The 288358-nt window shown below is 37.8% G+C and overlaps 3 protein-coding genes across 3 annotated transcripts; all 3 read right to left on the bottom strand.

Annotated features, from left to right (window-relative positions):
• Window positions 1-24051: 24051 nt before the first annotated feature.
• On the bottom strand, window positions 24052-48627 carry LOC122165918 (opsin-5-like). Its single transcript, XM_042829307.1, has 6 exons — window positions 48507-48627; window positions 41740-41945; window positions 29681-29780; window positions 28504-28608; window positions 25142-25365; window positions 24052-24489 (listed from the first exon to the last, which is right to left on the bottom strand). Exons 1-6 carry the CDS (start codon window positions 48625-48627, stop codon window positions 24052-24054), a joined length of 1194 nt encoding a protein of 397 aa, XP_042685241.1.
• A 17381-nt stretch (window positions 48628-66008) lies between these two features.
• Window positions 66009-91444, bottom strand: FEZ2 (fasciculation and elongation protein zeta 2). Its single transcript, XM_042819416.1, has 8 exons — window positions 91194-91444; window positions 89842-89950; window positions 86975-87091; window positions 85474-85618; window positions 82385-82653; window positions 74296-74371; window positions 71322-71387; window positions 66009-67041 (listed from the first exon to the last, which is right to left on the bottom strand). Exons 1-8 carry the CDS (start codon window positions 91421-91423, stop codon window positions 67025-67027), a joined length of 1029 nt encoding a protein of 342 aa, XP_042675350.1. The 5' UTR covers window positions 91424-91444; the 3' UTR covers window positions 66009-67024.
• A 3836-nt stretch (window positions 91445-95280) lies between these two features.
• Window positions 95281-258831, bottom strand: CRIM1 (cysteine rich transmembrane BMP regulator 1). The gene is made up of 17 exons (XM_042817488.1): window positions 258465-258831; window positions 243631-243804; window positions 176517-176759; window positions 169235-169355; window positions 153292-153413; window positions 143239-143421; window positions 141765-141962; window positions 126704-126832; window positions 116112-116268; window positions 114353-114474; window positions 111554-111763; window positions 106143-106358; window positions 104646-104867; window positions 101502-101696; window positions 100384-100506; window positions 98508-98695; window positions 95281-96688 (listed from the first exon to the last, which is right to left on the bottom strand). Exons 1-17 carry the CDS (start codon window positions 258829-258831, stop codon window positions 96512-96514), a joined length of 3147 nt encoding a protein of 1048 aa, XP_042673422.1. The 3' UTR covers window positions 95281-96511.
• Window positions 258832-288358: the final 29527 nt, after the last annotated feature.

Here is a 288358-nt window from a genome sequence, read left to right as displayed (position 1 = left end):
AGTAGATTCATAGGTGCATATTTGATACCTATATTTGACAATGCAAGTGGTTCTTGAAAGGTCAAATATTCCAAATTATTCCAGTGTAATTACTCCAAACTCTATAACTGTTTCCTTCCCTCATTTGGACACTCTTCTCCTTCTCCCTGTTTATTCTCCTGTCCAGGCACCCTGTCTTCCTACTCTTTACATCCAAATACTTCTTCCACCAAGTCCAGGAGAACGAAATGCTTGTGTGCTGCAGTTGCATTGTTAGAGTGATGAGCAAGGTAGGCTTCCATCGTCCTCAGCTGGCAGCAATGCTTACTGCCACCAGACTCATGGAGCCATACCTTTGCATCATTCAGATTCTCCAGAGGTGACTAAGGGCAGGGCACACAGCACTGCTGCCAGCTTTCTTCTGTCTCACTCTTGTTCTAGGAGCTCCACAGTAAGCTGTATGTTTGGTGCAAATAGAAAGAATGGAGCCTTCTGAACCCTTAAAGGAAACTGGCAGAGAGATCGAGAAGTGCAGATGTGGTTGCATTCAAACTTCCCTGTAAACAAGTGATCTTGGAGAGGTAAAAATTTCCACAGTTTTATGTACAAGCCTGGAGGCAGTGGAAATCCCCAGTCCATCCTGGTGGGGACATCAAAGGATTGCAAGAAGCTACACAAAGATCATTCAGAATTTTTCCAGAAAATCTGGCTCAAACTGTTATTTGGCAATTTAGTTTTTTCATAAGGAACCAGCTGCCAACTGAGAAACTGTTGGCTTTCTTGTTACATGCATTACATTTACAAAGCTATTTTATAAGGTGGCAGGCCAAAATACAGTTTGCAAATATTGTTGGCATCTTTAGAGCTTTTTCAAATATCTGTATCTGTAGGATGTCCTGTAGAACGAGATACATTTTGGATGTACCAATGAATTTTTAACACATCTTCAGCTCTGGAGATGAAGCAGAGGTAGGATCAGCTTAAGAGTTACCAGAAAGCAAGTCAGTCATGACAGTAAGACTTGACAATCACTTAATAACTGTTTAAACAATTTGAACATAGTAAATGTGGTTATGAATGCTCTTCTGAATCCAGCTATATATTTGGGTGCTTTTCTTCAAAAGCAAAGTGGCAATGCAGACTGTATTATAATTCTAACTAAAATGCGTTTCCAACTTAAAATGCAGGTTCTGACTCACTGCGAAATATTCATTCTGTCCAGCACTTTCTGGCTCTTTCCAGGGCTCATCTGCTGAAAAAAATGGTGCAGTCATGTCCCACTGTGAGGGAGAGCAGAGGTGCCAGCTCCGAGGAAGGTGGCAAAAAGATGAGGGTGAGAGGGCTGTGGAGAGAGGGAATGATGGCTCTACTTCTCTGCTGGCAAAGAATGCTGCAGAGGATGTGGGAGCGGCCCTCAAACACCACAAATACTGCAGCTGCTCCAGGGCACAGAGCTTGGAGCTAAATGTTTGCAGGGATCTGAGCCAGAACTCAGGTACTGAACCACGAGTGCTGTGCTGTCCTGACTACCCACTTCTGATTCATCTCACTGTCTGCAAGAGTCAGACATATCCATGCAGGCTGCAATCGCTGCTGGTGATTATGGCTATCCCCATAGATGCCTTAGGAGCCTACACTACATCTGAACCTACCCCAGCATTTCTGTGGGCCACTGTGGGTACTGGAGAAAAATCTCATCTGTCATACACAGTCTAGTGGTACCTGCAACAAACCCCTTCACTCCTCCCTTTTTGCAGCACTTTGTTCTGCAGGGCGTTTCAGGGAGTCAGTTTCATTGCTCCCTCCCATAGCACTTGCAGCCACACGTGCAGCCCCTGTGGGCTGGGAGCTAACAAAGTTCACCCGTGTGATGCAGGCGGTCATGAGCCAGACAGGGTTTAATTTACTGATGTAGATACAGCCTAAAGAGCTACAGCTTTTCTGGTCGCTTCTGCACCGCTTGTGCTGCTTCTGTAGCATTCATGCAAGTTTTCCAAGTGTGAAGTGTGCATTAAATAAACGAACTAGGGTGCAAAAGAATGACATCTGCTCTGAGACTGTTAGAGAGACTCTTTTACAAGCAAATGAACCACCAATTTGTAGTAAGACACTGTTTTCTAAACACAGAATAAAAACTGTTATCTTGCTTAGCTGGTCATTAGAAGAGAGATAATTATAGTCTCAGTGTGACAATCGGCTCCAAACAGTGGTTGTATTGTTCCAGTCCCCAGCTGAATCCCAGCACAGGCACCCAAGGCCAGCAGCACTGGGAACAACAGGGCTCCTTGTGCATGAGCGAGTTCAAAAAAGTGACTGAAGTGCTTAAGAAGGTGCTAAGCACTTATCTCTCCCTATGACTGGTCTTAAAGACCATTATTTAAAGGTGGGCAAGGTGAAAAAGACAACCTCAAACTTTAGTTCTGCATTGATTTCTGTTTTGTTCTGTATTTCTACTTTCTAATGCAAATCAATGAGCCCTGTATGATGGACAGGCTTTCAGAAAGAAGGGAATGCTCAATGATCAGTGTTCAGTTTCCGAATTCTTGAATGGTGGACCCAGAGCTTCAAGAGGCCACAACGTCTCTCAAGGCTTTCAGGAAACTCTGGGCCACTTGCCCACATAACACCTTACTGCTATGGGACAACCTGAGCCTCACTGATCTGGCACCTGCCCATCTTTCTGTATGGAGATTTCATGAGTGTATGCTAGATCATTTTCTCTGCATTTAGCCTCAATGCACTGGAGGAGGAGTACAACCATAGCTGTTCGGTTAGCATGTTGAGCTACTGGGCACTATTTTCTTTCTAGAGCTGTTTTTGAAGCTCTGAGGTGAAAAGGAAAAATATAAAAATTTTCCAATAGACCACTTGCAATCAAGTCTTTGCTGCTGCTATATAAAATATAAAAGTTTATACATATCGTTTATACATAAAGTTTGTTTTTTATAGTGTTTTCTAAAAAAGCAATGGCTAGAAACAATAATTCAGTTATTTCACCTTAAGTAATTAGTTTTTCCTGTCATCTGTGTTTGTGCTGTCTCAACCAGTCCTCTTTTAGAAGTACTCATTTTAATCAAGTTTGACCCAAGGGAACATAAAAATTAATTTCCTACTACTTTTGTGAAAGTAAGTAGCTGGGTGAAGGAGTGAATCCCTTATTAATACTCCCACTAAAGGAAAGATTTCACTACGATCCTGTTATTAGGCATTAGAGAACCAACATCTAGACTCTTGGATCCCATGTATGAGGAAACCTGGCAGTGTTGCTTATAAAACCACTTGGTTCAACAAGCAGTAGCAAGACTGCTGCAAGGACGCTGCCAGGGAAGAAACTGTCTTACAGAAAAATAGTGAGTGTGTAAAGAACTTCCTGCCTCAGGCAGAGGCACAATGCAGTATTCAATTCCATCGGTAAGACAGTTTTATTAAATATTTTGTTTATCTTGAATAACAGAAACACAGGAAGTCTTTTTTTTGTCAGCCCAGCAACTTAAAACACTTGAAAAATATGGAAGCACAGTAAGTTGGTCTACAGTAAGATACCGATTCAATATTGAGAAAGTAATGTGCATGTGCAACGCAGTTACTTTTCCTTGAGCTCTGTTTATGTTTCCTAAAGAGATCAGCCTTACAGTCATCACTTTAATTCAGGTGATGATCTGACTAAAGACTGAAGGACATGGTACTACAGATACAGAAAAAGATAGCCAGCCTTTGTCCATAATAAAATGCAAGGTGTTTTTAACTTTAGCAATCGTTCAGCAAAACACATCATAAACATACATAGCTGTTCTCAAATAGATTTTGTAAGTCATCTAAACTGAACTAAATTTTTCTTTGCATTTTTTTTTCTTTTCTTGTTTTTGGTCTTCTGTTTAAATTCTGGAGATGTATGGTAAGAGGGATCTGCCTCTTCAACCTGTAGCTCCTGTTTTGCTCTGAATATAGCATAGTTCACGTAAACTCTAGGAACAAAATGTTGAGTAGGGATGAAAGTTTGCTTGGGGCATCTGGTTCATGTTTGTACTAGTCTGACAGAAATCACATTTTGAAGAGACTTATCAGGACTCTAATCTCTCTGTAGAGAGCTGAATGTCTACGGCAGGCTTGACAGTGCTATTCATTTTTGGATCCACAGAAGCAAAATAAGCACTCTGCACAAAAGGATACATAAAGTCTAGGCTACTGTACTGCTTATATGTCTGAATCTATCCAACTAACAAGGGAATTCACACTGTATAAGTACACAACACTGGAATAACATAGTTTTTCACTTGGCGTCTTGGAGATCAGTGTCTCCAGAGACTTGTAGTGCTAATTAATACAACACACACCTTCCTATTGATCAAAGAGGCAAAGAAGAAGTCTTGAAACCAAAGCCACTTCAAACATAAGGAACAGGTCACACTGCCTATTGCACGCTATTTGAGCAACAGCCATATATGTGCCTATTGGTGTGTGACTAATATATACTATGCTTTTATGAAGCAGTTAAGCCCTTGCTATTCAGGCAGTGAGTATATGTGTCCACTTTAACAGCAGGGGTTTAATGCTTTTATAAATGCTTAATGAAATAAAGTACAGTTTCATTTTACATCTTCATCTTCCTGGGTCTTTGATCTTATGCACGCAGCTGGAAGGTTAAACAAAAAATTATATCCCTACAGTTTCTTAGCAGTGAAAATATTTAATTATCATCAAGACACACACACACACAAAACCCAATTCCCTCTGTCCCCAGAAAACAAATATAGCAGAGAAATGACATCAGAATTACCTTGTTAGAGGTGTGCAACTTTTTATTCCTTTTCTCCACACAGTATGAAAGTGCTTTTTTTTCCCAGTTTTTCTGTACCACAAACTCCAGCCAACATTATTCTAAAGAATCAGAGGCAGGCGGCGAAGGGAGGCCTGGACACCTTTTCTCTTTCAAAGAGGAGCTAATCAAACATTCCCATCGAGCTCCCAGCTCTGTGAAAGGCACGTTGCCCTCCCTTTCTCCTCCCTCTGCTCCTCTCTCCCTCTGTCTCTCCCTCTCCCTCCCGCACACACAGACCTACAGAGCTCCTTACAGTGATTTAGCAGCTGAATTAGGCGGTCCTATTTTAAATATATGTTCCCTCCCACATGTTTTTGGTAGGGATTTCTATGCTCCTTTTGCATCAGCCTGTCAGATGTGTCAGGTTTTTCTCTTTTGGAAAGAGAAGCTTTATTTGCCTGATGTTCTGGTTCAACTTTTTTTTGTTTCCCCATGCAGTTCAGCACTGTATTAAGACTATATCTACTAGCCTGGAGTAAATTCAACAGCTCTAGAGATCATTAAGTACCAGATTGCTTAGGTGAGAGTCAGATTTAAAGAGATAAATAGCTTCTGAAGAGACGGACTGTGATGCCTTTACTCATGTTTATAGCTTCTTATTCCATAAACAGCTACCCTGGAGTTGGAGGATTACTAACAACAGCAAATCTGTGAGTCTGACCACAGAAGCAGAAGTATGAAATAAGCATTAGCATGGACTCTTTTCTGGTCTGACTGGATGCAGAAGTTTAACAAAATGTTGTCAGAGATTTCTAAACCAGTGCTCATTTAGTATGGCCTGGCCAAATGAGATGATGCCCAAGTGACTATTTTTCTTAAGTATCTGTACATGTAGCTCCTAAATTTCTGAGGTGACTTTAAGAGAAAAATTTTATTGAGACTTTCAAGATCACAGCATTCACAGTGTTACCATAGAAAGCAGTATCTTACCCTAGGACGCTGGAATGCAAAGTGTAATTTGCAATTCCAGCTAAGTATTCAGATATTTGTAGGTAACCCATATGAGTGAACATAAACAGTTTTATCTAGGATCATTATTAGTGAAAATTCATGTACAAAAATCTAGAATAAATATAGGAGATGGAGCTCAAAAGACACATTGAAGAGATATGTAGTTTTTGGCTACTTCTGATGTAACGGTTCTGTAATTTGTTTGGTGATTTGCCTTCAGTGAAAGTGATTAACATTTGTTTGTGATTCTTCTGTCCAGTACTTATGGAAACTGTAAGATAGCTCAGCATACCAATGAACAGTACAGCAACAGAGGTTTATCTAGAAGTTCCAACTGTTTTCCTAACTTATAATCATGCATAATCATTTGATTCTTTCGATTATGCTCTCAAAATAGAAATCTAGGCTTGCTATAGTAATTCTTTGTGAGGCAGAAAAAGGTACACAGACAAAAAAACTTGTCCTGATAGCAAATCGACTAAAACAAAAAAACAACACTCAAAGTCTTGCTAATTCAAGTTAGGACTGTCAGAATATAATCATCAGCTTTTTCATACTGTGTTGTGAAATTCATTTATTCAAATAATACTAGGCAACACGATTGAGACCTCAGGAATTTTAGAGGTCCTGAAGGCCAGGTATCCAAATACTGGAGTTTTACAGCTAAGTGGCTGTGCTATTTTCCAGCACTTCTGGATGAAGTGATAATCTCTTACCTGCAGATGTTGCTAGAAATACTCTCAAGTGTTTGTACACATACCTTCACTGGTATTTAGCCACTTATTTTCCACTTAAGAAGACTATTTTCAGAAATCCACAAGCATGGATACCCTATATAGCTCCATAGTAGTAGATCAGTAGTTATCTAAGAAGTTTCTTGAAGTCAAATCAATTACATTCTAAATTGACTTTGAAACAGACCCGTACATCAAGGAATGAGAACCAAAGAAATATGATGATGAGAATGCTGATGAGCAAGGCCCTGACAAACCAAGACTTAGGCAGAAAAAGGCTCAGGTTGTGCTGGCAGCGCACAGAAATAGTCAAACTGGTGCTGTACTGTGGATGAAAAGAAATGGATGAGTGGGATGTACATGCAAAAAGCTCTCCTGAGATTCTTTTTCTGGAACTCATATTAGCTTGTTCAGGGCTGTGGACATAGGCAAACTGAACGTGATTGATAAGGTGTTAAAGCAACAGTTACTGAGTCTACGCGGTAGGTCATGTTCCATCTCTGCTGCTACTGGGGGTTGTAGTTTTACAAGGGAAATAGCTGATCCATTTTTTATTTTCCATGGTTGGATTACCTAATTTATGGATAAATGGTACCCAGTGCAAAATGCTGGATTGAACCTGGCAGGATGTAGCTCAAATACACTGTTGTGTGAATATAGTTCTGTTGCTTCCAGAAAGCCAGCACTGGTGAAATCCATCTGTGCTGTACCCACCTGAGCTATGCTCAAGGCTTGGGGTCTACAATGCTGGTGTTGGGCTGGCACATTTTTGTGTTGCTGTAAGAGCTAACTGTGCATCCTGGAAATGAGCATTTTGGGAACTGTGGAGCAGAAAGACTGAGTGGGCAGAAAAAGTAAAAACTCCCTGAGTTTGTTACTATTCACCCTCTCACTGTCATGTGTAATGGAGAGCTGAAGGGTATCAAAACAAAATGTTGCGGAGGCCGCTGGCTGTCTCTCTTTATCACAACATTTCCCAGCACTGCCAGCTGTGCTCTTTCCTGACCAAAGTAACTCCCAGCCACCCAAGAGCTGGCAACACAAAGTGCGGGAGCAAGAGGTGAACCCTGCTGTGTGGTCCCACTTTGGTGCATGGATTTGCACAGGAAAGGATCTGCTCATTAAAGAGGTGAGTGTGCAGTCAGAAAGCCACTAGTTTGAAGACAATAGCTGTTGGACACAATTATCTAGGGGTTGGAAAAATGCTTGGTGTCTGTGTATTTGTGCCTCCCACCATCAGTTCTATTCAGAGGACTTCATTTGAGTTTTCTGTTAACTGGTAGTACTGTTTGTGATGGTAGCTATAAAGTTTCGCTGTATTGTGGGTTTTTGTTTGTTTGTTCAATTAAGGATTTCAGGTGGTGTAATCTTTCTACTGCACGACATATACAGAGATACATACATACATGTATACATGCAAATATGCCTAGTAAGTAAGGTTGAGACATATCACAGCTTCTCTTCTCACAGCAGCAGCTCAGCTACTCACTTCAGTAAAATAAAATCACTGCTTTATTCCTTTCCAAGCAGGCAGCACTGATACATAGAGTGGCTTTGATTCCACTGTAATAAGAAGCCTGAAAGCAAAGGATGTCAGATCTCTGACCCATCCTCTCAAAGCCTTAGTGAAGCAGCCAGACTAAATACATCAGTTTCAAAAAGAGTCTTCATTTTTGAAGAAAATTTAGTGACCATGCTGAATTATGATCTACTCAGAGATTACTGACACATTGGAAGAGAAGACTGATAGAGATGTTATGATATATGCAGGCAGTGTTGGTGTGGAAGAAGACAATTCGGCCGAGGCCCTGGAGGGAGGTATGTTCCAGAAGAGCTGAAAGACCAGACCCAGTGACGCTCTGTCACAGACCTTTAAATAAGTCTTCATTTTGAGGTCATCGGTCATGTGGAAGTTTTCAAGCATACAATTTTTGTTTAAAAACCACTGCTGGAATAACTGAAAATCTAACTTACCAGAAGGGAAGCTCACTTCACCCAATCTAAGCCTCACTAGAAGTCTAACCAACTTCAACGTTTTTTCCTGAAGCTTTTGTTTATAATACAGTTTGAGGATTTATATATTTCAGTCGACACAGAAATGTAAGGTCCCTCATTTCTTCCTCTCTCTTCTGAGATGTACTGGTAAATGAAAGAGGAAAACCTCACCTATTTGGAAGTGGTAAACAAATTCACCTGTCCCAAATCTGATGCTCAGCAAGCAATATGTCCGTGGGTCGAGGCAGGTGGTGATGCTCCATACATCACACACCCTGTTTTTTCCTCTCTATTGCATTGTATGGGCTTTTCTCTCTGTCCAGCAAGCACTGTGCTGGCTTGGATCTGAGCCTGCCTGGGGACATCTCCCCAGAAAAGATTTCCTCATTTCCATCTCCCCTCATACTGCAAGGTTGTTGGCTCAGCATGGATGGTTTGCCATAGAAAACCTTTTAAAAGGTCACTCTACAGCCCTGTGCATACCTAAACTCAGACGCGTAATTTTTAAGGGGAAGGCCAGAAGTCCTCCAGCCTCTACCTTACTTGCAGGCTCAGAGCACATGCGGCTCTTCTGCTGTGGGGCTGTGGCCACCTTCTAAAACCACGGAGTCATTTACTCATGAGGCTGTGGGTAGGAGATGCATAAGGAGTCACAGTGTTCATGGCTGCACTCACTGGACTGTGATCATTGTGCAGAAACCATGGTAGGAACCTTCTCAGTGACTGATGCAAGCTAAGGAAGCACTGTCAAGGTCCTGACTCTGCATGAAAGGACAGAAAACATAGGTAAACAAAATGATTTCTACAAGATCACATGTAGCTATGTCACATCTAATCCTATCCAGGTATTTAAGCAGTAAGGAGCAAGTATTCTGCTCTCAATCTCCCACAAGTCTTTTCCATCAAATACTACTGCAGGAGCCACAGAACAGACTGTTCTCCATGTTACAACCCTACTAGGTGTCCTGCATAGCCTGGCAGCACTGCTGGCATGGCAGCACATGGCAGAGCTGAGTTCCCAAGAAACAACAAGAGATTCAACTTCTGTAGCATTGCTGTGTTCCTGATACACTATGAAATAAAATATTAACTTCTGCACTCCTGCATTTAAGGTAGACGTGCTTAAAGACCATTCCTACACTAAGAAAATAAGACACAAGTATGTAGTAGAAAGTTAAAAGTATAATTGGGGTAGCAGGGCAACTAGTGGGTTAACATTGTTTGGTTTTAGCTGCTTGAAGCACTTACATCTAAATTGGCCTCAGGTAAATAAAATAACCAGTGTCCTGGAAGGCTTATATAAAATACACTGATGTGTTTGTCTTGTGCTTGAGAAAGGTACGAAGGCTGAATTATGTATACTGGAGCTGTTGCCAGCATCAGAAACTTTAAATAATTAGAGCAACAGGGTAGCCAAGCATCTGTTTTTTCTTTTTATGAATGGAAAGATATCATGGGCCAAATGAATGCATGATGTTGGCTTGACTGGTTTAAATGGATGGGTACCAAACTCACACTGTGTAAATTTGTCTCAGTGGGTGTTTCTCAGTGATGGTCATCTTTCCTGAGACTACAAAAAGAAATTGGGCTCCATCAGTAAGCCCCAGGCTCCGAGTTCATTTGCACACTCCACAAAGAAGTTGGAGACGAGGGATGCCTAAATTAGCCTTTTCAGGTGTGACAACTCAATATTATGAGAGCTGTCAAGTCCACCACTCTGGATCCCCTGCAGCATGCAGTGTGGAAATGGGACCTGCCTGGGAGCCTACTTTCCTGATGGGACAAGCTCAGAAATTGAGATTCACAGCAGTAAATGCAAAACAGACTCTAATATGATATTGATACCTGAACAACTTGAGCATCTCTTGAGTGGTGGGCACAGGCACAGTTTGCCCAGAGGAAATGTGAACTTCACATCTGTGGAGGTGTTCAAGGCCAAGTTGGATGCAGCTTTGGACAACCTGGAATAGTGCAGGGTGTTTCTGTCTATGGCAGAGAGCTGGATCCATACGGTCTTTAAAATCTCTTCCAATCCAAATCATTCTGTGATTCTAGGACTGTTGACCATTTTTGGAAATTTTTTATCTCCTCTGCCTCTACAGTAATCAAAAGACATAACAAAAAGTAAACTCAGGCCTAGACAGAAAATATGATGAGATGTTTGAGCAAACTCAGAAATTAGTCTTATCTTTAAAGAGAGTTTGTATACTTTGTGAGAGATCTAATATGTAGTGCATTAACTATTGGCAAGCAGACAATAATGGGACCAAGATGTCAGCTGGGTTTTCTTGTAGATCTTGGGCTGTAGCATTAAAAAAAAAAAAAAAAATTGTTTTTCTTGAATTATCTTAAGATTTTTTCTGTAGGAAAAAAAGGAAAACAGCCAGAAGATCCACTTGTAATTGAGGTGCAATAGAGAGTTATCAGGGCATCAAGGAATCTTCATTATTTCACCATGCTGCTGAATCTGTCCCTACCCCTACCTTCTATCCTCCAGGTTGCCAGATTTATACTAGAGGCTGCCACAAATGCTGTATTAAAACTTAGCTAAAGTGAGCAGTGGGTGCCAGGGCTGGAACAGCACCCAACACATCTGGGGTCAGCAAATTCCCTGGGCTGTTGTACAAGAGGAGTTTGCACTGATAGCTTGAAGGGTTGCAGCCAACTTTAAAAGTTGTTACAGTATGGAGGGTTACTGTAATGTTTGCGTCTCACCAGTCTGCTATCAGAAAGCAAACAGTCACTACAATGGAATCCCACTTAAAGGATCAGGTTTTTTGGCAGCCCTTCCAGTTATACAAAAATTCATAGTAACTGAACACAACCAGGTCAGTAGGAAGCCAAGCATATGATTTTGTTCATCTCAAATCCAACGTAGGTGGGGATTGAGTCTTCCCAGAGTAAGTGGGATGTATTCTATAGTGGTACAACCTCATATAAAAGGTGATTCAGTGGCATAAAGATCCTTGTATGAAGAGTAAAGTCATCTGTTTAGGAGCGTGCTCTTTGTTGATGAGAGTTTTCAGCTCTGCTGAATTCAGCGATGGAACCTGCAGGTGAGGATGACAACTCTTTAAATACAAATGGCTTTTTCAGCGTGCTTTCCCTAACTGCTTTCAGTGTGAGCCACGTGCTATCATTGCCACTGTTAATTCAGTTTGCCAAGAATACCAGGTCTCACTCTGGATCCTGGTGCCCCTTACCTTGGCAGTAAAGCTCAACCATTCACCGCAAATCGGGCCTGAAAAATGTAAACCCTGTAACAGTCTTCTATCTGTTCTTCCTGACTGTTTTCCTGATGTGTTTTCTGTTTACGCTCTGTAGGGCATCAGGTGTCAGAGCAAGTAGGTGATGCCAGTAAAAGCCACTTCACAGTAGAGAGCTCGTGGCTGCCTCCCAGAACCTGAATGCATCCCCTCTGTGGTGCCCTTATCCTTGTCTTCTCCAGCTTTGGCTCTCGGCACTGAAGACTATTCAAAATGCAGGTTTTTTCTGGAGGCAGCATGCAGAAATCATACTGCTGCTCTGGCACACAGAAGTGTTCAAACATGCAGCAGGGCCAGAACTGCCAGTGTGTTTAATGGGTAGATTAATGTATTTGCTTTGCTTGTATGCATCTTTCAAAATGGGTATTTGCCAGAGTTCATGAAAAGCCCCTCTGCATGCAGCTCCTGTGCAAAGGCTCAGCATGTAAGAGCAGAAATCACTGTTACCAGTCTTGTGGCAGTTCAGTTCCCTCCAGGGTCTCCCTGCCTCTGAAGACTGCTGAACTTGTAGAGGTTCATTTGCCTTCAAGATGGTGGAATTTCCAGAATGGACTCAGCTGGTGGATGGGAGCAATTGTTGGTGAACCCATCTTCCTGAGTGGAAAGGTGGAGAGATATCAGCCTGGATAATCCTCTCACCTTTTGTGTGGCTCTGTGTCCATATAAACCTCTTACTGTGTGGATCCAGGTGCTGGCAACACCTTCCTTGAGGAATGGTATGCATTATGGAGACAGACTTTCCTGTGTTTCAGCAAGGTGGAACTCAGTTGGGAAGGAGACAGTTTATAGGGTCCCGGGGGTTGGGGGAGAGGGCAAAGGCAGCAGGGAAATGAGAGGGGAACAGAGCAGGGGGAGGATTCTGGGGGATTAGAGCCCCAAGCGATCCGTGTGACATGGATACAAGGAGGGTTTGGAGGGATGAAAGAGCTGCCCTCAGATGCAGACTATGGACTGTCAGAAACACTTGCATTTACCTTCCCTTCTCCTCCCTGACTCACCGCTCTCAGCTGAAGTGGGGTGGGAGAGATGGTATTCTGGTGCTTCTGCTAAGTTTCTCATTGCCTCAGTAAGTATTGAAGATCTAAACTACTGTTGGTCACTAAAACACATTCAAAATTTTTTTATGTGTGTTTGCACCAGCCTGGCACTGGAAATGCTGTTTGTTGTCCACCCACGGTGGGGCTGAAGGCAAGAAAATCGGACTCCTTTCCTGTGCTCTGGCTCTTTGTTACTAAGTGTTTATTCCAACACGTGCAAAAAGGTTGGGTCTGGGGAGTGCAGGCTCAACATGAAGAACCTCTGTGACCCTTTTTGCTGCCCTTTTGCACGCCATTGATATTTTTCTGCCTGCACAGACACAATTCCTTATTCCTTGCTTCCTGAAGACCAAGATCATGGGATGGTGATAGAAATATTTGCTACCCACCATGAAAGTGAAGTGAGCACTGTTCATCTCCCAACTGCTGGTCTTCAACACGTGGTCTCAGTCAGCTGCTTAGTACATTAGCACAGCGTTCATGAACAACCTCCCCTTTTCTACCATTTCTCTAAGCACCAAGTTGCTTGGGGCATTTCCAGCCCTAAAGAGCAACGGAGTGTGCTGCAAGGGACAAAAGATATAAACACAGATTTCCACAATGTCAGCCTGCATCTGTGCTTTCTATAAGTCCATAATTTCTTGTGATTCTTTTCAAGTTAAAAAAGCAGAAAACAGACAGTATACATAAATATCACTCCATGCTGTAGCAATTCAGTTAATTATAAACTCAGTGATGTAGAAATAGAATGGCAAGGAAGAGTCATGTCTCTTCTTTTGATGATGCCTTAAAGTGCAGAAGTATTCGATGCAATTTTAAATCCTTCTTTGAAATCAGGCCTTGAGAAGAAAGGATGCTGTCTTGTTGTATTTAAAAGAAAAAAGTCAACTTCAAAATCTTATTAGAAAAAGAAATCTCTGAATAAGCTCTGTCCTCTGTTCTCTGCTTCCATTACCACAACTGTATATTATAGGGTAAGCTCTGTGTTTCAATCCTCAAGTTAAGTAAATTATTTCTCATAAATTGCTTTGTCACAAGCACAGTTAAGCTGGCAATACTATATGTATTCTTATAATTGCCAGCCTCAAATCTCCATGAGAACCGCAAGAGGAAAACCTTCAGATTTTTGAGCTTTCTCATTTTTTGGTGTTTTTATATTATGAAAAATACTGTCGGCTCTTTCAAGCTTCAATAACTGACATTTCCCACCTTAGGTTCTCAAGGTCCTTTGCAAAGAAAGGCAAACAATGAAAGAATGTGAAAAATGCCTCTGGGAGAGAGAAAATTAAATTACACTCATGTTCTTAGAAAATACCAGAAGAAAAGAAAGGCAAGCAGTTTCTACAGAGAGAAATCCAAAAAGCACAGTGCTCACAGAACAGAGCTGGGAATGGTGTTTGAATTATGGAAGATGCAGATGAGAACAGCTACCTACAGAAAACCCTAGAACCTGTCTCTCACAGCTTTTTCCACCCAAGGCACGTAAGAGGTTACTGCCCACAGTTGTTTGCTGCCAGCCCTAGCTGGCCTGATCCAGCCATACCATATAGGGCTAGCCCCAGATGGAGCTTGTGGAACAGGGTCTTGGTTTCTTTTTATTGATGAGGGTTCTTCCACCTGCAGATGACTCAGAAGGTGATGTTGAAACATGATGACTTGTGTCTGAAAAGGTAGGAATTTGTGTGGAAGTGTATTATTATTTTAAATCTATAAATGGAAAAGAATCACAGATGGATTAATGGGGTTTTACAGCCTCATGAGAGGTGCATGTGATTTTCATGTCTTCCTGAGGGAATTGGGGCATTGCAAATAGGTGCTGCAAAGGCAAGCGTGAGGGGAAGGAAGGTGCTCAGGACTCAGCAAAAGGTGAATGATTCATGTTGTTGCGCCTACAGTTCTCTGATACTGTGCTGTGTGCTTAGATCTGTGCTTGGAGTGCAGCTTGCAAAGTGCTGGTGGTTTCTGCTGCATCCTGGTAGGTGGCTGGGAGGGCCAGAGAGGGTCAGAGGGAGGTAGGGTGGATAAGGCATCTGCTCCGTTTGTTTTGCTGAGTGTGTCCAGATCCCAGTTCAGCTGCTGCGCTTCCTCACAGAAGCAGAGCAGTACAAAGCTGGTTTAAAATCTCCATTGTGAACTTACTGTAGGCTGATATGTTCTGGTAATGGTTTCTGTGAGTCCCTTCCCATCAAGTGAAAAGGTAGTTATGATCACTGAGAAATGCGGATTGCGTGTTGTGCTTGTCTAATGTAGTTATGGTGGTAATGCGAGAGTCGATCCTGATTTGGGACAGCGTAAGAGAAGGAGGCATGTGGCCTGTGGAGCTCTGTACAATGCTATGTTCCTCTCCTCAGTGAGCTAATAAAGGACAAAACCAAGCTGTGTCAGCTGTGATGTTAAATATTATGCGCTATCCTATGTTACAGCTCACTGAGCGCTTTGGCTGTTTGCTTTGGTTCAGTGGGGTGGATAGAGCTGCTGCTGATGGTGTGCTAACAGCCCAAATGAGTTGTAAATATTCACTGTTGAGGCCACTGATGCATCGTGCAATGGGTCTGTATTCAGCCCCAGCTGTGTTTGCTGAATGCCCCTTTCAATGCCTCCTCTATATGTCGGACTTTATGCCATTGAGCCATCTTTGCTGTGGATTGGAATAACCTGTGTTTTTACTTTGCACTGATGCTTACAGGAATTCGGATGCTGAAACCTCTGTTTCCTTTGTGCCACTGTATGGGAAAGTCTGTAAAGAAATCTGTGAGTGCTGACAATTTCCATCCAGCCATTTTTGGCCATTTAAGCTGTCATTGATTTTAGGAGGTGACTATTAGATCTTAAAGTTTCTGCTGCTCCAAAGTGAATATCCTTGGCCTTCATAAAACTCACGCTTCAAAACCCAGTCTAGACTCAGGTAAAATATAAAACCCAGTCTTCTGTAAAGTTCAGGAAACTTAATAGAGAGTTCCTGGCCCCACTGGTAGAGCTCTGGCATCAGATCTCTTTCTGGTTATTTTGCCAGAGCATGCTTTGCATCAAACAGAGATGCGATTTCAGCATCATCATCTCTATCATTCTATCAGCGACTGACATATAGAGTGGAAATAAACAGGTTTTATCAATAGGGCTTTGTGAGAACACATCAGTGAGTTGGCAGACATGATGTGTTTGTGTTTCATGAGCTTCTGTGCCACGCTGTTGGAATGTATAATAGAATCACTAAGGTTGAAAAAGACCACTAAGATCATCTAATCCAACCACCAATCCATACTTACCATTCCCAGTAACCATGTCCCTCAGTGCCACAGCTACACATTTCCTGAACAGCTACAGGGTTGGTGACTCTACCACCTCTGTGGGCAGCCTGTTCCAATGCCTTTGGAGAAGAAATTCATCCGAATATCCAACCTGAACATCCCCTGGTGCAATCTGAGGCCATTACCTCCCATCCTATAGCTGTTACCAGGGAGAAAAGACTGATTCTCATCTTACTGCAGCTTCTTTTCAGTCAGCTGTAAGTAGTGTTAAGGCCTCCTGTGAACCTCCTCTTCTCCAGACTAAACAATCCCCAAGCCTGTTGTTGTGACTAAAGAGTAGGATACAGCACTTTGTCTTGTTGAACCTGGTTGTGTTTTAAAGCTGCCACGACTGTGAACATTGCAGCAGTGCTATTATGCAGGGATAGGGGGATTTGCCCCTGGATTTGCAAAGGATAATGTTTTGTGATGACTCTGAATGAAAGCATGGGTAGTGGGGTTTGCTACAGTCACATGGCTTAATCACAAGGTTTTACACAGTGTAAGTCAGTGCTATGGTATTGGTGTAAAGAATGTGGGCTGAAGCCCTGAATTTTCATCACTGCACGGGGGCAGAGGAATTAACTCTCTCTCTCTCCCTATGACATTTAGGGATTTCTTGAGCTGAATGCCATTACTGACTACAACATTTCAGATGAATAGACCTACACAGATAGTGCACTGCTGCAACATGAATAATTGCAAACACTCCTCAGTCTTCCCCTTCCCACCCCCCTCAGCCTAAGCACAAACACTGAACTAAAGATATACTCTTCAATCACTTCTGACATTTCTTTGTTGCTGCCTAATGAAGACTGGTTGATGGGCTATATAGAAGGGTTATATAAGCATTTGCAGAGCCTTCATTGTAGTATCAAAAGTGGGCAGTAGTTGCAAATGTTAGCATTTCTCTGGAGTTTCTTTAATCGCAAGCCTAAATGCCAACATGGTTCACGGGGCCTTGTTTCCCCTTTCACTGGGACTCAGTGAAATGTCACAGTGCAGAGGACTGCAGGGCTTGAAGAATGGCCATGCTGCAGTCCCTGCTGTGCTCATAGGGAATGTCTATGTGCTGTTGTCCGAGTGAGACGTAATTGTAGAACCATAGAATAACTCAGGTTGGAAAAGGCCTTAAAAATCATTGAGTCCAACCATGACCTAACCGTACTACCCTAACTAACAACCCTCCACTAAATCATCACACAAGAGACATGCCAACTTGCTCCTCTTGGCTTTCCCAAGCTTTTCCCGAGCACTTTTATAATTCCTTTCATTAACTGCGTTATTTGTTTTCTGATCTTGTTGCTAAGCAAATCCAGTCAGCTTCTGACCTGCATTCAGTGCCTCATATAGCTGTGGCCAAGTGGAAGCCCTGCTGCAGCAGGAGGCTGGGCATGGACCAGGCTGTTTTTCCTCTTGACTTTGTCAAGAGGCCTTATCCTTGCAGGCTTTATCCAGGTGATGCAGAATGACCACCAGAGGCCCATTGTTTACTTGTCATTACTGTGGGTCGATTCTTCCAAGCTCTTTTTTCAATAAGTGATCAGATTCTTAGAGGTGACTGAGGCATATCATCTTCATTTAAAAACCTTTGGGATCCTAGGTCTGATTGACCACAGAAATAAATGCTTTTTTTTACTGGTGGTCTGGCAGTAGCTCCCTCAAGTTGTAGGATGATACAGATCTCATCTCTGGATCTGAAACGTAAACTTTAAAATCACTGAGCTGCTCATTAATCTGGAATAATTTTGTCTGAAATAACATTTGGGGTTGTTTCTGTATGTGAGTGCCTTTCAGCAAGCAAAGTTGATTGCACTGGATTGTCATGTAACATGATGAAATCCAGTGCTAGCAAAAATCCATTTTCCACTCCCTTTAAATCCACACATACGCCGCATGCTGCCTCAGGAATTGTTTAGCTTGCTCTTGAGTAAGTTAGCTTTGCTCATTTCATGCAGCAAGTTCCTCACAGCGTAAAGCATGATGCAAATCCACTAAATTTATCTTGCTTTCCCATGTGAATATAGGATGATACTGTAGTGGAAATGCTAACTCAGGGCTCAAACCAGTGATTGAGCAGCTGGTGGGAAGGCAGGGCCAACCCAGATGAGCTCAGGTGCAAGCAATGCAGCTGAGCGACTGGAAGGGGTGGATCCTGGCTCCACCTCTACCCAGACCTCATTTAAGGGTTGTCTATGGAGGCAGGGGTATCCTGCTGGAGATCCTTGAGTACCTGAGGTCTTCTGGAGGTAAGCAAATAATCTTCCTTTGTTTCTGCTTCTATGAGTGCTGCACTTGGGCTTGCCCTCAGTTACTGCAGCCAAAGATTTTGCCACCCTGCTATTACTGCTGTGCTTTTCATAACACTATAATGTTACAGATACAAATCCCTTTGAAATTTATCTCTGGTGGGTGGCAAGGATTTGCCGAGACACATTACCAAGATTTACTTGTGCTCTCATTTGTATTACCAAATGTTATTCTTGATTTAATGCTTCAGTTCACAAGTACTGTGGTACACAGGCACCTATGGCTTAAGCAGCTTGCTCTGACCTTACTCTGGATCCAGCAGAGGTGCCTCTAGCCACACGTGCACCCTCTGTGATCACTCAAACTTTGCTCGAGCAGTAGCTCCTTGCATTGGTCAGGCTGGCTGGAGCAGCGTCAAAGGCTGTTGGAGGCTGTCATATCAGCAAGGTGGAGGGGGCCATTGAAGTCATCTCTGAGTCCTTCCACTTCTGTTTTACTAGGATATGTCCTATTACATAATTAAATGCTATGTGTTTGTTGTCCCCAGAGGGCTTATGTCTCGTTCACTGAGCATTAAAGTTGATGATTATTGGCATAGACAGCTGGTAGATGGTTCTTTTTTAATTTTTATTATTCCAGTGTGACTCTTTTATAACTATTGTTCTTACTACTTTCCATTTAGTAAATTTCTGGTGTGTTTTTATTGTAGTACTATATAGGCATCCTCTGAATCTTGAATTTATTCTTGTTCTTCTCCTGCGTGTCAAGCATAATGTATTCTTGCCACCCTCTTATGATAAGCTATTATATAGACAGATTGCGCATGAAAAAAATCCAATCCAGAAAACAAAGTTTCAGAAATGTACTAAATACATATTGTATAGTCAAAACTGTAGATAAAAGCACAGGCCAGATGGTAAGCTGCTGTCCTCTACTGCAGTCAGTGCAATCTATTTAAATACCCACACTCAGACTGTGAGAGTTATATTTGACTGTGCCTACTTGGTCAAGCTTTACAAGAAGCATCCAGGCAGGATTAATGTGTAACTGTGTCCAGTAGTATCTGTGCTCTGCTCTTCTGGAGATCGTGATTCCATCTTCCTCTGGAATCACCTGAATTGCCTTCTCCAAGAAAGCAGGAATACGTGTTAACCATGAGATCCTTAGAGCCATTTTATTTCCCTGATTGTAGCTTTCCCATATTGCGTAGATCATTGATATATGAAAGAACGGGGCAATGACTACTGTAGGATCTTCACATCATGTGAAAATTGGGCACTTCAGACCATGTAGTAGACACGGGCCCATTTGACCCTGCAGGCATCTTTGCTTTGGCCCTCAGAGCTCCCAAAGGATTTTCAGAAGTCCTTTGCATTTGTTGATGTACTGACAAGCTCCAAAATCCAAGCTTTTGGCAATCTGAGAGGGAGAGAGAGGGTCAGACGCAGTGTTGCAAGAGAACCTGACCTGCTAAGCTAGTTTATAGTGTTTAGTTTTCTGGATAGTTGGAAGTACAGGTGCAGTAACATCACACACCCTTTTCGTTATTACCCAGGAATGCAAGCATTCATAGGGTAGAAGAACCAAGATCTTTTCAAGTCCTAACCTTGGGAAAGGATCTCATCTTCATCTATTACTCCTATGGATAGTGCAGTGGACGCAGTCTGTATCCCCCTTGTCTAGTCAGTGTACGAGGCAAAGAACAAAGGGCTTATTGCGGTGGAAAGAGACCCTGCAAGAGTGTGCAATCCTTAGTAAGCATGCCATAGTAAAGTCATTATCTTCATGGGGATGAAGGTAGATATCCTGTTTTCTAGTCTCTGCTACATGAAATACTTTACATGAGTCATTAGATAAAAAGGTATAAATATCACTGAGAACAGGGACTGCCTTGCAGTATGCTGTCCCTCCAACTGCACACTCATATTATTCATATTACCATTAGAAATGTCAATGCTGTAAAGAAATGTTGCTATGTACTTCAATGTGCTGACACCCAGAGGGATTTTCAGCTTGGCAACTATGTCAGCAGGGAAAATTTGAGCCCTAAAGGTTTTCTTGGCATAAATAAACAAGTGATAGCTTTGTTTTTGTTTTTTTTTGTTTTTTTTTTTCCTCAAACCAGGAGCAGCTATTATTACGTGTGGAAACTGAACAGAAATAATCCTGGCTTAACTGCTTGCACTATGTAGCCCAAGTAAAATGGTTGTGTTGGTAACAGGGAGCCACCTGCAAGACCAATGTGCCCGTGTTAAGTATTGACAACTACAGTGATGTTGGTGTAATACTGGTATGCTGAATGTTATGAATACTATAGATAATAAGAAATAAGAGCTGATGAGATTTTGATACATATGTAATGGCTTCACAATTAATGTATTTACTAATTTACCTGCTCGTGTGTACTAATGGATATCTAGTCAGAAATGTTAGGCAAAAATGAGAATATAGAGTATTTAAAGAGTGGCTTAAGTGTTTCAAGGTTTTTGCTGAATGACTTTTGCTGTGCTGTGGTATGTCGCCTTTTGCCAGAGTGTTTCAGCAGTGCCAATGGGAATGAGGGTACAGAGATAGATGGATGATGAATAGCTAGGAGGGTTTGCTGGCTGGGTTCCTTGCGTCCTAGCAGTGAGAGAGAGTGAATAGATGTCTCAGATCCTGCTGGAACAAGCCAGTAAAAGCTGAGAGCATTCTTGGAAATGAAATGCTTGTCCTATTATATTCAAAACAAACACAGTACTTCTAAACAGACAACTCAGAAGCAGGTAGGCCTTTGCTTCTGTGAGGGACTTGGGACCTCCCTTCAAAGACCATCTTAGACTGAGAGCATTAAAAGCTGCAATTTACTGAGAGCATCCTTATCACCAGGGCATCGTTCGTGACAACAGCCCTCTTGCATCTCTGGCGAAATTCATCCACCGTAAAAGAAAATCCAAGGTTTGGCAAGCAGTAGGGTTGGCAGGCAAATAATTTGACTCTAGTCTTCTGTGTGCCTCTACACTGTTCTTCATTGTTGCTGACTAAAAGGCATAAAAATGCATAGGGAACAGAGCCTAGGACTCCATCATGCCCCTTCTGTACTCCCAGATCGTGTTTCCCCTTGCTGATGCTCTCAACCTCTGCACCCTTTGAGGCTCTCTGAGGTCAGTGATGTGGGCTCAGCAAGCAGAGGAGCAGGGTTCAACCTCCTCCAGACAAGCATGCAACCAGAGACAAGGGGAAGAAAAACAAAACTGGAAAGCAGGATGGAGGCCAACTGTTTACAGTTTGTGTGTGGATTTGCACACTTGAAATCCTGAAGCATATTTCCTTACCTGTACTTGAGCATGAACTGGTTCTGGGTGTTTTTTCCTGTCTTCTGGTGCTTGTGTGTATCTTGTGTGCAGCTACAGAGTACTGATGTGTGAGGGCTGGAAGCCTAACAGCCTGAGTTACTCCAGTGACAAATGTGCCTGTTATGGGGCCTGGAGCACAGGTTGGTGCCTGCAAAGGCATCCATCTTCTTCCTCCCCCCCTCAAATAACCTGCAAAACCAGATGTTTTGCTCTGCAATCATGAATCTATCTACAAGGACTATAGCCTCAGGCATGGCAAGAATGAGATCTGCACTGTCCGGTCAAGGCTTTTATAGCATTAGCAGTTTCTAGTTGTTCTGGGGCAAGTTTGTGTCCTTAAGGCTGTTGACCCCTTGCGTCCTTGCATATCTTCTTGTTCCCCTCTTATGTTGCTTCTTTCTAGTTCGTGTATCTTACTCCTGTGTCTCCCTTGCTGCTGTGTACATGTACAATGGCACATATGCTTTCCCTAGACATCCATAAATCAGCAGAAATGCTGATTAAATGCTAGCCAGGTGTCTGTGGCTATTGCCAGTGCCTGGAGCGGTTGTCACTGTAGGTACCTCTGTGAGCTGCACCCAAAGGATGCACGGCACTCATCTCAAAGTGACCTGTGGGTGGGTGCAGCAGTAGCTAAGCTCAGTCCAGTGAGGCTGCCAACGAGGATCTGGGTTTAGACATAGAAGCTTTTAAAATGTTGTGCCAGCTTTGACTGGCCTTGCCTGCTTCATCTGGCTGTGACAGGGGTTTGCCTTAAATGGCTTCATCTGTTTCTGCAGTTATGGCATGTGCTTTTATCTGGAAGTCAACAGTTTACTTATTTGCTTTTAATTATTTATGGTAATGAAATAGCACCCGTATCTCAAAATTTTCCATGGGGATGAATATTCTTGCAGTTCAGATCTGTGGTTGTGAAAGGAAACAGTTCCCAACTGTTGCTTAAAATGTTTATTTCTTTTTAACTTCAAAACACAAGTGATTTTTCTCAAAACAAATAGAGTAATGGAGGAAATGAAGGTGGGCTTGCTTTGATTTTCCAAATGTGTTTCTTGGGGAAGTTACGAACTGTTGGAAAACAACTACATCTTAGCATATGCTGAGGGTGAAAGATTCCACGTAGGTCATAAATATCGCTGAGGTTAGCAACAAATAATTTCATTTTTTCCCCCCCCCACCCTTGTTTTTCATGCAGATGGCACTGAATGAAGACACAGAATTTCCAGGGTTAAAACAAAAACAATGTGATGGAAATCTGCGTGCTCAGTGAATTCCTAAGATGGGAAGTTATGAACATGTGCCTCCTTACTTTCATTCTGTGAAATTAAATTGAGGGAATAATTGGATGTTATTGTATCGGATATTCTCACTGCTGATTTAATCCTATAGTTTTGCTATTAAAATAGCTATCCTTTGTTGCTACTTGCATTTATCTGAAAGTCTTTTTTTTTTTTTTTTTTTTCTTTTTTTTCCCATGGTAGGTAGGTACAAAAACTTTAACAGCAGCAGTAAAGTGTTGTTAGACTATTTTGTAAATAGCACTGATGCCATACTTTCTTAATACTCTTACTGTCTTATTCTTACTGTCATTGGTTTCAGTGGCTGCAAACCATCTCATGCTCCACCTTCACAGTCACCCAGAAAAGCAATTGAGATAGAGAGACACATCAGGAAGTTAAAGCCAGCTTTTGGGCACGTGCATGCTACAGCCAGGCCCTGCTCACCGGAAGAGTCAGGGAAGATGGAAATAATTCTGGAAACAAACAGATGCTGTTAAACCTGCAGCGACAGAATACCAAGATCTACAGTGCCTTGCACTTGCATGGATACATGTGGAGTTGGGCAGGTAGTCTGTTGCATACCCATGTGGGCATGCCCATTCTACCCCTGTGTCCAGGGAGGAACAGCTTTGCCTACCAACTTGCAGAACTGGAGCAGCAGCTCTGCAGCAGGTGGGCCCATCTTTTCCTATGAGTGGGGTCTGTGTTGCATCAAAGAGCTGAAAAGATCCTCTATGCCTGGGACTGCTGAGGAATTAAAAAACAGATTTGGAAATGTAATCTTATGATTAATAAAATTGGGACAGGAACATAATAACAGTATTTTTTTTTGCTAGCTAACGCCAGTTCTTCACAAGTGAGCCTTCATTTTCTTTCATATGTGTGAAAATTGAATGCTTCAGGTACCATGTGTGCTGCCCGTGTTGAAATGTGTTTTGTAGCATTCTGTACCCACACAGAAGGTAAGTATCTCTTTGTCACCCGATGTGCTTGAGTTCTGTAGTTCTCAGTGCTACAGAAAGAAGTAGATGGACTGGGAGTTGGGAGATCACTCAGACAGTGATCTGAAGAGGGTCTTCCTGAACACAAAGGTGGGTGCGTGTGTTAAGTGGCCATAAAACTTAGAGTCTATCACATTCGATGTCAGGGTTAGTAGATGGTGTATCAAGAATACCAAAATACTCTTCCCTGTTTGCTGGAGGTGGGGTGTTGGTTGGACTTCCCACACCAGAATCGGGGCTCGGTACAGGATGCATTTCTGCTGCGTATTTGTCTTCTTTCTGAGAAGGTTCTTGTTTTTGCTTGAGGTTTTTGAAACGTTTGAGCTTCACAGGGTCCTTGACTTCCTTGGCACAATGGAATAAGATAAAAATGTCCCTCCGAAACTTAGAGCTCATTCCAAAGTAGATTATAGGATTGTAGAAACTGGCAGACTTAGCAAACAGACTGGCAAGGATGCTGGTAAGATTGGGCACAGGGTGACCATATGCAGACCATATAGAGATGACAGCATATGGTGACCATGCAATAATGAAGGCTGTGCAAATAACAATAGAGACCTGAAAGACAGAAGGAAAACAGTCTTAAATTTATTCTGGAAGACTACATCAGAGATGAAATACACTGGGGGAAAAATAGCTTAGAAACTGATCTGGAAGGAAACATTCAGGTTCTCCTGAAGATACGGCTTACAGGACTGCACAGAGACGCAAAAACTTTTCTTTGGTGCCAGCTGTGCCTAGAAGCTGTATATCTCACTTGGCATGAGGTGTGCATGAGCAGTGCCTCACCTAATGGAACAAAAACAGCTGCAGTTCCCTATAGGTTTTTTATGAATTTAGGAGATTTGGTGTAGATTTCAATCTAGGATAAGTAATTTGAAAGTTCCCCTGTAACTTGTGTGTATTCTCAGAAGTAACATCTCTTCTGAAAGAGAATATGCCAAACTAAACTTCTGTGTTTGTGGTGTATGGACTGTTCCAATTATATTTAAATTATTTTTCTCTTGTGATGTAGCAACATCACAATTGTTATGCAACCAAGGGAGTTCTAAACAATCCTTATGTTCACTCAGTTCAGACTCAGTAGTGATGATTACAAAGAAGTTTAATAGGGGCTATGAGTTTTGTTCACTTCTGTCCTAGTTGAGATCAATTTTTGGACAGACAGGTTTTGCTGAGATAAATCCCATGATATGAAGCCCAGACTTACCCTGGTGACATCGCGCTCCATTCTCCTCTGTCTATCTGTGGGATCACTGAGTCCTGTTAATGCATGGCTTAATTTGACAGTATTGATAATTGACACATACGAGAAGACCATGACTGTTACAGGTAGGAAGAAACAGCAGATAAAAATGGAGATAATGTAGGACTTGTAGATTGTAGAGAAGTTGGCCTTTGCCCAGTCTATCTCACATGTTCCATACATGCGATCTGGAAAACGAAGGTGAGTTGTTAAGCATTTTTAAAACATTTATCTGGCTTTGTATGATTAATTTATTACATTTAATGCTGTATTTTACATCCTTTAAGCACCTTTCTAATTTAACAAGCTGTGACAACCAATTTTTCAAGTACTGCTATATACCTTTACAAATTTTAATCCATATTATCGTTCTGTCTTATTTAGATTTCTAGTGTAAATCCATAACCTACAAACTGTTGTTTCAGGACATTTCACTAGAAAATGGGTATTAATTTAGTTTGTTAATACTACAGAGTATTACCTTTTATTATTTGAAATGCCTCTAAAAAGTAGCTTTCTAAGGTGAGCACTGTAGCAGCATAACAGGCACTTGTAAAGATACAATATGCTGCATGTAAGAAGTCACTACTTGCATAATAAAGTAAGAAATAAAAATATTCAGTGGTGGTTTTATTGTTTTTTTTAATAGAAGAAAAAAGGCATTGAAAATTTTATTGTGGTGGGAGAAATGAAAGCAAATAGAGATTATGGGAAAATGAAGCATATAAGTACTTAGCAAAATGTTTCATGTCTTTCTAAGTGGAAAGCAACTACAAAGGAGCTGCAGCTCTTAAAAACAATGTCAGGCAAATAGCAGGATCTGCAACTAGGGGCATTTACAAAAGGACAGTAGGTGATCAGATAGCTAAGGCGGCGGCAATGGGAATGAAGAGCAGTCTATGCTTAAATGCTTTTTATGAATAACAGTTGGCTTATCAAGTCTCTTTTGATGTGTTCATAAATGTGTCCTGACAGAAACCTTGAGTTTGACAGCATTAAGGATTGCCTATAGTTTGTGAATCGTGGATTTTTGTTGGTGGAGGGATGGCTGTTTTTCTTTCTTTTTTCCCCCTGACAACCATGGAAATAAAGTGAATAATTGAAGTATGAACAAAAATTAAAAAGTCAGGTATTAACAAGTCCTGAAAATGCAGTACAGGTGAAGCCTGCATGATTTAACAACAGCTTTCTCACTGACATCCAGTGATGATTCTGAATGGAAAAAAAAAAACTCTTAGTTCCTCATGGGTGATAGGAGGGAGTTTCAGATAGAATAAATTAAAGGAGCAAAAGATTAAAATCTCTTTTGAGTCTCATCAAAAAGAGCTCGATATTTTTAACACCAAAAGCTTTAGGCAGTGCTTTCTGGCTATGCTCAGTAATAGAAACTTTTTTTTGGTCTCCTTTGCCTTTTTTCATCAATAGATCCCAAGATATTATTCAAAAAGATAACCGAAACTTCTGACTTAATTCTTATTTTCTGGCTTGTGGAAACTTTTGACTGGAAAAAAAGAAAGCGTCTTCCAACTGGAATGAGAAGAAAATCCTGCAGATTTTTTTTATGTCAGAATTGAAAGCTCTGTTTCCCTTGCTCTGCAGGAGCACCAGCAAGTGGCATTTCCAAAAGTCAGTGGGGGCCTGGAGAACTCCGCAGCTGCTGTGCAGAAGTGACAGGTGGGAGGCAGAAAAGCACCTTATGCTGTGGTCTGGCTGTCACTGTCATGCTCTGCTGGACTCCTACCTAGGTAGGTATTCGTGGATCCCTCTATGGAAAATGTGTTGAGAGTCAGATAAACGAGGAATCTGAAGCACCCCTTATTCTCAACAGGGAGAAGCTCTCAAAGAAGCTGTCTTGAAGACTGTTGTCAGGGAGTTGAATCCAAATTACAAGCAGGATCCAAGGGGGCATTTGGAAATCCTTACATGGGGTCCATGGATCCAAGTTAGGGCCAAAAATTGATATAAGAAAACCTGCAGATAAAGAGCTAATCGGATTCTTGTACATACAAAATCTCATGTTGCTACAAGAGTGCAAAGCACTTGTTGCAAAGTGCAGAGCAAATGACACATCCGGACCACCCAAGTTCTAAGATATACCTAGAGTGCAAAAAACATTACATAAAATTAGAGCAGTTGTCCTGTCTCAAACAGAAGATTCACTGGGCCTAGTACTCCGCTAACAGTTTAGTTTGGGAAGGGGATCTCAAGGTTATTGGAAATGGGTGCTTTCTTACATACATCCTTCAGAAGTACAGAAATAACTCAAAGCTTATTTAATAAATATTTGCATGCTGCAGTGCTGGTTTTAGTCTTTTTCTAACACTTGCCCTGGCCCTAACCTTCTGCCTTGCCCTTGATCTTGGAGTCTCAGAGCCTTAGTTCCTAGCTATTGCTGCCATTATTTCTTCATGGGAAGAAATCTCCACCTATATGTCTTGAAATACAAGACGTAAGAGGTTGTCTTTCTACAACCTCTTTTCAGTCACACCAGAGATCTATGATTTTATATTTTAACCTGTTTTCTAATTATATCTTGTTTTCTCCCTATTGTGCTCATGTTTCATAGACCTATAAAACCCAGATCCACATTATTTTTTTTTTCCCTAGGAGGTAAGCACTGTTTTAAAAGCTAGGGGTGTTTTCATTTGCTTTTCCCCCAGATGAGGGTTTACTTAAGATGCGTTAGCTCTGAAATTATTGTATTGGTTTGTTTAGAGACTTAATCTGAGACAATTTCTCAACTATTTCCCATAATGAAATTTTCTAGTGTGCAAATAGATCTTAGCCATTGAATTACCTCAGTGTCAGCAAATTAATTTTTTTCTTTTTTTTTCCCTATGGCCTTATCTTGTACCCTCATCACTTCTTGGGCTGACTGACATCATTGTCTTCCTCTGCTGTGGTAGTTTTCATAATTTCATTAAACTGTTTAAACTTCGGGCTTGCTTTACTGTAGTTTCAAGTTTAACTTGCTGGAACTTGAATTATTTTCTAGCTTCCTAATCTTGACAGTTTTTGAAGGATGTGTTTTGATCATTTCCTTTATCTCACTGCTTAACCATGCCAAATATTTCTGGCCCCATTTTTTCCCCCAGAGATAATACACATTTGATCCAAGTATTTCCTGTGATATCTTCAAGAAATCTCTTTATAGCTGACACCAAAGCAGGCAACACTGCACATCCATCTTCCCTGATGAATTACTTTTCTCAGTTCTGCTGCTGATCAATCCGGTTTAATCACAAACAGGAAGAAAAAAGGGTAAGTATCTCAGTTCAGTTCAGTGGAGAAGTGGCAAATAAGTACAACTGAAAGATACCTGTTACCTGTATAACTACCCCAGCCAAGCAGTGGAGCTGCTGACCAGAAGGCGGCTGCTATCCAGATGAGGACCATAGCCACCGTCATACTGCTGTTGCTGATACAGTGAGCTGCAATGAGATGATTTAACCAGAAAATAATAATGAAGAAAACACAGCTATCTGAGAAAAAGTTAATATAAAGCTATTTATTTATAAGAAAAGCTTAAATTTGCAAATGCTTGTGTTTGAGTTCACTTGTGGAGCAGTGGGACTGTGTGGCTATTTATCAGAGGCAATGTTTGCTGACTGCTGCAGAAATACAACGTTCTTTGTTGGAGCTGTGTTTTGCAATTTGGTAAAAAGAAGGAAAGAAATATGTTTCATGCAGAAATGATTATGGTTAGTCTAAATTCATGGGATTTTGTTATTTATTTCAAAGTTCTCACTGTTAAAAAAGAGCAAAAAAAAATACTATCTGCTCAAACTTCATTAGCCACACGGTACAAATGATTCAGCCTGTTCCGCTGTTGCCATATGTGGTGATCGTTTCTTTGTCTTCCAATAAAATACTTATGCAGCCACCCATCTCTGTTCCTTAACATTTATGTAACATTATACTGAGTACTTGGTCAGATTTTCTCAACACCCAAAGATAAATTACTAGCAATGAATGTGTGATACAGCAGAGCAAAAGAGAAGTGTGCATTTTAAACATTGCATCCTATGAAGCTATGAATACAAAATGGAGGTGAAATGAACTTATCACTATAACCTGCAAGCAAACTTCCTGTAGAAGAAAAAAGATTCCATGAATAATCTCTTCACAGCTAATACTGCTCACGCTAATAGAAAGAAAAACTCATATATTGTATCCATAGTTTACCCAAGCTTTAAATGCAGATACTAATAGGTTCTCGCTTGGGGGTGGTACAAACCAGTCATAATAAGGGCGTGAAAATTGATAATGTCTTGTCTAAGGGTGGTGAAAGCTGGACCAGAGAAAATTTATAGAATATGGGTGTAGGTCACTCTGAAAGTAATACTTCCTATTTATTTCCATGGAAACTACAAGTACCTGACTACATTATATTACGGTTTCCAGTGCATCTAATTTGTATCTGGTAAATTCTGTAACTGAAAGGAGAACAGAGTTACAGCAAAATTCAATGAAAGCACAACTGGATCTGCCTTTATTCCTTACCTCTCTCAGGATGGCAGCCTTTTATATAGCGAGTCACGCTGATCACTGTGAGGGTGTTAATGCTAGCCAGGCCAAAGAGAAGTGTGAGGAAACCATCAACCTGAAAAACAAAGCAGTACAGAGTGTTCTCTTACTGCAGAGTGCCTAGAGGGAAAAGAACTGCAGGGATTGCTCCTGTCATTTTCATGTTAATGCTCTCAAAAGTTTATCCAGCAACCCAACCAGCATGGTAATACAAGATGGCAGGAGCAGTCATCTTCTATAGGATCAGTGAGCAAGTAAATGTTCAAAAATTAGAAGAGTGCTCTGTAATGTGCGTCAAATAAACATGCAAACACACCCTCACATGCATGATTCCATGAAATGACTTGCCAAGAGAAAAAGGCTGAAATGAATTAAAACCCCAAGTGTGCAAAAAGGCATTGGATGTCCACTGAGGTACAGCAAAAATGCAAACTGAACCCATGAACTTAAGGCCAAAGAGAGAAGAACACAGGAGATAGTGGGCTTGGCTGTGCTACAAGGGCTTTTCAAAATATGAAGTAAAATCATCCAAAGCTAAATCATCCAAATGGATTGAGTCTTAGATTACTGACCACATGCTATTTACCAAGTACTAGTTATAGGAACGGGGTTGCTGCTGACTGGTGAGGATGGATGTAGCCATCTGCTAAGGAACACAATCTGAACTAGGAAATGATCCAGGCAAAATGCTGAGGGTAGTGTTTTTTTGAAAGCTTGCAGTAATGTACCAAACCAGCCAGAGTAGAAGAGCTCTTGAAGGCACCAGTTGTACACCAAGGGAGATGGGAACAGGGAGCAAGTGTCACCAGGCTGACTTGGCATTCAAGCAGTAGAAATATCATAGGGGAGGCACATCATTATTCCAAAGGAACACGTTGTTTTTGTGTGAATGGCACAACTCCCATGGAATTTAATTTACCCTAGAGCTGAATCTGGAGCTTTAATCCAGGCTTGAAGCTGAGATCATGGCAGACTGTATAAATTAAATTGGGTTAAGGGTTAGGAAAGACTAGTTCACTATTTCTTTCACTGGTGTTTTTTCTCACCATCAAATCTTGCTACTGCACCAAGCCAAGTATTTCTATGCTCCAGATACAGTTGACTCATACTTGGTGTATAAATGCAAATGAGAAAATAAACTACTTGGGGTGCTTCAGCTATGTACTACTGTCTGCACTTGGCTGAATTTTGCCCACTCTGGGCTTAGTGGTTAGCAAAACACCTGGATACAAAAATGAGCTTTGCATTTCATTAGCCTTAGTAATGCAAGCAGCTGTCACCACTTCACCTGCTCTAACAACGCATCATAAAAAGCAAGAAAGTAAAGCATGGCCAAGGGCTACTGAAAAACCACACTGCATAAGCTTAACCAATCACATTAGTTTTTAGATTAAAAAGGAAGCAGTATTTCAGGGATGATTCAAAGAAGCACTTTTTGAAGTTGAACCTAAAGGACTATGAGATTTAATACAGTAGGAGAACATATGTAATGTGTACCCATTAGTATAGAAAGTATACTGAAACTGGATGTTTTTCTCCTGAAATACATCAGGGTATGTTTTGTCACCTGCAAATCTGACTACAGCTGTTCCATCCCCCATTCCCTCATGTCAGAGCAAAACAAGACAATTACATTCAGTCACCAGTTTCAATACCCCATAGGCACACTTACTTACCTAGGGAGCAAAGCGAGCTTAGAAACACCCTTTACCATTTAAGACAAACTCCTATCACCATAAGAAAGAACAAGCCAAAATGTTTTCTTTGAACTGGTGCTCTGCTAAAATACACTTTTCCTTAAATCACTGCAGTTCCTAGGACCGAGACATTGTCAGAACTATGTGAAATAATGTGAGAATTACACCAAGTTGATCCATCAGCTCTCTCTCCTTTTTACCCATTAAGAAATAGGAGTAAATTAGCAGTTTTAAAAGGTTTTCTCTCCGTGCTATACCCACCCTGCTCCTTTGGCTATGTGGATATTCACAGAACTGGCTTATTATGTTACCTAGAAGCCAAGACACAACTCAAGACCAATCTCACTAATATTCTTGTTATGCTATTTACAACCCACAGTAGAGAAAGATCATTCTGCACGCAAATTCATTTCTTAAACTTTCTTTCAGCGTAGGGGAACATAAGAATCCCCAGTGCACAATCAAAATCCCAGCTATGAGATTGGGTGTGCCCAAGTTTCACTGCCTTTAAGACTTATTTATGCATCTCTAGGTACTACATAAGGGTTGTTTTCCTTTACAGCAGACGGAGTAAAATACAGCTTGTTATTGTATTAATCAAGGTTTGATGGCACAGAAGCAGTTTGCCCAAGTAGCTATTACGTTTCAATTTGGGCTGAAACAGTGATCTCGTTAGCCAGACCAGGTGCATCTCTCCCTCTTCTGGCCAAAGGGGGGAATCTACTGCCATTTCACTGGTGTGTCAGCTTTCCTTCAGAGCCACAGACCTCCCTTCTATTTGAGATAGTTAATGTGTAAAGAGGAAATTAGTCATTTTTTAAAAGGGATTATTTTTACACTCTATATGTTTAGATTAATCAAATGACATCTCTCAAAATAATTTCATAAATATAAATCAGATTGTTCAGAGATAGTAATCCAGATAGATATTCAAAATAAACCTCTTTCAGCATCAGAAGTCAAAAAAAGCACCGAATAAATCTCTAGAAAATACATCTTGAAAAAAGTAGGGAATTCATAACAGAGAACGTTTTAAAGTTTAAAACAATTCTTAGAGAGTCTGCAGTAAATGAGAAAATACCATCTCATGACTAGTGACAACATAATTCTTCCATCCTCCAGTACATCAATCATATGTCAGCAGGACTATTTTTTTTCTTAACATAATCTCTGTCAAATGGAAGAACAGCCAAGGTTCATGATAAAAATCACTCTACACAGTAGAGAGTAAAACTTAAAACTCCCAGTGCTCAAATTAATTCTTTGAGATCTAGTCAAATACAAGAAGCAAAAGCAAGTTATAATCCACCACAATTTCCATGAAGTCTTCTGTTCACATCACACTACTCTGCTATGGTTGCATTCTGCCTTTCAAAACGTCTCAGCAGGATTGAAGGGTAGCTCTATTTAGAGGTGATTACATTAATCCAATCCATTACATGTCTCTGACACAACAGGTAATTTTCTGATAGGCGATGAGAACTAATATGTAACAGGATTAGATAGTTTAAGCCATTAAGTGAGAACATCAGATGCTCAGTATTCTGCATTCACCAACTGATTAAATCTTTCTATTGGTGGCACATATTTTAAAGATATAGGAAAAGCATGAATGCATTAGTTAGACTACACAGTTACAGATACGTAGTTTCATTGTTTATCCACTTACCATAAATATACAGTTGATGCTAGCTATTATGATACACAGATTATATTTTGGCTTTAGTAATATTAAATAATTCAAAATACTTGTTTTCTTGTAGTCATTTTAGGTTTATATAGTGGTTTAGTGAGATTCTATTTATACTTACTTTCGGGTGACTTTCAGTTATTAGGGTTGCAGCTCTTTCTGGTCATAATTTATACTCACAGCAGTAGTACATGCCCATAAAAACATACATGGTTCTGAACTGCACCAAGCACACAGAATTTAATAAGTTTCTTTCAGAATTTCCTTCCTCACCAGATGCAAGAATCACATCTGCACATGCTTGTGAGCAGCTTCCTGGCTCTGGGTTAATGCTGTGGAGGAAGAAACAAAGCACGTAGCTCATGCCACCCAGATCCAAATCCAGTGGAAAGATTCCCATCTTCAAATTAAATGCTGCATTAGCATTGTCCTTCTGTGAACTACTGTACAGGGAAGTTTAGCACTAGATAACAAACTACTCCAACACCGTCCCACGCAATGCTGCACAAAACTTGTTCCAATGGGCCTGAGCCCAAACTCCTCTCCACTTTGGTGGCATGAAGTCAGAGGCTGCTTGCTTATTGTTAGCTGTACCATTATTATAAACGCGTAGATCCAAACATATAGAAGAAAACAGCCTCAGGAGTCACCTTTGTCATCTTCATATTTCCATGGAAGCAAGGCTTGGCTTTATGGCCTATGATAATGCTGCCCTAATAACTGTGATCATTTAATATCAGATTAAGTCACATTTTAAAAATATTAACTTCGCCTTTTCAAAAGGTCATGGTTAACATTTCTGTAGGTTTACATGCTTCTCAAAGGAGGAGGTCCTGCAGACCATTCACAGGCTCTGCTAGCACAGCCCAGAAATTACAAGTGACCCTCCAAGTTCTCCAATGGACAATTGCCTGTGCTGCTTCCCAGCAAGAAGGAATCTGCTTGCCTAGCTTTCACCAGGTTAATACAAGGTCACCTCTGACTGTTGGCTGAATGCCTACCAGTGAAGCTATTCTTATGCTCATAAAGCTCCTAGGCACAATGCACAGCAGGCTAATAGTGGTGCCAGCTCAACTGGAATTGGCAGAGACAAGAATTTGCTATGTCCCTGTATAACAATCAGGTCAACGCAATGGAAAGGTGATACAAGAGGTGTAACAACAGAGAGATTAAGTGTTGCAAGGAAAAGAAAAAGGACTCACCCGTCTCTGAGGATCTAGACTCACTGGGAAAACTCCACAAAAGAGAGATCTCCAACCAGAGATCCATTCCCACTGGCAGTCAGCCCTTAAATGAGACCTAAGAGAGGTGCAGCCAGGCTCCACCCCTTCTGGTCACACAACTGAATTGCCTTCACCTGTGCTTGCAGGACTGACCCAGTCCTTTCCCCAGGTGCTCAATCAGTGGCTCAGGCCCTGACTCAATGATTCCCATACACCCTGACAGTAGGAAAAAAAATAGTAATGACAGTTTGGAGATCTCCTCTTACATAGCTACTCTTCGATCCTGTTTCAAGGTCCTGTGAAAGGAGAGGCTGGTGCAGGAACAGGAATTCAGGCGTTGGGAATTCCCAGCTCTGTATGCTCAATGTCAGACAGTGAGCGCCCTTACCAGGCAGTGCAGTGCTTGGATGACACAGGAGGGGCTGTGCCTGTCTTGTTAAACACCAAAACTGATAGTCTGAGCAGCCACCATTTTTCAAGCACCAAATATATTTCTTCCTTAATTTGTTGCAACTGGCTGCAGAAATAATCATTTACAGCAAAAACAAGGAAGATTTCATAACTAATGAAAACTGGCATAACTTCCCTGCCTTCACATTAGTTACACTGAAATGATCTTCTATGTTGCTAATGATTCTGTTTGTGCAAAGGAAATTTGTTCTCCTCTTCCCTATAGATGAAGTATTTTTCTCATTAGAATTTAGCTCACAGATGTCTGCACAATTTGCTTTTACCTCTTTGACCGCAATGTACATACTACTCTTCAGATGACATCACAGCAGACCAGAAATAAATAAGTAGGGAACACTAATATGTCTGCATTTTTTTCTCCATATCCAAATCTCAGTAATGCAAGGAAAGGCTCAGAGAATGAGGTAACAGTCCAGTACTCACAATATTTTAAATACAAAAGTTGTGCGGAAGAACAAAATTGGGTGCAGAAGAGGCATCATGTGACACAGTACAGGCAAAATGAAAGACATCACTTTTTGAATTTGCTACATAGTTCAGTCTCCACATCCCACCTTTCACAGTGGACCAGTGTGTTAGGGTGAGCTGAATACAGAGCTAAAGTTACACAGCTTTTCTTCAGCACCTTTAACATCTATTTTATCTCTTAATGCTCTTAGTGCCAGTTCCATGATTTGACTGCAGGTTATTTTCATCTTACTGAGATGTCAGGAATGATAAGATATATATATAAATAAAACTGCAGAAATATCACACCACAGCACTGCACTAGGTTATTCAATAGCTATTTTTTCCACTCAGTTTTTACATTTGGTTTAATTTCTTCTACGTCTTATAGGCGGATAGCTGAGCACTTACAAACTAAATAGACATTAGGACGTGTTCCTGTACCATTATGATTTGAGAGAAACATTCAGGTTTCTTCTGTCCCAGCTTCAGTCCTAGAGCTACACTTTTGGGTATTGGGATAGAGATTTTTATACTAAGCAGGGTTGAGCTACCTCAGTCTTTGGATGGGAATCCTCTGTCCAAGCCATCCAGCTACAGAGAGCCATGCTGAGGATGGATGTACTCCTGCAGCGTGCATTCTGGCCCCACCGTGCATGAGCAGCAGTGAACTCAAGATGTGCCTGTGAAGACATTTCCCTAATATTTTCTTCTCCCATCTACCAGGAGCTGAAAGAAAGTCTGTGACCTTTTACTTTGATCCTCTCCATTTGCAATTGCCTTTCCTACCTGGTTGCACTGATGCTGAGGTACTACTGCTGGTCAGTCATCCCACGCAAAATGTAGAGGAATACCACACCACACACACACTAATACATAAACACTGACTCAACTTTTACAGACACACAAAAATCACAGATTGAATCAGCAGAGTCACCAGTCCAGCTAAGTCAAAAGACTGGTTGGTTATACTGGTTATATTAAATGGACAGAAATCTATGTCCTTCAAGTGCACTCCATAAAAGAACATAAACGTCTTTAGGGTTTATGATTTGTGGGACCATTTATAGAACTTACTGTTGAAAAGGTATTGATCTTTTGTTTTACAATTAAAGTACAGATTAATGCATGTTCTGAGGAAGCAAATTCTATCAGTAAGATATAATTTATTCAAGATTAAAAGACCTTTGCCTCAAAACTTCTGAAAAGAGCCTATATATTTTCATGTTGTTAATTTCAGAATTTCCTACTGTTTCAATTTTTCTTTCAGAGTTTAAGATCCTCATCTTTAACGTTTACAAAAGATGAACACTATTCCTTCCTGAAAATGTCTGATTAGACCTCTGGGTGTTCAATCGCACCAAAAGTACTGGATGTGTTAAGTGTCAGCTGGAAGCAGTGACTGGAAGCTGAATGGGATGCTTCATGGTCCCTGGAACAAGCAAATACCAAGGCTATAGAAGAGAAACTGTAGCAGGAGAAGGACATCATGTGTGAGTGGTCAGGACAACCACTCTGAAGAGGAGATGTCCTTGCCCAAGAGCAGCACTGTTAATAATGCAGGGCTACCAAACATCCAGATTTTCTTAGAGGTCCATGTTTGTCTGAGATTTCATCTGGAGACTTCACCAGCTACAGCATCTCAACTCAAAAAACTTTGTTAAGGTGTAAGAAATCCTAGACATTTCTGCTTGTCCTGCACTCCTCAATGCAAATGCACTAAGTCTAGGAAACATTGGACTTTGGGCCAGACAGCTTCCTTTCAGGATGCGCATATGATGCAGGGCTGGTGCTGTCAGGCAAACAGTGCAGAAGTGGACTAAGTTAAACAATGCATACATGCCACGTGGGGCCTGCTGCAGCTCACTAGGGTTGCTAGATTATTTCCAAGATGTGCCTCACAAAAATAGGGAAGCACTGCATACAGCGTCAAAACATAAAGCAGTGCAGGATTCAGAACAAGTCTCCTCACTGCTACAAAGCCAACCAAACCACACAGCAAGGCAGTCACACCCACTTTCAATTTTAGAACATTCCCCCTTGTCCCATCAGTATTTACCTCTGTGAAAAATGTGTCTCCCTCCTATTTATAAGCTCCCTTCAAGTACTGGAAGGCCACAGTGAGGTCTCCCAGAAGCCTTCTCTACTCCAGCCCTGAACGAACCCTGGGCTTCTTTGTGCACACTTAAGATATATCTTACGCGTAGGAAAAGATACTCAAGGTCTCCACTAACAGTCAAAAATAAGTATTAAAAAAATTAATAAACCTATGATGACAAAGCAAGCACATGTAAGAACAGTCATTCTTCTTGACCCTTATACAATTCTTACGTATTTATAAAATTAACATCAAAATAACTATATTGTATTCTCATACGAAAGAAAAAAAAAAGACAAAGTCAATTAGTGGAAGCAAGTTTGAATAGAAGTATAAGGATTATGAAACATTTCTAACTCTAGGGCACCCCACAGCCTATTTTCGGCTTCTGGGGATAAGAAAGGTTATAACACTTCCCCCTCTATACTAAGGCTTCCTAAAGTCTGCAACTTTTATATTCACCAAAAGATCAGCAGATACGAGAAAAGGTTTCTGCTGGTGGGTTAGTATGGTTTAGAAGAAACTGGTGTTTTCAATAGAGAGTTAACATTCCTTTACTTCCTACGTGTAAATGATGCAATATTATTTACAGGTTTCATAGCAACTTCTAATTCAGCAGAACATATGAACAAAAAACATATAGAAAGGACAAAAATATATCTTGAGGTAACTTCTAATTATAAACATGGTTGATAGGGGAACAGATGTCTGTTGGTCATTGGCTTATATTCACTGACCTGAATTTACTAGATGAACTGTACCAATGATTTGCCAAGAGGCAAACAATGAATGTGTCAGAGACTCTCCTTCCTCTGTCCTGATCAGGACTAAAACACAGGGTTACAGCAAAGAAGGGATAAAAAAACCTATGAGAGAAAAAAACCATGTCTGTACAGAGCATATAGCTGAGCAGTGTTTGGGTACAGACCTGCCATGCAGCCTCATTCTTGGAAGCAGAGCTCTTTCAAGCCTCCAGAAAGAAAAATAATGCTTGGTATGAGGGAGAGTAGTAGTGGTTCTGTACAGAGGGGAGATTCTGTACAGAGATGTGTATACAGGAGCAATATACCTTGCCCATTCAGCAAGAATGAAACAAGACAGCCATTTTATCATAAGATAGATCTTTAGTTACACTTTTCACAGACTAGACTGTTGGAGAAGAAGAGGTATCTATCTGCCTTCTCCCCACTCCCTCTATCCGAGACAGCCAAGAATTGTGAACTCCACAGTTTGAAAAACGTCACCTGAAGGTACTGAAGAGGGCCCAAGGCAGAGGAAAGGAAAACAGCTTTGCGGATTAAGTGAGGTGAGCTCGTGAATTTTCTTCATAAACAGAAATGACAAGCTAGCTTGGAAAAGTAAAGTTTTGCTAAGCATACCTGACAGCAGAGGCTGACTGACCAAACAGGAGCAAATGTTCAGTGAAATGGACAGCAACAGAAAGCCAAAGTGGGGCTGTCCTCAGGTCCTAGAAACATCAACCAAGGTGGGGAAGGGAACACATGGGTCGTGCTAACAGCATGTTGGTCACGCTGTGATCCCAGCTACTGGCCTAGGAGTTTGAGTGAGATGAGGCAGCCAAGAGATACACATTCGTGATGGAAGGATGGGCTTCAGCTGCCTGGCACCAAGGTCCTTATTTCCCCATGTTCCAGATGTGAGACCCGTTCTGGTCTGGCTTTGAATGCACCAGATTTTATAAATAGAAAAAATAATGCAATAAACCCCCACTCCTGTTCAACGCTGAACATTTTAAGAATGAGCTCTGTGCTGGCTGGCGGTGCATGCACAGAAACATACAATTTAAAAAAAAAAAAATCTGAATCTTCTTGTTATTTCTGTACTGTACTCTTCCTAAATACCTAAAGGTATCTACAGTACTTTCAGAAAGTAAAAAACATCTGAACAAATACTTTTTCAAGACAAACCCTACTTGTTGCTGAACATATCCTGATCACTCAGCAAGTCACAACCAGTTTCAGCTATTCATGAGGAGTAAAAAAATACTTTTCCAAGTTGCCATGAATTTTTAATTAACAATTAATGTGATATCATTTCTTATTTGAAATGTTAAGTTTAAACTTTGATAATCCTCTGTAGATTCTGAAAGAAGCAACTGTAACATTTTGCAAACCAGATTGTTTAGGAAAGTTGTTAATGTGCTGTCAAGAGTACTCCCTTGCAAATCAATGGATGTGGACACAGTGCTGATTCCTGTGTACTGTGTTTTACATACCAGCACCCCCTCCCAAAACAGCTACTGCACAGACCGTGCTCTAAACTACACAAAATACATCAGGGACTTGTCAGCCTCTGGAAGAGCTTGGGCTGGGGAAAAGCAGAAGGGTCGTTTAAAATTACTTCTTTCAACCATCTGGGTTGCAGATCTTCTGTTATGCCACAGATCTCTGTTCAGAATTTCAGCTTATATGGCTTACCCTGTCTTACATAGGAAGCCTGCTGCAAAGCTGGAACTGGACCCAGAGGCCCAGACTTCACACTTAATTCCCTAACTGTAGCAACAACCTTCTTTGAAACAAATGACAAAATGAGAATCTCTTTAAGTTTCTGTGTGGGTTTTTTCAATTTGTATGCATGCCTTTGTTTGTCTGATGAATTGAAATCCTCCCATTAATCAAGAAAATTAAAAGGTTTCCTGGAAGTTTATCCTCAGCAGACTTTGAATTGAAATTGTAGGTTTTCTGATTAGAGAAATAATGAGTTTTGCTGAGGAAATAATGAGCTTCGTTTTAATAAAATCTTTTCTGCAAAATTGATTTAGACATATATTTAATTTCTCACTCAAAATGTTTTTTTCAGTGAAGCTATGGCTCTTAGGTTAACCAGAGCGTTTCTGCAGGAAGTCTCACTCCCAGAGTAAGGAAACACAAGCTGTAGAAGTATTCTCAGCTGCAGTGCACAATAGTTCAAGCTCCTCTTTAAATAAAAAACAATAAATACCTAAGATAAGAAAACAGGATTATTTCACTCTCTCTTTTCCTTCATCGTGATCTTCTTTATACCTTGCCTGAGGCTATCTTGTCAGTTTCAGCTTTTTGATTCCCCCGTGAAACAGGCACTCACACTAAATATAATCTTTCTCATAGATATTTCCAACAGCTTCAGGGAGCCAGGCTTGCACTTATTTATCTACGAGACATGTTTATATTCTGTCTAAGTAGGCGTGAATATTTCAGAATTTGCTTTAATAGGATTTTCTGAGTTTCCTGCTTCCAAGATTAGGGATGATTGTGCCGTAGAGAGAAGGCACTTATCCTACCACAGACCCCAAGCCCACAAAGACTTCAGGCACAAGAATGCAACCAATTTGGTACAAGTAGCTGCATGCTGTGATTTATGGGTGTACTCAAGTCCTGCATGGATGCTCTGAACGCTTTGTTAAGCAGGAACATAACAGCTAACTTAAAGCTGCATAAACTGCCAACAACCAGGCTTGACCACAAGGAACTGAAGAGAACCAGAGCCTACGCCTTCACTTTCCAATATGGGAGGGAGGTATGATGTGAAGTCAAAAAGCCAAGTAGGAGGAACTACTGCAAATAGACAGAGCTAGTCTCTTCAATTTCTCATGTAGAGGAGAAGAAAGGCTTGTTACCTACAGAGAGCTAAGTATCCTCTAGTGAGTGTAGGAGAAGGAAGGAAAGGGAGAAGGAACAGAAAGGTCTGCCTCCAGAAATACAAACTGCCAGTCAACTCACTATCTTGCTTTCTTTTAATTTAAAAGCCTAAAATAACCTTGTAAAATACAAAAAGTTCAAGTCCCCTAGTGAAACACTGCAAACGAAGATAAGAAAAAAAGGATATAAAGCACAGATAATAAGAGAGAAATAAATCCAAGATAAAAGGACATAAATAAGAAAAAAAGAATAGAAGTATTCTTTTCTCACTATAGAAAAACTTAACCAAAAACAAGAAAACAATAACAGTGCGGTTTCTAGTCACTAATAAACCTTCTCTACAGTATTTGGTGGATTGAAGTGATCAGTGTTGGTCTCCTCAAGTGTTCACAAGAACATGGAATAAAACAGCAAAAGAAGGACAGCTTTTGTACAATAACTGTGAAACTTGCATTATATAAGCCTTCTCTAAGATTTCTTGACCCGCTTCTACAAGGCAAATAATGAAGTACGAATACACATAATTCTCTTGTAAGGCAAAGGGCAGCATTTAACAATAGCATCAGCCAGCTGGTTGGGAATGTTGACCTTTGTGGTAGGAAAAAATTACTGAGAATTTGTCAAAACCCAATCAAACACAGATTTATGGATGTAACAAAAGAGAACACTGTCCTTTTGGAAAGCGAATCAGCATTTTTTTCTTGTTGCTTTTACACAGCACATACACAGAAGTAGTTACGCTTGTATTACTTAAGTATAATCCAGTTTTACCTGGCAAGTCCATATCGATGTGATAATGAATCCATCATCTCTGAAGACATTGAATATTTCAATGATCCCCCTTGAATAACCAAACACAGAGATACTGGCATCTGATATAGCCAAGTTAAATGTAAGGTAGTCAGTGGGCTGCAGAAGATGCCTCTGTTTATACAGGACAAAAATCACAACGCTGTTTCCAAACCAAGACATCCAACCTGAAAAACAAACAAACAAACAACACTTTGAAGTCAAATGCGAACAAGCATCAGTTCAAGCTGTAAATGTATGATTTCACTCCTAACTATCCTTTAGTTCAATTAGAAATGAATTGGAACACTTTATTTCAACCATTGGGAAACTTATGTGTGAAGCACTTTTAAGTGGCTAGATGTACTGCAAAAGCAAGAATAAGTGAATAACTGGCAATCAAATGGAATGAACAGAAAATGCTGCTGCTCTGTTTGTCAAAGAATCACCACTTTCAGCAGCTGCTATCTGAGAGCACTGGTACTGTATGCTGACGTAGCAAGATGCAAATACACATACTGAAGGAGAATGTAACTTGATGTGTCATTGCATAACAACTCTGGGTATTCCAAGAACATTCAGAACTCTTTTAAGAAGCATAATATGTCTGCATGATGGTAACACAGCGTTTCTCTGCTGGGCTCCATATGTCCAGGCCACCTGTGAGCGTCACAAGCTAAAAAATCAGAGAGCAAAGCACGAAGGCAGTGAGGTTACCTACATGGATCCCAGTGAGGTGGTCCTGAGTCTGCAGTGGCAGAGACAGACTTGGTACTGCACTGTGAACAGCTTTTCTGCAGACTCATTTCCTTCCTAATAACTTCTCTTTGCAGAATTGCCAAAAAACCACTTGCTTAGCAAACACGTCTGGTTCACTAAAGAGCTTTTGAATTGGGAAGAGCTGATGTGTCAGTATATGGCATTAACCAGAAGTAGACACTGATGCAATGATACTTCTGTGTGTATACACACACACACAGACACACACACTTATGTATAGATATATATAATTATAAGATCAACAACAGTAAATACATCTTATTCTGGCCACTAGGTGACAATGTTTCTTAATGGAGCCTCATTTCCAACAGCAGAATGCAGCTCAAGTTGGGAATTGTTTCTAACATTTTTCCGAGTCTTGGTATCATTAACCGGCATAGAAAGGCAAGGGAGGACAAACTGCTTTGGGAACACAATTTGCAGTGCAGCCATGATAGCTGTGCTGTTTGCGTGTGTCAGCTCCACATCGTCTAAGGTAAGATGGTTTTCAAAACGTTTTCAAGATGGGGATGGGGTTGGTTTTCAAGATGGGGAAATATTTTCCCTGTCAGTAGTAAGGCATGGCACTAAAATGGCAGACAAAAGTTCACCTCCTTCAAAAACAGTACAATTTTATCAATATGATGGAATTGACAGGAAGGCTGTCCTTGAAATTCCCCCTAGCCTGGAGGGCATGGAAGCTTTCATTTCAAGGATCTTAAGGAAGAGACTGAGCAAAAAGTGATGCAAAACAACAATACAGCTAAGGCAGATGTCAGAGACAAGATTGTGATCACTTCTGAAACTATGTTCAGACACTGATGGTGTAAAGACACAGCATTGGGCATTGCACTCTGGATGAGAGACAGAGTTTCCTCAGCTGCTCTACAGGCAGAAGGTGCCTCGGGGCAGGCTGCAGGCAAATCCAGATTCCAGAAAGAGAACTGTGAACGCTGAAGTGCTAGGAGGAGTGGTGTCACCAGATGGACTCTCAGTAACATGGGGGATGGAAGAGAGTAAGTTGAGAGAACCCACTCTGCCTTCTACAGGATACCAGCAATATTCTCTCACAAAAGGAGATGAAAAAATAAAATCAAAACACCAAAACCCAGGCCCAGAACTCAGGCAATCCTGGTGAGAAAGGGCAGGTTCTGGTGGAGACCTGTAAGTGGCTGAGAGAGAAATGGTAGGATGAAACTGAGCACTTCACCCCAAACAAAGTTTAGAGTGGAGCCAGTGCAATTCCTCCGTAAGATGTAATGCTGTCTTGATCTGGGCTCATCAATGAGGAATGATGGCAATTCTGAAGTGGCATACAACAAAATTACTGACACTCTTTAACACAGGACAGGACTGTGAGCTGCTGCCGTGAGATGAGCAATATCAGAGCAGAACAACTAAATGAGTGCTGACAGTCACTGAATATTGAACAGCTACGGGGTCACCTTTACTCCTCAGGACAGAACTGAGTAGAGCTTTTCTCAAGCCACACTAGTACAGTTGGTACTCACACTTGCAAACATTGGGACGTAGGAGGAACAGGACGGGAAGCAATATTAAAAAACAGTGTTTTGTCTTTATAGAATTCTGCAGTAATGTTTCTCCTGGAATAATACAGCCTGGGAGGTTTTAGTCCATGGATGTCAACAGTCTCCACACAAAGGGGTTGGTTCTGTTTCCCATGACTTGCAGAGCAGGAACAGCAGGGATGCTCAGCAAGTGATGGAAGTCAGGAACCAAAACTCTATGAGCAAAACCCCGTGTCAACTCACTGTCTGCCAGCCAGTGCAAAAAGTGCACGCAGAAAGCTGACTGAAAGATTGGCTGAGGAAACCAAAAACTTCTCTCTTGAAAGAAACAGAAAACAGCAACATGTTTAGCTGGGAAAAACGCTAAGGGAGAATGCGGGAAAAAAAAAGATTCCTGCTTGAATTCCATCCAAGCCTGAGCATGCAGCCATACCCTCTATTCCCTCTAAGTGCATGAGGACTGTGAACAACACTGTCTGTGTTGCATTTATGCTTTTGCATAGTTAAGTTTGGTAGAAGGGAAGCTGTACTGTATAACTACCTGTACACGACCATAAATGTCTGTCTGGAGGGGTCTGCTATAAAGTTTTCTAGTCTAAAACAGTGGGAAAATGTACAGTTTATAAAGCTGTCATTATCTACTTAACTGTGAAATGATTTTGCTCTGCTTTTAATCGTCACCACTAATTATACAGATACAATATTGTACCCAGGGCACATTGAGAATTTTGGCAGAAGAGTCATCATGTTTTAAACTTGACAAGGCATGGAGAGATTATTTGTTCAATAAATGTGATCATTTTGTGGATGAATGCTTTGTGAATGACTTGTTTCCTTTCCCACCTTTTCAGATTCAGTTGTCAAGTAACATTCCAAAATAACACTCATCCTGTCACCTGTCAAACAGTATTCTGTCACCATTCAGAAATATGTGCCATTTAAAGACAAGTCTGGGCCTTGTGGTTTGTTCCAGTTTTCAGATCAGGTTGGTAATGCCCTCAGCATGCCTTTGTGATAAGAGTACTCACAGAAAGTCAGAATTTGCTCTCTATCAAATATTCTGTCATACTCACTTGACATTTCCTGTTATGTCAATCATTCATTCTAACAACCCCAGTTAATTGTGAAACTAGGGAAAATGAGCACAGAACAAGTTGTATATAAAAGTAGAAAATAACAATTAGTTTTAGAATTCTAATTAATATTTAAGGAAAAAAAAACACCCTTTCCTTATTTTTCCTCCAGGTATGGGAACGAATGACAGAAAGTACAACAGAAGGATCCACAGCAGTCAAGAACCAATACCACAAGACCTACAGAGGTTGATTAATTTATGACATCAGCACTGCTGTCTGACAGAAATGTGTAGAGGATATGAAGCTGGTTACAAAGGACCATAAACTTCAGGAAGTAAAGTAGATGAAATTCAAACTGTTTACAAAATTTAGAATATTTTGGAATTAAATTTCTTTTAGTTGTAACTCATATTTGTCCATTTTCAAAGCCAGGTCATGCCTGGACAAGTGTTTTGGGACTACGATGTATAAAGCATAAATTGTAATGTAACGTAAAAAAACGGTTTTTTTTGCTTTTTTTTAAAATTTTTTTAATTTTACCTAGCTACTGACAGTAGAACTGTGGACTCTGTCTCCATTAATAGAAAAAAAAAAAAAAAAAAATAAAAAGGAATGAAATGTGTATGCAAACAACTCTTGAAAGGCAGGGAAGAGACAATACACTGAATTCCAACATCATAAGCTGGGACAAGTTTTACTGTAAGTACTAACGTTACTGCCAAAATTTGTTATTTGTTTGTGTACATTTCAAATGTCTAATCCTGGAAAACAAACTTTTAGCAGGATTACAAAGGAAATTTCCCCTCAGTATTTTTCTGCTATGGATTATTTGCTCTGTCCCTCTTCAAAGATTTTTCTTGGCAGCAATGCTACAGAGTCCTTTGGAAGACTCTGTGGTGGCTCTTACAGCACACGCAATTGGAAACTTATAAGCTTTTCTTACTGGCCTTGAGATCCCATTTACAGAGTCTTTAATTACGGAGTTATTTATATTTCATACAGAGTTATTGCATGTCCTTAAGCCAACTTCTGTAGGGAAGATGAAGAGTTGGTTATAAAATGATTGTGTGATAATAAGCATTTCTGAACAGTAGCTTACACCCTACAAATATTTTTCCAAACAAATCAGTGTAGAAGTAGCAAGCTAGCTTCAATAAAATTTCTGTATGTTATTGTATAGGATTTTTTTTTTTTTTTTTAACTCAAAGAGGTGAGGAGTAAAAATATACTGCAAATGGATCTGAGCACGCATGATACATGCATGGAAGTTAATAATGCATTTCCTCTGTGATCAGCCTCAGAACAAAGTTTGTGTTCATGAGAGGTTTGGTGTAGCCTGAAGGAGCTCTAGCAGCCATGGCATTGCTAGTGAAAGCTGAAAAGAACTATCAGCAACAGAAGATGACTGGATAGCATACAGAAGTAATAAGGGGACTTCAAAGAGTGAAGTAATAAGGTATTAATGAAATTTAACTGTGCAGTGTAAAAGTTCAGGCACTTAGGTACTTTAAAATGTATTTGCTACAAGATGTGAGGTCAGCATCAGGGGCAGCAGAGGAAAACACCTCTGTTGGTCAATTGATGGAAGAAATGTCTGTTGGTCAATTGATGGAAGAAATGTGCACTACCAGTGTGATGCACAGGCAGCACCAGCAGGGGTTAGCAGAGCTAGAGGTGCTAACATTAATGAATGGTGATAGTGAGACCTGGTTTGAGTCCTAGTGCGTGATCAAAGAGTGAATCCAGATTAGAACAGCAAAAAGCTTCTAGGGTGATGGACTAGGATGACAGAGGAAACACACTGCAATAGGAGATAAAGAGAACTATCTTGATGAACAGGAATACAAGTTTGACTGTGAGATAACCTGTATAGGAATATAGAGTGGCTGTAGGCGATAACTGCAGGCAACAAAAGTAATTTATTTGAAAGGAGGGACAAAAAGGATAAAGTTGATGTGGTCACTTTAGCTAATGATTTAAGAAAAGGTTCCTGTGCAGCAGAGGAACCAAGTCAGGAGCAAACTGTCAATTGAAAGAGTGATAGCAACAACAACAAAACGCCTTAGCCAGTTATATGAGGAGGCATGATAGCTTTGTAAATGGATTATATGTTGTCACAGCAGGGGAATGACCTTACTGACCCACCATGTTCTTTCTAGTCTTAAATTCAGCTGATTAATTCATTAACTAATGGTGCAGCCATTTGTGAGGGGTTGCATGCATGTGAACAGATTGGGGATAAATTGGGACAACTCTGCTTTACCTTACAAACTGTTCCAATTGAGCTTATAATTAAGATAGAAGTCTTTTTTTTTTTTTTTTTTTTAAAGGACCTCTAGTTTATTCCAAATACTACTTCCCTCCACCCCTGCTTCCTACCAATAAAAAAACAAGGTCTCATATAAACATATTAAAATACTTAACATTTTACATTGTAACATCCACAGATCTTTTTCAAGCATTAGCTGAAGGTAATAAGCTTCTTGCAACGTGTGATAAGCTTAGAAAAGCAAAAAAAAAATCTACTTATGTCAGTCATTCAAGAAGAAACATTTTTGAAAGTGCAGTTTAGAACAACTGATGTCATAAATTATTATTTTTGTATTTTCCCGTGAGGATGTATAATTGGAAATTGATTACCTATCAAACCTGCATTCTTTAATGTTTTCTAATATTTGCTTATATCCTGCATTGAGTCTGTCCCAAGTAGACAGCATTTAAACAGAATGCAAAGTTGTGCTGGGATCAAAGTGAGTTCATACTGGGTTCCATTTTCAAATCCTTACTATACCCATACAGTGTTGTCATGCAGGAGAACCAAAATGGTGCTGAAACTGCTAACAGGGGGCAATGACCTGTATTCCTTAGACCTGCCAGAGATCCTGTTTGAGGGACTAATTATTATGGGCATCAAACACTTAAAGTAAAAACAGTAGAAATATTTTAAAAATTCAAAAACCTGTAGGGCTCTATTTTCTGCCTCTGCAAGAAGCACTTTAGATTGCCAACTGACTGGCACCAGTCAAAATTCTGGAAATCAAAGGACATTAACTCAGTGTCTTCTCATGTCTTAGTAGCAAAGAAGCATTACGTACATCTGAGAGAGTACTTTCCCTTTTTGAAAATCTTCCTACTTGTTAAATTCAGAAAACAGTAGTAAAGTCTACAAGCTTGTTTTTTTTCTTCTTGAAAATTCTGCATTGGTTATTAATGTGTTAGCAAAATAAGGCCGTACCTCTTTGATCTTATAATAATGGAAGAAAAATGCTGCACTTCATAACATTCTGTTCTGTTACAGATGAAGGACAAATGACTCACTTCAAGCTTTATACCAAACTCTACCAAGAGTTTAATTTCACTAGCAAAGCCAAGACAGAGTACATACCTAAAGCCAGTAGGTAGAAGCCTATAATGGTCTCTCCTTGTTCTGTGATGGCAGCTTCCCTGCTCAGAAAACTGATGTTGTTGTTCCTCCAGGGTGCCTGTGGAGACAACTGGAGAGACATTTTCAGCAAAGCTTATGACCCAGAGCTTGCCTTTTCCCTGGTATGTCCCAAATGCCAGGAAAAATAGAATAAATCCAGCCTTTTCTTCTGTTTCTGCTCAGACTATTCAGCGAAGTTCTTCAACGAGACTAATAACCTAAAGAAGGAAATTGCAAGGGACAGGAGCTTTGTAGCCTTCCAACCTGTTCTTATTCACTAATCCTATCTCTTAGTACAGGCTGTGAAGCCTGTGACCAGTGAGGGCAGCAGATTTCCTCACATCCTTATTACTGCTGCTTACAGAAATCTTGAATGAAGAGTGTGTGTCTGACAAAAGACGACCACACAACCTACAGGTTTACATACACACCAACAAGTGTGGTGCATATCGATATATCAGTGAAATGCCATTACTTTTGCCTTTTTGTCTTCACTGAATTCCCTTAGAATTTAGTTCTAAGAATTAAGTAAGATGTAAGAATGAAAGAAATGATATTTGGAGGAAAAATATCCCACAGAGGTTTAAAAAAAAAAAAAAAAGTGACCTCTACTGGAAAACGGCTTAAGAACCACATATCTTCTTTTTACATTATTAAGAAGCTGCCAATTTTGAGCATTCCAAGTACAGTTGGATTTTTCCCCCACTGTTGAAAAATGAGGTGTTGTCTTCTTGACATGTTGCATGTGCTTTAAGTAAGTCAGCTCAGAGTACATTTAGTCTTTAATCACAGAATGATTTGGGTTGGAAGAGAACTCAAAGCCCACCCAGTCCCAGTCCTCTGCTGTGGGCAGGGCTGTCACCCAGCAGCTCAGGCTGCCCAGGGCTGCATTCAAACCAGCCTTGAATGCCTCCAGGGATGGGGCATCCACAGCTTCTATGGTCAGTCTGTTCTATTTTGCACTTTTCTTTATAATTCCTATAAAATAAAATAATCATCCATATCCAACAAGACAGCACATAGCCTGGAAAACAATAATCTTGTCATGATGATTCATGGCTATGGACTTTGTTGATTATAGTAAGAAAACACATTTCGTATCAGTAGGAGATGATCTTCCAAAATCAGATGGTGTTCGTTCACTGCTTCCAAGAAAGTAGACATACTGAAATGATTTATGCAGAGTTCTGTCTAACAGTCACCCTAGTCTCCCACAAACACTGGACATTGGATGAGGCCAGTAATGCTTAAAACACATCAACAGATAAATGGGAATAACTGTGCTAGTCGCATGCTGCTTGCATTGCCTAATTTTAAGAAAGCGGGCCTGCGTGCTCCTATGCTGCAATGTTGTAACTTTATCATTTAATTCTATGCTCTATACAGAGGAGCCACTTGCAGTTCCTATCTGTACAAAAGGTATGGTTTTATCATAATTGCAAAAGCAAGTAAAACAAATCAGGAAATAGTAACTAGTCATAATAAAATAAAGCAAACAAACAAACAAAAAAAACAAAAGCAAACACAAACAATCCAAATCTGCTGTCAGAGCTAAGCCAGGTAAAAGGCTGTTCGAGATAGGCCAAGGTGCAACAGCAGTGGTGACAAGTGTATTTATGGAGCAACTGGCTACAGGCAACAGTACGATTAGTACTGCATTGGCTTCAGTGAAGTTTTATTCACTCACATCATCGAGCATCCATTACCAGAACAAAGCAAACATTCACCTATGCCTCTTGCATAGTGTAAAACTACACATAGGTTTATTTTGATCGTGGTGAGGAAGGTGCGAGTCTCCTTTTTAAAATGGTTTTTCTTCTCTCATTCAGCTCCAACATTCAAACTACGGAAGAAACGCACCATTCTATTTTAGTGTGTTCAGGTGAGATTATGTTCAGGAAGGAAAAAAAAGCAAACCCCAAGACACCATACCTTCATTTGTTGTCTGCCATCATGTCAGAGAAGAGGATTCTTTTTTCACTCCTTATACTGACTTTGTGCTTGCTTGGAATAAGACCCCCAGAATTTACTAGTAAGCATCACACCCCACAGCTTCCCATTCAAACCTCAGAAATGTTGGGCTCCTAAAACTTTCATTCAGATTGATGAGCTTTCCACGTACTTAGCCACAATTGGAATTTAATCCCAGATTAAAAGAATACCATGCAGGAGGAGGAAATCACTGAAAATTTAAATAACTTTAATCTAATTTAGGTTTCCTTCAGCTGATATCACATAATCACTTACAGATGCCAGTTGCTACTATAAACTATATATTATATACTATATATACTATGTACTGAGTACAGTGAAGTCTTTAATAGTATACTTCAGTAGATGTGGAAGCAGATAATAGAAGCCTGTTATAACAATAATGAGCCTGGGAGACTAGCAGAGAAGCCCTACACAAGGTGGCTTCTTATGCTCTTACCTTTGCCAAATTTCTCATAATAGAGTTTATTTATTTCTCTGTATTCAGAAATCTGAAATAACACATCCTCTCAGGAAGCTGAAGCGTAAAACTGCTTTTTCTTCTGGCACCTAGTTCATGCGCCTGCACCCACCATGAACCAACTGGTCTAATAGAGATTTCCAGGGTAGCAAGAACCACTCCTTCCAATGAGACTAAAACTTGGAAAACATCTAGCAAATCTCATCTGAAAACAGCTATAAGTGGTCAGAGAGCCACCTGTAAGCCATATAACAAGATTTAAGTCTGAAGTATAAAGTTGTTAATGGAGAATCACTTTTCCCTAATTTCTCTGCGTTGTTCCTTCCCATCATATATTAACCATTTGCTTTTCTGTCATGCCAGGTCTCACCTCTTACAGAAAGTTTAGCGACTGCTAATATTTTTAATGTCTAAACTCAGAAAAAAAAGAAAAACTGTAAACTCCTTCCTATCACATGAATTACTTTACTATGGGACAGCACTTTTTCAGATTCATAGGCTACTCCTTCTGCTTTCCAGCTGGCACAGCTGCCCTCTTGCCAAGATCTGTGGCTTTCCTGCCACTCCTTGCACCATTATGGTTAAAATTTGTTTTCATGGTGATTCAGGTGGATAAATCATGATTAAATTACTTTTGAATAAACTGAGGCTAAGTGCACCTGCCTCTCTGGCCACAATAATGAGCACTGTCCAAAGCCTCAAATTAGCAGTCTGCTAATTACAAACATGATTTCAGCCACCCACACCTGTGTGTTGTTTTGCAGGAATTGATTTTCGCCTGGCAGGATAACTGCATGTTGTGTAGGGAGGCAAGACCACAAAATATTATCTCAAAGATAACAAACCAGAAAAGTTCAGTCATGTCTCTGACTGCAGACAGCGGGCAGCATTCAATTAGCAGGCCTCAAGAAAGCAAGTAGAGAACACCTGTAGTTTTATGCTTCAGATCGTAAGGCAGCCTTTAACTTATGCAACCCACCACAGGTAGGCTATTTCCATCTTTAGCTGCTGAAGGTGTGCTACAAGGAGCAACAACCACAATCCTCCTGAGAATGCAATCAGTAAAACACCAGTGGGCAGACACACCACTGCAAGCAAAACACAAAGGACCAGCTTCCCAGCTGACAACAACACACTGCCACCAACTGTGAGGAACCCTCTTGCACAGCTAGGCATTCACAAAGTGCTGGTGGTTTCTCTGGGAAGACAAAAAGCCTGATACCTGTCCTGTCTGCCACTGTGGAAATTAAGATGTGAACAATTACCTCATTCATGTACGACTTAATAATTGAAACAAAGCAGGATGACGGTTTACCCCTCATGGTAAAGGGGGATCCTAGGCAGGATGCAGCTGGAGTCATGCTAGCAGGAGGAAGAGGAACTTTGGAGAAATTGCCATGGTAGCAATTAATTCTGATCACAGTGGTCTTTCATAATTTCATTCTTCTTTCCCCAGACATTGCATCTCACAAAGCATGAGAATGGAAGATAATTTCTGTAAGTATGACTAAGATACTTTAACATTTTGCACAGGAGGTTTAACGAAATACCACCGGAAATACATACCAAGTATGCATTTCTTTTTCTTAAAATAGATTTTTTTTTTTTTTTAAATTCATATGAAGACTTTAAACTGAAAAACTACTTTTTTAATCACAGAATCATAGAATGGCTTAGGTTGGAGGGGACCTTAAAGATCATCCAATTGCAACCCCCTGACATTGGCAGAGCTGCTGCCCACCAGCTCAGCTGTCCAGGGCCCATCCAACCCAGCTTTGCGCACCTCTAGGGATGGGGCATCACAGCTTCTCCAGGCAGCAGTGTCAGTGCTTCACTGCCCACTGAGTGGAAAATTTCTACCTAAAATCTAACTTAAATCTCCCCTCTTTTAGTTTAAAGCCATTTCCCCTTTTTCTATCACTATCAATCCACTTAATAAGTCAGTCTCCCTCCTGATTTTATGCTTCCTGTAAGTATCAGAAGGCCACAATGAGGTTCACCCCTGAGCCTTGTCTTCTCCAAGCTGAACAAACCCAACTCCCTCAACCTCAGTTCCTCTGAGCATCTCTGTAGCTCTCATCTGCACCTACCCCGAGTGCTCCACCTCCATCCTGTACGTGGAAACCCAGGCCTGGAGATATTACTACAGATGGGACCGCAGGAGGGCAGAGCAGAGAGGGACAATCACATTACCCCTCCTGATGCAGTCCAGAATACTGTTGGCCTTCTGAGTTGCAAGTGTACACACAAGAGTGTCACTGGGAATTTGTAATAACTCCTGTCATAACTCATTACACTGTAACCAATAAAAAGGAAGTTATTATTTAGCAATTCCCAAGGTCAGCATTAAAAACGAGTCAAAACAAGTCAATTATTCCCCAGCTCTGTAAAAAAAAAAAGAAAAGCTTTCTCAGCATTTAATAGTGCCAAATGAGAGTTAGTAACACATTTTCTTAACTTCTTCAACTCTTTAATTAATGGTACACGCAGGGAGGGTTATCACTGTACCTGGCTGTGTCCTTCCCCATCATGTTGGGAAGACACATGCCATCATGTTAGTGATCTTACAGGTGTCATTTCTGTACACAGCAGCTGGAGATGCAGCCTTTCTCATGGTAAGCACTGATGCAAGGCATTTCTAAAGAGAAAAACATTCCTCATTTTTTCTTTTTTTAAACTTTCAAGCATTTCACATTCCTATGTTGATCTACTTAACCAAATGACATTTTGCACAGCAACTCCAAAAGGCTGACAATGATGCCACCTGACAATTTCTCACAGCACTTTTGCCAGGGCTTTGCGTATACAAGTATATATATACACTTGTGTGTGTATATATATATATATATATATATATATATGTATATATATATAAAGCAAATGCCATCTGGTCCCTGTGATGAACAGGAACACCCTCAGTTCCACCAGTTGCCCAGAGCTGTGTCCAGCCTGACCTTGTATATCTCCAGGGATGGGGCTTCCTGGGAAACTGTGTGTCAGTGCCTCACCAACCTTAATGTAAAAAACTTCTTCCTTATATCCAAACTAAATCTCCCCTCTTTTAGTTTGAAACTATGTCCCCTTGTCCTATTACAGCAGACCCTGCAAAGTGTCTGTCCTTTCTTCCCTGTAGCACACCTTCAGATATTGAAAGGGGCTATAAGCAGTTCTTCCATATGATGTCCTGCCTGAGTGAAGCTAGAATTACTAGAAGGTTAGGAGACAAGCCCTACAGAAAACATTCTCTCATCTTAGCCTGGGAAGTTTTAACACAGTTTGCAGTGCTGCTCAGGCACTGGAGGGGAAAAAATGGAAGCAACTGGTTTCTCAGAGAAGAAGCAGGAGTTAACAGCTCCAACAGGAATTTCAGAGTGGCTTGCCTGAAAAACACAGCCTCTTTGATCTTGCAAATAAACAGAAAAGTACTTCAAAAGAAGCAGTATCGACTTTACAGGGCTGTTTGCTTGGTATGTAAGCAAACGAGCTGCTTATTTGGGCAAGCGCATGTGCTGCCAAGCGGGGTCAGAGGAGGTGAGGAGTTACTGACATCAGAGCTGCACGGCTGACACACAGCCGAGGAGTCAGGAGCTGCGCCGCACTGCCGCTCCCATTCATAATCCTGGAGAGGTCAGCTGGGGCTGCGTCTGCCGAGGGGAAAACAGAGACCATCACTGTTCTTAGACACACAGAAATGAGCTTTCAAAATGCTGGCAGCCAGTCCTCAGGTCATTTCACTGGTGCAAACTGGAAAAATAAAGCCTAAGATTTGAACAGCACTTTTCACCATTAGGGTGCCAAGGTGTTCCACAAAGGGTGTTTTATTTGCCCAGGCAAACCCAACTGATCCTTGCCAAGCCCATGGCCTGGTCACATCTCACTGATCTGATCTGAGCCCCCTCTGCACCTGCAGTGAGCTTGAGAGGTCCTTTCCCACACCAGGTATGAGATCAAACGCATTTCCTTCATCGTAATGTTTTCAAACATATTCTGTAATTTGAGAAAGGGAACTGTAAGGATCAGGTTTTCTCTAAAAGCCTACCAAAAATGACCCTTTAACAGCCTGGCACGAAAAACGAATTGATCATGCTATCCACACCACAGCAGTGCTATTCCTTTTCCTCTCCCAGACACTAACTAAAAGCTTTCATTCCTTAAATAAAAGACACGCACCCCTCTCCATCTTACGTCCTGCCACTATACCTCCTCAAAGCTCAGGTGAATGTGAGGGGTCAAGGTGGTACTCAATGCTACAAGAGCTATCTCATGATGACAAAATCCTACCTATCTGTAGGACAAGAATGAGGAATTCATTTCACATTCAAATTTGCCTTCCCTCCCCATAGATACAATATGAAGATTTGCCTTTCATTCTTGCCACCCCACTATGGCTGCGCATGAGCATGTCCTAGGTCTTGGCTGGATGAGTTATACAAACAAAATGCACCAACCCATGAAATTCTTAAAAGAGTTGGTCAAATGCTTTTCCTCAAAGCAGAATTCTTGATTTGAAAACACTGTTGAGAAATAACATTCACTTTCACTTAAAGACAAAACCACACTGAAACATATCAAGGTTATTCCAAATGACAGAGAAAAAAATTAAAAAAAAAAAAAAAAAAAAAAAAAGCAATTTATCACAGATGGAAGGTTGTTCCTTTCTCTGAGAGCATCTTTCTATCCCTGCAGCAAAACAGTTATCCACGTCATTCATAACACAGCAGCAGAGATGGCTCTCTGTAGAAACACTGTATTTTTCACTCTGTTTGGGATTTCTAGGAAGAAAAATCACTTCCAGCAGAAGACTGAATATGTATGAATGCAAAGACCAGAACCATAACGTCAGCCAAGAATGAAAATCTTCTGGTGTTCTGAATAGCAGAGGGGAGGCTTCTTTTAGAGCTTTCATGAGCTCATGATGCAGCTGGTTGCTCAGGAGTCTGCACGGCACGGTAGAACCGAGGAGTGGAAAATTATCATCAAACAAGTCTGGTTTAGAATTATTGTCTTCAGTCTATAGATCTGTAGGCATCTGTGGACTCCTGAATTTCTGTCCCAGATTATACAGACCTTATCTGTGGCTCAGTTGTTCCCTTTCCTTCCACAGCTCCAGAACAACAATTAGTACATTGTTATATGGTCTGGTGGAGGAAGCCAGGGAAGTATTCCTGTTGGGAGTGCTGTTAACGGCTTTGAGAGCCTTTTACTTGCCTGGTGCTGGGCTCTGCAATACTGAGTCATACTGTCTGATTGCATGAGCAAACTACTTGAAATTTATAACACACTTCTTTGCTCATTGTGACCCTGAGGTTTTAATTCATGTTACTCTCCTAGCGAATAACTGCATTTCAGATTAGCTTCCAGTATCAGTATAGACTAATCTTTAATTCCTCAGTTTGAGCTTGTTTCCCTTCTACTTTTTTCTACTTCATTTCCACTTGCTGCCTTAGTGGTGATTTTGTATTACTCTTGGCCCAGCTCTGTCCTTACCCTTCATGTTCCAGTCAGAACATCTTCCATGGGCTTTTGTTCACTGTGCTGTGCTACCAATGCCACCGCAGCTAAGCAGAACACCAGGGAATACAAATCTATACACTGTGGTGGACAAGGAACAGAGGTTCACTGGAGCTAGCTAACAGTACTGACACTAAGATGTCAAATGCTATGGAAACTGTTGCTGCTAAAGGTTCAAATCAGAAATCCATCTGGTTGCAAAGTGCCTCTGACAGAGTTCACAGGCGATGTCCAAGGAACACAGCAACACCAAATCTCTGAACTTCCCAGTCAAACCTCCATTCCATCCTACGCTAGAAATCCCAGCTGTTTTCCCTGCTTGAGAATGCAGACATGCCTGTATGATTTGATACCTGTATGATGTTATATCTTTTGCAAGCTGGATACAGAAAGGGTCTAAGGTGTTAATACTAAGTAATAGAGAAAAAAACAGGCCAAGCCAAATCAGATTGTATCCCTGACTAGGTACTTCACTGTGCTGGGGGAGCTGAGCTTCTTCTGAGGTAGAAAGGGAAGCAAAATACCATCACTGATGTCCTGAAACAAAGGGAAACTAAAAGCCTCATCAGTTCTGTGATTGTAAGAACAGAATGAGAAACAGCAGTAGTGCTAAGACATTTAATGTCCTGACTAAGGCATCAGGAAATTGCTGAGGTTTCTAGGATATGAAATGCAGGTCTGTGACTCCACTCTTCAAAACTAAAAAAAGAAACTCTCAGCCACACAGAAAACCAGTATGTGTTCCTCCACCTAGCCCAGTTATGGATGTGTCAGCTACATACCCACATATAACATGTAAGAAAGTCATGTTTCAACATCAATTCAAAGCTTGTTTTGTTTGCAACCCCTCCACAAAAGCAAATGTTTAGACAGAGAATGCTGCTTTTGTTTGGACGTCTTCCTTCCTGACACTACACGGCTCTCCTCGTTTCCCCAGCCTGACACTCCAGCTCCTGAAGGAGGCTCTCCTGCCTCCCACCGCTGGTCTTACTAGGGCTGGGCAGTCAGGTTCTCCACCAGGAGCTGCCTTTATGTTAGTTTCATAGGTGCCCCAGACTAGTTGCTCCAGTAGGGACAGAAGATTGAATTTAATGGTGCATCATCATCATCGCTGTGGGGGACTTGACCTCGTACACACATCCCCCTTTCACACCAGCCACCGTGCAAGACTGACTCACCCGTCTTCGTGCTTTGCTGGAAGTTTCTGGTGCTCCCTCTGTGCCTGGTAGTCCTGCCTCGCTTCAGAGGATGCCTTGTGGTTCCTGGACAAGCTGTGGCTTGTCATCTCAGCTGTACTGTATGTACTGCTGTGCACTCTATCCCACCACATGGATTCCTGACTTTCTGACCATTCATGGAAGGATTCAGAGAACACTCCTGCCAATTATTTCAAGCTAAAGAAAAAAACCTGAGAGATTTACAAAGACACACCCACCAAAAAACAGAAGAGGCTGAGAACCTGTGTTTCCCAGTGCAGTTATCTGGCAGAAGAAGAGAAGAATGAAACTCTGACTCTTTCACCACTGACTCTGCAAGCTGTTCAAGTGCAGTGCCTGCAGTAGGGTTGTCCTGATGAGAGCAGCTTGCACCTGTGAACCTTGCAAGGTCCAGAGAGAGACTGCCCTGCACAGGTGAGGAACACAGCCAGGGCAGAGAGCTTGTTAATTAATATCTTGCCACACCTCTGCACTTCAGTTTTTTTTTTTTTTTTTTTTTAAAGTTCATTTTTAAAGTTGTGTTTTCCACCAAAAAAAAAAAAAAAGAAAGAAAAAAAGAAAAAAAAGCTATATCTCCACAGAGTAGGACTTCCATGAAATAATTTCATTTTACTGAAATCTGTAACGAGTGTAAGGCTATAAACCCCTTCAGATTCCACATAGTCATTGAATGCAGCATGTTTACCACTCAGTGCTGGGGCAGTCGCTTTGGTCACAGCTGGTTGGTTACATCAGCGGCAGAACGAAGGAGGAACCAGTACAAGTAACTTAAAAGAACCCCAGCTGTAAAAAAAAAAAATTATTTCAAGCATTATTACAGATGAGATGACAGCATCTTAGCTCTAAGCAAATTTCCCTACATTTTATAATAAGCTAATGACTGGTGGTTATAGGCACTGCATTTCAGGAGAATTGAAAGTGTATCACAGCAGGGCATTACTTTGCAGTGATAATTCAGACAACCCTACGGCAATGAAAACTCAAATCTAAAGGTAGTACGAAACAGGTGCTCATTAAGAAGAGATAATATGCACCTCTCCCTGTGTTTAACCCCTTCCCAAATGAACTCCCACACAGACAACTACATGATACCCAGAACTCATCCCAGGCAAACTCTTGGAGCTAAGCAAATTATTATATTGTGATAAATTTTGTAAAGCATGCCTTTCATTAATAATGGATAAAAATGCGCAAAGCTTCGCCTGTATTTTTCATACCATGGATCAAATGATCTAGCTTGAATACCTGTTCTCTCCCCTTGAAATACAATCCTGAAACCGTGAGAGGATGCTTCAAACCTGGTCGATTGCTGCCATCCTGTGGCAGGTTTATGTATTTCAGTTCGGTACCAGAGGGAAAACACAGCCTTAGAGATGGGGTTTTACAAAGGCCTGCTATCAACTCATGCTTTAAATGCTTCAGAAGGAATGTTAGTTATCTTTTAGCAGCAGTTTTCAAATCTTAGAAATCCACGAGCCATTACCCATAACGACTGTGAAGTCTCTTTCTCCCGAGATATTCAAAACCCATCTGGACACTTTCTAGTGCAAGCTGCTGTAGGGAACCTGCTTTACCAGGAAATTGGACTTGATGATCTCCAGAGATTCATTCTAACCCCCAAAATTCTGTGATTACAATGATTCTAGCAGAAGTGACCCTCCAATGCAGAAAATGAAGATCAGATTACAGGGAGCTCAAGTCCCTCTTTTGAGCAGAGAGACACTGCAGCATTCAGTGGTCTAAATTTCAGAAATGATGTTAGTGCTAACTCATCTCTAATCCTATCCACAGCCAACTGCCAATTCCAGAATTAATTGGTGCCCCTATTTCTGATGGAAAATCTGGTGATGCCATCAACTAGAAAAGCCAACGAACAGCTGAATCAAAACACAATGTGATAGGAAGGGACACCATCAGAAGACTTGGACTACCTTGAGAAGTGAGCCCATTTGAAATTGATGAGGTCCAGGTGCAAGGTGCTGCACGTGGGTTGGCTCAGTCCTAGGTATATGTAGGGACATAGAGAGCTCCTGGAGAGGACTTGGGAATCTTAATGGATGAGAAGCTGGACATGAGTCAGCAGTGTGCATGTGAAGCCTAACATGCCAACAGTGTCCTGGGCTGCATCAAGAGTGGTGGCCAGCAGGGAGAGGGAGGTGGTTGTTTCCCTCCACTCTGCCCTGGTGAGGTCCCAGCTGGAGTACTGAATCCAGGCCTGGGGCCCCCGGCACAAAAAGGACTTGGAGTTCTTGAAGCAGGTCCAGAGGAGGGGCACAAAGACAGTCAGAGGGCTGCAGCACCTCTTCTATGAAAGATAGGCTGATGGAGCTGCGTTTGTTTTGTCTGGAGAAGAAGTCTCTATGGAGACCCCGCTGCAACCTTCTGATACTTTAAAGCTTATAATCAGGAGGGAGAGTGACTCTTTATGTAGTCTGATAACAATAGGACAAGGGGGAATGGTCTTAAGCTGAAGGGGGGAAGGTTTATATTAGACGTTAGGGGTAAGTTTTCTGTTGAGAGGTTGGTGAGGTGCTGGACCCTGCGCCAGTGGGGTTAAAACAAGTTGATTTTTGATCTTTTCTAACACAAGTAATTTTGTGATTCCAACTCTGGCATCAGAGGCAGGACTTGTACGAAATATCTTGAAGATAACAGGCGCTGTGGGAATTCAAGTGCCAATTGACAGCAGAGTAAATATCACCCGCTGCTAACTTCACCTGTGCTGCCCAAGACCTCAGTAGAGAAGCCATTCAGATAGATCATTAAACCTATAGGAGAGATGAACACTAGGAAGGTCAACACAAACTCCATCATCTCTGAAGTGTGAAGCCTGTGCAAAAAAGATGAGAAGCCATTCTGTACACCATGCACAGCAGGACTGTGCCCACAGATATAAGTACATCTCAGACTTACTTTTCTTTTAGCACACAATGACAGAGAAGCAGAAAAACACCTGAGACCCTCTATACCCAGCTGAGAACTAGATAACAGCCTCCACAAACGAGCTTGTTCCAACACGGGCAAATGGTAATTTATGTCCCCCAGAACCCTCTACTACTCTCTGAATCATGCATAACCTCCTCTTTAAGGCAGATCTCCTACTCTCAGCAGACCTTTCCCTTCTGTGCTCAGTACTCGACAGCTTGCAGCAGCCAGGCAGGCTGCATTTCTTCCCATCAGCCTGTCACCCACTGCCTGCAGCTCTGCCAGTGCTTCTCCATGCTAGCAACCCAACCTGGCCTGCTTTGACCTTAGCAGCAGCACCCCAAACATGTACTTGCTCAGTCTCTGTGACTCTTCCTGCTTATTCAGACACAATTTGCCCAGCTCCCTCATGCATCTCCCTTTGAAAAGAGGAGTCTTAGCTACTTACGCTTTACAGATATTTAAAAGGGAGAAGAGGGTTACAGCTTGAAAAGCCACCCAGGTAGGGAAAGGGGAAAGGAAGCGCCATTGGTCTGGAGTACAAGGGAAGATGAGTTGCCCTCCACATTCCTCTTCCTGAGATTTTAAGAATTATCACCAAAGTAGTGTAAGGTACAGGCATATGTGAAGGTGTAAGAAGGAACACAGGCAAGGAAAGAGGCAGGAAGGTCCAACAGGGAAAGAAACAGGGAAAATGCACTGCCATGGGTGCTTGGCCCTGCCTAAGAAACACAGGCTGAGAAGAGGTACAAGGCCAAAACAAAATAAAAAAGATTATCTTTCCATTGGTGCTGCTACTTAATCTGCTGAATCAGTAAGTCCTTGCTGAGGGTAACACTGAGGATCCAGTCTTACCTTTCCTTCATCCATCCACAGTTGAGCTCCTCATGGTCCTGGCTGAGCACCTTCATAGCAGCAGAAAACAAATGTCTTCTGACATACAGTGATGCCCAGACCCTCAGCTGTGAGAAGGGAACTGTTTCTCATTTGCAGGAACCCAAGCTTTTATAAGAGAATGAGTGCCTATTCCAGAGTGGTGTGTTCTCATCTAATGTTCCTGATATTGAATGCAGAACTGTCTGTAGGAAGCCGACAGAGCTTTTAATCAACACCTCAAAAGAAAATGTCACTATCAAGAACTATTTTTGGTGTCAACCTGTGCATGATGTAGAATGATCACTAACACTTTGCTAATCCAGGCACGCAGGTTTAGGTAACAAGTCTTTTACAATTACACCAGACACTATAGGATTTTACTCATTTTTTACTCCAAATTTTGACACTTACTGTCCTAAGCCAGTAAACTCTTAATTAACTTCAACTTCTTGAGCCAGTTCAGAGCAATGCAAGAGCTTATCAGACATTAGAACAGCAATGACTCCAGAAACAGAAAAGACCCCATTGATCCTTCATGGCTGAAAAGCCCTATAGAAATTATCTTGGGTAAGGGCCATGTACTACTACTAAAGCTGTCAGCACTGGGGAGTGAAGTGGTTCTGAAAGACCTTTCTTCAACACCAGGTGCTGGTGAAGCAGAACTCTCAAGCTATTTACGTGCAACAGGCAATGCCGTGTCCCTTTGGGCTTCTACATCCAGAATTTTCACAGGGGAAATAAATAAATAAATAAATAAATAAATCACTGCACCACACACAAAGCGAAGCCTTACTAGTGCAGCACCTTTTACAATCTCAGATACACAAATTAGAGGAAGTAATTGTGCAGATTTAGGAGTTTCTAGTGACAGCGAGTCTTAGAGCAGTTCACATAACTTCACACATCAACGACAGCAGCCAGTGCACGTACAAGGAAGCTGCTCTGTACTTGATGGTTTTCATGCCATTGCTGGCAAACAATACCAACCTCTGGAACAGCAAGTGACTGTATCTGCATTTATTTATTTATTTATTCCTCAAATTTATCTCAAGCAATTTTTTATTTCTTGTGTTATAAAGAAGTGAATGTAGGTAATACTGTGGAGGTGTTTTGTAATGATGATGACAGCTGTAAGGTATTCTGAAGGAATTCCATACTTAATTGGTAATCCTCCAACCCCAGTTTCCAAAATACACAGATAAGCAGCACGACCTACGTGGGGCTAACTTGGTACAACAAATCTGTAACATATTACAAGTGTAATATAAACAGGAGAAACATTCCTGAGAGCAGTCAATGATTTGTATATGGAACAAAAAAAGCAAACATTTTAATAACAGTACCCTTCCACCCAAAAGATATCCTGTACTGCTCCTGATTGATCTGTGATGGACTATTGCTGAAGGCCAAAAAGGCAGTCACTGGGAAAATCTAGATTTTTTTTTTTTTTTGTAACTTGGCTAGTGCTCTGAACATTATCAAACCATATGTTTGTGCATGTCTGCCTAATAAAGAGAAATGTATATTGCTACACAATTTGCTTTCTCTATTTTTCAAAATAGGTGGGCATTTCCTGAACATTTTTCTTACCAAGGAAACCTAAACATTTTACCTACTTAGCACAGTTTTTCATCCTACTGCATTCAGTTATAGCATGCTGTTCCTAAGAAACATGTGCATACAACACTAGAGAAAATTAGAACTCATTTTTTATTCCATAACGCTAATGTAAACCCACAGTGAGGTTTAAAAACAAACAATGAAATAACTATGAGTTCTGCTTGCATTAGTATTCAGAGCAAAAAGAGGATTCTACTCAACATCTGAGGAGATTGAAAGGGGGAGAAAAAATGAAACAGTAACAAAATTCAATAATTCTCGCAATTCATAAAGCTTCTTCACCAATTCTTCTTAGAGCACACAGTGATCAGGAAACAGGGAATCATCACTGATCAATACGTAAAAACAAAAATAAGTTCTCAGTTAAAAAAACTTTAAAACTTCTGGTCAAAGGAATGTGAGCAAAGGACCATGTACTTCGTTTCACCAGCAAAGAAAAAGCATTTAAATGAATGTAAAAAACCTGCAAAACAGAACAAAGTAATACCTTTCCATTTTTCAGCAATAAGAAACTGTCCACAAGGAAAATATCTTGTCCATCACTAGATGTGCCCCATGTAACCTTAATAAAGGTCACTGCTGTCTGCAGTGAAGACATCTTAAAAATAAATCATAGAATCATGGTTATGATCACATTATCTTAGTATTACAGCAGGCAGATTTCCTTTATGACACTTTCACATTTGACTTAAAATAAAAAACACTGTGCCCTCAAGACAAGCAAGAAACAAAATTCACCTGACAAAATTCAAGACCCACGTTTTTCACTTTGCACTGAAATTTCATTTCTACTTGATGAAAGTTTGTGCAGTTTCTGTACAGACTTCATATCGAGGGATAATTTAAACATGAAATATTAAAAATTAACACTGCTATCAAAATGAGAAAATAATTCCAAATCCATTGAGATTGTTGTTAGTACAATACAGTAATAACCCAATGAAGAACACTTGATAGAATGATGGGACAAGTCAATAAATTAAAGCTTGGATGCATCAGAGCTGAAAGTGCTTCAATAGAGAGCTTTGCTTCTAGGCCTTTCCTGACTGAACAGGGCAGATTTTGCTGGGCAGATTGCTATTTTAAGTGAACCTGCTGACCCCCACTGACCATTAGTGACACAGCTGGAGAAGCAGGCTGCACGTGGGCTTCGTACCAGCTGGAACTTCAGGAATTAAAGCTTGCATCTTAAATCGACCCTTTGGAAATGAGGGGGCAGCTGCTGAAAACAATGCTGTGTACAACCAACACTGTTGCTGAGCACACACAGTACCACCTTCTTCTGTGCTAGCTGCAGTTTCCAAGCAACATGCATGCAGAAAGAATAGCCAAGGTAATCTAGACTGGAAGCAACAAAGATGTGAACTACTGCTATAAAATCACCACAGCAAGATGAAGGATACAATTACCTGGCAAGGTCAGTAGCAGATATTCTTTACCACCAGTTATCTATACAGTTGTCTGCACCACTGAGAGTACAACTACATTATTATTTTTCACTCTAGGGGAATTGATTGCAATATTGTTTTCTTTTTTCCTTAACTGAGACAACATATTTCAAGAATTCTTGACTAACTTGGGACACGCTGCCTAGAGTGCCCATCACTCACCATTTGATTTTAGCAGCAAGTGAATAATCTTATCAAATAAAACAACTGAATTCCATAGAAAAAGTTGGATTTTAAAACCAAAGCTTCTGAAGTAAATTATACAAATACCTACCTTTAAGTAACTTTTAATTCAGTGACTTTAATTCACTGAATTCACACAGGAGACTTCTAGGACATTTCATATAAAAAATTGAACAGACCTTTGGTAAAAATGCAGGTGCTTGCCAGTAATCACTCTTGAGTGTCCTTCTTACGGCTATCTCACAGAAAATAAAGCTCCCTCAAAGAATTCAAGATTCAATAATGGAACTGGAAAAAGGATGCATAAGAGAATTTGAAATACATAGAACTTATCAGAAACACAGAGTTGCATTGCTCTTTTTACTCATGTGCTTTGAGATTTGTAAAGATTTCTAAGTACATACAATATTTCCTACCTTTGGGAGTTGATGTTTAATGCCAGCATCCTATATACATGGTAAATGGGTATTTTTCATAATCTGAATAGGTACTTTTAATAAGTCTAATGAAGGACATCATAACCCATGCACATGCTTACCACTGAAGTTGGTTTTGGTTTTTAGGGCTTAGTTTGAATAGATCCCATCTGGAGACAAAATGAGTTTAACCATTTTAAAAAAGAAATAACAAAATGGGGTCATCTCCCTCCCTTGGTTAATTTCCAGTTACCAATAATCAAAAGTAAGCATTTTTACAGAAAAACAAGTTATAATGACTTTTTAATACATCTGCTAAAGAAATAAATGGTCTCTTGTTTGTTACAGGAGCCACTAATCAAGTATAACTACAACAATAACCCTTCCCTAACTATAACATACTTATGCAGGTCTCTTATTCCTGATCTCATGTATCTCATGTAAGTATCTGATGGCAGTCAGGTGCAGAGAAAGAAGAGGAGGGATGAAAGATCTTTAAGCTCAGAAAAGTTCAGCAATAAAGAGGCACAAAAGAAAATGCTGAGGTATGTAGGAAAAAAGTCAAAGTGTTACGAGAACTTTCTTAAAAAAGTTTTCATACTTTTTTTTTTTTTCCTTTTAGCTGAGCAAAATGAATCAATTTAAACAATTTTGAAACAAAAGACATTTCTCTCTTTAGACTCTTATTTGCCAGTTGTTTTCACATATACAGTATTAAAATCCGGTATAGAATTAATAGAAATTCAGCCTAGAAAAACTCCTATGATTCTACTAGTATTCCTTATTTTCTAATGTAAATTTTAAGACTGGCAAAATGATTTGTGGCAAATATTTAATATGGAGATCGCAGGGTATGTTTCTTTTACAGGATTTGCAAAATACATTCTCATCTGTTTGAATGCAGATACATCATCACAGAGCATACAAGAAAGATTTGTAGTAAAGTTCAGAGATACACAATGACCAAAGTCTTGATATAATACTAACTTGGAACCCAGGTGCAAGTTTTTTCCAAACTGTACATGTATTTTTAAAAAGATATAGCCTTTCAAAATGCTTATATACTTAATCATATCCATTAAGATCAAACGCGTATTAAAACCAGTAAAATTATAGCAGCAATATGAGAGAATATCTGAGCCACGTGAACATTAACAATTAAAACAAAAACAGCAATTAAATATGAAAAATTACATTACTCTGATGGTTATGTTAGATAACAAAGATAAGTAACACACCAATTACTTATGCCAAACCATTAAAGAATAAGGAATTGTTCACTCTGTGAACATTACTGTTGTATAGCTCAAAGATAATGTTTAAAAGAACCGTTGAAAACAAATGTCCACCAGCACTGTCCCAGAGTGCTTCCTGAAGAACTCATCTGAATCGTTTTGTTGGGTCTGTACAATGAAAATTCTTTTTACATTTTTGCTCCAGGAATTAAGGATGTTTTAAATACGGATTCCTTACAATTAGGCTTATGTTATTTACACTATTCAAAGGTTACTTTTCCTTCCCACAACAAAATGTGCAGGAGGATTTCCATGCTATACAGTGTAAAAAGAGACTTTAAAAAGCCAGAACAATGCGAGAAAAACTGTACAGTTTTTGTTCCCTGCTCCAGTTCATTGCACTATTAGGTTAAAATGGATGAGTTGTCATGCCCAGAAGACTTAATGTAGGATCAGAAAATCCACGCACACACAAAGGAGGTAAATGGGTACTGGTTTAGGTATAGTACCAAATGGAAGAAAATACTATGAGTTATTTCCATGGAAAGCTTCTCATCATAGGAAGGAACACGGTTAATTCTGAAAGGCAGCCCTCTTCATGTAGGACACAGAACTGTAAGAGACCACAAAGATACCTGAATAAACATCAGTGAAGTTAGTCTGTATAAAAATGTACTGTTTATACTAGAAATAACTAAATCTTGAATTCTACCCTATCAGTAACACAGCAAAAATCTAGAAATCATTTGAAACTCTCAATTAAGATACCATCTTCTCCTCAAAAGAAGATTAAATGACACAACCCACTATCTTTAACTAACATTATCCAGAAATGAGTTAACTAAAGGTCATGTCTTAAACAGTGCTTTATGTAGTGCTATATTAGAGAACAGAACGCTAACTAAAAGGTGACACATGCAATTATGTATTAAAATATGCACTGAAAATTTGGGATTCTAATACTACTTTCTAAATCTGGTGTGTGTACTTGAATCACAGACAGTGGGAAGACAAGACATGTCCTTCACATGTTTCTCATTCCTGTTTCACATACAAGACAAACCTCGGAGCAATCCAGCTTTCAAACCAATGCTAGCACAACACAAAAGCAAACAGAGAAGTCAGCTATGACAACCAAACAAAGACTTCAAAGACAAGAAGATGAATATTCTTGTTATGTTAAATGCATATTTTATTAGTAGAATAAAGGTTAAGAACTTGCTTCACTAATAAAAAAATTTTGTCGTTCGTTATTGGAAAACAAGCTGCAAAATGAAATTTATTTCTACTTTTATGACATCTACATTCAGAAAAAAGGCCGAAGAGAAAATAACACTATATATATTTCATCTACTTTACTCAGTGATAATATGTAGTAAGTTTTTAGCACTATATTTGTATGTCACAATCACTGTTTAAGAACAATTGGACAAGAGCACAGAGCTTAGTAACAGATTTTAAAACAGCTTACTATCAGGATACATCTGATGCCAAAGAGCTTCATTTAGAAGTACATACCTACATACACACATACACAGACCTAGCAATTTATGCTTTAAAAATGTCAAGAGTTATTTACATATTACACTTACACTGGAACTGAGGAAAAACAGTCTTTCAGTGAATGATGTATTCAATTTTTGTTCTGCACTACCAGTAATATATTCAACAGTTATCCAACTGAAATTAAATCTCCAAATTTTGTAAAAAAGAATTAAAATAAAAATAAAAAATAAAATCAATAATTCTGAAATAACATGACAAACTTGATCCCAGACAAAACTTTCCTACAAATTTTGATTCTATGTATAAAAAAATGTATTGATTTGCTACTTAAATATCTTAATTAAGAAATGTTAGCTTCCTTCAGACTTCTTTAATTATTTCTCCTCACTTCCATAACTGTAAAATTGGTTAATCCTACTTCCCACCAAGCCTTCCTCAGCTACTACTTTAAATTTGCTGTTTACTTCTTCCTAGCAGGTTACCCCCATACTGTTTGTTCTTGTCATCATGCATAAGAGGGAATCATGCATGAGGACCAAATAAAATATATATTATTTTTTGAAACATTTTTGAGATAGCAGAAATTGGAAAATGAGAATTTTTTTTTTTTAAAGTAAAAAACAAAACCAAAAAATATCTTACGAAAATGAGTAATCCTGTTCAGAAATACACAGGGAGCTTTCTTTTTTCCTGACATAAAAAGAACGAAGTCTGTGCAAACCCCTCTGACAGCTCTGAGTTGCACTGGCCTTCTTTGTTTCTTTATTATACTGCATCTGCAGAGCAATGCTCTAAGATTTCTCCTGACAGCATTTCAGATGTGTTAGTTGACACTTTTACATAAGCTATGAAAAAACCATAGGAACGATCCATGGTAACACAGGTCAGTAGGAGATCTAGTCATACAACTCTCCTTCAAGTTCTAGCCCTATGCTCCAGCTCTTGACTGAATTGCCTTGCCAAAATAAAGTTACTCAATCATCATTCAATTAATGTATCAAGTATTAGATGATACATATGGTGGGGTTGGTGGTGTCTTCCTACATGATGCAAATTTAGTCTTTCACAAGCTTTACAATTAATTTTGGCATTTAGTTCAAGATATTCAAAACAGTGACATTTCTACCAAACACTACAAAGTTCAGAGAAGACACAAACATATTTCACTTTCTTTCTGTTTCTATCAGAACAGAAGTGGCAGGACTTGCTCTAAAATAAACACTTACTGCTTAGAGTAAGGTCTTAGAGTGCTATTATCCTTCCAGGCTCACGACACTTTCTGTTCCATTACAGTATACCAATAATGCTATGGAAATCATTAGAATCACTTTTCACTGATACTTTTTCTTCAGCTTGATTCTAAACAATGAAAGCAAATCTTGAGTTGTAGCTGACAATATCTACATTACAGTGTAATGCTGGCTTATGAGCTATAAATATTTAGTACAGTCTAAATATTGCAAGGGGAAACTCGGTTAAGGCTATAGTGATGGAGTGAAATTCCATGCTAATTAGCCTGAATATTGTGCAAACAGATCTACAGAAGAGTAAGAAAGCCTTAGTTCATGATTTCTTAGTTCAGAAACCATGATGTTTGAGGGGAAATATCTCTTCCTTTTGGTATGAGAAAGGCGAGAGAGATTATCCTTTAAACACCCATAATAAATCTTATACAGTAAGAGGCATAATGCTTCCCTGAGAGTTTATGAAGAACTGTTTGATCCAACACACTTAATGCAAGCACAATATCTTTGTAATTGTGCAACTAGCTGACAGAATATTCCTGCTGACTTTAGAGTCACGAGCATGCAGAAAAGAGGTAGGAGGGAACCTCAGAGATTCTTACATCATCCTGTCATATGTTCAGTTAATCTGTGTATCTTATAAAAAAGTTCTGCACAGAAGATTCCTGTTTCCCTCAGCAGTCAGGGTGCTTCTTCTCAGCATCCAAGTAATGTAAAAACTTTTCTCAATAGTTACGTCTAAAAATAAGGGGAGACATTGTAAAGAACAATCCATCCAGTTTCTACCAGATGCATTACGATGAAAAGCAAACAGCTTTAATTACTGACAACAGTTAATTGTCTTGGATTGAAAATTCTGTTCCATAAAACTAATGTTTAGTGCCATCACCATTAAAAACCCCTTGATCTTAAGCTTAAGTGGCTCTCAGCTCATAAGCAAATATATCTGTCTAACATAAGAAAGATTTTCAGAAAGGGTAAGTAAACAGTGGAGCAATTAAAGGAACCAACTGAAAGAGCTTCGTACTCTTATTGTATGCGGCAGTTCTGCAGTGCTACATGAAAATCAGAAATGAGCCTCTTTCAACAGAAGTCTGTTGAAACTTCTACAGTGCTATGTGGTTCTCTTATCAGTTTTTCTGAAGCAACAGCATGCTTTCATCTACAACTGTAATTTGGAAGTATTCAGATCTCTATGAGATGAATGGTTAGAATCTGTGAAAGAAATACGAAAATCTTAAAAACAACAACAAAAAAAACCCACAGTAATAGTCACATGACTATATTTGAAATAAAAAGAAATTAAAAATAGCAAGACTTTGAAAACTTGATACTAAAAGGACAGAAAAAACTGGGAAGCATGAAAACTTGAAGCTGAACAGCTGAATATAACCTACATTTGAGTGACAAATAAAACAGCATCCATCCATCATTCCTTTAGTATACCTGCTAGTTCTGATCTTGGGAGTCTGATGAATGTTTTAAACTCTAACGAAGTAAGAACAGTGTATATGCCAAGACTTGCAATGACATAAGTGTTTTTAAGATGTGGGCAAAAAAAGCGCCAAAGAACTGTGTTTAGAAGCAATTTAACAACCTGGAAACTACCTGGAACAACTCCTTCAAGTTAAAGCTAGCAGTGATTTTCAAAGTCTCCCATTCTGCTAATAAGACTGGAAAATAAATGATTAGTACACAAACTACAAGTAAAAGATGAAGGTATGATAAATACATGTAAAATAAATAATACAGATTAGAAGGTAACACATTTTTATGCAAAGTTTTAAGCACTTCATTTTGCAAATACTAAGAAGTTTGAGTTCTGATTCTAAGAACGTGGTAACATGCACATGAACTACACCCATTTAACTTTATAACCCAGGCTACTCTGCTCTCACTGATGTCTTCAGCTACGTGAATATACATGCATACTTCACTACACTGCATTATCACAAAAAAAAAATAATCATGTTGTATTATGAACTACACGCTCACAAGGCCCTGAATGAATGAAAGACTTCTGCAATAAAAGGCTAACATAACTCATGTTATAACTACTCTTTTCAAATACATCCTTTATATTCAGCATGTTAATATAAAATTAAAAAAAAAAAAAAGTTCCTTTGCTAGGAAACATACTCACCCTTTAAAATATAGTCTGTTAACAAGCTTGGCACTTTCTCGCTATCTTCTTTCATGGCATGAAGGACTAAAGTGCGGAAACAAAAACAAACAAACAAGCAATTCAGACATCTAGTAATAAATTAAAGACAACACTTACAAAAAAAAAAAAAACAAACAGCAAAGCTATTTCTACTATTCATAGAGATTTACATATTACTAGCAAGAAAACCCTTAACTGGAGTACAAGAAACACAAGAAGAGACATGTAGTATCTTCATCCTTCACTTGTATAATTCTCACTGTACTCTACAGTAGGCAGATTCAAGAGACCCATTTTGCATGGCTAATCATTTACAGTAAGATGCTATCAACAATGACAGCAAAAATAAAAAAAAAATAAATCAAAACATCACTAAGGTCGGAAAAGACTGCTAAGATCATCTTGTTCAACCACCAGTGCAACTTCACCATGCCCACTGACCATTTCCCTCAGTGTCACATCCACAGGGCTCTTGAACACCTCCAGGGACAGTGAGTGCACCACCTCCCTGGGCAGCTGTGCCACTGCCTCATTGCTCTTCTTGAGAAGAAATTTTACCTAACATTGAACCTGAACCTCCCTTGGTGCAAATTTAAGGCCATGGCTTCTCATCATTACCTGGGAGAAGAGGCCAACCCACAGCTCACCACAACCTCCTTTCAGGAAGTTGTAGAGAGTGATAAGGTCTCCCCTGAGCCTTCTCTTCTCCAGACTGAACAATCCCAGCTTCCACAGCTGCTCCTCCTAAGACTTGCACTCCACCCCCTCACAGCTTTGTTGCCTTTCTCTGGGCATATTTTCACCATCACAAGCCTTGCCAACATAAAGTCACCATATCCAAAAGTGAAATATACTAACAGGTAAGAAAAGCGTGCTGCATACTTGTCTTTTTTCATCTTCAACTGAAATCATGTAATAATGTTACTTTTCCAGGATGTGCTGCTGTAAATGATTGGATAAAAAAGATCATCTATTCTGGGACATCTTATGTTCTTATATATTATATATAGTTTAATATTAATCATTCTAATCAATAGGGAAAAGATTCAAAATTCATGTGCAACATTCTTACGTTTAGAGAGATAAGTACATAAGCATGTATGCAATGGAATGTCAGGAATTTTTTTACAGCTTGTTTATGGTGCGCGATTTTTAAAAATTAAAATGGTACAAAATTAAGCAACCTGGCACACATAAGCTTGTCTGTTATTTCATTAACAAAACTAATGACAATTCTTTATGAAGTGTTCTTGGCTCAATTGAAACAATTACACATAAAGAACTAGTATAGAATAGCATTATTTCATAAGCTCCAAATTTCTTCTGTGACAATGAACTTCAAATATAATAAGTGGCTCATTTCAACTTTTATGTTGAAGAAGGCATGAGTGCTCATAACTATAGAATAATACAAAGCTTTGGGAGGAAAAGAAACCACCCTCAGAAAAAATCCTCCACCTTTCTTTAAGGTCTGTGTTAACAGCAAAAGAGAGAGTCAGGAATCTGCAACCGAGTCACAGGGTCAAGTTCCAACCAGCCTACAGAAGGCCATACACTTAATACTATTTGGAATGCCTTTTTTTTTTTTTTTTAAACAAGACATTTTGTCAGAAAACCATTAAAACAATTTTCAGGAGGCTTTTATCTCTCTCTTAATATCAAGTTTTTGTTAATATTTTTAAGCAAAACTTAAATACGGCAAGAGGGTAACATTACTCTGATGGACTGAATATAAAATGTGAAACATAGTGCCTACAGTAGAAAGACATTAGGAATATAACTTCCATTTAAACATTTCATTACTTCAGACTTTGTCTGATATTTATTTTCTCTTTCCAAGAAAACAATCAACCAACCTGTCACTATTCTTTAGCCACCTGTGGAATAACAGATGTGCAGCCAGAAAACACCTTACGGCATTGTTAGATTCCAAGCACTGCACTGTAATACAGTCAATCTTGGGTCAAACTGATCAACTGGATGTGACTGTGGGAAGTCTGATCTAGTGGTTGGCAACCCTGCCCAGAGCAGGGGGATTGAACCTAGATGATCTTTAAGGTCCATTTCAACCCAGGCCATTCTGTGATTCTATCATTCTATTAATTGAAAGATGTCCCAGCCCATGGCAGGGTGATGGGACTAGACGATCTTTGAAGTCCCTTCCAAACTAAACCATTCCATGATTCTATCAAATGCATCAAGGCATTTTATCACCTAATATCAAACTGTTCCTGCAAATCTCAAAAAAGAGGAGATGCCATTGATTACCTGAGATTTGCTGCTTTATTTTATCACCCTAATAATTAGTATTTAATTTTTAAGATGCAACCTTAACTGTCATGCAAATTCCAGTATAACATAGAGGACTTTGAACTTAAAAATAATTTTAAAGATCTGGCCTAAGAAAATAAGGAGAATTTAGAAAATTGTCTAAACTCAGGTTTAGTTACATGCCACAATTACTAAAATTTATTAACAAACAAACAAACCCAAAATCACCAACAGAAAGAGAAAGGCTAGTTTAAAAGCAAGTGAGACAATCTTATTTGTTGCTGCATTCATTTCAATTTCTGTAAGTTGTTACAGTAACATCAGTAAGGTACAGCAAATTTGAACAAAAGGAGGTCTTTCAGGTACCAAAAGGTAGCAGAAACAGAGATACATCATAGACTATTTTGTGACATACAGTATTGCTTTAAGTCTCCATTCATGGAAACAGTATGAAAACCTGTGCTTTCTGATGCAAGTTTTTAGACCCCAGAGTTTCAGACAGCAGCTAGAAAATGAATATTCTGCAAGGACTCAAAACCTCAGAAGAGGAGGTCAAATACACATTACATAAATTATAGAGTGAGACAGAAATAGACAACCACGTAAGTATGATTCATTGGTTCGAGCAACCACTTCCATCCACAGAGAACAGGATGAGCTGGGGAAACACTTTTGTACTTACTTTTGGTTAATGTTTGAAGATCTTCAACAGATGGGGGGCCATTTTTCTTCTCATAAGGGATGACGGTTGTTAAATACTGTCAAAAAAAAGCAGAGTTACTTCACAATCTTTTAACACCACGTATGTTACCTGGATTCTTTTCATGAACACTGTAGCTATTAAACTTGCTAACCAGAAATAACAGCTTTTCAAAAATCGTATTTCACAAGTGATTAAGATTCTACTTCTCACACTAAGCTATTATTGCAGAAACTATTTTTTTTTTTTTTTCAAAATTATGTAAACATCTCTTTAAAACTCATGCGGCAAAACACAAACAAACAAGACGACAAAAAATGGAAGTCGTAGATAGTCTGGTATTCTTTCTCAGAGCCTAAGCATGACAGTAGTAAAATCTAAAATCTCTCCACTTTCCAGATGTCAAGAACAAGTCCTTCATATATTTTAAGTACTTCTTATAGTGAAGCAAAAGCTAGAACAATCATCTCACTATCTGGTAAATATATTTCCAGATAAACAATTCTTATTTATGTTTCCCTCAAATCATTTGGGAAACTGATATTACTCAGCCTGTAAAAGATTGCAGAACATATCTGCTGCAGGCTGTGAGAGCCGTGTGAAATAAGATATTCAAGTTTGTACAAATGTGCTAACAGTTATTTAGAAAATTTGGCCATATACTGTGCTAGAAACATTTTAGAACAGCCATGGGATTTTCCCAGTGACTGCTGAACTCCTTCTAAGTGTATGAAACATTCCAAAGATCTTGGTAGATCAAAGAGTGCTGCCCATTCCCATCTCTGACGGTGATCTATATAGTCCTCTGTACAAAGAAAATTAGACTGCCCTACAGTCAGGTGAAAATGAAAACAGACAGCTTTCACCTTCTGACCCTGTAATGCTTCCAACCAAAAGGAACAAAGAAACCTAATCAAACATGAACCCATTGCTTGCACTTAAATTTGAACTTTCACTTTTACTAGTCAAATATGCTGGTAGATTATTTCAAACCAACTCCACATTTGCTTTATTTACTCTTCATTGAAATCTTTCACTCTCATCTGCTTTAAAAAAAAAAAAATCTTTCAGGATTTTATTGCCTAGAGCTTTCAAGCTCTTGAAGTAACCCTATTGCTATAAGATTTATTATATAAATTAAAAGTCACTGGGATTTTTCCTAATGAAAAAGCTTCCATTTTTAAGAATTTACTTGAAATATTTTTTATGGTAATTATGCATAGGGTACTAGATGAAGCAACATTCCATTTTGCATTCAACTTCAGAGACTGTAACTCTTTACATAACTATGACAAAATAGGTCACTTCAAAAATAATTTCATATTTATTTCCATGAAACTACAACAGAAGAAATGAGCACAATAACACTACTTGAGAGCAAATTCTCAGCTACAGAATACTATTTCTCAATAAAGTCACCAAAACTAGCTATGCATTTTCACCAGCTATGAACAAGAACCTATATGCCACACTTGTAAATATCTGCATAGCTGCCCAGAACATGGCTTGTCTTCCCATCACTGTCACCACTAATGAAATGTACCACCCACCACTTCACTGTGCTCACATCCGCTGTTTGGTCTCCATAAATGTTCAGCAACCATTGATTAATGTCAATGGGTGCCATTTTTTTTTCCACACAGAGGAGCTCAATTTCACCCCTTTGCTTCATACACACTTCCATGTCAGATGCTATCCTATTAGACTTCCTTTCTGCTGCCATCTGTCACACAGCATGTAGCAGAATATAGGTGGGAATGCTCAGCCTCTACTGTCATACCACCAACATCCACCTCTGATGTCACAAACGAACATAATAAAATAGGAGGCATCAGTTGCAGAGCAGCCCTTGTACATTCTACATCATATCTCCTGTAGTATGGCCAACACTTTAGCAAGAGTCAATTGTAACTCAGACTCCGGTGAAGAAGTTTACTTTGCAGAAGAAGAGCTGGTGTTGCCAAAGCCAGCTATAACCATTGCCATGATTAGAGTGAGATGACGCAACTTATGTCTTTATGCTTAAAAGCCAGACAGACTCACTTCTGTATAATTTAAAAGAACGTTGTATGGGATGTACTGACACTTCACCAAAACCTTGAGCAAAGATGGGGTGCTTTAATTCCTCCCTATTATTTCAGCACTTTCCTTACATCCACTTAGCACAGAAAAGCAGGCAGTGCTTCCAAGGAAGCCATCCATGAGTCAATTTTCAATTTCTTCCCCAGCAGATACATCACAGAGATTTGCATTATTTCTAAAACCAAGAAAATCAATAGCTAGATACAAGGCTGTTAAATCTACATTTGTCAGAGATGAAAGTAGATCTATTAACTCAGGAATCAGATCTTAGGCTGTTCTTTCCAGCCCTCAAAATATTCAAGTGCCATTCTACCCTTTACCAACCTGCACAATAAATAACTGAGATACATTTTAATGACCAAATATATGCTCCTTGTTTTCCTTGCCCCACAACACCTACCTACCAATTTCCCTTTACAATGAAAAAGACAAAAAACAATAACCATGTAATTGTTTTCTTACTTTCCAAAAATCACCTCATTTTTCTCATCACCACTTAGCTGTTAACAGTGAGTCTCCCTAATGGCCCTAATAAAACTCATTCCCTGAATTACTCTGTGAAGAACACATTACGAAAATGATTTGAGTATAGCTTACTGACATGCCCAAGCATTAAATCTACTGTGACCTGTACATTTTTGACATACATTCGACAGTATGATAAGCAGCAATCCCCACTGTAATTTGTAGTCATACAAAGTGTTTGATATGTATAATAAGTGAAATGAAAACATCTTGCAATTCCTTCTGGAGATAAGACCGCAGAAAGAACTGACAGCATTGTGTGATGCTTTTCATGCTGTTGTTGGCGTTGTATTTTCCCAGCTGCATTATCAGATGGGAACTGGTGGTTCCCACTGGAAACTTCACTTTAAATTTTACCATCAGTGAAGACACTGAAAAATTCTAAGTTGTGTTTACTCATGCCTCAAAGACAAAAAAAAAAAAAAGAGGATTACAGTTTTCAAAAGGAAAGTACCTACCTAGTTTTCAGAGTAGCACTATCCTGAAAATAGTCAAGACAGCAAACACCATTGAAATTCATGAATGACAGGAGTTTAGAAAGAACTGAACATGTCAGAAACTTTATGCTGTGATTGAATGGGTATGAACCTCAACCTTGTAAGGCATTCTAAAAATTGTATGCTCCTGCATTTTTTTTTCTTTTTTTTTTTTTCTTTAGTACAACCCCAGGGAGTTACATAACTCTTCCCTGCCACACAAAAATACCTGAACTTAAGTTTATAAGCACAACACGCCCTGAAGACAGACTCATACAAATGTTCTGAGAGTAACACTAAACAGATTACACTCAACTATCATGGGGTATAAGATGGTACTTATTCTGCTTTCTAGCTTGCTGCTGTAGAAAAAACAGTGTCTTAAAAGAACATCCAGAGTTGGGTAAAATGACAAAGGAAAAATGAGCAAACCAAACAAGTGAAAAACACAATAAGACTGACACTGTAAGAAAGGTTTTATAACGTTACCTACGAGGCATTTACAGAAAAAAAAATATCCTTTTAGTTAACAGATTTTGAACAAATGCCACAGAAAAATGGTCTTCCAGGACTACTCTAGAAAGAGGCAGTATTACATCTTCCTTTCTCCCTTCTTTTTCATTTTAAGCTTCTTATTTTCATGATTAATTTTAGGATACAAGAAAGGGAAACAAAATATATCCCCAGATAACAAGAATATAGTATAAGATAGATCATGGGAAAAGTACAATCATCATAAAGAACAGCATTATTAAATTAACAAGAAAAAAAAAATCACTATCACTGGAAGTTATCCCAGTTAGTGATATTGGAAGCAAATGACTAAGCTACTTACGATTAGAATCAAGAAAAAAAAGGTGTGTTTTTATAAACATATAGAAAATAAGTCTGAGCTGCCCGTTTGTATATTTGAAACAGCTAAAAGCAGCAGTAGTTAGTATTTTCTGGTAAAGATAGCAACAAAAACAGTACAGCTGTAACTGTAACTGAAGAGAGTTGAGATAATGTAAGGCAATACAGATTCTATTGGGTTAGATCTAGCCACATGCTCACAATCCAAAAAGCAAGTGACAAATAGCTGAATCTATGCCTTCATTAACACATAGACACATACCTTGCTTGCAAAAGAGGGTAAACTCATGATATATAACCTCATGATAATACTACAGTTCTGAAACAAACAGAAAGTATTATTTTGGAATAAAAAATAAAAATCTTGTTTCTTAGGTGTATGTAACCTCTCCAGGGATGCCCAATGAAGCTGGGCTGTGTATAAGTTTCAACAGTTAAACAGTCAACAAAAAGACACAAACTTGCCTTTCCCTTTTGTGTTACCTCAGTAATCTGCATTGTACATATTCCTCTGCATTTAACATCATGCAGTTTTCAATGGCAAAAGGACATACAATAAAGTCCATGCATTTTGCAGATGCTACTCAGATTTTAAGATATATCAGTTCTGACCACTGGAAGAAAGGAAAAAAAATTCCATTGTAGACATGTCTCAAGTCCTTTAATGCTGAAAGCTAAAATGGAATGTCAAATCCGGTATATGTTCTTCTGTTGGACATTCAATTTGCACAGACATGCAACGTACCTAAAGCACACATTACGTCAAATCAGACTTTTAGTCTGGGGTAAGAAACAAGAGCGATTACTTCAGTGCATCAGGGTATCGAGCCCTGACTGTCTCATCCCATTGAGGAAAGATGGAGAGACGGCAGGCTGATTGGAGTCCTGAGGCAGAGAAAGACTACAGATGGCAACATTTTTGTCCTATTTTTTTTTTTCCGTCTTGGCACATATATTCAACTAATGGTAATTTTCAAGATCTCAGCTCCTATCGAAGGTTCAGACAAAGAATGAGGAAAAGAGTGAGGATAGCCCAGCACCTGTTTCTCTCCACCCGAGTTTCCAAACGTGTGGCGGAAGCCATTCTGTATGACATTTGAGATCCCTTCCATGCTGAAGCGCTAAAGGTAGTGAAAACATGGCGGAGAAAAAAATGCACAGAGAAAAGTTCAGAAGGCTAGCATTGATCAGCATTTATCACAACGATAAAAGTAAGACAAATGACAAAGACAAGCACTAAGATGTATTTCAGCACATTTCTACTTCTTTCATTCATCCACTAAGTTTTCATTAATAAAAAGCAAACCTTACGGTATCAGCTGAACAGTATATCTACGCCAAATTTAATTAAACAAGATCTTTCACACTTCAGACCCAAAATTCGTATTTTTGAGACTTATATTTTAAGGTTTGCCATTTCATTTCTCAACACTTAAAGTTTAATTCACAGTACAAACTTTCTTTAAAGCTTATGTTTGAGCAATACATTTCTAGAGACAATACAGACACTGCTGATATCAGTTTTACAGATTTCTATTAGAAATATTTCTCAGAGGCAGTCATTTTACTTCCAACCTCTTCAAAACATTTTATGCTTCCTTTTTCCCCTCCTGAAGCACAGGAGTGCTTCAATTAACTATCACCTGTATTCCTCATTTTTTTTTTTTTGGTCAGATAAAATATGCACAATTGGTTAATAAAGCATTCATATTAATTTCAAGCTCCATTACACAGAACCCAAGTGAGGAAAAATTAATACACAATCCAACCACAGTTTTCTTCACACATATTATAATCCTTTTTGCTTGCAGGAAAAGATGATTAAAAAAAGAAACTGGAACAATTTTGACATTCAGGATTAAACGTAAAACGCAGCAACTGGCAAGAACATAAAAAGAAGAAACTGCCAAGCTGCTGACAGAGGGCAAGCAGTACAGTGTGCACACCTGAGCACATTTATCTAAATGTATATATTTATGGGAAGAGAAGAAAAATGTGCTGGAATACTGAATTCATTTGCTTTCCAAAGCGCAAAAGGGTCAGTAAATAAAGACACAGATTTTACCAAAGCCATTTTGAGTCTTCCAGGAAATTCTGCTTAAAGTAACTGGTATCTTCATGACTTGAGTATTTTTCATTACTCTCACTATGTGTTTGTGAAATAAGAGTTGGAAGTATGAGAAAATGAGTTACCAAAGTCCGTACCAATGACAAAGAATTACAACTTGTATTCGTTCAAATTCAAATGATGTATCCACAGAAGAACTGATTTTCTCAGAATACGAAAATGTAATCCTATTTCCTATTAAATCCTATTAAAGTTTTGTATTTAAATGAGACTTCAGCATAGCTTCAGCTAATAGGTAATTAACTTTATTAACAAAAGCTCACTCTTCACAAAGTAATCCAAATATACTACTTATATACACACTCCTTGCACTTCCTTGAAAAAAAGAAAATAAAAAATTGAAGGAAGAAACTTGTTCCTTTGTTTCTGACTGAACGTTTCCAGATCTGTATAGATAGTGGAAGCTGTTTTCAAAGGAACCACACTTAATAAGCCTACAGTCTATCTGGGAGATAATCAGTTCAACTCATCTAAGGAAGTAATCTGATATGTACAGCTTGAAGCAATCAAATCTGAGAATGTTTTATAACAGAATCAATACTTCGGTTCTTGAAAGCATTATTCAAGCCTCTAAATAATCAGAATAAGTAATGAATCACCTCAGTCAAGTTTTAAATCAGGTTTTTTTTTTTTTTCTAGTTAGAATACCACTTTTTCCTCATCAGTGATTGAGATCCAAAAAGGAGTACATCTCCACTCTGATTTGCTGTTGCAAAGAGACAGAAATTCCATATTGCTTTCCAGACACCCACTTTCTCCGAGTTCCATTAAAACTCAGCTAGACACACAAAGAATGGTTTTTCATCTGGATTGGTAAAGATTTTCAAATTTACATAGAATACTCTTAGTATAAATGGCAAAGATTAGCACAATTCCATGTAAAGATGCAAATGTATCAGTTCACTATAATTTAGTAAACTGTAGATCTTAACACAAGGCTTAGCAAATTTGTCCACAGTTTTTTTTTTCCACTTGAGGAACAGGAAAAACAGAGACCAAATTAGATCTACTGGTACAACACCAGCCAGGAAATCAGAACTGCTTTCTGTCAGGACCGGTCTTTTGGACAAGATGAACAACTACTACGTTTGGATTGTATCACAATTATCCCATTCCCATAAGTTTCTAAGGTAGATTTTGAAGAATTAATGTTTCATGACAAATGTTTATTCATCTATGTTTGAAAATGAACTTCTCAAGCAAAACTGAAGCATTCTCTGGGGCTAAGCCAGACCCACAATACCTCAGCTACATTTTCTGTACTCCATAAGAGAAGTTTAGGAATTCTAATAATGTCCCATTTCAAATTACACTGAACAGATAAGACAAAATTACATTGACAAGATAACGACCTAATTTCTCTCACTGCTTGCCTCCTATTTTTCAAAGTCGGTTTGAAAGACATTTCTCCTTAGAAAAAAACAAGTTTTTTTTGTTTATTTCCTCCCTATAGATCTGCATTAAATATTGGCCTTACCTCAATCTGTTATTGGAGGTAACAACTTTAATGCAGGTTTCAGAGACTCAGGGCAAGATTTACTTTTTCTAGCCCCAGGTTAACGTGATTAATAAATATCTGAACAGCTCCATCAATAATACTGGATTTCCTACAGGACTAATTGTGGTAAACATACTGAAATTCACACTGTAAAACCAAATGAAACAGATGGATGAGCTTGCCTAACCTGATAATAGAACACAGCACTACATCAAAATACAGCATTATTGGCAAGAAAGGTATCCTGATTGCAGGCAAATGTGCAAACATCTTATTCTTAATAAGAAATGTAGAAGAGCAAAATGTTGTATCAAAAGGTTCTATCTATATATGGGAAAAGATTTAAAAAAATTGGAAGTGTCTAAGAGACTTGTTTGTGAATAAAGGCATGAAAGATGTACCAGTTATCTTGGTCTAATCAAGGACTATTACTTTTCCAAGAGAAGAAGGAAAAATATTTTGAATTTAACAACAGTTATAAATATATTCTTATTATAAACATATTCTTACTGTTCCAGGCATATGACCTCTTTCTTGCTTCCCATTCTGAGGGCTACCATTTTTCAGCTTCTTTTTCTTCTTTGCTGTTTCTTTGTGCTCTCTCTGTTTATTTTGTACTTCGATGAGGACAGAAATGAAGCTGTTTTTCACTTCCTTCTCGAACTCCAACTCATCCCGCAGTGCCAACTGCTGCACCAGCTCCTCAGAATAATCCTTAATAGCAGTCTCAATTTCTTCTAGCAGTTCATTTAACTCAGCAACAGACAATCTTTTTACTCCTGTAAATAGTTAACAGAAAAATGCAATCAGTCAAGATTCTAAGCAGGAGAGAATACGCGCAGGATGACATGAAAACAACACTTTGACTTTTTTCAAAACAACAAAGTACATTCTAAAACTACACAGAGCAAATCAATATTCATAAAGGAACAAGTTCATCATAGAAGAAACTAGATTAGTAATAACTGAACTTTAAACTTTCTGCTTAGTTCTGAGAAATCTGATATAATCCACTAATACGAGGGGCACGCTGTAGTTAAGGAAGCTGAAATAACCACTAGACTTGGAATACTGACACCCTTGTTAACTATTGCTTTCCTCCTGCACCCACTCCTCAGAAGAAGATTTCTCCATATTTTCTTCCAAAGCAGTCAACACTTCGGCACTGCTGGAATTCTTGGATTTTTCACTTACAGTAACACAGAAACTACGCATGCTCTGAGTGAGGGGATCCTCCTAGGGTTACTGGCAAGGCATGCAGACATCTTAATAGAAACAACAACATGCTTTTATGATAAGATGCATTTAGTACAGGGAAAAAAAAAACCCAAAACACTAGCTTCCAAGTTTCTTTGTCTGGGGATTGTAATCAAAAGTATTGCCTGAAACAAATGCCTAGAATTAAAATTATCCAGTAGGCTCATTTCAAGCAAAAATCAGTACTGATGATTTTGAGAAAGCACAAGCCTAAACTGGTGAAACCTACACCAGAAGCCTTTAAAAATGACAGTTCAGAAACTAAACCAACCCTTCAGATTTACATTTTAAAAGTACTACTGCTACAGACAACGAGCTATGACCATGAGGATCTCCCGAGGCTCAATTCAGCTCAATCTGAAAAAGCTTTTTGAGGACTGCTTTCTGTTTCAGAACTCAAAATAACGTCTGGCATGCCTATGAACTAGTAAGTCCCAGATGCTAAAGAACGTCACTTTCACTGGCATTTGAAAAGAAGGCAGTCCTGATTACAATGAAGAGCACAATCCATTTAAAGACACTGCATATGTCTTCATGCATTGTGTTTGTAATTATTTGGTTATGTTCCATTAGTCCAGTAAACTCTTAGACAGGTGAGTACTCATGGGCAAATGCTGAAAAATACAGATAAATTCACAAACTACAGTACAGTACAGTTCTCAGAAGCATCAAAATGTAGTAGGTGAATTTCTCTCTTAAATTAGAGCAGGGAAAAATGATTTATTTGGGAAAGCTCCCTCTGACTTACCAAAGAAAATGCAATTAAACCTCTTAGGGCAATGAGCCTCAGTTTTTTCAGAGTAGCTTAGGTCTTACATTCTGCTAGAAGACTAACAGTACAGTAAGAGCACAGTACAGAATGGCAAAGGCTCTAAGCTTCAAGTAGATTGAACTGAACAATCCAACACATTTCCCATCCAAGAAAAGAGCAAACACAAGCTTTGATTTCTTGCTCACAATCCTAAAGATTAACACCTCTGACTTGTCCTACACAAGCCAGACTAAGCTTCCAGGAAAAACCTGTGGCCTGCAAAATTCAACAAATTCAGAGAGATGCTGACAAAACTTGGAAGCAGCCTTGCAAATGAATAAAAGGTAGCAAAAGCTTTTCATAAAACAGTGAAAGGTGTGAAAGCTGATTCTGAGGAACTGGTGAAGAAAATTAAATTATCTGACGAAAGAAACTCAAGAGTTATTTGGTCAAGGCTCATTTTTAAGCCATAAAGATGCAGCAAAGAAGATGCACCAGAGATGATATTTATTTTCCTTTTCCCGAGGCAAGGCAAAATAAATATGGTATGAAATACAAAGCAAGCTTGATTAGCTCTAAACCTAAGGACATATGGAACTGTCAGAAGAGCAGGAAGCCCTGCTGTGCAGGATATACTATGCTTTCACATTCCTGAGATTTATGTGTTAAGACAGCTACAAGTCCAACCATGAAAATGGAATCTCCTCCATAAATCTGAAATGTAGCAGAAGCTGTAAGGCATGTCACAAAAGGTCAGCTGGTTTTCTGAATCATCTGTAGAATTTATACTGCTGACCCAGACTATGAGAAAGAAAGCACCAAACTCCTATCTTTTTCAAGTACAGATTTCAACTAGCAGATTAATCAAATTTCCATCACGAAATTGATTAATTAGATTTATGTTTAGAAGCAAATCAATATGTTTTGCTTACATTATATATGTAATTTCTCCTTTTTTATAGAAAATTGCAAATTTCCTTTGTGCAGTAGAAGAGGAAGTATTTTTTCCTCTTACGGTTTTTTGAAAGGGAATGGCAAAGGTGGAAAGGGTTGTGGTCCTCAGATAGTAAAAAAGCAATGGTTTCTTAGTTTTGTGTTGCTGTGTATCAAGATTAGTTGCAATGACTGAAACAATACTAATGAAAACCCATTTCTTCATCTACGGTATAGCTTTCAAGAGCTTTAGCTAATCTCCTTAAACAGGAGCAGTACAAAGGCCTAAGAAAGCACCTCTCTTCAGAATATATAATTTAATAAATAAAAATTATAGGCATCCCATTATCTACGAAAGGATTTCATTACAGCAAATTGAGCTCCAACACATAAATTCTATACAGTTCCATTTTCATTCTAAGTTAGGTGAGCTGACAAAGATACGTCTTCTATTTACATCCTAAATCTACTCTCTCCTTTTGGGAGAAATCCAATATTTTCAAAATATTCCTGGATGCAGATTTTTCATAAGAGGAGTCACTATAAACGAAGTATGTGACAAGCTTATCTATTAAACTATTTTCAACAAGACTATTTCAATAAGACTGATTTTCAGAAACTATTTTTTAGAACAAAACACTAAATAAACAGCACTTACTCTCCTCGTAGCTGTTGTTTGTACTGGATCTCTTGAGTGTTTGAATTTCCTGGGAAAGCATGGAGAGACGGTCGGACTGAGTAGGTGTTTCATCATCTTCGGGATCAGGAGATTCCTGCATCATTTCTTCTATTTCTTCAATCACCTTCAAAAAAAGACAATCCTTATGAGAACTCTCACTGCAAGAGACACAGCTTGCAATCTGAAGCAAATCAATTTAGAAATCGTTATTATTATTGTTATTATTTACTTTCAAGTAGTACAGATGTTGCTAAGTGAAACTCATACTGTATGAGACAGGGTTCAGGAGAATGAATGAAACCACACTGATGTTTCCTACCCATCCTTTGGGAATAAATGCATCTTTTCAAGCTATTCTGGTAGTTGTGTGGTGATCTCAATACAAGCAGTGTGTTGAAACCACCCAGCTATTTCCACATGAAGGTACACAAAGCTCTGCTTAAGAGAAGTGAAGTGTACGCTGGAATATTTTCCTGGAGGGTTTGGTCAAAGGAAAACAAAACAGCAACAAAGTCAATGAGGTTTTTTTTTTTTTTTAATACTCTCAAATTTCACTACATTTCTCTAAGCAAAACTCTTGTGTACTTTTATGGATGACACTTATAGAGAGAACTCAGTGCACATGGAACAAAGACGACATTTAAAAACACCACCCAAAATCATCTACTGTGAATGGAATTCTGTTTTCTCAGCTCTTTTAAGTCTGAATGTTTTTCTCCTTATCTCTGCTAACACAGCAAAATGTTCCTGTTAATCCAGCACTTGGATCAGAATGGAAGATCTCCACGACATGATTAGCAGAAAAAAAATAGTACTATCATTTCTTCAGAGCCATCTAAACCACAACTTTTTTTTTTTTTTTTGGATATTATATTATACTGAATATGTTAGATTGCATTTGCTTACTGAAGTGGGGTGGACATTAACTTTACTCAAAACAGTAATTCTGAATAGAGCATAAATCCACGGATCTAGAAAAGAAGCCTTTAGATACCAAGTAATGTAAATGCCTATCAGTAGAACTGTTATTTTGCTCTCATATAGGCAAAAACTTCAGAGAATTCTCACTAGTCACAAAGCCACATGCAGATATGAATACCCACATTGTCAAGCTGGGAAACTACAAACATTATAGTAATCTTAATATATAGAAAATGTTTTGGCTTCTTAGCCCATGTATTTAATTTAGTAGTTTTTCTAACTTATTCCTGACAAGAAGGGTATAAAGATTTCAAAGACCCTGACTATCTTACCGACCTCCCCTGAAGCACTGGAATACCTTTTCAAATCTGAAGGATATTAATAATATCACACACATTACAATTACTCTAAAAAAACAACAACAAACAAACAAACAAAAGCCCCCAAACCAAAACCAATCAAGAAAGCTAGCTCCTGTAAGCAGCAAGGAAGAAGAATACAACATAATCACAGGTGAAAAGAAAATACTACAATATCACCACCATGCTGAAAAATGTACCTGTTCTGCTGTGAACAGTGGCTCATCATTGATGCAGGAAACAATGATGGAATGCATATCCAGCTGTTCTCTCAGCTCTTCATCATCTGACAGGTCAAGGTTTAAGTTATCATTTACCTAGAAAGCATGAAAATTGAACACACACACACACACACACACACACACACATACACACACACACAAAAAAAAAAAATACAGAAATTATAAAGGAAACAAAAGGGGAACTAATGTAGAGTTTCACAAACAAAACATTTTCCTTGCCCATAATACTGGTATGAATGCTTTTTGCTGTCAAGCATGCAGAAACTGAAGCATCTTAACCACTGAAATAGTTAAGAGAGGTGTCACTCTTGAAAGATGAAGAACTCAGCAATTAAAGACCACATACACAACGTCACGTAGATATCTGCATTGGGCTAACAGCTTTCCCTACAGATATTTAAAACAGGCAGTTGCCTTAAAAGAAGGCTGACGTTATTCAGCGTGGAGTGGAAACCTACGTAGAACAAATATTAAACACCTGTGATTTTATGTGCTTTTAGAGTTTTATTTTTTCACATAATGAAAGCAATATAAAAAACTGTTCTAAAAATAGAATGTTTCCTGAAGTCTCCTCCTTCAACAATCACATATATTTTACTCTCATACTCTGCCATATTATAGCTTATTTACAAATACTTTAATATTTACAAATAACATTCTTTTTCTGCATTTTGTCTGTTATCACATTCCAGCCAAAACAACCTAGAAAAGCTAAAGTCATCTGAAAACACACAATTTGTATTTCTTCAGGCATCAGTAAGAAGGTGAGCGTACTCTTTTTTCCAGAATCTGGACTAACCACGCAGTCACAGGCCTCCACTTGGAACATCTGCTCACCCACCACACAGACACATCTCAGTTCTGACATTTGTTCACGTCTGCAGTCCTGAAACGGTCAACGTCTATGAGATGGTAAGCAAGGATAACAGCACATCCAGAAGGAGGTCAGCTTCTCCTTCCTCACATCCCCACAAACATTTTAAGAGACTCAGAATATATTCTGATGGTTAAGCCAAAAAACCAACTAAAACAGCCCAAAGCATAGCTGACACTAACCTGGCAGTGCACCCAGTCACACTGTGTGCCCATTTCAGGCCCCACACTCCCACTCCTTGCACTGGCAGCTTCAGCTTTTGTACCTGCCGAACAGACCAATTCAGGCAGCGACACGTCTGGAAGTAATCTAACAATAATATAATAACAGCAATTACGCAACCCTGTTCCTTGCACCACTGCACAGCACATCCTCCCAGCTTCCCCTTTCGCTGCCAGAGCTACGTAAAAGCATTCAGAGATCTGTGATGTCGAAGCAACAAAGATTTGATGAATCAACCTCATTCACCTTACGTTTTCACCTCCTAGAAGAGGGAGAAGCTCAAATCCAATGGCATATTACTAGCTTCAAACACATCAAAGAAGCATTACTTAGCTGTTAGCATTATTAAGTAAGAAAGTTAAAACAAGCTACTAGCTGATCCATATGTGCTGTCACATATCCAGAAGTACTACTGAAACAGAAGTAGGAAAAGAAATAGTGCTGAATGCCTCCAAACAGATGGGCTTCAGACATCCAAAGGCATGCCAGGTGGACTGGAAGCTGAAAAAACTTGAGCTATGTTTATTTCATAAACCAATTTCTTTTCTACTTCCAGCATACCTAAGATTCTTTATAATCCAGCAACACAGCTTCATATTTATGTAGTTCCTTCATAATTTCCTTACAAAAATTCCATTCAATATTTGTATATTGTAACTGGTTATCTATTAAGAAATCAACCTTCCACTCCATTGTTTCAGTCACATAAACACAAACACAGCACAGGGGGCTGCAACTGCTTTTAACTTTAAATGTAAAGATTTAATTACTTTAAAATCACTAAGAAAGTCGGAGCATGCTATTAATAAAAATTAGAATATATTCAAGTCAAAAAAATCAAGAGATAATCATCAGACTTCAACAGAGAAAGACAGAGACTCTGCAGGGGAAGATGGTGAAATGTGGTTTTTTTTTGTTTTTTTCTTTTTTCTTTTTTTTTCTGCTATCCTTTTCACTAGAACAATCACTGCTCTTGTCAGCATAAAAAGTACCTATGGATTCTTTAATGGATGGCAGAAATCAAAGCATTAATCTATTCTCAGGTTACACACTGAGATATTTTTACAACGTAATCCAACTTCACCATGCTTAAACAACTTGTTCCCTCAGAAGACCTGAGAGATGAGAATTCTTCCTAGCTTTCTTCCTCAAGTGTTTTAATCCATGTGTAAGAAGCTCAGAGGACAACCTCTTCCATAAACCTCACCGAAGCTCTTCCTTCTCCAGGAAACTATTCATTTGTTAAATAAGAAAACAGAAACAGAACTAAGTTGCACTTCTGTTCTCCTTGGTCAATTTTCCCATTAAAGAATCACTTCAGTCTCCAAATGAATGCAGAATGAGATCAACTTTTTAAAAGTCCATACAAGATTTACTAAATCAGAATACTCCTTTTTTCCTCCCTTACCCAGAACATCTTTCAAAATGAAATGAGGAGAAAGTGCTTCAGGTAAACTGAATTGTACAACTGTCTACCACGCTGTGGTCTAAGTAGCACTGGCCTCCAAAGGCCTCCATTTAACCCCACATCACTTCAACCCAAGCAGAAGCAAACATACATCAACAATTGTTTTTCTCATGTCTAATATTCAACAGCCTCAAGTCTAATATCAAGCAAAATATTTTAATCTATTTAGTAGCAACAGTACTTTATACAAATGCAAATTGCTTTATTTCCCTGCTGAGTGTAAGAGATTCAAAAAGGGTACTTCTGCAGATTGCAACTTACCCCTTTTTCTGAAAGGTTCAGAGTTGGCAAGTGCAAAGCTCTGGTGTGGGAAGATTTCCAGTCAACTGGCATTACGTTTCCATAATTATCAGTCAAAGCATTCCAAATCCTGGAGAAAGGAAAAGAGGAATTAAAACGTACAGCGTAACACAGTAAGCATACCTGTAATGGAAATATCTTTCTGCCTATGAGTATCAATTTTCCTCCCTAAATATTCACCTGCAATTTACTGACAATATTTTTATTATGCACTGGAGTCAAGAAGCCAAGTTTTTTAAATAAACATCAATTATTTCTCATTTTAAATCCAAAATTTAGGCAGAACAGTGAAGTAAAGCAAGGTGAAAAAAAAGTAAAAAAAAGTGACAGCCTTATTGCTAACAATATAACTCCACTCAAAATCTTCATGGGGAGTGGGCAAGTGGGCAAGGCTTTCCCTGCTGAAACTTGAGATCAGCTAGAAATTCTTTTCCTACAGTTGTCCCTGTCTTCCTTGCCTCCTGCAGATTAAAGTCAAGAAGTAGCAGAGGCTGACAGCAACATCTGAGTCAAACCTGTATTTTTACAGCTTGCATTAGCTTTCATAAAGCTTTTTTTCCCATTTATCACAGAAAAGCAAAGATACAAAGAATTTTGCTTTATCCAGCAGTACTCTTGCTGACCACAGCTCACCACTCTTCTTTACAGCTCATCTTAATCATTCCTGCATACAAGCAGCTCGCACACGCAGTCCTACTCTGGTACAGCAGTCCAGATCTTGGACTGCCTGGAAGCACTGCAATGTGGGTGCGTGTCTGGAGCGGTTGCATAGCCAGGCTCATACGGCTCAGCACTGAGCAATGCCTCTGACTCACGGCTCAGTGATGACCTCCCTGCTGGTGCCAGATAGCCAGGCATCTGCTGAGCAAAAAAAGCCCCTTCTCTTGGAACAGGGCACCCAACCGACTTACCTCAAAGTAAAAGAAACACCGCAGTATTCCTAATGAAGTTACATGAGAGTGAAATTTGCCATAAGGTGTAGCAACTCTTAAAATGAAGTTAAAAGCAGGAGGGCAGCACAGGCCTAAAGCGCTCCGTTGCTGAGGGGAGAAAGCAACGACCACGGCTGCAAAACTCGGAGGTGCCGTTCCCACACTTTCCACGCGTGATTCCAAACGTGCGTTCGGCCAGAAGCCAGACTAACCGGGGACCCGGCGAAAGCGGGGTGCAGCGTTAGGCCCGTGCCCGGAGGCCCAGCGGTGCAGCACAGACGGGCACCGCGGTCCCCGCCGTTCCCCCTCGGCCGGACCGGGCCTCCCCATCCGGCCGGAACGCCGCCGCCCCGCTCCCCCTCTCCCCGGGCCTGCACTCACTCGTCGTCCTGCAGCGCGCTCTGCTCCGTGAGCGGCCGCAGCGGAACGCGGCTCTCGCAGCAACCGGCACCGCGGGCCGGGGGGGGCTCGAAGCAGAGGGACAACTTCGTTCCCAGATCCCATCCGCCTTTGTCGCCTCTGGCGGTTTCAGGAGCGCTCCCCGCCGAGGGCTGGAAGCCCGAGAAGTCCTGCCAGTCCCCCGGGTCTCGCTGCGAAGCCGCCGCCGCCATCGCCGCAGCTGGAGACGCCGGGCTGCGCGCCCCCGGTCACGACTCCGGGAACCGCGCGCTCCCGGCGGCTCCGCGGGGTTCGGGGGGAAGGCGGGGCGCGTGACGGGCCGCGGTGGGCGGTGCCTTCGAGCCTTCGTGCCTTCGTTCCGGCGCGGCCGAGACGGAAACTGCGGCCGGCGGAGCTACGGGGCGCTGCTGGGACAGCCGGAGCCGCCCGCAGCCGCCCGCAGCCGCCCGGTGGGATTCCCGGCTGCTCCGGACGGAGACCCTTCAGCCCTGCTCGGTTCGAGGCGCGCACGGCACCTCGCTGCCTGCCCTGGAGTGGCGGCTCCCTGAGGTGCCCGCGTCGTCGCTCAGATGTGGTGGAAGCAGAGGCGCTTTAAAGGAGTTCTGTCAGCGCCGCTGAATCGAAGTGACAGCCGCAGGCCTGAGGCTGCAGTAATCGCAGATAACCCGAGCTAGAAGGATAATCGAGTCCAACCGAGGATCATCCGACCCCCGGCTCCGCTCAGCACCACCCGAAGTTCAAACCCGATGCCTGAGCTGTCCAAGCGATATTCCAGAGTGTGCCATGCTCAGTTTTGAGCCCCTCAGTATGGGATATGTAGGGGGTCAAATGTGTCCAGAGAAGAGCAGTGAAGCTGGTGAAGGGACTGGAAAACCAGCGCTTAGGAGCAGCTGGGGAAACTGCAGCTGTTCAGAGAAAGCAGGCTGAGGGGAGACCTAGATCCCCCCAGCTGCCTAAAAGGAGCTTGCAGTGAGGAGGGTGTTGGCCTCTTCTCACCTGGCAAGTGATGGGACACAAGGTGACAGCCTCAAGTTGCACCAGAGGAGGGTTAAGTTGAATATCAGGAAGAATTTATTTCATAGTGAGGGTGGTCAAGCATATCAAGCATAGGAACGGGCAGTATTTAAGAGATGTGTGGATATAGCACTAAGGTTTAGTATTGGGGCTCAGTAGGTTTGGTGGATAGTTGGACTTGATATTCTTTCCAACCTCAATCACTCCGTGTTTCTAAGTTTCTCTGCTTACCTTCTCTCATTTGTGTTCAGCCTTGTTTGAGTTTCTTTTCATTTTTCCCACTTGGTGTTTAGAAAGAGACAAAGCATCTCTGTCCTACATAGGCATTTCAGATGTAATTTTTTCTGATACTGATAGTACTGCAACAGAGGCCAGGACTGCTTCAAGTGTTCAAACATGGATGCACCATCATTTTTTACGTTAGTATAGAGTTATTTCCTCTTCTATGCAGATGAAAAAATGAATTCTTCACAGGCAGCATTTAAAGATACTGCTCAAGAAAACAGCCTTCCATAGGCATAGTCAGGAAAGAGCAAAGATGCTAGATCAGGCAAATATGTAAATGAATGATGCAAGGGATGGAACACCTCCCCTTTTAAGGACAGATTGAGAGCTGGAGCTGTTCTGCCCGAAGAAGAGAATGCTCTGGGGAGACCTGAGAGTGGCCTTTCAGTATCTGAAGGGGAGTTGTAAGAAGTAAGGGGACTGCCTCTTTATTAGTGTCTGTTGTGACAGGACAAGGGGAAGTGGTTTCAAACTGAAAGAGGGCAGTGTTAGGTTGGACATAAATAATAAGTTTTTTTACAGTAAGGGTGAAGACCAGGTTGGATGGGGCCTTGGGCAGCCTGATCTCATATTAGATATTGAGGTTGGCAGCCCTGCCTGTGGCAGGGGGTTGGAGTTTGATGATCCTTGTGGTTCCTCCCAGCCCAAGCCATTCTATGATTCTATAATTCTGTGATTTTTAGGGTGGTGAGGCACTGGCACAGGTTGCCCAGAGAGGTGGATGCCATGTCCCTGGAGACATTCAAGGTCAGGCTGGATGGGGCTCTGAGCACCCTGATGTAGCTCTAGGTGTCCTTGTTCACTGCAGGGGAGCTGGATCAGATGGCATTTAAAGGTCCCTTCCAACTCAAACAATTCTATGATTCTATGAAGCCCTTAAAGCTTTGATCCCACAGCCCTTCTACGGGACCTTGTGTCACAGTCCTGTGTGATTGACTGTGGCAGGTATGGCTGGACCAGAGGAGTCAAAATCAGAAAGAACTTTATTTTTGATTGCACTTCAGTGAATGCTGAAACTATTTGGAATGCCACAAATCCCTTCAGTGTGAAAATTCTTTAGTGTAGAACCCAGAGCTTTCTGTAACTGCAAACATTTCTTCACCCACAGTATTTTCTGAACCGTTCTGATTGAAGACAACAAATGACTCACCATAACATAAAGATATAAATGAACGTCTCAAGGACTAGCATGAGGAAGTAGTAAATAAGAAGATTTAAGAAAATAGACATCGGTAGGTTTAAAATTTTTTTTTTATTGTGCTGCCAAGAGCCAAATTACAAGAAACCGCCTTACAGTTAAAAAAGTAAACAAGCAATCTGCTGAACCGCAGTGCACTCCGAGTGCCACATATGCATCTATTTTTCAGAAAATTATATCTGCATTTCTCTTACAAGAGCACAACAGGAACCAAAGTAAAAGAGTGTAATGGATACAGCACATAGGATAAATCATATCTTTAAAATAATAATAATAAAATAATAATAATAAAAAACATTTTACACCATGTCCTATATCCTGCTAATATTTTCAGAATATGGCCTTGATTGTAAAACAAAAGCAAGCATTTACAATTTCTGGATAAAGACTGCTTACTCTTATGCAAGGAATGGATGTCTTGTCTTGACAAAATCTTTGTAGTAAGTGGACAGAAACGTCTCTGTTTCAATATCAGATTAAGTACAAAACACTGGGGAGACCACATTTTTTCTTATTGGTGGTTGGAAATGGAAGTTACATAAGCAGAAAAAATGTTGACCCTTGATGATACACCTATTTTTTGCTTTGATGCAAACAGCTAGAACACCTTTTTGATATTCTAAAACAAACAAAAAAATTGTTAATCTTCAGATTAATAAATTAGGTCATTATAATAATAAATTAGGTTTTTTTTTTCTTTTCAGTTTTTAAAGTTCAGCAACCTCTGACCAAGTATTTACAACAATACTTGAGAGTTCCTTTACAAAAAATACATTTTCTTTTCACATTAAGCATACTGGGTATCTGTGTCTCTTATGACAAGCATTTGTAAAAGAAAAAAGGCAATGCACAAATGGGTAATTAGTATAAAAGTGCCAAGACCTGTTTGGAAAGTTAACATTGTATTATACAGCCAGAGTTATAAATGAGGCAAGCTACAACAAACTTCCAGCTTAATGTGGACAATATTCCAGTAGTTGTTTCAAACAATTGTTTGAAAAAAAACAAAACAAAACAAAAAAAGAAATAAAAGAAAGAAAAAAAAAACACAATAGAAAATCCAGGAGCTGATGCTGTTATTCTATGGAGCTGATTAGTGCTGCATGTATATTGTCATCAGTGTCTCTAGCCAATGCATTCATTAAAAAGCCTTTTTAAGGCTAAGCAGGAAAAGAAAAATAAGAAACACCCTGAAATGTAGCAAGTAGCAAGAGCAACGCTTACTGCTATAATCGTGCACGTACTGTACACACGCAAACACAAGAGTGCACACACACACACACGCACACAAACACTTTCAAATCAAATCAAACTGTAGGTAGAATGAGATGCTCTTTTCTCGTCTCTTCTAAACTCACAAGTGATTAAGCACTGATATGGAATGCCTGTTTATCTGTTTTTGCTCTGGGTAAAATCTCTCTCAGATAAAAATACATTCAACAAGAAAAAAAAAATAGAAAAAATATATACTGTATACATAGTATTTTATATATACAGTATATATACGTATAGTGTACATACACATGCATGTATATATACATACGTATACCTACATGCATTTGTATATACATATATATACACAAACATACAAATACTTTTTGTTGTTTTTAGCATAATTATATTTACATAAATATTCCTATAATGCTAAAGTTTAAAGAAGCATGATCTCCTTTTTTTCTGAGCTTCAAAAAAGGTGCTTGAGTAATATACAATTAAAATTAAGCAGCTTCCTAGCATGGAAGTAGTTTCTAAATCTGCATACCAGTAAATAAGAACATCAACAGGAAAAAAAAAACAACAACAACCTTAAAACAGTCTCTTTTTTACTCTCTTTTAAGCAAGAGCTTTGTCCAACAAAAAAATATTTTTCCTTCTCCTGTATGAACAACCAGAGATTGATATCAAATAACAAAATGAAACCACAACAGACAAACAAACAAACAAAAGCCCCTGGAACTGCGTGGTGTTCTTGACTTTTCCTTCCTTCCTTCAATACTGCTGTCAAAAGATCCAGTGCTCATTTCAGGAATTACTTAGGCCTCAGTCATTTGCTAACTCTGCCAAAGTCTGGCTAATCTAGCCAATCAGCTTTGAAGAAAACAAAAATAAAACAAAAAACAAAAAGCAGCACAAGGTGTAATTTTGTACATCCTTAATAAACCCACCCTTTATTTTCTGCTATAACCTTTTCCTTGCTATTTCATTAACTACTGCAGCTTCTCAACATATAGAAAAATATTTGCAGCTACACCACATCTGTGATGTGACAAATTCTGTTCTATGAGTATATTATTGTAGCAACAGCTGGAAAGAAAACGTCAGACCTTTTTATTGTTTTTTTCACTTGGGGTTAGGATTTGCTGCAACAGATGCAATTTCAGAACAACAAGAAAAGCCACTGTCCTGCTGCTTGGTGGTATCTATTCATTTTCTTCTCCAGCCAAGCATGACCAGCTTTTCTCCTCTGAAACTTCCTTTAACCTCATTGCCTACCCCTAGCCCCTGATTCCCCCTCCCAAAAAACCTCTATAGCTATGTTACAAGCAAATACACCTTAACAAGTTTTAAAACTTTGGTTCTAAGAAAACACTTGGTCAGTTATCTCAAGGAAAAGTGGGAATGCTTTTTCTGGCACATTGCAGGAGTCAGAGCTCATCCCAGTAAGGTCTTAGAGCTGTACATGTAGTCACAAATCCAATACAATCCACTAAGCAAGTGCACGATTCTAGCTTTATTTTAATAGCAGACTTAGTCTCTTTCTCTCTCTCTCTCATTTTTAAATCCTTGGTAAGGGTGCAATTCTTCAAACTGTTTGATAGAAATTATCTGCCTGTAGGTTGTTCTGTTTCTGCATGCTGTAAAATCCGCTGTATCTTGAATCCGGGTCTGCAATTCTTAGCATCCTCTGAGAACTGTCCACCTGGACCATGGTACCTTTCTTGCAGTCCACATATACCAGTTGATTGTTTAGGCAAGATGGCTGTTAAGACAGAAAGAGAACACTGAATCAGTTAATTTTTTTCTGTATTCAACCCACTGCTAGCAGGTGTTTGTGGTACAAATCCATGAACACAAAAGGAAATCAAATTGGCAATGAAAAAGTTTGGACTCTTGCTAAGCTTGGTAAAGGTTTTTGCCAAGCACAATGACAAACCAACAGCCTCTTGCAATCACTATTTTTCATCTTCTCAGTGAAGTTCGGGTATTCTTTTTTCCCAGTTAAACTGTTACCTACTAGTCTTCCACTATGCAAGGGCTTAGACTTGTTGCCTCAGAGGTGCAGGAGGTTGTTTAATAGCCTCTTTATAGCTGATAATTTTTGAGAACATTTTGTTCTTGGTGACAGTATCACTAGGATAATGGGAGAGATTTCTTTTATTTTTATGTTTATTCAAGCAATTGAAGTTGATTGTCTCCTCCATTAAATGTGAGATTCTGTTACCTTAAGGAGCAATTCTATGGAAACCAGTTGACTCACAGGTAAGAAAAGAGTTTACAACAAAACAAAGAACAAAAACACAAAAATAAGGCCACCTTTTACAACATTAAAGTGTTATTTTATGTGAAAAGAAGCGGGAACCAGCAGTAGTCAAGATCTCCCATTTATTTCCTAAACTAAATTTGAGAACGTATGGCAGAAGTGCAAAATCTAGAGAATTGTGGAAAAACCTGTCACTTCTGACAGAAAAACAAGCAGTATATGTTTTCTTCAACACTGTACCCATCTTCTACTGGATCTGATGTATCACTGTCCTTTAAGTACCCTTCTTTTAAAGCTCTTCAATAAAATGATCTTGTCCTGTATACTATTATAGTTTAGTACCAATGTATCGATTTTTAGATTAACATCAAATGTATATATTTTTTTCTGCTTTCTCAGCATATTTAAATAACTACAAGCTGCAAAACCTTTCTCCTGCAGCCATCATAGAGAAAGCAGAAAGAAAATCTGATGACATGCAGCTTAAAGGGTATTATAGAAAAGTAGTTCTATTTACTCCTCGGAAAAGTAGTTCCAATTCCCAAAATCCTAAAAACAACTAGAATTGTGAGAATATTTTTTCTCAAAACACTGCATTATTTTATTTCAATAGCATAAGGAAGATAAAAGAGATGAAAAGCTATATAGTAATGGTTTATAATATGAGTAACAACTCTGGAAAAAATGAAAGATATCCTCTAAAATAGTACACTCGAGTATTGAAAGTGCCATTTCATGCAACTGTGTTATCACTGGATAGGCTGAACAACAGTGTTGATATTTCTAGTGTAAATAAAATCTGTAATAAAAATCTTTATTGGCTTCAAATTCATTAAGCTTTTTGAAACCAATCAGTGATTTTATGTTAAAATTGTCCAATATAATGCAGTTATTAGAAAATGTGATGAACATTACTAGTACATACAGTATCTGATCTTGGACAATACTTTGAAAGTGGATGGAAGTTTAGAAAACAAAACCTTTCTCCCAAGTGATGACTGCAGATGAGAACTGCATACAATTATGTGCACACATTTAAAGTTGGGAACATTTTTGGATTTTTTTTGCTGAACTTGATTTCTATCCAGTCCCCACTCATCACTGCATCAAGCAGGACATTGCTGGCATTCATTCAATAATGAAAATAATTATTCAGGAGATTAAATAAACACCACCAGCCTCAAAGATATAAAAAGGATTCAGGCTTAAATGAAAAAAAAACTCAGTTCATATAAATTCAATTGCATCTCACAGAATATTCTAGTCAATTTCAGTTTTCAGAAAGGTGAGAAGCTGGAAATAGGCATGAATATGGCACCTTTGTTGGAGCTTTGTAGCAGGACACTGGAATCCACTGCTTTTTCTGATTGATGAGCAGAAAGACGATGATTACTAACAGCGCTATCGTGATTGGAATTGTCACCAAGGCAACAGAGCTAACTGATGCATCTTCACTGGGGTGCGGCCCACTTCCACTTCTGTATTCTCCCTGGAGATGATTCATGTCTGCAAGACAAATGTGGGCATTTGACATTAGTAATGATAAATGGGCCCCTATCCATAAATAACATAAAAGCCTCAGTCACAAACTTTGTCATTTTCATGAATTTGGACTTCTTCTCCTGAAATGTCCCTTTTTTAATATAAATTAGAATAACTGAAAGCTAGTAGTTTGTATAGTGACTATATTAGTCAGGAAAAGGCCATAAAAAAGAGGAAATTGGATGGAATCTAAAGGAGCAATAATAAGCAACTGTGACAGCTCAGTTGTATTCACTTCGTCTTATCTGATTACAACCAAATTCCCACTCAGAAAAATAATGCTGTATTTCTGTGCAGCAGAAAACCTGGTAGTCTTACAATGAAAAGCTGTTTTTTTTTTTTGTTTTTTTTTTTTTAATAATTTTTAATTTTTTTAAGCTGATAGAGCAGTTCAGTCCTGTCTGTTCTTGCCTGTTGAGAAATTATTACAATACTTGCATCACTCAGCCTGTGAAAACAGCTCACTGACAGTCTAACAGACTCAGTTTTTCATGTAATTTCAAAGCATGATCATTTTCAATGGCAGTATTCCTACACAGTTTTCAGTGCACATTTAGAGTTTCTCAGCCAGGATAGACACAAGCCAACTCCCAACACCTCTGAAACATAAAAATGTTGAAATTATAAACAGTGTAACTCTATAGTTTTGTAAAATAGTTATATTTCGGATATCCTTTCTCCTAGCCACCAAGTAGTAGCATGCGATATGCATGCATGATATGATACTTGGATACAGAAAAAAAAAATATACAAATTTTAATAGTCCTTCAATTAGAAAAAGTTAGCAAAGAGTGTGACATACAGTGTTTTCCACTACCCTGCTGGGCAGTGTAGTTTTAAAACTAAAGATGGAATTACACCATTAGGCAATTTTAACGGTCTTGTGTCATTACACCTGAAGTGTTCTGTTCCACAGCCATTTTTCTATGATATATTCAGTGTGGGACTCAAGAACATACGGTGAGATTCTTTTAAGTGGCGTGCAGAATAGAATAAGGGGCAATGGACAAAGACTATAACAGGAAGTTCCATTCAAACATGAGGAAGAACTTCACTGTTAGGGTGATGGAGTGCTGGAACAGGCTGCCCGGAGAGGTTGTGGAGTCTTCTTTTCTGGAGATAGTTAAGACTCATCTGGATACTTTCCTGTGCAACCTGCTGTAGGGGACCTGCTTTAGTAGGGGGGTGGACCTGACAATCTCCCTTCCAACCTCTGCAATTCTATGAAGGCATCGTACGTTCTTCTGTTTTTATCTTTCAGTACAAGAATGTCAAATGGACCAAATCAAAGTTCATTGATGCCTATGGCATAGTAGCATCCTGCTTTCTAGCTTGTGTATGAAAAAGACACTGCAGAAGCACTCCTCATTCACCAGTTTATCATATTTATAACTGTACAGAACTCTGTCATACCAACAAAGATGCGTCTTCCAAGCTGAAGATGTAATGATAATGAGATCAAATTGCTCAAGTATACTTTAACAGACTGAGTCCCCTTTGCTCAAAACAGTATAATAAAAGAATAATATTCTCAGATAACTACCTTTTTCAAAGCATCACACAGATGCTACCAGAATTGAAAAAAAACAAGGACATTAAAACATGGGGAACAGTCACAGATCTAAGTTAGCCCCATTTATATCAGATTTTACCTCTGTGAATGTGGATGATGTCATTTTCACTTGGTGTTGACCAGTTTGGCACTTCTAGTTCAACATCTCCTCGATGATTTGTCTTCTCAATAGGGATGTTAGTAGGTTCAGGTACATACATCTCTGAAAAATGAGATGAATGTCTTTCAAAATTACAAGCGTCTTAATTTTCTGGTGCTGCTCTTAATTCAGTAGATACATCTGGCTATCTGCAATGCTTTCTACTACGAATCTTTTCATTTATTTTAGAATTTTCTCCATTACAGCTATGGGATATGGTTTTAATTTGACATAAAATCTTCAATTTGTGTTAAAAAATTTCCACTGTGTACAAGATTCATGCATGTTGTCATAATCATTATACTAATGTAAAAGGAATGATGTAGTCCTATAAACAACTTTTTGCTTTTTAAAAAACCATTTCAGAATAGATGGCTAAGGCTTGGTTTGTGATGCTAAATATAAAAAATGCCAAGACAGGGCTACATCCTTCTGGCTGGTACATAGCTGACAATTTTTTTTTCCTCTCCTGTAGTTCCCAAAGTAGGAGAATTGAAAGAGATGCTACTGCTGAATTGTTCTGTCAGAAGTAGTTATTAGCTGACTCAGTAAGAAGGAAAACACCTGCAAAAATATGTCAGGAGTAGCATTAAAAAGCAGTTGCAGTTCTTATGTCCCTTGTGTCCACAGCTAAGACAATTTCATATTACATACATATCAAATTAAAATACATTAGTAATGAAGTATTTGAAAAGTAGTGACCTAGAAGGGACAGAAATATTAATTACTGGGCAAATACGCAGAAGTGCAGAACTATTCATTTTCCTACTTCATTAGTTTATTTTCATAACTTTGTATACCAACAGACAGAAGAAGCAAAAAAAAAAAACAAACAAAAAAACCCAGAACAACAATTTTTGAATCTGCAGTTCTTAGAGTAAGTAAAATTCAAACTATATGTTTGCACAATGTGCCTATCTGGTATTCATTTTCCTGAAGCCTAAATGTCTCCATGACATCATTCAGTATGGACTGACATTCAAAAAACAATTAAAAAAACCTGACTGTCAGTCCTGGAAAAGAGCATTGCAATAAGCTAAGTTGTTAAATCACATTACCTGGGCACATGGGACAGCAGCTTCCCTCCACATTGATGGGTTCAGCACAAGGCAGGGGTGGGCAGCTAACAGTGGAGCAGAGAGTCTGACCCTGCAGGCAGTAACAGTGAGTGCAGCTGTCGATGTCCCAGCGCTCCTCATCTGCGTATGTTTTTCCACTGAAGTGGCAGACCACTTTCTTTGGTACTGTATCTTCTGTTGAACAAAAACAGAGCAGTGTTGGGATGGCCAGTTGCACACAGATCTGATCTTTTCCCAAAATATAACAGTGAAAGAATAACTAAGAAAAAATCCCAGCTATAATTAAAAGACCCTCTCCGCATCTGTCATAGATATTTCAGAAATATAATTTCTGCTTCTTTATGAAGCACGTCACCAGCCCAAACTAATGCTTCTCCTCATGCAAGAGGCTAGAAGATGAATGATTGGGTCATGAAGCAGTGATATCAAAAGTACTGTGAAAATGATAAAACAAGAGAAACTTTTTTTCTTTTTTTTTTGACTGTTTGAGACTCCTAACTCATCCTCCTCCTCTTTTCCTAGTAAATCCTATTTAAGAAGAAAGCCAATCTACAGTTCTAATTACTAAGATTCAAGACAGACAAACTCAGTCTGGAATACTTCAAGACAAGACTAGGAAGGATGCCAAGAAGAAGGAAGCAACTCTTGAGTGATGTAACTAGAACAGTTTTGACTATTTATTATGACAAAACAGATAATAAGGGGATATGCTTATTCTTTGTAACCACATCAGTGGGATCTCCCATGAAAAGGGTAGCAAGTATGTTTTTTCATGGTCAGTATTATATAAGTTGGAAATTGGCACAATTGTAACCATCAAAAAAGTGAGGTTAGGTTCCACAACACTTTTTCCAAAGATTGAAAGCTACAAAACCAACATTTTTTTCACACAGATTTTGACACATTATGCAATAGAGACCTAAATGTGATAAATAAAGTAGGTCTTGGGAAAATACTCAAAAGCAGCATTCATTCTCTTTTTAAGCATTTATTACATCTTTATTTTAATGCTGATACCTATGCAAGTCTTTCAGACTGCCTGTATTATACCTTCGATTTCACTGAGAAGATGATCATGAATTGCTTAACTTAAAATGTTTATTTGCTGCTATAGCGTTTTACAGATTATCAAACAAAAAAACAGTACACAGCAGAACCTCCAAAAGCCACACAGAACCTCATTTTCATCATTGCTTCTCAGTACTCTTCTAGAGGCAGAAGTTATTATGAAGAAACATGGTGATGCTGGATTTGCAGATTAAGCAGATGCATGAGACAGCAGAACCAAATTGCAAAGAAACCCACTAAGCTGTTAGAGAAATACTGGTTTAATATCCATACAGATTACATATATAAATATGTCAGCTAGAATTACCTCCCCTATATAAATACAAATCCTTAAATATTTTGGCCATCATTATAGATTTTATTTAGAGACAACATAAATAGATCAATATTATCTACAATAAAAAGGTTTGCAGTCAGCAGTTCAGTGTCATGTATCTGGACACAGTAAATTCAAATGCAAAAGAAGGCTACTGAGTACTACTGAGAAAATACTAATGAAAGCATCTGAAAAGCTTAAAAGTTCCAGAGGTCCTTGAATTGGGCATCTATGTGTCCATGGATGGAATTTCAAATAGAAGATTTCTATATGAATATGGGATATAGGAAAGTAAGAGTGGAAGGAAAAAGTGGTCAAAAGCTGCAAAAAACATACAATTTCCATTTAAAAATGATTATTTTTTCGTTAAAAGTGTTGAAAAGAGGCAATGAAGACCTGTTTAGGTTAGGATGGCAAGGGACAGAGCAAGAAGCACAGCTGGAGTAGTTCTCTATTTCTTATTCTTAATCCAGAACTAAAGCTGAGCACTCCCTGTTCACCCTGGGCTGACCTACTCCCATAAATGTTACCTTGCCCCACTCAGGACAGCTTCTTCAAGTCTGCAGCCCTGTTGGCTGGATGGCTGGAGAAGTCCTTTAACTTGCTTAGGTTTCATGAGTTTATGTAGAACACAACAAAATTTAATACATATAGTGTTTTTTTTTTTAGAAAAGTGAACAAAGACAAACTCAGAGTAGCAGTCTTGCACCTTTGAATCTTTAAAGGAAGATCCTGTGCATATCTCCTGCTTGATGTCCATATCTATAAGACTATAAACCCAGCATAAAGATGAAGGCTACCACACCAACAAGCACTCAAGAAGAGTGGAAACAAAGGAGAAGTACAGTGAGAAACCCACATGGAAAAATGCAGTTCAAAAGACAGTGTGCAGCTCTACTTGTCTTTTCTCATATTTCTTCTAACTTCACCAGGAAATCAAACACATCTGGTAAACATACAAAGTCAATGCTGTTTTGTGCATAAGAGTAATCTTCTCACTCATCAAATGGACATCCCTTTATCCTCTCTAATGTAGATGGTTATTTTTCCTAATTAATATCTCTTTGCACAAGAAAGAAAAATGTTGAACACAAGGTGAATTTGAGAATTCAGAAAACAACAAAGCATCCAAGGCCTGCAAGATTTTGAATTTAAATCTGTGCTGACTTGTTAGACATGAACAAGATCTGGATCCAGAAAGAAGTAGAATAAAAGACAGTGCTAAAATCCAGCATCATTTTTGAAATTTCAAACAATGAAGAAGTCTTGTTATAACTACTTGTTACTACTAAACACTTCATCAGCTATTACATGAAAATAGGAAGGAAGAACCTCTACCAAGATGTTCTTCACAGTTCTCAAGAAATAAGCAGAAAAGTGAAAAACACAAAGGTTTTATTCTCCATTCTTTGAAATTTCACATGGTTCTCTTTTTCATCTGCAGTTGTAATTGTTTATCTGCGGTACTGCATATCTTGATACAACATATATGTCATCAGTCAGATCTTCCACTAAATCCTCAAGTCTGTATGAAAATTATATCGTCATATTCCTGCACTTGTACCTTGAAACTACAGATAATGATCCTCAAAGCTCCCTATGCAGATTTTAATCTTCAGTTCAACAGAAGGCACAAATGGCTTTTCCCCAAAACAGGAAAACATATTTCAATTTGGAAATAAAACTTTCTCATTCCCAAGGAAGAGGTAGCAAGTTATGGACTATTTTTATTTGCTCACCAATGCAGTAAGGACAACACTGTCCCTTTCTCAAAACAGGTCTCTCACAGGATACTGGTGGGCAAGACTCAGAATAACATCTAATTACACCATCCATGCAGATGCAGCTGGTGCAGACGTTAGGCTTCCAGGATTCAGCTGTCAGAAAAATATCTCCTTCATCATTTTTGCAGTAACTGGGCATGCTCACATTGCTTGACAAAGAAGGTTGAAGAGGCTCATCTGTAAATATAAAAAATTAAGTTAGTTAACTTACAGTAGCTAACTTCTTTGATATTTCTTCTACATAGGGCTCATTCTTGTCATGCTTGCCAGTTCAGTACCTGCAGTTCATAAATCTCATTATATGCTCTAGAATAAAGTTGATGTAAACCTTTACTGAGTTTACTCAAGAAAAACCAACCAACAAACAAACAAAAAGATAGTGAAATCGTGAAATGATCATTGTTAGAAGCAGCCTCTCAGAAAGGGACTCTGAATGTTCTAAATGGAGTGGCATATAGGAATTCATCTTAAATCAGAGATATTGAATTTTAAGCCTAAAAGCTGAATCCTAGAATCAGTTCCAGGCCTTCTGTGATGAAAAGTCAAAAGCTATTATGCTGCTATCATCTTCGCCAGTCTTATAGGAGATAATTATAAGCTGTGGAGAAGCAGATGGAGCTTGATCAGGCTTCATCTTGATGCTGATGTGTCAGCTTTGATTCTCAGGCACTCACACAGGGGAGATATTTCTGCAATGAAGCTGTATCTTAACAGACATTATAGATCCCGAAGTATGAGTGCAGGTACAGAGAACACATAAAAAAGAAGATAAAAAGATTCATAAGGGGACTCGGATCAGGTTCTCAATCTAACTATGCAAAATAGGAGACTAAGCTTCTCACATAGCCAGTGAAGAAGGATGAACTTCTCCAAACATTTATTTATGTTTATTTTGAAGATAAACAAAAAAAATGTTCATGGTTAATAAACGGAAAAATGGTTGCTGGGAGAACAGGCTAACATTTTCGCTGAAAAAAACCTTGCCAGGAAAAATAACAACTCCCAAACCAACAAACACTCTGTGTAACAAATGGCAAAACCTAGTTTGTTTAAGTAAAGCAAATCCTGTTACCTTCTTGACACTGTGAGGCAGTCTACTGCTGGGCTGTAACGGTCTGATATTAGCCAGCTGCCTTCAAGTCACTCTCAAATCATATCAAGTGAGGATAAAAACAGCAAATTTTCTTTTGTGACCAAGTCCCAAATATCCAACCCTTACAGTATTAACTTTCCCTCAGAGAAAGTGTCCAAACTTCCACCAGCAGATGAGATAACTATTGCACACAGTCAAATTTTGCAATTGAAATGGGAGGACTGCAGGCTTAAACTCCAAAACGCTAAAGGAAAAAGGGAAAGCAACAACCAATTGTGCACACACTGAAACAACTAGTATTCATAACATAAATTCTAAAATCAAGAAAAGACTGATAAAAACTAGCTGTCAATATATACCTGGGCACTGAGGACAGCAGGAATCCTGTGTGCGAGTGGGGTTTTGACAAAGAAGAGGAGGACAGACTTCAGTCTCACACAGGACTCGTCCACTGTGGCATGTACACTGTGTGCAAGAATCAATGTTCCATGTTTCTCCTTCTACAAAGTATTCCCCACCAGGAGCATGACAGATTGATGGACTAGTGAGCTCTGGCTTCTGCACAATTATTTCATCTGGAAAAAACAGAATTAGAAGATAAGAAAAATCAACTGTGATTCCAATGATTAAAACATATACTTAACCTTTTATTTCTTGCTGCTATTATAAAAAATATTAGGATTAACAAAACCAGCTATAAATCCACTCTTAAAGAAACTCTTTTTTAACTTTGTGTCACTCTCTTGTATCTCATGGAAAATGTAAAAAAGGTGAAAATGGAACACTTTGGGAACCAATTTGAATAAATGCTGGTGTGAGAATCTTTCTTGTTTTTTGGCTCAAAGCTTGCTTCCTGAGGTTTTTCTTGTGATAGGACTCTGAATGATTTGTTGAGGAGGCAAGTGATGGATGCTAACCGTGTGACAATCGATATCGCTTTGGGAACATTTGAAAGCCCCTTCTTCCAGAGCTGTTTGCTCTGTAGAAGAGTGGAAGAGAATGTTCACTGGTGGAAGATCTGGCCTGTGACTAAAGTGCTCCAGCTTGGTATGGGAGGCTGGGGAATGATGCCATTGTATCCTGTGAAGGCAAGATACAAGTTGGTGCCTCCCTGCTTCCTCTTATCTGCTGGCAAGGCCAGGAAGATAAGAACAAAGGATTTTCCTGCTGAGGTCCCACAGCCAGAAGCTGCCACTCCAAGGAGAGCTGACTCAACCACCTTGGGTTTGAGCTGTCACTCAAAGGAGAGCTGGCTCAACCACTTTGAAAGCATTGAAAAGGGGCCATCATCGCCATGGTCGTCGTTGTCGTCGTCAATAGAACAACTCTGCCCGATGACCCACCACTACTGAAGATCAAAGATGGAACTACGAACTTCGCTGGATCCATGGTGGTGACTTCCTCCCTCTTGCTTCCTATAAAGACTTGCTTCTTCTTTTCTATCTTTTCTTTACCCTCCTTCCCTTCCCCATTACCCTAATTCATAATAGTGTCTGTCCTCCCCTTCCCCATTTCCCTGACTAAGATTTGTAATAAACTGGTCAGACTAACATTTGAACCGTTGCTTCTTAATCTCACGCCAGGCATATAGATAATAAAAGAACCTCCTCTCCCTCCTATAAATTGGAGCGAGACAGCTGGTTAATACACATCAGAGATAACCAAGTATTCTTGGAATTTTGGAAAGAAAGCAAACCAATCTACAACATAGAAATTCCAAGAGACAACTGTCATTTTCTGAAAATATTAAAACAAATGCAATTCCTGAAAGGATGGATAAGCATGTTCGCAGTCTGGGATTTGAGAAGATTCAACTGCCTATGATTAAATTCTAATGTGACTTGTGCCTCTAACATTCAATGCCAAACTAAAATCAAAATCTGATAATTTCCATCTGTAGCTCCTAAAAACTTAAAAGCACTTAGCAATGGAAATATGTCACTGAAAGATTGTTTCATAAAGAAAACTTAAAAGTTAAAAAAATAATCTGCATTAATGACTGAAGTAAAAACAGTACCCAAGATGATTCCAGTGAGTACACTTCAATTTTCAGTGACTATCTCACCAAATTAATCTTAGCCCTTTTTCACACAATTAGTTACATTAATCCTACAGCCCTAGCCAAAGACTCAACCAGCCTGGATTAGAAATCCAGGCAGTTAGAGAATGGATCTGAACTCCTTCAAGTCTTCCAACCACGAGGACATTCAAATAATGGAGGAGTACCCTTCACCAATGGGTGTTTTAAAAATAAAAAAGAGACCTGCCTTGCATTTAGACAGTGTTTAAGCAATTACTATCAGTGAAATTGTGCCATGGACTACACTTGCACAGCCTGGTTAAAAAAGTTCCCACTGCACATAATGGATGAATTTCAAAACAACAACTTCGTGATATTTTCTAATAAATTTACATAGATGACAGGTTGGCATGCTGGTTGCTGTGGACCTGGCATGAGCCAGCAAGCTTGCTCCATGCACTGCATATAGGAATCAAGCTGCCCCACGTAGCATGCTTTATTCAGTTCCACGAGCCATGAGTTTAACCTGTTGCAATGTGAAGCTGCAGGGTTGTCAGTGCATATTGCTCTTTGGCCTCAATTCAACCCAACTGATGTTGGACATTAAGAACGAACTCCCTCAGAATTCCTGTGCTGTGAAGAGAAGGGATTAAAAAGTGACCCAGGTAATGATTCAGTATCCCTAAACCATTTTCTGTAGGTCCCTCTCTCTTACTTTTGTCATTTGGATAGCCCAAGGCTAACACAGTGCATCTGCTTCTCACCACATTCTTAATAATGCTGATTTGTCTGATGAATTAAGTCTGTGCCCTTTGCTCTGTGGCATCCTCATAGAAGATGCCCAGTTCCATCACTTGCTTTCTCTTCTGCAGAATGACAGGTAGAGCTCAAGAAAATAGACTCAGGCTGATCTTTCCCTGTTCAGAAAGTACTTTAATATTTTTTCCTTAAGGGAATTAACTAATCTATCAGTGATTAGCTTATGTTACCTTTTTCCCATTGCATACATTTCTAAACAGCAAATGGGATTCAGTAGCATTTTACCACACTTGAAGTGACAGCTAGTCTGCTGCCCTGTCACTGTCTGATTTATTTCAGCTGGAACAATCTATTGCATTTTATGCAAAAAACATCCACAGTCAGGCAAGCTTTGCATTAAGTTCTTTGCAAAGTCACAGCTTATATACTGCTCATAATCATAAATGCCTAACCAGAGAATACTGCTGTATGTACGGCACTGCTTACAGCTCCCTTACCAGTATTGGTATTGATAGATTATTGCAATTGAGTTGCTGCAAATGTGCAATTACTAGATTCCTGATGGAGTAACTAGCAAGGCAAGCACGTAGTCTTTCTGAGAAGCATGGTTCTGCAAAACACTAGAAGTTAATGGCTTTCTAAATCTTGCAGGAAACCTGGAGCTTTCCTTAAGAACTGGTACAATCCACTTGAATCTCATAATATATAGAAACATGGTTTTGATGAGTGCTTTAGCAAAGTATTTCTTGTTCTGTTGAAAACCAAATGTGAAATTGAGCATAAACAACTTTCTCAGTCTGAAAAGAGATTTCTAAGAGCTGCCACTTCCCTAAAGGAAGTAGGCTAAAAGTGTGATTTAAAACCACATCAGGACTGCTAATTATTTATGTTAGATATGTTTGACTGTCATGCTCATAACCTCACAAACGCAACTGCATTCCTATCTGTAGAAAGCCATGATATTCATTTAATAGCATCAGTGTGGAATCAATACACTGCAAACTAAAATCAGAAGTGCATAGCAAACAAACAGAAAACCTTGGAGAAAGAGAACCCCTCAGAAGGAAATTTGGCTATATTACTCACAGGTAACAAACTGAAAGAAACTAATCTCTGGTTGCCCTAGCACTGTATGCATTTGCACCAAGTATGGCTTTGCTTGCACAGAAGCTAGATGACAAGTACCCTGTAAAGACCAAAGAATGTTAGGCAGAGAAATCTAGGTAGATACCATATCTCTAGGACCATATCTGGACTCTACCGGGATAACACTGCACTCTGGTGTGGCAAAAATCTTACATACAAACTGATAAAACCAGCCAGATGCTTAATAAAGGGAGAGAAGGAAGCAAGTAAAGGATGGATCCTCAAGTGTGCATAAATAGTGGGAGTAACTTTCTTCATGTTTCCAAGTCAGCTAACAATTTCATTAATGGTTATCATTAATAAGATGCTAAAGGGAAATTGCTCAGCCTCAGTAAGCACTGCTAAATTACTTAGTATTAGGAATAGCTCTGGCTCTGCAAAAAAAAAACTGTGCCAAAAGCAGCACCATGGCACAGGAACCACAGACACTGTGTTCAGTCTCAATAGTGGGAGCAAGTGATATACGCTGAGAGAGGGTGAAAGGCAGATCAACCTTTTGCAATCCCATATCCTCTTGAGGACTATGTTTTTCTAATTACAACTGGGTGCAAAATGGATTGGAGATATTCGCTGAAGCAGTCTGAAGAGATCTACTGTCTAGGGCTGCTCAGCCTGGAGGAGAAGGCTCCAGGAGAGACCTGAGAGATGCCTTTCAGTATCTGAAGGGGGGTACAAGAGAGAAAGAGACAGACTGTTTATAGCGGGACAAGGGGAAATGGTTTCAAACTAAAAAAGAGGTGATTTAGATTGCATATGAGGAAGACATTTTTTTACAGTAGGGGTGGTGAGGCACTGACACAGGTTGCCCAGAGAGGTGGTGGATGCCCCACACATGCAGACTTTCAAGGTCAGGCCGGACAGGGCTCTGAACACCTGATTTAGCTGTAGGTGTCCCTGTTCATTGCAGGGGAGTTGGGTTAGATGGCCTATAAGGGTCCCTTCCAATTAAAAAGATAATGTGATTCTATGATCTTATGACGTCCTAGAAAGGATACACTCTTTTAAGTCGCTTTCAGAAAGAGGATTTGGCTACATATTTTGTTCCTAAGATCTTCTGTTCTTTTCAAGGGATTTGAAAACATTCATAATTGCTTGAATCATGCAAGTGCTTTCTTACTATTTCATTATTCTTATTATCAGCATGCACCTTGTTCCTACTTGTAACATGACTTATGATCAAGTCGTAGCCAATATAATGCTATTACAAATTAAACTATTCAGCATATAAAATACTGCAGGAATCTATCTGAAGGTGGAGGGAATTACTCATCATCTGTCCACATTCTAAAATTGTAAAGTTCTTTCATAAATGTTTTCCATTTTATCACTTCTTATTACAATTATATTGGAATGCAGCATTTATTGTACTGGTCTTCTCCCTTAGAGAATTAGAATTATTTTCTACCACTGGTGGTAGTGGAACATTCCTTCAGAACAGAATCATGATGTTCAGCTGCCAAAGACATCTCTTTAAAAGCCTACTCCTCTGAGGAGCTGACAGAGAGGTGAATTTTAATAAAATTACACTTTAAAATAAAAAAGATAATGCTTATAACAGCTTATTATATTTGCGATTATTGCTAATATAAACTGGAAACTAAACTGGTTAAGGATTTCAGTCTATCAAAAATTAACGTATTAGGACCTACAACATGCACATGTTTCATATACTCAAGTAACCACTTTTCAGATGTTAGATCTCAATGAAAGCCAGTCACGATGTTCTATTTGGACATAGAAAGCTTCATTTATACTTATTACAGAATGAGTTTTCATGCATTAGGAAAGACCACACATATGTGAAAACAAGCTCAACCACAAAGAACATACAAGACAGCATGTTACCTGGACATGATGGGCAACACTGCCCTGGATGTATGGTGGGGTTGCCACAATTAGGAACAGGACAGGTGATCAAGGCACACATTTCCCGTCCGTTGTGACAGTAACATTCCCTGCATCCATCGTGCCAACTCTCTTCGTTTTCATGTCGGCGCCCATCCACTGACAGGCAAGAGCCTGTTTTAACTGGAGGCATAAGAGAAGCAGTTGCCTCTGCCAGAAGTCAAAAGAAAATGTAATTTTCTAATAAGCATGTGTTGCTTAGAAAAACATAAATACTGTATGCCTGGCTTGCATTTATTTTTAAAGTATGTAAGAGATCAAGTTATTAATAGATGTATCATTTATATTTAGAAATAAAGTAAACTTGAGACATACGAAGTAATTATTGGTATACTGGAGGCCATAGTAAGACATAGTAGAATTTATTTCCTTGAAAAATACGATCAATTATTTCTGTTGTGCTTACACTGTCTTTAATCATGCAGTAATGCAGTACTGGCTAAACAATGTAAGGAAATGATAGAAAACATGAGGCATATTTAAAATTAAACAGAATAGTTTTAGATATTATCTGTAACATGAGTACCAAATATCTGGTAGAAGATAAAGGTATTTACAAGAGCTAAGGATGGCTCCATATGTACCATTAATTAAAAAAATTCCAAGCACATTCTAATAGGGCCATACCAGATAATGGAAATATTTCATAAGCCACTACCTACAATAAATTACTTGTGTTAGTTATTATAAATGATGTTTGGAAGATGGCTGCTCTGACATTTTTATCCCTCATTCTTGGGTTTTATTGAGATGAAAATACAATTGTTTGGACTGCTGTGTTACTTGCTCTCAGCCAGAACAGGGAGGCTTTTGGCCTAAGGAGGATAAAGACTCATTTGGATCTTAAGGGGTATTTAAGTGCAGAAGGACTCGGCCTCAATAAATTCTCTGTTAATCAGTAGTGAATTTAGATCCTAACAATCCCTCACCAACATCATCATGATGGAGGATTTTGGGTCAGTTTGCCAGTGAACTGACTTGCTTTCAGTGATACATCAACTCTTACATATGTAAAGCTGCTGTATTAATATGCTTGTCAATTATTCATTTAAAAAAATAGTGCAGAATGAGAAGAATTGTTTAAATGTGTTTCTAGTTAATTAAAAAAAATATCACAAACCCATCACAAAACTAACAGCACTCCAGCTGTGGTGGATCTACCAGTGGTGGCCTAGGAATGACAAGCAGATGCTATGAAGTGGGTTTGCTGCACATCATTTGAATAAGAACTCAGTACACAGATACTGCACTACTGTGCTGTTTTGTGACACATAAAAAAAAAAAGGGAAATGGGTACAATACTTCTAAAAGCAATTCATTGGAGAGAAACAATATGAAAAGGTTGCACACAGTTATTACACATTGAAATTGTGATACCAGATGATATATAGATTCCTTTTTAAATTCTGTCCTACAATAAAATCATTACTGATAAATCATTATTGATAAATCCTTTAAAATATCTGATGTATTCAGGCATTTTTTTTTACTAAGACATTCTTATGTCTACTCCTAAATTTGGAAAAGCAAAGCAAGCATGTAAGCAAATATTCAAGATTAACACAAGAGTTTGAGATTGTTTTCATTTTTCAGTTTTTAGACAAATGTTGCACAAAAGGAAGTACTTAGAGAAGAAATCAGGTTCCCAAATACAAAATGAGAATAACTCAATATCCAGAGGTATGGCTGAAAATAAACTGAGAATTACATAGCTTACAAGGAAAATACAAGTCAGGAATGTTACACCACTGCAGAAAAGGCAAGTTCAGCCTAAGGTATGGTATGGGAGCATTGGACATTCAAATGCAGCTCTACAATCTGTACCAGTGGGCATTTTTTTTGCTGCTGCAAAAGTGCAGTATCCAGTTCCAGAACTGTGAATTGGGATCACAAGACCTGGGTTTTGTTCACTTTGAAAATAATACATTTAGGAGTCTATAATTGCAAACCCTTAAATACTGCCAGCGTTCTAAAGGGAAAGGTGAGAAATTGTTCCCTGAGTCTGTTGAACTTAAGAAAATAAGTAGATGGTTGAATTCCTAGAAAGGATGATGAAAATACAAGAAAACTCATCTTGAAGTGTCTCATATTGGTAACCACATGAAAACATAAGTTAGAGAGTTAGAGTATTTACTCCAGCATAAGTTAATTCCAGAAGAGGCAGATTAGAAAGTGGAGCTAATTCACAAGCAAGTTACTTATCAACTCTCTCACTCTACTTAAGAATTTTGGATCAAAATTTTAACGACTCCTGGCTTCCCTAGAACATACTGATGGTTGCCCTAGCTATTCCTGGATGAGTTGCTAATGATCACATAATTTAAGGGATAGTTCATGATGATCCAGTGTTTAATCTCACGATATTTTATTTTTACTAATAAAACAGAATACATTCTAGGGGGCAGTGTGAGAAATCTTTTTTTTTTTTTTTTTAGACACTGGAGTGTGAGATCAATATTTGAAAACTCCAGCAGTGAAAAACAACCGAGGTAATAATGAATCTGAAGTATGGACAAATCTGTGAAGTATCTCAGCAAATACCCACAGGCTCAGAAATCTCATGGAAGTATGTATTATTGTGAAAATTTTATATTTAAGAATTTCTGACATTAGCCTATTAGAATTTTACATAGATTTATGGTACAGCATTTCAATTCTGACAGGTTCCATGTAACATCCCTTTGATCTGGCTTCCAAATGCTTTGAAAACATGTCGCAGTGATAAATGGCAACACCTACCTCTGCATTTGCAGATAACACAACCGTGGCTGTTCTGCTGGAAGCCCATTGGGCAGATTTTACCACAAGGCATTTCTGGGCATTTCTTACATCGACAGATTTCACAGCCATGCTTGTTCTTCCTAGATTACCAAAATAATTTGTTAAAGGTCAGCAGGATACTCTAAATGTCTAAATGCCATGGCTGAAGCAAAAGCAACCTCTAAATTGACTGATCAAATAAAGAAAATTGTCTCTAACATTCAGTTATTTTCAGTATGCATGTTGATGTTCTCTTCTCATGTGAATGGCAACAGGTATTTGGAAGTTTCAAGCCATAGCAGTTAATACAGATCTAAATGCTTTTTACTCACAAATGTACTACATTACTAAAAAACTAAATAATTATAGTGCTGAAGTGAGATTTGCAATAAAATGATCTTAAAATTTTTCTTACTACAATTTTAACCCTTCATGCTACAAGTTGTTTCATTTATGGTTATCATTAACATTATTCAATTCATTAACATCAGTGCCATTACTAATATTCTGTAGACAATGACAAGATTAGGGTGCTTATTTCCTTTTTTTAAAAAATAAAAAACATGTAACAACATCAAACATTTAAAAAAAAACAACCAAACCTTTTATATAATTGAACTACACCCTTCATCTAATGGTAGAATTTAAATAGATGATTTTCAAATTAGCTTTAGAATGTTTCAAATTCAGTTTATGTGTACAAAAATTCAACTGAAAGACCATTCCAAAGATAGGGCTCCTAACATGGCTTCACATCAGTTTGCTTTTAAGGTACCTTTATCTTACTCCATGCTACCATACCATGCTTATTATTATTTGCTATGATTTCTAAAATCCCTTTGTTTGATAATTCACACAAATTTACTAATATAAATGTTTTATGCATACTTTAGTTAGAAAAAAGAGAAAAAGGTGTGCGTTTCAACTTACTGAAGTACAGAAAGAACACTGACATTTTTAGTTTTCTTCTGTAGGTCAATATTCTAAGTCAGTCAGGATAAAAATGACTACTCTCAACTGCTAAAAAGTATAATTCTGTGAGAGATTTAATGTTACTGTTTTATAAGACCTTCTATTTGAAGATGAACCAGGTAGTTTGGTGCCTGAGCACAGAGCAGTTCTGAAGAACATAACGCTTGTTCATGGTCTCAAATGAAGCCTGCAGTTGCAAATGTCTTCTCACTAGGCAAATGATCACCTAATATCCATGGCAACTACACTAACATCAGTATCTGCCTCCTTTCAACATCTTCTTTTATTTATTGTATTTTTTATGCTTTAGATTGTCAATGCTTGAACTTCTGAGTCACCCCACTAAAACACTGTTTTTCAATTTGAGCTTTTTTCTGGATTCATGCCAATGACCACTGCAGCTCACCAGATATAATATGTTCAGTCAAAGGAATTGAAGGAGTCAGTCATTATTAGCCCCATCACTCTTTTGACCACTATTTCCTGTAATAAGGTTCTAAAACTTACAAAGGGGTAAGCCTGATTCTGTATCTCAAATAACAAAGGATATATGGGTATACATATATCCATTTACACGAGTTCAGTGCTAACATCCAAATAGATCTGAAGAATACTTTCATCTTACATTAAGTAATTTCTTCTTTCTCATACTTTCCCCAATCTTCTCGAAGTGAACACATGTATATATTCCCAGATTTTGCATATTTTCAATACATATGGGCATACCAAAGAGGCATAAACATAAGTATAGAATAAGAATACTTACAAGTATCCGAAGGGACAGTACTTGTCACAAACAACAGGTTTGCATTTCTTGGGCCGTGGACGGCATTGACAGATCTCACAGTTGTGAGCATCAGTCTGGAACCCAAAGGAACAGTCCAGGGAGCAGCCTGATATGAGGCCCATACACAGCTCTTCTCCTGTGAAGAACACACGTAGATGATTGCAAAGCAAAAATAGTTTATACTAGACAAATGGATCCAATGGGATGTCTTCAGTTCCAGTTAAGAATTTGAGGAGTAGATATAATACCCTATACTAATTTGATTTTGTGGAGTTATGCACATCCAACCAACATCCATGACTGTCAGACTTAATAAAGCATTTAAAATACCATAAAGTTGTGACACACCATATTCATTTAACAGGTTTCTCTTCAATATAGAGCAACTTTTATTTCTAGTCTACATATTTCAAACAGAATTGAAAGGCAGGAATGTAAAAGCCTTTATTCCTCACTTAGAGTGCTTGCTGTCACCTGTTTGCTGATTAAAATGTGCTTCTCAAAAATATAACTGTAATACTGGAAGAGGTGATTAAAACTTTGAGTTGTTAGACTAAAAGACCTTCCTTCTGAAGTCTGTTATTATGTTTTATTAACCTTTTGTGGCAAGGAAGGATGATGTTGGATTGCTGGTATTTAAAGAAATTAATTAGAATTAAATTAATTAAAAGAAATTGGTGGCATTATACATGAAATTCAACTCTGTTTTGAGCTCTGATGTGGTGTAAATTATGACATTTCCTGCTGATACTCTGAACTGACCTGAGAATAATCTTGGAAACACACATGGATTGATGAGTACCATTCATTTTCTGAAGTGTACTTTGTCACTGAGATGAAGTGTTTGGGTGGCTGTGTGTAATCAGCAGGCTCAAAGAACATAGGTCAAGGAACAATAAGGTACAAATGCAAAGGTGAGGGAGAAATAGAAAAAAAAAATCTAAAGGCATAGAAAAAACAGGAATATTTTTTAGTTGGCATGTTTCTTTAAGTCATTTGTGTCCAGATTTGTGTTTAGGACAGCTTTCAAAGCGTGGCACCCTGATTTAAATATGAAGTAAAATATAGTGCAATAGTGACTTCTTCAGGATCTCATGGGTAAATAGGTTTTGGCTTTCAATCTTCTGTTCTGCTTTGATTGTTATGATTTGTTTAGTGACATTGAAGTGCAAAATACACTCTTACATGCAAAATTGATACACTTTATTTAAAGGGTCAAAGTGTCTAGGACAGTGGTATGCAAACAGGATGACAGTGTCTTATCCTAAGTAGTTCACACCATTAAATTACTTAAAATTCAAACAGTCAGTTGGCATACTAACTAGACAGTCTAGTCTGAAGGCAATCTTCTCCTTGCTTATTCATTTATGTATTGAGTTATCCTCAAAAGAATTCTGAATTTTGACTTTTTGAAGTCAAGAATGGATGACTGACTGACAAACATTGCCTCTCAAGAACAGATGCTGAAGAGTATCCTCATCTTCATCACGCCATATGTAAAATATAATCAAAATTCTGTCTGTTTCAACACAGGTAAAGTTTGCTGAATTCAACAGAGACTACTGCTCACACCTGAACTGACTAATGTAATGTCTGTGCTAGACGAGGACATCAGAATACTTTGTATAGAACTCTACAGGCAATCCTTCTAATAACATGCTAAAAATGATGACTACTGAGAAGCTGGTTGTTACTAAAATTACTGTGCTCTCATATTTAAATTTCTCACATTACAATATTACAAGCTGTGGACTTAGATTCTCAATAGGTTTTGAGAAATATTCTCTATAAAGAAATTCAGTGTTGTGGAAATCGTTGATTCTGGCCTGCTTTCTAACTTCACAACTAGCTATGCACATTTCTTTTTACTGAAACATTTTAAAAGACATGGAAAATTACAGGCAGCCGCAAGCTGAAGTACCATCTGGTACACATGCACAGGCCTCCTGAAAACCCTATTTCACAGTTTTAAACAGGGCATTTTTTCAGAAAAGTGAGAGCGAACTTGCCAATTTTACAGGAACAGAGTTTAGCTCTATGAAAAAAAAAAGGGAAAAAAAAAAAAGAGAAAAATTGCCAGGGCTAGAGATTCACATGAAAATAAAATTTAATGAATACAATTTTCACCCTGACACATAGCCATAACTATAACTTTAAATTCATTGTTAGTAAAATTATCACAAGTTCAATATGAAAGACAAGTAAAACCAGATTTCCTCCTAAGGTTCTGCAATACGAGTAAAAAGCACTAAAGAGTAAAGATAACTGCGATCTACTTATGAAAGTCAGCAGCTATTATCTGAGATTTATTTACTGAAAATATCAGGAGGTAATTTGTTTTGGGGGGCTTTATCCACTTTTGCGTAAATAAACTTCACCTAGAACCTGAATCTCAAATCATGGAACATATTCACAGGGAAGAGATTCAGCCCTCAGTGAAGCTAAGAGCTTAAAGGGTATATTCCAAAGAAGCACTCTGAGGATAGAAAACACTTTAAAAAGCTAACACTGAAGGAAAACTACCTTTCAGAAGTCTGGAAATCTGCATTACGTGCTTACACGTCACTGCAACTCTAACAGAATAGGCAAGCTTCTTGATTACAGAATATTTGTTTTTTCCTTGACAATGTTATAACTAATCGTTCAGAAATCAATTAAAGATTCAACAGGGGGGTACAAAACTAAACAGAAATGATACAATGAGTAGGAAACTAATAAAAGAGAAGGCATCTTTCACTATGCTGCTTGAGAAATATGTGGTTGGAGAGCAGAGTTCTATGTGAGAAGTAGAAACACATTCGGTGATTTTTCTTATTAACTGTGAAATGCCAATGAAGTAATGTCAACACAGAGAACAATCCTTTTACATAAGGTAATAGGAGGGCTTAGGGTGGTAAAGTAACGACACTAGAATGAAATGCAATACTGAAAATGTATAAAGTGCATAAACTGAGTTCACACACATGAAATTAGTTGATTTCAGAAGGATAATAAAGTGATGTGACTTTAGAAAGAGACAGATATGCTCCTGAATGTCTCAGGCTAATATAACTGTACTTTTAACACAAACATTTTAATGTAAACATAGGCTTTAGATGAAATATAAAACAAAAGACGAAACTAAATTCTAGAAAAATTTCAATTGAATCAAACACAGAAAAAGCCAGCACAGTAATCAGAGAAAGACTGCTCTACACCCCAAAGACTTTCTCAAAATAGCTTCTTACAGGGAAGAAATACTGCCTTGAGAACAAACATGCCCTGAATACTTATAGCAGTGAATCCACCCCACGGAACAAAACCACACTATTTTATTGTCTGCGTACAATGATTGTAAAGGTAGCAGCAAAGTCAGTTACCAACGATTCCATGCTTCTAGCCAGTCTTCACTAAGTCTCACTATATTGGCAAAAGCTATTGCTTAGAAACTTTTCTATTCTGAACACAGCATTTCTAACAACAACTGGTTTGTAGCTGCAATAATTCATCACATTATGTGCTGCCTTGCATATAGGAATTCTACATTACTAGATTCATTTGGATCAATATAATAAGATACCACTAGAAAAAAATAGGAAAGAATAGTTGAAGGTGAACCAGTCTTCCAAAAACATCGGTGAATTATTAAGATACAAATAGCAGGATCAGAATTTCTAAGTCTGGCCACTGTTGCCAAAAAACTCCTCTTAATAGAGCAGTTTCTTTTTCCCCACTTCCTTCCCCCACTCCCAAACACATGGGAGTTTTATACACATGGACAAATAAGTATTAGAGTTTCAGAAGGGTGTGATGCTGCTTAAGCAGAATCTGATTGCGATATGTGGGATGGGACATGACTGTCAGAAGAAGAAAATCTTGTCTTAAAGACAAGGGATTACTACTAAGATATGATGAGACTGCACAGCGCTCTGCATGCAAAAGATTTGGTCTCAGTAATTCTTTTCCTCTAAATACCTCATTCTCAGTACTAGAAGAAATTCATTTTAAAAGGTTGTCTAAGACCTAATCACTCGCTGCTGAAGGAAAGAAAAATATGCACAAAAATCAGAGTGTAAGAGAAGTTGATATGCTGATGTGACATACAGATACCACTCTGCAAACAAGATGACAACATCATAGCTCCAGAATATGTAATGTTATCAATGTTTGTAAGGGTTCACTCAAAACCCAGATATTTCAGATACAATGTAATCTCTCTTTCTCAGCTATGAGACCTTTGAGGCAGTATACCTTAAAATGAATCACAGGTCTTAGGCCTAAGTTCCAACCATAAATTTATTCCTGATTTTGGAGTATTCACATCCCCAGTTTGCATGAGCAAGAGAAAATTTAGAATGTAGTGAAATACTTCTCAAAAATCAAACTGTGAAGTGGACAAATGTCAGTTCTGTAAATCGTACGTTTGGGTCTAAAACTGTTCTCCCATTTAAAATTTAACAGCTTGACTGTAATTCTAGATAGCTCTTACAGAAAAATTGACCTCCATTTTTTTCTTCTAACATATATATGACATATAAAAAAAGATCTAAGCTGTAAGATATGTTTTTCCCTGATTTATTATTTTATGTATGGACACTGGTAATTTTATTCTGAAGACTGAAAGCCTTTTTAGGCTGAAATTTTTGAAAAGGCATTCCAGAGATGCATAACCTGTTGAAATACTTTTAGTTTTTAATCCTGTAGTTTACAGTGAAAAAAACAAAAAACAAAAAACTTTTGGACAATATTAGTAGCTATTTGAGAAGAATTATGTCAGTATTTCAACTTTGCTTAAGCCAGTGTCCACTTGAAAAAAAATATAGATTTGTAGCATTGCTAGACAAAGCTAGCTACATACCTTCACCATCATTATTTTCTTGACGCTGAGGCTAGATCATACCAGGAGAACTGTTTCACAGTACCTTTATAATTAAGCACTCCTCAGCCGTCCTCTCGGTGTGGATTGCTACTGCTGGGTAATCTTCAGGGGTGGGGATCTGGGGAGGCAAATTTATGAAGGAGAAAACTAGGTTACTTATCAGTAACTGGAATTCTCTGAATATATTGCCTCCACAGATCCACACTAACCCTCCCTCCTTCCTTTAGAATTAACTCATGATTCATAATAGCTTGATAAAAATGAAGGGACTGGGCACTGTGATGCTACAAAAAATAATCCCACGAGTCCATTGAGGCAAATTACCCACATGGATACCTGCTCTAAACAACTCTAGGATTCACATACAACATATGATTTCATGAAAGTGATATCTCTCAAAGGTGGAGTCACTGGAAAATGATTGAGATTCCAAAACCCCTCAAGAAGCTTTTTTTCTTTTTTTTTTTTAACGAGTCAAGCAAATTTCCTAGCTGCTTTTATTGAATTAGATTTATTGTAAGCACCACTAAAACTAATACACTGTATTCCTCAGAGATCCCCACTTTTGTTCTAGTAAGAAGACAGACAATATTTATTTAGCATGAGTTGTTCATCATAATCGTGTCCTCTTCAGGGAGTACTTCCTCTGTATTCCACATGTGCAGTTACAGTTAACATTTCAATTTTACAAAGAACGCGTATGTTTCCAAAAAAGAAATACGCTTCATCTCCAGTTTCTCATGGCTGTATTTCACTAACAGAAGTCTAATAGATAGTAGGCATTTCTTTTCATACCACTGCAGGAAGATAACCAAATACACATTATCTGCCAGATCTACCTTATTATTCAAAAACTCAAGATGCTCTCTCCTTGCGCTAAAAAAAAGCTAATAGACTGTTTTCATCTTTTCCTTTTTGTTCCATGGAACTTATTGTTACATCATGATAACAACTGTAGAATGGAAAATGTTACATCATTCCTATTTACCTTTCTGTTTCCAAGAATTATAAATTGTCTAAAATGTGAATACCGTGACTACTTTTCCCATCTCATGTTCAATATCCAAAAACACATAAAATATGTTCACTTAAATGGATCACATTAACACTGATAGAGCTCAAAAGTGCTTAGAATGCATAGTTAAAGAAAGTTTATTATTATTATTATTATTATTATTTTACACAAATAGATTAAAGGGATCAAATCAAATTTTCACTAGGAAGACTAGAAGATTAGGAAAACTCATCCAAAACTGTAACAACTGAATGATGAACACAGAAAAGATTATTTGAGATATATTCTCTCATTTTTTTTTTCCTCATCATTAGGCCATATTTTTTTTTTCAGAGCTTCAACACTGCTGCTCATAGATGGCAATAGATAAACCTACATTACTTTTCTCAGACCTTCCAATCCTGTGCTTCAGTCTTCCACAGCTGCCTTAGAATACCCCACAGCTAATCCAACTCTCACACCGCTAAATCCAAACTTCACACTGGAGTTCCACTCATCTTCATCAGCTATGAAGGGAGATGGTGTGACTCACCACAATACTGAAGTCCATGCTGCAGATATCTGACAGTACCAAACTCTTAAACTCCATTATATATATATATAATATATAATTATTATATATATATATGTTCTACTCATTTAAGGAAAAGATATAAAAAAAATCAAAAATACTTCTGTATTTGTATAGAATGTATTTGGAAGAGAGGGGGTATTTTATGTCTATAGAACTATTCAAACATGCAACATACACAGAATTCTACTCTTTGAATCCTGATTTCATGATTTGCTTTGACAAACAAAACAGACCACAACAGGATGAAGATGACAACATGCTACAGTGTGCAAGAAAAATACCTTTTCTCTATAGCCTCCTACAACTGCATCTCTCCAAAATCACTTTTGGAATTAAGGAAATTGTTTGACAATGGCCTTCTGTAACTGCAAAGCTAAGCTTTCTGCATGAAGCAAGCAGGTTTTAAGTTTACAGAAATGTTCTAATTTTAGTAAGATCTGAAATGTATAGCCAAAACGTTCTCAGTTATACACTGAATAGTACTTCACATTCAACTCATTTAGGATAAAAGACTACAGTCTATCACAGAAGTTACAGGAAAGATTTTAATGTCTTTTTCCTTTTCATGAATTTAATACGGGGAACAGATAAGACCAGATAAGCTACTGGCTCTCACTGCAGGCTCTCAGTAAAAAATGATTTACTGTTCAGCAGCAACTTTCAGACTTTAAATCTTAATTTACTGCAATCAGCAGGCATTATTCAATGTGATGGTTAGTCCTCTTTGGAGCACCAGGAGTCCTGCCTCATAAATATCTAATCACTGGTTTTATTTCATTCCTCTTATGTACTCTTCCTTCCAAAGATTTTAATCCACTTCACTTCTCCCTATGAAAGCACTCACTAGCCTAGACACTCCAAACACAACTGCAACTGCTGCATTCTACAAGTAAAAATTTTTTGCTTGCTCATTTTTTTTTCCTAGTTGTTTCTTGTTCTTACGTATTTCATTTTTTTTCTATTGTAGTAATACTGTCTCAGTTTAACTGATGGAGTTCTGCAGCAGTTCTTCCTATAACCTGGGCTATACTTTTTTCTTCTTCTCATCTTCATGTAGTGCTTTGGATTCTGTACATTCTTGCTCAGCGTTGTCATTCCTTTTTCCTGATAATTTGAGGCTCCATTGCTACTCACTGTAACTTTTCGTTTTATTAATCTGTGCTCACTCACAGAATAATAGAACGGCTTGCATTGGAAGGGACCTTAAAGATCAACTAGTTGCAGCCCCCCTGCCACGGGCAGGGTAACCAACCACTAGGATAATTCTATGTTCAGTGCTAGTTTTTTCTTAAAACTACCAACTGCCCCTGCTTTTTTTAATTTCACTTTACACCGAGGATGTTTTCACTACATGTTTCTGAAGCATGTTTTTGCATTCACTGCGAAAACAAGGAAGAAGAATAAAGTATCCTTCTACTAAAACCATTGTTTTCGAGAAACTACCATTTGTTTTCTTCCTTTCTTCTCTCATTCTGTAGTCGATTCGAAACGAGCTGGATAAACTTGAATCCAAATTGCAATAAAGCACCACACAAGCTTCATGATACCATATGTACATTATCATGTCAAATAAACCCGTTGTATAGCTTTTTTAGCTACAGAAATACAAATAAAGATAACAGTGAGGAACCATTTACAGATTTGCTGCACTTTCTTCCTTTTCTTTGTAATTTTGCTTTTATTCTGACTGAAATGAATAGAAGTATATACATCTCAGGGAAGGTAGCTAAAGAGAAGTTAGCAAAAACGGAAATGCCATTGGAAGGACATTAGCAGAACTTGGATAAGATGACTTGAAACAGTAATAAGAGGTACATGCATCTTCTGTACTCAGGTAAATGTGACTCAGCTGAGCAGCTCAGATAGCAAAAAAGAAGTGAGTAGAGTGTAAGGATACTGATACTCTCTAATTAATTTAAATGTAAATCCACATGTGTCTGTGTGAACCCAAGATAATACACATTCTTACATTTTTAGAGAGCCAAGATGCAACTGAATTAGTTTAGACTTTAAAGTACAGAGAACTAGAACAGTATGTTTTCATCATATGTGACCTCAAATTGTTTTCTTCTTGGTCCTCATGCAGTCATTTGTCCAGTCTGGCAAGCGAGAAACATTATTTGACAGAAAAATTCTATCCCTGTCATTTTGACTGATATGCCACCATTGATGAAGACTACCAAGCTGTAATTTTTCTTCCCTTCTTTAGTAAATAAAGGTTTCTCCTTTCTGAACAACTTGGGAGATTTTTAAGCAGTCTACAATTCAAGTTATTCAACTAAGAGAAAGGATGACAGACAAATGATACTATTAAGTTTGCTTCTGACAGTTTGCTACTGCAAAATGAAAATAATTGCAAGCAAATCTGAGAGAAAGAGAAAAATCTCCTTGAATAGGTTCTTAAACAGTACTTAATCAGAAACACTCCAAGAAAGCAGAGGGACGTCCTGGGATGCAGTAAGCATACATGTATGACCTGATAGTCTAACAAAAGACATAATACTCTGGAGTGATGGGCCTCCTGCGTAATAAACTGGAGGCAGGACTGCACACACAGGCATACATGTGGAAACATGATGAGTATGTCCATCTTCTTTGTCAAACTCCTTACAGAAAATGCTCCTCCTCACGCCAGTTAATACTTCACCAATAAAAAAGAAAAAATCAAACAACAATGGTAAAAGCAGAACTTTCTAATTTTGTAGGCAAGGCATGTATGTGAGGGCAATAAAGTATGTGCCTTATCTACCCTTGCAAACGGTGCTTTTTCTTTTATCCACTGATACTTCTGACACATCAGCTTATGACTTCATTTCAAGGCACCATTTCTCTGTTGTATAAACTCTTCTAGTTGCTTTGTCCCAAACTGATCATTGAGTCATACGATCCTAAGATGGAATTCTTTACTCTTCCCTAGAGGATGTAGGTTGTGTAGCACACCTGCTGTTGTGCATAGTTGAAACAACATGAACTAGTAGGTAACACAGTTAATCAACTAGGACACAACTTACACATCTGAAAGAAATGATATAAACAGCTCTGCATGTTTCATAAATAGGGGAAACTCCTATCCAAATTTTAAAAAGTAGGAAATAGATGTGGTCCTCTGTCAAGTTCCTGTGGAAACTTCAAGAAGGTCACCCCTGCCAAGAACACAACCTGTACTTGAAAATATTATTTCTGTATTATGATGACATAAATTTATTTGAGATCTCCTGTCCTATATCAACACGGAAACAAAAAATGCACATTTTCCAAGAAAAAAAAGATAAAGGCACCAGAAATAAACCTTTTTTTCTTTTTTTTTCCTCCTTAAGCAAAACATCAAGCCAATCCCTAAACAAGAAAGATGCAGAGCTACAATAAAATTATAAAGGGACTTTAAACCACTCCTAGCTGAGCTGGCAGGCACAAGAGATATTGTCCTCCACCTGAATTGCCCTCCAGGTTCTTGTTTGATAATTCCAGGAACAAACCTGACCTTGCTTTATAATTCATGCATAAAGGTTGAATTCTTTAGGAAATACATAGAGAAAGCACACTTCTCCAGCTATTCTTTGAAGATACTATTATTGCTGATAAATGCAAAGTTCTCACAAGGTTCAATGCTTTTTCTAGGGGTAGAATAGATCACAAATAAAAGCCTGTATAAATCTTACATAAAATGTATTCATATATGTTACATAAATAAAATTACATGTGGCTATGTTTGTATATAAACATATATTCCCTAGAAGTATCATTTTCAAAAATTTTTGAACCTCAAAAGCAGTAAACTATGCTAAAAATAGAATGTTTAGCAAACAGGAGTTTTTAAAGTGCACAAACCTGACAAAAAGGTACAGTGACATTAATGTTAAATGACAAATCATAATTTTTTTTCTCTTTTTTTTACCTAGCTGTTCATTTTTACCTGAATTCATACATTTAATTTTTTCTTCATACACATTTTAAGCAAGCAATGTCAGAAATTATCAACCTGTCCTTTAAAGATGAACAATTAGAAAGCATATGTGCAGTAACACAGCAGCCAATTAACATCACAAATAGAAAAAACAGCATACTAACATCTTCACCAACAGCAGGATATAGAGGTATATGGCACCATATTTTTGCATACTCACTGGTTTTGCACTGACAAATGCGGCAACCATTTTGATCCAGTTTGAAACTATAGATACAGTCTTTCTCAGTCAAAGTGCAGTTCACCAAAAGCTCACACGTGGGTGGACCTATTGTTATGTAAGTTGGTTCTAAATGCAAGAAAAATAAAACAAACACATTTGAGATCAATTTGATATCTTAAATAGTTCACAACAGGCAGACAATGCAACAGCAAAGAAAATCATTTTTAACAAATTTTGTTTCTGATTCATGAGCATTCATGGTATTTACTTCAAGAAATAGACTTTGTTTTGGAGTGGTATATACTTATTATACACAGTTTGAAGCTACATAAAATTTTGAAACAGTAAAACAGGAAAAAAAATGATACTACATTTTTGTTCGTTGAGAAATCAGCATTCCTGCATTAAGTTTAACACTGAATTCAAAAAACTTATTCTACTCATTCTTTTAACAAAAGTATTTTATCCAAACTGTGCAGATTCTTAGGAATTAAAAAGACAAAAGTTTCTCCAGTGCTTAGTTGACTGATACTACCAAGCTGTAAATCAAAGCATGCAGCTCAATAGATCAAATCTTTCTTTGCATGAATAAGACCACTTCTACACAAATTTAAATCAGAAGAGACTTTGAATGCCAAACGGGAATGAAAGGTACAGAGTGTGAAACATCTCTTGAAGCCACACAACAGGACTATTCATCGAAAATATCACTTTTTACAGTATAATTTGCAGTATGAAGCTGTGGTTTTTGAATTTGAAGATATTATTGTCAATCATTAGACAATTACTTACAATGTAATACTTGCTTTCGGACGCTGTTTAAATATGTTAGATAATGAAATTTGTTTTAGTATATGCAGTAGCAAGACATATTCATGCACTGCAGTACACAAAGTTACTAGAATAAAGTAAACCCCCAAGACATAAGAAAATAGCAAGCAACCTCAACACTCCCATCAAAAAAAAATAGGATAAAGAAAGGAATTAAAAATCTTATTTTCAAAATGACTTTTTGTTGTATGATAATAATAATTTTCTCTACCTTTTTTTTTTTTTTTATGGAACTCAACACTTAAGTAGCAAGGAATTTACTTACGTATATTATTAACACAATACTAAGCATCATGAAACACAAATGGTGTGATTTTTAAACAAACAACCGTGAGCTTTCATTTCAGTGTTTGACTGAGCTCTGATTTTTCCAAATCTCGAGAAACAAAAATTTTAAAGAATTTAGATTTTAAATAAATTCAAATGGATGAATTGGTCAATTGTGAAAATATAGAGAAATGGTATACAAATCATCATTACAAGAAAACAGCGTTTCATGTAGCATGAACATTTTCACAGACTGAAGACGGCCATATCATACCTCCTCTCCAAACCAAATCCTTTGAATGGCAAATTTTGTCATCCATACTTGGAGGCAAATTGTCCTTACTCTCAGACTGAGAGTAGAAAAATACTCAACATTTATTAAAATAATAGAAGTATATACTGTCAAACAAAATAGCTGCCTATTTCTCTGCCTATTAGCTCTGCACCCACCAGGCAGCTACAGCACCCATGCCTTCTAGTCAAGTGAAAATTATCCCATAACAAGAATGTGCATTTCTGCTTTCATTGTCTTGTACAATTTTCTGCTTTCATAGCTTCCCTCCAGCCCTACTCTTCCCTTCCCAACAGTTTATGCAGTGGTTGAACATTTTTAATCCTTTTTAAATTAGGTCAGCGAAGTACAGAGTTAGGAGCAAAAAGAATGCATGACACGCACAGAAGATTTTAGTCTTCTCTCCCAGAGATCATGGTTCAGATTCCTCACTTTTCTGTGAGTTCTAAAACACTGTTCAAGTTCTGTTCTGTGCAATTTTTGTAGAAAAAGTGTCTATATATATTGTACATACATAAAACACCAGCTTTGTTTAAATGAAAGCTGGAAATTTGGATAATGGTATCTCTGTGCCTGTAGAATCCTCAAATCTCTTATAAGCTGAATTATTATTATTTTTTTTTCCTCCAGATTTTTTCCAGGAGTTTAACAGATTATTAGTTTGCAGGTCAAATGAGAGATTCTATCAATTTCTGTGAAGTATTCATTTCATAGCTCAGAGTTTGTAACCATAGTATGGAAAATTAATCTTAATGAGCAATTTATTTTAGAACAAATGAATTCCCAAACTAGAACATTTTTAATTGCAATGAACTTCTTGTATTTTTTTCGAATTCATTCAATAAACTGACTAAGTTACACTCATACCTAATATCTAATGTTTGCAACTTCAACAGATCATTAGTTAAGGGATGAAGACCATACCAATGTAGACCAGTAACATGATATACTCCAGAAACTTCATTAATTCATCCCATTTGTTTAGGACAGATCATTATAAACTATCTTTGCAAATGAACTCATTTTTAGCATCTGGTGCCTATCCTGAAAACCTCCATTCCTACCTTCCTGTATTCTTTAAGTAAAATATCCTCAACAAGCAAGATACCACAACACAGCAGTTACCTTGAAGCTACATGCAGGTTACTAGCCAGATAGCCCAAATCTGGCACTTCAAATGACAACACAGTAATACTTACAATCAGTGGTAGTTAAAAACATCACCCATCATATGAATCACTCACACTATCCAAAGCATGTGGTAACTTTTCAAAGCTCTCTTTCATGTTTTGATGCTCTTCTGTCTTGGATGCTGACATATCGGTTTTGAAATGTCTCTACCTTGATACACTGAGTAATATAGTATTTCTTAGTAGGGACAAAATTAAAGGGTTACTATTTTAATTTAAAAGATTGTTGTGAATCCTTTATTTGCTGTGGTTTGTTATGTTACCTCTCACTTTTCTTTCTGCGCTCAGCATCCTGAGAATTTCCAAGCAAGATCACAAATCTATTTTTCCTCCCTTCCGTCCCTAAAGGTAAGTCCTGAGAGATACAGTAATTTTATATGCATGCCTGCTTCTCAATGAGCTGCGAGTGAAGGACAAAAGAAATAATTTCATTCCCTACCCCCACATGTGCAAAAATGCAGCCAGAAAAAAAGTATCAGCCCTTTTCACTTCGCTAGACAAGACTCAACAAATAATGCTAGCTTTCCTGCTGCCAGACTGCTGGCTATTTGAATAGGCAAGCAGTAGTTAGGCTTGAAAAAGCATGTACGGCCACATGATCCCCGTTAGGCTTTCACTGCTGCTCTTGGTAGAAAATGCAGAAGAAAGATCCAGTGTACAAATGAACAGACAATTGGTGGGAAAAACATATGCTACTTCTGTCCATGTATTTTACAGCAGTAAAACTACAATGAAGAAAGAGGAAAGGCAAAAATAAAGAGAAAAGGATTGATGAGAGTCCACTTGAAAACAATGCCTTTTTTTTTTTAACAGAACACAGATATTGCTGGTGTAAAGTGTTTACGAGTAAGGTTAAATGCAGCTTGCTATTAGCGTAATTTGTTTCCATATTCTCTCTGGGAGCATAAAATTTTCTATGCTGAATTTCAGTGCACTGGATTACTATTTTGCTTGCTACGAGGTTGATCAAAATATTGCATTCGTTTTTTATGCTTTTTCACTTTGCTATGAATATTTTTCAGCTAACAACAGGTATTCTACAGCAGTAAATCAAGCAGGGTATGAAATTGGTATATGCATGTCACATCACAAAGAAAATGTTCTTGACTTTATGTTTTATAGTAGTAAAGAAAAAAGGCAATATTAAAAAAATAAAAAAATTGTTCCTCAAATTGCTAACATTTAATCATGGCCTAGTTAAGTCTGCTATACAATACCACTGCCTACTCTTCCCTTCCATCTCAGGATGAGACAAAAGTGATGCTGCTCTCGGCTAGAGGCAGATATAAATCACTTTTTGAGATTCAGACCTATCTGAGGCATCAAACAAAGCATAAACACAGATACAACACAGTTCTGTATCTGACATTTTACTTAGAAGTCACTTCAGAAGTCATAAAATCCACAGCGGATATTCCAGCTGCTGGTGGACTGTCAGTCTGACCCACTGAGAAAACTTTACAGTGTGTGATCAAATCCCTGATCTCAGTCATCCTAGCTTGAGTCAAAGTGCTTTGCAGGAAGACAGTGGTATCCCACCAATAGCGGAACTGGCTTTGTCTTTCTGGACAACCTTAGCAATAATGCCACAAAACTTGAGTGTCACGAACAAGGAAATTTGTCAAGGTGGAACAAGACCATACTGCCACCGTCAGTTTTCTAACCAATCCTCAAAGCATTCCTTTCTGCTATTTTCTGATTTCTGAGACCTTCCACTTCTACTATGAGTGATGTGGCACAGCTGTTGTCAGAAAAACCATTTTCTTCTGTTAAAAATGTGAAATATGTAGAAGAGGACAGGATAGTCTATCTAAGTTTTGTACTGTGCCTCTGACAGAAGCAACAGCCACTGCCATACACAGATCTTGTTATACATGGATGAGTACTAGGATAATGCCTGGCTGAAGTATTCAGAAATTGACAGAAACTGATTTACCCATGCTTCAGTCAGTGACAGCAAGGGAAAAAGGTTCTAAGGATTAGAATTTTATTATACATACACTTCGAACATTTAAAATTAATGAAAAAAGGAAGAAAACAAATTCATTGACGATTGCTGAAGCCCTGGAAAATAAAAGCAAAAATGAATCTGAGACCATCTGCAGCAGCCTTCTTGACTTCAGTTTTTCATATGAATGTCAAAAATGAACATTTCGTTGAAGATGTCATTTTTTCTTCCAACTTTGGAGACTGCATTTGCAATCTTTAGTTATAAAGTGAGATGAAAAAAAAAGATAGAAGTAGCCCTTAAGGCTGATATCAGTTACACACATTTGCCTATCACACCTTTAAAATGTTTAAAATTTGAACTTTGGGTATTGAGTTCATATCAACAAAAGAAGTGGGATTCCACTTAACTGTATCACAGCAAAGCCACGTGTATTGTAAGAGAGCAGTAAGTGTTCAGTTTTGGTCTGTGTGAAGGACAAGAGGACTTACATCAGTGAGAGCAAAGCAAGCAGTTCCAGGGAAGCAATGCTTCTCTGTTTAGCACTTGTGAGTCCACATCTGGTGTAATGTCCAGCTTTGGCCTCCTTAGTAAGAGAAAGGCTGATGTTCCAGAGGAAGTCCAGCATGGGGTCACCACGCTGGTCAGGGGCTGGGGTAGGTGGTGTAGGGAGAGCATGAGAGACTGGGGCTTGAGGGCAAGGGGGTGATTCTTCTGCTGTCTGAAACTTTGTAATAGGAGAATAGACAGCCCAGTTCATCTTGGGGGTGGCCAAGGGGATGATGAGAAGCAACAAACACAAATGTAAATAAGAGAAATTACAATCTGATACAAGTTTTTTTGTTCTTCTTTTTAAACTGAGTGGTCAAACTCTGTGATGGAGTGCTAAAGAAATTGTGGGATCTTCATACTTGAAAATACTCCAAACTTCATTAGAACAAGTCCCGAATAACCTGCTGTAACTGGACCTTCTTTGAGAAAGAGATAGAGCTGGATAATCCCTAGAGGTCCTTCCAACTCGCGTGATTCTAAGAACTTCAATTCAGGACATCTCTAGTGAAAGCAGTAATATCCTTGGTGGATCAAGAAAGTGAAATCCACAAATAAATATTTTAATTTCTAATTGTTTCTGTATTCCTTCGCCAACTACAGATTGTCTTCCTTACTCAGTAAAGAAATCTATGCAATTACATAAGAAGTAGCTTTCCATTCAAGAAGCAAAATCTCTTCCAGGCAGTTAAAACACAGAAATTCTCTACATAATGTTATTTGATGATAGCCACAACCACCTTTAAACAGTGCCATCTTATTGTTCATCTTTATGCTAATACCTTACGAACAGCTTCTTCAGCCCATTATTATTAGTATGACATGAAAGTACTTAAAACAAGCTCTTTGCTTTGTTTAATCTGGAACGCAGTATTTAAACTCAGAACAGGCTTTGTTTCACACTTTCACTAAAACCACACCAGGGAAATTCCTACTCCAGGCTTTAACAAAATTTGCTTTAATTAAGGAAGTAATCATATTTAATTTTTTTTTTCTTCTGCATATTGTTTAATGTTCAAGTTGCTATATTTGACATTGTTAAATATGAATTTAATAGCAAACAAAACTTTGGCTTCTAATTGACCCTTAGAAATATACCCTCTGTATATCTTAACACAAAATAATTAGAAATGTAAGAGGCCAGATATTTGACACTACTGAATCAGCCCAGATTTTAATTCCACTTGCAAATGTTGTTCTTTCAAAATAGCAAAAAAACTACTATTACCAAAAAAAATATTATTTTTTGACATAGAAGTGTAGAAGTAGAAGACATTAGCATAAATCAAACACCTTCATTAAATTACTTTGCTTGATTCAAGCACAGTGATTATTCCAACTTAACAGACACAGCGGTCTGATTTCCTCTCTTAATCACTTCATCTGCGCTCCCTGTGCAGTCTGACTCAGTATTACTCTAAGCATATACGCTTGAAAGCTAACAAATCTTACCAACATTTGGTGTAGTTTCCCAAACATGCTAGAGACTTATTTGCATATGCCATAATAATAAACAAGAACAACAGACTATGGGTTGACTACAAGTACACACATATAAAAAAAAACAGAAAAAGAGAAGATGTTTTAAGACTGTGGAGCTGCTTTTTCTTTCTTTTTTTTTTTTTGGCCTGGTTACATTTTTATATACACTTTTATCTATATAAAACTACTATTGGTGGAATTGGTGGAAACCAATCAGCAAACATTAGCAAAATCATTTCAGTCAGCCTGACAGAAATACACTTAATCAAAACTATGAAACTGTAAGCTCTACAGATACGTTATTATAGAGGTTAAAAATTACCTTTCAAAAAGGTCTTCTCTGGATATTAAAAAAAATGCATTTAGTCAATTTCATTGAAAGACTGCAAACTACCACACAAGTACCTAGATTACATAGGAATTAAAGAGAAAAAAACCTAAAAAAATCTTTACCAAACAGACAATTTTTACTTTAATAGACAATATAAAATTTTGTCCCTGGAACCCCCCAAAATACTGTTTTGTATCCTATTTGTATTTATTCAATGCTTGTATGCTGACCATTACTATCATGTATAAAACCAAATTTTCAGATGTTAGTGTTGACAGTTACTATATAATACAAATGTATTAGACTATAAAACAAGTAATTTGAGGAATTATTTGGAGATTATTGCTCATGCAACTGGAAGACAAAGCTGCTAGTGATTTTCAAAAAGAAAACATTTGTGCTTTCAAAAAGCTTAATTGTAACCAAAATAATTTCAACATACAAGCTCATATCAATAGTAATTCAAATTTCCCTAATATATCTAATGGTCACACAGTACAAAAAGCCACAGACCTGAAAATAATCCTAAATTTAAATGCCATAACTATAGCATGGGAAGTGGGATTGTATACATTAGCATTCAGTGCTAGAACTGCTCAGCATCATCTTTCATATTCCCATTTTACTAATGTGAACCAGTTAATGCTTTTGCTAGAGGCATCTAGATAAAACTGATTAATTTCTTGTGTGTATTATTAAAAAAGTTGGAACACGGAAACAGATTTTCAGAGAACAGCACAAAAGCTTTATGTCTAGTTGTAAGCACTACAATGAATGTACATTGCCCTGAAATAATGCCTCCTATTTATTTCCCTGAAAATTGCAACAGATACAAAGAACACAATAAAAGTAGTGGATAGAGCAAATTCTCAGGTAGAAAACACTGCTTTTCAACACAGTCACCACCACTAGCTATGCATTTTTTGCCAATGATTAACAAGAGCTTGCATGCTGCACTCATAAAAGTGCACCAGCAGAGGCAACACACTGTCACCATCATTCCTGCTGAAACCTACTCCTACTGCACCAACCACAGCCTCACTGTGCTCACATCCACGGTTTGGTCTCTGGAAATGTTGATGTCAATGGGTGCCATTTTTTCCACACGGAGGAATTCAGTGACACCCCTTTGCTACATACCCACTTACACATCAGACACCATTTTGTCAGTCTGCCCCTCTACTGCCGTCTGTCACATGGCAACAACAGAAACAGAATATTGGTGGGAAGGTTTAATCCACCAACGTTCATTTCTGATGTAGTAGGCCAACAAAGTAACGCAGGAGGCATTACTTCCAAAGTAGCCCTCATACATTTTTTTCCTCCCCATTGGATCAAAAGTATTGACCACAAGGAGTCCTTTTTAGTATAAGTGGAAAAAAAATAATTCCCCAAAACTCCACATGTAAATTCTAACCACTGATATTACCAGTACGTTTAACAATAATTAACTCATAATTAATCATTATTTTTTTTAAATATTCATAATTAATAATTATGAAAATTATTATTACTTTTTTTTTTTAATTAGGGGGGACAACAGTAAGAAATTTTATATAGAAGTCCCATTGTACACAGCTACAAACTCAAAATATAGCTCTCCGAGGTGCATGCATTTAATTCAATATGATTTTATCTCCAGAGAAGCAACCCACATAAAATAGCAGTACATTTAGATTCAGCAGTGCTGGGTCCTGAGACACTGGGAGAAAGAGTTAGCCAATGTAGTGGACCAGAACAGGATTCTAGAAATCTCAGCATCTCATAGAGTGTGTGAAATTGAAATGTGTTCTAGGGGATGGAGGGAGGGAGGGAGGAAAAATGAGTCAAAATCACGTTCCACACAACAAAGACCACCAATAGCAGCAATGAAAAGCCTGCCTGTGTTTGGGGAAAGTGAAACAGCTCCCTCTTCTGTAGCATTTTATACTGCAAGCTGTATATTAGGATTAAGATGCTCCGATCCTACCATGCCAATGCCAACAGACTTACAGAAATATAGATTCAATGCATTCAAGCATTTACTATAAAAGTTAAGAAGAAGTGTGAGTGAGCAGCAGTCTAGCTCTGTACCAAACGTTTTACCCAGTAACTGCCTGTAAACTGGTCCTGCAGGGTGTGCTGCTCAACAGCCTTTCGTTAGAGTCTATATACTTGTTTGAATTCTGTCTGCAGTCCAAAAAAGTTAACTGCAGCCTACTAAGCAGCAGCATGTGTGTTTACTTAAGCTTCCTGTAAAAACATTCATATCATTCCAAGAGTGACTAAATGTTTTCCATCCTCATAGTTAGCATTCCAGGCCTCCCCGCCCCTCCAGTCCATTACATGAAAAATATCAGTCCCAAGTCCTGAGCAAGAGAATTTCCTTCCTGGGCTTGAAATCCCTAATGACTCGCAGGATTCTTCCCCCCCCCAGTGTTTAGCTGTCTGTGTTAACTATCAGTGTTTAACTATTACATAATGTAAAATGTATGCAAAGATTTACGATGCAAATCTATTTTAGTATCACACAGAAGTAACGGAAAATATATTCATTAATATATTCATTAATACTTCCAAACACATGGCTCACTGTGGCAGAAAGACTGTTAACTTCAAATGTTATTTTTAACCTCAAAATGCTTAGATACAATTTGCTTTTTTCAAAGGCAACTATTAGAATCCAAGACATTTTATTGTTCCTTTGAAGAAGCCTCCTGTGAAGCAATGCTATATGTGTGTGAGGGGGTCTTTTTTGCAGTGATGCAACCAAAATACTCACAAACTTTCTACTACAAGATGCTAACTTCTAAGCTTTTATCTGGTGCAATCAATCTGTCCAGTTTTTAGGTACGGACTCCCTTCTAATAGATGTTAATACTCATGAGCTTTGTTTTTTTGACAACCCAAAGTAAAATGACACTGAAAAATTACCACATCTATTAAAGCAGAATCAATTAAACTTATTCATAAAGAAATGTCCAACTAGATAAGGCCATTCAGTTATCATTGTGAGGTGGTGTTACCAACACACTAAATTAGTGTGTATCTGGGCCAAATGAAAGCTGTAGGCACTGAAAAGAATTAATTAGATGATTCATACGGTTCTTAAAATGCAAAAAATCCTTAGCTGCATTGAGATATATATACGTATTCACTAGGATCCCCAGATTATTCATCCTTTCAATAGCCATCTTCTAATGAACTTTATCACTGAAAAGAAGGAAAAGATTATTTTATATCCGTCTAGCATTCCTGACTTTCTTAAATGCAAAGACTTTTATTAGCAGAATGTCTCTCAGGGCACCCTGGGCTGCACGGTTAAACAATCTCTACTGTCTTGTCTTGCCTAAAAAAGCTGTACTAAATCATGATCTGGCAAAAGTAAGCTCAATTCTCTACAGCACTGCATTTGAATCTCTTAACTGACTTTGATGAAAAGACCCACCCAGACCTACAGTGCTGACACTGAACAATAACTTGCACTTCGTGCTCTAAGTAGATGTCTGGGTCCAAATCCTATGCCAGTGAACACTGTTCTCTACTACTGACTTCATCGTGAATGAATCAAATTTCTTTTCATGGGACTATGGTGCCTTTTTTTACTTAATGATGTGTTGGACACACTAAAGGAACTGAACTGAATTACTTCTCAGCTACAGTTTGGAGCCCTTTATTGATGAAAATGTTAATTTCTTTTTGCAAAGATAAAGTGTCAGCCATTATGACAGCGAAGTAATGCACTCCTTATTCATGAAAGTCCTCTGAGGGGACTTTGTCTAACACTTAATTTCTCATTCATAGCTTATGCTGGAAACCTTCCACCTGTACCTGAGAGCTTTCACGCAGAACGACTCACTGGGTAACAGCCAACTACTGTACATCAACTGACTTGGCTGCAAGTTTTCCCTATCTGTAGCCTGAGCCAGTGGGAGAAACAAGGGAATGTAGGAAGCCTTCAACGTTCTTAGGAGACATTTTTGGTATTGATGCCAAATTCTCAGCACTCGTGTTTATTCTCTTCTTTTCAAAGAACCAAGCATTTTCCTAATACTCTACTCAATATTTACTTCCTGCGAACACAACTATTACTCCTATTTGCAGATGGCTGTCTGCAGATGGCCTGAGGAAGGCATGGTTATTTATGTCAGTGTAGCTTGTTTGGTGTTATTCACATGCTATTACACATTGACATTAATAGCTAGTTGAAGCTCCAGTAGTATCCAATTTTTTAAAAACTTCATTAAAAATGGAATTGCTGCTTAAACATTTAGGAACTAAAACAAATGTTAATCCAAAAGAGAAGCAAACAGCTTCAGGCAAAGCAGAACTAACAAAAGCCTGATTCCCTATGGATCTACTTCCTACAATAGGACAGGCACCCAAACCAGCTTCCATGAAGAACCTCAGGAGTAACAAAGTATGAGTTCATCCCAAAATTTTGCACTCTGTCCCTTCTAACTACCTGTCTGTTTTCATTAAATATGTAGGAATGTGTTATCTTCGAGATTTCTGTGCACTGTAAGTGACCATTGGCTCTAAAACTGTGAGGAAAGCACAGAGGGCTAGTGTGATTACCTAAACCTTGGCTCTTTATGAAGACAGTCTAGAAAACAAAGAAAGAAAAAACAGACTAAGTAGATAATAGTTTAAACAAACAAAAGCAAATCCCTACGCACCAATATCATTACAGCAGCTACAGAATTTCTAGAGGAACATCCATCAGAAGCTTAAAACTAATTCTTTGTGTTCGATCCACAGAACTTGCTTTTCCCAGCTCTGAAAGGTGAAAGGAGGTGGCTGCCTCGAAAACCAATGTAGACTAAAGAGCTCAAGGATAGGGGCTTGCTGATGAAGGAAGAAATGATACAGAAAACATCTGGGCTTTGTTTGGAACTATCTCTTTTCTGCAAGGGGAGAAAGCAACCATTTCCAGAGGGAGAACAAAGCTGTTCAAAGTATTTTAGCAAGGCATTGGGCTTCATCTTTAAAAGCAATCTTACACCAGCTTTGCAGCTTCTTATCATCTAGTATGAGTGTTTGATATTGCCCTGGCTTGTTCCCCATGCTGCACTCTCTCTCTATCTTCATGCCGTATCAGCAGCCCTTGCTTTTTCTCTCACTCCTGCTCAGACACTCTTACCTCGAAGTAGCCACCCTGTGCTCCCATCCCAGGCTTCCACCTATGCACATCTTGCACAAGTACAATCCATGCGCACTGCTATACTGGAAAACTGGCAAGAAGTGAAAGGTGGGGATGGTGTAACCAGAGGTCTTTCCAAATGCCTTTGATCACTTCTATGCTTACTGTAAGAAGAAAACAACTGTATATTGTTAAGTAACTATTATCACCTACATAAACACTGAAAACTGCGTATCAGCTATTATAACTACTTCCAGTTATGTATGCAATTTCCTGAGAGCATCTCCTCTCACTGAGGCTGAAAATACAAACAATGCGGTTCCTTAAATGAAGCAAAATGACAATCTCAGTCAAAACATTCCACAGGAGGAATTTTGTTTTACTCAACAACCATCTACCTTTCTCTAATACGCATCTTCCCTTTTGCAACTCAAATTATTTATTTTCAGAAGATATTGCAGAATATGTTGCTTGCCTTTACTTTGCACCAACCCTTCAGGCACTTGAAGGCTGCTATCTTCTCATTCCAGTCATAATTTCCTTTGAAGTAAACCAACCCAATTTATTCAATCTGTCCTCCTATGATGTGCTTTTCAGAACACAAACTATGCTCAGAACTCCTGTTCAGACTCTTGTCAGTTTGTCCACATGGTTTTTGGAGGAATGTGTAAGAAAGGACTGAGGACTTAGTATGTCAGCTAGGGACTCACCCATAGCAAAGAGATAAGACTTGGCATCTTGCAAACTATACTTGTAACCTTAATATCAGTACGGCACTTGCCTTCTCAAAGCTCTGCTAATCTATCTTGAATTTCTGTTCATTCATCACCAGACTTCTCCTGGAAATTGACTATGTAACAATTACCCTGAGTCAGGACTATTGAAGAACCTCCTCCAAACATAGTCCAGTAGATTTTCTCTTGTTGAATTCAGCCAACATTTTTCCAGTTTCTGCTTTAAAGCAAACAAATTCATTCTCTGCTCTCCAAGATACTGGTGGCCCTTTCCAGTTGTGTTGTCTGGAAATTAATTCAGTTTCCACTGAGTTTGCAGGCATGCTAGTGAAAACATCAAACAGAACTGAACGTGGATGCTAGCAGATGCTAACTACAGTGTAACTCAAGGAAGGTTGTCCATGGCTTTGAAGACTAAAGCAATGTAGAGCCTGCGATATTGCAGTGCTACACCTCTCCCCTCCATATGCCTGTCCCATACTCCTGCTCTCCCTCTTGGCAGCCCCAGTGAAAACGATCTGGATCCCTTCACTTGACCAACTCCTCCTGCACCCACAGGACAATGAGAATCTGGGAGGGCCTGGGTGCAGCTAAATTATTACCCTGCAAGTCCAGTAACAACTCCTCACACGCATTCAGAAAGTTATACATTTCAAGCTGTTTGGAATTCCATGTCCAAATGACATTCAAATTCCCAGGTCAGCTCCATGTGGCCTCCTGCCATCTGAACTGTCCACATGCTCAGGCCACTTTTTACCAGTCCCTCAGGAGCCTCATGTTCTTCTCAGCACACAGAGACTGTTGCTGCCACTGCTGCCATTACCAGTGACAGCTTCCCACCATTTTTTTGACACCACATGTATCACTTGCATCACGCTGACATTTTGTCTCCTCCCACTGGAGAAGAAACCACCACATACAGAAAATACTTAGATAAATCTACTTGTCTATGCTACGCTTCCTAGCTCACTCACATACACATTAAGTGTGATAGCACATACTCTGTGATACCCATCATGAGAGAATCACTGGGGATTAAAACTTGCTAACTTTCTTCATCATTTAGTGTGAAAGTAGTTATTTTCATCACTTCACAGGCAGACTTTATACATTATCAGACACCTTCTTCATATCCTGTGATGTGAATTTTGACATGAAAAAGAATCAACAAGAAAAGTCTCTGCCCCACAGATTTCTCCTAAGCAGCAACTACTCAGTGAACTTGGACAGATACTGCAACCCAAGAAGGGTGACAAACTGTTATGCAAAATTCACTACAAAATTTATTTCACTCCATCAGAGATGGAAAAGGAAAAATAAGCAGCAGCTCACTGAGCATGTTCCCCTGCAAGAATCTATGTTCTGTGAATACAGTTCTGAAGACAGGTCTAGAATTATGATTTAGAAACTGAGTGATCTCGTATTTTTCATGATGAGCAACTACTACCAAAAATGCAACTGCGAAATATACAGATTCTTTTAAATATATTCATTTTGTAAACGTTCATATTTTCATTGCACAGGTTGGGTAGGTGTTTGCCATATCACAGAATCATAGAATGGTGTGGGTTGGAAGGGACCTTTAAAATCATCCAGTTCCAACTCCCCCCCTGCTATAGGCAGGGACACCTTCCTTCCAGGTTGCTCAAAGCCCTGTCCAGCCTGGCCTTGAATGCCTCCAGAGGGGGGTCATCCACAACCTCACAAGGCAATCTATTCCATGTAGCTAAGGTGAAATCTTAGTTTGTTTTTCAAACTGTGCACATTTCCACAAACGTAATTACATTTTAAACTCTAAAAATCAAGATGCATCTCCTACCTAATAATCACCCCATATAAGTTTTACTGAAAAAATGTTTCTTTCATACTATATTATGTCCATTCTTAAGTTATATTGTACGAAGATTTTGAATTGTAACTAAATGATAGCAATGAATAAGAAATTAGGAACAATTCAATTATCAGTAATAGCTGTAGATGAACATTTTGATCCTCTAATTCCTCCTATACCTATTAATAAGCTTTAATAAAAGCAAGGAGTGAAATTCGTTAATAACGCTAATCTTAAATGATTACTATATTAGACCAAAAAAGTACTGAATATGGCCACATACATTTGCAGTTAAACCATGCTGTAATTTAGAATTTAAAAATTATCTATTTTTATTCCCAACTAATTAATTCCCCAACTAATTCGTTAAATGCTGTGACAGCTACTTCAATCCTCCAAAATTATAAAGTAAATTTAGGAATTACCACGTCAGAAGTAGCCACGATAGTATGAAGTATAACAAAAGAAATGCAGATCTCACCTTCACATACTGGGCAGCACTCTCCTGGTACTTTGACAGGATTCAAACAGCTCTGTCCACAGGCTGTAGCAACACAGTGAGGATCTCCATTGATACACTGGCAGAAAGTACAGTCATCCTCCCTCCAGCGGTCTCCATGAGCTTGGATCTGACCATTGGCGTAACAGCCAGCAGGATTATTTACAGGGTAAACTGGGTCTGAAATAAGAGAAATTGCAACAGAACAAGAAATATTACATTTCTTCTTATGCCTACATATAATGTATGAATAGCTTCAATGTCATGATTCTGTATTATTTAAAAAGAGTTACGTGAAGACACTACCAAACAGAAAGAATCATGCTGTGGCATACAGAGGTACAATAATATATGCAACAACATAAGATATTTCAATATTGAAATTTACTGTTGAAAATGTTAAGTCAGCTTATACTGAACATTCATAAACTCAGTGCCCTATTTTAAAAGATTTCCACTAAAATTTTGTATTTAACAAGCAGATCGAGAAAAGGAAAATGTACCTACAGATGGCTGGATTATATTATTTATGATGTTTAGTTTTTGGATTTTCCGATTTCTTTTCCAAAACAAAATGTATCATAGATCTACTGATCTTTTTCTTTTCTTTTCTTTTTCTTTTTTTTTTTTTCTTTTTTTTTTTTTGAACTTCACAGATTCTATAGGAAAACTGTAAACATTTCAACAAAACTAATCACATATAAGTGAGAAATTTGAGTTGGGAGACTTGGGATTCCCAATGTATTTTGCTAATTGAGATGTCACTGCTAAGTTTACTCTTAACCACACAGACCAGGAATGCATCACAGGCCTTTTTCTATGCTGTGGCCATACCCTGACCCGCAGTAGGGCAAGATCCAAGTGTACAGCGCCAGTCCTCATCTTCCTCCCCCAGAATCCTGTTTGTATTCTGGCTGACGATGTGTCAAATATTTTCCAGTATAAGCAAGAGGGTCAATGTGAAATTTCCCACAGGATTTTTTTTAGGAGGACTGCAGGCCTAACAAGCAGATGAGCAGGCTGTCAACAGGGTAAGGGAGGAACAGAAAAACACTGAAGCCAGATTACTGCCCAGGTTCTTTGCTATAATTGTAAACACTGCTCAGCTGAACAGAGAGCAATAAGTGGAAAAAGCAGGCTGCAAAGCCATAGATACAATCAGAGACACACTGCTGCTGTTTTGGAGCATAGTGATGGCTAAATTATTAGCTAAATGAGTAACTTCTGCTGCAGAAATTAGGAACGGCTTTTATATAACATTTGGGAAGAAGGCACCCAAAAGGTACAGCACACATGACCATGTCTAAGATCATATCAAGAAACGTAAAAGAAAAACCAAATTAAGAAGGAGTTGACAAACTTTAGAACAACAACATGGAACACTTCACTCATTTTCAATGAAAGAACAAAATAAAAAAAGCAGCAGACAAAAAAAAGGATTGAAAAGGTACTGTACCTTCACATACTGGGCAGCACTCTCCCTCTGGGACATAATACCTGTCACAGTGTAGCTCACCACACTGGGCAGAGAAGCAAATAGACACACCACCTTGACACCGACAGAAGCGACAAGCATCCATTCGAAACATGTCTCCATCATAGTATTCCATGCTGTTAAATATGCAAGTTGGTTTCACTTCTGAAAGAAGAAGAAAAAAACAAGTCAGGATTTTTACAGACATTATTAAATGGTAAAGAGTTAAACTCATTTTTCTACTGACAAAACCAGATAGAAGGAAACCACTAACTTCATTAAAAAAAAAAAATCTATGTTTTCTTTTAACTACACAATATATGTTATTCTCTGTTTAAACAATGGAAGAAATGCTATCCAGATTTATTTTTAGAGCAGCTAGTTATTAACAATTAGAATTCTAATTTATTAAAAAGTAAAATACTGAAGGAAAGTCATTTTCTTTATTGGTTGTAAATCTTTTTCATTCTGGATGAGCTAGAAGCTATTTCAAATTTCAGCAAATGAAGCAATACCTTTTTTTTTTTAATATATATTTTAAAAATTGAGTTTGATGTTTTTTTAAGAGCAATCTCTTTCTACAGGATTCTGATACACAGGTGGCTAAATTGCCTTAGAGCTGTCCAGTACATAATGAGCTTTCTGTTGTTGTTTTCTTCTTGTTGTTGTTAGTTCATGAGAAAAATATGTATGTATTCCAGGACTGCATGATATGAATTCCAAACACTTCCTAGTTCAATCAAACTGGAGCCCTGCTAGTCATCTCACTGCTGTACTCCTCACATAAAATAATCACCATTGTAATGACCATTATCTGGTCATTTCGTGTTCTTAAAAAACAGCAAGTCTGTTTTGAATATTTCTTGTACAGCAGAACCCTAACTTATGATTCAATCCAAACAGACGGGGAAACTGAGAGCCTCTAAAAATTCCTAAATATTTGGGATATGACTTGAAGGACATGTTCAGTTCAGCCAGCTACAGATGCACACACTGTGCTGTACAGCTGAATCACAGAAGAGTTTTGACTCTGTAGAACAAATACAATTATAACATACCACATTCTATACCACATTAGTCATTAGGAAGTCATGACTTCACAGTTTTATCATCATATTACTCACTGAAGCTTCCTTTCTCTTTTCCATTACGGAATAACTTAAAATTCTCGATCTTTTCTGAAACTTGCCCGAGACACTTGAGAACAGATACCTGAAGTGTCCACTAAGCAGATGTATTTGTTCAGTAGTTATGAATCCATCATTTTCAAAACCAAAACATCTGAGTTAAAGGAAGCAACTTGTTTCAGACACGAAGTCAAAATTAAAAAGCAGGCAATTGCATACGTTGTTGAATTCCACAGACTACACGGAAGACCGTTTGCTCACTCACATGCATAAAACAGACACATGAAGGTGATAATTATAACTGCTTTGAGGTTAGGTTTTCTATTGCTGTTCTTAGTACTCAATCTCACATGGGAGATGAAAATATTTAAATAAAAATCCAGGATTTGCTGAATCTTCTTAATTTTGGAGTCTGAAGACTTTTCATATAGGTTATTCTTGACATTAATGTAGGGTTTCTTCAAAATTCTCAAGTATCTCAGTGACCTTAGTAGTTCCCTGCACTCACACTTATGCTGAGCTCGTCTCAAGTCATTTAATATGACTAAAATGTTAGAGTTGAAACTTGGAATTATCCTGAGCAATCTTTGATTTTTACATGCCTCTTCAGTCTTCAAGGCATAATGTAGAAAGCAGTGTTAAAAAAAAAAAAAAAAGAAAAAAAAAAGAGTAAAAAGAGGAAATACCACTGTGTCCGGGAAAACAGCTATGACCTCATTAGAAAGCTATTCACATAAACAAACACTTGAAAAATATTTCAAGTTTATGTAGCTCAAGCTGTTAGTCTAAAAACCTTCTTAAAAAGGAAAAAGTGCCAAGAACTTAGAAGGCATTTAAATCCATTTGTTCCTGACTTAACTATTTTGATTGCAGCTTTCTAGATTTTTTTTGCTTTTTCTTTACTTTTCTCCTCCCCTCCTTCTAAAAGTAGATCTCAATTTCTGCCTAGTTTGGAAAGTAGATACATCTTCCATGAATTATCACTCATTTTTAAAATGTCCAAACAACAGTAAGCAAGAAACTGTAACTCCTGAGAGGAAACAATCTATTTTATTCTTACAATGAAAAATGCTATAAAATGTCATTGTGTGTATATTTTTACAAACAAGATTTATGGTAGTGTACATGTATTCACACTGAACTACTGAGCTACCCATATGCATTCAGCTATAAGACAAAGATTATTGTTGCTAGATCTGTGCACTCTAATGATTCAGTCAAGCTAGAACAAACATAATAAGAACTCCAGGTTTAGATACAAAAGTGAAAGTCTAATAAAAAATCCAACATCATTTGAACCAACACATTTCTTTTAGTGGGGTATGTTGGAAGATACTCAGAGTTTTCTCACTTGTTTTTGTTTAAAATAGTAGTAATTTTATTGCTTTACTGACCAACATATAATAGCCATAACAGAATGAACGAGTATAAAGCTATCATTAAATAAACACAACCTTTTCTGAAAGGCTGGCAACCATGAGTTTATTATTCGAGCATGGGAGAAAATGCTGCATATAAAGTTCTTCAAGAACCAAACTTCCCCATGTGACAAAACAGTTACAACAGACTGAAGTGCACAGCATCAAGCAGTCAAGTGTACCTGCAAACTGAAATCCCTTTTCTGATACCAACTACGAAATGGCACAGTAGGTATGAGACAGCTGCCCAGACCATGGATTCATGAAACTGATTTCAGCATTTGCCAGCTATCAGTTAGCCTATGACAGAAGATCTAGTCTGGGCACAGACAGTTAGCCACAAACCTGTGGAAGGAGCCAGAGCAGAGCAGACATGACCCAGCACAATGAAGTGTTCCGGCTGGCTTTACACTGACTGTGATGGGACAGATATCAGATCAGTGCTACAATATCAAGTTATGCATGACTAAGAGGGCACAGCTGACTCGATATTGAAGTTCCTGCTCCACAGTTAAATCAAGGAGAACTCTGGCATAAATTTTGCTCTAGAGATTGCTTCAGTGGGCACCATCCTTTATATTCTGAGTCCTGCAAGAGTTCCTATAGTCAAAGCTGCACTGAGACATGCAGACTTGTGCTACGTGGACACAGAAAGTGCTCATTTCTGAAGACCTTTATCTTCAAACTGCAGACACACAATTTTTTTTTTTTTTTTACCGAATCAGTTTTCTATGGTGTTTTACTTTGTACCCATAAATCTAATAAAGATCTAAAGGCTGGACTACTCCAAAACAAATTTGCTGTTACACAGACCTCTGTAGACTTCCTGTATTTTTGGTTATCTTTGTTAAAAGTTACGTAACAGCTCAGAAACATGCATGAGTTTTGCAATCCAGTCCTTGGTAGGCATTATTCTGTGTATGGTTATTTCAAGTACACAAGATGCTCAGGCATCAACTCTCTCTAGGCAAGTTTGGGCATTTTCTTCTAGCCCATCTGAAGAAGAACAGAGATTCAAAACAATTTTCTGTTGTGTAAAGGACGAAAAGATTTGTAGCTGCAGCACTTTGGACATTCTTTCAGTCTACAGAAGAATTTGTACCAGACTCCTGGAAGGAATTGGTGCGAGTGCTGTGAACTTTTCATTAAATGAAAGGGAAGGAAGCTGACAAACTTCAGCCCTGTGTCAATATAAACAAAATACTGAAAAACTTTCTGTTTTTCAAAAGTTCAGCTGATAAGGAGTTTAGAAAATAAAAGGAGAAACTTCAGTTGAATTAGTTCATAGAATGTAAAAAGGCAACACATTGTACACTTTTGTTTACCTGCAAACATAACAAAGCAAGCCAGGTGGAAGAAAATATTTGGCTTCTTACTCTTTGAACTTTAGTACTCTGTGCAATGTATTCCCTGTTAACACATCTGTGGAACCACTCAGCAAAGTCCTTTAGTCTTGCATCTAGGAACATCAATCAGGACTAAGACAAACCTGTTAACTATTATTTATGAGTCAGTGTAATTATTTATACATTCTTTTATGTAATTATTTGAAGGAAAGAAACATTATTTTGTTTCTTGTTATTTTGTTGCATCTGCAGACTGTGAAAGAAAAGGACACTGAGGCGTAATAACCACAGAAAACTGCAACACTGAAAAATTCACATTTAAACCAAATCGAAAAATTTAGATTTACATAGTGAGGTTTCTAGTAGAGGAAGTCTGTATCATCCCACTAGAAACCACTTGCATATCCAGATGCCTTAAGCTATACACAGTGCCTATCTCCATCAACCGTTTTCTACTACTGTCTACCTCACCAGCAGACTCCACTCCAGTAACGCACCAACTTCTTCAGAGGAAAGACAGTTGCACAGGCTGATACTGATGCCCTTTTTTATTTTTTTTTTTTCTTTTCGCACTAGACAAGACCTTATGGCACTGCCTTTAGAGAAGGAAAACTTATTTTCAAGTCACCATGCAGGGAGGAGAGAAGAGCACAGAAAGATACTACAACAGAAACAACTGCAACAGAGCAGCTCTACCTAACACCTTCCCAGTCTTGCCTTTTCTTTAAGCCCATCAATAACTAAGAAACTGCAAACTACCAAAGAATACCACAGTTCAGCTACAGCTACAAAGTTCAAATTGCAGCAAGAGTAATTCAGGTTAGACAGAACACACACAAAAATGTAACTTATCCAAGTTTCATTACTTTTCCCATCTCCAAAACTGCCAGGTATATATAAATGCTTTCTATTATTTTTTCCCAAACTGCAAATTTGCTCTTAAGTGGACTGATCCTGGGTTTCTCCATCTCCACCTCCTCTTGAGGCTTAAATGCATACATTCCTTTCAGTTTTTATTTTTGCTGTATGACTTTATGCTTCTAAATGTCTGATTGTTGGCTTTCCTCTAGGCTGTCTTCCTTTTATCTATATATCCTTCCAGAAAAAAATCTTTTTAGCATCATGCAGTAAACTGAAGATGTAGCACAGAAATCCACCTGGACAGCCAAAGGAGGAGCTGGGGCCACCAAGCGCTGTGGCAGTACTCTAAAATCTCCTTGTTGAGCCAAATTTTGTATATAAAATTGCCAAGCAACTCCTGGAAACAAACCATGCCCTATGTAACAGAGGAATACAATTAAATATCAGTACTCTCTGTCAATCTACCAAACTAGAAAGTACTGTAATCTGTTTAGCTCTAGGCATGTCAGTAGGACACAAGCACCTGCAAAAATCTCAGCACCGTTGAAAGAACTGCCGTAGCTCATCATTCATCACAAGCCCACCTGTGATCTGCCTCCAATGCATGAGAGAAGTTTAAAATTGCAGGAAAAAGACCCAAATCAGTTTACACAAGGTTGTGGTTTGCCAGTTTAGCTAAATAATAATGCTTAGCAGTAGGTTTTCTGCAAAGTAAGAAACCTGAAAAAAAAAAAAATAAAAAAAATGCACCCTACAACTACTGAGCCTATTTTCAAAAAGATATCAAGATTACCTTCCTTTAGTATTAATGTTCCATTTATTACTTACTTAAGTTTGTTGCCTTTTGCTCCCCACAAGCCACATTTTGCATCTTGCCATTCCTTACTGATTATGCATATTTTCAAAATAAGAATCCTTTGCATTTTGACTCCAATCCTATTTTTTGTACCATTTCTTCTCCAGTAATGCCTTATCCAAAATAATCCATTCTGCACTACCCATACTATCACTTCAGCAATGTAAATTTTCTACTCATTTTTTAAAGAACAGTACTAATTTTCATTAATACCATTTTTTTTTTTTTTTTTTCATTCTTCATTTTCCATAGGATCCTTCCTGCTCTTTGAGAACTTATTGAAGATGCTTTCTTGGAGTCCAGGTATTATTTGGCTTCTCACTCCTGTTCTAGGAAAATCAAAACCTACCATTTCATAGTTAACTTCCATCTTTGCAATCTCATACAATCCCCACTAGTTGTCAAGATCAAATCTAGAACATGTCCCTGTTTGGTTTTAGATGCCTGGAGAGTAACATGCAGTTATATTTAATTAGGATCAGGATTATACTCAGTTCTCTGCTCTAGGGCAGACTCTACTAACTTGGTCAAATCTTTATTTCTTTGTGTATATGGAAAATAATATTTTCCTCTCGCATACATTTTGTGAGGCTTAGTATAGTGAATAATGGGATCCTACAACAAACTGATGCCTGTGGAGTGTTCCACTTGAATCCATCCATTTGTTGTAGTGAAAATGTTTCTGGCTGGCACCATATTCTCCCTGTCAAATGTTTTTAGCACTCACTGATGCACCCTTTAGAAAAAGGTGATTCATATTTCCCTTTATAAGTAATGGCACTACCTTTAACATTTTCCACACTATGAGCTTGATAACAGAATAATAAAGCCTGTGAGGAGTAATGGCATCAACAGGTGACAAGAAGTGTGATTAGTGAAGCTCTCGTCCAATGCGGTACCTCTTTTATAGAGCCAGAAGTGTGAAGGAAGCCAGGAGATACAGAATAAAAGAGAAATGGCTTGAATACATCAGTGATATCTTCTCAAATTTGGAAAAAAATTTACAGATGCCATCATAAAGCATAGGTTATATGTCTCACTGAGTGAATGAGCTTGATGATTTAGGAGCTCACTTCCATGTTATCATGAGTAAAGCCTGGAAAAGCAAAATAGAAGGGGTCACAGTTTCCCTGTGGCAGTTGTCATCACTGTCAGGTTGTTATTTTGGGTCATGCACTAGGTACTTCCATTCTCAAGGGGAAGGGCAACAGAAGACTGGCCTTCAACTTCAGGGGCAATGAAGGAGCTGCAGGGCTTCTAAGCCACTCCTGGCAAGGCTGGGGCAGAAAGCAGCCTTCTCCCATCCACCTTGGAGCTCTTGGACACAGTAACTAGGCCCACTCTCACACAGGCAACCGAGTGTTTTTCATAAAGCCATCAGAGACCCTTTTAAAGTAGCTGCTGCATTCAAGGAAGCTTATTCAAAAGCGAAAGCCCTGTCTGACAGAAGAAAGCAGCTGCAGGATGCTTGGCAATTTGCTCTCTCAAATTTCTAAAGGCATAGCTCCCAGCCAGTATGTGCTACGGCACAACCTACATTCAAGAGGGCCATGCGTCAATACCTAATTAGAGAACAGGCATTTTAGATGCTCTCTTGTTTCCAAACACTTCCACTCTTGCTGCACATGTAGCCTTCAATCTATTTAGATTCATTTGTTGATGCTTGTAATTGAATGCTGAATCATTTTTTTCCTTACAGCCTCTCCCATGAGAGAAGGCAGTGCACCACTGCTAGCAGACAAAAATAAATGAGTAATAAAAGTTGAGTGGATCTGGAGAAACCTCAAATTCACTTCAGTAAAATGCAGGGTGAAGGAATCTCTTGCTCAATTTTCTTCCCAAATTATAACATGCTATCTAGTACGGTCTAGAAGGAAAGATTTGAATACCTGTTCATTAACTGTAATGGTAAATTATTTTAACCAAAGCAGTGTTTTAAAAAGTAGAAAAGATGTGTCCAGTCAAATCCTCATGTAAAATCCTCTGTTCTCTGCTTGTATTGATGTCAATTAAAATCTCAGAAAGAAATATATGGAGCATCTCTCTGAAGCATATTTTGTGCACATCATCAACAAGAAAGCTGTTCAAAACACCTTCTAAATGCTGAACAGCCAAAGACTGTAGATACAATGTAACTTAATAATAAAATCTAATTTCATTAAATTGAAACATCAGAACTGTTTCCAAGCAGGAATAATATGTTTTGGTTAGAAATAATATTTACATGATTATGTGTCAGACTATAAGAAACAGGAGATTACATAGGATGAGGAACATGAAGGCACACCAATATAACAGGGCTGCTCTGAAAGTAATGCCTCCAATGTTGGCCCGCAACATCAGAAAAACATATTGGTGGGTTGGCAGTAGAGGGTGAATGTTCACAACTACATGTTGTTGCTGTGTGACAGACGACAGCAAAATGGCAGTCTGACAGAATGTTGTCTGACATGGAAGTGCATATGAAGTAAAAGGGTGTCACTGAGTTCCTCCATGTAGAAAAAATGCCACTCATTGACACACTTTGACACTTGCTGAACATTCATGGAGACAAAATTGTGGATGTGAACACAGTGAGGTGGTGGTGGTGTGCTTCAGCAGTGGTGACAGTGGGTCACCTCTGCTGGTACAGATTTTTGCATACAAGCTCTTGTTCATTGCTGGTGAAAATGCAAAGCTAATGGTGGTGGCTTTATTGAGAAATAGTATTTTGTAGCTAAGAATTTGTTCTATCAACTAGTGTTGTGTTCTTTGTACCTGTTGTAGTTTCCATGGAAAAAACAGGAGGCATTACTTTTGGAGCAACCTAAGTAAATTTCAGATTAAAAGCAACAATGAATGTAATGACTTACTGCTGTACTTACAATGTGACAGGAATAACCACATCAGCTACATAACATGCAAGAATAACTGCTACTGAGGTATCTCAGTGCATGTTTTTCTGATGGATCGAGCCAGTGTTAGTTTGAGATAGCATGTACTTGTTACAAAGAGAACCACACAAGACCTACAAATCTGTTGTAGAACTTCCAAAACAGCTCAATATTACATATAGGAAAAGCTTTTGTCAAAAAACACTGACCTGACTTCAAACGCTGACAAACAGCAAAGGCAATATGATGCTAACAGAGTCTCTATGTTATCTGTATTTTGCTGCCCTTATACCACCCTTCAACACCAGTCAGTTCTGCCTGGGAACAACCAACTCTTCCCCTTCCAGACAGCCTCCCCTCTCTCCACCACCCTATCCTATCCACACATACGAAGTACAGAAGGCTTGTGTGCTTTAACACTGTACATCATTAGTGTCACCTAATAACACAATGCAGTTACACCACCTACACTAACTAGGTTTTTTTTGTTTTTTTTTTTAATTTGCAGACTATGTGAAGATATTCCTTCATGTCAAAGTAATTCAGAGGATCAGTACTGATGATCCCGAGCTTTCTACTCTCCTAATTATTTCATTAAATATATATAATAACAACAGGAAAACTGTATAAGAATATACTTATGTGTAAACATCAGAAACATTCTCCTAGAGGAGTGTCTATATTAGATATGTACACATTTATGTGCATATGCAGTAAAGAATGCAAAAATAGTTTTAAGAATGTCTTCACACACAATGGAACAATGTTAAATAACACTTAATAAATATTTAAGTATATAAAATGAATAATAAGTAAATATTTAACCAACATGTAATTTTTTTATGCTCAGAAATTATCTGAGCATGCAGCCTTTCAAGAACCTTTTTCTCCAACAGCTGAATACTTGTCTCTTCCAACTCACCACACACAACTCTGAGCAATCCTGAGATTTGCATAACAAATCAAAAGTAACAAACGTGCTTAACAAATTTAAGTTCTTTAAATAATTTTTTCTAAATATTTCCATCAGGAAGGAAAAAAAAAAAAAAAAAAGAGAATCAGTCTATTCCTATACTGAATTGCAATTTCCAAGGGTTTTACACTTGTGCTAAAAGTTACTGTGTTTATTTAAAGTCTTTTTTTTAGAGGGAACCCAACAGTCTAAACAGTTCTTCTTTACAACACTGCAAGAAGGAGATTCAATTCTTAGTGAAAAAAAAACCAAACAAACCAACACTTTAAAAAGGATCTCGTGCTTGTAACTGGCAAAAAGCACCTGGAAAACACACAGTGAGGGAGCTTTTCACTAAAATTCTAACTCCTTGGGTTTAGAGAGAAAAAAATACTTTAGAATTAAAGAAACATGACACAACTTACAAATGACATTTTCCCACTATAAACCTTCAATTAAACTTCCAGTTACTTCTTACTGAATGAACTCAAAGAAAATTATGTCTCTCAAATCTTGACAATATAGTACGAATAACCATATACCCAGATGCTCCCAAAGACACAAAATCCTCCTCTCCAGGTACAAGAGAAAACTTCACGTACCATTGACACACTCAAAGACATCACAGCACTTGCCAGGTGTTCCATCTCCACGCGAAACTATTTGAGGAACGGAGCCTGCCTCGCACATGGGGAAACCACATAAACCAGAGAGACATTCGCATCTGAAACCAAAGAAAAGGAAGAAAACCCCATCAATGAATAGATTCACACATAAGTGGGAAGAATAAGGAAAGGGAAAATGAAAAGCTGTGGAATAAGTCTCAGTATACTCATATTTTAGAATCATCGTTTATTAATACAGTGACAAAGACCATTTATCAACATGAAGTGCATTTTGGCAAGAGGGAGAGATGGAAGGGTGGCTTTTCGTTGTTGTTGTGTTTTGGGTCTTTTTTTTTTTTTTTTTAGTGTTATAACTATCTGAACTCTGCTTGTCCAGCAAAGAAACAAAAAAGGTCGTATGGTACAACATCAAAACTTTAGTTGAATATTTCTCCAGATTGTTTAAAAATTGCTAAATTCTTTAATTTGAAAACTTATGCTTCTCCTTTTATTCTGTGAAAAACTGAAATTGATGAAATGCTAATAAGCAGTAACTGTACCTAGTCAGAAGAAACTGTGTCCTCTCATTAGGAAACTGTATTACAGCCAATTTTATATAAGGAATAATCAAAGAGAGGAAGATGTCATGGAGAATCATTACATCTAAGCCAAATGAAAATAATTGCAGGTTGTTGGATTTTTTTTTTTTTTTAAGGTGCTTCCTTTATCTGCAGAAGAGTAAATATTTAAATATTGTGGTTAGTTGATTGGATCATTTAAAAAACATTTTCTACCTGCAAATTATATTTCCCGAATTAAGAAAATATCTTAAAGAACTGGAGGACATAAAATGTGTTAAACAGTAGTCACATTTGTTTCCAGATTCCCTATGCTATGTTTACCATAAATGTTTAAAAGTCGAAGACTTAAGATGTATGCTGAGTCTACATTTAACAGAGTCCTTGCCCCAAACATTGGGCATACTAGTGGGATAAGCAGCAATGAGTCAATAAAAGTAGGAGATACAACAAAGAAAGAGAAATATGCAAATATCATAGCCAAGTAATGTCACAGTACAGAACTTAAATTTTTTAAATGCAGATGACAGAATTTTAAATTAAAAAGTGTAGATTAATTTAGCATTCTACAAATACACATGAGCTTCAAAAGGAAAAAAGAATTCAGAAGAAAATCCTTTAATTGTAAGTTAAAGAAATGAAAATAAGAACTCTATATATTGCTATTTCAAATACATCTAAGTATTCTAAGACAATTCCGAAATTAAAACACTTTTTAGTAAGATACATTACTGGTGCAAAAAAAAACTTGCTTGTTTTTTTATCTTAAAAAGCAAGAAATTTGGTTCTCTTCTACCAAGCAGGGTTCGGTGAAAGAGGAAAAGACACCTCTCAATAGAGAAAGTTTTAACAGTTCTTCCTTTAACTTCACTGGCATTAGAAAAATGTATTACTCTTCATTCTAAGGTATCAATGAAAGGAAATTTCCAAGTAATAAGGTAAAAGCTAGGTCAAGTGATCTCTCAGGACTTTTACTGTAATACCTGAAATGAGTTTTAAAATATTCTACTATAACAATGTGTTAGTGTAAGGGGATAAAAGACTCCCTGAAAAAGTAGAATTATTACACCACATTTCAAAATTCATTTCACAAATTCATCACATAAATAATTATCTGGTCATTAAATATGTCCAAATAAAGAGAAGTAGAATCACAGAATCACAAGCACTGGAAAAGACTTCCAAGATCATCCAATCCAACCTACCACCTACCACCAATATTTCCCCATTAAACCATTTCCCTAAGTCCATCTAAATGTTTCTTGAACACCTCCAGGGATGGTGACTCAAATTCACATCAGCAGAGAAAATGGCAGACAAAATGGAAATATAGCTGTGGATCTTGACTTTTCAAGTCCTGTGACTTGAGCTCCTGTCCTTTGTCTCACATGTTATCATGAATGACTTGATTTCTGGGAGAATATTAAATGGTTAGGTTATTAGCTCATAGCTTCTTTTGTTCTCCCACCTTCTCAGTCAACTACTTTTAACAATAAACTGTCTAAAAACCACACAAACAAAAACCAAATCAACAAATAACTTACAGTAGACAATCTTCTAAAACATGAGCCAAAAGATGCTTAGAAGATTATTGGGAGTCAACGTTCCTTTCTGCAGAAATGAATCCCTCCCACTGAGAATACTGAAAGCTTAGCATATTCATTCAAAAACAACAAAAAGGTTGCAATAGTCTAATGAAAGAAGACACTACCCTCCAAAGTTTTCTAAGTTGACTTCCCATTTGGATAAAGAAAATCCATTCATGGGAGAATGTCAAAGCAGCAAATAGTCTCAGATGGACTTTTAAATACTCTGCATTCTTTTACTTGCACTGCTAGGAAAATCTTTGACCATCTTCCAGGCTATTAGCATGGAAAACATTGTTTTGGAGACAGAAGTCTTTCAAGAAGAAACCCAAGGAATTCTGGTAGCTGAGCACAGTTGAAGCACTGCCAGAACAATAACATCTGGAAATCTTGAATAAGTGATCCAATTCTTAATAAGAGAGCAAAATCAGCTTTATACTACTAGATTTTTCTTTTTCTTTTCTGAAGAGTCTTTCAGAGAAGACAGATGGAAGTTTTATTCCAGCTTCGGCTTCATCACATGCAGCTATCCATGTGCACAGTTGTACCTTAGCCTAGTTACTGAGCATTAGGTTCGGAGGAAATTTAGTAGGCCAGACTGTGAAAAGTCTGTTGACAGTGGCCACGATCCCTCACAAAGTAATTTCTATGAAATTCAGAAGTTCAGGCTGCTGATTTGTAAGGCACAGTGTTACCCCTGAGCTCCTCTTTCTATAGTTATAAATTGCCTAAGGAATACACACACAGCATAAGTTTCTTTAAGGAAAGCTTCCACAAGAAATGGTAACTTTACTTGTTGCTTTGTCTCTCAACACAGAATAGAAAAATAGAATCACAGAATGGCTTGGGTTGGAAGGGACATCAAAGACTATTAAGCTCCAACCTCCCTTCAACAAGCAGGTTGCCAATTGCTAGATCAAGTACAAGATCAGGCTGCCCAGGCCTCATGCAACCTAGCTTTGAATACCTCCAGGGATGGGGCATCCACAGTCTCTCTGGGCAGCCCGTTCCAGCCCCTTGTCACTCTCTTACCGCTCCGCCCTGACATCTGATCTACATCTTTCCTAGTTTAAATCATCCCCCCTCATCCATACCAAGAAGATGACATTCAGTATCTCACTGTCAAATACTTTATTAGAGCAAAGGCTCTAAGCAAACACATTCCTCAGTATAGCAGCACATATCCTAATAGGAAATGTCAACAAGGAGGAATATGTCCTTTTAGTAAGTAAGAACAGTCCTACAAGAGAATATAGTCTAACAATAAGAGCCCAGAAAGAGAAAAAAAGAGAATCAAAGAATCATCCAAGAGAGATCACAGAGCACAACCTGAAAAGGTGGCAGAATGTCCAGGAAGGAACCAGAACGTAGCTCAGAAGTCAAAGGTACTGAATTTTGATGGAAAAACTGAAAAAATAGAATTAATTTGACTGGTAAAAAGGAAATTTCTTCAGTTCTTCACGTTAAAAAAGAAAAAAAAAAATCCTAGAAATTTCAAAAGCCAAGCAAAAGTAATTTCAGTAAATGAAGAGTGTATAAAGGACTAATTTCAGTAAATAAAGACTACTTTCAAAATCCAACTGTGTTCATTAATGTTTTGCAGATAGAAAAAGAGCAGCTTCAGTAATACAAATAATCTATTTTTTTCATTTGAATTTCCTTCAGTTTTTAAAGTTCTTTCAGCAGAAATAATTTTGTCACTTGTTATTTTGTTTGGTTATTTGCCTTTTTTCTTCTTTTTGCCTTCATTTCTAACATCATTCTTTTTTGCCTTTTTTTTTTTGTCACCAGAATTTCAAACATGAACAAGAAAAATGAGGTATTTATAAATGACAATTTTTATTTAAAATCTAATTATCTGGTTCATTTACTTCTGTTATTAAACAGATGAAAAGAGAGAAGGGCTTAGTAGCCTCAAAAAAACTGTTTTGATGGTAGGATCAAAGAGATCATACCAAGCATAAGGCATAATGGCTATGAAAATAAGAACAGGCACTCCAAAAAAAAAAAAAAAGACATAACACCAGTGAATGGGGAGGTTGGACTGAGGGTAAGGTTAGGAGTGGGATATTTATTTTAAGGATCAAAACAAAATCAACTCTGATACTGGAGAAAATCAAGTGATACTGGAGAAAAGCATTCCTGACGCATACATCACATTCCTGTGGAGATCTTATCACAAGCCTCTTCTTTTTTCCCTGCAGGACTCTAAAACAATTTATGTTACCATAATTAGCACTTACGTTAGCTAAATGTACTGGAGAAAATTACCATAGATCTGTCAATAACACAAACAACTGAAAGATACTGTAAAGGAGGCAAGATTCAAAGAGAACTCTCAGCATTATCAAAGTTTGAGAAATTGGTGGCAGGAGAAAGAGATTAAACACAACACTCTCCCTAATGTTAAGCATAGGGCATAAGAGATGATGTGCAGCAAAAGGAAATACTAACATGGCAATCTCATGAAATCAGCAAAGGATTTCATCCATATTATTACACTTGGAGCCATGTCATGAGTTTAGGAAAGACGCGAAGTTACAGCTCAACAAATCAACCAAATGCTAGCTTTAGGAAAGTTAACTCCACATAAGAAGTGACACTACAGGCAAAAATACAGCCATTTGGGCACCTCCTAATGTTCAGCTAGTAGTAGTAGTGTAGTGGGTTCAGCTAGAATTTTTTTAGTCTTCAGACATACAATAAAGAATTTTAGCCTACAAGTTCAGTGATTGCTTTATACAGTTTGCATTTCAGTTTTAAAGATAAGACTAAACACATCAGTAATGAAAACAGACCCTTTTTCTAGATAGCTTTAATTTTAAAATTTATTTTTTATTTTTTATTTCTAGATAGTATTTTTTTTTGGAGATCACTAATAAACCTGCAAATGAACTGCAGAAGGAACATATGACACTTATGACTGGACCACTCCCAAATGCTCAAAAATTTTCTATCATTTAGATATGAACTAAATGCTTCACATGGAAGTTCTTCCTATTCTAAGTTTTCAAGGGATTTACTTACCTACAAAACAAAGCTACCATGCTCCCAAGTAGGAATTCCTTTCTAGAATTCTGGATATACACATAGATTCAAATGTATTACAGACATCCAATATAATAGTAAATTTTTCCATGAGTCTAATTGTCTTCATAGACATGAAACATCTGAATATTACAAAAGCTGATTACATAGCTTTAAATTGAAGATGCTGCAAAAAGGAACTGCTTTCATGCATCTTCTCTATATGATTACTGCTAGGAAGCAGAAGAAGATGCTAGGGAGAGGAAAGCTGTAAAATTATCATTCACATCAAAGAGATTACCATCTTTCCAAGCTTTGCTCAAATCCAAAGATGATGACTCAGTTTCATCCTTTGGTTAATATTAACTGGTCTGTTTTCCAGACAGATGAGAGGGAAAAAGAGAACGGTCAAATGAAACCATCAGATATATAGCTACTGGCTACTGTACATTGATTTAAGTACAGACTCTTCAGAACTCATCTTAACATTAATAAAACACAACATAAATCAGTCTAATCCTGCATCTTTCTAATATTTTGCCTTAGCAGATGACATTTTTCTCTCTTGAAATGCCTTTTTTTTTTTTTTTTTTTTTTCCTTTTTTCTGCCACTAGTTACATCAGCTACTCTTTGCTTAGGCTTATCAGCCTTAACTTTCATAATATTATGAAAATAACTATTAAAAACCAAAGATACTGAGTTAAAGTGTTATACAAATGACAATTAAATGTATTACAAGTATTACTTTATCTTCTTCTCGCACTATTTTTGATGAGGAATTGTAGTATGCAATCCACATACAGATAAACCACAGTCCCTAATGACTTCAAGTCAGAAATTAATATTACAAATAATAGTTTTGTAACTAATTCACTGTGCTACCTTCAGTATTCCTAACTCCCAACTTTCATGTTAACAGAGCAATAAAATTTCATGTTATGTGAGCATTCCAGTGGACAGGGATGGCCAAAACAATTTTACATAATTACTGTAAAAGCAAACATCGAATGTGAAGAAAAAAATAAGACTGGTAAAGAGTGCTTTCTCATTACTAGAAATGAATTACGGCCCAATTCCAAACTGCTCATGAAATTTTAATATCACGTAAGTTTATTGTTCTGTATAATGGATTTCCCTGGAACTAAGCTACCAGGATCTTAAAATGAACAACCCACAACAATGACACAAAAGATAGGTAATTTTTAAGAGAACTAGAGGGCTATTTTTAAACTCACCTTGGGCTTGTCTTTCCCAATATTTTATTATTTATTTACTTCTAAGTTATGGGTCAAGATTTAAAAAGATTTGTTCATTTTCCATTTAATAATGATATAAATTAGGAGAATCTGGAACTAGATCAATTGAGGAAAAACATTCTTATTAATTCCAAGCATGCATTGCTTTACCAAAATAGAAGTGCTTCGTTAAAGTACAATTGCTCTTTATAGAACATATTAGGAAACATAACTCCAAACTCTCCTAATCATATATTTTTTTTCCTCATTTAAGGGAATAAAAAACCGAAAACTCAATGTTACGCATTCCTAAGCACACTGTTGTCCTAAGATGATTTCTCCTCTTTGCTCTATGGAGCTTAACAGAATAACAGTGAAAAATCATTCTAATATTTAAGCCATAAAAGAACAAATATCTTTTAAAAGTCTCTCAGTTTTTTTTCAAGCCAACATACAATTGAACACTTGTAACAGGTCAGACCAAAGAAGCACCTAACAAAAAATTCTGTCTCAAACTATTTGAGCTCACTGGTTTGTTGTACTAAGATAAAAAGTTCAGAAAAAGGAGTGGCAGGAGTCACTACAACATTTTTTCCAGGGCACCATTAAGCAATTCTTCATCAACATAATATGAAATCCACATCTGGGTACATTCTGAAAACACCCATGAGGAGCCGGAACTGTGCCTGCAGAGCACATCCCAAAGTACTCTGAGATGCCAGCTGCAATGTCTACAGAGACAGTCTATACTCTCAAACATCAGGACCTTGACAAATAAGTTTATTATTTATATTTCCTTCCCATGTTCAAGCAGATAATGGTTTATGGATGCCCTGTCCCTGGAGACACTCAAGGTCAGGCTGGCCAGGGCTCTGTAGCTGCAGGCGTCCCTGTTCATTGCACAGGAGTTGGACTAGATAACCTTTAAAGGTCCCTTCCAAATCAAGTGATTCTATGATTCTATTCAATATATCTAGGAAAGAACAGGCATCCCTAAAACAAAGCCATCAGAGACTACAGATAAGCAGACAAAACAAAACAGACACTTTTTTTTTTAAGCTTTTGAGATCCCCTATTTTTCCTTTGAAAAAGAAAGTAAAAATTACATGTTTTGCTTCTCCATGCCCTTCTCAGTATCAAATACTTTTTGCATATCCCAGAACATAATTCTTTACAAGTTTAAGTATACACTGACTAAGAAATTCTTTTGGAAGCTGTTCCATATTGTGATCATGCCTGCTGCCATTCTCTCTAGTAAATTCACTTTGGTCCAAAAGGAGTAAATATGACCTTCCCAAATATATGGATGATCATTAAGCTTCTGAATTTATTCCATTATGAACTACATTTAAAAATGAAGCCAGAAGAGCACTCCAGGACCCCAGGAACCAAGCAACTCCATTCAATTAATCACATCTTTTCCATGCAGTGGGAATGGTGTATTTAACAACAACAAAAAAAAACAAAACAAAAACAAAAAACAAAAAACAAAAAACAAAAAAAAACCAACAAAAGCATTCACAACCTTTTTACAATTTTACTCAGTTTACCTGCTAAGAAAATTAATGTTTACAACAGTAATTTGTGTCTGCTGAAGTGTAACACATTCCCTGTTATTTACCAGAGAAAACAGATCTTCAAATTCTTTTGATATAACCTACATAACGGTGATGTAATATGCTCGATGATTGTTGGCAAACTGCTGGAAGTTCTCCTATATATATACCTTCTAAACAGCAAACATCCAAGTGATATTTCCATTACTTTATTATGAATATGGATCTCCCTGGGCACACAGTTGTGAATTTGAGGAAAATTGTCAAAGCCATTCATCTTTGTGTGATAAATACAAATTTACCTGTTCATGTCAGAAACTATTCTGAATTAAATCACATATTCAATTACCAGATAAATTAATTAGCTGAGTAAGTAGACGCAATGGAAAGAGTGGAAAGTGGTTAGAAGGAGGAGCAGTATTCAGCTAATGAAGGTGTACGCTAATCCTTAGACTGACTGTTTAAAAGTAATATTTGTAGCAGAAAAAGACTGTCTGCCAGCTTGTTTACTGGAAGTTGACAGAGATGAAAGACTACTTTGCTTTGTTAAGAATACAAAACAAAACTAAATTCTATAGACATCATAATCTCATTCTGCTTCCAGGCACTAAACAACAGTGTAGCATCTGAAAGCAAATTAAAGCAACTCTTAGTTTTATCTATCTGAGTTAAAATTTCTTCTCAAGTTTAATAATGAAGATGTAAATATACCACTAACAGAGCAAATGGTCAGATGAAGTAGTTGATATACTTTTCTGTAGAAAAAAAAGAAGATGCTTGTATAACTATCATCAGCACTTCTTTCTCCTGTGAAAATGCTGGGGTTTTTTTTATTAGCTCTTCCCTTAAGATAAATATCCTTCTCCCTTTAGGTATTCTATTTTTGAAAAGTTTTGCAATTCAGTGCTTCCTTGGAGTTGATTGAAAGGAATGTGGAACGTGCATTTATAGTGTGTCTAAGATGGGTGCAAAATGCTGATTTTCTAAGAGGCAAGCAATGAACACTATACTTACAGTGTCTTACAGCTTCCTCTGCAGAAGACTCATCTTATAGTTCTTATGAAAACGTTTGGAAATTTTTGACTTAGAAGCTAGCCATCAAGATCCCTAAACATTTTTTTTTTCCCCCCGTTGTCTCAAGAGTTTCTGTTTAAATTTTATTGATAAGTCTTTAAAAAAAGTATTTATCACCTTTTTCTCATTTATGGACTTCAGGAAAATACGGCTACTTTCCAAAACAACCCACATCGTGAGGCTGGATGCCAGGGCTACAATAACCATCACACTGAGAACATCTAGGAATTGCTGAGACAAGCTATAGTAAGGGAAGGAGAAGTTTGCTCCGACTTTGGATTAGCAATTCACTACATCTCCTGAGAGGCCAAAATGAACATGAAAGATTGGTCATCTATAAATATCACGTCCTACTTTAATTCTTGCTTTTTGTGGATTTTCAGTACAGCGCAGCCAGCATTCTGAACTGAATAACAATTCCTCATTTAACAGACTTGAATGAGGAAAAATGGTTTTCCTAGGAAAGATATTTGCCGTTGAAAGATTAAAACATACCAAAATGCCTAAACATCTATTTGCACACATTATGAAAATCATGCTGTTCTGTTTAGGCATGGCAAAGGTTCTGCAGCTCCTTAAAATGGATTTTTGAGACCTCAAGTCCAGATACAAAGATTTGTCAGAAGTCAAATCCTGAATAGAAATCTCAAGAAAATATAGATACTTGGATTTCTTTTTTGCCTTACCAGTTCCAGCTGAACTTTCCTTTACAAAAACTGGGAACCATAACCATTTTCTTTTGGACAATATTTCTTGAAGGGTGGGGGAGAAGGATCTAAAAATTCCAAAACAAATACAAGAGAAAACTCTGTATCAACAAAAATTGCTAAGAGAAATGACTGGTTCTGGGGGAAGAGCGAGATAAAATGTTCCATCTCTTGAGATGTTACATCTCATTGAGAACTCTTCAATGTTCTCTAAAAAGGTTTTGAATCCTGTACTGAACACCCAAATACACACACACACATACATATATAAATAATAAAACTAAGATCTTCCAAACGTAGGAAGACCTAAGAAAAGAATATATACAAACATGGAAGAATCATGTTATGATCAGGAGCAAGACTGAAAAGATCTGTCTGAACTAACGCCTAATGCTGAATGAGATGGATGCACAGATGACTGGCGACTCTTCAGTTGCTATCAAAAGAAAAACAGTGTTGAACCAACCATATCTGGTACCCTAAAATATAAACCAAATGCAAGTAATAGCTCAAAAGAAAACTTGCAACTACACAATTCCTACTTAGTCTTGTATGCTACCATATAATAAGAAAAAGACTGTGCTGGTTTATTTCTAGCTGCCTCTGAGATTCCTGAGACATCAGTATAACAAGAAACAGAATAAATACCATCAGCTGGTAGGTCTAATGCAGGGACTGTTGCAGACACCATAGCTGACAAATAATAAATTAGTTAATTTCTTCCTTGAGAATCAAAGGCAAACAGTCCTGTGATGGCATACAAAACTCAGAGACTGTGATATAAATTGCTATTATTCCTTAATGTTGTCATCAGAATTGCTATAAGTATGGCATATTAATTTTTAAAAAAATATGTTAACATAAGACAGATACAAATGACTGTTTCCTTACTTTAATAAATCAAAGTTGAATGTGACTTTGTAATTTTACGCTCTTTGCTACTCTGTATGCCTTTAAAAGCAATTTTACTTCAGATATGATAATCTGGTTGTATACTGTTTTAAGTTGTATTCAACTTCTATCCAAATATAGCTTAACATTAACCTTGAGTAAATAAATGGTTAGCTGCTACATGAAAGTATCACTCTTTTTCCTAAGCTTCAGGTACTCCAGAATCTGAATAAAGTGTAGTTTCCATCTCTTTATCAAGATAAGTTTGAAATATGTCATCTGAAATCTGCAGTAAAAATTGCATTCTGTTTCAAATCAGTATGTTTTAATATCTCAACTTATGAGATCAAAATACTCCAGAAAAAAATTTCAAGTGTGATCCAAATAATACAACAAAGAATACAGAAAATTGCTTTGAGATGCATCATTTATCAAGTATTTAATGTTCAGACGTTAATGTTCAACACCAAATGAAGATATTCCTTCTATGATTTTTAGTCTAATTACAGTCTCTAATGCTTTTTATCAATATGTAGTTTGAGTATTAACTCAGACCATTTTATTGCTACTTCTTTCTAAGGAAATGTGAGAAAAAAAAAAAGCATACAGTTAACTGCTTGAAAACTGAAATGGAAAGCTTGAATTTGTTCGTCATGGAAATAATTTAGAAATTCCACACTAGATTTTTTTTTTTTTTTTTAACAGATTAATATCACTGATAGGTACTATGGGTACTGTGTAAGAAAAAAGCAATTTGTTAAATTTCAGTGGCAGGGATAAATTTCATTGATCTCTTTCAAACAATCTCATTATCTGTTGACAAATATTGTAGCTTATCACCCTAAATTGTATTAAACAGAGAATATTCTTGCTTTCAATGCATACATTTCAAAATCATTTTAAGAAATATTTCAGGTTGCATACTCTTATAAGGTATACTGGTGGTGGTTTTTTTTTGGTTTTTTTTGTTTTCTAATTGTAGCTTAGTGCAGGTGAAAAACAAAACACACATGTAAACTGTCCCCTAAAAGAGCTTAGTAGGTCACTAGAATGTAAAACCAACATTTTACTGTATTACCCAGAGAACTAACACTTTTGCTTGTCAAATAAACTTCATCATTTTTCCATGATACTACAGAACAATCTCTGGAATTGCCATTCAAAGCAGCCACAGATTGAGACATTGCAACTGCATGTAAAGTAAAACCAACAGGGCAAAGGCTATTCAAACAGGAAAAAAAAAATCTATGACTAATTCATTGAAGAAACTCTTTCAGAGGTTTACTTCTAAACAATAAGCCTATAGTGCTACTCCTCCACACCACTCTATCCAATTGAAAGTTTTGCATTTGCAACGCCATGCAACCATCTGTAACTAAGTGATGGTGAATTGGTCTGAATAAAAAAATCTTGATTCACCCATCCCTCAAGCTGAAGCCTTTCAGACTCCAATTTTGCAAGGAAGTAATGGTATCTGTCAAAAGCCATTCTTCACTTTTATCTGAAATATGAACTAATTAATCTTTATGACTTGTATTCCTGTTTCATTAATTTAATAGCTCACTCTTAAAGTCTGCCTGTAATTTGCTCTTCTTGTGTTTCATTTACATTTGTTCTTTCCTTTGTTCTCCTACCAAAACCTTGAAACAGCATTTTAAAGCTAAAACTCAGACACAAGGCACACTACTTGAGATTTTGTTGAACAAACATACCAATTATTTCTGAAGTCTTCTCTAATCTAGAAAATATTTGGGTTTCTGGTGTGAACTTTTAAAATAAGTAGGTCAAGCAATCTTCTTACTGGGATTTAGTGAACATACTATTGGATGTATAGTCTCTTCTCAAAGAGAAGTAAAGTAAGCCATGCAAACAGCAAGATACTCAAGCCACGCATGTTTTAAGAGTTCATCTAAGGAGACAAAGGACTGTGACACTGACTCATTGTGACTGATTCATGCCCAAAATCTGAAAAAGGAAAGGTGCAGGAAAAATTTACCTTCAAATTGTTTGGGAAAGGGGATACAACAATACTGCATATTAAAAATGAGTCAAGGACAAGCATACACCTATCTGCTCCTGCTGTATGTGAAGTTGTCAGCTGTTAATCAAGTAAATGGCATGCAGCCATTCGTTCCTTACCATGATACTCACTGGTTTCCACTTCTGCTGTTGTTAAGCCAGGATTTTAGTAGTAGAAAACGAGAATTTTTATTTCTTGAAATAGTCAATAATTGTAATAAAAATAGCTTAATGAAGACTAAAATCTACAGATTAATGAAGCATACTCTGCTTTAAAGTTATTATCAAATGCACAGAAAAGCATACAATGCTACTTCTGAGTTTAACGATGACAAAGAATAATGACATAGATTTAGGCAGTTCTAAACTGAATCTGTCATTGTGTTGTTTATATTTCAACATGTTTATTACGGAATTCTTAAATTAAAGAAAACTTCTCCTTTCCAAGTACAGAGTCATTCACCCATAAACCTCCACTCTGTTTGACGTCTATAGTTATGATACAAAAGCCTCGTGGGACATTATGATCTGAGCTTCAAATATAAAATTCCAATGTTTCCTCACATCCTACAAGTTTCCAGTCTAACTTCATATGGTTTGATTTCCATGCTCAAAGTAGCTGAACATAGTTTTCCTTTCTGCCCTTTCATTTTTTTCACACCCATGCTTCTCTTCTAACCTTTATCTAATATTTCTTTTTGGTTATTCCCATGTCCCCCATGTTCCTTTATTCCCCCCACTTCAAGTAATTCCCTTATATCCAATACACGTATGACTACTGCTGTGCTTCTTAAGGAATATGGTGCCATAGTGATTCTAAATAATTAATCGCCATCAGGATGCAATAAGTAAAGCATCTGAGATGGTCTTAGCACTGTCAGATTTGGCTGTCCTTCCCTTCCCACTTCCTCTGCTAAAAAGTGACCCATTGCTTTGGTTTAATTAATTAAAAAAAATTGAAATTAACACAATCCAAAAATACACTGAGCTGTGTTATAACTGTATAAAAGAACATAGTCTAAGCCACAAAATTAAAATTAATGGAAAAGTACAAGACTCTTGTAAATGTTTCAACCTGCCTGAAGATCCAGGCAAGTTATTCCAAGTATGTTTTTCTGCAGCTTTATACAAATATTAACACAAAAACATGCTTAGAAATTCTGATCATAAGACTCCAGGAGCTCAGAACACATCCATCACAGCCCTGATCCTGTTAAACTCCAATCCCAAAAATGCATAGCAATCAGATTTTCAAGTGTTTTCAGTGTGATTCAGAATTATCTAGGAATTCACACAATCTGAGCCTGCTTGGGGGTCTTTGTATGCAGAAGATGGGAATATTCTTTTGATCACTTAGTTACCATGCACACATGCAAGTACATTTCAGACATCAGTTACATTTTACGCATAGCAAACCAACTGGCTATGTTTTTAAATACTACCAAAGAAAGAAAAAAAGATTATTTCAAAGAAAGAATTGTTTGCTTAAGATGTTTTATATAAGATCAGTTCTCATATCTGCTCTGGAAATAGAAAATATTTTTAAATGATCATTTTTCTGAAGCAAATGAAGTTCGACTTTTTCAGTATTCTGTGTTTGCTAACAGAAGGAATGCTTAAATTATTATATAAAAGATGAAAGAGGATTATTTTTCACTCCCCACACACAAAAAAAAAGAACAACAACAAAAAACCCAACAATAAAAAACCCACAATTTTTATCAATACAGCACATTGCAGAAGTATAAAACTCAATTTTTTTTTTTCTTTTTTTTTGAAACCAAACCTAATTGGCCTATCTAGAGTTTTCAGTCAAGGAAATTGAAAGAAATTTGAAAGTAAAAATTTATCACTGTCCTCATAGTTCATGTAAACAACAGTTTCCAAGAAGCTACTATATTGAACATGTACCCAAAGGGTACCCAGTGGTAAAGATCTTTCTCGTGAGGCCCCATCTCAAGTACTGCATCCGGGCTTGGGACACCCAGCACAAGAAAGTTACGGAACTCTTGGAGCAGGTCCAGAGGAGGGCCACTAAGATGATCAGAGGGCTGGAGCACGTCTCCTATGAGGAAAAGTTGAGGGAACAGGGATTGTTTAGCTTGGAGAAGAGAAGGCTCCAGGGAGACATCATTGTGGGCTTCCTTACTTAAAGGGAGTGTACAAACAGGAGGGGGAACGGCAGCTTTACATGAGTGGATAGTGACAGAAAAAGGGGGTAATGGTTTTAAACTAAGACAGAGGAGGTTTAGGTTAGATATTAGGAAGAAGTTTTTCACTCAGAGGGCAGTGAAGCACTGGTTGCCCAAGGAGGTTGTAGTTGCCCCATTCCTGGAGGCATTCAAAGCCAGGCTGGATGTGGCTCTGGGCACTTGGTCTGGTTTTTGGTGACGCTGCACATAGCAGGGGGATTGAAACTAGATGACTGTTGTGGTCCTTTCAAACCCAGGCCATTCTGTGATTCCATGATTGTACAGGCTTTGCTATTTGCTTCTTTCTGAATTCACAAGTTTATCACTACTTCAGTTTCACGAGTGGCTGGGTATGTGGCAGATCATACAGTGTGAAAGACCTTCATACAAAAAAATCCTGCTAGCTTCATATCTACAAGAAATAATTTCTGTATTGTGTAAAATATTTTCAGTAAAGGTACCTTTTGCTTGAATAGATATTTATTGGGCATAATACTCAATCAGGTTTGAGGAACTCTGTTGCAAAAAGAGAAGTTGAAACAGTGGTGCAGAACTTTGAAAAAAAAAATGTAACTCAGAATTGTCTTATTTTCCTGAAATGTAGTAAATTACACTTAACAGACTGAAATAAAATGAAATGAGTATCTGAAACTTCTTTTTCCCTATGGTACCAGATAGTCATCATCTTTCAGCATATTACAGCAGGATTCTACACAGAAAAAATACCTTATTTTCTTTAACTAGGTAAGATTTTCTCTGTCAGATTTGCCATAACTTCAAAGACATTTCTCAAAATGATTTATTTTGTAAAACAAATTGAATACACTGGAAACTCACTTAATCAAAGAAATTCAGTAAAATTTGATGCATTCGCACTGAGAAGAATCTTCTGCTTGAAAAAGATAGATTTAATATTTAAGCCTGACAATCTTTTAACCTACTGCATATATATTCTGCCCTGTATTACCTTCTATTGCCTCTGTGATATGCATTGTTATCTTGCGTCTGTATTTCTTGAATTGCAAAATTAAAAAATAAATGAAAAAATGAATACTCAACCATCCAGACACAAACCTTGTAGGCAGAGTACAGCAGCCATCAGCCGTCAGCCTGACTTGGGTTTCATAGCTATCCAGTGGGCAAACCACTTGCTGAACAGGAGGGCATTCCACTGTGCTGCAGTCCACACTGAACACTAAGGAAGAAGGGGAGAAGAAATTTCTTTTACTCGTGCTTTCAAATTTTTGGTAAATTAATTCACCTTAAGCAATCAGTTATGCATCAGTCTTCAAATTTAAATCAGACAATGTATCTATTGACTGCATGCTTGGTGGGTAATATTGGAAAAAAGGTTTTCATCCTCTTTAATATTCACTTTAATATTATGGACTCAGTTATCAACTAGTATCACTTAATAAGAAAATGATAAAAGTTGTACAGGCAACCTCAAGTAATCATTAAATTAGTGAATGACATTCATTACTAGAAATGTACTTGATTTTTAAGAATGTATTTTTTCCCACAGTTTTAGAAGCAATTAAAAATAATATTGTTTCATTTCTTTCCCGGTTAAAACCTTCTTAAAGAGTAAAATTGATTTATTATAGGAAATAAATAAAAAAGATACACTGGATTTGTGTCTGCACATGCACACTTCATTTTTAAGGCTTATTCTTGTGTTGTTTAGTTATTTATATACAGTGAAACAGAAATGCAGATTGTTAGATCTATCTACACTGACAAGATGAAGAATTCCTCAGAATAAAGAAAAATGCCATGCTATGTCAAAGTACTGGTCTGTCTAACCAGTTATCTTCAATGGTGGCAAAGAGAGATATTAGTTAGGGACATCACCTATGGCATTCCTTCCTCTTCCACGAGCCTTCAAATTGTTCAGATGTTCTCCTCAAACTCTCATACACAACTATGTACCTGTTATGCATCAACTTGTCCAATTCTTTTTTTCTGAAAATAGTTGCTCCATAATCTCCTGTGGTAGCAAGATCCCACCATTCACTATTGTTTTACACAGACTTTGCTAGTACCAGAATTCTCTCTAAATCTTGTTAGGATTAGTAGGATTTGGTGAACAATGAATCTACTTATCCATCACTCTCAGAATCCACACTCATATGCCATCTCAACATTCTCTCCAGGCTAGGAGATATCTGTTATTACATTATTAAGCTAATCATGGAACGATAGAGGACGGAAAGCACCTCTGAAGTTCAGCTGGTTTAACCACCCTGCTCTAACATGGTCACCTAGACCAGGCTGCTCGGAACCATTCCTACGCATTGATGAGACTACCACTGAGTTCTCTCCTCCGTAGGCTAAGCATTCCCAGCTCTGTCAGTCTTTCCTCACATGACAGAGCTCAAGAGAGGTAAGAGATTAGAAGCAGGAAAAAAAAAAAGTACCTTTCAGGTTTAAATTGGTTTGTCAAAATTCAAAAAGTATTTAGCTTAACTTTCCAGCATGCTGAAAATAATGTAAGGTAGCAGAACAATCTATAATCTTTATATACTTCTATATATCTTTATATTCTTTATTACTTAAAAAGTTTTCCCCAGATTAGCTGCATTATCATTCTGAAAAATGAGACACTAACCATTTACCACTAAAACAGTAGTTTTGTTTTCAGGTCTTACGTTGGCTCCAGCAACTATCTAAAGTGTACATTTCATGAATAAGTTTAGGGCTAGAAAGCTAATAGAATTATAAATCCTGTTCAAATAAAATTGCCTTTATTAGAAACATTAAGCTTTAGACATCTAGTTTGATTAATACATCACTGTAAGATCTCAAACGTTGAAATTTCCTATTACTGAAGTTGCACTCAATGTTTATGAATCTTCAATTCATGCACTGAATTTGTAACTCTTATTAGTTACTTCTTTTTCCTATAAGAATGTAGCAGAAACCCTATCATGACTGCAAATCATGCCTCACCTCTAGAACTGCACAAGCACCTCTGTAAATTACAAAACCTGCGTTCTCCAATCATAAAACTATAAATATTAGGAGAAAATAACTTTCGAGTAAAATATATTAACACAATTACATGAAGTTCTGCCTTTACATACTGTACTAGCTTCTCTAAGAATAGCATACATTGTACAGAGATGAGATCCAAATAACTGCTTGCACGTCTAAAAGCTGAAAAACAAGACAGTATTTCACAGAATCACAGAATGGCCAGGGTTGGAAGGGACCTCAAGGATCATGAATCTCCAACCCCTCTGCCACATGCAGGGCCACCAACCTCCCCATTTAATACTAGACCAGGCCCCATCCAACCTGGCCTAGAACTCCAGGGACAGGGCATCCAAAACCTCTCTGGGCAGCTGTTCCATTACTCTCTCTGTAAAGAATTTCCCTCGACATCCAACCTAAATCTCCCCTCCCTCTACTTAAAACCATTTCCCCTTGTCCTGCAGTTATCAACCCTTTCAAAGAGTTGATTCCCCTCCTCTTTGTAGGCTCCCTTTAGGTACTGAAAGGCTGCAATGAGGTCACCCTGCAGCCTTCTTTTCTCCAGGCTGAACAAACCCAGCTCCCTCAGCCTGTCCTCATAGGGGAGGTGCTCCAGGCCTCTGATCATCTTCGTGGCTCTCCTCTGGACCCTCTCCACCAGCTCCCTGTCTTTTTTGTACTGGGGGCTCCAGACCTGCACACAGTACTCCAGATGGGGCCTCACAATAGCAGAGTAGAGGACAACCACTTCCCCGTCTCTGCTGGCCACCCTTCTTTTGATGGAGCCCATATTTGCACCTATGGTGCAACACTGGCTCAGCACAGGGGAGATTTGGGGGTTTTTGACAGTTTTTTGGTTTGGTTTTCCCAGAAGTAAAAGTTTCCTGAAGTTCTTTTCTAAGAGTACAAAGTCAACTTCTACAACAGCCAAGTAGCATCACACAACACCCTTTGCTTTCAGATCAGGATGCACTTAAACTCCCCCCTCATTAATAGCATAATACAACCTAACTACATTTGGTAATGTTAATTACATTTTCTTTCAAAAGAAGGAGGAAAAACAAAAACCACAAAACCCCTTCACACCTCCTTCATTTCCTACACTTTTCCTGAAAAAAAACCAGGATCCTGAAACACTCATACATTATGTTTATAATTTAATTTGTTTCCGGCTCTCTTTGACAATCCATCATCCCTCTTACACTTCTTCACACTTTAGAATATGCTAAATGTAACAGAAAAGATAACATTCCCAGACTTCCAGACCAGTTCTCTCACTGACTTAATGACTTCATTAACTTTACTGTCACATATACTTCCCAATACAGTCCTGTTGCTTTTACTTATTTTTAATGAGTAGTTCTAATTGCTTTCTTCCTTACCATCATTGCCAACTTATCAGCCATTTCTCCAGCTCTGTTAGAGAAGTATCTGAGACTTTTCCAATTGATTTTCGTAAGTCTTTTTCCAAATTCACCTTCTAAGTTCTTTCAAAATCACGTTCTAAGAAAGCATCTAAAAAAACCCAATTGAGCAACAACCGTGTACTATTTCTGAAAGCAATAAAGAATGAAGTTATGTAACTATACTTTCTACTATCTATAAATCTTGATTTTTCTGACCTTTCTCCTTCGTGCAAGCCTGTAAAAATTCCAGACGCAATTTTCAATGCTGAAGCTGTAGCAGGGTGGAGCACAACTTAGATCCCTATGCATCATCTAACACTACTTATTAAAATTTATTGCTGACTTTCCGTCAAGCCTTGACTACTCAAAATGTTAAATTCTCTGAAGAAAGATGCCAACTGGTAACGTCTGATTTACAATTGCAAGTGTTAAATGAAGATTAGGTACCAGGAAAAAAAAAAGGTCATTTCAGTTGTACTAATTCCCATGCCATGAATTGATGCTAGAGATGATAAGTAATCATTGGTTTCTTCAAAACCTTGATTTGCTCAGCTCAGATCAGAGGAGCTGAGGAGAGGCTTGATGGTGGCTGCAGCTCCTCACAGGGAGCGGAGGGGCAGCGCTGAGCTCTGCTCTGTGTGACAGCGACGGGCCCGAGGGAACGGCATGGAGCTGCGTCAGGGAAAGGGAACATGGGGGTTAGGGAAGGTAGGTTGCTTATGACACCAGATCAGTGTCATCTCAGAAATGAGCATAGGAAGAATATCAAAACAAAAAAAGACTTGCAGGCAATAAGTAACATAGCTGTTACTTATGTTGTTGCACAATTGGTCATACTTATGTCAGTGCAACATTTGGTAAGAATATCTATCTTAAGTTAATCTGGAGGTTAGTAAACAGGTGTTACTAAGATACTACTTCATTTTAATTATATACTAATGCCTCTGATCACTGTAATCATTGTATTGCAGAAAAATTGGCACATTTTGAAACGAAAATTTTCATTTTTATACAAGCATTTAATGTTAAGGCAACCACTTCCTATTTTCCTTTCAGTAACTCAATTACCATAGTATATTTACAAGTGTAACTCTCAGCAGAAGATTCCAAATTCAAATGTCACTGTAAATTGAAAAGCAAAGTCGTATTATTTAAGGAATAGAAGCAAACACAGTTCATGCTTTAATTCCATGAACCCTTTAGATTGATATAAAAGAGCACTGTTACCGTAGGAAGCACACCTTCTAGCTTCTGGCAGGCTCTTTCCACCAGAACCTCCTCACTGGTTGAGAACCTCTAAGGAGGCTGGTTACTGAGACACAATAGTGAAGGAAGAGCAAACACCCTGATAGCAAAAGTTACAGAACTTCAATTTTAAGTCTGTAGAAAAATATGCAGAAATTTTCTCCTTTCCACATGTAAACTTCACAGACTTGCTAACACTATTCAACAGAATAGATAATATCAGTTCCATAAGAAACTCTGCATGAACAGGTTAACCACGTGTTACTACACATTTGGTAGTACATATATATATATACACACACAGAGAATAAATGGTACAAAATAGTATAGGAAAAGATGGAACAGACAAGATGACTTCTAGTGATCTCCTCCAACCAAAATTATTCTAGAATTCTACGATTATGAATACAAAACTTTAATAAACAAGATATTCCAGTGCTTATTCTCACATATAAAAAAACGAAAACTTACTTGAAACCATAGTGATTAATATGACACAAAAGTTTAGATAACATAAACCACGTCATTTTGTTCCGACTTGCAAATTTGAAAAAAAATAAAAAATGAGGAAATATTAAAAAAGGATTTCAGTATTCAGATTTTCTTCACATACCAAGAACAAATTATGTTGCCTGTGAAAGCGCAGTTTATAATCCTTGAAAACAAGGCTCCTCTGAAAACCGAGCAATGGTTCAGATTTGCAAAGATTTGCCACTAAAAAAAAAACAAACTCAAAAAGTCTTCTGTGGTAAGGAATTTGTAGTCTACTAACACTTGCCAACATTATTCCTTCCTTTGTTTTTGGTCTTGTGTTGACTTCCTTTTTTTTGCACAGTCTTCCCACTACTCCAAACAGAACAAACATCTACATCAAGGTTTGAAAAAAAAGAAAAAAAAAGAAAAACAAAAACACACACACACAAAGAAAAATGCAAGTACAGCTGCTGAAGTCTAACTTGACAAAAATTGGGCTATGTAGTTACTAAGAAACCCACCTGTAATAGTACTCCTTTTTTTTCCTAAAACCAAGGCACTGTGAGCAAGTTGTCAGTAGCTTGATCATTTTATCTTTCATTAACCATTTTTCATTAACCATTTTTGCCTGGACACAAAAGACTGCTCACTTCACTGAGCCTCTCACCAACACTTCAGTTCCTGTTGTCCTCAAACCTGCTGGCCTCCCTCCCTGTCCCCCCCAGCTTCACTTTTCCACATATCCAAGCTGATGCAGACTCCTACTACCATTCTCTTTCACTTCTCCTTGATCCCTCAAGGATTGTTGCATTTTCTAGACTCTTACCATACATCATATAAATTACTCAACTCTGGGAGATAATGAAAATATTTTCTTTGATAAAAAAGGTCTCAGACTCTCTGCTCTCTGTTAGCCCCTCAATTCCTAACCACCATTGCAAAGCTCTATTCTTCCCTTAAATTCTTTTATTCTCCTTCTGAAGTGTCTTCAAAGCCTCTGCTCCCCTACCCTCCTAAATGCATCTCCCTCCAATAAGAAATGAAGAACACTTCAAAAAAAAAAAAACAAACAATATATAGCCACATAAACCCATAACATAAATGAATTACCACATAATCCAACAATTGTAGTTTCTGTAGTCATCCTACAGAAAGATCTTGGGTTCACAGCATTTCACAAACTAAATAAATCTCAAGAGTTCACTCTTAATCCGCATTCTGCATGAAATGCCAGTAGTTATTATTTCACAATTGTACACTAAATACCATTGTATTTAATGCTGACAAAGACTCATCCAAAATAGTACACTGCCTTTGGACATTGCATTTTAAGGAAATGTGGATAAACTCAGGAAAATTTAGAGAGGAACAACACAGCACTAAGTACAAGGAAACTATACCTTAATAAATGTCTACTTGCTAATCCTAGATGAAAGAAAGTTGAGGTTGACAAAATGTTCTAGAGCATGTATTATTATAAGCTTTGTTTTCTACCTGTTCAAGACAGAGAATTTACTTAAATTTCTACATAGGAAGATTTGCACTGGTCATTAGGAAAAACACAACAGAGGCATGGGAGACAAAGAGCACACAGCATTTTGTGGAGTATTTGAGAAAATGCATAACTTAGCATACTCAAACCTCTTTACATATGATATTTTGGATGTTACTATTTTATATGCCTGCTTTCATTCCTTTATTTTTATTACTTATCTTTAACAAAGTCTGGATATAAACAAATCACAAGAAAAGGGTTGTTTGTGCTCCCATGCGATGGAAAATTGATAGACACTGCAAATGCTACAAAGCCTTTGATTATGTTCTTTTGCAGACCTCTTGCTCCATATTTTTAAGGGTCATCAACTTGTAACCTACATAAAATTTAAGCACTGAATTAAGATTTGTTTTATGCACAAAATATTCCCATGGTGAAAAAACACCTTTGTAGAAATAAAATTGTAACAAAATATGTCACTCTCACTTATATTGTGTGTTGAAACACAGTATTCTCACTAAAGATTGCTTTTCCCTGGTTTCTCAGTTTAAATAAAATGTTTCAAGATAAAGATAAAGAAAATTTTATTATTATTATTTTTAAGAGGATGTTGGCCGCAAATATCATCTAAATTTTGAAGATAATTCAGATACTACATAGGTTTCATCAGATTCAATTATATAAATAGTACTTGTTAGATAGATTAAACTGAAAATTGGGAAAAAGAAAAAAAAAAAAAAAAAAAGGTGCGCACTTTTACCTGGTTTACATTCATAGAGATCACAGCATTCCCCTGGCTTTCCTGATGCCTTAGAAACCAATATATTCAAATAGCCAGGCTGGCAAACCTTCCTCAAGCAGCCTGCAGGATTACACACACAACGGCTTGGGAGAGGACAGCATTCCCCGGGAGGAGCATAACCTTCAATCAAGATGGAATCTTCCGGACAGCGAGGAGAAAACTGGACCTCACAGCGGGCCTTGGAGCAATCAGGTTTCTCTTCTGAAAAGGAGAGAAAAATCAGCATGCCATATATGTCAGTAAACACTACTCTGAAGATGTAAAGATGAGCTCAGATAAAGCTCCCTCTATCCTCACTCCCCCAAGACAGTAGAAAGAAAGACAATTGATGAGCAAAAATTATGGAATATGCTTAAGAACATCTTGGTATTTGCAAGATGGCAAATATGTTATAAAATATCATTCTAATATACATATATAATTCATGCCATCTGTGTGATTGCTGAACTCATTCCTCAGAAACAAAAGCGAAACCACACATTCGGCCATGACATTAGGAACCAACTTGTCAAACAATGCACAGCCCTAGTGCTCGTATCTACACCTTTAGTACTATAAGACTGTGCATTATGAGTAATTGGTGTTAGTTGATCTAAAGTGAGATTCCACACGCTCAAAAAGCTGTCTCAAAAAGTAGATTTTCCCTGTATATGTTCTCAGTGCTTATATTCAAAGTGTTATTCCCATGACTTCAGTGGCTTGAAAATCAGAAGAGAAAAAGTTTGACTACCAAGGAAAAATGAGGCACTGGCTGCTGACACACAACAATAAAAGAAGGGATATTGAAGAACAAGTTCAACACGTTGGTTGTAAATAGTGACAAACTGGACAACACCAACATAGACAAAGCAACAATGAAGACAGAGGGTTCTTGGAAAAGTAGGTAAGTCTTCCAAAACTTGAAGTCAAGATTCTTCATAATCAAAACCAAAATCTCAGTTCCAACAGAAAAATTGTGTTGTGCCCTCCAATTTCCTAAACTACACTAGAAAAAAACAGATCACTCCCGTGACTGATTTACTCCGTAATTCACAGTAAAAAACTTTCTCATATCCAAGAGGATCCCACTTTGCTTAGCACACCTGAGTACTGTTAGTAGTAAGTGAATACCACACACTCAAAAAGACAGCATTTTTAGCTCGAGATAGTGACAATCAATACAAAATAAGAACTTAAATGTGACACTAGATAGTGCCATAATTCTTTTCTTAAAAAATAAAAAAAATAAAAAAATTCCACATTATTTCCATCTATCTTAACAAGTAGCCTCCTCTAGGGACAACTTTTAGTTAACTGCATATACATAAGTTTGCATAGATAGATAGATAGATAGATAGATAGATATAGAAGTAGACAATATATATTTCTAATCGTAGAATCACAGAACAGTTTGGGTTGGAAGGGACCTTAAAGCCCACCCAGTCCCTACCTCCTGCCTTGGGGGAAACCAACTCAGGCTGCCCAGGGCCCCATCCAACCCAGCCTTGAGGGATTGGGCACCCACAGCTTCTCTGAGTAGCCTGTGCCTGTGTCTCACCACTTTATGAGTGAAGAATTTCTTCCTAACATCTAACCTAAATCTCCCCTCTTTCAGTTTAAAACCATTCCTCAATACAGTATGTATATACATGATTCATATACATAAACATAATTTATGTACATATAATTTATATTAAATTTGTATATCTATGAAAAACACACACACACACACACACACACATACATATATAAAGAGTTTGGATGAAAAACATATATGCATATGTATTGATATGTACTTATATATCTCCAGACTCTTTTTCTGTTACCAACTTAAGACAGTACTGAAAAATGCAAGTTTTGTCAAACAATTGGGAATTAGAACTCTAGATGCATTTATTCTGAGCACCAATGCAAAGCCTACTGTTGGAGTTGCTAAGTTCATCTAGGAAAAACGTGGAAAAAAAAAAAAAAGGATATTTCAATACTAGGCATGTGAGAAGTACTGCTGGCAGTGGAAAGAAGAGAAAAATGTAAAAACACAAAAAAAAGAACTATGATAGGTATATATGAAATGCTCACTGCTTCACAGTCATTATTAAGTTCAGAAGTATTTTTCCTGTTATTGTTCTTCATGTAGATAACTATAACACAATACGATGGGACTCTTCAAACTGCTACTATTCAATATGACTTGAACGATTTTTAAGAGGAAATGGATTACAAACAAACAACCATCTTTCAAATACCTGTTTGTGTTTTAATACCATGTAACTTAGAAATCAATTTAAGATTCTGTTTTTAATCTAGTGTCACTTTTGTTCATCATTCCCCTCCACGCCCCGAAAAAACAACCCCAAATCCCTCCCTACTGCTACTCATAAATATCCTGCCTCCAAATCATATTCTCAACTTATGCGCATGGTAAAAGATAACCACTCCAGTATACAAACAAAACAGTAAAAGGAATATCAAGTAGAATCACCCATTCCATATTAGGCAACGGACAACTTTCACTGAGGTTCTCCAACTTCAGGCACATTTAAGTCTAGGGTAACAAGAGCCCCTTTCTGCAGACCAGGGCGTGATTCAGCCATTCATTTGAATGTGTTTTATGTTTCTAGGAAGGAGCAAGCAACCAAAACAATATTCAGTTGGCAATACTTAAACTATTCTCTTGTAGAATCTCTACTTCACACTTCCGGAAAGAATCTTACCTAAAACGTGAAACCACACAATTCACACATTAGCATTTCTATATTTTAGTCAAAACTTGGTAATGGACTAGCACCTCACTTGTGTTGTGTTGTCTGAGCCTGGCACTCATGGCATTATTAAAAGGTCAGAGCTCTGTTTTTTGCTGCATTTCAGAAAAAGCTTTTGAGGGATCCTCATTTTAATATAAAGCTTTAATAGAAAGCATTACTCTCATTGAAATCATTTGAAATCAATTGATATCATTGAAAAAAGGTTCAAGTTTTCCTTTTTGTTATCTCAGAAACTCACAAACTTGCAAATACATGCAGCTTTATTTACTGGGAATAAGTTTTCTATATGATATATATTTCTAAAACTAATTGTCCTTAATTAACTTACTAGCTTAACTTTTCATTTATTGATCTAAGGTGGTGTCAAAGTAATATTTGTCTTCTATTTTGTGAACAAATTAAAATACAGCCACAAATGTCACTGCCTTAACAGGATTCCTAATTTAATCTCATTACATATGGATGCTTAACATTTCATCAAACAAGAGGAATTGCTTGTTTAAAAATTATTCTCCTTTACTAACAAACACTTCCAGCTCTTACAAAGGAAGTATATAAGAAACTGTTGTCAGAGCAGAAAAAAAAAAGAAAATTACCTCAAAAAGTTGAAAATGTCATTTCACAGAAAACAACTGTGAAGTACTTCACCAGAAATATTTTTTGCTACATTATCCTTTTTCTAGACAATAGGAACTACTGAAAAGTGGCTTCTTATCAGACCACAACAGAAACCTTCTCTGTGAAACACAGCAAAGCACTGGTCTATCTCTGAGAAGTTGTCCATTACACAAGTCAGGATCTTCCTGACCAACATCTTCAAAGTCAAACAAGGTATCAGTTTTAAGGCTCTGTTTTCTTACTGATTTAACCTGTTTTTGTAATAAATAGAACGTATGTAACTGTTACAAATCTTCCCATCCCTTTCTGTGCTCACGCACAGGAGAATTTCATTTTTCAAAGTAGTCAGTTGAACCTAAAAAGTTCTGATTTTCAATAAAAGGGACAATTACATATATGACTATGAAAAAAATCAGCAGACATGCATCATATTCTTCTAATTGATAATGTAGGCTCTCTCACAAGATCTATTTCATATAACCATAATTACATTTAGAAAGAAAACTTAATGCAGATGTCTCATTTATAATTTAGAGTTTATACTTGAGACACTCTAACACTAATTAAAATAAATTCTTATTAAACATTGTTCAACCTCCACCCCTGAAGCAACTGGTAGGTATCCTTTAATAAGATGACTGCTTTAGTAAGAGCTCATAGAACTCACAAATTGATTTAATGAAATGAAGCTCTATATGCTGTTTGCTCTTCACAGACTTGAACAGCTAATGGAAAAAGCACACACAGCTTAATCACATTTCAGTCTCTCCTTTAAAAAAAAAAAAAGGAAAGCATTAAAAAGGAGAGCAATTAGTTACTTGTCAAGGATGCATCCGTCAAACTTCTCATTTATAAATTATATCAGAACAGATAACCTACAACCCAATTTAAAAAAATAAATCTGTTCTCTGAGAATGTTGTTTTACATTCAAGAAAATAGCATTTCTATACAAAGAAAAGACACTATCAGCTTGCTGATGAGCCCTCTCTGTGGGATACGTTCTCTTTATAGTCTTTCATCAAACACCACTGGAGCTAGAAGCATTCTGTAACACCGCAATCTCGCCAGTCTGAGCCAACAAAGAATCTCTACAGAGATAAAGGAAGAGTCTGGATCAATCAAGCTCAAAGTTACACAAACTATCTATTCAGAGGTAGTCAATCTTCTCAAGAAATTTGGAAATATATCTGGAAAGATAACATTTTTAAGAAAATGAACGCAATCAGAAGAGCTGACATTTTGATGAATTCAAAGTGAGAATTCTATCCTTGCAAACAAGCAAACAAACAAACAAACAACACCTAAAAAGGCAGCCTTACTGACCATTTAATAAAATAATCACTAAAGTTAGCAATGCCAGTGCTATTTTTTTTGTATAAATTATTTCATATTTCAAGACAAACTTCACTTTCTGTGGGTCTGAAGACTCAGGTTTACTTGCTATAAGTTAGCAATTCATCTGCAAAAAGAACCTGCTGTTACTAACTATATGACAAAGGAAAATCTACAAACATCAATAATAATTGAACCATCAAAGAAACAACATGCTGTGTGCCTTAATATTAACAGAGGGATCATACATTCAAAATGTCAGAATTTCTCAGCAATGGTTTTCATTTTTATCCAACTTTCATTTCAAAAACACACAGAAGCAGCATCTTAGAAATCAAAGCACAGAAACATTCAAGATAACCCCTCAGTGCAACCATAGCATATTTGTAAAGTGCATGAGAGCAAGGAGAGCAACCTTCAAAAAATAGAATAAAAAGAACAAATCAAGATGTAGCTTTTTATTTGTTTATTTGTTTTTCACCTTTAACTTTATGAAGAGTCAGTTCGAAAGCAACAGCTGTAAAGGTGGAAGCAGGAAACCACCTTTTCCAGCTTCTTCATTTGCTTACATATTTTTAATGTCGTTTCCCATGACCTCATTAAGTTATCACGGGGAAGTGCAAATATAATGGCAACTTACTGAAGCTTTTATTTTAAATCAGCGCTTTCTAGGGCAGAAGGTAATTTCTTTACCTTCCTGAAAGAAATATACAACATGGGGCATTTACACTGGTCACTAGCTAGCAGTGTTTTATTAATACCGCCACTGAATATAGGAAGCCTAGATCTCAGGAATTTTGATTGTTTGTTTTCTTAAGTATAGCAGTTGAAACAACTCCCACTGAACAAACACATATTACATACACAAGCCCCCAGACAACTCATCTTGGCCAGCACCAAAGTGTGGAAATCAAAATGGTTCCTGAAGAATTAAAAACATAGCTTTCGCAGATTTCACTTCTGTATCAAATTCTTTTCCTTCATTACATTTGCATGCTCTACTTTGACACGCAGAGGAAATACATGCCAAGTTTAGTTAATGAGAAAAGCAGAGCAGTGAAAGCATTGGTTAGCACAGTGAAAGGTACAGCGCGGTGTGGGAGAAAGTGAGAAGAAAAGCCACTGACAGGGCAGAAGGCTATTCTCTTCATTCTTCAGGTGAAGTGAAACAGATCTGTGCTTTTCTGGAAACCTTTGGAGGGAGTGATTTTTATCATATTGTCAAAAATTCATGTGACCACAGATGCCTACCCTCAGTCACCATAGAAACAAGGACAGAGTGTTTTAATAGGAGTAGAAGGTTAAAGAAAGCTGTAGGAGATTCAGGTCCTAATGCTTCTATGGAGACACTTAACCTGTTCTACAGCTGCCCTTTTAAAAACTGGTATTTCATACGTACACATCTCTGTACATGTAGATGCACTTAGATATAGAGAGAATAAAGCTTATTTTTTTCTGTTCATCCCTAAGATACACAAAGAATAAGACTAGTTTTGAAATAGCTGGCTTCATATTTGAGAATTTCATTTTTTAAAGAAGTTCAAGCCAGACTGTGGCTCGTTACAACGAATGCCGTATGACTAAGCAAAGTGATCAAATTGTGTCAGTGTACATGATTTGAATACACACGATGTCCAGTTTTGTCTCTTTATCTGTAAACTGATTTTGTGAAATATAGGCTAAAATACAGCCACTTTTACTGTACATTCTTACAGCTTGCACTGAAATACACTGCAAAGAATAGGCACACTGTACAGCTATATAGTGGCAGGAAGGAAATATTAAAAGGATTAGAGATAAACAAGAAAAATGATTACCCAGCTGAAGCAGTCAGACAGACAGGGATCGATATCGGAATGCAAAATACCCAAAAGGATTTTCAAGAATCAAAAGGACAGTTATAGTAGATTAAAAAATGAGATTACCTTACACACACAATATGCACAGTCCTGTATACGGTTGAACTGCTACAAATAAAAAAAGCAGCTAGAGTCTGAACTTTTACCTAAAACTGAACTTTATTTGAAATCCATTCTGTTTTGTAAATGAGTTTTATTCGCTTTCTAGCATTCTGAGACCCTGGATTTCACATACCACATGATAGAACAACCTGTCGGACCCATATTATACACTAATCTTCTCGTGATTTAACAGCAACAATCTGCATTTAATAGGGGTTTGAAAACTCAGAATAAAAAACACAATCATAGACAATTTTAAGTAAATATGCACAACTCAACATACATATTTGCAACATGCTATTTTCTATGGATTTGCCAAAGATATTTTATTCCAAGGACCAAATAACCACAAACACGAGTTATGCCACTCAAGATAATCAAGTAAGATAATAATCCCATCTGAACAGCAAAGCTATTGAGAATGCTATATTCAACTTCTTCATTTTTTCTATTCCAATACTGGAAAAAAAAAAAAAAAAAAATTGATTACTCAAACACAAACCAGAATGGCAGTCATGCCTTAAACTAAGATGCTGTCTGCCAAGGAAAGGGTTTTACCAGAATCAATGAAGATTTATCAGATGTTCTTGCATCTGAATGCAATTGCAGGTTCAGTGAAAGCAATTTAGTTTGAGGCAGAGATTGCACTTGGTTTCAAATCTCCCAGCTCGAAGTATTCCTCTGTTAGGCTTAGAAACTGTCTTGCTTGGTCCTCCAAGTTAGTCCTCCTGTTACTCCATTTCATTTAAAATGTCTTCTCAATGCATATAAACATTTTTAAATATAAATTAACTTAGCTTGACACCAACAAGGGTCAATACAGATCTACTGTGGGTAATACTAGTTGTTTAACAAAACTGTACAAGCAATACTTAAAGATAAGGAAATGAGCCCAGCGGGCTGCACACCAAGAGGGGAAGTATGCAACTCTGGGGAAATGATTCATGCTACCAGCAACCATGCTACTTGTAATGAAGTCAAAGTGTCTTTGAGCTTCAATATTTAAATACTTTGGGAGGCAGATGGAGAAATGAGTAGATTGATATCTGGAGTCAGATTTACAGCAACGAAGAGCTCGTACAATGATGTGGTTATGTGCCTATGATTGACAGATGCATCAAGATACTCAGCATATGCTGAGCGGCTGAATTACTACTGTTTAAAAAATAAATAAAAGAGAAAGGGAAACGGAAAGGGGAAAAAAGAATATCATCAATATCATCTTGATTGGAATAAAAATTTCTTTATAAAAGAGAGCCTATTATTTTGGATGAATGACACTACTACTGGTCCAGGTATTTAGTTGTGAATCAACTGAAATTTCAAAACGAAGAAAGTATGTAAACAGCAATGAGGTGGTCTCAACTACAGAGCCAATACTTTAAAGAATGCCAAAACATTTTGGAAGTAAATAAAAAATGAAGACACTTAATTTGCTTGCAATCACTATAAAGTGCATATGCTTCAATGACTTGCAAAAATGTACAGTAGGAGTAAGAAGGTCACTAATCAAGCAGTATGTATTTCTTACTGCAGAGTATCAAACCATACGTAGTTCTGTATGGGTACCAAACTGATGACAAAGCAGAAATATTCAGAACAGTTCTATTTAGCACAGCTTAAGAAAAATACAAACAAGTTGACATCTGGAGAAATAATCACAAGAAATGACAGTCAATAAAACTCTAACCATTTCAGTGAATAAGGAGATGGTGGGTATTCCACACCAAAAATTTGTCTCCCAAGATGAAGTCTTCTAAGAAACTAATACATATGACACTTAAGATGTAGGAAGCACAAATAAGCAGTGTAGCAGAATATTCAATTGTAATAGAAGTTAAAGCACTCTGGTTTTTATTCCAGAGGCAGTTTCTCACATTTAATGCAAAAAACATGGAATATTTGAAATATTATAGCCCATGGATGTAGGCATTCTTGAACACAAAGAATACGTGCACAAGGAAAAATAATGTTAAGCACTTAAATGTGACAAAATTGACTTTGCTACTTTCCAAGTTTCACTTGCAATATCTATTTTAAGCACTAACTTCTGTTGTTTGATTTTTTCATACCTATCAATCACATGCACAGAAAAAGAAAAAAACAATATATTGGAAAAATATTTGGAAAACAAACAAACAAAAAAACAGCATCAAAAGAGAAAAAGAAACATACATAATTTTATTTATATTCTAGAATCTATATAGTTTACAGTTGAGGAGACAGTCATCCAACTGTTAACACAAAAGTTTCTGAGAATTGATAAGAAAAATAAACGGGTTACTGAAAATTTGAGAATCATCCTGCTCTTTCTGCTTCCCAAGTACAACAGCATCCAAATCAGAAATATTTACATATTTAGGTTTTTTAAAAAATAAAAATAAAAAGGTCAACTGCACATATATGGATATATTCATAACCAGCCCTCAACCAGAATAAATACTGCAAGAAATCGGAGTGTGAAAAGGCCAAATAAGTTGCTCCATTCCATTCCATTTTGTTGCCATCTGACAGATGACAGCAAAGGGGCAGTCTGAGAAAATGGTGTCTTACATGGAAGTTGCATGAAGCAAAGGGGGGTCACTGAATTTCTCCTTGCAAACAAACAAACAAAACAAAAAAACTGTACCCACAGTCATTCACTGATGTTTGCTGAACATTCATGGAGACGTGGATGTGAGCACAGTGAAGTGGTGGATGGTGTGTTTCAATGGTGGTGACAGCAATATTAAAGACAAGCAGTATTCTATGATCATGCACAGCTGTCACACCACCAAAATGAAGAGTCTCTACCAGCTCATTCACGTGAATCAATGGATTACAAACAGGGAACTGTGTACAGAAATTAATGTTGGCTTTAGTGTGTTAGAAATAATGGCAGCAACACTGGAATACTGCAAAGTTTGCACAAGGTGGATCCCACATATGAACAGAAAGAACTTTGTATGCAAGTTTGTCTAGACTTATTGCACCAATACAAAGCTGAATTTGACTGTTTCCTAGATCACATCATGACTGGAGTTGAAATCTGGTGTCACTACTATGAACCAGAATCAAAACAGCATTTCATGGAGTGGCTGGCCACAAGTGAATTCCCCATCAAAGAAGCAGCCCTCAGATGGTAAAGCAATGTGCAGCCTTGTGGGATAGGGAAGGGTTGATCTCTCTGGATTTCCTTGGTCCTGAACAAACCACCAACTCTGACAACTACATCACAATACTGAGTAAGCTGAAGGTTTGAACTTCCAGTCAGGTCACAGAAAAATACCACCCTTCTCTTGCAACATAATAACACGAGGCTCCATGCCAGTTTGAAGATCATGGAGTACACTGTCAATCTTGGCTGGAATATCCTACCACACTCACTTAACAGTTCAGTTTTGGCACCTCCTGACTTCCATCTGCTTGGGCTGATGAAAGATGAACTGCATGGGCAACTTTTTCCTAGCAACGATGCCATCATGGCAGCTGTGAAACAATGGGTCACATCCACTGATGCAGATTTTTATGAACACAGAATGCATTAGGAGCACAGAATGCAGTCTCTTGTTCACTGCACAGCATCATGGTGGTGGTTACGGTGATGGTCATGGTGCTGGCTATATTTTACAGGTAAGAATCTGATCTATCAAATAATGTTACTGTGTTCTAAAAAATCTGTCATAATTTCCATGGAAATGAACAGGGGGCATTACTTTCAGAGTGACCCACTTAATGTCCATGGTCTTTATTCCTCACATAGTCAACAAAGAGCTGCCCACAAAGGGCTGTTCAGGTACCTACATCAAGTGCTCATTACAGACAGTACAACTGGTACACAACCTTGCGTCCATCATATGTTAAATGATACCAGATATCCCCACCCTGTTGCAGCATCTCCTATTTTGCTTCAAAGCAGCAACATCACACAGAGAGAATGAAACTTCAAAACTACAGAAAAGCACAAAGTTTGAGCTTACACAGCACTGAGCTTCTGTTAGCACTGGCACAAGAATTTTGCTGACTGCAGTAGTCATTAAACTTGGACCCCTCTATTTAAAGCTGGATGAATGCCACCCTCTTTTATTACAAACAAAAGACAGCAAGTCTGGAAAAAAAACAATAATCCTACACCCGAAACATAAAAATAATCTCTCATCTTTAGCACATTGTTGACATAATGAAAGAAGCAATGTTCTTTCATTAGAATCAATTTCTGATCTCAAATTTAACTATACAGTTGAGTCTAAACTACATAGAAAGCTTTCTTCCAAGAGTAGTCTAAAGGAAAATCATTTAGAAGACTGCAAGTATGAGAACAGTTTTTCCCATATGTACCTTTCTATTTATCAGGACCACAAAACTAGGAGAGTATCACAAATAACCTTGCTCAGAGATTTGTTTTCCTACTTCAACCCTGTGTTTTCCTTATTCTGTCCTCTTCATTGTCATTTCCTCTTGGGTTATCCATTTATTGTTTATGTCCCCTTGAAAGCAAACCCCAAAACTATTTACATCAGATATTTTTTAACCCGTTGCTTTACTTACTATATATCTTCCATACTTGGTTTCTGTAACAATCTACCTTAACACAAAATATACAAAGTATATTCTTTCAAACATCAAAGATAAGAATATCTGTGGCATTTTGCATAAGAACTTCTGTGATGCAACTAGAAAAACTGAGAAATTCAGCTGCATAAGAGTTCAACTGACACATTTTCTTTGGGCAGTTTGAGCACTGAATGTATTATTTGCGTAACACTAAAAAGCACATTACACATCTTTATGAAACAAGGTGCATAGTGAGGATGGTTATTGCCAGGAAACCGTAGATATGGTTGCACTTCACAAGTGAAGTGAAACAAGTTAATATGATTTCTAGAAAGACTCTTATGACTGTATTCCTTGCATAGGTTTGAGATTCAGTCATATCTAAAGCCATTCTTAGACTCAGTTCTATGTGATACATGGCTCGAGAGCTGTACACAATCGATGTACATTACTTTTAAACATAAATTTGCAGTGATTATAGTCAAGTCATATCTGAAAGTACCTTGTAAGATACTAAGCTGGGAAAGTAGGATTCTCTGTTGAATTAAAGAATTACTAGCAAACCAGTTAAGTACATGGTATAGTCACAATATGTGATGTTAGTATCTCCAAAACAGGAGAGAGAAACCAATTATGTATTTGCAGAGGCTCCTTACAGAACCTAAAAACCTCCACAAGAAGGAAGATGGCACGTAGAGTTTTGAATGGTATCCATTGAGAGTCCTGAGGAAGGGACCACTCTGTCAGTTCCTATGTCACAACGATAAGATCCTATTTGATAATCATGCTCTGGGAAGCAACACAAGCAGGAAGGCCAGAATGTTAGTTGATAGTTGTTGTGAACAAAATCCTTTTATCACCCAAGCATAGACTAATGGGAAATGGACAACATTAGGTTACTAGCAAACACTAAGAAATTATAACACAAATTATAATACATTCAACTTAGACATTGAGTTTATCACATAACCTGACACAATGTATTTCTTTGAGAAATCCAAAAGGTTAAGAAAATATTCCTTCCTGGAGGCCAAGCTGACAAGCAGTACTGCAGGAGTCAGCAAAGTCTGAGCAGTACTAACCAGGAAAGACTGCTGACATCCAACAAGGCGAGACCAACCAAACGTTTCTTTCCTGAATACCACAGATTCTGATGCAAGTGTTTCAAAGCAGTAACACTCCTTTAATTAACAATATTTGTACTGCTTTTCCCTGCTTGTCTAGAAAGAAACATTAAAGAGAATAAAATCTTGTACTGTTCCATGATGAGGTATCTCACATGTTAAAGATTCCTCCTTCACTGTACACTTCATTTAACAGCAGTCCTCACTGCTTTACAATAAACTAACAGCCACTTAAGTAAAACAGGAAGAATGAAAAATATTTATGTATGCAATTGTTGCTAACTGGCGATACAGATTTAATCATTCCTGTGTAAATTTGATTTCTGCAAAGGAAAACCTAAATGAACAAATAAACTAATTCAAAATGCTATAAGACATAAAAAATAATTAAGAAAGCCAGCACAATTTCAACCCTAACATGTAATTGAAGAGATGGCAGAAAAGCGATTGAGAAGTTTTGGAATAGTGCTCTAATTCCCATTTGAACATCTCTTTTCTGTTAAAGAACTTTTCTTGAACTACGGAAACATCAGTTTAACTCCTACTGAAACCCTTTTACCAACATGTATTTTTCCTTACTCATCTGACAACTATACATCAAGCCTTTTAAAGCCCTGAAGAAATGGAACAAGTGCACAGAATCTAAGACATTTTGTAAAAGCGGTAGCAAACAAACAAACAAAACAAATCCAACAATTTCTTCCCTCTCCCCCACCCCCCCCCCAAAAAAAACCCCACTTTCTAAAATAATGTTTTGTACCTATCATTGAAAATCCTTAGGTTTCAAGAGGCTTATCCATTTCATTTCCTTCTAGACAATCATAGCTAAACAATCTTATTATTCAGAAGCAGATCTTTATTGAAGGAAATACTAGGTGTTAATTGTTAATGAAGTGTGTTTGAAACAAGATTTTTTGTTAGCTTAATTTGAAATGCACACTTTTTTTCCAAGCAAATGAAAAAGTTACGTAACATACCATCTAGGTATTACTGCTGACAATCAAACAATTCTTCTCTAATCTTTCAAATCTATGCAGTGAATGCATTTTCTCAACAAAGAATAAATACTTGCTTTCATAGAATTCCGGATCAAGACTTACAAGGTTCGTCTGAGAACTCTGCAGTATAAGCATGCAGGAAAGAGATGATTAAGTAATGTTGACATTTCAGAAATGCTAAAATAGGATACAAATATTTCAACTTGCACCAGTAAAGCATGTCTCCAGAATCTCACCACTGTAAAGAGAAAGAACGATTGAAGTCTATCAGGAAGGAATTGGTTACTACACTACATTTCTTATACACACATAACCCACTCTCTTTAACGCCTTACATGAACACTTCAAAGGAAGCAAAAGGAAGTAGCTAGTAAGTTTAATGTATGAGAGCTGCTCCAAAAGCAATGTCTCCTATTTGCTCTATAAAATAGTGTTGTTGCGGTCTTTATTTCAATTGTAATTTCCTTAGAAATAGAAGGCATTCCTTTCAGAATGACTTATGTATTGTTCTCATACTTAAAATACAGCTCAGATCCTAACTATTTGTTCTGCTTATCCTACCTAGTGTCCCATGAAATACATTTTTAAATATCAGAATATGCTGCTATTCCCTTATCACACTGTAGATCTCAATATATTATTCTAAAATTCCATTTAAGCACCAACCATTCCAAAAAAAAAAAAAGGTAAGCAAAAGCTGAGATGAATTGAGAACAAAAAGCTGAAACAAAACTAAAATCCACATTATTTTAGTCAATCTCATATTCTAGCCACAACTTTTACCACATTGAAAAACAAGCAAAACTTACATTGCATAGCAAAATGAGCAGTAGGACAAACTTAAATGATGTGTAAATGTGTGGTTTATGAAACACAGGAAGATTCTCTTGGGAAATACATAATTTATCTAGCAAGATTTAAGATCAGATCTTCAGTTAGCATAAATTGTCTTAAATGTCTGCCATAGTAATAAAGGACTTCAAGGTACTTAGATGAACTTACATCATTTCATGTCTCACACATACAATGCGGTAAATAAGAGTATAGGCCACAAAAAATTTGGATCATAAAAATAAGAAAAATAAAGAAATCTCTGGATGCTCCAACTGATAGAAAATTCATGAGATCTGAGACAAAATTTTAGCACTACATTCAACTGGACTGAATTTTTATTTCTAGTTTTGTGAACTCAGACAAGCTCTTTTGTTCCTGTTTCACTTCCCAATCTACCATTCCTTATATAAATACACTGCTACACAAACGAGGAGTGCTGGTTCTACATGTGGTGTCATGCTTTGCACAGTATGATTGGTTTTTTTCAGTCAAAATCCCTACATGCTGCCAAAAAACGAATTTGTCAGGTATGTATCTGAAAACACTAAGTATATGCCAGAAAATCTGAAAAAGACAGCATATTCAGGACAAAGAAGTACAAACCACATTTTTCATTTGAAGACTTAAACAAGGAGTATAATTCCTTGACTAGAACCAACAGAACAGAATGCAACATGAAGTACCATCGAATGAGTTTTCACAAGTCAGTCACTGGCAAGTAGCTACAGTGGATGTTTTCCTGTTGATATCAATGAAAGAAACTTCAATTTGCCAAGTTTTAGGTAGTCAAAGTTGAGATTAAATCCAAGTACGATAAAAAAAATTTTGTTCTGATATTCTAGTGTCCATGCTCAGGACAGTCAGATAGCTTTCTAGAAACATATTATACAGATTGGAATAAAGCAAGAATGGAAGAAAACACATTTTGTTTAATCTTCTTCAAACAAATTTTCAGAAGAAAGAAGCCATATGTGGGAATGTGTAACAATCAAACCACATATTTGGGCTCCAATGCACTGATGTGAAGTCTACACTCTTCTGTGTATTCTCCTGAGATCTTAAATCTTCATTACGAGCTTCCCAATCCATAAATAGGACATTTATATCGAAGTAGCTGGATAGCTGAAAGAAATATCAAGGCCTTCCATCTTGAAACAGATACACAGGTATGTGTAACAATGGCAGAGTGATCAAGGCCACAACATGCATCATGTATACCATCTTGCATAGGCAGTGCCAAGTAAATACAGAACTGAAATGTCTCCCTGCTCTGGCAAAATAAGCAGATTCTTGCCCTTTACAGCGATTGCCCAGCTATTTTGTGGGAACTCATTAATACTGAGAACACACTCTGCAGAAGGCAAATCCTAGCTGATAATGAGCAGTCTACAACCACTCTCAAGAACTGTCAATGTTGTAAGGTAAGTTTGACTCCATCTGCCATTTTTGATGAGACTTTCTCCTCATTTCCCAATTGCAGGTTAATTCCAGTCCAAAGGGACCTCTGTAGGTCACCTGATCCCATCCGCTACTCAGAACAGAACTGCCTTTGGATCAGACTCAGATCCAAGCAATCTGGACAGCTGTCAGAATGGCAACTCCATCTCTCGCTAGGAAGCCCTGTCCTATGGTCTGACCACCTTCACAAAGAAGATCCTCCCATGAAATCTAAATGAAAATTTCCTTGTTATGTCTGATGACCTTAAGCCTTATGTCCCCATATTACACATGCCCCAGCCTTCTACTCAACCATTCTTCTTGTATTTTGGAATCCAAGACAGGGCAGTATGCCACAAATGAAGTTTCACAATACCTCCTTCCCGTCACTGCTGGCTGACTCCTGCTGGTACAGCACACAAGGGCCTACAGCTGACTCATGTTGACTTGCTGTACTACCAGCAATATGTAGGACAAGCAGCTACACTGTAAAAGATATCATGAGAGTAGAAATTTCTAAAGTCAGGAATATCTTGCTCCCACTGGAGCTGTTTCACTATTAAGAAAAAAAATCTAAATTAGGTATTTCACCATTGACTTCTGCAATCCAGCAAGCCAAGTAGAAACTCTAAAAACATGAATTACTTCCTTTTTGACCTTGATGTTTAAAACAACTATAAGAAGGGAAATTCAAAAATGTATTTTTCAACCCAAATTCAGTTCTCAGCCTCTCTCCCTCTATCTCAGTTACATCTCCCACAGCTGTTCAGGTGTTTATCAGCAGTACAGGCCTATAAATCACACTGCACTGCATAAAACATAGAAGTTTGTTTTTTCTTTTGCCTTGTGGGTGCAGAAGTGCTGGACAGAGCATCTGCATTGAATAACGACTCAAGAGAAGCACTAGTACTCCTACCCCCAACTTCAAGACAAATCTGTCCCAAAATATTTAATATAGACTTAAGTAATCCTAGAACCTTATTGACAAGAGAACTAGACCTAAGAAGTTGATAAATTCTTAGAGTTCTTATCTCCTCCATCTCCAGGCAACTGGTGCAGCCTCTCTTCAAAAGCATGTTCTTGTCCAGACATGTCTGCAAAGACGAAAGCCTTCTTTATACAGGTCAAGAGTTAAGCACATCCTAATATACCAAGCCTTGAAACAACAGGTTACATTCCTCCATGCAAACACCCCCACTTTTATGAGCAACTCCAGTCAAATGATCAGAAACTTTTGCTTACGCTGAGTAACAAGTTGACCACACATGTTGCGTTGACATATCAAATCAAACTGACCACCCACAATAAATAAATGTATATAGTTTATACCTATATTACGCTTAACAATGTATATGACTAGACTTGCCAGCAACTCAATATAAGACTTCCAATAAGTAATCATTTTTATTTCTGCTATAAAGCACTCGCTTTAAGACTTAGTTGCAGTGAACACTGAAATACAACATATATACTTGCATTCAAGCCAACTGACAAAGCTTTTTGTTTGTCCTGTAATACCAGACCTATTTGTGACAGCATATTGATTTTTCAATAGTGACTGTAGTTCGTTGCTACACTATGCAGCAGTGTGGTAATGACCTGAAAAAAATGATAATGTTGTACAGTGGCCCACAGGCCAACAGCAAGTGGCAAGAGATGTTACCCTCAGGTAACAGGTGGCTCAAATGCTATAGTGATATCACTTCATGGCTTCAGGAACCGAATTACAATTAAATAAAACAAGTGACATGTCCTATTACTGGTAACTTTATAATGTTTGAAAGCTGTTTCATTTAAAGATTTCAAGTACTGTCTCTCCCTCTCAGTATATGCATGTATGTACACCGATACAAATAGAATTTAGATCTGCATACTGAACAAGACTAAATATGTAATGCACCTCACTTTTTCTTCCCCTGAAGAACACTTGAACCTTTCCTCCCTATACTTCTCAAATTAGAATTTCTTGTAATATTTATTAAAACAGAAAATAAATATTGTTTGCACTTTACAAGAAATTTTACAAATGAGATATTGAAGGACAGTAGAATCCTGTATATTAGAAATAAATACTCTGGATATTAAGCAATACCTAAACAGCATTTTCCAAACACATATGCAAGCGGAGTGGAGATAGTAGAAGGTTCTTTGCATTCTCATGTTTGCTAGAGTGATTCAACTTCATAAGCAGTAATACAAAAAAAAAAGGATTTCTGAAATGTTTTAAATTACAGGGTAAGTCATTGAAGCAAAAAAGCAAAATGTCAAATCTAGCAAGAATATGGTCAAGTCTTGAACTAACCAAGCCAACTCAAAGCACGCGTGGAAGAAATGAAATAGCCACTGGCAGATGCTGAAAGCAAAGAAGAGCCTAGATCACCACTTCATCTGAACTTGAAACATTCAGCACATAATCAGCCAAACTTTTCAAGATTCCATTTTGATGAATCTTTCTAAATGGACTGAGTTAATATCAGAAATTTTGTAAGGTAGCATCATTCTGCTGAATGTATATGTGGGGTATAGCTTTACCCACCCAAAAACTACATATTTTTAATATATTATCCTTCCCTGATATATTCAAATAGGATCAGAATTTAGTTGATTATCATGTTTTTCCTACAGAAGAAAGCTTCCCCTAATATTATCAGACCAGCTCTATCCACATTGCATTTTGAACATCAGCTTATACATTTCTAAGCCTCACTACAGCTGCCTACTAAATGATTAAATACACATGGAGTAAAATGTTTCTGCAAGTGGGAAGATCTTTTAAAATATTTACTTCCTTATGGGTCTCTCTTTAAAGTAACATTTTCTTGTAAACCACATAATTCAAAGATTGTTGAGCTGATGGTCCTTTGAAAAATCTGCATTTATTTTGAGAATAGAATACAACTTGAACTTCTTGAAATTGTAACATTTCACAAATATGATATTCATTAGATTTACTTGCTGTAAATGATTTCTAACAGCAATATCTTGCAAGCTAGAGCAACTTACGGATTTCTATCTGAATAATCATTGCAGTGAGCTAAAACCAAGTTTTACTGGATGTTTGTTAACAAATATATGAAATGTGTCAATTATTTCAAGCTTGGATTCCAGAGAGGGAAGATATAAAGACCCATAGCTTCCAGAATCTTCCTCTCCTCACCTCCCCTTCAGGTGCCAGTCTCTTATCACCTACTTACTCCATCTGCTTCCATTCTTCCTTTTTGAATTCTTGATGCAGTTTCCCACTTCTTCAATCATCTCACATTTATGTTCCTCATCCTCCGTATCTTCCCCCCCCTTCTACAGATTCCATTCCCATTCTATTCCTTATTCTATTCTAAGCTCTGTTATAAGTCATTCAAAAGAGCTCCTTCTGAACATTGTCCAAGAGCATGAGTGGAACAATAAGAGCACAGAATTCTGCCCTTGCTTTCAATCATTATATCTGACAGCATTGCGGAGTAATGACACTGCACTAAGTCATCCCTAGTGTTCACATGTCCAAAACACACTGAACTCAGAACTAAAAAAGGGAACCTTTTTCCTTAAAACTGTAAATGGTAAACTTGTTCTGTTAATCCCTGCTGAATCTTTGTGAACATTTTTTCCTCAAAGTTTTATAGCCTTGCAAACTATGAGCGGTGTCTCCTCTGTCAGTCAGTGTCATATCAAAACCAAAAGAGATAGCTGATGAAGAAAAGAGTTTGACTATAATGAATAGTGATTCCTTGTCAATTATCTCAAAGTAAAACAATCATCAACATCAAACTTAAATCTGATCCACAGCATGTTTTTGGCAGAGCTTTTCTATGATAATACTGCAAGAAGCTTTGTACAGGAGCATTACTATTAACATAATGAAACAACCATGCCAAACAAAAACAACAAAAACAAACCCTAAGCCCCATACCAATTACAATTAGAATTTATATTCTGCCCATCCAGCCCAACGTGGTACAATAAGAAGTGAACAAAAGAGAAGCACAACAGCAACATTCTACCAGCAGTGTTTTTAACAGCCTTCATACCTTGTATGCTACAGGACAAATAGTAACAAACAGTAGGAAGAAACACGCCTAGTTGAACCCCTTAAAATGATTTTTTAAGTGACGAATTTGTCAATATTTAAAGGCAGAAGATCAGAATTCATCATTAACTGAAACCATAACTGGAATGTAAAAGCAGAAACCGAAGAGGCAGCCTGCAATAATAAGTAATTTTCAGCACCATAACAGAGTTGACAGTAACAAATTTGAACCTGAAAAAATGATACAAAGCAAGAACCTAGCAAGAACAGAACGTACATGCATTTTTGTTCCACTCAGTATGGCTGCACTATGGACTGATCGCAGGAGTGCTTTAGTGGCCTAATCCATCCAACTGAGCTAGCTTTAGTTGCCACTGTTAGTCTCCTGATTTCACCAGTATCATATTATTAAAACACAGTGCTTACACAACTGGATCACTCTTTTTTGGAGACATGTTTCATATATATATATATAAAAATATATACATATATATTCTAAGACAAGATACATTGTGCTTTTAGAAAGTACTGCATAATTGACATACTGCTTCAGCAATAAGTTTCAACAGAAACAAGGCGGGTCGGCAGTGGACACCTATTTTCCTCATTGAGTAGCATAATTAAGAAAAACTTATATTGGATTATACGTTGAAAGACAATATATATGACAGACCACAGGGCAACGCGCTGAGACAGCCTGACACCTAGCATAAAAGGAAGCTCTTCCTCTAGCTTTTGCATATGCCTCAGAAGGAATTCAGAAAAAACTGGATGAGGAAAGAAGAAAGATGTGGCGATTCTCACCACTGAGAAAGATCTTCCCGAAGGATTTTGCCTCCAAACACTACCCTGGAGATCACTGTATGACTCATCACAGAATTTCACAGGAATATACATTTTTTTGGAATGGAAACATTTCAAATTTTCATTAGGCATTAAAAATTAAATGCTTTCTCTATATTATGTTGCTCAGAGATTGGAGGCTTCAGTTCACTGTTAAACCAAGTTACCACCCTTCACCAATTAATATTTATGCAATTTTATACATAGTAAAAAAGCTTCAGTCACGACAACAGCACCACATTCTACATATGAAATGTAGTTCAACATAACAATCTGGAAAGAAACAAAAACTTAACAATTCAAGTTCCTATAAGTACTCCTTAGAAGCCAAACATAAGAGCTTTAGAAACTGAGAAACAGATACAGTCAACAACTGAAAACAGTGAACTTACATAAACAAAATGAAAAGAGGGACTGTTTTAGCTGTGCCAAAGTATTAGAAAGAATAATTTGATATAGTTGAAATGCTGGATGAGTACGGCTGGAACAGTAAAATACATAGATCTATATTTAGTGAAAACATTAAGTAAAGCACTTTTGTATCTATTAGTTAGTAAATCAAATAAATGTTGATTATGAATATAAAGAGCAGAAGGAGGTGACAACTGGGAGAGTTTGATACAAGGTGAAATCGAATGAAATAACATTCCATGTAACTTCAGTGGCAAGGGCAAGGGTTGGGGTTTTTTTTTGTTTCTAAGATTCAAGTTCAGCTTTAAAAAAAGCACAATAAAGGACAAAAACAACACACTTGTAGTCACGCAACTTTAAACATATCTAATATTCACAGGTACAGCTGGAAGCACCAGTTCCCTACTTAAGAGCTAATGGAAAACTAAGTAGAAATATACATGCTCAAAGACAATCACTTGGAAAAATATTTACTATTTTCAAGCTGTAAACAAATATTAGAGACATACAAACAACGGTTAATACTCTACAACTGAAAATATGAGAAAGTAAGGAAATAGTTAAATCTTGTTTTGGTACAAGTGTTAATGAGTAAAACTGTCAAGCTGTTTATACAAACATGAAGTTGAGACATTTGGAAAATGTCAATGGTTTCTAAAAAGTTTATTTAGTCCTGATATATGATTTCTTCAGTCACTCTATAGCAACTTCACATAAAGCAGTCTTCCTTAACTCCACAATGAAGTTAAATTGTCACAGATTAATGTAAAACAAAACAAAAGTAATCATTATATTACTACTTTGAGACAGTTAGATAAACTTTGGAAAAAATATCTTACAACCAAGTGCATTTATTCTCATCACAGAGCACACAGTTTTGCTCTGTGTATTTCTGATCACGCTGAATTATGCATAAGGTTTGAGAAGACACACAGTTGTTCTCTTGAAATAAAACAGAAGAGCTACTCGTTCTCTTAAAGAATCTTAATAGCAGAAAGAAGATTTCAAAGACAAATAAACTAAAATACCATAACAAAATATTACACTTCTTATCCTGAGAAGACCTCCCTCATGCCCCCTTAAAAACAAATAAATTGTGTGTTCTACAGTCCTATGTTCCTAAACTTCCCCTTATAAAAAGCAAAAGCTTTCAGGAAACTGATAATAAATACAAGTTATGAACCAGTGCTACATCAAATGCCAAATTTTAGTCAGACAGGTGTACTTGTATAGTTTGTTCACTAAAATGACTGTTCAATTTGCTGCTATATTTGTACATGTGCAATAGCTGAAAATATTTATAATACACATTGGTGGATTTCTGTCCTGTTTACTATTGTAAACATTAGGTCACAAGCATAAACCATCACTGGAAACAAGCACCGGGAAAGAAAGAGCTATCAGACCTTAAACTTCAGAAGAAAACTACCAGTGCTCCTTCCAAATACATATATCTAGAGGAACCAAAGTTGTCCAGGCCCTCAGCCACATTCTAACAATCTGCATCATCACAAACATGAACAAGAAAGAAGCATATATTCAGACCAATGAGGAAAGCATTACTGCACTCAGAGGAAAAGGTATTCGTTACAGCATTGTGTCCAAAAATGTAGACAAGAACATCTCTGTCAAGGGACAGCTTTCCCATGGTATCACTGAAGCAAGCTCCAAGTAAATGAACAAGGACAGGCAGAAATTCTTTTTTTTTTTGTCTTGAGACAGATAGCTATTCAGACACGTAACAAATTTGTGAAGAGTTAAGTTTGAATCACGATGAGGAATGGCATGGCTGCAAAATATGGCAAATACTAAGGATAACCCAGATCTTCAAATTGGAAATACTGTGGAGCGTGTGTGGTTTGCAGTCATCGCACACACTTGCTAACAGCAAGTCCTTGCTAACAGTGCTTGACCTTGTAACACAACCAACAGCATCACGAGTTGCATGAAATTAAGAAATAAAAGATGTGGTTACATCTTTTATATCCACAAGCATTTTCATTTTAATGAGGCTAAATATGCCAAAGCACCAGACATTGCCTATGATGACAAAAAACACTCAACATTTTGGTGGAGCCACCACAGCACCCAGTGTTGAGAAACAGGTTGGCAGCAGCTGAACTCAAACACATCAAAATAAAATGGGAAAGGGAAGGAGGCAAGCCCCATTCCCAGAACCATTGCCAGACCCTCCGGGAGCTCCTGCTTCAGGCACATGCTGTCTTTGTTAAGTGTTACCCACTAGGACAAAGCGTGCCCTGTACTCCTCCACTCATGTTCATAAAAGCATGTACAGGAAAAAAACTACTCAAATCAAGTTTTGCTGCTATTCTGCAGGTTGCTACTACAAAATAGGCAGAGGTTCCTGGAATGTTAAACAGCCCATAACACGATTTCACTGGGCAACTGAAGAGCCAATACAACTCTGCCCACAATTAGAACTGACCACAAAGCTAGAACTTGTGCTTCCAACAGAATTTATTATCAGGTGTGTAACAGCCTAGCTTTGGGGAGAAGGTTTGGTGTCTCAGCAAGCCCGAAGGGTTTTGGCTACAGAGCCATAATTCATTTCCCTGCAAAAAGAGTGTCTGCTGTCATAGCAAGGGAACCATGCAAATTCACACAACCCTTCTCACTTGTTACGCAAAGACCACAAGTACTCCACTGCACCAAAAACTTCTGCATTCAAGGTGACTCACAGCATGTTCAGTTTCCAGTCCAACAGTGAAAAACATTTTCAATATATATTTGTGAGAAATGTAATATTTAACTTCATTTTTATATACTCATTGGTGCAATACAATATATATAATATGTAATATATAATATACAATATATAATATATAATATATATATAATGTATATATAATGTATTATATATTACACATATATATATAAAATATATATATAATAACTTTACCACAGAGTAAAAGCAACATTCCACATCAGACCCTTAACATGGAGAGGGTTTCTTTCATGAATATGAAATAGCTAAGTTACGTGGATGTGGGCTGTGTGCATTGACTAGGCCAGTTAAAAGAGTCATGGGCATTTTTCCTCTCAGATCTTGTATCCATCTAAAATATAATTCAGCTCCCCAGAATCAGTAACAATGCAACACTGCTTCCATGAGTACCAGCGCTTAACAAGATCTACAAAACAGACTAAGATACTACATTTAATTGCCACCTATTTCAAGCCGGTATGTAATGGAGGTCTCTGCCTTAATGACAGATCGAGTACATACAGAGGAACAAGTTGTAACACATACCAACCAAACAACAAGTGAAAAGGATGGGAAGATACCATCTGAATGCAGATAATATTCAGTTTCTCCTGCATATCAAGAGACTTGTGATGAAAAGACACATAAAACAAGAAATAAAACGTACAAATGTCGATCAGAGGGGAGCACTACCACTTACAATATAATGAATAACACCACTGGTTGCTGTTTAACCAAAACAACAGATACTGTTTTGTGCAGAAAATATTAACAATGAAAAAAGACAACCCTTGATGGTATCAGTAATTGATTTTTTTTTAAACCTATCGTATCTTCTAAGTTATAATCACAACAGCAGTATGTATATTTGAGACTGGATGATACAGAAGTCTAAACAGCACATTAAATCTTCTTCTTGAAGGATTTTCATGTCAAAATTAAGTATAAAGTAACTGATAAGAAGTAATGTAAAGTGACAGTAAGGACATATATAGAGATGAAGTAACATGAGGTCTAAGATGCATCAAGAAATTCGAGAAAAATTTTCAAAGTTCGGAAAACAGTTGAAATGAAAAAGCTCCAAGTTTGCATGAATAAGGCTAATATCTTTTCATAAGCAATGCATTTGTTTTTAATCTGAATTTAACCAAACTTCACTTACATTGCTCTGAGCAAGGATTCACTAAGTCTAGTTAAACTGACTACAGCCTTATCAGTAGCACCTGTACCATCTGGTTTCCAAACAACTGATTACCATTCAATTACATAACAGAACAGGAGAGTTTAATAAACTACTCAAGAATACTAGAAGACTAAATCTTAGTATAAAATAAAAAAGAAATAGCACACATAACCCCTGGAAGCATTTTCTATTACATAGCATGTTTACTTCAGAAGCCTTCCCTTGTTCTGTGTTGCTTGCACACACTTATTTGTGGACACGAGGTGTGATGTTTTAAATAATGGTGAAAGACACTAAGGAACAGCAATGGCCCACAAACACAAGGATCAACTTACCAATCGTTTTAACATTAACAGATTATTATTGCTAAATCATGAGTATGTAAACCTATCAGGAACTCAGTAGTTGCTGCTGCTATACTTTTAACTGCAGTGATTTATTTCAAAGACAACATTATGCAAATCCTAAGTGGAGCTACTCGTAAAACAAATAACACTTGTTGTGATGGTGACTTTCAATTCCACCACTTTTGGAAAGAGAAAACCTATTTATTTGAAGAAGTTTTTCTATCTTGCTGAATTCAAGCACTGCTTTCAAAAAGAGAACCTTCCTGACCAGTGATTAAGTACAACATCAAACTCCTTCAAACTGGGCTTCAAAAGGAAAACCAAATTGATTGTTTTCAACCTGTGATGTTTTTTTTAGCTAACTTCACTTCCCAAAATGTACAAGAGGAGCCTTACAGACCACAAAAGACCTTGGCTTTTTAAAAAAGAAAAAAGCTGTAAGGTTTTATTTGTTCTTCTCTCTCACACTCTTATGTAGCAGTCCTGCACCGATTTCTACTAACAAAGCAGGACTTCATCTGAGCCAGATTCAACAAGAGGACAAAACAAAGCAAGCACAAGAATATATTCAAACTATAGTCTAAAACATTTGGTGGTCTTTTAGGCTTATGACCAAGACTGCTGAAAGAAGAAAGGAACCAGAGACTGAGAAGTACTTGAGAATGGTTGCTTCTTTCTCAGTGCAAGGACAAGGAAGCGGTTAATCGTTTAACAAGGAGATGCAGAAAGGTCTGATAAACCTGCAGCTGGGAGGTTAATACAGTTTTTCTCCAGATGAAAATGTGTGTCAAAAGACCCCTATCACACCTGTAACCTGGAAGGAAATACAAGGGCAGGTGCATGCCGAAACTCAAGAAAAATTCACATGCTTCCTAGGAAGAAAAGAAGAGTAGTAAGTAGGAGAAGAGGCACTGCTGTCCCAGCCTCTGTCCCAATGCCCTCTACTCACCCTCAAAATTGCTGAGGCTGCTCCTCCCCTGAGAAGTTCATCTGGGGCATCAACAGCAGAGTGGGAAAGTCCCACTGTGCAATCAGGAAAGTAGAAAGGGGAGAACACCTACAAAAAAAACAATACAAAACAAAAAGCAAAATTAAACTTAAGCTGAGATAGAATTTAGAATCCACTGAATTTGAGCTAAGAAAACATTTGAAATTTCATTTAAATTTCACAAGCTTGGAAACTGTCACGTAGATTGTTTTTAATAAAATGGATGATTTTATCCCCAGTAAGTGCCTGGAAATGTTTCAACTAGAAACAGTTATATAAGGAATTTAACTTCCAATCTCATGAACAACTGACACAAATGATCTAGAAGACACTATAAGAAAATAAGTTAATATTATAGAACTAGTGTTTCTACATTCATGTCACTCTACAAAAAACAATGATATCTCTGTAATTATTTATGTTTTCTAGGACAAAGCCAAAATAAAAGCACAGATGTGATGTCTGAGAAGAGACAAGACTTGGGAGGGAAAAGGCAAGTGACATTCGTCTACATCAAGACCTTCCCCATTTTCTAAGCTTCAATTATGTCAGAAAAAAGTTAAAGGCTTGTACTGCAAAACAAAGTGACATTATGTCATACTATCACAGTCTGGGCCTTGAGAACTATTAACATGACAAAGATACATGAAATTAGCAGTCTAAATTTATGACAAGAAACATAAGAGTTTGTGTGTATCGTTTGGTTTAAACACAAAAAATTACAAACTCAACTATTAATCTATTTTTGATATGTAGTAGTATAAACCTTCAATAGATAATGACTATTAAACATGTATAGAGTGAGTATATTTTCCTCCATGAAAAAAAATGAATAACATCTTAATTAAATTCTGTATTCTATATTGTGAGTTACTAGATTAAAAAAATTCCAAACACACTTGACAATCAGTACCATCATACATTTTTGAAATAATTTATGATATTGAAAACAGATGAGTTCTTTATTTAAAGACTACAGTTACAAAATAAATGAGGTGTCATTTTTATATAGCTATTTAGAATTAACACAAAAGCATTTCAGCATGAATGGTTTTTGCAATTACAGAAACCGTGGAATGCAGTTTCAGTTATGAAACCAATTAATCCAAAATTACTTAATTATCTCTCTGATCCAATACATAGGAAGTTGTAAAATACAAATGAAATGGGAGACAAAATAAAGGGATTTATAACTGTAGAACCTCTAATCTATCTCAGAAAAACAACTATCCTTATAAAGTGACAGTTACAACCATAAGGCAGGAACCCAAACACAAAGCACAGGCTACTCTGGATGGCGACTTTCCGAAGTGCCAGGGTATGGTCTACATAACGTTTGCACATATTTTCAACATAAAAGGTGAACATGAAATACTGCCAATAGGAAGAAGCAATTCAGATTCAGAGTTTATTTCAATAGGCTCATTTCAAGTTTCCTAAAGTTTCATCTGTTTCTTTTGTTTTGAGGTAGATTGATTAATCTCTTTTAGTTCGGAGAGTTGTATTCATTATTTTCCTTTTCACCTTTAGTTCTTCATTTTTCCCCACCCATCACTGTTCTCAGTGTTATATGCATCTGCTGCATATTCTTAAAGACCAGTGTAGTACTCTACGCAGTCACCTTTTACAGAATCCCTATCCTTTTTCCAGGCCTGTATAGTTTCACTTAAGTTGCTTTATTTTGGGAGCAGAGCATTATTCACTAGTTGGCAACAATCTATGTTAAGATAATTGCAACCAAGGGATTTTATTTTACGTTTTTCAAAGAAGCTTATTTCATTCTAAAGAAAGGCTGTTTTCCACTGCATCCCTCAGCCAGTAGCTCTGCAACCCCATCCACCAGATCGTCCTTCATCTCACGATTCTAAGCACATCTCAGATACGTCTGTCTGCGGTTTTCTTTGAAAACCAACCACAAGCATCACGGAGATTTCCCAGAGTTTTCGAACAATAAGTGCATTGTGTTGAGAGACTATATAGAAAAAACAACAAAAACACGATAGCATCAAGGCTCTGATTTGGTTATGGTCTCTAATGCAGAAATGTAATTAATGCTATTTACTATTTCTCTTTGAAATCATATCTTGGTTGCTTATAACTGAACAACCAAGCCCTTTAACCTGGAATTCTTGGCATTTCATCTCTGGTTTTACTATTAAGGGGAAAAACCACCACATCTCAGCAACATCAACTTGTATTTCTTCAAGAGAATTAGAGAAGATGAAATTTCTTACTGAGATGGAAAGCAAGCTGACAATTTATTAAATTTTAGTTTTTTACATTTAAATAATCTCATGTAAATTTGTGGCCAACTTCAATGACATTACACCAGTTTGAAATACAGAAAAAAAGCTCAAATAAGGACAGGGAGAAAGAGAATAAAGATAGTATATGATTATTGCCATTAAATAGTGGCCTGATAAGACAGCAAAGCAGAGCTTTTTTTTTTTTTTTTTTTTTTTTTTAATTCAATACTGTTTTGCTCTTTTACAATAGTAAGCAGACAATCATCACATGCGTAGCTGTTGATTATATATATATATAGGCATCTCTCTTTGACAAGTGCAGATACCACTAAAGACAGTTAAAAAAGAGAAAATAAAACACAAGCCCATATAACAATGACTAGCAACTAGTAAGGAGACTGCAAATTTTACATACAACTAGATACATACAACTTCAGGCATTCAGCTAAAGCATCTGACCTATGTACACAGTTTCTCCATGCTGACATCATGCAATGGACAGGCTTGGATAAATGCAAGGGCAGTTTGAACCTTTAGTGGCCTGAATAACCTTGGCCTACGTTTCCTCTCCTTGCCCCAGTCACTGCAGTGCAATGACTATATTATATATAAATATATATATAAATAATATAAATAATTTAGACACTTAAAGGAAAGGCAGAATGTATAAGAATTCCACCAACCATAAATTGGTCTATTTCAAATAATCCAGTAAGTTCTTCAGCCCTTTCAAAGAGCAGAAGTATAAGTTTTACCCTACATGGCAGTACTCCGTTACAGCATAAAATGGGAATCCGTTAAAATATTATTCCGCATTTGAGAAAAATGCAGATGACAAATATAATACTAGCAACAAACATGCAGTTTTGGAGTCTTTCCATAAGAAGAAGATGTGGGAAAACAGAGTGAGATGAAAAGACAAGATACTCCATAAAGAAAGGATTAACTTGTTGCTTAGTTTTTCCAATACTACTAGTAATTTCTAGACCAAATCTACATTTACATGCTGAAAACTACACTAGGACTGAGAGTAAGCTGCAGTGTTGCTAGACATCATACATACAGTTTGCTGTGAAAAAGACTGTTTTCTAAAAGTAGGGGAAAAGGATATAGCTGCAATTATTAATTATGAACTTTGTAGTACCGTAATTGAGATAGAAGGTAAAAAGCAGCAACATAGAAGAAGCAGTGGTGGAGGGGCTGAGAGTTTAACCTGAACAGACAGCTGAAGGCTGCAGGAGCAGGCAGGAGAGGAGCTGCAGCCATTCAACATAAAGAAGACACTCTCTGTACAGTAATCACTCAGTATAATTATCAGATGATTCAAGAAGTTTCTGCTGCTATTAAAGCAGGGTCAATTTTGAGCTCTTTAGGACTCTTCTACAAAGCTACTTTTTGAAGCCCTTTTGCTTCAGCAATAGAAACTCAATGCCCTAATTAAATGAAGCAGCAGCTTTGCCAATCTCTAAATATCATAACACACACAAGTGGCAGATGATGACTTACCCACATGTGCTAAAGCTAACTGTGCGCAGCACGTGAAAAAAGCGAGAGTAACTTCATTTGTGCCTATCCTTCAACAAGGCTTTAGGAAAACCAGTTAGAAAATGACTGTTTTTGTCAAGCCAGCATGACATGCAAAGCATTTTTAAAAATAAAAATATTGTGATTTTCCAAGATTTCTCTAGCTTTCCTCTGGCTTTCAATTAGCTCCATGAAATAAAGCAATAAGAACTACATGGAGCAATGGAGATCAGTCTAAAAAGTTCTACAGTATCTTTCACCTTTATACATTTAAAGCTTCTACCATGGTATAAGGAGAAAATTAAGTCTTAATCTACTGTGCAAGTTGGGATTTACATACTGTCAGAATGATAAAATGTATAGTAATATCAGTGAAGCAGAAAAACACCAAAAGATTTCTAAGGCAAAGCAGGGTATTCATGGAAAGCAGTGAGGAAAGAGGTACAAAACCCCCAAAGTGGAATTTAAATAAATAAATAACACCTCTTGCCTCAATTACATATTTGTCTGCCAAATAATAAAATGGGAAAAATAATTTTGGATGCCAAAATTCACTCAACCTTTTTCCTCCCTAAGATGTAAGTAGATGTAGAGATTAATATCAAAAGCTTTAATCTGCATTTTCAAGTATTTTGTTTTAATAATAAAATGTTAACTGCTGTGTTTCTTCAAACAGCACTTCATGGTTATTTATTTGGTGGTTTTGAAACAAGGCAATGATGGCTCACAATCGGACTTTGAAATGAAAAGTGTACAAATATGAACAGGGAGTGAATGCGGTATGTGAGCTGAGAGATATCACAAAGAAAAATTTTCTTCCTAATTAAAATATGAGAAGATAAAGCCACACTGTAATGATTAATAATAATTTGTTTATCTATTCTTTCTTACTAGTGGAGGGTAGTGGATGGAAGATCGTAATAACTGCTCAAAAATATCATTAAACTGTTTCAGAAAACAGTAATTTCACTCCAATCATGTGAGATCGTAACTTCACTATTATAACTACCATTTTGTGCAAAAAGCATACTACATGACTGACTTTATCTAACACAGCACTTTCAGTTTATGACAATAACACAGAAACATAAGAAAAAAAGAAGAAATTCAAATATTAGATTCATAATTGTCACAACTGGATACTATTTCTGTTTAAATTTCTCTACAGAAGCAAAATGCTTGAGACTTTATTTTAAAAGGAGGACTGCCAGCAATGATTAGACTATGTTCAAAGGAGAGAATGGCACAATCCAGGCAGAGCCTTCCTTTCTTACATGCCATTATAACCACACCCTGGAAAATTTCTTCTATAGTAAACAGTGCATCTATTTCAGTCAAGCAACAGATACCACACGTCATACTCATCACTGACCTATATGGAAGTTCAATACTGTGGAAGAAGGCATAAAATCCTATATCTTTGTTTCAAACAGGCTATCAGGAAGACAGAAATAAACAAGTTTCACTTTCAAGCCTTAAGGACTCAAGTCCTTGAGTTTAAGTTTTACATATGTACAGTAACATACATCTTGGTAAGTTTCCTCTTGTGTCTCCTCCAAGCTGCAAAGTCTCAGCACTCTGTTCTCACTGAAATTCTCACTGGAATTACCAGCCTGGTAGGCCCTGTCTCACTGATCTCCATTCTCTGGGCTCAGCCATTCAGTTTTCAATGTACCTAACTGCTCATCTAGCACATCATCAGCTTCACCACAAGGATCTCATTGCAGATAGTGTCAAAAGCATCACTGAAGTCAAGGCAGATGATATCCAATGCTCTATTTATCTTCCAAATCAGTCATTTAATCATAGAAGGTTATCTATCTGGCCAAGTATGATTTCTCCTAGTGGTGCGTCCATGCTGCTCCTGATGATTTGACTGCAATATAGTTCATGTACATACTACAGAATCATAGAATGACTAGGGTTGGAAGAGATCTTAAAGATCAGTTAGTTCCAACCACATCAAGCTTTTTTATCAACCAGAATTCACAAGTTCTTCTCTGCAGGACTGTTCTCAAAGACTTCTTCCAGTCTTTACATATATCTGAGGCTGACCAAACCCAAGTGAAACACCTTGCACTTGGCCTTGTTGAACCTCATTATGTTCTCCCATGCCCACTTTTCAAGTCCGTCCAGGTCCCTCCCTGCCTTCTATATTATCAACTATATTATCAACTACACCACTCAGTTTGGTGTCATCTGCAATCTTGCTGAATGTACACTTGATCCTACTTTCTATTTCATTGAAAAAGACATTAAAAAGCACCAGTCCCAAGATGGACCCCAGGGAGACACCACTTGTGACTGGCTTCTATCTGGACATAAAGCCACTGACCACAACCCTCTGGCTGCAGCCATCCAACCAATTATCTGTTCACCAAATAATCCATTCTTCAAGTCCGTATCTCTTCAACTTAAGAGATAAGTATGTGATGCAAGACCCTGCTAAAGGCATACATTATTACATCCTTTTAAACTCCATTCAAATAAACCTCCAAGTATTTCATACAAGTCTTGCTGAATGATCTTAATACCAAGAAGAAAAATCAGTATTATACAACCTGATCTGCATAGCACATACAAAAATTCCACCAATTTCACCAAACTTTCTCCAATTAAGCTCAAGAATATTTCCAGAAATACACTCACATCTTGATTTTGAAACTGCAAGTGGCAGAAAAACCTACACCTTAAGCAAACTTAAAATAAATGGGATTTTTTTTTTCTAAGCTTTCTCTTTCAAGTTCTAGATCTGTCACATCTCAATCTTACAAATCCACAAGCCCAGCTTACAGAAATCTTTTCTCCTCTTACAGAACTGTATGAAAAATAATCACTAAGACATCTCTATATACTAAAGACATGTGGTTGCCTTACAAGGTGGAATGTTCCTTTCTAGATGTGCTAAAAATAAAAATCCTAGCCTAGAAATATTTTTTCCTAAGAGCACAAGCAGGCCATGATTAGTAAGGTTTTTGAACTGATATACAAAAAAATGTGTAATAGCATTTGACCTTAATTTCCCTGAAATGTATTGATATTACTAAAGAGCTATGGATATAGAGAAAGTACAAAAGAAAAAGTTAAAACAAATAGAATGTGCATTAAACAGAAACACTTGATAAAAATGGAGCTTACATAAGTGCTCTGCAAAAGCAATCTATGCCTCAAACTGATACAGCTGCTGGTTAATAAACAATTAGTAAATACTCAAAAAGCATAACAATCATCCAGATATATTAATTCTGTCCTACTGTAATTTAAATCTAAAGAAAAACAAAGAAAGTGAAAATGAACAGCGAGGCTGAAGACAAGTGGAGTTTTAAGTATCTCTCCAAACTGAAATGCAACTGCTATCCTCAGATTACTGGACTGTCCTATATTGTCAGTGCCTAAACCCTTCTTAAGTTCCTTATAAAACACCAAAGATACTTTCAATACTACATTTCCAACGCTAATCTCCGTGACAGCCAACTATTCGGTGATTCTTTGTGCTTATATATTCATTGATGTTCATCATTCACTTTCTGTGTAAGTTAGACAGAAACATATTTTTGTTCTATACTACCATAAACACTAGCACAATTGAAACCAATCAGCCAGGCAGAGGTTATAATTTCCCTCCTCAAAAAAAAAAAAGCCAACAAAAAACAACCAAACAAAACCAGCCTATCTAAATCCACTGATGAATCTATTTCACTGCTATATTTGATTACTGCATCTCACAGCAAAGAATAAATATCAATTTTGTAGTACATATGCAGATGAAACAAAGTGGAAAAGCTATTCACGAGAATATGATTGCAAGATATGATTATGTTGATGATATACTGAAATTGTTACTTTCCAAAATTCATTATTCTTGTCTAGCTAAGTTTCAACAAAAATTGAGATGTCAGCTAAAGCAACTGTAAGTAATGCATCCTGACAGCCTGATTGATAACAGAGAGGGAAACCAGAATATGGCTGGCTGTGAAAGTGATAGGAAAACCTCAGTATAGAAGGCACTGGCAGGTGGTGATGTGTCTTGTGCTTAACTGCCAGAAGGAACATTCAAGCTTTGGCTGAAGATTTCTTTTGAAGGAAAAATTTCATCCACAAATTCTAGCAAATACAATATTTAGAATGAGCAGCTATTACTAAGCTTTACAGAAAAATCACAATGTAAAAAGCTGTGTTTTCATTTAAATATCCAAATTTTTACATTTAATTTTGTTTCACCTTTTTGCATTGGCTTTACCAGTTCTGCCCCCTCGCAGTGTTGGAACTCTACCAGCTCTGAGAACAGGAGCTGGTGACAGTCTCAAGCAGACTTCCTATGGTTCACCACAAAGTAACAACCCTGTGGTGAAGCGTAACAGAAAGTGCTGTGGGGCTACCACAGTAATTCAAGGCAGACCACTGGTTGCTGGGGAGTTTTCCTGCCAATTTCCCAGATATTCACATCATAGAGAAGTCAGAGACGACACACCACAGATTAACCTGTCATATGTTCGCTAAGCCAGCTACACTCACATTAGGTATTTCAATGCCTTTCAATGTGCACGTGATTCCCACAGATGTGCTATATACTCATGGCCATATTTCTAGCATGTTTTTGAGTATGCTACTCTTTGGGTAGATACACACTGGTGTGGATGAGTAGTCATGAGGAAGATTGCCCATTTACTTCATCTGCAGCCTTTTGAATTATTTCAGGTGAGGTTTTATGAAAAAATGGAAAAGCACTCCTGTACCAAGCCAGATGAGGCTCCTGTGATGCAAAAAAAATCCCCATGAAATGCAGGTAGAGACACAGCAAGCCACACTGAAGACACCTGAGAAAGCAGAAAATGGGTCAACAGACAAGCCACATGAGAAAAATCAAAAGGTTTTCCCAGGGTCTAAATGGGGATTTGGTAATGTTTGTTCTGACTCAGGAAAACTGCAAAAAATATCTGGCTGGAAAGTAAAATGTAGAAGGACTATTCTGCAAAGATAGAATAGATAGTTTTAATTTTAAACCAGGAATGTCAACAATTCACCAAGCAGACATGAGTTTCAATGGTACACACCTTGACTGCCTTAGGTTACATTCTTATTCTTACATTATTACATTCTTTATTCTTACATAGCCTACTGTTCAAGAGAGAAGTTAAGGATTTTGGGACACTCACTGTAAGCATGGAACCGGACATTTCTAACTCAGGGGGTCTGAATCAGGCAAACCATTACAGCAAGCACAAAAAATATCCTTGCTTTTCTTTCCAAAATGGTGAAATTTTTCTGAAGACAATTTTTCGTGTTATATGCAAGCAATTCTTTACTCAGTGGGCTAACTTCATTTATATATCCAGAAAATCACATGCTTGAATGCTTATTTTAGTATTAGAGAAAGGTCCAAAATTTAATTTAAAGTTTCTCTTGGAATGAAAAAGTGCTACGGTTTATGTGGTGTACTGCATTTAAGTATTTTTGCTTGTTGTACATTAAATTATCTTGCTATTAATCTTTTAAATGACGTTTCACCAGCTAAAGTTGCAGGTCATTTTAAACTGGAGGTCAGATTATCCTCTGGATAGATGGATAATCTATCCATTAGGATAGATGTATCTAGATGTATCTTCTGACTGACTACATTAATTTGGTGTTTGGAAATACTGTAGACCCAAAGCACCCTGATTTCTACATAGTAAAATTACTTGTCAGATGAGGAGTAATTAATAAGCCTAGTGGAACTACTACTGCAAATTTAAGAGATTTTGGTATTTCCTCAAACATTGCAAACCCCTTATTTTAGAAAAATTTCAATGAAAGAGATGCTTCTATTCCATTAGTTACTATTTCAGAGTCAAACCTCTATACTTCCTTCACAGTTGAACTGTAGCTCACATTGAAAGCTGACAGGATTAGCAACCTAGTGGAAAGAATTCTTCAAAATAATCATAGGCATTTTTTCCACTTCTTCTTGGCTCGTCTCCCCAAAACCATTCCACTTAACTACAAATATTTCTTCTTTGATTCCTGAATATTCTTCTAAAAAATTCAGAAACTAAAAATTGGACTCTGAAGAACTCCTATTAATGAAATTTTAAGGAGACAGTGAAAATAAAGTGCCAAATTTCCCTGAATTATGTATCTCCCAGGATGTTCTTCCACTCTGAGTTAGTACTGGATCAGACTATGTTACAGCCTGAGTAAGACAATTTAAAGGGATGTAAACTGTTCCTTTTCATCCCCAAAATATGATACTTAAATTTAAATGTCCTGTTTTAAAAACACGAAGAAAACACACGGAATTACAAATTACAGAAATTTGCATATACTTGTATGCACACAGAAATCACTACAAGAAAGACTGATTACAAAAAAGAGTAAGATGAAGTTTCAACAATTATATCATGATACCAGACCTAAAATTTCCATTTGTAAAATCTCATTTTGAATAGATACAAGTGATATACATTTGAATTGAGAAGAACTGGCAAAGAAAGGAAGGTGAAGAAGATGATGATTCTTCAGGAAATTATTTCTCCTCCAATATGCAATGGCTATTTAAACAGCTCATCAGATGACCTAATTACAGTATGTCCTCATATATTGGTCCCAACAGACTTTATTCACTATGTTGTTCATTTGATAATCGTGGTTATTTTTTCTCCCTAATAATTATTTCAGTTTCCTCATTTGCCCCCACCTAAAGAGTCTGGACAAAAAAAATTCAGAGAAGAACTTGTCACATATTCCTAGTTTCTCTGGATGCATATAAAGTACTTCTTGTATAGTTATCCAGTTCATAATCATGTGGAAGTTTTAATACACATGCTGCTCATTGCCACTTCCAGAACACTGAAATACCAAAACCTACTCTATCGACACAATGCAATAGCCTAATCAACTCTTACATTCAATATTATAGCTTTTTATATTACTCTTCATTATAGTTACGCTGCTCTCCAAAACGTGTATTTCAGCTACAAGTGTATCTAAAATGCTACTTTACTACATTAACACTTGCTTAAAGCACACTTATAAATTCTTGAGGTATTTCTCAAGTACAGGGTGAACATTTGATAACATTATGAAAACACCAAGACTAGGAAATAGAAACTGAACATTCTTGCCACTCATTCTTTCCTATATCGTTTAATATTACATAATGCATGAACTACCTATACAACTCCCATTGCCTACATTTGTATGAAAATACGTGTTATTGCAGTAAAATACACCCAACAAAACCAATGAGTCTATTGATGCACCATTGAGTCAATGCAGAATCAAAGGGCAGAGTGACTACAAATAATCAAGCTCCTTTCTTCAGGAGTACAGGCAAGGCTGAAAATCTCCACAGGAGAAGGTTCACAGAGATGCTTCTGATCAGGACCTCCTGCTGAGGAACTAAATGTGGGAAAGACTCCTTTGTCCAGCAGTGGCTATCAGCCACAGATTCAGGCACAGATTCACAACGTAATTTTTTGCTTGCCTTTGTCATGTACAGCACATGTTCTACACAAAACATTTTCTTATTAAAATTTTCTGAAGTTTTAAATTTACTATGAAAGCATGAAGATAGACTTAGTTACAGACCATTATCATAATTTTCCTTATGTAGATTTTTTCATAGTTGTATTGAAATAAAACTGATTTTTCCTTAACAGAAACAAGCAACCCAGAATAGCAGTGAATGACTCCCAAATCCTCATAATCTGTATCCTAGGTTTTTACAAATCATCTTCATCAAATACTAGTTTTCTAAAGCTTTTATCTGTATTTCAACCTTTTAATTCCCAAATATCTTGATCAAGGAAAGAACAAATCACTTCATATCTTGGAAACAAGGACAGAAAGCAACAATGCTTTACATTGAATTTGTAATGCTGTCTTTTGGAAAGGCTCTCTACTGCTTCAGGTGTACCCAAAATAAACCCCATTGCTGAAAAGCTATTTCTTAAAATACATTGTCCCTCTAGAAAGTGCCAAGATTTTTCTTAGTCTACTGAATATACAGTATACAATACAGAACATTCAGTATACAATAGCCCAAATCTCTGAACAGCTGAAATAAACCCAACCTTTCCCTCATCTGTCGAGAATGAGAAATTCCTGAATTCAAAATACTGTGTATACAAGTGGAGCTCAGCTACTCCGGAGAAATAGCAAGACACTGCCTAGGCACACAGATAGGAAAGCAAAGTTTGGCTGTATTTGAAACTGATGACAAAGTTGAAAACAACTAGCATTTCTGTAGGCTCTGCTGGCAGTAAAAAGAAGATTAAGGAAGTGAGGGCAAGATACCTAGTGAATGGGGGATCTAGATGGAAGGTTGATACACTGTCTTCTTTGCCTTAGCATTCCTGATAAGTTCTGCTGTCAACTTGGGTCTCTGCCACCATGCATTCAGAAGGAATAATTCAGGGTAGAGAAAGACAGAGGTGGTGACAGACGAGAGCAAACTGTCCTTCCATAAGCCCATGGGAGTGCGCAGAGGATATATCTGAGAATGCTGAGAGAGCTGGTCAGTATCACTGGGAGATTCCTTCCCATCATTTCTGAAACTTCATGATAATTTGTGAAGGCTCTTGCAATGACTAGAAAAAGGTAAACAGCATGTCCATCTTCAAGAAAGCCAAGGACTAGGAGAACACAAGAAAAAGTATGGAGCAGGAACTTGTAGAAGGTACATACAGAAAGTGGCCAGAAACAACCATTACTGATCAAATTACGCCTAACAGCTTCAACGGTGAAATGACTGGTTTTGTATATGGAGAGCAGTGGGCATCATTTACTTTTACTTCAACAAGGCTTTTGACATAGAAATCCCATAACATCTTAGTAGCTCAAATGTGAGAAATGAACTGGAAGGCGACTGAATTACTATCTACTAGGTCTCAAAGCACAGAGGTCACAGATTCAATGTCCAGAGAATGACTCATTACTGGATGTACCCCTCAAGTGCATACATAGGAACTGATATAGTTAGCATTATCCTGAAGTAGGATGATAGGTATAGGGGGACTGTTAGGCCATGGTTTGAACTGGTGATTGAGCACCTGGTGAAGGGATGTGGTTGGTCTACCGAGCACAGGCAAATTGTTTACATCTATGCTCATCATGTGATGAGAACAGGTGGACCCAGGGTGGAGCCACTCTGGGCTAATATACAGGCCAGCCACTGAAGAGAGAGCATCTCTTGAATCTATGCTGCTTCTTGAGGAGTACTACATATCCCGAGAACCCCTTTGGTTGTGGGGTGAGTTCAACTCTGCTATCTGAATATGGCTATTAGCATACATGTGAATACTTTGCCAGGTATTGCTAAGAGCCTGTCAGAAGTAATTTTGCTTCTGTATGCACAGAACAATAGGACAGAACATACTTTCAGCAAGTCTGCAGTTGACATCGATTTGGGAGGAGTAACTGATAAACTGGAAGGAAGGGCTATCTTTCAGAACAGTCCTTATAGGCTGGAAAAATGGGCTAAGCTGTTCAATGAATACAAAAATGCTGCTGTGGGAATGAAGTAATCCCAAGCAATAGGCTGGAGCCAGCTGCTTACAAAAAGCAGCTTTCCACAAAATAACCTGGTGAGCCTTGTTTGACAATGGCTTGCATACAAGTCAGCAGGGTATCACATAGGAGGCTAAAGAAAATTATTATTCCTCTCCCTCTATAATTTGCATAGTACACTTGAAACACAATTTGGGGGTTCTCAGGTACAAGGTAGGGAGGCATTAGAGTCTCGCTCACTTCCCTGAAGAAGAACCAAGGTAAACTGGAGCTGAGGCATACAGTGAGAAGCCTAGTGAAATTGGGTCATTGTCAGAAGGAAGCCAAAGTGGATCTCACTTCTGACTTCAACTGCAAGATAGGCAGCACCAGGCTCTACTAAGAGGAGCCCAGTAAAAGTGAAAGCAGCAGCAAGATACATCCCAATTAGATCTAAGGAAAATGTTCTTCATTGACAGGGTGGTCAAATGGTGGATCTGACTGTCTGGAAAGATGCCCAGAACTATTACATTTTAAATTCTATTACTTCATTTACTTCTTAACTATAAACAATCCTTTTGGTTAGATGCCATAATACTCTTGAACAAAATGTTCTTTAAGCTCAACATACAAGTCACAGTAAGCATTTGTTTTCTTATGAAGTTGGCCACACTTCATTTTATTTTATTTTTTTAAATTCAAATTGCATTACTACTTTTCATTGTGTATTACTCACCGTTCAACAGTGTATTTTCCAAAAATCTGTTCATGCTTGATCCTGGAAGTATTTAGCTACTGACCAGTTGTCTTTATTTCCTCTCACTCTCAGCATAAGATAGACTTTAAACAATTTCTGGCCTTTGAGGGATTTTGTTCTCTTTAAGGCCTATTTGTAACAACTATCACGAGCTACAGCCACCTAAAAGCTACAAATTAATTATTAGTCTGGTGGCTATACTTTTCCCTGTGCACATAAATGGAGTATCAGTAACTATGGTGCTCCATATTATAATCATATACTATTTCATATTTAAAGACTTTTGATCATCCCCATAGGGAGCATTCCACATGTAAGTTATTCATCAAATCCATACAGTTAATTGAGAAGGAGTATCTCCTTTGCCAAAGGGAAGCAATAGTTCCATTCACAGAGATACTATGAGCACCCTCTAAACTTATCTAACTGCAGATTTAAAAAAAAAAAGAAAATACTTGTTTTTCAAGAGGTCGTTGTCACACTTGTGGTGAATTTGATGTTCTGATTTTCTATGACTTCAGTAGCTGATTTACTTCAAATCTGAACAGTTGTAGCATAAAGTCTGATCAACCATTAAGGTGGTATAACAACAAGGAAAGTTTTAAATTCTGAATTCATCAATTTAATTTCTTTTTTACGTGGAAATCATTATGAAGGCAATGCTTCCATTTAAATAAGGGCCAAGGAAAAGTTTGGCTTGTGTGAAGACTACAAGATTAATTTATATTCGTGCATACAAAGCAAGCATCTCTCATCCCTCAGTGTTTCTGATACTGGACCAAGTACTCTTGAAAGACAAAAAGGATAATGGTTTATTTTCATTAAAAAAAAAACTTTCTTATTTTTTAATTTGTAAGAAGGAACTATTTATCCTTGATACATACAGTTCTAAAATACGTGCAATAAATCTGTATACCTTTCTTCAGATAGTCTTTGATTATCGTGCAAACTTCAGCAAATAATGTAAAAAAAATTCCCTAAGTAAACTTCCTTGTCAACATGGAGTGTCTTGCCAACTATTTATGACCTTTTGGAGACTTCCATTTAACTATGCAAATTTACCTCAATTTATTGTTAGTTAGATGAACAGCAACAATTAGATGAATGAATGTTCTGTAACCTGCTTTTGTGATTACCCTTGCAAAACATTTTTTATAGGTTCACACAGGTAACCATGAACAATATTTTTTTCTATTAAAAGAATAAAATATTCCAACTTTTAGTACTTTATGAAAGGTATAAAGGACTTTTCCTTTCTTAACATAGAAAGCCACGATCAGAATGGCTTCTGAAGCCTTTTGAATTATGTCTTCTGTGTGCATGTCTGTGTACATGCATTGGGTTTTGCACAGTAACAACAGTCATATACATTCCACTGAAAATAAACATTGAAAAAGATCCTTACTGCTGACGCTGTACATAAAACTAATGGTATTCATTACACAGCACCAACATTTTATTCTATGGTCTCCCATGCCGTACAAAATTTGATGGAGAATGAATTTAAGTAGCACTCCTCATTTTTCTTATGTACAGATGAACAAGATAAGTATCTGTTATGGTTTTCTCTTTCATTGGTTGCAAATGAATGAGCTATGGACTTCACTAATACCAGTATGTGAACACCAGTATCTTCTCAATTTCTTCCTCGAGCTTACCAGATCGCCATACAGAAATGTTTAAGATTTTAAAAGAATATTGGAATGAAACATGTCATCCCAAGTGCATATCAGAAACAAGTCAAATAGTGAACAGAAGTTTGGCTGCAACATCAAAATGTAATATAGCCAAACAGCAGATAACTTTCAACTGCCTTTATGTCTTTTAAAGAGAAACCATGTTCTTTCATCTGATTTTGCCAATTTTTACTGAGAACTTTCTGTTCCTATTACACTTCCTAAAACCATATTTGATTTCTCTTAATCAGAAGACAAGATGGAGATGAAAATCATGGTATCCTGAAGACTCTCAGATTCGAAGTTCCCTTCAAACTAATGTTACTTGGAACTACTCTTTACTACTCTTCACATCTTGAGAGTTTATGACTCTCTAAACAACACCAGAAGCTTCCTAGGACAGCTCAGAAGCAGGTGCTTTCATCTAGAATCAATCATTTTTCAAGAACATCCATCATATCTCCCTGAAGACTTTTATGAGATGGCAGGAAGTTATTACTTACCACTAGTTCTGTTTATTGCAGTCTTCCTCTTCCTCCAGCCTACAACAGAGTCCTTACACTAAGCGTTATGGCTCCCACCTACCAGGAAGCAAAAGAATTGTCAATCAAGGTCATTATGGAAGTACCAGCCTGTTCACTTCCATCCCAGTTGCCTTTCCATAGCATGGAAACCTAAAGTACATGTAAGAATCTAGAAAAACTTCATCACCAGTCTGTAATGAGGAAGAAATGAAAAGTGAAATAGTTGTTTGAGGTATTAGAATGCTGGGGAGAAATTATGGCTTGATGATTTTTCTCCCCTGACATACATTTCTTAAGTAGGAGCCTCTGATAAAGAAATCAGAAAGAAAAGAAACACTGCCATAAACAGTTACTTGAGGTGAAACGCATGCTCAAGGCATGCATCCAAATCTGTACAGTCTAAATGCTTGAACACTTGAAACTTAATGGGGCACAGCAAGTTACACAAGAATAAGATTTTGTCGCTATGATGGACGCTTATCTTTTATGCTACACTGATAAGATATGGTACTAGGCCAAAATATGGCAGATAGTTGAAATTTTAGATACTTTAGCTACTGTACTCTAAACACAAGAGATATGAAAAGATTTGTTTCACTATTAATTCAATTTTCAGACAAAAGACTGTTCTAAGGATTGATGCACATACTCTTCCATTTTAAATGACTCTACCTGTATCTCTATATAATTAAATTCTGTAGTTGCATTACATGCATATAACTTTTAAATATGTTGTGCTCAAGCATGTTATACTTACCTATTCCTTGTCTTGGAATTTAAGAAAATATCCATTAAATTAATATAATTTTTGTACAGAGGAGAAAAATTATCTATTCTCAAACTCTGAAGAGAGGAAATGTAGAACATACTGACTAGCGTTAAATGGTGTTGTTAGGAACTGTGAGGTGATGTAAGACAATTTACCTGTCTAAAATGAGAACATATGACAAAGATGTCATAAGACTTCATGCCTTTGACATGCTTCAAACTACCCTCCCCCCCATTAAGTATTAAAACTGCTTTTTTTCAATTTAGATGTAAAAGAGACAGGCATCTCAGCTGCCAATCTTACTGGCATAATCACATTTTAAACTCAGTCTCTGTGGAGATCAAAGTTTTAAAAATCTTAGCTACAGACAAATAGTTGATGTGATGATACATAAAGTAATGAAAGAAAACAAGAACAAGACCATGTTTCCACATGAGCTTCCCTCTTCACTAGTACTAACATGTAATTATTATTTACAAGGAAGTTTCTCTACATGAATTTATGAACTTGTTTCTTTTGGGAGCTGAGAATCAAAAATAACCCACTGATCTCATAAATGATATAATGTCTTAAAGGATAGGCACATACTGCTTTCATTTACAGAAACTATTATATAAAGCTAGAAAGCTCAAAAAGATCTGTTGTTTCTATTTTTGCTCTGTACAGTATGTTACATGGAATTGTAAGCAGCCAGCAAATACAGCTACTTAAGAAGGAGAAGTAACATGAGAAATATTAGTAAATGAGGAAAACTGTCATTGTAAATAAACAAAACTACAGAAAGTGACCTGTATACCAAATAAATAAACCAGAGGCAAAAGTCAGGACATAAGAGAGGCAGTATCTGTATGAATTATTTATTGACTTAAGACACCCAGCAAGCTCGCTACACTTAGGGTGAACTTGGCCTGGGCAACAACTCTCTAGGGTGTGAATCTTGAAGGAATGGTCTCTTCATTATTGACTACCAAGGAGGGTATCATTCAAAATGATACAACCTAATTTCTCTACAAAAAAAAAAATAAAATGCACTAACATGTGATCTGAGCTATTTGTTTAAAAAAAAAAAAAGACAAAAAACAAACAAACAAAAACTTAATGGGAGAAACCGAGTAGTATACTAAATGGGAAAGAAACAAGTATTAAGCTTGCTTAAGAATAAAATAACAGAAGCAGTATCCATTCTTCCTATAATTCAAAAAGACTCAATAACAACAAAAAAGTGGAGAACCTTTGTAAGTGGAATGCAGAATGATGACTGAACTGGATTTGAAGGTTCCCAACCTAAAGCTATAAGTAGAACATCCCTCAAACTTCAGAACTGACTTTTCATTAAGCACTAAGCCCACATCTTTAAAAAAAGTCCCTGGGGCATTGAAAAAATAAATTTCAAGACAGCAGACTTTGTATAACAAACATTGAAAAAGAGCAAAAAGGCCCTCATGTGAGTACCTAGCCAGAGCAGTTGCTTTGAATGCTCCTTCATTAACTTTCACTCCATGCTATATAAATTATTTACAACAACTGAGTATGTGTTCACACAGATGTTTTAACCTAGGAAGACAAGGTAGCTATTGAGAATTACTGCGGTTCTTCATGCTGACAAGTGGCATCTTGCCATTTTTTAGTATCTGTCTTATCAAATACTTTCTGAACACTTTTGTAAACCATCAGGCTGTCAAAAGCCCTCCAACAGGTATTTAACACTACAACAACTTTTCCAGGAGGGTGATATCACTTGCTTCTATTAGATGTCATGTCTCCGTCAGAATCAAACTTAAAAAAATCCCTTAAATTCCCAATTCACATCTGACCTTTCTGCCTCAGAGAACTGAGGCTCTTCACATCATCTCAGTCTTCTGTACTTTCTCTGTCACTCACCATCCAGGATGATAATTTTCCCCAAGAAAAGAGCAGTGTTTTTTTTTTTTTTTCTTCCCCTTCCTCCCCCTCCCCCAATGGATCAGACACTCCTTAACTGCTTCTGAGCAGCTCACAGCCTGCTCCTAGTTGCTGGTGTCCACCCTGTACCACGGACAGCTATGCCAACAGGGTTTTTAGCCACCACCTCCTCCTCGCCAGCCTCACATGACTCAAGCATCTAATCCCAACCACCATCTTCAGTCATGCTATTTGCTCCTATGCTTTTCTATGTGCCATACCAACCTCATCTTATAATTCAAACTTTCATTCCTGCTCAGGCCACAAGCCTTCAGTTTGATATTCTACTTGGTTTCTTTCTTCTGTTTCCAAACCTAAAAAACCCACTCCCTGGCCATGAACGTGACTTTTCCTTTCTTTAGCTGGCACTACCACATTTCTAATTTGTCCACTGCAGTTTTCAGCCCTTTTAGAGAGTGTTAACAAAAAGAAGCATATGTACACATCGACACTTGTCTGTAATATTGCTCCACATCTTGAAGGAAAGCTTTTCTGTATGGAATGTTATCAGACAGAATCAGCAAATAAATGAACTGTGAAGCAGCTCTTGCCTCTCCACATTCAAACAGCAGCTCTTATTTTTCTGCTCTTTGAATTTTGCCTTCTTGTAGTTAAATTCTAGTTTAAAACCAAGTTGGAGAGAAGGAGTCCCCTTTAAAGCTCCAAAATACTACCATCTCATTCACTTCAGTCCTTATTGGAATCAACACATCTGCTTGTTTAATAAAAAGAGGTCCAAGAAAGATTATGTGCTTCTCAAGGTTCACTATAACTGCAGTAGTAACTATAACATGGAGGAACTTTACAAAGAATGACAGCACCAGAAAAAGATTAAACTGAGTAAAATGATATTTAGAATGCTCAGTAGTTTTGAAGCAGTAGGGACTGGCATTTAGAAAGCACCTTTTGCTTTTTTTTAATGTAAGCAAAGTCTATAACAAAGTTAGCAGTAATTTGCTCAAAATACAGACACTCAGTTCATCAGTATTAGCGTTTGAAACTGCTGAAAGGAAATGGTGATTCCAGCTCTACTCACAGTAAGTCCACTACATGCAGGTCTCAAGAAAAAGAAAAAAGAAAAAAATGATGTGAACTAAGTGTCCATGCTTTACTGGAATAGATTCATAATGGGACTAAACAAAACTTCCACAAAACTTTTCAGTCAATGAAAATTAACATGTAATACCCGAAGACATTCGGACTTAAGCACCTGAAGATATTTGAAGTCAGTAAAAGTAAGGAAAATGTATGTAGGATCTTTAAGAAAAAAAAAAAAAGGCGTGAACTCAAACACCAATTAAACTGGAAACAAAAAACAAAGCATTTGAAAATGTCTGTAAAATTTTTTGTAGGATGATTTCTCTAAAAGTTACAAAAAATTGTTTGATTATTGAGAGAACTCTCCTGAGCTTTTTTTTTTTTTTTATTGTTATTGCATTACTGTGTAAAACACAATGAGAGAGCATAAATCAAAGATGGATATTAGTAGTAGTAGTATCAAATTTAAAGCTAGAATACTTCCAGTGGTGTTAAACTGTGAATATGCTGTCTTCACTGTAGTAATATTTTCTTGTCTTAAGAATCTAGTGCTTCTCTGCTAAGCAGTGAAAAGAAATGAAGGGGTGATTATACTGTCCCAAATGTGAATTGCAACTAGATTAAACTACTGAATTTTAATTTGTATTTGCAGCAAACTAAGCATATGGACAAGAGCAGTTACTACAGCTTATTCAGCTAATATTCACAGCTACCATTACATCACATTCCCACATCCTCAACAAAATAAATATGATTACAGAAGGATTCAAAGGGGTTTGAATGTAATAATCAGTTTTGTTAACAAATAATCAGCAAGATTTAAGTGGATCTAAGCCTCTTTCAGACACATTTCCGTGGATGCTTCATGAAACAACTCCCTGTCATGCTCGAAAAGCTGTGCTTTAAGGTAATATGTGGTTAAGCAGAGCTGATGAGAAATATTCTTAGTGTGAAAGAAACAGGAGAATATGCTGCAAAGAAGAAAGCCAGACAAGAAAGGGAGCAGCCTACAGAAAGTAATTTACCAGATTATCTGAAAGAAATTTGCAACTGTAGATCCAAGATGAGAGAAGGGAAGAATTAGAGACAGGATGATTTACTCAACAGCATTCAACTTGAAAACCAAACACACATTTTCATCTAAACAATTTAGTCCTATCACAGGACTGCTAATATGGCAAGATTACTTATTATTACAAGATTATTGCAAGACTTTTTTTTTTCTTTTTTTTTTTTTCCATTTAATTTTGTACACTTACCAGCATTTGCTGTATAGAGAATTTCATTGATGGGTCAGTTGTACTTCCTCTCTAAAGTGCTTTGAGGGGAGCTCAAGTGCATCCTCTTCCTCAATCTTTGAAGTGTTTACCTGTACCACCAGCTTTAAAAGTAAAAGGCAACAGGCAGGCAATGCAGAGACAGGAATGAGGCTGAGTACAATATTATATTAGTCCAAAAATGTTTAGTGTTGCTCTTAAAATCTTACAGGGACACAAAGTCCACATACATTTGCTTATTTTTTTAGTCAAGATTTTAGCCACTATTTAAAAGAGAATTGACATTTTGGAATAAAATCAACAATATATTAGTTGACAAGAATATATGAACAGATAACCTGAAATCATGTACATCATATACACATACACATAAAACAAAGAAGAGTCTTAACAAATAAAATTATTGGTGTGCTATAATACAATTTGAAAAACCCCAATATTGAGTAAAACAGAATCACAACTGGAATCTAAAAACACATAGTATTAAGAATGTTGATAACTGTGGAATTATCAAACAATTAATTATGTTTGTATAAATACAGTGGAAAAGAATTCAAATAGTGGTGGAAATACAAGAAGTGAAGACTAGAGCTGTCAAAGATTCCCCCTCAAAGCAGGAAAAAAAGTACTTAAAAAACAAAAAATGAGTTTTATTCAAAATTCACATCAGGTATTATCTATTCCATAAGTGACTAGAAAAAGTATCTCTACTCTGTTCTGTCACAATTATTAAATTTTAATTTATTTCACCCCCTCCCACTACCCCCCCCCAAATACAGTTACAGGATTAAATGTTTAATGCAGGAATTTAAAAGTACTGGCAAGAGGCCAATTTAAGCTACTTTTGCCCATAATATTCATCTTCACATAAAAGAACAAGTGTGACACAAAAGAATCTGAAAGACTTCGCTCCTGAGCAACTAAGAAAATTTCCACCATCTTTTCAGAAAAGTTAGGAAGCTCTCTGAGCACTTTTCGTTTTCATAGTCTATACTATAATTCTTCTAATATAGCAAGATTAACCTATTTTTATACAACCTGGAATTTAGGGGAAAAAAAATACTGACTCACTTAAAAATAAACACTAGCAGACATGCTGCACATTTGAGGGCCTAAATCTGACTATGCATGAGCAAAATACTCAGAATGAATTCAGTTCAGGCTTTTAGTTCTCAAAGAAGGACTTGGGAATCAAACAGAAAAAAGGCAGTGGTTGTTGCTTCTCCTACCATCTTCAAGCAACTATTATCATTGGGTTTGTTGTTTTATGTTTTGTTTTGTATTAAATGGTTTAAGATTTTTTTGTTTATTTTGCTTGATGACATAAGTAGAGAAACAAAAGTATTACAAACATTGGTAAGCTTTTTCATGTTACTTCCACATTCAATTAGCAAGAAGTAATTCCGGAATGATAATAAAGTGGGAAAAGCACATGGCTGTCTGGGGAAACAGCACAGGGTAAAGACGTCTTGACTGTACAGAGGGAAGAATTCTATTATGAAGAACAGTGAAAATGTTAACCCTAGGAATGAATTAAGTGAAAGGTAAGAAAATAAAGTTCCCTCTACTACTGAGAATAAGTCAACGCAAATGTTAGTCCATAAAAGAAAGAGACTATAGGGAAAAAAAAAAAAAAAAAAAGCAACAAAATGAACAGGAAACAAAAAGAGATTCATAGCTTTCCATCATGTTTGTTGACTAGTGAAGAAGAATTTTCCAAGTCAACTACCATTGATAAAACAAGAATTATAATAATCCCACATCTGCAAGAACAGAAATGTCAGAAATGAGAACTACAGCGCACCAATACCATGATTTCCACTGAATGTCTACCCTAAGATTCAACACTTATTCTCCAGGCAAAAAGGTCAGAAATGTGACAAGACAAATTCAGTATCCTTTGCAAAGAAACTTCAACACTGTGCACATCAGAAACATTATGAATGCCTAAAAAGCAAGTTAGTGATAGGTTGCAACAATTATTCATCTTCCCTGATTCTTAAATTCATAATTCACCACTATTTTCTTAATGTTTTTCCTGATTTTTAGCAGTTATTCCCCATTTACATATTAAGAATTGAAAAATGATGACTCAAGGTGGGAGTAGGTCAGCAAGCTCATTTAGACATTGGTGTCTTTGGCTGTACTTTTCCATGACTTTCACTGCAGAATAAGGACTGAAGATCTGCAAATACCTAGATAACTTCTCATGCCATGGAAAGAAGAAATCTCAGTCTATTTCATCTGGCTTTAGCCATTAATCAGTCTGTTTCTAAACTTCTAAACATGTGTAGTGAGGAAAATGTATGACACGACTTTAAAGGAGACACTTCAAGTTTTCACAAATAAAACATCTGCACATTTAGCATTCCTCTCACCAAGTCTTAATGGGGCAGGGAAGGCAACAACCACTTATTACGCTTGAATGAAAAGAATTCCACCACTACCCTCAGGGAATGAGGTCAACGGCTTCGTACGCACCAGCACCATTTCTGAAAACTTTCTGTAAGTATGGTTCCCGATTGGCTCATTTATTCATGCACAATTCTTTGTATGAGCTGCAGCTCTATTCCCAATGCTCTAGAGGAGTGAAGAGGAGCTGTAAGCCTATCCCCCTCCAAGGTGGGGACCAGCTGCTGGCAGTTACCGCAAATGCTTGCGGTTACTGAGGCCTGTTCTTCGTCTACCACCCTGGCTGGACTCAGCAAAGCTGGGTCTGCAGATGGAACAGCCACTGCCCTTCAGCATCTTGCAATTGCCTTGGAATCTAGCCAAAACACTGTGGGCCTCAGAAAGCCACATTCTCTGCAAGAGTTATGATCACAGCATGATCACTTAGCATGTGCAGCACTAGTGACGGACCTTTAATAGAAAGTAGATTTCAGACAGCTTTCTCAGGAAGGAAGCTCATTATTAGGGGACTGAAGACACAGTACAAGCTCTCATAAAAAAACCTTCTTCTCTCCGAGAGTGGTCAGGCACTGGAATGGCTGCCCAGGGAGGTGGTGGTGCCGTCCCTGGCAGTGTTCAAGAGGCACCTGGATGAGGAGCTGTGAGATCTGGTTTAGTGCTTGTGGTAGCAATGGTAATGAGAAGACAGTTGGACTAATGATCTTATAGGTCGTTTCCAACCTTGTGATTCTATGATGAAAGTGATGCTGGGTTTCAACTATTTTTTTTTATTCCAAAGAAAATTCCCTTTTAAGGGACTTACCTTCTCCCGTGCCAGCGAATCCACAGGCTCAAGACCGATGGAAGCGAGGAACTGCAGAGTTGATAGACATAATCCACCTGCTAAAAAGGATCATGCTGGAGCTGGTAAGAACCACTGGCTGTACAATCCAAATCTAATTCACTTAACCAAGTATGAAGTCCCTACAAAAATTTATTCTCTAGCATCTTGACCACCCAAGGTCACAGAAGAGATCTGAAACCAACAGCCCAAGGTGACACCAGTCCCCAAGCAGGCAAAGGACTCAAAAAACCTAAGTATTGCTCCCAAAAGGTACTCTCATAAACAAGCAGAAAAAGAACATCCTATGACATCAAGTTATACTGCAATATTAACACAAGTAGAGTCAAGTTAGCACTTACATATGTTGTGAACTGGAAAAAGAACTTCAATGCTGAAATCAAACTACTTCATATAGGAGCTGGCATGAAATTAATTTGAACACCTTTCTTCGAAAGCAACCTAGACTACATCCACAATCAGGACATAAGACAACACTATCGGTCTTCTCTGTTTCTAATTTCAGAATGACTGACAGATCATTATAATCAGTTCAGGAATTTAAAAACACCCTTTCTAAATAAAGCTTCCTGTACTAATAGTGTCAGTTAATACAATCCTATATGCTGGGATAAAACATTGTTTTAAAGTAAGCGTGTATCAGTACATACAGATACTATGTAACACTGCACTATCTGAAACAAGGAGATAGAACTGCGTACAATTCAAGGATAACAGAACTTACTTCTCACTGGATTCCCAACTCCCCACTCCATACAAACAAAAGCCCCGTGTATGGTGTCCATTACAAAAGAGAACTCTTTAGCATTAGCCAATCTCACATCACTAGGGCAAAAAAAATCCCAACAACTAAACAACAAACCCACACCTTTACCTCTAATGCTATGTCTCTTGAATGCATACTCAACAGCAATCTTTGAACTGCTCTTGGGATATTATCAGTAAAATAGTACTTTCAGTGCTCCTATATTTCCACAGCTTTTTTTCTTTTTTGTAATCCTCCTTGCCAACATTATACATCTTGAGACTCTGACCTCTTCAGCATCTGAGGCCGAGAAAGGCTTCCTCCACTAGCTTCAGAAGTTGTTTTTTTCTACACCTTTGCTACAGCTTCATCAGAACTCACCACCATTACAAAGCAGTCAACAAAGTCGGAATTTTATACCGAGGCATCGCTCTTGCACAAAGTTCAACTAGTTAGTATGAATTTGCTTCTACTATCAGTTCAGTATGCCAGACTGTGTACTGCCTAAAACAATTGTATGAAGATTCATCAGGCCCTGCACACATCTTTAATGCCAGAGCTCTCAAGATGCATAAGTCCAACCACCAGCTACTCTCAACAGCTCAGGGAGTCAACCACTACAAACATATTTCCTTATGAAACTAAGAATTATGCACAGAAAGCAAGTCTTCAAGAAGCATATCAAGTTCTAAATAAAAAATGGCTTCACCATAACAACAAACCTCCTCACAAACCCGTAAGAAGCATTAACTTCAAAATGCCGTTTGATGTAGGGAAGTAAATCTTCAGAAAAAGCATATATTATGCACATATACCCTAAGTTCTTGCATGACAAATACAACCTACTGAAGATCTCTGTTATTGGTTTGTAGGTAGCCATTATATGGAGTGGATGACAACCACAGGATGGAAGAGAGAAACCATACACACAATCCTGAACACCAAGAAACTTCAGGCACTTCTGACAACTTAGCATATATTAAATACTATAAATATATTAGAAACAGCTGAGTTTTAAAATAAAACCCCCCAAATATCACTTATCTTCCTTGACATTTCAATTTTACTCAATACTCCAAAATGAAATAACTAGATGTTTCTAAAATAAATGAAACTCATATTGTTTCTTTTTGGATTTATTATTCAGTATTTATCCAATTAATTACCTGCATTCAACCACCAAGGTCCATATTAAAAGATTTAGTAAACTTTTGAGGTACATCAGAATGATGTGAATGCCTTCTAGTCCCTGTACTGGTCCCCTGTAACCCAGAATGCATGATGAGCACCATGCCTCAAGTACTACTATATGCAGACATACAACAATAGTTGTGGAAAATATTGTGTACCTACACACAGGACATAGACAAATCTCTACCAGTACATGCAGGCAAGCAATGGCCCTATTCTCACCTCCCTTCCCAGCTGCTCAGTGAGTCAAAAGAACAATAAAATGAAGTTAAAATAATCTCTGACATTGTGTAGAGGACAAACACATTGACTAGCACTAAGAGATGAACCACCACTTTAAAGACCATCACTAACAGGTACAAAAACTATTGCTTTGAGACGCATTAGTTTCCAAGAAGTAACTCCATTCAGCTACGAACACATCACCAACAGAAGCGAGCCCCTTCACAATACTTTAAGTTTCCAGTACTCAAAACTCATGCTTTCTGCCACAGGTTAAATCCAGGTTCACCATCTCCATGCCACATCTATTAGTCTTTAAAACTCAGTCATTTTGAATATCACTCTGTCATTTCTTTATTTCTGATCTATCAACCAGAGAGGAAGAAAAAAAAGGTCACGTGTGAACAACTAAATGCAACTAAATGCAAGCTACTGCCTTAGCATGCTTTTCAAAAGGGAAAGAAGTCTTAACAAGGGATAGAGCATTGAAAGTGTGTTTCCTGCAAAAACAACTGATGTGAGCTCTATTAGTATAGCAACTCATCACACCACTGTTTATTCTCATTGTACACTGCAGATGAATAGCATCTGACAACCTCACAGATGGAGAACCAAGACATAGAAAAAGACATCCACAGAATAGATGCAAGGGTTCTGCCACCTAGTGGCATTTAGAGCCTTAAATTATTGTTTCAATTGTCTTTATTATTTATAACTTTACTTCAATCTGGAAGCATTTGACAGGAAAGAACAAAATACAGAATGAGGAGCTTTACTTACATTGAAAATACTAGCCGTGAGGAATGAGAACAGGACTGTGTAGCACCAAAGGTGAAGTGAGTTTCAGCTGAGTCTTTTCTAGCTGTCTGGATATTCACAATGTCTCTTCATCCTACCTCCAGTTCACATAGATTCTCTTTGGCTAATACTGAAATTGATTTTATCTTGTATAGTCCCTCTCACAGTCAGCTGCCCAGTTTCAGCGCTTCCAGCAATATAACACCTTCAAAATCTCTATCCATTTAATGCAACCACTGGATTCTGATAAATCTCAGAAGTTACCATGGCCAGGAAACAGAGAAAGGCAGATGCCAAAAGACAAAATCAGCAGAATCACAAAACTTTCATTTCCTCATGATATGTCTAAATTACAGTTTAGCAACGTAGAGCTTTTGTCAGCTCTACAAGCATAAAGGATTTCCCTGACCAGGTCACAGCCTGGACAGTTAAATGAAGGCAGTAGAGACAGGGCCACTGGAGCACAGGGGCAACAACGCTGTAAGACAACATGTTAGCAGGAATCCCCCTTTTTGTCAAGCCATAATCTCAAAAGCCCCCTTTCCCCCTCAAGATTCAAAGCCAGAAGCATTTTAATGCCTAAACTAGGTCAGTCTTTGTTTACACAAAACACAAATGAGAAAGGAAGGATCACTCATTCAACTTATTTAGGATCAATCCACACCACTAGACTACAAAGCCCAGAGCAGTATATTACATCTTTTCCTTTTTTGGTTTGCTTGTTTTAAAGAAGAAAAATCTTATCAAAGACACTCAGACACATCTCACACAGACAAAACCAAGTAGCTAATAATTTGATTTTGTATCTAACAGATATGCTGCTCCAGCAGGACTTTTGAGACTGTACTTCAAAATTGTCTCATAATCTTACTAGGCTATAAACTCACAGATGTTTCAGGTTCCAGCCTCTCTTTTGTGACTCTGGTAATCTTTTAGCATCTCTGGGCTACATCTACTACAGCTGCCTTAACAATGAGGTTGGAGCATTTTAGTTTTAGCCCAGGAAAGAGGAGAAAAAGAAAGGAAAGATCACCAAATCACCAATACTATACAAGTATGGGACATAATACGTTGTTTTCCATTTACTTGCTCAAGTTTTTCCGCTCAAAGTCCATAGCAATCCCTCCTAGTTTCTTAGCAGTAACCTCTTTGGCAAGTATAGCACTCAACAGGGGGGAAAGGAGGAAGATCTGCCACATGAGACTGCAAGTAAGCCACATTACTGCAAAGTTATCAGTGATTTACAGATCTGTGTTAGATTTAATCTGAAAATGAAAGGGAGAACAAGTAAGTTACATTTTTTGCTCTGTATTCCACAGGTTTCAATTTCAGCTGTGTAACGCCTCACTGTAAAACAAGCATGTAAAAACTACCATACCGATGAAAAGCAGTGCACGCATACCTTGATGTGAAACCACGTTTGATCATTCAGTGATGAATTTTTATGTCTTTACAGCTGCAGTGCACTAGATTTCTGCTAAAAAGCAAAGTTCTCTTCCCCTTGTCGACAAGCTAGCAGCCTTCACGGCAATATTCCATAGGATTGAGAAGGAAAAACAGAGATTGTTGGAATAAATGTGCTGGCGAGGCATAACTTTGCAAGTGGAGGACTGTGAGTAAAAGCCAAACTAAGATTCTTCTGTCTGCAGCTGCCTGAATCAAACCAATTACAACCCAGAACAGACAGTTCGGCTTTCTTACTGTGAGCATTTGTAACGTAGCCTACATGCAGAAAGCTAATTACATTACTGAAACATCCAGCTATCATTTAAAAGAAGATGAACTTCAGTGAAGGCGCATCTTTAAATGAAAACCGTGGTAATCTTATGTTCATACCAGTGCTGAGCAGTTCTGACAAAGTTCATCTGCAGCCTAAGGAGCTTCCAGAGCACAGCAATAAGGTATAGTCCCTTAAGCAGGGACAGTCCTCACACAGAACTGTTAAATAGAGTATGTGTTTCTTCCCATTTCACACTAATACTGTGTGATACTGTGTGATGAAGAGTACTGCCTTACTACTTCTTATTTCAGAACTTCTGGAGGCTACAAGAATCTTGTTGACTGGTGACAGACCAGTTCAAAGGAGTTCGTTTAGCTCCCAGCACCTCTAGAGCTCTGGCATGTGAGCTCCAAGCTCAAGACCATCTATCCAGTATATCTGCTTCACAGTATGACAAAGCCCCAGCAGAAGGCAGCCAGTTACCCTGTCTGGACGCTGAAGGCAGTAGCTTACATAGAGGGCAGGTAAGGACTGGATTCTCAGATAAGCTCCAGAAGTGCATGCCTGAATGCTGGAGTATATGGATTAGCACAGAATACAAAAATCTGAGGAAAAAAAAAAAACAAACCAGTATTCAGATCATAATTTTATTTTTATGTCAAATGTGATCTATCCAAGTAAGGAATAGCCTCACTGCCCACATGCTTTAATATAATAATGATTATAAAATTGTGTTTAATGAGTTACTTTATTCTACACTTAGTTCCTTATCCAGTATTCTAGTACAATGGTCCATGACAGTTTACTGGAGATTTTTTTTTTTTTAAATTAATGTTTGAAATAGTTTTCTTCAGAAGCATCCAGATTTGCATTTTTAAGTTGCAGAATCTTCATTCTCACTTTCTAGGCTTTTTAAAAAGAGCAGATTAGTTACTCATATTGCAAACCCTCATAAAACAATCAATACAAATAACAGAAAAAACTCAAAAGAAAAAGATGAAATAGTGTGCTTTTGGCATTATTTTGTCCCCTACTCACTTCTGCAATGACAACTGAAGAGAAAAAAGATCAGACCTACACACAAAAGTGTGCCAAAGAGCTGGAAGCCCTAGCTCAGATGGCTAGAATGTGAGGCATTTCCTCTACTAGAGTATGTGACTGTATCTGCTAGCCAAAGGTCAAAAGCAGATTTAAGTTTCCAGGTTTATTTTTTTATTTTTATTTTTACAAATCAATAAAATGTTTTCTTCGCCTGTTATATGCCAATGCCAAACATGTTTAACATTTAACATATTAATTCATTCCTTTACACAAGTTGAGAGTCTAGCATATGTATCTGACAAGTCATTTAAATTCCAGCACCTTAAATTATGTAGATTGGTTTGTCACTATGACAACAACTTTTACGTGTCTGCAGAAAGTTGATCATACAAAAGTACTGGATGTTCTCCTTCTAGCAGGAGTTAAGAGTTAATGAAAGCTTTGCTTCTTCTGGACAGAAGGGTGGAATTTACATCTGTTAACATAAGATGATGTAACATATGATTCCAGATGAGCTCTTTAATGCACATATATTTATTTCATGAATGAAGAAGGAAGTTTTCTTGGATTTAAGCGAGGTTGCATGGTTGTGGTTTTGGGTTTTTTTTTTTTTTTTTTGGTTTTGTTTTTTTAAACTTACAACACTTGAGAGGAATCTAGAACAAAAGATGGCAATGCACTGGGAAGGAGGGAGCAGAGCTATTACTCTTCTATGCTGAGGCTAAGAATGTCTTTTTTTTTTTTTTTTTTTTTTTTGAGACATTCACTCAATCTTGTGGTCAGTGCTTCACTCATAAATACGCACTTTTTCTTCGAGTATTTGTGTAGAAGATTCCTTCAGCAGTAACCAGGAACACAGATGTGCCCAAGATACAGCCACAGTGAGTAGATTGATACCCTAGAATTTGGAGTGCAGATATTTTTAAATATCCACAGAGGGCACACATGTGCCATCTACATTCAGGTTTAGCCTGTAAAGATACCAGCCTGAGTACCATTTCATTGCAACGTCACAAGGGAAAGGTACAAATGAATCCTAGCAGGCCTACTACAATTAAGTAATTTCCGTACTCTTAACTGCACATTTGGATGTAGTTAATACTGTGAAATAAACCTGTTAATACTCTTGACGAAGACAAAAAAAAGTGTTACAAGAAATTTCTAAGATGATCTTATATTTTTTTTTCCTCCAGTTTGAGAGGAAAGGTGTGTGCAATCAAGCAACACTTGCTTACGCTGACCCTTGAAGTGCACAGTAACAAGCAAACATGAGTGGTAAGCTCAGAACAAAACTTAATGCCTACATCATCAGATCAGTCTGTCAGTATCAGTTTACAGCTGGTTAGATTGAAGTACTCATGCCTACAGGGAAACAAGAAGTTGGTTTGCACCCCTCCTCCCCTCAACCTTTGCTAAAAGGAGAGCACAGATTATAGATTTGTCACATAGCATCAACTAATAACCCAGAGAAGAAGGGTTAGCAATGCAGAAAAAAATTCAAATTATTCTGTCCATCCCCACAGGCAGATGAGAAAAGTAGCAAGCCATAGATCAATAGGGATTCTGGTACGAATTTTAATTGTTACAGCAGTAGAGCTGTTATCTGAAGGTGTAACTCTATCAGAAAAACAATCATACCCAGGAATACAATGGCAGATACTTAAAGTGAGTCACATTGTACACCCGAAAAAGGCTAGCCAACCAAGCAGGTATGAGTGCTCTAAAGCACAACCTCAAGATTAATCCACAACAATATCCAACTTGACAATTGCCTTTGAGTGTTCATTACACCGCAGTCTTTTACACACTTCCTCTGTGTCCAGAAACAAGCTAAAGCTTCTTTTCCTTCAGATTAGCACTCTGCTGATGGTGGAGCTGAGAGGAACCCTAGCTTGATGAAGAGGAGGTCAGCTAGAGCCCAGAAATGTGATCAGCGATAGATAAATCTCCTCTGCATTTACCCACACATGAAAGCAACAGTGAGAAGGCAAGTCTTGTCCCACATCAAATAAAGTAATACAGAGAATACCTTAAACATTATTAATGTTAAAAAAAACATTTAAAAACCCACCATTTTTGGTAGGGGAATCATTTTACTTTTCTTATTCTATTCACAATTGCAAATACTAATCCTTTTGCTTTCTTACTGAGCAAGATGTTGACTTTTACATAATATTTGATAAAGACATCTATTACTGAATTAGCAAGTGCTTTTATATATGGGGGAAGAAGCATTTCACCTTCTAGCAATAAACAGAGATAAAGACAGGCTCACATTTTTGAAATGTTTAAGTTGAAAAGCATTCACTGAGTTAAGTTCTCAAGCATCTTGAAAATGGTGCAGCTGGAACAGCTACATGAATATCCTTATTCTGCTTAGTTGCTGGGGAAAACCAAGTTTATTAACCATCCTCTATCTGTGGGATGTTCTGAAATAGAGCAAATGGAAGTTTTCCAGAAACACTGCCTTTTTTCTCCTTTCCCTTTCTACCTTCAACCCTCTGCAAAGGATTATTTTAACTTTGCTGAAATATCCCCAGAAATGAAGCAGTTCTTAGTATCTTGCCTAGACTCTAGTCTTCATCCATAAATTCTATAAAAGACAGTTTTACTGGTATATTTTAATTCATTGCATATTGAAGTCTGTTTCATGCTGCGGAAGCTGCAAAAATATTGATAATTTTTTTAATTACTATTATTTCTTCTTTCATTAGAATAGTCTTCATGAAATAATGAAAGGTTTAAATTTAGAGACAGAATTGAAATACTTTGTCACCATGCTAACACAACTGTTCAGAAGTTACAAATGTTCATATGAAGTACTTTAAGAAAAAAAGAAAAAGGGAAAACTATGAAGTCTACTAGATGTGATCAAACAAAAGAGCCATTACTATTTAACCAAAAATAGTTTATTAGTTACAGTGACATAATTATTGTCATATTGACCAGTCACTGATACATACTACAAGCACTGGATATGCTCATCCAACACTTGCTTATCTCAATTGGTATCAACGGACCACATATCCAAACAAGATTTGCCCTATCAGAACAAGACTTATGACCCAGCACACCAAGTGCCACAGGAATACAGCTTTCTACTAGCATCAATATTAGGATAATGTTTACAGACCATTTAATTCCAGACCTTTGCTCAGGTCTCTTCTGCCACACAGAGAATTTTTGATCCTTAAAAAAAAAAAAAAAAAAAAAAAAAAAAAAATCAACACTGCATCTGGAAGTGCTCTGCCAATGGTCACCTGCTGCATTTTCACTCTATTCCCCAACTTTAACAGAAATTAAGGTCAAGCATTCTTTAAAACCTGTAGCTTGCCACTACAGTTAAGATAGACGTCTTTCAGCACAGCCTACTCACCAGCAAGGGAAGGAACATTTAGAAGGCACTGAAAGCAAGATCCTATCTGCTGTAAGATTTGTCCTGTTCTTTTTCTCCCCTTATAGAGGATTCAGATTCAATGTATGACATTGTATTCGGCTTCAGATGAAAGCAGGTAAGCATCTGAAACAGAGCGCAAGACAGGTACTGCTTTGTCTCTAGGAACAGTGCTTTGACCATAAACACCTGATAGCCAGCTTTTTTTTGTTTTTTTACTGCACTACACTGTGTCATACTGTCCAAGGCTATAGTCTACAACTAATGTTATCCTTCTGTTCACAATAACCATGTAAACTAAGAAGAAAAAAAGAAGAAAACTAAAGTGTAACATATTAATGATCTGGTATCTTTTCCATGAATTTTACATACTCAAGGAATTTGGATGTAGAAAAAGAAAAGGCAAGAGTAGCACCATATGAGCAGGTCTAGCACAGAAGGAAAATAAGCTCAGTTCCTAGAAACAACATATATTTACATTACAATTTACGTTTACAATGAGCCATTTACACAATGCTAACACCCCTATGTTTTTGTTCTTGTTTTTAAGTAAGCTGCCCAAGAGACTGTTTCTTCAGTTTCCTTTCCTAAGAGTTTCTGCAATACAGCCTTTCCTCACTACTACACACAGCATTATCCAAAATTGGGCTTAATTAAGTTGTAAGAGTCCAGACAAATACAGAAATATCAAAAGCAGAAACTGACTTTGATATGTCTGTGAATCTTCCAGAAGGGATTCTTAAGGTTAATTTGAAATTTCACAGAACAGATATTCACTATGTGACAAATCGTTAGAAATAGGACAAATAAATAAACAAACTAGAAAAAGATCATGCTTCATCTGGGAGCAGATCTCTGACGAATCAGAATCAAGAAAGGTGAAGTCCTGCAAATTTAACACTCTTCAGTTATGCTGTTAAGTCAACTCACTGCCAGATGTCTCACTTTCATAAGATCCTTCATGAGTTTGTTTTCACTTTTCTCCCCCATCCAGTCTCCAATCCCCTTCAGGGGAAAGGAGGAAACTTATGTCAATATTCTTAATTTGCATTATTTCCATATCAAACATTTATTCCTTCTATATCCATGTATTCAGGGGAGGAAAAAATAAAAGCTATGCTGCAATTTTCCTTTACTTTTTACATGAAATTTTGCCTTTGGATGCGTTTACTTGGCTCTCATAAGCACATTCAAAGGTAAAATTTGGACCTTTGCCCCAATCACATTCCTTATTGCAAATACATGCCAACCTTCAAAGTTCAGTTATTTGAGTAAAAACATGCATTAATTGTTATGTGAAAGGAGTGGAAAGGATATCAGATTAAACACATCTGAAAGTATTTCACTCCCCTCCATGCCTAATAGTTCAGCAAAAAAGCTGGATTTAGTCTATTCTGTTTTTTAAAGGTAACCATCAGCTACGAAGACCACAGAAGTGAAGTTTAAAAATCACACTTAAGAACCAAACAAGCATTTCGGATAAAATTACCTTCTCATATTTGTTATTCCAAGACTGGTCTGACAGGTATTGCAACATTTGCAGGTATAAAGTTATTCAGTTACATGCAAAAAATAATGGAATGCAAGGAGTATGTTGCAATGAACAAGCTTAAAAAAGATACCAGCAACTTAAAAGCTTTCTCCTTTCACCTATGAAGGACAGCAGAGAACGGCTTGGGAAGGCACAAGCCAAGTAACTGAGAGAAACTCTTAAAATAAGAGCTTCAGTAACAGGAGATTTTACATGCAGAGATGCAAGAGAAGGTATTCTTTTACTGAAAACATTAATCACATACTCCATCAGAAGACCACACAAGTTTTATCCACCATACAGTTTGTAAAAAGATTGGGTTTAACCTTTTCATGTAAAAGTTTCTCACTTCATACCAAATAGTGGAAAAACAGATGATTTATTTCTGCTCTCAAAGTTCAAGTTAACACTGACATAACTAAAAAAAAAAATAAAAAAAATAAGAAAATTACCACCTTTGCTAACACAAATGGCATTTATGCTCTCTAGGACTCCAGAGTACCTCTGTCTTTGGATAAATCCAGGTATTGGCATGACACAACCATTGCTGCCAAACAATTTTGAATAAGCAGACTAGCATCAGGAAGTTTCTCATCTTTGAGGTAACGGGCAGACTGACATCTTCAGTAAACCCCGGTGAAAAGATCTGAGCCTAGAGCATCATTGCAAGACTACATGCCTTTGATCCATGACTTCTGGCCCCCCACACTTCCTAAAGGAAGGGGAAATAGCTACTTCAGAATCAAACATTTTTTAGAGAGCAAGAATTGCCACCATTTCCTCTGATGAAGGAAAGCAGCAAAGCATGTTCCCTTTCCATGGCTACTTAACAAGAATGCAGATCCTGAACCGCTTGTGGGAGAACAGGAACAGACTCAAGAATATCCTCAAGTTTCTGTTCTTTATAGCTTTCCTAGACTATTTAAATTCCTGCCAGAGCCTGGCATACAGAAAGAAAAACAAATCTCGGAACTGAAACAGTCTTAGAAATTACTGAGACCAGATCACTCCAGGCAATGACTTTCCAGGGGCTCTTCAAGGTTCAAGGAAAAGTTTCAAGATTATTTCACTGGCACTAAACAGCAAGCTTTCAATGCTGCAACACATACAAACACCCTGCAATCCTGAAGAGTAAAATTACCTTCACTTTCACTCTTCAACCACAATCTCCAGTCTCTCACATAAAATTTAAGATCTGATTCTTCTGCATTACTGCCTACAGTTAAGTTTTAGCAGATTGTGGCTTCAAGAATATGTACATGCAATTAGACTTCTGCCTGTGACTAAGCAGACAGATGGCATCTCAGTACTTTCCATCCTCAAGCCATATTATCCACAGTCCACCTTAGTGGTTGTAGTTCAATTGAACTGCCATCATTAGCAATCTCTTGAATAGTAACAAGCCTTGTACACAAGAACACAGGATTTCCTCAACCACATCAGAGCAGGCACTAGTCAAGAAAAAAAAAAAGCAAATCCTAAAAAATAATAAAGCAAGGAAAAGCACGACGCAACATGGATCTACTATTATTTAGTTATGTGATAGCTTTCCCAGACAATTCTTTTCTAGCTCAAAATGTGTGGACTTCCTCATAATAGAATGGTTCATGACTTCTATCAAATCTTTCATACGGGAAGTCACTGACTGCCCATATAGAAAGGGCGGCACTTTAAGTCTGAAACAAGGTTGGGAGACCTCTGTGCACTTTAGCACTTTCTGTTACATGTTAATTGAAGAGAAAGTATCAAATCTTTGAACAGTTGCAATATGCCTACACTGAGATCAGCAATAAATTATCTACTAAGTTCTACTACAAAACCAGTTCTTTCAGATGTATTCAATGGTACTGTTTTCCTGAAAAACAAAGGCACAGAGCAGGCACAGCTTTCTTCAGTACCTGTATTATTGAGAACCTTGAATATCCTCTTAGGATGTTCTTGCATGTCAACATCATCAGCCCTACTGAAGTTACATACATATACTTGGGAAATACTCCTTCAGTGCAGGACAGAGCAAGTCCTCGGGACACAGAATAAAGAACATCACTTTTTGACCCTGTCAGTAACATTAAGCAACACGAGGCTGAAGGCCATGCAGCCTGACTTAGGGAAGAAAGGACAGACGCATAAATCACATCAGTCAAGCACGACAACTTTGAGTGAACTGGGGAGTAAGCCATATGAAATAGGTAGGCAAGGAAAAAGAAAAGAGAAGGTGTGGCAAGGTGGAGGTAGAAGGAAAAAAAAATGAGGTGATCAAGAAGGCAGACAAACACAAACTGGTAGAAGAAAAAAGAATCTTACATAAAGCAAATGAAAAAACTTTGAGTTAGTTGAATATGCAACATGCAACAAGCCCAGAAGGGAAGACCACACCAGCTAAAATAAAATGACAAGAGGAACACTTGAATGAAAGAATGCAAATACAAAAAACAGGAAATTAAAGTACACGACAAAGTCCTGACCTCTAGCACATGCCTTTTCATATCTGGAAATGGGACTCCTGACTTTGGCTCATCGTTTGTTGACTGAGAATATTTATGAAATAGATTCAATATATACAGGCAATTTTGCCTTTTGATTAACTGTACAGGTTGACAGAATTGGCAACTACAACTAATGGCATACTGGCCTCAGTATCTCCTGTGCATGGATCCATGTACACGTGGTGCCATTGGAACAGCCTAACTTCACATTCCATTTTTTCTTCCAAAAAATAATATATTAATGCAAAAATAAAAATAAAGGAAAAAAAAAGTCACACAACTAATTTCAGTAAGAACATGCAAATCACACTGCGCACCACTGGCCTCTGTGATGCCCTTATATCAGCTGCTCAGGAAGCTGACAGAAAGGACCTCTATTAAACAAGTTAATACCGTCCAAGATTTAAATTGCACAGTTAAGACTAAATTAATGCAGTTACTTGAACCAGAGTTTATCTAGATGGGATGTGCAATACAAACCATTCTTAACTGCCTAGTAACTATCCTCAACAGAGCAGAAAGAAAATGGAAGCAGCTAGTTTCTACTTTTAGCATTTTTCTTCTGTGAGCTTTCTTCAGGAACTGCGATTACGGTATATCCATCATTCAAGTACTTGACTTGTGAGTTTTTAATCACACTATCTTTAATGGTCTGTAGGAGATATGGTGAAGCGAAGAAAGTTAGACTTCAAATACTTAGTCCCATTTTTTGTGGCAGATTGTTAATCGTGGTATTTCAACACCTGAATGACCACCTTCATTTCTTCATGTTATTTATCTTCAACAGACAAGCCAAAATACAGAAATACACATTAGTGCTTCAAGAAAATCTTAGTTGGACATACATAGCAGATCTTATGAACCATTCATTTTTACATCATCCTATTGTTATGGCTCAGCTTGCCTTGAAGGAACTGAGGTTTCTCAATTTTAACATGCTCAGAGCTCTCAGGTTTGCACACAACCTAAACCATGTTTCAGGTTGACTTTCCAAGTGGCTGAATTCAACTATTAGACTTCGAACTTTGAAAGCTTGAAAACTCAGATAGCAAACACTGTATCTGACACATCAAGATGGCTATCCCATTTCATTCAATAGACTTGGCTTGCTTAGCAAAAATGCACGCGGCAAGTACAAGCAAGTAAAAAGAGTTATTCTTCCTTTCCATTAGCTTACAAACAAGACAAAGCATTTAATCATAGAAATAAGAAATAACTAGTAACACACTTAAAGAAACAACATCCATAAGCAGTAAAGCATTCAATCTCTAATCGTAGCTTAAGAACTCTACTCCCATGAACACTACGTAGTATCTCCTTGCTGCATGTATATTTGGAGAGAAGGGATAACATATTAACAGTGCAGAACACAGTAGGCAGATTTGACTGATTATGAGTATCATATGCAAATTAATGCTATGCTTTGAAGGAAAAAAAACAAGTATGCAAGTTAGTGTCAATGCATAGGAAAAGATCTTCCTCCTGTCCAAATAATGTTAAATTTGAATGAAAATATTATTTAAAATGGTAGTTAAAAAAAAGCAAGCTACCATGCTTGGAGCAGTATGTTTTGACATTGTAGGAATTAACTTAATTGAAATCCACTGGAAATTTATCCAAGAAAATGAAAAGAATCTGAAATGTGAAAAGCAAGTTAAAAATCAGTAGTCTCCTTCTTTATTTTAGCCGCATCTGAGCTTGCTGTAGCACTACTAACATTTGTATCTGCCAAATGTATTTTTGCGAGAAGCAAAGTATTATTTCAACACAAATATATTCATTGGAATTGGCTCTTTTTTACAGTCCTATTACTAATACTTGCTGAATGATGATTTCTTCCCATCTACTGAGGAATACAGATGGCTTTAACTTCAAGCAATTCTCAATGATAAGGGTTTAACAGGGAGGATGTAAATGCAAATTCACCTTTTTATGCAAAAGCTGAATCACAACACTCAAGTTATACCTGCAAGATTTTTAGTGTTCCGGTGGTACTGCAGCACACTTGCCAAGCCCATCATTCTTTTTAGAAATGGGAAATTAGCTAAAAAAGAGGTTTCTGAGAGCAAGCTACTCAAAGAATCAACCTTCTTTTTCTATGCCAATTTACCAAATAAATCATTTTCTTCACTCTGCAAAAAGGCACCACCAACAGATTCTCTTAGCCAGTTAAACGCACAATGAGTTGTTATGCTAGAAGAGGTTCTGATGAACCTCTACAAAATTAATCACACATTGACAAGTAAAAAAGAAAGCAGCCGGCAAGGTTACTTAGGAACATATATGCTACTGCCCACTACCTCAGCAAGGATAGAAGACCTACACTACTTGTGCTTCTCTTATTTCTCTACAAAAACAAACAAAAAGCCACTAACCAAACAAATAAAAGCATTTGTACCCCTTCAGGGATCAACAGCACAAATGATGATAATGAACATGTTTCTGCCAGCTATGTTTTTTCTTACAAGATCATCTTGTCACATAAGAACACGATGACACCAGATCACATTCTCGTAACTCAAAAGTTAACATCTTTAAATAAGACTAGTATCCTTATAAATACATTTACTTTTGCATGTGATGTTAAACTTCACTTTAAAACAGACTCACTAAGCAGGTTCATACCACCAATCAGCTTTTGCATGTTCCCAGACACACTGGGAAACAGACAATAATTACAGCATTACAGAAAGGACCTGAGATCAATCCTTGGACAAAACAGCCCTAAAAATACATCACGTGAATTGTATTACAACTGGACATGTCTGAGCCATCTCACTTTCAGTTCAACAACAATCATACATCACGTACATGTACAGCAGCATAAACATGCACAACCTAATACATTTTCAAAGGAACACAAAACAGAGGAGTACTAGCAATAAAGTAATGCTGCATTATGTAATCTTAAAGAAAATAGCAATTCATGCATACACAAAAATACACAAAAAATGTAATCAACAACTTCTACTTCTTGTTTTATACCTTTGCTATTAAGATCTCTGGCACTCCTCAGTGCTTCTAAAAAAAAGTTTTCACACACTGCCCAACAGCCAAAAATCCAGAAAGGTAGCTACCACAAACCGTATGCTCATGTAGAGAATGTTCACAGGTTTTAAGATTGAAACCATCACAACACACACAAAACACAAATCATTAGTTTCTTCATTCTAAAATTTAAGCATTTGGAAGGCTAAGATTGCTAAGTTGCCTCTTTCTGAAAAGCAAATAATTGCCTTCTGAAAAACAGAAGGTGACAGGTATCTGACACTACCAAAGTCATCCTAAAAAAGAATATTAACCCAATTCCAGCTTTCAATCAAACACATGGAACGATTAACTCAGAATTACTGATGATGACTCCTTACCTTCAATCCTTTTCAAGGCTGACAGGCAAGTATCCCGACTTGGAAACTCAAATGGATTATTACAGGTCCGAATAGTGTCACATTCGCATTTCCCGTTGATTATGTTACAACCTGTTATAAGGTTTTCATTGCATGGCTCAAATCCAAGGAGCTGGTCATCATCCCAGTTTTCATCTAAAATAAACAAGCAGAAAAACTTACTATTGATTTCAGTTACAGTATATAAATTCAGCTGCTTTGGGGTCAGGTGCAATTCATTTCAAATTTAACATTGAGCTAAACAAGATAAGACTCCAAAAGAATGGATTAATCTAAACAATAAGATTTGCCAAATATTGTGCTTCACAGCTGTTCTACTGCCCATTTTGCCCCAGTTACTGGCATTGTTTACTTCAATCAGCATGAAAAACTGTCACATCTCGAGGAAAAGCATAGCTGTAGTACAAATGAGTGCTACTGTAAACAAAATAACTTCTACAGATCTTGAAGTTGTATTTATCATGGAAGTGAGAATGTTGGAGAGAACCTGCAGCTGTTAAGAGAATTCAACAGTAAGTTAGAAAGAGAGCATAATTAAACAAGTTTTAAAAATACATCACATAGAATTCACTCCATAGAGATGACTTTTTACTTCAAAAATACTGCAAGATGTCAGGCCTTTGATTCTGTAATATGACCAAAAGTGAGTTCCCCAACACCCCTGAACAACCATCATCATTCCAGGAGAATTGTTCAAGCACATTCTGCTCCTTGCTGTCAAGTGAAAGGGGAATGTACCAGGGCTAGAATGCATCTCTTTGCTCTTTCTAATGAGTCTGATGTATCTGTTAATTCTCATGTTTCTATTGTACAATTATCCATTACTTCTCCGGTTACATGCAGTGAGATTATTTTCCCTTCTCCAAAATGGAGTTTCTTCTCTCCACAATTCTGCTGTGACTGCAGGTTCCACAAAATCTCAGTTCCTTAGATCAACGGTACATACAGCAACATTCAACAGACTAAAAAAACTTAAGCAAGACATATACTTCTAGGCATGAGGTATTTTTAGCTGTTGCACGCTAGATCATTTTCCGACCTGCCCAGTCTACCAAATCAAGTACTATAAAATAGTTATAAAAATGCTCTGCTGACTTCTAGATGCATCCCATAGTCCTGAGGGAATTAGCTAATGTAGCCACCAAGCCACAAATATCAATGATATTTGAAAAGTCATGCCAATCAGATGAAGCCCCCGATGACTGGAAAAAAGGTAACATCACACCCATTTTTAAAAAGGATGATTTCGGGAAATACCAACCTATCAGTCTCACCTCTGTGCCTGGGAAGATCAAGGAGCAAGTCCTCCTAAAAGCTATTTTAAGGCACATGGAAGGCAGGGAGCTGATACAGGAGAACCAGCATGGCTTCACCAAAGACAAATCCTGCTTGACCAACCATGCAGCCTTCTACGATGGTGTCACTGCATCAATGGAAAAGCAAAGAGCCCCTAATGTCATTTATCTCAACTTCAGTAAGGCCTTTTAGTACAGTATCCCACAACATCCTCCTCTCCAAATTAGAAAGACACGGATTTGATGGAAAGACTGTTCGATGGACAAAGAACTGACTGCAGGACAAAGTGAGTGGTGGTTAATGACTCAGTGTCTGGACGGAGATTGGTGATGAATGGTGACCCCCAGGTGTCAATGCTAGGACTGATACTGCTTCATATCTTCATCAATGACACACTCAGCAGGTTTGCTAATGACATCAAATTGTGGGGTGCAGTCAACACACCAGAGGGACAAGATGCCATCCAGAGGCACCTAGGCAGGCTTGAGCAGTGATCCCAGGTGAACCTCATGGGATTCAACAAGTCCAAATCCAAGGTCTTGCATGTGGGTGGATGCAACCCTCACTACCATTAAAAACTGGGGGATGAGAGGATTGAGCGCAGCCCTACCAAAAAAGACCTGGGAGTACTGGTGGATGGGAAGCTGGACATGAGCCAGCAACGTGCCCTCACAGCTCATAAAACCAACTGTATTCTGGGCTGCATCAAAAGAATTTTGTCCAGCAGATTGTGGGAGGGAATCCTCCCACTGTACCATGCATTGGTGAGGCCTCACCTGGAGTACTGCATCCAGATACGGAGTCCTCAGTACAGGAGAGACACAGACCTGTTGGACCACGTCCAGAGGAGGGCCACAAAAATAATCCACAGAATGGAACAACTTCTCCTACAGGACAGGCTGAGAGAGCTGGGGCTGTTCAGCCTAAGAGAAGAGGAGGCCCCAGTGTGACCTGAGAGCAGCCTTTCAGTATCTAAAGGGGAACTATAGAAAAGAAGGGGACACTCTGTAGCAGGATCTGTGGTGACAGAACAAGGGGAAGTGGTTTCAAGCTCAAAGAGGGTAGATTTAGGTTGGATATAAGGAAAAAAAAAGTCTTTTACAGTGAAGGTGCTGGAAGAGGCTGCCCAGAGACATGGTTGATGTCCCCTCCCCGGAGACTTTCAAGGCGAGGCTGGATCAGGCCCTGGGCCCCTGTTCATTGCAGGGGAGTTGGATAAGATGGCCTTCAGAGGTCTCTTCCAACTCTAAGGATTCTACAATTCTAAAACTATTTTCAAACTCTATATCAATCTACAATCTACAGCAGCTTTCACCTTGCAGTTTCTAGTAGTTCACCTCAGATTTATATACTATCAACAAACAAGTTTTCAACAGGGATCCTGCTAAGAAACACTTTAAAAAAGCCAAAACATCTTCCAGCTACACAGCATTGCTGTTGCTCAGGTTTGTTTAAAAATAAGACAGGGATTGAAGTATACAGTTTCAAATATTCCCTGCTTGCAAGATTTAGAACTTTTCATGCTAAAACAGAGTTATTTTGGAGAAGTAAATGACAAAATAATCTATCTATACTGACAAGAAAATCCCTGCAGAGCACTCCTCTATTTTAATGAAAGAAGGGGCAAACACAGCATTGTCTAAGTGAAAAAGCTGCATGGCAACACATGCAATGACACAGATGGTTGTGCTGCCATGTTTCTGTTCAGAACACATCACTCCAGATTCTGACCCTAGGAGCATGCGGAAAGCAGAGACCCAGACATGTTTGGGTACCACAGTCAAACAAGCAGGCATGCTGAACAGGCTGGGCACTCAGCTGACTCCAGAGTGTAGCAGCTGCTTTTGGACCAGATGCTGAGCACTAGCCATGCCATCAGGCAAAACTGCTGACCCAGGCACTGTTGACAGAGAGGGAAGCATTAGTTCTTATCTACACTTATGCATTGTTCAGAAGGAACATATGTCCTCAGCTGACTCATGTCCCCTCCCTACACAGTTCCACTGACAAGAAGAATGAAGACTTGCAGGGTTAATAGATTCCTGTTAAGCAATTCTTAGTCCCAGATACTCTGTAAGCTACACCTTAGAGTGAGCATCACAAGCTGCCCTTCACCACTGCAGACTGCAGCCAAACATGAACTGTTTTATCATTCAGCAGTCTGACACTGAACCAAAGCTTAAAAACTGATAGCAAATACACACACTGAAGCAGATGTGTAAATTCTGCTCAGAGAGATGTGCAGAATATCAGTCAACTTTCTGTTTGGGGAAAAACAAATAAAAAGCAACAACAAAAAACAAACAAACAAACAAAAAAACCCCACACCTCCACAAAACCAATACCTGGAAACCACAGAGAGTTAAAAAACAAAAACAAAACAAACAAACAAACAAACAAAAAAAAACACCAAACAGTTAAAGCTAAGTACAGTAGATGATCTAGAGAGAGCATCGCAGCTGATTCTCACCAGCATGTTTATCCCTCTATATCCAGCTACTTATCATTTGTTAAGTCAGCAGAACACCTTTCTGACAGAGAACACCAAATAAATAACCAAGTCAATTTTAGAAATGAAGGAGAGAGCATCCATGGGAATCTCATGGCTGTTTTACTCCATAAAAATAGCCACGGAAGAGTAGTCATTAACTCCAGGAAGTAATTTATTAAGTCGACCAATCACCCCACAGAGCAAGCGTATCAATAAAAGTCAAAGGAAGCACAGAAGTTCACAAAGAGAAACTACTGAAATTCTTTCAAAGGAAGGTGCAGATTCAGTAGTTTCTGGGATGCTTGCATGATTATGAGGCCAGGGAAAAAAAAAAACACACAGGGAATTTTGAGAACAATAATATATCCTGTTTTTGATAAGCCGGAATACAGCTTGGACAATTTGTATGTTACAAATCACAGCAGTAATCCACGTAACAAGAACAAAAGAGGCAATAGCTGTACTTTAAAATTCAGCATGCCAAATTCTGTATCAGACCACAACTTCATCCAGATCAGACTGTTTAATGGTCTTAACAGAAAGAATTGCTCTAGTTGTTTGCTGAACCATTCCCTCTTTCTGACACACAGGATCTCACCATTCCCTCTTTCTGACACACAGGATCTCATCCTCTGCCCATTTGTAGATCAGGAGCCCAGACCCCCACAAAGGTACAGCCAGCTGTACTCATGACTGCTGGGCCTCTAATGCTCAGCTCCCTGAGCTGCTCTCTCCCACCAGACTCTGGAAATCAGTCCAGTGCAGAGAGATGGGGCACAATGTTGTTATGAGTTTTTATGTATTTTATTATAAAGTTAATGCTGTTACTACAATAACAGCACACTTTTTGCTTTTCAAACAATCCAGTTCGTGGCATTTGTGAATTTTTGCGCTATAGCATTTCAGCAATCAATTTTTCAGATAAGAACAGAAGCTGCAAGCAGTCCTTATTATGCAACAGCTGCTTGCCCCTGGTGAGAAGGGACTCACCTATGAAAGGAGTGGAAAGCAGAGCAGTCCCCTACTCACAAATGACCTTTTTGATGCACATGCATCAGAAACCCTGGAACTATCCACAGTATTATCTGATTTCCATTACAGATGTTTGATATCTGCCAACTCTCATGGATTTTCAGGAGGGAGCAGAAAAGCATACACACAAAGTGCCTGGCCCAGTCCTAGCTGTACTTAAGTCATCAATACCACACCCCTCAAAAATGAGCTCAATAGTCTTTAAAAGCATAGAAGAGAAGAGAAATGCCCAAGAAATACTTGCAGACAACTTCTGACATAATTATTCATGAACCAAGGTATTTTTCATTACTGCAAGCGAATACTAAGAAGTCACATCCATATAGGAAAAACATAAACCCAGTGTTAGCTTAAGCATCTCCTAGCAGACTGCTGTTCACACATTTCAGTTTAGAAATGTGGCTTCCATCAATGCAGTAGCAAATGTGCAAGAAAGAGAAAAAGCTTACTGTAGTTTAGTAAATCTATGCAAGCATAAGACTTCTTTCCCTAGTTGATTTTGTAATTCCAAGAACAGAAGCAGAAGTTAAAGAGTCTGTTAAGCGATTCCCTAATTATCAGTTAGAATAAATCCACATAAGTCACACCAGTGTAGGCAGAACAAAATTCCTTGGAATAAATCATATTGTCACATGAAAGCACTTGCATGAACTAGAAGGCCCAAATCCAGTGTCTTACTTTGATTTGAAACATAAGTTACTTGAGGTAAAAGCATTTAATGCTGTTTGATGCACATACATGGCAGTCCATCACAGCATGTTCCTCCTCTACACGTCAGATACAAAACCACATCTTGAACAAAGTCTAGTACCTGTGAGCCATGAATCCTCACTCCTACTATTCCCAAAGTCCTGCAGATTAATCCAAAAAAATAAGTTTGTACATGCTAATGATTCTGAAACCTGGGACGACTCATAAGCAGTGTGCAGCATGCATTTTCCTGTGTGCTCCCTTTAACTGCCTCTGTGGTTTTCTTTTCATGCAAAAGCTCTTTCATGCATACTTCTAAGAAACATGGATAATTTGAGGGAAAAAAAAAAGTGAACTGATCTATAACCATTTCTGAATACATCTCCATTTGGCTGAAGTCACAACTAGAATTGACAAAATCCAAATAAAACAATTAGAGCCTCTCAAACCCCAGTATGTATTATCTACTATTTCACTTCTGGGACTCACACACAAACAAATATATTTAGGTTTTACATTCTTGAGCTTTTAGAAACAGTCCAGCTGAAAAGCAGCCCAAAATTAAATGGTTGTTTTTCATCCCGACTGATCTGAGTTTAGCTGCAATTTCCACCACCTCATTGTGCTGGCATGGTCAGGTAGGAGCAAGAAAAGGAAAAGACCACTCTTTTCAGCAGTCCTGAGTTTACACTGGATTGCTGTTGTACAGCCAACTCAACTGTCTTTCACACTCATGCCTAGAAGCAGTTCAAAGGCTCAAAGCAGTCTGCTAACAATAGCTTAAAAGTCACTCTTTCAGATCATTTATATCTACATACAGTTCTTCATTCTTTCCAACTCATTTGGGCAAGCTCTGTTTTCAGACATTAAAATAGTTCTGCATTTACTCAGACCAGAGTAAAGCTTGGACATAATGCTTTCTGAATTCTTCCAAGTGCACTCATAACATAAGGAAGACATGGGAGGGGAAGGATCATATTCATTCCAAACCTTTTTCATTTTCTTCCATCATTCACATAATGATTTGCTTTCTGCAAAGCAAATATTTTCAGCTTGCAAACAATCCAAGTACAGCTCTATGTTACTGAACTACCAAGTCCTGTCTTAGCATGCTTCTAAAGTAGGGAAGAGGATTAAAGCATTAACAAGTTGAGTAAGAGGTCCTTAAACAACAGGTCCAGTCTGGGAAACAACCCAAGAAATATGCCTCAAGTAAGCAGCATTCCACGACTTCTTCCATGCCAAATCCTACATACAGGCACTCACATCACCACATTGCAACAGCTGTTTGCAGAATGCAGATTTACTCACAAATAAGTGTGCACAAATACAAAGTGACTTTTTTTTTTTTTTTTTTTTTAAGAACTGGAAGCTGTAATCAGACAAATCCAATGAGTAATCAGGGAGTGTGATAGAGATACAGGGCTTACAATTAGAATACACTGCTCAGTTTAACACATTTGTTTCCAGAAGCATGTAATCACTAAAAACCAACTTGGAGCCTTATTTCCGAATTACATGGTATCTCAATATAGCACCACTGATTACCCCCACGTGTGAGAGATCTCAAAACTGCTACAATTAGAAATATAAGGAAAAGCCCTTTTAAAGGCTCCTTCTCCACTGTTTGCTCATGTTGGCTCTCCATCCTTCAAGGTTCAATTACTTCTGCCCGCCACAAATCTTCTCTTTCATTTTCTTTGCTTTCTCTTCTTGTCTGGGCATCTACTGAACGACAGCTTTAAAACACAACAAAAAACAAACCTACATACTAGTCTCCTTCATGCTTTACAGAGATAGCGCATCACCTCAAAACTGCAAGCCACACACTGGAATAGTCACTAATGTAGCACTATTGAGGACAAATACATAAGCATTGTATCCACAATAACTCTTAAGTACACGAGCCCTACTGAATCAAATCCCATCATTTACATTTACCTGTAGCATGTTACTCAACTATTTCAGGCTTTCTAAAGCATGACAGGTACGTTCTTAAGATATATAAAGAAGGATCAAAGAGACCATCAGTTACCAGTCTGAAAATGGAAGTCTAAAATCAGATCTAATAGAATCCTCGCAAATCCTGCATTTGAAAGGGGAGAGAATGGACTTCAAGTGACAGAGAAGTCACTTGAAGCTGTTTCCTGAGGCTCTGTCCTCTTGGAAGGGAGGGAGAACTTGCCAAAAGTTTCTCTATCAAACCAGACCCAAGCTCTGATTCTCCATCACTCCACTGCACTATTACACACAAAAGTATTTACAATAAGTGGTATTCATTAAGATGGTATGAGACTCTGAAAACATTCTACAGATTTTCTAAAATTAAAAAAAAAAAAAAGAAAAAAAAGAAAAAAAAAGAAAAAGGAAATACTTCTTGCCAGTAGGCTTTGGCTTCACTTTGAACAGGAAAAGAGAATGATGGAAAGGAAATTCATGTTTTGGAGGAGCTGAACAATAGAAATGACTAATCACCACTAAAGAATGCTTGAAACCCAGCCCCAGACCTTGAAAAGCAGCAGAGGGAAAGGCTAGCCTTGAAGTGAATTTGTGCTTATGTACTGGCGGCAATCCTCTCCCACCTCACAACTTATTCCTTCAATGAAATCATGAGTCAGGGACCAGAGCCGGCAGAACGTTTTGTGGTAAGACAGACCAACAGTTTTATGATAAGGCACTTTTTCCACCTTTTAGAAGGGTCTGTTCTTCAAGATCAAATCTTCCTGCGGAATGTGTGTTAGCACAAAAGGGCTTTATAAGGTTCCTAATAAAACTTCTAGCTAAAGCTAGAGAAACTATACCATACCACTTAGATAGTTTAGAAAAAACATACTGAAAAGGCTTGTCTTAAATTTGAGCTCCTGCTTCATCCTGTTCAAACTAGAACTTGTATCTCAAGCAATTACATCGCCAATAAAGTGGAGGATTTTCACCACAGTAGCTCTCCACGTGTCTCACGGCAGTTATTTCAAACTAAAGAATACAGAAAGTATTTACACAAGCCAGCTTTCCACTCCATTATCAGAAACCCCACGAGAAGCCACGAGGAAAGCAAAGAAACAAATGGAAGTGCATAGTGAAGCACATGACTTGGCCAGCCATTTTAATAGTCAAAGTTTTCCCTTGCCTACTATATTTCAGTCCTCCAGGTTCCCTTTACTCTAGAATAAACAGACAAACAAACAAAAAAAAAAAAAAAAAAAAAAAAAAAACAAACCAAAAACACACAAACAAAATAAAGCCAGTAAAGTTTCACTATTTGGGTTCTTCCAATAAGACTTTGGTATATTTTCAATAACTTCTGCCCAAAAGATGGCTTGAAACAATAGAATTCAAGATGTGAGATCCGACCCCTAGACATTGAAGAACCTGGAATAGAGATATGCAAATAAGTTGTTTTAATCTTGTGACCAGCACCACGTCTTGTTTGTAAATAGCTGACTGAAAACATTACGCAGTGTACCAGGACTTAATCTGTCAGACAGAGCCTCTGCCAGTACTCTGCTGATTAGAATGAGCATGGACAGCAATGTTTTAGCTGTCCTAGCAGATTTTTCCTTCAGCTCTAAAAAACTAAAAACAAAACAACAGAGAAAAAAAAAAACAAAAAAAAACCACACTAAAACCTGGAAGAAGCCAGAGGAAACAGCCAAGCCTTTGTGCCTGTTTTCCAAAGGAGGCTGAATTTCCAACGTATTTTCAAGTTGCACACTGTGCCCACATAATTCAGAAGCCAGAGTGTAGAGCCATATGTTGCAACTCCATCACAAACAAGCAGCTGATGGACAGTTTGCTGACACTGCTCATCAGCAGCAGAGTGGACAACAGTAGAAAAAGTTTTCTCTAAGATAAATTCTGGAACAGTGCCATGAATAAAGCTGTCTGTATTCAGAAGAACCTCCACTATTAGAAGAAAGCTGATGTTCGAAAACTTTTGTCACTTTTGCCCCCAGATATTAACACAGAGTCACAGAATACCAGAATTACAGAACACTTTGCTAAAGTCACAAAAATTCCCTGGATTTAGAGTTAGTACCAAAAAGGCTTTTCTGAATACTAAATTAGAGATAGACATAAAATTGGCTCTTTCCACCATCAAAGCAGCACATTCTGTGCTAGCGCATGTAATGCTATCAGGGCAATTACCCAGACACCAAGCTGACCAACAGCATCTCCCTGCTGCTAAGGGTGATGCTATCCTGGGCTTCACTGGAGAAGAGTTGTCAGCAGGTCAAGGAAGGTGAACCTTCTCCTCTGCTCAGCACTGATGAGACCACACCAGATGTGCTGTGACCAGGTCTGGGCTGCCCACTGCAAGAGAGACATGGACACACAAGAGAGAGCCCAGTGAAGGGCCACCTAGATAACAAAAAGACTGGAGTATCTTTCTCTGGAGAAGGCTTGGAGGGGATCTCATCAATGTACAGAAATCCCTGAAGAGAGGGTGCAAAGAGGTCAAAGCCAGGTTCTTTTCAGTGGTGCCCAGTGACAGGACATGAAGCAATAGACTCAAACTGGAACATAGCAGGAGCCTTTTACCCACGGATATCTTCAGAAGCTTCTTGGACAAGGTCCTAGACAGGCTGCTCTGAGTGGCTCCGCTCGAGCTGGGTGGGGGTTGGAGGTCCAGAGGTCCCCTCCAACCTCAGCCACTCTGAGGAACAGCTTTTCTGGAAGGAGAAACAAACAGACTAAACAAAAACAAAAGCCTGAAGAGAGGAGATGCATATGCTGTAGTACAACCTCCATATTTACTCTATTGCAAGGAAAATATCAGTACCAATGCAGGCTAGACAAAGAACACAGTTTCAGAAGTTTGCCGCTATGTGGGAATCCCAGCATGCCTGTGAGCCAGTGCCCTTCTTCCTGTCCCCAGCTACATCCAATTCTGCTTGTTTTCTGGCTGTAAGACACTACACTCTCATTACCTATATGGCATCAACACAATTTGCAAACTCAGAAGTACCTAGAACAACCTGTGAAAGCTGCTGGAGAATGAATATTGCCTCTGGCAAAGGTGTGAACTGCTTCTTCCATTCATCTTCATACATGAAGGCTTGCATCCTGCAAACATGGCAAAACTAGTCTGCTTAGATAATTCCCTCAGGGACCACCTTTTAATCATCTGTATGCTTATGTGGAATTTAATCTAGATAGCCTTTATACAAAGTTATCTTCACATCTTAGTTTATATTGGTTTCTCTGTACACACAAGCTTTCTATGTCAGCATTAGCCATTTTCCAAATTATATTCATATACATTGAAGAGCCAAAATGTAATTCTGCAAGGCTGTATAGAACATCTGTCACATAACATCTTGGGCAAAACTCTGAATTCACCATTTCCATGTTTATGTTCCCTGCGGATTAAATGAATTCTCAAATGAAAGCAGTTTGCAAGTCATGAGACAGTTAATAGGTCACTTCTGCAAAGTGTTTAGTTTATTAAAACAGAAACACGTGGTTCTTTCTGCATGCCGCTCTACATTTTATTCATTGAGATTAAGGATACTTGTGGGGGCAGTGCAAAGAAAGGATGGGAAGAGGCAGGCATTTTTTGAAACATACGGATGGAGTAATTATTGTAAAATATACCTGTCAGTCAAATGACATTCAGGTTGACTAAATACTATGCAAGGAGTTAAATTAAGCAAGTGCTCTTGCATCAGCTAGAGGGTACTTAGAACAGCAAACATGCCTACGGGTACAGAAATTACAAGCAATCATTTCAGTAGTTCTGGCCAACCTATCTAGCAAGTTTGAAGATTCTTTAAAAAAAAAAAAAAAACAAACCTGTATAAGGATGTCTAGTGTGGAATTATATTCTTAAAGGAACTTAAGTATACAATAAAACTAGCATTTAACTCTTCATTTCAAATGTATCATTAAAACTAGTCATGCTTTTATTACACAGTTAAAAATGAACTAATTCCAGCTCATTTTCAGTGTTATTTCATACGCTTCTGTTATGCTTTAGAATAGCTTAGCAGAGCAAACAAGGCCTCTTCATCCAAGAGCACCAGAAATAGAAGAAGTGTAGAAACAGAGACAAGAAAAGTCATCACAAGAAACGCCTTCAGACTAACCGAACCCGTACACCAGAGCTTTTCCCAAGGCTTTCCCATACTCCAGAAAGACAGAGCTCTGCAAAGCCTGGCTAATGCAGAAGCCAAGGCCAATGTGTTTCTGGAGAGCTCTTGTCTCATTTGGAGGTGGCTTCGGGTCTTCCCTCAAACACAGAGAACAAGAGCAGTCCCTGCACAGAGCTCCCAGTTTTTTGATGCCAAAAGGTTTGGCTTTCAGCCAGCTCTGCGCTCCTGACACCTCAACAAACCAACCCAACAGCTCTCCTGGAAAGTCAACAGAAGCTGGAGGTGCTCAAAGCCTCTCAAGGTCACCCTTCAAGAAGTACTCAGCCGTGTCTGGAGAAGCTGATCTAAGAATTATTCTTTACCAAGAACACAACTACAGGAATGTATAATAAATGCAGGAAAGGCATTTACAGACAGCACAATAATGCCACAGGCTGAGCCTTAGAACTACACAAAGACCTGCACACTTAATGCAGTGAGAAGACTGAGCGCTTTCCTCAGCACTTAGAAGGGTGAAGAAAAGAACTTACGAATTAATAACAGATTTCATCAGTAAGTGCCGGCTTAACAAAAACAACAGCCATTAGTGACAGATTCCATGGAAACTTCTCCATCAGGTGTCACAGAGCTCACTCATGCCGAGTGTTCTTACAATGTTTTTATGTAATACTACTATCAAATTAATAGGCAAGTATTTTTACCTGTGTAATTACGGCTTGGAGTTTTTCAATCCATTATGTGTTGGTACCCTGAACTAAGCCAAAGCATCCCATTCAAGACTCAAAATAACAATAAAAAAAAGCTTATAACTGTAACCAGTAGGGGTCATTTTAGTGTAAAAAATTGCAGTTAAAGAGAAGACTAGAGATAGGAAGGAGAGTAAATATACCAGTTTCTATTCACACGGTTCTGTAAGTCACCTCCATTTCCCCCTCCCTGTACTAGAGTATGTAACATAGGGCTTTCACTCCCAATAGATAGTATTAAAAGGAAAGCAGCCTTTATTCTGTTAGCAGATAAATGAAAACTATCACTCAGTGCAATTGATTCATCAGGTATACAAGCCCAGCCCATTTCATGAGTGTTGGTAAACTGCCCAACAGTTTCAGTCACACCAATTAAAAACACAGAGCTAATCAACTTTATTTCAGAGAACAGAGGCAGCACATTAAGTCCTGTTCCCCCCCCCTTGCCACTACCACTCATACACAATACACACTGTAAGAAATAATGACTTTGCTTTTGTTGCTTAGAACGAGGCAGTTTCCTGACAATTCCCTAATAGGTATTCCAGTACTATTTGTTAGGCTGACAGTTCAGCTCAGTTACTTTTCATTTACGAGAATGAAAATTAAATAGATAGCTTATCTCCCCAACTATTCTTATAGGGACAGCTGGAACTAGTTTCTAACCACAACACTAATTGAAATGCAATCTTGCCAACAAATGCTTCATACTATTTTCAACAGTAGATGGGACGTGTTAAGAGCTGAACTACAGCAACGTACAGATTGCATCACTTCAGAGGAATGAAATACTCCTAAACTGCCAGAGACATCCATACTCCAATACAGGGGAGATAGAACACTGAGACATTTAAGGACTGGAGGCTTTCAGATCTTTTAACCGAGAGGACAGAAGTTCAAGCCAAGCATTTACTTAAAAACATGTAAAACCAAAAATCCATTCAAAACTAGGTAGGTCTTTTGAAGTAGTTTTCTGTTTGAAAACAACTTTTCCAATACATACTAAAGAAAAAAATAAAAAGGAGAGACTACAGCAACATACATATTTAACCTCATGGGCTCAACGAATGTCTTCAAAGCAGTTTAGAAGCGTTTTTAATTCTTTAATAGGGCTTTTAACCCTGCAGCTGCTTCTATGCAAGCAACAACAGACAGGACACCCTGGCTTGCTGTGGTCCGCATTTTACCCCCAAGAGTGATGAATGGAGCAGCAAGTAAAAACTTGTGCCAGATGCAAGGTCAGCTGCCCACTAAGAAAGATCGGTTCTAGTTCTCTCAAAACAGTGTATCATTTTAAAGGCCAGGTTTTGGACACTGTCTGCAACAGCTTTTTGGACTTTCTACCGCCCTCTACCCGTCGAGAGAAGCAAGCTCCACTCTTATTTTCCAGAATTGTCGAAGCTCACACTCGAAGTCTCACATACATTTCTACATATTCCAAACTACTGCTTATTTGCAAGCTCTATACAGCGCCATGTTTTCCCCCAGCCTGGGGGAAAGGCAAACTGGAGGGACAAGGCAAGACAAGAGAGACTGAAATGCTTCTCTTTAGCCTTGTAGGAAACAATGCATGAAAGAACTCTTAAGAGATCCTGCTAGATTCAACATTCGAAGAGGAGCTGCGAGCAGATCGCTTGCGCTTCACACTAGTTCATCACTTCATAAGCAGCAGGCATACAGCTGGAGCGGCTGCGAGTTGTCCTGCCATGGGGCTCGCTCCTGATGTGCAAAACACAGATATGCCTTATCGTACAGCGAGCGTGTGTGGGCAGACAGATATTAAGTGACAGGAACAGGAAGGAAAAACTTTACAACAGATGATCAGCCTTTGTGTTTCCTTAAGAAGAAGGAATCCGGAACAGACATCATGTGTGCAGTGCTGACCTCCACTGATCTCAGGCTGGCAAGCTGTCCCCAGGTCCTCTCTTATCAAGGAATTCTAGCGGGGTACTAACAGCTGGCTGGCTTGACATAAACTACTAACAAACCAGCGAGCTACTAAACAGAGAACGAAATTGGAAGAGCCTGACGTTACTGCAAGCTACCAAAACTAAGGGTGAAACTTTCAAATACTCTCCTCCTAAGCGGAACGGCTCGGAAGACGCCCTCGCAGTACAGCGGGGCGGGTAGAACACGGCAAAACACAACAGCACGCGAAGCGACGCGGGCAGCTCCGCACACAGCGCTTCGATCCCGCTGCGTTGCCGCGCCGGGGAAACGCGCTGGGGGCACCGGCGGAGGAGGCAGGGAGCGGCCGAGGCATCTTCTCGCCGCAGGGCTGAGGGTGCTCGTCCCGTCCCGAGCCGGCGGCACGACTGTGCGCTGCTGCACGGCGGGGCGGTGCGCGGCTCCGCACCTGGGACGGGGACTAGAGGGAGAGAAGGAAGGAAGAAAGGAAAGAAGGGAGAGAATGCGGCGCTCGGAGGGCAGCGTCCGGCCGCCCCTTACCTTCACAGACGCCCACTTCGTACTCGGTGATGGAGTCGCCGTTGAGCGGCGGGCGGATGACACAGCGCAGCCCCCGGTCGCAGGCGCCGTGCAGCCCGTAGACGCCCCCGCAGCTCTCGTTGCGCTGACGGGCGCACATGAAGCAACAGCCGCAGATGCCCAGCACGATGCTGCCGGGGCAGCTCTTGGGTTCCTCGCACTTGGACTCGTCGCAGGGCAGGCAGACGAGCGCCCGCGTCCCCGGCTGGCCCAGCAGAAGCGCCAGCAGCAGCAGCCACCCCGCCGCCGCCAGGTGCCAGCCGCCGCCACCTCCGCCGCCGTCTCCGCCCGGCCGCCTCCTCCCCGCCGAGACCGCTGCCAGGTACATCCCGGCCGCCGCCGCCCGGCCCGCGCCGGGGGGAGCCGCGCCGGAGTCCCCGAGCGCGCCGCGAAAAGCCGCCGAGCGGCGGCTCCTTCCCGCCGCCCCCGCCTCCGGCCCCCCGAGGAAAGTTTTCTCTCCCGGCGGCGGCCGCTCCAGCCAAACTTCTGCTCCGGGCGGCGGCGGCGGCGGCTCCGCCCGCTGTCCCCCGCGGGAAGCGGCGTCTGTCGGTCCGTGCGTTCCTCGCTCGCCGGCTGCCGGCCCCGTCCACGCCAGAGGAGCGGCAATCGCGCGCGAGCGGCTGCGAGCCCCTGGGTGCGGCGGCGCCTGTGCCCCGCTCGCAGCCCGAGTCCCGACTCGCCTCCTGCCTGCGGCTCGCCCCGCTCCGAGTGCGTCCTCCGCCCTTCCCCCATTGGGCGGTGATCGCTCTCGCCCCGCCCTACCCGCCGGCTCGCGCCTCCTCATTGGCTGCCGCCTCGGCCGGCTCCGCCCGCTCCTCCCGCCGCCCCAGATGCCGGGGCCGGGGAGAGACGCAGCAAAGGCGAGGAGCGGCCTGGGCCCCACGGCGGCGGCGGCCGCCCCCTCCCATTCGCCCCTCCCCTCCCCCGCCTGGAGCTCCGGGCTCGGAGCTGATCGAGGCGGGTGCGCCAGAATCCAGGCGCGAGCCGGCGGCGGCCGGAGGGGAGTGCGCGCTTCCGAGGGACACAGGGCATAGTGGGCGCGGGCTCCGCGGTGGGCGCAGGCACGGTGGGGGAGCCGCGAAGGGGACTCGGGGCCGCGAGAGCCTCCTCCTCTTCCTCCGCCCGTCCCCCGAGGGAGCGGGGCGCCGGGACGGGGAGCGCCTCCTTTCCCGCTCGGCCCCTGCGCTGCGGAGGGCGAGCGCCTCCCAGCCCGTCCCGTCCCCGGAGCCCGGCCCGCTCCTCTAACTTCCCTTACGGCCGCTCCTCGCGGCTTGGGCCGCGCCCCGGTAAACAAGCTGGCTCAGTCCGCTGCGCGGCTCGGGCCCTGAGATGCGCTCGCGGGGAAGGAAGGCGGCGGCCGCTAAGAGAGCTGCGTTTGCGGCGGCGCTGCCGCCTTGGGCCCGGCGGAGGGTCCGGGGCCCGGCGCTGCCCGATGAGGCGGTTCGGATCGGAAGGGCCGGCAGGAGGCAGCGCGCCCAGCGCTGTGCTGCGCTGCGGGCCGGGCCGGAGGAGCGTCCCGAGGGGCTGCAGAACGAGCGGCGGTGCCTACGGGCGAACAGCCCGCTTGCAGAGCTCTGGAGCTGCCTTCCCCCAAAGCGGGCTCTCAGCAGCGCCCGAGGAGAAAGGTCATCTGCTCTGCTTCAGTTTTGTTCGCATGGGTACCGAGAAGGCTGTGGGATTAACTTATGCCGCTATCAGAATCTGTGTATGATGTTGTGGAGATTTAGAGAATGAAGTAATTTACTCAGCAGGTGGGATTATGTCAGCTGCACAATGCTGAGCCTGGAAAGTCTTCAGTTGTGCATGCTGGTGCCAATGATGTGGGGAATTTAAGGAGAGAGGTTCTGGAAACTTAATATAGGTTATTAAGAAGGGTGCCAAGGTATGGATGGTTTCTCTAGTTCCAAACACTCATCCACTTTCTCAGAAGAGCCAGTTCTGATGTCAACTGGAGACCTGCTCTGGGAGGGCAATGTAACGGACAGGCTACCGGTAAAGAAGAAGCACTAGTGTGAAGCTCTGTCAGCAGTGATGCCTCTTTTTGCTGTGTAAAAAGCACTGTGATTGACTGACATGTATTCTAGTCCTCTTCTATCAAGGTTCCCTGCTACCAGCATAGGCCCACTACTGATGGAAACAGTAGTACAATGTAGTGCTGGAAAATAAAGCATTTCCTATGTTTGCCTTCTATATTAAAAATAATGTTTTCTTTGTATCAGAGTAGCTGTCTTTACCCTGATCAATTCAGAATTTGAACTAAGTTGTAAAAGTTTATTTTTGCAGAGCTACGAATGTTTTAATTAGCCCCAGTAGTTCGCAAGACATTTGTCTTGGTCTGTGCTTTTTAGTACATCATTACTGTGATGAAACACTATCGAAACAGCATACATTACATGGATTAGGGCTATTTAGCTGACATATCTCAAAAAGTAATGGACAACGAGAAGCAGCCATCTACTGGGCAGCAGTATTTGAACTGTGCTATATTTTTGAACAGATTTGGGAAATAAAAGATAAGCTGATCTCATAAAGGTACTGCGTTTTGGTATGAACAACACATGCATTTGACAACAAACAAAGCGTGGTACACCGTTGTGTTCTGGAAAGTATTTAGTCAGGAGAGCTCTGAAGGTCATATTACACTCGGACTGAATGTTATGGCAGACTGGCGGTGTTGTATCAATGGCTGTATCAGTGCACTGAGCAAGAACTTTTGTAAAATGCTGGAAAATTTTCACTGTTTCCTCAAAAATCCCTTCCTCAGCCTCAGCCCACTAGCGTCAGTCTCCCCAAGCACCTGCAGGGGTCAGAATACTTTTAATTCACCAGAAGTTTCCACCAAAAAAAAAAAAAAAACCCAAACAACACTGCGATTTGGATGAGAACAGTTTGTAAAAACAATGTTTCCTATGATCTGGAAACACTGCCTTTTGGTCATGTCTCTTACCGATGAGGCGTGTGATGGGGTGTTACCTTCTGTGTGTAGCTTTGCCAAGATGGATTTTAGAATGAGGCATGCAGTTCTTGTGGATGTGTTTTTAAAAAGCTATTCACAAATCTGAGATCCTGCAGACGGGAATTTTAAAAGCGATTTCAGTGCTAGAAATGATGCTGCACAATATAATATGTGATGAAAGACTAAAATTCAACTTGCTTAGCTTATCGAAAGATGCAAAGTGATCTAATTATAGTGTATTACAAACTTTGAGTTGAAAAAGGAGCTGGTCTGTGCAAAATATGTAGGTATTTTTCCAGGACTTGTGAACACAGCCAGCATGGAAATCCCAGACATCGGATTGCATGCACAGGAGGCTCAATATTTCCCAGACATGCCAGCCTTACGAGTCTTGTGCTGCACTGATGTGCGGTGTGCTCAAGGCACAAAGAATTCATTGGACCTAATGTGTCTTTGCATGTGTGGGAACAAAGAAGCAATAGAAGCAGTACAAAAACAGATGAAGAAGAAAGCTAGAGACAGCTTAGATAAGAATGTTGTAGGGCCCTGAGAAAAAGAGAACAAATTTTTGAGACGAGTGCCAACAGAGAGAGGTTTCAGCTGTGAGCGGGATTAGCACCCTGCGTCACAGGCTGCTTACCCAATAATAGCTTCATGGGAGGGAGCAAAACACAGAAATATTTATGCAACAAGAACCAGAATTTAGGGTTCCCATACCCTCACGCTTTGTCCTTTACATGTGAGTCGTAAACGACTCTTACTTATGCTTGTATTTCCCTTTTCTGGCCCCACTATATACTTCATTGCACAGTGGCACAGGTTCAACAGGAAAGGTAGAGAAGGCTCTTGCCCCAAATCCGAGGACAGTCCATAGGGGCAATGGAAATCCTTGGAAATCAGCAAATCCAGTATTTGATGACTTTGCAGAGCATGTGAATTTTCCTGCTTTCTCCAGCAAGAAGCAGTGATGGACCCTTACAAGAAAATTTACTTGACTTACTGCCTGTTGATTTACTAGGGAGTCTACTGATCCAAATTGCTTTGCAGCAAGTTGATTGAGGTACTGAAGTGAAATCCAGCTCTTAATTTTCCCTAGAAGGAATTTAGTAAATACCACAGAATATAGCTGTGAGAGAAACAGTCTGATAAACAGGCTGCAGCAGCTGAAACTTACTGGGCTTATTTTTCTGTAATGCTAGCATTACAACCGCTTCTAGGCTGGATGAAGTTGAAGACCTAATAGAAGTGGAGTTACAGCTTGGTCAGTGTAGAACTTTTGCAAAACTGGGCAGTGCTAATGAGAAGCAATTACCCCATCCACTAATTCCTCAGCTCAGTCCTATTCACTCCTCTAGGGCTGAATATCTCTGTGTGAAAAACAGGTGCTCAGCATAAACGTCCCGATAAGTATGATTCTCACAATAGTGACAACTGAATTACAGAGTTTGTTTTATGACACGGGTAAAGACAATATCTATAGTATGAAAAATGATTTTTTTTTTTTCTAATCAAAAAGCAGAACATCAAATTGTCTTCACGATTTCACATTTTCACAATTCCAACGTTTGCTTTTACACTGTTGATAGATATTGATAACTTCTTGTGAATCTCCTCTGAATTCTGGAACAATGGTGATTTTAATATTCTAGTTATACTTTTTTTCTATGCAAATGTTTCCTTTCTGTACTTCTTTGTATCTTTGTTGCACACTAAATTCCTTCTCTATTCTTTAGTGGGCTAAGATCACTCTTGTCTCCTTTGTAGCAGTCTCTAGACATAAACTTTTCCATAAACAGGTTGTATACATGAGCAATCTCTGCTCCCAGAGACAATGATCAAGATGAAACCTGTTCCTATTACAAGCAGTGCTGAATCAGTCTAAAACACATGAGAATAATTTCTCTCTTCTTCACAGAAGTATGGAGTTATTGCAGTAGTAGCTGGAAGGTGTTTTAAAACCCTTAAATGGAAAATTGTGTGAAACTGCAAAACTGAATATGAGAATTCAATGTAATGAAAACAATCTTTCTGAAAAAAAAAAAAATTGTTTAGAACCAGTTCCTAATACATACATACATACATATTCCTATCAAGGTAGTCTCTGCTTTCTTCAATCCTGTAAACCTTTCCTCTCTGTTGAATTCTTAGCTTGGAATAACACAGGAGTTTAACATTTAAGTCCGCAATAACTGACAGGCAGAGGTGTTTGCAGCTTTCTCCTGATGCACCTTGGGCTGCTTATATGGAACATACAAGTGAAAGGACCTGCTTTTTCAATAGACTCAGAGCAACTGCATAAGAAATCTTAAAAAATAAAATCGCATTACTAATTTACTTCTGCATGCTTTTAAACAGATAGGAGCTATAAATTAATAACATTGATTAATAAATAACCAATAAGTTCATATGACCGGCCATTTACATATGCAGCTCTTCACATTTCACTTTGATTACTGAAAGCATTGCACGTTCAAGCTAAAGTTTTGTAGGCACTTCACGATATTTATCTTAGAAATTACAAGGTTAAACAACTGGGGAGTCAATATCTGTTAAAGGCTATCTACCAGGAGGCTATCAGGAGAAAAAACTGCTGTGTATAGAAATCCAATTTTGTATTTAAATTGATCATCCTCAAGGTCATGTAGGTTTTAGCTTGTTTAGCTTGAAGAAAATCTTTTTAACAAGAAAATACTGTTAGTAAAGATGGAAAATTTGCTGTCAGTTTACGAAAGAAAAGTAGAAGTATTTAAAATGAATATGTCAATCTAGCAAATATATGCATTTTTATTACAGAAAATCTGGCCACCAGAAAAAGAGGTGGATTAGATCAGCATCTACATTCATTTTCATAGTGCTGCACGCTGACAATATTTTAAATGTTAAAATATAAAACTGAAAATATTGTTTATTTCACTGCAATCTGTGTATCAATAACTACGGTCCTAAATAGATAAAATCAAGTAGGATGAGGGACATAGTGGATGTGATCTAAAAGCACTGTAACTAATTCCCCAGCTCAGTAAGTCCAAAGGAAGTTATCTTCACAGAGTGCAAGGCAAGGAACTAATTTTTCTCAAATGTGGTTTTGAACTCTGAAAGGAAAAGCATGGGAAGGTAAAGTTAGCAGGACTAAGCTGCTGGGCAGCTGCTTATCAAGTTAAGTCAGGCCTCAGTTGCAATACTCTTTATTTCTGCTTAAATTCATCGTAACTTGACTGAACTTCAAACTCTTAAAAATTTGACTGAGCCTCAGAAACCAATTCTTACAAGGACAAAAAGGCTTATCCTTTGTTTTGCATGAATCAAATACTGAAAGGAAGAATGTCTAATTATGAGTGAAGAGCAGCCTTAAGCAGAGGCTACATAAATTGATTTTTAAAGGGATAATTTTAAAATGATATTTAATAACAAAATTAATGGAAGTCTCGCTTTTCTTTTTCTAAGAGAATTATAGTACTCTTAGAAAATGTCTTAAAATATCTATGAAATGTCTAAAATTACATGCTTTTTGTGCCAGAGAAATTTTACTTCATCAGTACTTCATATGTGTAAGCCTATTTGGCTGTTGCTCATCAAGAGTAACATGAAAAATGGAAATAAAAAACCACCAAAACAAAACCCCCAAACCCACGGGCAGTATTTAAGTGAGAACACACAATAAGAACATACAGAAAAGAGAGGAGGTTGTCAATACTGCTGGCTGTAGAGGTGGGGATGCCTGAGCTAGCCTGACCTGGTGGATGTGCCCCTTGCAGATGTTTCTGCTCTTGCAATATAGTTAATCCATAACCCAGACAAGGTATCAGCTGTTAATTGGGAGGCACTACATGGCAAGGGGGCTATATAAAGCTCTGCGAGTTTCCTGACAGTATTTGCTATAAATTTCTGGGCAATGTTTCATATTCTGGCTGTGTTCTGACTGTATGAACTCATGGAAGCTGGGGTAAGACGATCTCAACCTGGTCCTTTAGTATTTAGCAGATCATGACTATTTTTGAAGTCTTTATTAAAGCTGGATAGACCTTTCATTCCAAGAAATCATAGCATATTTCCAGTGTTTTTTCTAACACTTTCTAGATTTTAATGCTGATAAATATTACTGGCCATAAAGCGACCAATCTCTACTGATTTGCTTCCATTCGTGTCTCTAATCACCTTCTCAGTTTCTTTTGATGATGTGGCTTAGCAAAAATGTTTAGAACAAAGTCAAATGCTCTTCTGGATATTACAACTTCATGTATATCAAATTAAGAAGTTTGATTTCTGATATATACCAAGTATGTAGGGGAAATCAGATTTTGATGGTTTGTCCATCCTTAAAAAATTAATGTTGCTTATGAGAATAAAGCAGGGATTTTTTCCCAATGTGAAACACTATTTCTGTAAATTATATGAGCTTCTCTTCGTGGATGGAAAATAATGAGTCTAACTGTTCAACTTCTTTTGGTTAGAACTACCCACAGCTTGGATACCATTTGCGAAGCCCATCTGTCTAAAACTACTGCAATATGTTTACAGAAAAAGATTAGTACAAATCAGCATTTATACTTGTTTCAACGTGTTCGTTTTTAAAACTTCTTTGGGCAAAAATAGATTACAGATATTTTTTTCAGGCCTAGCTAAGCCTTATTCCTTCCTTGTTTTCTGTCATGATTTCTCTGTTTGTGCTGTGATAATAGTTGGCCTTCCAGAGCTGATTTCAATATATTAAAAGAACTATTCAATAACATCTGTCATTTTTCTTCAAGTTAGTAGAAATATGGTGGTTTATCTTCTAAACTGCTAACTAGACAGAGAGACTTTGCCAGATTGGAGTTCATGTAGGCTTCAATAAATGTTAATGCACTCAGCCTATACCAGAAGATGTTCAACGTCATGCAAGATTATGTGCCTTTTCTTTCAGGATGCAAGAAGACCTATTCAGTAGATTTCCTGTTCTGGCTTGACTAAAATAAGCAAATGGATGTTGTTTTAAGAACAGTGCTTTGAGCAGCATTTATCTTTCGAAGTATGAATTTGGAATCGTAATTTTAGGGAGCAAGCGGGGGTTACATCAAGATGCAGGAAGATAAGATGACTTGTGTATGAAAAAGGCAGCAATAGACTTAGGAAGAGAACACAGGATCTCCTGCTTCTTAATACATTTCTGCTTAACAAACTTAGTATTTCATATAATGAGGGGAAAACAGTGGTACAAGGAAGCAAGGCCTGAACAGCAGAGAAGCCTCAGTAGTAAGAAAGGTGGGAAGGAAGCTGATTTGATTAGTATGGATCAAATAGAGAGGAATTGGGCAGGAAGATGTAGGTATGTGGATAGCCTCCTACCGTTGGTAGGAACTTTCGAGATACTAGCAGTTTCCTAGACATTTTAAGCTTTCTTACTCCCTAGCAATGAAACACATGACTTTATCAGTATTGTGCTCCTAGTCCTTCACTCCTAGTATAAAAGTGCTAATCAACTCTCACAACCTAATCTTTGATTACTACCAAAAACACTGCTATTGTCTCCTTGTTATTTTCTGGCAGTAAACCTTTTTGAGTTTTCTTACTTATTAAGGAGAAAATCTTATAAGGAGACAGACTTGCTGCTGTACTTTGTCTGCTTACTACTTTGCGGCAACTTTTTACAGCAGACTAGCTGTAAAATACTAATTTTCACTAGCTGGTTAATCTGGCTCTAGAGGCAATTTTTTATCGCTAGATTTGCAAATAGCAAGCAGATAACTCCTGAGAATATAATACAGACTATGTACTGCCTTTTCACAATCTGTCTCAGTTAGAACCCATCATGGGAAAGCGTAGCACTGTCATCATCCTGACTTGAGTCTTATAATGCTTTTCCATGCATTCAGCTAGATCTCTTAATGAGATCGAGATTACACTGCTGCTCCAGTCATGCTGTACTCCTACTCCATGAAGTACATTTTAGAAGGGTAAAACTACTGTTGTCATTAATATTTCCTCACAGATGTTGTCTGAAAAAAATGAACAGGTGAGCAGGAAGAGGACAATAGTTCACAGTCCCTCTGACAGATTTAAAAGAGACTGAAAACAACTGAGGGCAAGATGTAACCAAAGTCAAGTCCTTCCTACACTTTCTGAATCAGTTTTTATATCCAGCACCAAGAGCAAAAGCACCACTTTCCTTTCTCTGGTCATCCAATATAGGCTTCAGTAGATCAAGCTGCCAGTGAACTACATCATTAATATTTTCCTCTCTGTTAATTTAGAGCATTTTCTTTGTCTTCTGCACAATAAAGCACGTTCTTTGATTCAAGCTGAAATCATAAAATTGTAATCATATCAGTTTTTAAATTAACATGGTGTTTTGTAGAAAAAGTCAGAATAAATATGAAAAATTAATTTATTTCTTGAATTTCTTTGTCTTCATTCTCAGTACAGTGATTCTGAGACAATTAATGGTTTGCGTTGTTTTTATTTAAAAAAAAAAAAGTACGCTCAGTTCTGTAACTGAAACTAAAAAAAAGACAGTTACACAGTATTTCAAGTCCAGTTGTTTATTACAATTTTTTAATAATATTCATGATAATTTCAATTTGTTGTGTGAAAAGAAGGCCTCCATAGTCAAAGCCATGTTTACTCAGGTTTTTTTTTTTTTGAATCAGGAAATACCTCATCTGGAAAATCTAAAGAGATAGAAATAAGGATTTAAGAGAAATAAAGGTATGTTAATTCCCTTTTTACCTTCATCCTATCTGCAGTGCTATTACTATGAATCCATGTTTCTATGATTCTATAATGAAGAACTGTTGTACTTCACAACATTTATACTTCTGTTGACCACAGAAATGGAAAAGAAATAGAAACTCCACCTTTAAGCTTCCACTTATTTAACTTCCATTTATATAACTTTGATAGTGGTCAGGCATGCTTCTGATGTACAGTGTCAACTGACCAACACATCTGCCTCCATACATTAGCAAAGACATTTTTCCCTTAGTTCCACAAAGATTTTCTGTTTTAGCTGAAATTGTTGCAACTGTCATTATGGCCAGTGACCGACAGAGCTGGCAGCCTGAATCATTATAGCTTCCACTGAAAAGCCAGCACCTCTGCACAAGAGCTGCCACAAACTGGAATTTCTATGAGATGAAGGCAGTGGTCGATGCACAGAGCTCAGTGGGAAGGAAAATGACTGATGTATAACTGAAAAGTTTATCTGGTGGCTCTGACTACGCTTTGACAGTGATGGGTGATTTTAACCCTGGCTCATGGGTGATCAGCTGTAATGTATATTCTTAGCGTTTGGACTGAGCAATTATTTCAAGATCTGCAGCAGTGTTTAATCACTGGCCTTTCAGATATTAGATATTAACTTTAAATCCCCACTACACACACAGCCACGTGACAGAAATGGTTGCTGTGATGTTTTGCTCTTTGCAGAAGAGTTATGAAACTCTTTGATTTGATAGAAAATTATCTAGTGAGTTGTTAATAGTCATCATTAGCAAATACATCATTAGCCCTTTCCTAATTCTACCTAATCAGCAAGAGAATGTTTTAGCAGCTCTTTTGTATTGGAGGTTTTGGTTTTGTCATAAAAGGAAATGAGGTACCTGCGAATTTTAGATAGCAGCTAGAAGTAGTGAAAGCTGGTATTTTTCCTCTTGCTGTAGGAAAGAACGTTTCCAAGTTTCTAGGGTATTAGGAAAGTCTTCTTGCTTTGTTTTGCTTTTCTTTGTATTAATGGATAAGCCAGGGCAGATTTGTCACTGGTATCTCTGGGTTCAGTAGAGATCTCTGGCTGAGTGGAGAAATATATGACAAAGAGAAAATGTGTTATTGCAGGAGAGAACTCAAAGTAATTTTTTTCCCCGCTTTTTACAAAATAGGCCAAAAAAAAGTGTGAATTATCAAAAAGAATACTCCTTGGACATTCAGTGTTCTTTCTGTATCATTTAATTTTTCCACATTGCCACGAATAATTCATGTAGACATCTTAGTTTATATTCCACACTTTGTCTTTTTGCTACTTCAATGCAATTTTTAATAAGTGAGATTTAAAGCTTAAGTGCGACAAAAAGGGTCTTGGTTTAACTATGGATTTATAATGAACATATTTTTAGCAGAAAAATCCACATTTGTCTTGCTCACAGGCTTACCTTTTTCTAGTCACAGAAGCAGTGTAAGAGACTGTATTGCTTACCTTCATTAAACATCTAATTGATGTCAGTTTTTGTACATATTACTAACTTAGCCAGGCTGTAGCCATGACAATACTGAGAACATTTGTAGAATGAACAGGACACAAAACGGTTTACCTAAGAGACATTTAGAATACTACCAGGATATTTGCAATCCTTAAATGCAGATTAAGCTTTAGGTACTAATATCATTTCCTGTACTAAAAGCAATTGATCCTGAAACTGTTGTTACTAAGAAATACTTGCTGCTTTGAATTCTTGACTTTGTATAGGGCTGAAGAGGCTCTACAGGATCCTTCTTTCCCTTGCTATGCCACAGATGTGGCTGGCTGACTGTCCGCCTGATCTACTGTGTCTCATGGGTGGAAAGAGCAGAGCTGTGCTTAAAGCTGCTACTTTGCTGCATGACCATGGGCCTATCATTTCATTTTTGTTTCCATTTATCTATTTGTTGTCTGACTTGATTAGGTAGCTGGATCATCCTCTGTTACGCATATATGCAGTGTATGGCAAGTTGGTCCTAATAAGAACAATTCAATGATTTTTCTTGCCATGTATTAAGAAACTTTAGGTAGAGTGGATCACAGAAGGGGAAACAAAAAGTTCTTTTGTCTCACATTTGTATCTAAGTTTATGGTAATTTAGTGAACTGAAAAGTAATTTGGGGGTGGTTTTTTGTTTTTTTTTTTTTTTGTTATACATTAATTCAATCTATCAATTCTATCCTGATAGCTATCATTAAACGCATAGAAGGCTAAACCTGACAGTTATCCTTTAAATTATATTCATTTAAATGTTTAAAATGTGTCTCTATTTAATCCTTCTGCTGGAGAAATATCCTTTCGGATGCTGTGTCGATTTGATTTCTGATTCTTCAACTTTGTATTTAAGCTCACAGTGAAATTTTACCATTCAAAGCACCCAGTGCTGATTTTTCAAAACCTGGGATCTTGATGCAAAGCACTTCATTTGTGATATAGAAATATTTGATTATATTGCTATCATACAGTCTGAAATATTGTTTGGAGTTTGCATCAGAGCAGTCAGATGCCCTGGTTTTTGTAAAACTTCCCATTCATTCCAAAATGCTGTTTTATCTGTGCCTGTTTTTTGAAACATTTTCCTCATCTATGTTTTATAGTTCAGAGCTTTGTCTCATTTCAGTCAATACAAAGGTGCAACAGGGCCATAAAATGAGCTTTGTTGACAATCTGGGGACAGTGCAGATGACTGCCATCGCTTGTTGTGTCATGTATTTCAATGACTCAGACCAGAACTCGGGTTTGACAGTACAGTGGCAATTTCTGTCAGTTGGAACAGGTTATTGATGACCTTTACTACTAGATGAAACCTAAAGGAAACCTGAAACTCAATATAATGCTGGGCGGGGGAGGGAGCAAGATTCTCTGGTAGTCCTAGGACTCCATTTAGGTATGTTTTCCCACTTCTTCCACAGCTATACTGTGCATAAAAGTCTTCCTTTCTCTTTGTTAATTTTGTTAGAACAACAACAACAAATGAAGAGGCCAGTGTTAATGTTAGGCAAACCACCATTTCTTAATTTACATCTGTAGTCACCACGATACGGTTAAATTATCACACATATCAAAGGCTGATATCAAGTACCAAATTCAGCAAATAAAAGTAAAAATAATAATGAGCTAAAATAAGAAAAGGGAGATAATTTCTATGGGCAACTAACAAATGCTGAATTTCAGGAAACAGATAGCTATTTTCTGTCACAACCACACATTAGGTTTTACACTGCTTGAAATAGATATAGCACTGGCACTAATTGTAAGTGAACATGAAGGAGAGTGGCAGCAGGAGGCAAGTGGAGGGCTGTTCATCATTACATCACATAAGCAAGTTGTAATAGGGAATTGGGCCCTGCTGATTTTGCATCTTTTGGGCAGTATCTTCATACCTCAAGGTACCATTTGTTCCTTGTCTCAACTGTTTATCTCAATGGCTATCTTCCAGGGAAACATTTATAAATAGTTTTTTAATTAGCTGGAACTCACCTGTGGTCTAAAGGAAACCCTACTAAATATAGACAAAATATCTCTAAGACCTGGGGAAGTGTGCTGTCTAAAGCTGTGGAAACTTGGACATTTAGGGTAACTATCTGTAAGCTGTCTTTGCAGCCTGAAGACACTTCTCACTCGCATCAATATTCTCCATGCAACCTCCTCAGCCTTCTTCAGTCTTGGCTAGAATTGCACTCTCTACTTTTTTTTTCTTCACTCTCTTTTTTTTAAGGTGGACAGTGATGAAGGGGTTTGTGAATTAGCAAGTTAGTCAAGTTTAAAAGCACAGTTTCTACATGTTTTAGCAGGTCTTTAGCTATCTCTGCTCACATAGTCATATGAAATTGAATTTATATTGAACCTGAGGGGAAAAACAACCAACCCTGCAAGATATTTCTGTAGTTTGGATATTTAAGAGAGCTCACTTCTTGCTTGAGTTAGCTCCTCTGTTAAACATAAGTTCTTCCAAAGATTTGGGGAATTATTTGAAGCACTGGCTTTGTGCATTACCACACCAGATATGACTGTCCCAGGAGCTTTAACTAACAGCCACAGGATAAATTCTCTAGGGCAACAAAGTTTCTTCCACACCTTCATATCTTTGAAATTAATTTCCTTTACCGGTTTTGACAGAACACAAGTTTTGTTAGTTTCAGAATGCAAAGAAAAAGTACTTATTTAAGTGTACTTCTTTGATTCTCTACTTTCCATTCAGACATGAAAACAGTCCAGACTCTAAATGCAATCTTTGCGAACTACAAGGATCTGAGTCTGCTTTCATAAAATATGTGTATCTTCAGTAGAGAAATTGAGGTAATATTCAAAAGACGTGCATAGTAGCAAAGGAAGAAAGCACTATAGCTCAGAACATAGGCTGAAAATGCTGGTATACAACATTCTCTGACATCAAATACATAGCACACAAAAAAGAGAATTAAAGTTGCCTGTTGATGAAGTGGTTGCTTTCCAAATCCTCCTTTAACATGAATACCCATGCAATATCAGTGACGGATAGCATATTCTATGTGGGAAAAATAGGCATTTGATGACATTCTTTAAAGTTTAGTATTAATTAAAAGAAATTGTTTGAATGTTGTTTGTAGTATGAAGCACATTTTGTAACAGATTATATAATTAAATCACTCAGATTCTTGGAAATGAAAACATTTGTGCTCAACAAATGCCATTTTTAGGTTAAGTCTCTTCCTTGTGTGCAATAGCAATCAGCAGCAAACACAACAATAACATTCTTCTAAGATATGGGAGGTATGGTAGCAATGATAATATTGTGCCTCAGTGACCATTAACCTACATCAGCAAATGCCAACTGGAAATCTAAAGGGTACTGAGACAATTTTCACTGCCCCAGATATGCAGATGAGAAAGCTGAACATCTCTACGTGTATCCAAATGTGCATTAAATGATCACATGAATTCCTAGCAGTCAGAAAAGTTACATTCCACTAACTGCTATGAAATTCAGTCAGAAAACAGACCATGAATTATTCAACAACATCTGAATGAGATTTTCTTTGAATGGTGACAATTATTTCTGTTACACAATACAAGAAAGCTCGGTTTGAGACAAAGATTTTTATTTTCACTTTTGTTGTTGTTACTCTGTTGCAATAATAATAATAACAGCAACAGGCAATAATACTATTAGGATATTTTTATCATCAAGATTAAAACCTAGAAAATTAAATGGAACCCATTTCCACAATAGGGAAATCGTATTTTTGACCCCCAAACCTGGATTTTCTTGGAAGTATTGACTTAAGTTTGCTATTTCCTTTCAGTTTTCATGTGCACACTGATAAAAGTCAGAGAAATGGAAGTTTAGAATCGTAACAACATAGAACATCTTGAGTGGAAGGGACCCATGAGGTTCCTGAACACTGGCAGCCCGTTCCGTGCCCACCACCCTGTGGTGCAGATCCTGTCCCCAGCTCCCAGCCGCCCCTTCCCTGACGCAGCTCCATGCCGTTCCCTCGGGCCCTGTCGCTGTCACACAGAGCAGAGCTCAGCGCTGCCCCTCTGCTCCCTGTGAGGAGCTGCAGCCGCCATCAGGCCTCCCCTCAGCTTCTCTGCTCTGGGCTGAACAAACCCAGGACCCTCAGCTGCTCCTCGCACGCCTTGCCCTACAGACCCTTCACCATCTTTGTAGCTCTTTGGATGCTCTCTAATAGTTTTATATCCATGTACTGCGGCACCTAAAACGGCACACAGTTCTTGAGGTGAGGCTGCGCAGAGCAGAGTAAGACAATTGCTTTCCTCGCCCAGTGGCAACGCCAGGTCTGGTGCACCCCAGGGTGCAGTTGGCCTTTGGGCTGCCCGGGCACACTGCAGGCTCTTGTTTAACTTGTTGACATTCTATTTTATATTACACCATGGAGTTTGAGTCCAGATGTTCCATACTTTTGCTAGCTATCAATTGCTGCATTCTCTCCCTACCTCTCTTTATCTAAATGAGTCAGTGAAAGATATTGAGAAACTCTACCTGTACTACGTAAAGGAATAGCGAGGGGCTAGTGCAACTCTTCAGTAACACCAGCTCAGAACTTCTCAAGATGGAGTGCAACATGAGTCTCCAATTCCCAATCCAAATAGCCTAACTACAGAGCATTTCTTTGACTTTTAAGTCACTGTCACAATCAGAAAGGCCAACACGGTCAAAGGACAATATAGAGGTGCAGTAGCAAAGGGACTAGCACAAATGGAGTAGTGCTACAAAAGAAAAGGTGCTCGTCCACCTCTGAAGATCCAGGCTCACAGGGAAAACACCACAAAAAAAGAGATCTCCAACCAGAGATCTCTTCCCAGCGGCAGTCAGCCCTTAAATGAGGTGCAGCCAGGCTCCACTCCTTCCGGTCACAGCTGAATCTCCTTCACCTGTGCTCCCAGGGCTGACCCAGTCCATTCCCCAGCTGATCAATCAGTGGTTCAGGCTGTGACTCAACAGTTACCATATAGTCACATACACAAATATTGATATGCTGAACCAATTCATTTTATATATATATATATGTGAGAGTGCTTTTTAATATATATTTTAAGAGCATTTCTGCTAAAGTTACTTGGCAGATTCGAACCAAATTGCTATCTTTGTTTTTCTCAAGCTATATATTTTCAGTGATAGCCTACCAAAAAGCTATTGATTTCTTTGGGCTTTTTTTCATCCTTCACAGGAAGAGAAGGAAACAATTTCAAATTTCTTTGCAGTAGAACTGTTACAGGATTTCTAAATACATTCTGAATGATATACAGCAAACAAAACTTTTTAACAACATTTAAGAGTAATAAGGGAATATCTACAAGCAGTAAAGTCCAGCAATCCAAGCAAAGTCTCTTTCATTAACGTACTTTCAGATATTTCTGAGAGCCAGCAGAAATTGGGAATTTTTAATGCACCAAAGCTGCCTTCCTCAGAAAATTAGCATTCTGATAATCATTCAGATATGTAGCCTGTAGATATATCTGTTACTGGTTACTCACAGATGTGGTTAGCAAATAGCAGACTGACTTCTTACTATTTTGTTGTTAAATACGATCCAGCTTCTCTGTTTTCTTCTCTTGTAGCAGGCCGGGTTTCCTCTGCAGAAAACTTCTCTTCCTCTGACACATTTTGGATAATTGTATCTGTAATTCAACTTTCTGTTTCCCAAGCACTGAGTGGCATGCTGTTCTTTTTGGTGTTTTGTGGTACATAGTGATCCTCTAACAAAAATATTTTTTGGTCAAAATTAACAGCAGATCAGATGATTAAAATTGAATTTTCTTATAAATATTTTAAATTAAATACTACTTCCATAACTCTTCAAGCTTCCCCACTCTGAATTCTTTTTCTTCTAACTAAACGATTCTCCAGCAAAACTGGCAATCAGTTGATATCAATCTTAGAATAGATGCCTCAAATACAGAATTTTAAATAAAATCTTTTTCATACCATTTTTAAATGTCATTTAGTAAACTGATACTGTCTCAATAATAATATTTTTAAAAGTAAGACTTCATTTTATTTTAAGAAATAAAAGCTCACGGATGAATATATTTTCTATCCCTCTTCCAAATATGATTACTACCATAACCTAGAGCAGTGTATGGAAAATATTTTAAGGTTTAATTTTAAGGATAATGAAGTTACATGTTATATGTTATATATATGAATCTGGAATGATTTCAAAGACATACCTTTCTGGAGAAATCATCATCTAAAAATACTTCATGCAACTAGTTGCCCTTTGTAAAAGAAAAACACAGCTAGGAATCAGAGAGGTAATTTACTAGTTTCAGTATAATGTGTGTCAAAAATTAATATATCGCCTGAGTTGGAGACAGTATCAGTCCGTATCTGAAAGTTTACAGAATTTTTAGTTTTTAGTTTAAACTTACAAAAAAAAAAAAAAAAAAAAATCTTTTAGTAAAGATAAGTACTGATACGTAATTGACTAGAACAGACTACATGTTCTGTTAAAATTGGCAGTAGCATCTCTAGCTTTGAGAAACAGTGGATCAAATATCAGGGATCCATTCTTCACAGAAAAAAAAAGGAATTGCAAATGTCCCTTGTGGTCTGCTTTTTGGTCTGCTTTTTCACTGGGGTGTCACCATTTTACTAACAGTATATGTTGCCCTTTCTCCCATTTATGTTAATACAAAAACTCATATTGTCATTAATGGAAACAGATTGGGATCTTAAAACTTCGGTCTTCTCTGACAATTCATAGACTGTGGTTCTATCAAGAGCAATTGAATCATAAATTCACTTTGTAAGGGCCTGAAAAAAAGTATTCCAACAGGGAAATGTTATATAAAAATTTCCAGTGTCCCCTGGTTAATGAAGGTGTTTATGTTCTGTGTCAAAAGCCATAATCTTATTGAAGAACCGACTTACTGTGTGACTTGAACAAGGCACAGTTTAGATTTTTGCATTCTTATGTGTGCTTAAGGTATTTTCAGAAAACTCCTAAAAGCTTTTGTTGATTTGAAAGCCCTAGTCTTCTCAGTCACTTGTGCTCCTTCACATCTTACTAGTTTGCTAGCAGTGCCCACAGCCATCCAGTTCATGGGACATGATGGAGCATGCTACTGTCTGGCCCATGCAAGTGCTTTCTTTGCTTGCTTTTCATGAAGGCAAGAGCAGGAATATGAGAGAGAAAGACTAATTTATACACTTGGCCTGCTATTCATTTAGGATCCAGTCTGGGCACATTCCTGGACTGGAAACTGTTCCTATATGTGCAGCTTATTTTTAAGCCTCTTTCTTTTTTCCTTTCAGAAAGTATTTGGTCAGCACACATACATATTGATACAATGATCAGCAGCTTAATGTGGGCTTAAGCAGGCCAAACAGTTTCCAGTAGCAAAAAAACATAACCCCAAGATGAATTCTATAGATGGAAACAGTGTTTCCTTTTCAGGAATGTTCCTCCTATTTTTGGACATTGAGGATTTGCCATAAAGAGAAGTAAAACCAGGCACTCAGGTTTACAAGCAGTATGTGTTAACTGACATTAACTTTGCCTGGCCACATTTAACCTTTTTTTCTTCTGCTGTAGTGGCAATTAGTGAGGCACTTCTTGACAGTACAGTTCTTTGGGAGATGAGGACCCAAACTGCAATCTGAAGATGCTGGCATTGAGTGTGCTTGGTTGCAGATCCCAGTTAAACCTATGAGAGCCACTTGGGCTGTAACCACTACTTATTCTGCTGGAATACAGACTTTCTTTTCTCACTGAAAGAACAATACGGTGGAAACTCTTTTAGGAGCATATCACGGAATTTCCATTTCCTCGTGCAGGATTTTCCTGTAGAAGCCTAATCTGGACAGTTAATGGTTTCTTAGCTGAGCTGTAACATAGGTTTCAGAAGCATATGAATGCTCTCATGGGTGGAATAGCAGGCTACTGGAGGATATGAAATATTTCCTCTATGGAGACATTTACCGAAGCCACCGTAGGACTTCCATGCTTCTATGAAAGCCAAGTCTTTTGAAAATTTTTGTGCTAATTTATATAGATGTTTTAAAAAAGGAGTCATGGAATTCCATACCTCATATACATTAATTTTCCATCCAACAGAATAACTTTGGCTATCTTGTACGTCAGTGAAAACCACCTCTGTAAGCAGAGTGTGACTGAAAACGAACTAGCATAATGGAAAGTTTCATTTCCAAAATATAATAAATTTGCAGGAGCAGCGAAGGAAGTGAACATTACTTGCTCTTATGGTACACTCATTTATGCTCTTATGAATATGAATTTATGTTTTCCTTCTATGCTGCTGTTTACATAACTGAAATCTACCATGGCATTTAAAACTGGATTCAAATGTTTCTTTTGTTTCTGTTTTTTTTGGTCTTTTATAGAGTAAATTATGTTTTAATATCACTATTATAAAAGTTTATGATGGGTAAAACTATTCAAGGACATAGTCTAACTCCCGCGTATGTAAGTGGAAAGATTCCTTTGATGTTCATGATGGCTGAATCAGGCAATTGATACGTCTTGCTGTTTACATATAGTAGTGTACAGAAGTGTTAATGCTCTACGAATTAGTGAAGACACTATTATCATCTGAATTTCCACTGCAGATATATTACCTGAAACAAGTAGTTCCATGGGCAGTGGAATTAATGAGGCCTAGTTTTCTATAATTTATATCTGAGGGTGAATTTCCATGTGGTTTCTCTGAAAGCCTTTCCTGTCATGGGAGCATTGATTGCTTCCCTCTCCTTTCCCTGGCTACTTATGCTCACGAAATTTTTAGAATTTGAATACAGAGAGAACAGCCAACAGTTTCACTAGGGACTGGCAAATAGGTGACAAAAAGCTTACAAATGTTATACTTACAAGACACATTCCTGAGCAAACTGGACTACAAGTAAACGAATGCACACACTGGACTTTGTATCATCAGACTTTGATATTATGCTAAGGGAACAGTTAATAAGAAACCACAAATGTAGATTTAAAAGGAGCCAGAAGTAATCTGAGTTTTAATAAGCAATAGAGAAATCTTGGTTATCCCATTAAACATAGCTATGCATTACATAACCTCTTGACTTCCCAGGGGATGACAGAGGCATCTCGTTCCAATGAGACCCAGTGCCTCCTTGAACTTCCCAGCATAGAGGAAGTATTTAAAATATTTATGGTACTGCTAAATGCCTTTGGGAGTAGTGACTTGCAAGAATTAAGATTTGCTTTGTAAGCCAAAGTAGGAGGAGAACATATTCTGCATTGGTTCTTCCCTCTGTCCTTAGGTAAATGAAACAGGGAAAGATCTTATTTCATTCCTGGGGAATGCACTCCAAATAACAAGGGAAAAGTCCTGACATGAGTCAGAGGATGGAAAAGAAGAATTCACAGCATCAGACTTTGTGTTCTTTTTTTTTTTTTTTTTTTTTTTTTTTTAAATTCCTTCCATTCTCCAAATTTGCATTCTTGAAAAGGTTGTTGCAGAAGTAAGATACTGGGCCAAAGTCAAACTGGTCATTAGAATTGACTTTCCTTAAGTTATTTTGGGAGGAATCTGATCCTAACGGTTGTTGGCTGGTGTTGTTGTTGTTTGTTTGCTCGTTTTTAAATTAACTGCATTAATATTTTATTATTTAGAAGAGATTATAATGTACTTCATAGATGTAACAATCTTATATACTTACATATAATTATATATATACTTATATAGTTACATATTTACCCACAGTGGATCACGGTAAATAATATAGAAATTAATGCATTTTAGGAGTTCCTAGCTGTATTAAAAGTGAATATTTTCTATTTCTCTTTGTTATAAAGCCTGTAGCTTTGCCCTGAAATGAATCTAATTTATCCTCTATTCCAAGAAGATTTTATATTTTAACTTAAATTAAATAAAAATGAAAATAACATATCTGTAAAGAAGAAATATCAGTGCAAATATTGTTCATCTTTACTTTTCAAGAATCAATATTTTTTTGTAAAGCTCTGTCATTCAGATAAAGAATATTCAGAAAGACTGGAAAAGCAGTCCTAAAACAAGCGGATGCACTGACCTCAGAAACATCCAGAAAGAACTGGCCAAATAATAGTTTATATTTATGATTATCATTTGCTCATTGTCAATAGAGTTTTTTGAAGGCTTGCTGATAAAAGTCTCAAAACTTCTCATTTGTACTTTATGACTAAGATTTTCAAGTGAAAATTTCAGGCCAAATCACACATATTTTAATTGTGCTGTTTTACCATTTTGCTATCACACGATTCTACTAAGACCGTATTGATTTGAAATCAAACATATCTGGTTTATGATCTATTATATCAGTGTGACTGTTTGATACATTAATTTCTGTTCAATAAACCATGTTAGAACTCATGATGCTATTAGGAAGAACTTTTCTTTATCCTGCTGGCTGCTCAAGGAGACAGTTTTTCAAAAACTCAGTGTTAGGATTTTTGTTGCAAACATTTTGCTGGGTATAAAACGTTACATGTGCAGTGCTATACATTGAATATGGCTGTTTGTTGTTCATCTTGTAGTGTATCATCTTATGAAATTACTCCCACATTTTTGAGACCATGTATCCATCCTGCTATGGACTATCCTCCCAAATCTATTTGTTGTATGTTGTTTCCACAGCACAAATGTGCAAACACTTTGAAATCAATACAGCATGCTCTGTCATGTAGGTGGTAACCAAAAGTCTCTTCAGATTTGGCTGCGCATTTTATAGCACCTGTTTCACTAGCTCTTAGCACCTGCTCTTCTCATGGGACTACTAATACTTTCTTCAGTAGGAATAACATCCGATCACTTGTTTGTTGATATTCTCATAGGGTATCATCAGTTATAATATTGGAAGAAACAAACAGTATATACTTCCTTCCTCAGAGTGCATGAGCAGGATAGACAAGCCCACAGATCTTTCTTTTCTTAATGATGTGGCTACTTCTGTTACAATTAAGTGTTGTCTACTACAGATAAAGTAAGCAGAATGTCAAACTTGTACCTCCCTGTGTTCCTGGTGAAGACAACATGAAATAAGGGGTTTGCAGAATATGGGTTTATGCTTTATACAACCCAGTGCATTGCGTTTTGTACCATAACATGATAATGATTTAAGAGAGGGAAGAGAATGGACAGCAAATTTGCACACAGCCTACTTCTGACACTCCATTTCAGAGTGCTTCATTAGGTACTACTTGGTCAGGCTGTGAGAGATCAACTGTACTAATGGCAAATTTCAACACTTATTAGGGCATAGGCCTCCGCATACGGATGTTTGTGCTTGACTATTGTGATCATTTATGTGATCAGAACAGTTTTAAGTGCAAATTATCAGTTATCTCTCCTTCAACTGCATATGAAAGAATTACACTGTGATGAGGACTACAAATGCAATATTTCGCAATACATGAACATAATTTTCCTAGCCAGATTCTGATTTAAGAGGCCATTGAAGTTTGAGATTCTTTTAGTTTCTCAGAGTGGAATACAGATTTTCAGCATAAATGAGAAGCAGGGACTGAAAGTTTCAACTGGTAAATACTGGATAATCACTGAGCAGATTGCCAGGCACTGCTATTTAAAAGCAAATCTGCTGTAACAATTGCCAGTGATCCTGATCACTTTCTGTCATTTCAGTTGAAAATGAAGACAAACAATGTAGCATTTTTATCAATTATTTCAAAGCACTGTACAAAGAAAAAAAGAATGAAGAAAAAAAAATAAAGAAAAAAAATGTCAGGATAAAAATCTTTCTTTTTTAATTAATGAAGAAACTGAGGAAGAGCAAAAAAATGTGGAAAAGAAAGGAAAACATTATTTTCTCAGTATTACAAGGCAGGTAACCCAGGCACTATGTGCTGCTGCTGTGGGACAAGAAGGGACAAAGCAGAATCAGGTACCTTTGCAACTCTTACTTTACAGCCCCACGCAATCATCCTTAGCCTGTGGAGGAAGATAGTGGCATGTGCAATATCTCTCCTCCCATCTCAGGATGAAAACCAGAAAGAAATGCTCTGTACTTGCATACCAAAGGCATAGTCTAGTCCTTAGCACGTGGTCTGAATTGGAAGGGTACTGCTGAAGTTAATATCAGATTTTCAAGAAAAGTTCTTTTTTATTTACTCACGTCTTTTAAAAAATCCAAATTCATAATGTTGAATGCACAAATTTTATTTTCTATTAACATACTGTAAGTTTCTTGAATTGATAGTAAACAGAATTGTAAACAGTGGCAGATGACTGAAATACCTCTTCAGGGTGACTGGAAGGGATGGTCGCTGTTTACTCAATACAGTATGCTGAAGTGCACCGAGATAATATGGACTGGGTGTGTATTGTTGCATTAGAAATAAAACATATTATTTTGGCTAGAGTTTTTGTCTGCCCTCCCATTTAGTACAAGTATTTAATATGAAAAATGTAATAGATCTGAAGCTGGACGACTGGGTCCAGGGAGCTATTCAGCTATTCCATTATTTTAATTTTATTTTAAAGAGACTGAGGATTGTACTATGTGTTTCTTTAACTGTATTCCTGGTAAAAATCTGATTTTGATTGGCACAAATTGAATGTATTCCATATATCCTAACCTATTACAGGTTATCCTTACCCTAGCAGTTGAACTTTAGCTCTACTTCAGAAAAAAGATGTGCAAAGACAATTGTTTTCAAGTCTTTGCCAGATAAAGCTGAATAGAAGTACTGTCAGAGTAAGAAATTCAGGATTTGACCCTCTGAGTAGATTTTATTTTCAAAGCAGGTTCCCAGAAGCCACAGAGAAAAAGGAAACAAAGCTAAAATTGGGACAAGGTCAACTGGATACAGAAGAGACTGCAACAAACCTAAAATAGTTCTGTTATTTTTGTTTCAGCTAAAGTTCACAGAAATTTTATTAATAATCTAACCTAGATATTTAGGCAGGAATCAGACAGAACAACTTTTTAATGACTGCCCAGCGGGAAGGTTATATTCATAACTAGTGTTAACTTCATACTTGACACTGACAGATACAGTTACTGCCTTAAATATCCAAAGCCTAAGAAGTATCCCTCCACAAGGAGTATAACACTTTACAGAAGCTTGAAGAAATCTTTTGAGTGCATTCATTGTTTGGAAACATATATATTAAACATACACATAAACAATGAGAAACACATGTATTTTGTCAGGATAAGGTACAATTATTTGCAACCAGTATGAGCAGGAGAAGGATCAGGTCTTATTTTAACATGATAGAAATGCAGACAGGGAAAATTTTCCGAGCAGAAATTCATAATTTCAAATCAGTGGATAGAGTTAATTAATCTTAATTAAAAAAAATGAAGATACTATTTTTACTTCAGACTCTTCTCTAAAGTAATTATACCACAGATGAAGCATATACTTACTCTGATCCACCACCAACTTCCCCAATCCTCCCCCAAAAAAGAAAAATAATAACAACAAAAACAAAACTGCACTCCAAAAAAAAAAAACAAAAACCAAAAACAAACAACCCCAAAGTTAGGCATGGGATATCACAAGTCACACTGGTACTCAACTTAGAGTTCCTTCTGTTGCTAAGAATAGAAAATACTGTTAGAAGTCTCTCTGAAAAGGTGTCTGTAATTAAGAATTCGTTTTATGTCCAATTTAAAGTAGCTTAAATTTATTTGTTCTCTTTCAGAGGTTATACTTAAACATGAAAAACACTGAAGAGTGTACATTTTTTAGATCTGGGAACATTTCATTTAGACCTATTCTAGGTTTTACTGCTGGTGTTCATACACAGATAATATTCTGTCATTCTTTCAGTTTTGCAATGATCTAACAGTGAATTTTTCACTGACGCAACATGCAGATATTATTCTATTCTATATACATTTAAGTACATATTAAACAAGTATATAAAATATGTATACAGGGTACTGGAGTATAGGGCCTACTCGGTATGTTTATGATGAAGATTGTTATCCACTCTTCCGAAAGAGCGGATAACTTTTCCATGGATGACATGGAAAATACAGAGGTTTTAAATAGTGATACAGTTAAAATGCAAAACTCAGGCAATGACAGCAATATCCCTTCCAAACTCTTTTTAATAGACACAAACTACTAAATCCTTAAACTACAGAATAGAGTCTGACTGACAGCTGAAGAAAAGTGCACCTGGTATTTAGAGATAAACACATATCACCCTCAGTGTCATAAAAAGGTATGCCAGATCCAATCTTCAGCCTGGACTTAGAGTGTCAGTACAAAGGAAAATATTTTCACTTTTATTCTTTGTCATTAGCAGGCTGACTGAGCCAGGAGCTGGCTCTAAAACTTCCTTAAAAATGAGAGCAAAAAAAGGAATATATTAACATCCTAATCACAAAAATGCCGAAATAATCTGCATACTTTGGTAATAGTCCTAATGTCTCTCTGGGAAATGCACATGGAGTAGTCTCATTGGTTACTCTTAGTGTTAAAATCATGGATCTGTTAAATGCGCTAGCAAATTATGATCTTTATTGCATAATTAGTAAGAGCTCTTGATTCTCACTGCTTAAAATCCCAGTAAAGCACAAAAGAAGATAGGGGCTGCTTTCTCTATTTTACAGTGGGTAAGCTTGGGTGCATGAAGATAAAGTCCTGCCAAAGGCCAGACAGGGAATCCTTAGCAAAGCCCGGAGCCCTTTAAGTTTTATCTGAGTACTTTAACATCACAGCAGCAATTTTTATCACCCTTTTAATTTCACTGAAAAACCCTTTAAATACTCAACATCATAACAGGTGACTGAAGGATGATCTTCAGGTAACTTGAGAGGAGGAGATTTTTCTGCTTTCCACCTTAAAAAAGCAGGGGGATATTAAACAATGAGAACTGACAACAAAGGTAAGCTAAAAGCCAAACATAATAAGACACTGTTTTCAGCATTTCAAAAGAACTAAATACAACACATCAGCAGCTTCAAAATCCTTTTGAACAAATGCACTCAGAAACAACTAACAGGCAAACAAAGCTATTAGGAAGATGACAGTCTGGTCAGTGAACTTTTGGCACATCAGCTATATAAAGTGTAAGGCTCTAGAAATATTCCTCTCATGTGAGTAAGTATAAAAGCAAATTTAGCAACAGATACTGAGGTCTGGGTACTATAATTTGTTGATTTTTACCAAGTTTAATAGATGAGAATGTCCCTAAAATGAGAAGTATACCCCTAGCTTATTGCTGAAGGGATTTACTTTAAATTTTAAAGGATGGATATAGTGATCAGAATTTCAGAGACTCAGTCACATCACTTTATACTTAGGTTAATTTTTATTCTACCAAAGCAATATAGAAGCATCTTATACAGCTCTCATCACATAAGATAGATGTCCTGAACCCTATCATATATCATAATTTCTAGATAATTAAGGTGATCTCAATGGACAGATAGAAGATTATCCTGGTTTACGAATACTACAAATCATGGTTCAAGTAGTACAAGGAAATGACAACATCCTTTGAAAAGTACAAGTCTTCTTCAGCTGCTGTTTTTGTGTAACTATGCACAAGAAGCTGTGTAGCAGAAAAAAAAATATTTCAGCCTCAGTAATAAGGAATGCCATTAAAAAATATGTAGGTAATTATGTCTCATTATTTTTCAAGAATGTCATAGCAGAATCAACACAGCTTCAGTGAGTGTACTGCTATTGCTTCCCTTCTCATAGCTTTCAGAAAGACTATCATTGTATTTTCAGTAACAAATCTTCACAATTTGTAGGATTGTAAAAATGCTGAATAAGAATGTCAGTTATTAAAAAGGAAGAAATCGAGTTGAATTGTATTTCTAATATCATGAACTGCTGTGTCCACAGAGTCCATCTTCTAGGCTTTGATTAGTGAATGTCATTAAACCCATGCTTGAATTTAACTTTCCTCAACAGGAGGACTTTAAGGATTAATATGGGCCTCTGGAGATGAGATACGAGATGTTCTGAAGGATGCTAACCTCCCAGACTGAACAGGACAGAAGCTATGAACTGACCTCTATCAATCTCTTCTGTAACACCAAACTCACAGAGTTACAACAGCAAAGGTGAACCTGCAGCTATGCTGTCTCAGCTCATGATGAGTTTCACCTTGTCTTTTCGTTTTTGTTCTTTACATTTTGATCTGTTTTGTTTCAGCACATCTATTTTATCGTATCTTTTTTTGTAATTGCACATTTCAGAGCTACATACTCTGTTGATTTGATTTCTGAACATCTTTTTAGAATGTTTGGTGTATGTATGTAATGAGATTTGCATCCTTAGACAGATCTGTTGAGCATATTGTTTGTTTCATTAAGAACGGGTCAGTTGCACAATTTTAAAGGCAATCACTACAATAGAGGTCCTTGTTGGCTTTTCTCAATATTTCTTTCCATTTGATCTCCTGTTTCTTTAGATAGCCTTTTTTATGATGTCATGTTTCTTTTTGAAATGTTCATATGTTGATAAAACATATGTATATGTATAAACAAGATACAACATTGATACAAGAGCATGCTGATACAAAATTCAAACTATAGATAACATACTTCAGATCTCAATTATTTAAAAAAAAAAAAAAAGTAGCAACAAATTAGGGGGGAAAGGAAAGAAAAAAGCTCATAGAGCAAATCAAAGCTGATAAAATAGCCTTAAATGGACTGTCCTTTTTCTCTCTGGCATTTATGGATCTAGACTAAAATAAACTGATCAGCTACTTTGCTGGACATAAACATTTAATTCACAATGACAAACATGACTGTTCTTTCTTGTGCTGGAGATTTATCTGAAATTGATAACAGTGTCCTTCTGCGTTTTCCACAGTGGGAATGTACTCAACACACTTTTAAATTCACATTAGGGTCACAAATAACTTGCACAAATATCACTAGTAGATGCTTAAACTATGAGTTGATTCAGTTAGTTGAGCAAGCATGATAAATCACCAATTATTCATCCTACCTTATTAGATGAGCACACAAGCACTTACTAGTAAAATAATCAACATTCTAAAAGTTTAGTTCTGTAATCTCAAGCCTGTAGTTTTGAAAATCACCAAACAGGAATGTTAGTAAATTTCAGTTGCCAGATATGCAGCGAAAACATGTATTGGAGCTTTCTTTCTCTTTTTTCCCCCCTTTCCTTTTAACAAGCTAATGGAGCGTCTGTGGGATTTTTGCAACAATATCCTGCCAAGCTTTCAGCTGCTACATAAGTATCTTTTCTTTTCTTTTCTTTTTCTTTTTTCTTTTTTTCTTTTTGCAGGATCACTCTTCTAGACAGAAGCTCAAAGTCACTTAAGGGGGAAAAAAACAATGATAAAACAAAAAAAAGCAAATCAGAACACACAAAATACAAAAGCAGGATGGATTTCATGTGACACTTTGAAGAACAGAATGCAAACTAAACGGTTCAGTTTTTGTGAAATTATAGTATCAATTTGAACAGAGAAATTCAGGAGAAGTGAAAAGTTGCTACGAACTCTGAATAACCAAGTCTGAACTACATAATTTTACTTTGTACATGTTTCTATGGGATGCATTAAAAACAAAGAGGAAGTTTTTATTTTCCCTTGAAAAATATCATTTCTGAAAGACTTTTTATCACTGCTCTGTTACATAGAAAATTATTTTTCCCTCATCGTAAAACCACTGAATTGTGGAGAGATGCACTCAGTGCCCAGATGACCTGAAGGCTCTTCCTAAATATAATGCAGAGCACCTAAATTTCACTCCAGCTTTGACTCCAGTACCGCAGTTTCATGCCTGTTTTAAACTTGTTTTTTTTTTCCAGCAGTTTTGAAGGAGCAGTCCCGCCTTTCCTCCCCTTCCCATGCTCATTCCTGCCCTTCCCTTGTATGAGCTCTACTGATGTGTAGCCACAGAGAGACAGGTCAGCAAGTCAGCAAAGAGTTACTGAAAACTGCTATTTTTTTTTTTTTTAAATTATATTTTCCCAGAATTAACATGAAATTTATTCAATGCAGTAATAGGAAAGAAGCATCAGAAGTGGGATGAACCCTGCAGCATGCATGAGATGATATTCATCAATAAACTGAACCTTCAGCAAGAAGCTTTGCTGAAGATTACTATACAAATAGCCATCATCAGTTTCTCACTTTTATTTACTTTGGTAATTTTTATTTGGTCTTTTATTTACTGTTCTTGCCTAACAGTGTTGTATGTCAATGAATATATAGAATGTTTTTGAATTTACATCTGTTGAACTTAAGGTCCAGAGTCATATTTACCTCTTACTTCCTCTTCTATCTTTCCTATTTTTCCTGTCTCACTGTGGTGCTGTACACTATATCATCAGTAGACATTACTGTTGTTACTTATATTGAAATATATATATATATATTATTTATATCAGAAAGCATAGCTCAACACTGAACACAAAGAGATGATGCTCACAACAAACCTCTTTAAAACTTCTCGTATTCAGGCTCAGACACAATTCTTCATTCTTATCCAGAATGTTTGTCCCAGACAACAAGCAACATAATTATCTATAATGTCACACAAGTGTGTAATATCACTCAAGCATCTCTAGAGCTGTGTGGCAGAGCTGTGCCTAAATCTAGTAACTTTTGCTTCTCAGCGTCTCTGTTTCTTTCTGCCTGTGAGATATCTGGTACATCTCAAAGCTAGTTGTTATTTTCCCCTCTAGGCTCGACAAATGGAATCAGATCCATCCAAAACTCTGCTGCAAAGACAGTTTTCTTGTTCTTGTC

The sequence above is a fragment of the Centrocercus urophasianus genome, unplaced genomic scaffold (genome assembly GCF_019232065.1).
Source record: "Centrocercus urophasianus isolate 14NV4802_14NV808 unplaced genomic scaffold, USGS_Curo_1.0 seq_10, whole genome shotgun sequence".
Taxonomy (NCBI): domain Eukaryota; kingdom Metazoa; phylum Chordata; class Aves; order Galliformes; family Phasianidae; genus Centrocercus; species Centrocercus urophasianus.
Note: the sequence above shows the minus strand (reverse complement) of the source record. Positions and strands in the feature narration are given on the sequence as shown.

What these genes read in the sequence shown, in the direction of transcription:
- LOC122165918 (XM_042829307.1), bottom strand. Translation starts at nt 48,627, where the DNA reads ATGTCTCTCCAGTTGTCTCCACAGGCACCCTGGAGGAACAACAACATC. An exon ending in CTTCTACCTACTGGCTTTAG is followed by an intron (nt 41,946 to 48,506) that starts GTATGTACTCTG and finishes TTTGTTTTTCAG; the next exon opens with GTTGGATGTCTTGGTTTGGA. An exon ending in AGGCTGCCATCCTGAGAGAG is followed by an intron (nt 28,609 to 29,680) that starts GTAAGGAATAAA and finishes ATCTCATTGCAG; the next exon opens with CTCACTGTATCAGCAACAGC.
- FEZ2 (XM_042819416.1), bottom strand. Translation starts at nt 91,423, where the DNA reads ATGGCGGCGGCGGCTTCGCAGCGAGACCCGGGGGACTGGCAGGACTTC. An exon ending in AGCGCGCTGCAGGACGACGA is followed by an intron (nt 89,951 to 91,193) that starts GTGAGTGCAGGC and finishes TCCTTTCTCCAG; the next exon opens with GATTTGGAATGCTTTGACTG. An exon ending in AAACAACAGCTACGAGGAGA is followed by an intron (nt 82,654 to 85,473) that starts GTAAGTGCTGTT and finishes AACTATTTACAG; the next exon opens with GAGTAAAAAGATTGTCTGTT.
- CRIM1 (XM_042817488.1), bottom strand. Translation starts at nt 258,831, where the DNA reads ATGTACCTGGCAGCGGTCTCGGCGGGGAGGAGGCGGCCGGGCGGAGAC. An exon ending in TGTTATCTGCAAATGCAGAG is followed by an intron (nt 111,764 to 114,352) that starts GTAGGTGTTGCC and finishes GACTTCTGGCAG; the next exon opens with AGGCAACTGCTTCTCTTATG. An exon ending in CTGCTGTCCTCAGTGCCCAG is followed by an intron (nt 104,868 to 106,142) that starts GTATATATTGAC and finishes TTATATTTACAG; the next exon opens with ATGAGCCTCTTCAACCTTCT.